Genomic DNA, 288,358 nt, shown 5'->3' on the forward strand with positions numbered 1-288,358 from the left:
TTTTTACAAATTTTACTTAGTTCTCGAAGTACTGGGGTATACCAAGGTGTTTTGAAGACCCTGCTTTTCTTTTCCATTATTTTCTTAGGAAGAACGAAGTCCAGGGAGCTATTAAGCCAATAGGAAAGTTTTTTGTCCGCCTCCAAGGGGTCAGGATCTGACTGGGGAGCTGTCTGTTCCAATCTGTGAGTCCAGCTCTCAAATGAAAGTTTGGACCACACTATCTCTAGAGTGCGTGGTGCCTGTATCTGTGGACGGTCGGTGCAAATTTGTCATTCAAATGGGATTAGAAAGTGGTCAGACCAAGGTAAAGGGAGGGGGGCCTTGATACCAGAAATGTGAAATTCATGAAAATGGGGTCGAGAAGATGCCTCTTGATGTGAGTGGCATCCTTATTTTTAAGATCCAGTTCCAGAGCTTTTAGCTCGAGCTTAAGATCCATTGCCCCCTTGTCGCATGGATCATTAAAATGGAAGTTTAGATCTCCTAATAGAATAAAATTGGGTGCGGCCGATGCAAGGGCGATGGTATTTTCTAAAAGAGATCCTGCGAATTGACCTGGACAGCCCAGGGGGCGATATAACAAAAGACCAGATAGTGATTTACTCGGGAAGCTTGCAAATTAAAGTGAATGCTTTCGCAATCATTAGCAACACCCTCTGATACTCTGCAAGTAAATCTGTCTCTGTACATTATCGCTAGACCGCCTCCTTTCCCTTGCGACCTATTTTGGCACCGCATATTAAAGCCCGATGGGAGGGCCACAACAAAATATCTGCCTCTGAGTTAGGTGACAGCCATGATTCTGTTAAAAACAGTATGTCCAGTTTTGAATCCTGGATCAGTGAATTAATTTCGACCGCATGTTTCGGTAAGGACCTGCAGTTTAAGAGTGCCATGTTGAGGGGAGACGTGACTTTCCCGGCAAATCCCTTTTCCTGCGTGGGTACCACCCATCTGTTACCTCTCAGAAGTGGGTCATCAGGCCTAAATCTCAAGAGTTCCGAGGGTTTATTGCTAGGTATCAGTTGTAAGAGTTTTTCACGTCTAAAGATGATGCGGTGGTCGGGGGAATCGGCCAAGGTTTCTGGCCCTAGGCCCGGTCCGGCATGGACGGGCACAGACGGGCAGGCCTCTGGCGCACCTCTGGCGCGCCGTCGGCGCACCTGCTGCGCCCGCCCGCTGTGCGGACGGGAAGTAATGTTCATTTTATAGTGTGAAGGTCCAACTCGGCCACAACACTAGAACGCTGTCCTTGTCCTCCCCCAAAATGGCGCCCGAAGTGGACGCCGGTAGGAAATGAGGCCAGTGAGCGTCAGGAGCCCGGAATAGGCACCCTGAAGTAATACGAGTCCCAGGGGGGGAACCCTGAGGTGGGAAGAGCGTGGTAAGGGGGGGAATAATTAAAGCAAAATAATGCTAAGTGCGTGATTTAAACGTTAAGCAGCGCTACCTGCGCGATCAGTAACAATTCTAAAAACAATTCTCAATGCGAGCCCTACTCCCGGCTTCCGCCTCAGGAGTCCTTAGTTCTAGGTGATGAAGCTGGTTTCACGTGTGCAATTTATAGTGTGAAGACCCAACTCGGCCGCAACACTAGAGCGCTGTCCTCGTCCTCCCCCAAAATGGCGCCCGAAGTGTGCGCCGGTAGGAAATGAGGCCAGTGAGCGTATACAGCTGAAACCTTTTGGACATTCAAATGTGAGTATAAATGTATTAGTTAAATCAATGTGGAAAAATACCCAAACAGAAATACAGACAGAAATGTCGAAAAAATAAATACCATAAAACTGGGAGCCCTAGTTGTGATCAAGCAGTGTAGATTTCCATGAGGGGATCCTCCTGGTCGGACTGACTTATAATCAGAGCCTAGTGTCAGTTTCAGTTTGCACATAATGAGACCTTCCTTTACATATAAAAACGCACAGATTTTGCCCTTTTTTTTAGAAGGTAGGACACTCGATAGTGAACCTCAGTTCATTCAATAGGTTCATTCCCTAAAGCGCTTGGGTCGCCGCTGACACGTGTGTGCAAGCCAAGAGCTGGAATCCCACAGGTACCCTAATGAATGAATGTCAATTGTTAGACAATAGCATCACTCGTTAATTACTGGTTATTTACTATACAAATATTTATTCCACAAATATTTTTAATAGAATGTGTGCGGTTATTTTTTAATTTTCTTTGGACGATCATTTTGCTCGATGTACTGTACCAATTTTGCACATGAGTGTGTTCATATTTGAGCGTGTTTCTGTGGAGATCTCAGAAAAAAAAACTGGACAGGATATAGAATGCCCTTCCCCCTCCCCCCACCACGCTCATTTGCATGTGCTTGATAAAATTAGAGGAAGTGCCCTGCTGTGGTGATATAAGCCCCTCCACTAAAATCTGCTTCACTTGCAGCCCCGCAGTCGCAAATACAGTCAGTGAACTTGACAGCAAAGAGTGCAAAGCAACCATGGCAAGCAAAGGAGGTAAGGAAGAAGTTTATATTGCAGAACCTAAGTTTACTTTTTTTAATGGCTCTCATGGGATCAATGTATCGTATACACTTCTGCACTATTCAATGTCACATGTAAAGAATAGAAAAATATATTCTGTCAGCTGGCAAATTATTAATTTCTAATGAGGACCGTTTATGACTCTGCAAAAAATGTTATACAGAAATGCAATGTTTTCTGCAATTCCTTTTTGAATTGATAACAATGATGTAAAGAAACCGAAATAATATCACCAAACACGGTTTTAAATTAGAAATACAAGGAGGTATTTCATGACAGGATCAAATAAAACTGTTACCTTGTCGAAAGTGACACAGAAGCTTTGCTAAAGATGACAACTTGCCTTTTTAGGTTAAGCACCTTGAATGCATTTACTACCACATGCTAGCCACATGTGTGTCGATGCCCTGCCTGAACATCAGTCCAGCTGCTGAGGAGCGTGTCCTCACAACTAAGCGAAATGTATTGCACAGTAACTATGCTACTATTTTTTTTTTGGGGGGGGGCTGCATGCGTATGTCATAGCGGTGTGTTTTCTAATTTGGGGGTGACTTTCAAAATGCCAATTTTTTTTATTTCAAGTTTTTTTATGGTTAAAATTAAAAAAGAGCGAAAATTCAGAAACACATTAGATACAAGCAAAATCCAAGCAATACAAGATGCACATGAAAATACAGTTCATTTCACAGAGCAAATTGGTACAGCAGAGTCAGAGAAGTTAGACAGGTGAGCGAGGACACCGCAGAGGGAAGCGTCCGCAATATTACAAATTAGAAAAAATGAGATCAAGAGCAAAAAATAGCTGTATTACCAGTAAGACTAAGTATAGTGCAGAGCAGTACCAAGTAAATTGACAGTATTTGTATCGCCTATGGTACATAGAAAAAAAAGGGGGGAAGGGGAAGGAATGGTGTTGAGGAATAGGTCAGGATGCCTGTCGCATGGCAGTTCGGGTTGGACTGTTCCCATGAGGCACAGGGTCAGACTGATCTGCATATGGCCATGTCTGAAATGGGGTGGCGGAGTGAGCTAAAGAATGATGATGGATTAAACCCAGATCAGATGACTGGGGGTGAGTGCTTGCATTGTTCAACATTCCGTCCATCATCCCCTTTGGTATTGCTTTGTTCGCCCTAAATTGTCAGGGTATGCCCAGACGTGGGTCCCTTGCTCACTTTGCCATTGGATTCAAGCTAGCCTGGCTGATGACGACTTATTAGCCAGAAACCTGTCCCAGGATGCTTGTTTCCGGTCCAGGGAAGACATGGCTTGGCAGTTCGGGTTGGACTGTTCCCATGACAAGGGTCAGACTAACCTGCATATGGCCACGTCTGAACTGGGGAGGTGGAGTGAGCTAAAGAATGATGATGGATTAAACCCAGATCAGTTGACTGGGGGTGAGTGCTTTCATTGTTCAACACTCAGTCCATCATCCCCTTTGGTATTGCTTTGTCACATGACTCAAGCATGATTCTTTAGAGCCAATAGTGGAAAGGGTCAGTGTGCCCTGAGAGCCTAGTACCATGTAATTATCAAATGACTGCCAAACCCTACTAGAGATTAGTGGAACAGAATGTTTCCCTAAGAGTGACGTATGAGCCCCACGGAGAAATGAAACCCAAGCACACCAGGTGTGGTACGATGGATTTTGAAAGGACTTCCATTCTGTAAGTATGACTTTAACTGCAAAATTGCTTTAAAGTTTCTATCTGATTGTCCTGTGAGTGCGGGCTCTGCGTTGTGTGGATGGCGTGTGTTACTGTTTGACATGAATGAACCTGCTTCAATGAGCTGTTGTACCATGTCTGACGGGTGAGATCCCAAATGCACATAGTCAAATGTAAAACAATGTTATACGAGTTAAGAATATATTACTCTAAGGCCACATTCAGTCAGTCAGTCAAAAAACTTTATTTCGATAAATTAATATCAAAAAAGGCACGGTACATAAAGGAAAAAACACATTATACAATGTTAAAAATATACATCTTTAGATTTAAAAACCATGTCATAGTTTACTAAAAAACAAAACAAAAAAGCAAAAGATTTTTAAAAACATCACTAAATTCATAAAAAGCTATATCATAAAATATTAAAAAATCATCATACCGCCATCAACCTAGTTCCTGATATATGGTACTATTTGACTACTAAAGTGCAAGGTGCAAAGCTTCACGACAGTATGGCCAATCTCTCATTCTCCATAAGTCTTTTCTTGGTGCGTACCGCACTCACCAAATAATTGGCTACGTGAAAGACAGTGCTGGGATGGTTTAACAGCTGCAAATAAAGAAGTGCTGGTCTGACTTGCAGAAACCCTGCCTTTATTAAGATTGGCACAAGAAACTTCCTCCTTTCCGCTGTAAAGTGCCCACAGAACAAGGTGAAATGTATAGTATCTTGGATAGAAAAACTATCGCAAGAACAAGGTGGAAATTCATCAGGTTTACACCAAGTTGTGTATTGACCTAATATCAGGTGAATCATGTTTAGGCGGAAACGAGTTAATAAAAACCTATGAAAGGGGCGGTTAACCAGAGTGAGATAAAATTCCGGGCCTAGAGGAGTTGCGACCAAAAGGTGTGCTCTAACCAAAGGTTTTATCAGCTCCTTTTCCTCTCTTAACAGGGACAGCCTCATGAGCATATCACTTTTAGTTCTAACAATATCAGTCCTCAATATAGTCTCCGGTGAAGAGAAGAGGTTAGGTCGTCCCAGAGCGCTAGAACCATTTTTAACATAGGTTAACCACTTGATTTTGTGGGCATTGTCAAGTAAAAGACAGTCTTTCAAAATGGCCTGATTTAAAGATAGTTCATTATTAAGCCAAATTTTAAGCCACATAATTAAAGGGGCCACTTGGATTTTGTCTGTTATAAAATCGGCCCCCAGTTCAGAATGAACCGAATAAGATGGTGTAGATTGAGGTACAGACAGGACTGATCTAAAAAATTTGTTTTCAGAAACCTGAAGACAGTCTATCGATCCATATCCCCATAGTGAACAGCCATAGGTTGCAACTGACATGCACTTAGCGTTATAAATAGTCATAAGGGCTGGGACTGGCCTAGCCCCCAGTCTTCTGCTGAAACTCAAAATGGCAGAAGATGTTCTTACTAGGGCGCTATTTCTGTTTCTTATTTGGGGGCCCCAACTCCCCTTATCTTCAAACGTGACACCTAAATACGGGAATGTTGATACTCTTTGCATTTCTGCTTTACTACAATAGAAAGTTTTAATTTTCTTGCAGCGTGAACCTTTACCCACCATCATAATTTGTGACTTTTTGGCATTTATTTTTAGGTCTATTGAAGTCATAAAAGAGTCAAAGGCATCTAGTAACCGCTGAAGTCCCAGCCCTGTGCGGGACAAAAGCATTGCGTCATCCGCGTACAGGAGGACGGGAACACAGGTCTCCCCTATACGTGGTATGTCCGGTGTTGCTGTCTTTAATTCGGATTCAAGGGCATTTATATAAACTGTGAAGAGCAGGGGTGCCAAAATGCACCCCTGTCTCACCCCTCTTTTGGACTTAAAACAACTAGTACGTCGCCCCCCTGAATCAACCCTGACAGATGCCTGCAGATCTGAGTGGAGATCGGCTAAAAGATTTACAAGTGCCCGATCAAGGCCCATCTCGGCAAGGATGTGCCACAATTTAGAGCGGTTCACGAGGTCAAAGGCCGAAGATAGGTCCATGAACCCTAAATATAACGACCCATCTTTTGCCCTGGTATATTTATCCACTAACATCTGCAGATTAAGGCACTGGTCCATAGTGCCCTGTTTAGTTCTAAAACCGTACTGCAGGTTGGATAAGACCCCTCTATCATCAAGCCATGCCTGGAGTCTAAGTAGGATGACCCTGCCCTTAATTTTTACTGATGAATCGATAAGAGATATCGGGCGATAACATGCTGGGTCTGCCCTATTTCCCTTCTTAAAGACGGGGATAATTACAGACTCCTTCCAAGATGCTGGGATACTATATCTAGTTATGGCATAAAAAACACCGCACAACACCCTCGACCAAAGCTTTGGGTCCATTTTAAAGAAGTCAGCAGGGACTCCATCTGGCCCAGGGGCCTTATTTTTTAAGGTCTGATCGATGGCCTTTTCCACTTCAGAGGCCTCAAAAACAACACCCTGCACCTCCAGAGAAAATGAGAGGCCATCTGACAAATCATCCACTAAATTACTCGAATATATTGCCTCAAAATGATCAATCCAAACACCATCCGGGATATTTAGTTCAAGGGAAGCTTGATCCTTGTCTGAAAAGAAGGGCTGGTTGACTACCCTCCAAAAGTCTGCGCTATTTTTGACAATCTCAGGGTCAGACAGTTCTAACCAGGCAGATTCCCTGATCTCCTTCTTCCTATTTTCTAAGGCTTTTTTATATAAAGATCTTAATGTGGTTATTAGTGGGCGGTCTTTAGGAACAGCTTTAAGGGCCTTAAGCAGAACAGTGTGTGCTTTGGAACATGCATGATCAAACCATTTTTTCTCCCTATGCTTAGATATTTTTTTCTTATTTGTCGGACTGATATCAATGGGTTTACAGATATTACCAAAGGCAGACATTACTTGGAGATTTGATGCCCTTGTATCCAGACATGTTAACACATCGTTTTCAGTACTATCAAGGACGGCATGGAGAACATCCTCGGGGACAACAGAGGACCACTTCAATCTGCGACCCTGGTCCTTTAATACCACGTCTTGACTTCTATTCCCACCTGACCCGCACTGATTCAAAAAGACAATTGACAACACCTCCACTACTACAGGGTTATGGTCGCTAAATACTGAGACCGTGGTACCATAGTGAAACACCCTCTCTAAAATCTGACAAGACATAAATATATAGTCAATTACAGTACCGTTGCCATTACCTTTAAAGGTAGGAGTTCTGCTATCAAATTCCCCACAGCTAGATTCATACAGATTCCAAGCATTCAGGTAGGATTCAAGGGTCTCCCCCCTAATAGAATGCTCAAAGTGTGTTAATAATGAGTGCGGAGGCCCCTCTTCTGAGGGACCTGTGCATGACTGATTGCAGGGATGGATATTAAAATCACCTAATAAAATAACTTCCAACTCTTTTACCTTGGTTCTATAGACTGACAAGAAAGATTCAATAATATCCAGATTCAGCCTAGTGTCATAATTTGGACTACAATTATAAAAATTAATAAACAAAATGTTTGAAAAAGAGGGAGGATTAAATTCCACAATCAAACAGTTTTGGGAACCGGAATTGTGTTGCGATAACACCCCTTTTAAAGACGATTTAAACAAAGTTAACAGGCCCCCCCTTGGTCTGCCTGCCCCACCTCTAGTAGCAGGTACGGAAAAATGTGTGTAACCATCCAAAGAGAAACTGTTAAGTCCCAAGTTTCCTGGAATGCAAGAATGTCGAACGTCTTCACAAATGTAATCCATTCATCAATCCCTACTTTGGCCCTAATACCGGCAATATTCCAGGTCATTATTCGACAATGTTCATTTAAGGAGCCCTCTTTGTTGGACAGTCAATCATTTTCACTTAAGGAAGATAGAGGTCCGAACCGGTTAAACAAGGGCAAGATTGGAAGTGATTGTGGGTTAGGCCTACACAAATTATAGCAATATGAGTCCATATTCACAAGCGGTTGATGATCTTGGGACATCCCAGGAAAAAAGGCCTGCCTGTTTGAGGGGTAGGTGGGAGTCTGATGACCAACATAAGAATTGGGAATAGGAGTAGGGGTCATGCTCAAATGGTTATAAAAATACCCCAACGGGCGCACACTTATATTGTCCTCGGTGACAGGTAAAGAGGCCGCCCTTAACAGTACAGTTGCGACGTGCTGCGGGTGTCTTAAATTTACAATAACACAGTCGCCTCTGCATGATTTTCTTGAGGTGCCGATCCAGTCAACCCTGCGCACTGACACTATGTCATTACAGAAAGCAATGGGAAACCCACAGTATTTATTTAGCCAAGCAATAACTTTATTGCCTAGAGAACTGGTCAGCTCTTCCCAGGCTTCAAAAGAGTTTGGGTCAACTGTCGGGACGTTTGTTAGGACCACTATGTATGGTGCACAGTCAGGGGGTAAATTGACCACAGGTTTTCTCCTCCATGTTAACCTCCCCAAGTTGCTATTTTCGCCTGATTTATTGACAACTGTTTTCTTCTGTAGAGTAGGAGCTATGGTATCAGGCTTAGATAGAGGTTGGGCAGAGCTTACAGAGATAACAGGTGGCCCCGTGGATGCTCCTTTAACCCCCTTACTGCTATTTGAGCCAGAGGCCGCTGCCGTAGCAGCTATGTCTGGTCCAATATTCTGAGGTGGTTTAGTCTGTGACAAGTGTGTGGACAAGAGGCACCCAAGTCTAGAAACCTCCTTTGATACTTGGTCTAATTTGTAATCAACCCCCTGCCCATTTACTACAGCGCCATCAGAAATAGCACTCTGATGTACATTTACGCTATTTTTAGTGGTTACTTGAGCTGGGGGGGATAGGAGTGTACTTAGTCTGCCTACCTCTTTTGTCACCATGTCTACTTTAGCCATTAGGGGTTTAATCATTAACTCCAGTTTAGTAGTCAGTATATCTGCAAATAGCTGCAGATGGTCGCTATTAACAGCTTCGTTACCCCCCTCAATACTATTGTCATTCGTTACCTCCGCCCGAGCAGGCTGAGATGTTGCAGTTTTCTTAAATTTACGTTGCCCCCCACGCTTGTTAATCAGTCTTCTACAAGCCCTAACTGGGCGGCGGGTCAAGGATGGAACAGCAGTGGGAGAAGATGACAATACATCATTGCTAACAAGAATATCCGCTGAAGTAGAAGCGGTTTCAAAATCTGACACTACAAGGGGAGGAACAGATAAAGCTCCCTCATTCTCGTTCTCAATGTTATCTAAGACAAGGAGGTCAACTGTGGGAGAGGCCGGTGAGCTGATCTGGCTGAGCGACAGACGGCGATCAGCATTAATCTTTGTGACCATCTTGACCATATAATTGTCCAATGTCCCAACTAGGGCTGGAGTTTTAGCAGAGCGCAATTTTGCCATTTACTCGGTAAACAAAGTCAATAATACAATTGAATAAACAAGATGTTAGGCACTCACTACAGGAAGATTAAGTCCAAAGTCCGAACAGCCAAGGGACGTGGCCCTGCCCTGCCTCCTCCTGCCCCGGGCGGCCACAGATGGCCCACCCTTGTCCCGGGCTTAGCCCGGCGCATCCCGCGTGCGTCCCGCGAGGCGAGGGCTGCGCCGTTTATAAGCGCCTCCTGGCGCTGCTGGGTGCGCGTGCAGCGTGCCGTGCCACTAGGGCTGCCGGGAGTTGTATGCCCGGAGCAGCGGCGGCGCTGATAATGCCCCCCTGTGACTCTCGGTGGTGGTGGCGGCAAGGAAACAAGGTGAGCCCCTCTCAGTCAGGAGCCGTTGCTCTGCAGTTGGTGTGCAGCCCCCAAATGCCGGTACAGAGCTCCCCCACTCTGCCAAGGGCTGCGCCGATTATAAGCGCCTCCTGGCGCTGCTGGGTGCGTGTGCAGCGCGCCGGGCCGCTAGGGCTGCCGGGAGTTGTATGCCTGGAGCAGCGGCGGCGCTGATAATGCCTCCCTGTGACTCTCGGTGGTGGTGGTGGCAAGGAAACAAGGTGAGCCCTTCTCAGTCAGGAGCCGTGGAAAAGCATGTGTAACTCCACTGCGGGGGCCCGTTGCGGGCCCCCTGGGTGAAGGGGGGTGGGGGGTGCACATGGGGGGTACCTATGGTACCCCCCTGCATTTGTATGCAGAAATCGGCAGGCACCGCACGGTGCCTGACGCTTTCTGCATACAAATGCAAACTATGCGGCGGATGCAGCTTGAAGCCGCACCCGCCGCAATGGTAAACATAGAGGATGTGACCGCCAGGGTGGCGGTCACATCTTAATTGCACAGGAGGTAACTCCGCAGGCCATGCGGAGGTTCCCTCCTACTCTATGGTGGCGTACGGACTCAGGTCCGTCCGCCATCATAATCGGCCCCTCTGTTCCTATGTAGTGCTGTAAATAAAAATGGGAGATGGGAGAGAGCTATACACAAGTAGGGTTGCCACGTGGATGACGTGTGTTGTACAGCTGCCTTCATGATTCTTCACTAATAATTAATTTAAACAAAGACAGAAAGCTGCTGATAAAAATGATTAGCAACGATTGTATATAAGGTTCTGTTTAAGTATCATGTCCAGGCCTTTACAGAATCTTAAAATGTCAACAACTGGTCAGTATTTTCCTCTAGAAAATGTGGCAACCCTAAAGTGAGACAGGAATTCGGCATTTGAATTTGAGTCCATGCAATTTTGTAAACAGTTGTTTTACCAAAAAACGACACCCAGAAGAGAAACGGAATCACCTTCTGCAAAACTGGGAGTGGGATTCTCTTGCATTTTCAAAGATTTTACTACCAGTGACTGGTTTACCAATTCAACCACCCCTAGAGGACCCACCTCAAGGACCAGCAGGGAGGCATATTTCTCTGCTGCTGAACTGAAATATACCTGTCTTCCTGCTCAAACACATTTCTCTAGGACATGGTGGCACCAGTCTCCTGCTCCCATACAGTGCTAAAGTGGTGCCAGGACCTGCTAGGGAAGCCTGCTTGCCCCTTTGGAACTTCTGTCTTATGGTTTGAGGATGGAGAATGTCTTCAGATAGAGACGGCTACCAGGAATGAATCCATTGCCCCAGCTAGAACTGAACAATTCTTGTTGAGATGAGGTCAGAATTGTGGGCATACTGTGGCACCTAAGACAAATATTCTCAAGCTGAGGAGCCAGGCCTAACAATTAGATGGCCTAACTTCAAAGTAGCATTGCTCCATATCTTGCAGAAAATAATGTCCGTTCTGGAGGACTGAGAAAGCCAGTTTCAGCGGAATGAAGCAGTAATTTATACCATACACTGTTCACTCACAGCTACAGAGGGTTCCATGGTCAATGATTTGCATATGGGACATTCATCTTGTCGTATTTCTTTGCAATTCCCATAGAATAATACTGAACTCTTATAATGGTTCTTTCCTATGGGGTGAGTCTTACGGGAGCTCAGTCAGAGCTCACATTAAGGGGGTGGCCTTTATCTCCCTGAGCCGAACACTCTAGTTCACTTAAATAGGATTTCAATGTGAAAAGGCTTTTATTTGTGATAAGAAGAGAGCCAATGAATGCCAAACACAATCCACTTTAACTAAATCAATGTTGACATGCAGCTTTACAGTTTCAAACTGTGTACATCTGGAATCGATAATTCCAGTATTTTTTTATTTTACATGAATAATCCAGGAAGTACTGATGTTAAAAATAATGGTCCGGATATGCTAAGACTCTGGATGCAAAAAGTGTTTGCAATTTGCAAGTAATGTTTTGTGATCAGAAACATATTTTGCGAAATGACCAATTGCGAGAACTTGCGTTGTTGGTTGACTGGGATGTGAGCCTTGATAAAGCAACAGCCACAGTCCTTTGCAGGGTGAACCACAAACAGTTACTAAATTAATCTGTGCTCAATTCTGGTAAGTTTGGCTTTAAAAGCAGTCTGGCGTACCTTAAAGGAAATGTATACAGTATTTATGTAGTACACAAACAGTGATAAAGTGAGTATATAACACAAAAAACACCATACTAATATAAAAAAAATTGAGTACATTTTAATCGATTATTTGATGCCAAAAAGATAGAAATCATATCAGTAGAACTGGAGTTATGAGTTTTTAAAGTTTCTATTGAAAACTAGAGCCTAAACACTCAAAGCGCCAACCCCAGACGGCTAGTCACAGAAGACCGGGTCAAAGTCGAATAATATGGCCAACCGCTATGAATCCGGTTTGGATACAAGTAGATTGGGCCTTGTCTGCTCTTACCATTGTTTTTAAAATACATTTTGAGAAAAAGTGTTCTGAAAAGGTAAAGTTCAGTGGGGCAAGGCTGCAGGAATTGTCTGGGGAGGGCAAGTTATCATAGAGGAGCCTTTGGTCAAAGCTATGTTGAAGATTTCTGTGTTCAGACTTAGTTGTTTTTATGAGGGAGAGGGCTGTAGCCGAAGCCAGTTCCAGGGGCTCGGATACCCCTAATGTGAAAGATAGTTGAAAAGGATTTGGGGCCATATGTAGGTAATCTCTATTTACAGATTCTTAAATACCCAATTTTACTGATTCGGTATTTAAGAATCGGTAAATAGTATGTAGGCAAAAATTCTGTAAATTTTACTGATTCAGTAATATTCGGTTTTACCGGATCGGTATTCACTGATTCAATAATTCCCATTAAGGCCCATAGGAATTAATGGGAAGCCATTCACTATTACCGATTCGGTAAATACCGAATCGGTGATAGGGGGCACATATTCAAGGGTGGCAGGGTGTCACATTGACTCCCTGTTGCACCCCTGAATCGTGCATGTGTGCACAAGTGGCGCACATACATGCCCTATGTCTGCCACATGGCACTGAGAATAAAGCCAAAAATGGCTTTTTCAAAAGTGTTCAGTATTTACCACCAACTTATAGTTGGTGGTAAATAATGAATCCTTAAGGCTAAAATGCACTCACTTGAGTGCTACCTAGATAGGCTTTAAGGAATCGGTAATTTACTGATTCCTTAAAATAAGGAATCAGTATTTTACTGATTCCTTAAAATAACGAATCAGTAAATTATCGATTGCTTATTTGCAGCCTCCTACATCTCAAATCCCTAAATACCGGTCGGTAATGGTGAAATTTACCGAATTTCACCGTTACCGACCGGTATTACCCCACCTACATATGGCCCCTGCTGTTGTGGAGAAAAAAGTAGTGAAAGAAGCAGCAAAGTCAATCTGACCAGCGATGCATCTCAGGTGGTTAGGTGAGCAGGTTGGTCCGGGTCTCCTCCTGGTTATCAGAGCAGTTTTTGGGCAAAAACTTTTTAAGTCCTCACATCTGGGCACTTTTAGCATGACAACCAAGGGTCCAGGACTGGTAGGGTATCACTTGTGGTGGGTGAGAATGGGAGGTCAGGACTCACTCAAGCTAGGCCCAGGTGTCGGTTGAAGATGGTGGGATCCTTTAGTTTCCCTGTGGCTCTGAACAGGAGACCAGCAAACCAGCCCTTGGAATCACTCTGGGAGTCCAGGGTTTAGAAGTAGATGCAGGACTCAACAGCAGGACTGGACTCTGAGGGTTCAAGGCAGACTCCAGGTAGCAAAACAGTACTTCCAGGCTGTGGCGGCTCACACAGGTAATGCTGCGTGGCGGTGAGGCGTGGCAGGGCTGGGTGGGGAGTAGTAGTTTGACATATGACGGGAAAGATTAAAGTAACGAAATAAATAAAACCACTCACCTTGCGTTCGCCACATCACCAACTCAGTGATGCGGGGAGCACAACATAAGGGGTTTTATTTATTTATTTATTTACTTCAATCTTTCCTGTTGTATGTCAAACCCTACTTCCCCCACCCTGCTCCGCTCCTGCCCTGCCTCACTGTCCCAGAGCATTATCTATTCAAGCAGTCACTGCTTCCAGGAACAGCAAAGCAGTCTTGTATAGTGCACAGCAGGTCACAGCAGCAGGCAGTACTCTGAGAGTCCTCCCTGAGGTCCAGGAGTTAACTTAAGAGTGTGTCTGAAGGTCCTATTTTTTACCATGGTGTCCTTCCTCTGGAAGGTGGGAGAAGCTTCTAGAAATGTTCTTTGGAGTGCATGAAATTTCCTGACTCCCCTTTACTGGCTCCAAGCTAGCTGCAGTGACAATGTGGAGGTAATAAGCAATTTGTGTGAAGGCAGAGCAGAGCCTATTTATTTGCAAGTGTGGCTGTGCTCTGCCCCTCCCCATGCTGCCAGAAGATGACCCATTCAGGCACACCGAATCCCTCAATTGTGTGACAGTCTGGGAGGAATTTACAAAGTCTAACTGGCAGTTTCACCCAGTCCTGTAACCCAAGAGAGGCTACTGGCATAAAAGTGCATGAAAATGCAAACTTTCTAAAAGTGGTGTTTTCGAAATTGTAATTAAAAATCCAACTATACCATTTAAGAAGATCTTTCATTACAATGTATTAGGTACCAAACATGAACTTGTTACCTGGTCCCAATCAAAAATTAGCACCTATTAAATGTTATAAAGCAACCCACTGTGATCTATGGAACCGGTAGGCCTCACAGTAATGAAAAGTGAAGTTAGGAATTTTTCACTACAAGAACATATATAACTAAAACTTAAAAGCACATATCTAACTTTTAATCACAATGCACCCTTCCCAATGGGCTACCTAGGGCCTACCGTAGGGTGACATACATGCAATAAAAGCGGATATTAAGGCTTGGCGAGGGGGTTATATTGCCAAGTCAAATTGGCAGTTTAAGACTGCATTCAGTGCTACTTAAGTGGGTTGCACAATAAGTATTGAAGGCCCACTAGTAGCATTTAATTTACAGGGCCTGTGTATTTGGAATGCCACTCTATGAGGGACTTATAGGTAAATTAATTAAGTCAATCAGGTGTAAGCACATAAAATCAGGTCTAGTGGAGTGAGCTCAAGTACTTTAGCACTGGTTAGTAGCAGTAAAGTGCACAGAGGCCTAAGACCAACAAAAATGTATCCAGCAAAAAAGTGGAGAGTAAAGGTAAAAGGTTTGGGGGTGACCACGCAGAGAGGGCCAGGTCCAACAACCAGGTACTATTAGATCAGTTTGCAAAATACGGATTCAGATTGTAAACCACTGATACATAAAGTACTTCATAATTGGGAACAGAAACTCCCAATACTCTCCTTCCAAACTGTGAATCGGAAACCTTTTAGAATCCCTTGTTAGGAGTCTGTAAATTTTGACATACTCCTAACATGGTATTTGTACTAGGCTTGGGCAAAATTTCAATTACATCACCTTAATTTCAGTAGTTCGGCACTACTCTTTGATGTAGGTTTCCCTATAATAACTGGGTTATTTCCGCTTGAGAAATGATGGCTAATTTGGGGGGAAACAAATGCTACTGCAAGAGCACATCTAGAGAGCATGGGTGGCTGGTCGCACTGCTGTTTATGTTTTGGTGCATTTAGCTCTATTTTCTAAGCACAAAATGTATCCTCACATCCATTTTGGATGCAAGGGCACATTCTGCACTGAGAAATTAGCACTTAATACCAGGAGTAAGTTGGGTGGAAATCTTACCCCAAATGTACATTTAGCGAGTGCAAGCAGCTGCCCACACTGCTATTCTTGTTCTGTTGCATTTATTGCAAACAGCATCTTCATGTCCATTTTGAGCACAAGGGGGCAGTTTTGGAGTAAGAAAATCATACTAAATTCAAACTGTCTCTTCTTGAATAATTCTGCATAATCTCGCAGAATGTTTGTGTGTTTCTGCATGATCACACTACACAGACATCTGCTATTTATGCCCACCCCTAATTTGTACTTCTCTTCCAGGGTATTAGAACAAAAGACAATCCCAAATAGTTTAATTTTAGAGCACCTAGCTGAGAATGAATATTGCCAGAGGCATTTCTAATAAAGTAGTTAGAGGTTCCCCAGTTCTTTGGAACAATTTAGCCAAATGGTGCATTTTACTCCACTTAACTGGTCATCACAGTATTTTATTTCGAAACATCTCTAAACTGGGGTAACAGAATGGATTATCCAGGAATTTCTTGTGATTAAAATGCCAGGAAAATGTGTAGAAAATTCTTCTGACAACCTGTGGCTAAGGCTAAAATCCTTACATAAATCATTGCCAATCTCCTGGAAAACTATTTCCCAAGAATAGTCTTAAAGGTAAATGAATGAGAGCATATGGTACCCTCGTTTTACCCCTAGATATATTTCTCATAGAATGATTTCTTTTATGTAGGATCGCTAAGGGACCATCGGGCAAGAAAAAATTATTCAAAGGAGACATTGAGGAATTAAGAAACTAAACATGTTCATAAAACTAATACAGTATAACAAAGAAAAATCCATATATGTCAACTAAAGAAGAAGCCTAACCCATTTCCAGTAAAAGTCTCTAGTCCACTCACCACAAAGTGCTAGTGTACAGGGATGAAGAACAAACTAAGTTAGTTATTTACTAATTTGCGTTACAGGTGTTTGATAACACAATATGGGATAAAGCATTCTTCTGATTTATATGTCAAGACAAAGGTGCACAGCCAAAGCCCAAAATTACAGAGGATTGCACCATGTGCAATCCTTAGTAAATCCATACCGAAATCTCTAGTAGAGCAGGGGTCCTACTTTAAACCTGATGCTGGACAGGAGGTTGTTGAATGTGGTGGAAGAGTCCAGTTAATAGTCAGGGTTTTGTTTTACCATAAATCAGTGCACATCTCCTCAGAGGACAATGACTGCAGGCTTAGCAGGGCTCTGTTACTAAGAATAAATGTTGGATCTTACAGTCAAGTCCCTTTTTGAAGCATACAGTCATCTAAGTGGGCAAAGGGATAACCGTTGGAAGATATGTCTCACTATCCATCAGATATGTCTTGTGCTATGTCTCCGTCTGGCGTAGGAATCATTTGCTTTTTGTTCTTGGATCCTTTGCCTCTATCCAAGAGGGTATTTGCAAAATTTTAACCCCACAAAGAAACACCAAAGTTATGGGATCTGACTCTTTGAGATGTCCTTGCGGGATTGAGAAGTCACTTCTGATAAAAGTTTTTCTTTAACACTGCAATGCTGCTCTTCTCTTAGGGCCATATTTAGAATTTGGCAGCAGCGCATTCCATCACGAACATGGTGGATGTACCATTCACTGCAATATAAGAGAGATTTAACACAGGGCACCTTTAATAGGGCAGTCGGAACCTCCACCTGGTTTGTGACAAATATACTGTTCACCATCTCTGAATAATTACATTAATAATATATGTTAATTATTAGGAAGTTGATTTCAAAGAAGAAAATTCAGTTAAACTTTCTTAATCCTGCGGAAGTCACCCACAAAAGGATGATGTTGATATTTATGACACTCCCCCAACATTTCTATTTTGAGCTTCAGTTAAGAGGAATTGTGTTGTATGATATATGATATGTCAGGGCGGATTTACTAAAATTTTACGCTGTGTTTCCATCACAAAAGTGACACAAATCTATGCAAAGTGTTTTGTCCAATTTTCTTTCCAGCACTAAACTTGTTTAGCTCTGGAAATAAAGTGAAAGTAATGCAAAGAAGAGCATAGCACTGCTTCGCATTACTTAGCGAAAGGGGGTGTACCATGGGTGGTGCATGGGCGTTCCCATGCAAGAAAATTGCGCCCCCCTCGAATGGGCGATATGAAGGTGAAATGCTTTTTTTCTCTTTTATTTTCTGACTTTGCATGTCATGTTTTACAGCTGCACTGTACAGCACACATACAAAGTGGGAAAATGTTTAAAATTAGTCTAAGCATATTATTTTGTGCTGGAAGGGTATCCTCCCAGTACAAGACCTCTGTTTGACTCACAGAGAAACCCTTGCATAATGGCTCAAAGGTGTCCCTGTGGCGCACGGTAGCTAATTTCAATGCCAGCGAGGAGGAGGGAGCCATATTTCAGTACATTGGGTGCACCCCTGCTCTCTCCTTCTCTTGCAGCACAGCATTTGATTCGTTATGCCTCAAGACGGTGTTATGGGGCAGGTTAGACCCAAATAGAGAGACTGAGAGAGCAAACAGACTCTTAGGGGCTCATTATGATGTTGGGCAGAATCACGTCCGCCCTACACCGAGTCGGTTATGGGACCGACTGACACCCAGTCGGCGGTCCCGACCACCCCATTAGGATGCGACCGAACACTGTTCGGTCGCATTCCTATATTTCATTATGGGAGCATGCATTATGGCCATGAACCGGCCGTAATGCAAGCTTCCATAGTGAAATGGGAGGTGCGATTCATCCCTACACCCCATGGCAAGCACCTAAAGGTGCCTGCCACAACATGTAGGGATCAACAGGGGTGCACCATAGGTGCCCCCTCGGCCTCCAACTAGAGTCCATACACAAAAGGGGGCCCAGCTTGGGGCCCCCAAACATGCTTTCTGACATGGTCTCCATGTCAGGCAGACTGACATGGAAACCATGTCGGAAACCGTGTTTGTAATCTCAAGGGTGGAGAGCCACCCTTAAAATTACAGGCCGGCTTCTGACTGGTGGACGGGCTCTCCATGACAGACAGAAGCCAGACCGAATGACCCGCCAGTTTATTTTCCGACCGCCTATATCTTAATTAGGCAGTTGGAAAGTTAACCGACAGATCATTACGATACAACCCTTGGTCAGAGCCTTTACAGCCGCATCGTAATTGGCCCCTTAGTGTGCATGCAGAGCAATAATCAAGCAGAAACCCTCATGCTATACTATTATCTGCAGCCTCTGCCAGTGCCACCTTGCCTCTATGTACTGCCACACCACTACGAGTAGTAATTCCTGTGCATTAAACACAAAAGAATGACTCAGTATAACTGCATTTAGTGTTTAAGGGCTTGTTCGCAACCAGGTTGCTTGTGGATATACAGGGATGAATATCTGTGGAGAGTACAATATGGGGTCTCAGCCATCTCTAAGATGCTGTCCCCTCAACTGGAAATGGCGGAAAATTCTCAGATATCATCTGTACATTACCCTTCCAATTTTAAGATGCCCACCACAAGCGAAGTGCATTTACTAGAGTTTGCCAGTAAAAGACCTGTTGCCCTGGAAGAACGACTATCCTGTCGTGAAGTAGTGTGGCTCACTGGTGGTGAAGTAGTGTGGCTCACTGGTTAGAGGCGGCAGACCCGAGAGCAGAGGACGGCCCAGGACCAGGGTTCAATTCCCGGCGCGGCAGGTTTCTGGACCAAGGTCAGCGGACTCGATAATTCTCTCGCCTCGGTGCCCACTCTGATCAGCGATCACACTCGGCAACTCTGGGCATTAGCTTGCCTCATCTTCACTAACGGCCCCACCAGACCGCCGGGGATGCCTGGTCTCACCCTGGAGATACCCATTAAGGGACCATCTCTCAGGGAAGCCAGGAAGGGTTTCGCAGCGGTCGAAGCGCCTTGGGACCCTACGGGTAAGTAGTGCGCTATATAAATGCCTATACATACATACACATCCTAAGTAGAGAGGGGCCCTGTGAGGGTGTGAAGGGTCCAGAGTGAATGGGGTGGATGAGTAGTCATGTTCTCTGTTGCCAGGAACTAGAGTGCAGCAACCGAAGGTGGGTCAAGGTGGAAGGTTCTTGTCTGATCCTCATGAGTCTGCACTGAATTCAAGTGATCAGTCAATTTCTTGAGCCCAATCATTTCAGCCATTTACTCACAACCTGAGACTGCGGTGTAGTGAACAGCGAGAACACTGTATTTTCATAAAACAAGCTATCTCCAGAGGTGGACTCATTTCCTTCAGAAAAGTATTAAGGCATAGGCAAAGTGGGCCATTGCCCAGAGCCCCCACCTTCCAGGAGTCACCATAGCCAAGCATGTATAACAGAATCTTAGGGGCACATTTACTAAGGGTTTGCATCAGAGCAAAGAAATGCAAAGTGAAGAAAAGCAGTGCAAACGCCTGCAAGCGTTGTATACAATCCAGAGATGGAATAGTGCACTTATCTCAGCACAGTGGTAATAGCGCTTTGTGCCACTTTATTACTTGAGTGTAACTCGGGCAAATTAAAGCAAGCATTTCTAGTTTCTGATGCAAAGCTCAATCTACCAAAATCTACAAGTCTTTGTAATATAATGTTATGGATAAATATAATGTTATGGATAAATATACTTTCTTTTTAACGGGTTCCTGTCTCTGTGATTGAACTGGCACAGGTATGGTTTTTAGAGTCTCGTCCAATTAAATATCATTAAAGAAAGACCAATACAATCAGCAGGGGTGGCGCTGCTTTGGCAATTATATATTATTTTACTCTTACCATGTTCCCAGTCCTATTTGATACCACTTCTTCAGTGGTAATTCGTCTTTTGTGAATTGACACATATCATTACGAACAACATTAACATAATAATTATGTGCCTGATTCACAAATTGAATTATGTAGCTCATGAAGTAGTACTACAGCAGTACTACTTACTACTGAAATGCATTTCACACACCTATGAGTGTAAATTTCCTCCACCCCCTCTGCTATCTTTTCTATGGGGAGATCCTAATACATATACACATATTTAGTAATAAATGTGGGAGGGATGGGAAGTAGCAGATACAAGAGGAATATTTATTACTAAATTAGAGGATTTTATGGAAGAGTAAGGAAGGGTTTAAAGAAGGACTTGCACCTACCTATTGAAGAATAAGCTCATCCCTCTTCAAAAACAGCACTTCTAACGTTAAAACAGCCCTAAGGGACCCAAAATTGTTGTGAACACACACCACCTCAGATCTGCAGTAAGTTCAGTACCACACATTGCCAACCCCTGGTACTACAAAAGTCTTCTGATAGAAAATAATGGGTGTATGGATGTAAAATAAAACCGTGTAGGGAACAATCTTAAATTAAATTAAAAAAATTAAATAGTTACATTTAAACATTAATTCAATTAATTGTTAAAAAAGAATACACATTTTTTTCTTTTTAACCTTTTTATAACCTCTGTATACTTTTTTAAATATTGCAACATTCATTTTGATAATATAATGAAAATACTTTGAATTATTTCTAAACATAACTTTTATTAATTATTAATACATGATAAAATATTTTCTTTTAGGTTAGGTGGGATTCTTTCATAATAATTGTACGTTCTGAAAATTAATGTTAATTTAAATTTAGTATATTCAAAATAATAACCATCAAAATCCCAAATAAGTTACTAATGATGTAACTTTTTTTAGTTTGTTCTACATTTAAAATAAAACAATACAATTAATTGATAATAACATAAAAATATTTTTTTCAATTCTTTTGCAAGTAATATACTTTTGTTTACTTTTCCCTTATACTTTATCATAAGGAGATCTCCACCACCAAAGCACGATAAGCACGTAGACAACAGGATACTTCAGCATTTCTGGCTACCGGGCAAGAGCTCCGCAATCAGCTGGCCATTTGATGGTCAAAAGCCACACCGCCACTCAACTCATTATGTTTAATAGAAATAGATTCTCGTTTTTAGTGGCCCACCCATGATGTGGTTATCAGCGTGGTATCCTACCAAACTAGTTACCACTAATTACCAACACACATTATATGGATGTCATCTTTGACTCTACGCTCTTCTTTTTATCAATAAGGTCTCTACGATCTCTTTTTTTACTCCCAAGAGCTTTTTGCGAAGTTGCTCATATGCTTCCTGCTGATTGCAGAGAAACAGTAATTCCAGAATGCTACTACAATTCCTGCACACATACCATCCTACCTGCTTGATCCAATGTTTACCGTTGATAAAAAAAATGACTCTTCTGATGATAGTTTTCCAGTTCTTTTTGTCTATCTCAAAGCATCTAACTACTCTTTGTTGGCTGCTAGAGACTAAATGGGCTATTTTCAAATCAGTTTTGGCTACCAAATCTATTTTAAGCTAGAACCTCTGTATCTTGGTTATCTATCCCAAATCCTTTGCTCAACCGATTAAATTTGCTACAGCTATCTATAATTTACCTAGGTCACTGAAGGGGCATCTCTTTTGAGTCATTAGCTGCTAAGCACTGGAATTCTCCACCAGCCTGTAAGGGCTTTATCATCAACGAGTTGTCCTTCAGCAAACAATTGAAAGCCTTGACATTCCTGAAGGCCTAATCCTTATGCTTATTTACAATCTTGCTGCTGCCAGGACACATTCTTAGGGTACCAGAGTGCTATACGAATAGTTTTATATTTTTTTCATGTCAATATTGGCATAATGAGAAGGTATTCCAATACGGTACAAAAGGGGGTGGTGATGGACGGAGCATCTGAACCAATCAAACACTCACACCCAGTCAACAGATCTGGGTTTAATCCATCACCGTTCTTTAGACCACTCTGTCACCCCAGTTCAGACTTGGCCATATGCAAATCAGTCTGACCCTCCGCCTCATGGGAACAGTCCAGCCCGAACTGCCAAGCCATGCCTTCCCTAGACCGGAAACAAGCTTCCGAGGACCGGTTTCTGGCATTTCAGCCGTCTTCAGTCTGGCTTGCTTGAATCCAGTGGCAAAGTGAGCAAGGGACTCACGTCTGAGCATACCCTGCCAACTTATGGTGAACAAAGCGGTACAAAAGGGGGTGGTGAAGGACGGAGCATCTGAACCAATCAAACACTCACACCCAGTCAACAGATCTGGGTTTAATCAATCACCGTTCTTAAGCCCACTCTGCCACCCCAGTTCAGACTTGGCCATATGCAAATCAGTATGACCCTGTGCCTCATGGGAACAGTCCAGCCCAAACTGCCAAGCCATGCCTTCCCTGGACCGTAAACATGCTTCCGAGGACCGGTTTCTGGCATTTCAGCCGTCTTCAGCCCGGCTTGCTTGAACCCAGTGGCAAAGTGAGAAAGGGTCTCACATCTGAGCATACCCTGCCAACGTATGGCGAACAAAGCGGTACAAAAGGGGGAGGTGATGGACGGAGCATCTGAACCAATCAAACACTCACACCCAGTCAACAGATCTGGGTTTAATCCATCACCGTTCTTTAGCCCACTCTGCCATCCCAGTTCAGACTTGGCCATATTCAAATCAGTCTGACCCTGTGCCTCCTGGAAACAGTCCAGCCCGAACTGCCAAGCCATGCCTTCCCTGGACCGGAAACAAGATTCCAAGGACCGGTTTCTGGCATTTCAGCCGTCTTCAGCCCGGCTTGCTTGAATCCAGTGGCAAAGTGAGAAAGGGACTCATGTCTGAGCATATCCTGCCAACTTATGGCGAACAAAGCGGTACAAAAGGGGGTGGTGATGGACGGAGCATCTGAACCAATCAAACACACACCCAGTCAACAGATCTGGGTTTAATCCATCACTGTTCTTTAGCCCACACTGGCACCCCAGTTCAGACTTGGCCATATGCAAATCAGTCTGACCCTGTTCCTCATGGGAACAGTCCAGCCCGAACTGCCAACCATGCCTTCCCTGGACCGGAAACAAGCTTCCGAGGACCGGTTTCTGGTATTTCAGCCGTCTTCAGCCCGGCTTGCTTAAATCCAGAGGCAAAGTGAGCAAGGGACTCACGTCTGAGCATGCCCTGCCAACTTATGGCGAACAAAGCGGTACAAAAGGGGGTGGTGATGGACGGAGCATCTGAACCAATCAAACACTCACACCCAGTCAACAGATCTGGGTTTAATCCATGACCGTTCTTTAGCCCACTCTGCCACCCCAGTTCAGACTTGGCCATATGCAAATCAATCTGACCCTGTGCCTCATGGGAACAGTCCAGCCCGAACTGCCAAGCCATGCCTTCCCTGGACCGGAAACAAGCTTCCCAGGACTGGTTTCTGGCATTTCAGCCGTCTTCAGCCCAAGAGAAAGCTCACAATAGCGTACTTCATCAGTATTTCCAATTCGTGAAAAAACAAATATTTTCTGTCCCAGACGTCCAAGTCGAAAAGTATATATATATATATATATATATATATATATATATATATATATATATATATATATATATATATATATATATATATATATATATATATATATATATATATATATATATATATATATATATATGCCCCAATAGTAACTTCCCAAGTGGGAAGATGACAATGGGACGGCGGTGCTGGTGCTGCTGACGTCCGTTTGCTTCACTCGAGTGTCGGAAGCGTTGAGACAGGAGAGCAAAATAAAAATAATTTCAATTTTTTTTTTAAAGATATTGGTACGCCCTTGCCAAACCATTTTTCTGCTTTCTCTTTCTGGGTATCTCTATCACCACAGGCTTCTGTATGCACATGGATATTACTCTATATGTCTCCTTGTTTATGAATATTTCCCTTGACCGCTGAAAAAGTCACATCTTCTAAACTTTCTCCTGTTGCCACCTGTCTTCAATCAGTCTCTTTGCAGTCATCTCAAGGAGTTCATATTTTCTGTTTACTTCACAGGTCTGGAACTGACGATTATCAACCTGCACATTCCAGCAAACAGGAGGTCTCACCACACTGATAAATACATCAGCAACGACCTGATCCTGAGGAGAGGACAGCCCTTCAAAGTTAGCCTCACCTTCAACAGGGCTCTTAAAAGAGAGCGCATTGCATTCACTTTGGAGACAGGTACAATGCTCCTAGTACTTTTGTGTTACACATATGGCAGGCCTCTCTAATCTCCCAGGTCCTCGGGTGAGCTGTTCATTCTTTATAGATTACTTTCTTCGCATTTTGGGGTTTGAACTCATCATTATTCCTTTCTGAAATCTAGAACCATGCCCCAGAATGCAAACCAAAAAATCTGTCCCGGAAGAGTAACTCACACATGGACCTGGGAAACTGAGGAGCATATTACCAAGGGCCATTATCACCGCTTTAGCTGGACTTTTTCCCGCTAAAGCAGCGATAATTTTGTTGCCCGATTACCAAGCTGTCGCTAGCACCAGTTAGCGACAGCTAGTAGGCGATAGTGATCATCTTGGGGCCTGCATTGCATGTCAGCGATAAATATCGCTAATGACATGCAATGTGGGCGTGCCAAGATGTTAGCGACTGGAAACAGTCGCTAATATCGCTATCTCCTATTACCAACAATGGCTTAGTTTTGGAAATATTCGCGCTAAGCGCGAATATCTCCAAAAGCTAACACCTGCCCAGAGCAGTTCTTAGCCATGTTATCCAATGGAAGGTGGATAACATGGCTAAGAGCATTGTCACAATAATGTGTGAATATCGCTGTATTTACAGCGATATGCACGCATTTCGCCTGTTTTTTATCGTTTTAGAGATAAACCTTGCTAATGTGTGAATATCGCTGTATTTACAGCGATATGCACGCATTTCGCCTGTTTTTTATAGTTTTAGAGATAAACCTTGCTAATAGCAAGGTATCTCAGCGATAATAACAGGTGAAGGGCGGCAATCAGGGCCGGACTGAGAACAGAAACCGGCCCTGGCAAACTGCTCAGCTGGCCCCCCTGTAGTCAGGGGGAGTGCAGATAAGCAGTTTGCGACGGCCGGTTTCTGCCGATTTTGTTACCGGGGGCCGACATTGCCGACCCCCGGTAACAAAAAAGGCCCCCCAGGGGACCAAGACCGGCCCCCGCCCTAGCAGCCTACCGGGGAAATGCCCGGTGCCCGCTATGGCCAGTCCGGACCTGGCGGCGATAGAAATATTCCCGCTAAGCCAACTTAGCGATAATAATCGCTAGTTGTTGGTAATATGCCCCTGAGAGTTCTGCAAACTTGGGTGTTAGAAAAGGTAACTAGCAGTATATGCTGAGACCTTTGCATGCCCGTTGGAACCCCAGGCACTGCCCTTGATACCTCTAATTTCAGGTTTCATGACGACAGGAGCATGATTAAAAGTTAAACAGGGCTCTATCATACATTTGTATTCTGTAGTGCCCATTCCTTGTCCTTTCTCTAGTTCTCTGAAGGTATCTAGAGGCAAACAGTGGGAATGTCATCAACTTTGTGCTGTCATGAGGGGGTGGAGGAGTGTTAAGGGTTGTGTGATGCCTATTCAGTTCTCTCTGACATTTTAGTGCATCAGTATCAATGGAGGATGTGTGTCAGTACAACGCGATCTTTTAGATCGTGGTACTTGACAACGCAGGCATTACAACACAAGTTGTTACAACGACTTGCGTTGGAGGGCGCATATTTTGGAATATTATAATTTTATATTCCAACACCAGTCCACGTAACAGTAGGGAAGGTGTTGGAATATAAAATTACAACATTCCTTGTCCAACAGCTCCATCCAGCGCAAGTCGTTGTAACGACTTGCATTGTAATGGCATCGTTGTAAAGGCACTGTGGTGTAAGCACCGCATTGTAAACGATGTTTACCGGATGTATGTCAGTACAACGCGATCTTTTAGATCGCGGTACTTGGCAACGCAGGCATTACAACGCAAATCATTCCAACGACTTGCGTTGGAGGGCGCGTTTTTTGAAATATTATAATTTTATATTCCAACACCAGTCCACTCAACAGTAGGGAAGATGTTGGAATATAAAATTTCAACATTCCTTGTCCAACAGCGCCATCCAGCGCAAGTCGTAGTAACGACTAGCATTGTAATGGCATTGTTGTAAAGGCACTGCGGTGTAAACACCGCATTGCAAACAATGTTTACCATCAAGGGTCACAAAGGAGCATTTTCCAATTTGCATGTACAAATGGACAAGTAGTGTCTGCAATACATGTAGGACCTGATGTACTAGGGGTTTTGAGGTTGGAAAGCATGCTATTAGCAAAAAGACAGGTGTTGCAACCACAGTACTGCAAGCAGAATGTATCAAAGGCATAGTGCGAGTGGGAAAATGCTTCCTACCTCACATTGTGCAATATGCAACGCATTGCTGTTTGGCTGAAAGGAATGTCCCCTCCCCTTTCTGCATCGCAATACTAGTTTCAATGGTTTAGTGCCATATTTGTCATTGATTTACACCAGCAACTGAAAGGAGGTGGTATCCAATCATAAAATAGAAGCTGTTCCTCAGGCATAGCTTCTAACTGTCTGTATGTGAACTTTCAACATTGGGTGAAGCAGATAGTGGTCAATGCTTCTATCAAAGTCTCCTCAAAGAATTCCATTTGTTTTATTGCAACCCTCTTAAGGGACTTGTGCAGAATTGAAGAAAGAGCAGGCTTTCAGCAAATATAGGGATAGATATTAGCGTCCCATGGTAGGGTTACATCCAGGAATTCTCATTCCAATCAGTGAGATTCACAAAGAGAATCCTGTCTCGTTAATATAGATGTAACAAGATCCTAAAATTCTACGTAATGGCCATTTTGCACTGGGTGTACAGTCTTCAGCGCAAAATACGGGTCGTGATGCAAAGCAGTCGGGGGCAGATTTACAAGGCCCTTGAGCCACTTTTGCGCCCTTTTCCCCTTCATAAAAGTGACGCAAAAATGCCGCAAGGGGCTTGTAAATCTGCCCCTTGGTGTACAGAAATATTGATTGCTTTAAAACACATCCTTTGTGTACACTGAGTCCAAAGTTTGTACACAAGTTACACATAATGCAATTCAAACTCACCAGAAATCCCACCAATACCTTTCATTCACAGATGAGCTTAAAGCAAAACTGTTGCAATATAAATGTGATGTGCGCAAAATATATCACAGACAGTGATACTTTCGTGCTTTAATCTTATTAACATGTGCATAGCATTGTTTCATCTTTACCTGCCTCTTGCTGTGTTTTCACAGGGCCAAAACCGGAAGAAGCCACCAATACAAGAGCTGTGTTCCCTCTTTCAAGAACTGTGAAGCCAAACTCCTGGGGAGCAGTTAAAAGTGCAGGCAATGGATCTTCGAGATACTTAGCAATTTCTATCTCAAGTCCGAGGAACGCCATTATTGGGCGCTACAGCCTGAGCGTTCAGATCGAGGAAAATAAAATCTCGTCCCACAAACTCGGGAATCTAGTGCTCCTTTTCAATCCCTGGGCTTCAGGTATGGTAAATCTCTGGGAAAGTCTTTCGATTGTTCTTTGTTGATGTAAAATCTTATGTGAGTTTAACGTTTATCTGTTTGTATCTTTTATGTAATTCATGTACTCCGAAGTCCTTATGTAATGGAGCTGTTTCTATTGTAAACCGCTCTGACACCTTGGGGTAAAGTTTGCGATATATAAAAACATAAATAAATTAAAAAAAGGGACAACACTGCTGCTGAATTTAGGAGGGATTGTTTATTAAAGTGGGCAGGTAAATGGCGTCTCTTCCATAATGAGTGAGCACGCGAGTGAATGAGTGAAAGATTGTATATTTATAAGGTGCAGTAAGTGTAACTTGATGCCTCTGCTAAGTCATCCAGATATAGTATCTATCTCAAATGAGGAAATAGTTCAGTACATACAGAAAATCTACTTTTCCCTTTGAAAAATATTTTTGTCTGCAAAATGTCAATAAAGTTGTCTATTCCACTGAGGAATGTACCAGTTAATGGCATACCAGTTAAGTAGACATGGACTTCCCAAGGCAGATAACTGTGAAGACATCTAACATGGGCTTCGATTGGAATTCCATAGAGCATATTATCAAGCCCATTATCGCCGCTTTATCGGCAGTTTTCTGCCGATAAAGCGGAAATAATTATATCTCCTGTCTTGATAATATGCCCCTCAGTCACTTAAAATAGATCGATCCTTTACTGCTTTCCACTCCCACAACAAGGAGTCTAGGGCTCAATTAGGGTTTGTAGAAGGAGGAGAGCCACCATAAGCTGGTAAATCTTATACCCAGCCAAACCCATGGTCCCCTCTCACCATATAAAGATCTCTTATACCCATCTTAACCCATGGTTCTTCCTCCCTATGCATAGGAGGAATAACCACAGGTCAACAATGACGAGACAGAAGTACTGATTTTCTGCAAGAGCACCTCACCATGGGACTGCAACTGGTTGCTGGCTGACTTTGGACCCAAACGTCCACCCGACACCCAAACCAGGAACCTCCGATTCATCAACAGCAAACTGGACATGACCATACATATCAAAGCTGTCACTACATCCTTCTTTCGCACTCAGAAGATTATGAAGATCTTCAAATGCCTCCCAAGCAACACCAGAAATTCGGTCACTCACTCTCTAGTCACCAACTAATTGTATTACGGGCAAACTGTAGTGTAGTTATATATCCCTGATAGGCTCTGCGCATTGGAATTACATACACCATAGTTTTGACATAGGACTGGGGTCAGTATGTCTCTATCAAGTATGTTTAAACTTAATTGTGTGTGTGCCAGCTAACTCAGAGGCCACTAGAAACTTTCTCGAATGAATAAGAAGGGATTCAATTCTGACAACCGCATAAACATGACAACTTTGTTTTCCTTAGAGTCGGAACAATATCTTCAGAGTCGTGGAAACAATAGATAACTATTTCACTCAGTCAATCGTGCATGCTTCGTTTCTACAGAGGTGCAGAGAAATATAGAGACGGGCATTTCAATAAAAAGGAGTTTATTGAACAGTCTTCTTTCTCATGCAAGAGATATGAACTGCTACAATCGTAAGACAGAATGCGAAGTATAATGCGTACAGCGTAAACAGTAATATAAAATAATACTGTAATAGCATGGTCTGTTGCTATGACATATATAAAAATACATACATAAATAACACAGGCTAAAATACTCAACTGGTGCTTCTAAAATAATCCTACCCCAGCGTACCTAACCAATGTCTAGTACGAGGGAAGAAGTAGGTGCTGTTTTAGCTATAGTTTAGTTTTGCCAAGAATTGCCAAAGGCTTCTCTAGGTTCCAATCAGCTCCATACCTTAGAGTGAGAGAGGTTGGTATCTCTTTCCTGGGACTCGATTTCCAAACACCCAGCAAGGGTAGTCAGAAACACTGGAGCTGCATTCTCGGCAGGAGGATGACAGTGTCTAGTCAGCTTGGGAGATGACTTCCTTCGGGACTTGCTGAGGCGAGCTGCGTCGTGCAAGTAGGTAGTCGAACTGCACCGAACCACACCATGCTTTGCCATAGCAAGTGAAGGTATATTTATACCTTGAAGGTGTTTAGGAATGCCAGTATTGACGTAGAAGTCAGGCATATGAACATCATGAATGAACCCCTAAGGAATAGATGTTCATGCATAATAAATGAGTTCTTGGAGCAATCAATATCCAGGCAAGGGGATGTCCCTAAAGCTTAAGAGTCTGGTTTTCCAAGAACTCGTTGTGACATAGATGAACAGATGGAACTAACCATGCCTGTATTTGGGTAGCATGGACTATGCCTAAACAAGGACTGGATTTCTATGCCTATATAAGGGCAATGTGAAATACACCTATAAAAGTGCATGAATCGGGAAATTCATACGGAATCTAAATCGATACACAACAACACTTTTTGCTGGTTATACCAAGAAACTCACCAGAAAACTTCAAACAGCCAGAACTCACAAGCCAGGCATGGCCTCAGCTTTCTACACAGAATTCACATCACACAACATCTCATGGTGCTCCACTGCCTCCCAATACATAAATGCACTCATTTCAAACATCTCTCACACACATTCAAGGCACTATGGGGCTTATTTGCAAGCCTGTTGCGCCATCACTGCGTCATTTATTTGGACACACGAGTGGTGCAACGGGCTTGCACATATTTACAAGGCCTTGTTAAGTCACCCTTCATGACTCTTTATGGCCCAGTAAATATGGGCCCCTTTCACACATTACTCTGTGTGAAAGATGCATTCCATGGGCGTTTTTGAGGCTGTTCCAATGCAACATTCATGGCACTTGACTGATTCACAACATTTTGCAAAACTGGGAATGCGCCAGAATCCTACTCCTCATGCAACGAGGAAAAATACTTTAATTTCTCTTAATTTCCTGCATTCTACAGCACGCATAGATAGACGAAAATTCCATTAATTATTGATTTTGTGCAGGAAGGTGTCCCTTTCTGCACACAAACAATCATTTTTGCAGCACAGGTACCCTTGCAAATGACGCACGGGTGCCTGCGCTGGTTCATTGTAACCAATTGTGTGCCATTGCAGGGTAAAGCGCAGGGATGCATTGTATTATTGTTCCCAAACACCTTTTTCAAATGCATAGCACATTTTATGCGAATAAAGTATTCAATACTAATAGCAACTTTTTTGACACTTTTTTTGTCATACCAAATTTTCAGTTTTTCTTGAGTTAGTCCTACATTCTTCTTTACTAACTTCAACAGTTGCTGTACATCAGACGCACTCCTAATCCATTTCAACATCCACACAAGGTGAAAACTGGTATTGGCTTTCCTACTTCTTAGAAGTTCAAGCTTTGAGACCTTGGTAGTAGAATGAGGTGTGGTGCAGTAAAAACACAACATTCTACAGACAGCCTTTATAACAGTATTTGCCCAAAACTCTGTTCATTCTTTCTACAAGGACATTGGTTTGTGGGTGGTATAGGGAGCTCTTCGAATGCTGACATCACATGACCAGACTCTAACTCTTTATTTACAAACTGGGTACCACTGTCAGAAACAAAATGCTCAGGAAAACCCTCGATCAGGAAAATCTCTCTCAGAAACTCTGTGATAGTACTAGCATTAGCTTGTATTTATTTGACACTGGCACTTCTTTTACATTGATTGTGTGCTCGAACCCACAAATGCTACTCATCTCTTCTCCAAATATGTTAGGATTTTTTTTACTCCAGCCAAACTCTGCATCCTCATAATCTACCACCAGGACTTGTTCTTTGGCACCTGGTTTAAGAACCATTCCAAAAAAGTCCATGATGAAACCAACCTAATATGTTTAGACCTTTTGCAGACAAATACATTTTGCCCGTAGTCTTCCTCCCTTTGAATTGCAAAACATCTTCAAAATAGCCCAAAAGTTCAATTTTACGTTCTTCATATGAGACAGGGGACCAGTCAGAAGGAAGTAAAGACCTGTAACACCACATATCAGTAAACAACCAATGTGATCATGGTGACCTTAGCTCCAGAATCTACCAGCAATTTCATCATTGTGTTCCCCTACTTAATGTCAACTACAGGATTAACACACAAGCCAGGATCACCCACCAAGGTTTCCTTCCCCACAATGGTATGTTTTGATGTGGCAGAAACATCATCTCCAACAACAAGCACCATATCACGCATACCCATCAAATCTCTATCTGAATCAGACTCTGGTTGTTTGTCATAATGCAACCTGAGTTTGTTGACTGCTTGCAAGTACTCATCTCCAACTTTATCCTTATTTTCTGGTATTTCCAGTAGATGTTTGAAGATAGACTTTCCTTTTAAGCCTAGCGAATGTAATAGTAATTTCCTTTCCACTTATCTCTAAACATTGACACCCCCAGATACGTTTTGAAAACATCAAACCACATCCCCCACCTAGCCAGTAGTTTACCTGGTGAGTCCAGAAATGAAGAGGGAGGCGTAACGAACTGTATAATAGCAAATACGCAGTGTACAGATACAAAATAAATACATACAGCAAGATACACCAAGTATCACATTCCAAAAGCATACATGTCTCCTTGTAAAAAAATATAGCTCACTATATATATATATATATATATATACAGCTTAGGAGAACATGTTGGCCAGTATATCGACTTTTTCCTACAGGGCTTGGTGATGTCACTACCTAGCTATGTCAAGGACACTGGCGATTTTTTGCAGAAAATTAAGAAGCTCCCATGGTCTGATAATTTGCTTCTTATTACGTTGGACATAGAAGCTCTATATACATCTATAGACCACATGCAGGGGCTTTCTGCTGTAAAATATTTCTTGGAAAAACGGTCCAGCACGCCGTATGAGCACAACAAAATTCTACTGCAGCTCATCAGCTGGTGTCTGAACAATAATTACTTTTTGTTCGACAAAGATCTGTATGAACAATTGAGAGGAGTGGCAATGGGGGCCTGCTTCTCCCCCAGCTATGCATGCTTGCATGTTGGCTGGTGGGAGGAGCGGGTCCTTAAGACCGCCTTTCAAGAGGAATACAATACCCACATCAGATCTTATCTGAGGTATATAGATGATGTGTTCATTCTGTGGGAGGGAAGTGAAGAAGAAGCAACGCTATTTGTTAATAAGATCAATAACAATGAATTAAATCTAAGATTCACTTCCCACATCGAGAAAAAAGAAATTGAATTTCTGGATGTTAAGATCTTTGTCCATGAGAACAATCTTGAGAGCACACTCTACAGGAAGGCCACGTCTGGCAACATTACTTTGCATGCTACCAGCTCGCATCCAAAGCACCTCATTGCTAGTATCCCATATGGAGAAATCCTAAGGATAAAAAGAATTTGTAGCAATGAGGAGCAATTTGAGAAATGCAAATCTGACTTGGTAATAAGACTAAAGAACAGAGGATACTCCACCAAAACAATTAGGGAAGCAGAAGAGAAGGCAAAAACTAGATCGAGAAGTAGCCTTTTTTCTGAAGAGGAAAGCCCTAACACCACTATTCTTGATAGCCCTGCTCAGGTAATCGACACTCCTAGACTAATAACAACATTTCATAGAGAGGAGCGTCAGTTCAGGTCTATTATTAACAAACATTGGCCTGTGGTATTGACAGATAACATCCTACATAATAGGATAGCTGCTAAACCAGTGATTACATTCAGAAGAAGCAGCACTATGGGCACAAGATTAGATAAGATATCCCCTGAAATTAAAAAAGTCACTACCTGGCTGCCATCAAAGAAAGGCTTTACTAAATGTACATCTTGTAGAGCGTGCAACTTTGGGTGCAACATGTCCTCATATTATACTCCATTCAAGACTACTTCCAATTTGATAAGAGGCAATTACAACTGCAAAACCGAGTATGCTGTATATGTCCTGACGTGCACCTGTGGGCTACGCTACGTTGGTAGCACGAAGCTACAGGTGCACGTCAGGATATTGCAGCATATTAGGGCCATCCTGCACAGCGATGCAACGTATCCTGTTGCCAGACATTTTAAGAAAGTGCATGCCAATAACATCAATTGCCTTTCTTACTATGTAATTGACGCTGTAAGCAGAAAAAGGAGAGGGGGCAATAGAGAACGTCAACTCCGGCAACTGGAGACCAAATATATTTTGGACTTAGATTGCAAATGGCCCAATGGGTTGAACACAACGGAAGACATGCGTAGCTTTCTGTAAAACTAGCTGGGCAAGGCATGGGCTTGACACGTTGGTTCAACATTCCAGTTTTGTAAATACATGAATTTGTCCTTGCAAATAATATTGTATATACATTTTGTATACGTATTTTCCCTCACAAATAATTTCTCAAAATATAGCTATAAAAGTTGAATAATTATTTTATACATTCAAATGTTCTTGGGATTTTAAGATACTGTTTAACCTATATTATCTAGGAATTAATTTTAGTTCTTGTGGTATACAGTAAATCGAACCTAGCATATACATTTGATTAAGTTGAGAAATTTACACCATTTGCACTTGCACTTTACGATTTTTTATGGGAAGCACTTTTAGCACTTTTCTAAAACCCCTCCATTACTATAGACCATGTAGTGTGTGAAAACTAAATGAACTGTTTTAAATTACATTTGCATCTTATAACAAATTATACAACATAGGGGTACTTGATAAAACGGATTTAACCGGTTATTTATTCCCCCATGATTACTGTTGGAAAATATGGCTACCAGAAAGGGTTTTAGCCTTTCTTGAGAAGTAGTTTTAATTAATATGAATGTTATTTATTATTTTAAATAAGTTCAGTGGCACATTGACAATGTATAATCCATAGTCAGGTACATATGTCAATAGAACTATGTTATATCTCTTCTGTCATGTGCCAATAGAAATATGCCTATATAAACAGTGTTGTTGTTAATATGGATGGAAACAATACTAACAGGATTTTTTCTATGTTTTTACACATGTGACCTATGATGCCAACAGTGGGAGGGGCACCTTTGCACTTTAAATTTAGATGATGGTGTATTCATTCTGTGACACGTGATCAAGGGCTTACGGGCTTGAAACGCGTTGTGTTGGGTCACTTAATAAAATACTGCCCACTTGAAAACCTCGGAGGTCTGTGTCTCTTTCCTCGCCTGACTGCCGTTGGGAGAATTCAGGAAGTGGTTTGAGGGTTTCCATATATATATATATATATATATATATATATATATATATATATATATCCAGCTCAGTTACCTGCAAGAAAGAGAGGAGAGCGGCTATAAACTCAGATCGCATTTTAATCCTCAACTAACAGTAGATGCGATCGATGTCTTCTCGGAAGCAATGACCAATGACCTATTGAAATATAGAGTGAAAAGTGGAAAAGACCATAAGAACAAAGGGAACAACATAAATCCAGATGAAAGGAAAGCGATTCTGGATTTAATGCAGGATACGAGTGTGATAATCAAGCCTTCAGATAAAGGCGGAAACGTTGTTTTACAAACCAGAGAAAATTACTGCAAAGAGGCCATGAAACAGCTACGCAATGCAGAGAATTATGAGCTGTCATCTAAGGAAATCTATGGAATATGATGATTTGATTTATAACTGGTACCGCAAAGATATGCTGGGAAAAGAGGAATATCTATTCCTAAGAAGCAACAATCCAACAATACCAACATTTTATCACATTCCAAAAATCCACAAAAACAATACTGACCCCCCGGGTAGACCTATTATTTCATCACAAAACAGTCTAACCGAACATCTTTCCACTTTCATTGATCATTTTCTCAATCCGTTGGTGCAGCAATTGGATTCCTATATAAAGGACACGAAGGATTTTTTATCGAAAATCGCAAAAATCAAATGGGATCCAAGCTATAGAATGATAGTATTAGACATAACAAGTCTATACACAAGCATTGGTCATGAAAAAGGCATCAAGGCGGTGGAACATTACCTCAAAAAGAGACAACTGAGGTTTTTGGAACACAATCAGATGCTGGCAATTTTTGTGGAATTTTGTTTAACACACAATATTTTTTTGTTTGAGGACGTCTATTACAGACAAATATCTGGAACTGCGATGGGTACCTGCTTTGCCCCCAGCTACGCGAACCTATTCGTGGGCTGGTGGGAGGAGCAGGTACCCAGGTCGCTGGAGGTGGATGGTGAGAAGGGCTGTGTGATCAAGTGGTGTCGTTATATAGACGACTTGTTCATAATCTGGCAAGGATCGGAACATACTGCCAAGGCCTACATTGACGCCCTCAATATGAACGACATGAATTTAAATTTCAGTGGCTCCATAAGCAATATCTGTGTGGAATATTTGGACTTAAAAGTGTTCATAATTGATAACAACATAGAAACATCTCTTTTCCGCAAAAGCACAGCGGGAAATTCAGTATTGTACGCCACAAGCAATCATTCAACTGCATTGATACAGAGCATTCCCTATGGAGAGCTACTCAGGCTCAGACGTAATAGCTCCAGGGATTCAGATTTTAAAATTGCAGCATCATCTTGCATCAGTAGATTTCAAAAGAGAGGTTATGCAATGACCACGTTACTAAGTGCATTAAATAAAGTCAATGCCTTACAGAGATCGAATTTACTGGTGGATAAGAATCGTTCTTCCATTGATGAGAAAACCGAAATGGGCAAATTCCGGCTGGTAACTCCATATTCGGCGGAAGCAAATTTCTTGAAACGTATGCTTAGAAAGAATTGGCATATTTTGAAAACCGATAGTTGTATCAAAGACGACATTCCTGATTACCCCTTGGTAACTTTTAAGAAATCGAGATCTCTAAAAGACATGTTGGTTCAAAGCCATTTGAAGAAAATTGAAAGGAAATCTAAGACACTTGCGGATTTAAAGGGTTTCCATCCATGTCATCATTGTAAAGCCTGTGCACACAGCAAAAGAGTGAAAAATTATGAGATACCCAATATGGGAATAGTAAAAACAATTAACAAGTACCTCACCTGCAATACTTCTTATGCAGTATACTGTCTCAAGTGCCCGTGTGGACTGATGTACATCGGGAGTACGATCAAACCCCTAAAACTAAGGATTTTAGAACACCTGAGGGCAATTGATAAAAACGATCAATCGTATCCTGTTGCCCGACACTTTCAGGACAAACATTCCAGTAGTAGACATCAACTACAATATTTTGGAATAGACCACATACCAGAGAACCCTAGGGGAGGAGACAGACTACACAGGCTAAGAAGACTTGAGTCTCGATACATTATAGACTTAATGACCAAACACCCTAATGGTTTGAATGCAGGGGAAGAACTGGCATCTCATATTGGATTTTGAGGTCTAACTAACTTGAAGTCCATACAAAAAACACTGAGTTAACATGGATTAATGCATGGCTGTATTTCTGCACTAATACTAATGGATAAATAATGAACTCAGCCGACATATGATTTTTTTCAGTATGTTACAGCAATGAATTATATGCATAAAACTACATAGAGATATTCGGACAAAGTTGCTAAGAGAAAAGTAATGTGTGTAGTTTTTCTAGATATCCTCGAATATTATGATATACATGAGTATTTGAAGCATGATATCAAGTTAATCCTTCGATAGTGTGAGTTTTTGAATTAATGTAACAATATGATTAGTTATAAAGTAGAACTATGGCAAAACAATGGTTAGTCAAGGGAGATTTGCCGATCCACGGCTTGATTTGATTTGTCATCAACATTGTCAAAGTACAACAGTCACGCCAGTACATGGCTAAAGGATTCAGTATAAGAATGGGTTTTTCAATTCCCAGAGGGTGGAGAAAACTGCTTTAAATAGACGTGCAAATCTGCAAACCCAGAATGCGCCGATGTATTTTAGCCAATACACGGCGTAAAAACGTGACTGTTGCGATATAAACGCAATTGTTAAATTTAATTTTTGCGCATACAAGTTTTGATTATTTTTCCACTATTATGTCCGAAATGATTGAGAACGTCAATAGAAGTGGAATGTAGTAGGGGGCGGAGCTTGCCAGCGTCCATGAAGGACGTGTGAGCGCTGAGCTCCTCGCCTGAGCCCCTTTAAAATTCGACAAAACTATCCTTTCGGCGCCTAGCTAGCTCTGAAAGCTGTGGTGGACTCTCTATCTACGCCCCGACCTGGTGGGGGGCTTTTCCCCGGTCAAAATCCGGTGTGGTGTCGCTTTGCTGTTTGGAGGAGGGCGCAGTGGCGGACCAGGCCGTAGTCCACGGTCTATCCTGAGAAGCCGCCCGAGCTGCGTCACGCTACGTGCGGCCCGCGATACTAGAGTGGTGCCGGTCTGCCTCTTTTGCGACCACACAGCTGGTCCTGCTGCGCGATATCAAGCCGTGTTCCCGAGAGAAGTCGTGATGGCCTGACCCTCGTTTGCGCACCCGATGGGAGCAGAAGTGCTGGTGCTTTGAGGTACTATTGGACGCTGAAGGAAACCACTGGCGGGCCGCCATCTCCTTGGGGAGGGTTCCTTCGGCCGTTGCCCGCACCTTCCGCGTCTCAAGGACCGCTGTGGAACTGCGGATTTGGAAGTGTCCTGGAGTGTGGTGGCCCGACTGCTCGACATTGGTGTGGTCCGGTTCTGAAGGAGTGCTTGGTGGTGTGCCTCTCTGGCTCTGAGGCCTACTCGTACTGCAGGGCGATTAGCCGCCATCTTGGACGCATTTCTTGCTGCGCAACATCTCGTCCTTCGAAGCTTGCTCCCCCAGTGTCTCTTCTCGACCCCACTAACACTCGCTGGCGATATATTGCTGGCGGTTGAGCGCCTTGCTGAATGACAACCAGGAACGCTATGGGGAAAGGCGACAAGAATCAACCCAAACTGTCGTTTGATCAGCGGAAAGCGAAAGGTGCTGAGGGGCCGGCCCCGGATGCCTCGCCGCGGCCTACGGCATCCGACAGCTCATTGTGTGCAGACATTCGTGAAGTGCTGGGCGCCATGGAAAAGGGCTTACAGGACAGCATGGCGGCGATTGGCACTAAAATCGACGCACTGTCATTTAGGATGGACCGCATGTCTGAGAGGGTGGATATCAGACAGGTGGGGCGTGGTCACGTCCCAAGCAAATGCACAGATCATTGTGCCGTTCAGGCCTACATGTATCTGTATCAAACATTAATATTTACTCCATCTCATCCTTATATTCGCATGCTTTAATCCCATTTTTCAAGCTTTGAAAAGAGTCCACAAGTCGAGTATACATAGCTTATTTACATGTTTCTACTGTTCCCAGTGTGTCTATCCAGACTTTCCATAAGAACATGACTGAGGCTTAGCGTTCTTTCCAGGCAGCATTTTATTCGATAAAAAATGACCCAATGCATTTCGGGCTCATCGCCCTTCTTCGGAGGTCGCTGTGGAAAATCATGAAAAAGCGCTATTACAAACTGCTGGTAACACAAACATTAGCAATTATCATTTGTCCCTTCAAATAAAATAATGTTCTATACTATGCTCCCAAACGAAAATCATCATCTCTACGTGAATTAACATGCACTGGTTTATACAGAAATACCTCTTGTTCAGAACCATTCTTTGTTGTGCCTTTCTTAAACTTCCTATCTGCGCTTCTTTTCCCTTATAACTAATCAAAAAACAGACTCCAGACTAAACAGTTCTGTATTTTTTACCCTTCACGCGTCCCTGACAGTGTACAAACGTTGTTCTCTCTCACTCTGATCTGGCTTCACCCCTCTTCGTCCCCCTTGCCACTGCCCTCAAGCAATCTTCCTGTGACCTTTACTTGCATGTTTTCAATCTTTCCTCATCTCCTCACTCACCATACTGGTTCGCTTCTATACACCATCCCACTGCGTTGTTTAATTAACCACCCATTCACTATACTGTGACGCCTTACAGTTACACGCTTGTACATACCTGCCATGCAACGTTAAAATATCTCCACCCTCGCTGTTTCTCCAACCAGTTTCTAAAGCGCCCCACAATCCCTTTCACTTTTAAAATGATTCTTTGCATCTCCCCATTGGTTCAGCAGTTCAGGTTTCCCGCTCTCCCAATTGCACAGTTCATTTCACCTGATGCTTAATCTAGTAAAACTACATTTCCCATAGTTCAGTTTACTGGCCTTCCACACACCGGTATTCGTTACATAACATAAGAGAAAAGTCAGTAGCATGATGCCTTAACTCTACAGAACAAAAATAATAGTGAGCACTTCATTTCATAATCAATTCATTACACAAAATGTCCTTTTTCAATCGTTTTCGATGCCATCTGTCACGAACCGCATAATTATTCTGAACCTGTGGACTCGTGTTGTTTTTCATGTTCTCTTTCGTTTTTTAATCCGTGGGTGCAATCCTATTTTGGGCATTAGTTATGAAGACATCTTGAAGAGGATAGGATGCACACCTTCTTTTTTCTTTTTAATCAATCCTTAATCTTGTCTAGTCCATATGTACAAAGATTGCGTGCAGGTTGCTATAGCGCCATGCCCCATGGCACTGAGGTACTAATATCAGACAGGTGGGGCGTGGTCACGTCCCAAGCAAATGCACAGCTCATTGTGCCGCTCAGGCCTACATGTATCTGTATCAAACATTAATATTTACTCCATCTCATCCTTATATTCGCATGCTTTAATCCCATTTTTCAAGCTTTGAAAAGAGTCCACAAGTCGAGTATACATAGCTTATTTACATGTTTCTACTGTTCCCAGTGTGTCTATCCAGACTTTCCATAAGAACATGACTGAGGCTTAGCGTTCTTTCCAGGCAGCATTTTATTCGATAAAAAATGACCAAATGCATTTCGGACTCATCGCCCTTCTTTGGGGGTCGCTGTGGAAAATCATGAAAAAGCGCTATTACCAACTGCTGGTAACACAAACATTAGCAATTATCATTTGTCCCTTCAAATAAAATAATGTTCTATACTATGCTCCCAAACGAAAATCATCATCGCTACGTGAATTAACATGCACTGGTTTATACAGAAATACCTCTTGTTCAGAACCATTCTTTGTTGTGCCTTTCTTAAACTTCCTATCTGCGCTTCTTTTCCCTTATAACTAATCAAAAAACAGACTCCAGACTAAACAGTTCTGTATTTTTTATCCTCCGGGGACACGTGGAGGATAAAACCAGTGTATAAACCAGTGCATGTTAATTCACGTAGAGATGATGATTTTCGTTTGGGAGCATAGTATAGAACATTATTTTATTTGAAGGGACAAATGATAATTGCTAATGTTTGTGTTACCAGCAGTTGGTAATAGCGCTTTTTCATGATTTTCCACAGCGATCCCCGAAGAAGGGCGATGAGCCCGAAATGCATTGGGTCATTTTCTATCGAATAAAATGCTGCCTGGAAAGAATGCTAAGCCTCAGTCATGTTCTTATGGAAAGTCTGGATAGACACACTGGGAACAGTAGAAACATGTAAATAAGCTATGTATACTCAACTTGTGGACTCTTTTCAAAGCTTGAAAAATGGGATTAAAGCATGCGAATATAAGGATGAGATGGAGTAAATATTAATGTTTGATACAGATACATGTAGGCCTGAACGGCACAATGAGCTGTGCATTTGCTTGAGAGGGTGGATAAGCATGCTGAACAGCTGGATATGGCAGAATGGCGGCTAACGGAAGCGGAGGAAGCCCAAACGGAATGGGATAAAGACCGCAAGCAGTTCGGACGCCTCCTCCAAGTCATTCAAGACAAGACGGAGGACTTGGAGGCACGCTCACGGCGCGCCAACGTTCGCATTACTGGGGTGGCGGAATCTACCAACACTGGCAAAATGGAGTTGTTCGTGGAGAAGCTGCTCCGGACAGTGTTGGGGGAGGAGGTCTTCTCCCCTATGTTCATTGTCGAGAGGGCTCATCGCACTCTGGGGCCGAAACTGCAACCAGGACTCCCACCGCGGCCGATTATTGCGAAGCTTTTGAACTATAGGGACAGAGATCTGGCGCTCCGGCTGGCGAGGGATAAAGGGAATTTGCAATTCGAGGGCATGAACATCTCCCTCTATCCGGACTTCACGGCGAGAGTGCAGGAAGAGAGGAAGCGCTTCGCCCCGTATAAGAAACAGATGGGAGACCTGGGGCTGGACTACGCCATGTTGTATCCTGCGAGACTCCGAATCAACAAGCAGGGACACTCACACTTTTTCACTGACCCTGCGGACTTGAAAAAATCTCTGAAGGAGTGGGCCAAGGAACAACGCAACAGCCCGAGGAGCCAACGTGAGGACTCGGATGAGGCTGCTACCATGGACGGCCAGGGGTAATCGAATATGTGGACTCTTCTCTGGGTCGACTAGGCCCTTCTGTGTGTTTGACTCTGCTGCAGGTGCTGTGAACCTACTTAATCGAGACTGTGGGGTGTGATCTTGCTACTGGTGGACTGCACTAGGGGTATAGCGGCTGCACGTTTTACTGTTTGCTGGTAGCTTTGGGGAAGGCTCTCCCGCGCGCGGGAAGACTAGTTCTTTGATAGTGTGTTTCTTGAGCTGGTGAGGGTGCTGAATAGTACTGGGGGGCGGGGTGGTGGAGCCACTGAGGTTTGAGGTCCTTGACCCGATTGTACTGTTGTCTAGCTGGGAACCTCTGCCCCTGCGCTTTCGGCTTTCTTGGCTCTCCTGAGGGCCCCTTGGGTCTGTAGTGTTTTTCTTCGGGGTAGGGGGATGGTGGGTGGTGGTGGGACCTGTCTGACCGGGTTGGGGTTGGTGGGCTGTGGGTGGGTGGGTGGTGGCTCTACTCTTCTATTGTTGACCATGTTACGTATGTCTTTTGGGGTCTGTTGGGGGGAGGGTTTAGTGCGGCCTACTACCGGATTGTGTCTACTGTGCCACCTGTGCGACGCTGATTTGTTCCCTGACCTGCAATGGTGGATGTTGAGATTCTAGGGCCGGAGAGTGGCCCCAACTCTCTCAGACTGCTATCTTGGAATGTGAGGGGGCTGAATGATTTCCGTAAACTCAGGAAGGTACTAGCTTATTTGCAGCGGCACCGGGTTGATCTCGCCCTGCTCCAAGAAACCCACCTGCCTCTGACTAGTCCTATGTTGCTGACCAGGGGTCTTGGGAGTGCTTGTGTTGCTGCACAGTTCACTACACATGCGAGGGGTCTGCTTACGTGGGCTAATCCCAAATCTCAGTTGACGCTGCAGAAGGTTGTTGTGGACCCGGAGGGTCGGTATGCTGTTACCCGCTGTGTGGGGAAAGGCCACGACTCGTTGGTTGTGAATGTGTATGGCCCCAATTACGACACACCCGCTTTTTACACTTCAATGGCGGACCTCTGTAGACAGTATGAGGGTTCCAGGTTGCTGTGGGGGGGAGATTTCAATTTCGTGTTGAACCCGGAGCTGGATAGGTCGGCTGGTGCTTCCAAGACCCCAGCGGCCTCGGCGTTACTTATGCAAGCGGAGCTGGTGAAACTTGATCTGCTGGATGTGTGGCGTCATAGGCACCCGGGGAAGGGTGGGTTCACTCATTACTCAGCCTATCATAATGTACCCACGAGGATTGATTATTGGTTTGTCTCCCACTCCCTCCTTAATTCCGTGAGGGGGTGTGCAGTATTGCCCCGCACGTTATCTGACCACTCGCCGCTGCATTTGCTATTAGAGGACCCGGCTAGAGGGATACCAACGTTCACCTGGAGGTTCCCCCAGTATTCACTTCTAGATGAGGCCTTCAGAGGGGAACTAGCTGAGGATATAGACACTTATTTCTCGACTAATGTGGGGTCTGTGGATAGTGTCCAGGTGCTCTGGGATGCTTTCAAAGTGTACATACGTGGGATGACGATGGCCAAACACTCAGGGGTGCTTAAAGCTATCAGGCAGCGATTGAAATACCTGGAAACTCAACTGTCTGATCTGGAACGTCAGGCGGGGGGTGCAGGAGATACGAACATAACTGAGAGGCTTAAGCCCCTGCTATCGGAATTCCATGATGAGGCGGATAGGGAGATACAACATATGGGAAAGTACGCCACAGCACGCACGTATGGGGAACGAGACCGCCCTGGCTCCCTGCTGGCTAAACTGATGCAAAATAGCAGACCGCCCCTGGTGGTTGAGGAGTTATTGACAGCTAGTGGTGAGGTGGTGACCGGGGAACAGGATATACTGGCGGAATTCCACGCTTATTATACCGCACTGTATACATCGAGATCGGGCCACCTAGAGGAGGAAATAGATGACTATCTGAGTTACATCCAGATGCCCTTTTTAGCCAATTGGCAACGAGAATTTCTGATGCCGCCATTCCAGAAAGAGGAGATTACGGAGGCGCTGGAGGGGATGAGGTCAGGCAGCGCTCCGGGGTCGGATGGCCTTATGGTGGCCTTCTATAAGGCTTTTCAAGACAAATTGGTACCCTACTTGATGCTCCTCTTTGACGACATTTGTCAACAGGGTAGTATGTCGAAATCTATGAGGGAGGCGCTTCTCATCACCATCCCGAAGCCGGGAAAACCCCCCAACGAGTGTGGCTCGTATAGGCCGCTCTCACTGATTAACGTAGACGCCAAATTATATGCAAAAGTTCTGGCGGCCCGGTTGGCTCTACTTGTCCCAGACCTGGTTGCCCCGGAACAGGCAGGGTTCGTCCCCGCTCGGAACTTGACTTACAATATTCGTACGGTGCTAGGCACCATTCAGCATGTCTGGCAGGAGAACAAGGCTGTGGCTATTTTCCTGGACATGGAAAAGGCCTTTGATTCAGGGGAGTGGCCATTTATGCTCAGGGTCCCACGTAAGTATGGACTCGGCGAACCTTTCCTTCAGATGCTAGGGGCCCTGTACTACAAGCCGACTGCGCGGCTAAAGATAGGGAACTCGGTCACTGCCCCAATTGAGATCAGCAGGGGCACTCGGCAGGGCTGCCCCCTCTCCCCGCTTCTGTATGCTTTAGTGGCGGAACCTCTAGCCTGCGCTATTAGGGAATACCATGGGTTCGAAGGGATCAACTTCCCTACCTATCAGATTGGCATATCGACGTACGCCGACGATACTCTGTTATTCGTCCGAGAGCCGGAGGTGAATCTGTCGTCTGTCTTGCGGGAAGTAGTGAGGTTCGGAGCCCTTTCGGGCCTTCGGGTCAATTGGAACAAGTCTGTGGCGCTCCCTCTGACCCCGGTGACCCTCCCGTTTGACTCGGAATACCCGTTGCAATGGACCACGGACTCTATTCGTTATTTAGGGATCCGCATTCACACCGATCCTGAGATCCTGGTACGCGAGAACTATGGTGTTGCGTACTCTAAACTAGTGGATGATGTGGAGTTGTGGTGCAGGCTCCCACTGTCTCTGATGGGCAGGATAGCAATTATGAAGATGGTGGTTCTTCCCAGGTTCCTCTTTCTCTTTGCTAACATACCTGTCGTGCTCTCAAAGGCCTTTTTCCATCAGCTTACGCAGACGCTTATCAGGCTTGCGTGGGGGGGCAAACAACCGAGGGTTCGATGGCAAACTTTAATGCTCCCCTATGAACGAGGGGGCCTGGGGGCTCCTGATCTAGAACGGTACTACAGGATAGCACAGGGGGCTCATCTCCACACTTGGATCCATGGGGACCCTGGCATCCCGCACGTGAAGCTGGAGCGCCTCTTCGCGGACCCCACCCCACTCCCGGCCACGATATGCTGTCCTGTTGATCGCAGGGTTGGTAATTTGGACTCTATCGCAGCCACAAACCACGCTTGGCATGAGCTCGTCCGCTCCCGAGATAGCGAGCTGTTGTACTCTCCCCTTATGCGAGTGGAATGGGCGGTGTGGTTGGCCCCGCTGACAGAGAAGAGAGTCCTGAAGGCGTTACGGGACTTGGGCATAGAAAAGATGGGGGATTTCTTTTTGAATGGCACGGTGAAGACATCGCAACAGGTCCTCCAATCCCACTCTGGGACGACGCTGCTACACAGCTTCCAATATCATCGGGTCCGTAGGGCGTTGCAGGTGTTGCTGGGCCCGGAAATGGCACAGCCGCAGGAAGTACTGAAGCTCACATATGTTATTAAGAACCCATCGTCCAGTAAGTTGGTAACAAACCTTAAGAAACTGGGGGACCAGCACCGGCAGTACCCGCTCTCCAAGGCTAGATTGGCCTGGCAGTGTGATCTCCAGTTAACGATCTCGGATGAGATGTGGCAATACTGCTGTACGAATACTAGAAAGATCTCACTTAATAGTAGACATCGTCTGATACATTTTAAGTATTTACAGCGGGTCTACTACACACCGGAAAGATTGCACAGGTACGGATTGCGGGAGTCTGCGGAGTGTGAGCGATGCCATTTTCCCACGGCTGATTTTTTGCACATGTCCTGGACTTGCCCTAGTATTCATAAGTTTTGGCGGGAGGTATTCTCGGAACTTAGTACGATGTTGGGAACGGAGGTTCTACCGTGCCCGGCCCTGGCGCTGCTGGGTTTTTCCAAACCGTTGCCAGTGGCGGTGCGACGCTTGGCTGATATTGCTTTGCTGACGGCCAAGCGCCTGGTTGCGTTGTGCTGGATGAGGGGGCCGGTTCCCACTAAAAAGCGCTGGGAGACGGATTTGCTGTATTGCTGTACGCAGTCTGAGGTGTATAATGAACTGCTTCCCCCAAAGAGTCACCCTAAGAATTTCTGGGGGTTATATAGGGAATATCAGTGCGCCAAGGCGGGCGGTGAGTCGGACCCTGAAGGGGAGGAGTTGGATGAGCTGCAGGAGGGTGGGGTGGAGGCGGCGGAGGTTGGCATGTTACATGGTTGACTGACCTCTTCCCGGTGGTGGTTGTCTGGTTCCTTGCTGCTGCTAGTTGAGAAGTTGGGTGCGTGAGTCCCCGGGATGGTTGTGCAGGGAGGGTGGTCTTAGTGGTCCCTTTTGAAATCCGCATCCCACCATTGGGCCCTCGGGTCCTTAGCCATAGGTGCAATGTTCATCTGTAGAATCAGTAGTTATAGCAGGTGGGTGGGTGGACACGGGTACGGGTAGGCTGGCTTGTTTGAGGGGTGGGGTTTTTTTCAGCTGTGGGTTTATTGCACTTTTTTTTCCTCCCTCTTTCAGGGTATTTTGTTTCCGTGATACTGAGACTTTGTTTGGCACAAACGAGCTAACTGCATTATTTTTGCTCACCAATCTATGGTCATGGGTGTCGGTACTAGCATTAACTATTTTATTCTTGATATTTGTCAAAAGCTATTTCTGAAGAACGTTTTTTCTTTCCTATGTGTACGCCGCCAGGCCTCCGGGATGCTGGCACTACGGCTGTGTATGCGACTACTGCCCATTGTCCTAGGTGCTATCTATTGTTGCCGCCGGCCTCCGGGTTGTAGGCGATGAGTGCTGTGTGCTTACATCGAAGGTGCAATAAAGTATAAATTTAATTTAAAAAAAGAAGTGGAATGTAGTAAAAAAAAGTTATCATGATGTGTACTGAAACAATGCGAGATGCACACTATGAACAACATCCAATATGGTGCATAAACTTTAGTCCCTTGTTTGTTTCTGCCACGAAATCACGTGTGAACGCTGTTAAAAACATGGCGCCCACCATCAATGTTTGTAACATTGAGGAAGGCGGAGCGCCGAAACGCGTCTGTTGCGAACTTTAAATTAAATCATTTAAGAACTACCCCCGGAGTGCGTGGTTTCTTTGGTAACCTGGTGGAAACCTTGAGCTGGATATATATATATATCAACGAATTTGCCTGCAAGGAAGGAGGGGACCCACAAGCAAGGTTAACGTTCAGCCTTTAATAACCTTGTTGGAAGCAGCAGTGAAATGGATGCAAATTTCAGCAAAAACTTAGAAGTCCAGCCTGACGCGTTTCATATCTCTACTTCATCAGAGGCTCGGGCTTGTGTTCAAAGGCAAACGATTTTCAGCAGCTACACAGCATTATAACTCCCGCCTCAATGGGCGTGACCAGCCAGATGGCATCCTGGTATGTCCTCCCCAGTGGGTTGCCTGCCCTTGAGCACACGAAATGTCAAAAATGAATCCACAGTGGGGTGTGCTGCATCACATCACAAGACACAGCTGTCCTTTGTCTGCCAACAGTGGCCCCTTGCTCCCTCTCGGTGGCGCTGTTAAGGCGTCTCCATGGTGGGCTAGCACAGCCCCAGGGCTCCCTCCGCGGCTCAGGCATGCCGCCAAAATACCAACGAATTTGCCTGCAAGGAAGGAGGGGACCCACAAGCAAGGTTAACGTTCAGCCTTTAATAACCTTGTTGGAAGCAGCAGTGAAATGGATGCAAATTTCAGCAACAACTTAGAAGTCCAGCCTGACGCGTTTCATATCTCTACTTCATCAGAGGTTCGGGCTTGTGTTCAAAGGCAAACGATTTTCAGCAGCTACACAGCATTATAACTCCCGCCTCAATGGGCGTGCCCAGCCAGATGGCATCCTGGTATATGTAGTTACCTGTCCTCCCCAGTGGGTTGCCTGCCCTTGAGCACACGAAATGTCAAAAATGAATCCACAGTGGGGTGTGTTGCATCACATCACAAGACACAGCTGTCCTTTGTCTGCCAACAGTGGCCCCTTGCTCCCTCTCGGTGGCGCTGTTAAGGCGTCTCCATGGTGGGCAAGCACACCCCCAGGGCTCCCTCCCCGGCTCAGGCATGCCGCCAAAATACCAACGAATTTGCCTGCAAGGAAGGAGGAGACCCACAAGCAAGGTTAACGTTCATCCTTTAATAACCTTGTTGGAAGCAGCAGTGAAATGGATGCAAATTTCAGCAACAACTTAGAAGTCCAGCCTGACGCGTTTCATATCTCTACTTCATCAGAGGCTCGGGCTTGTGTTCAAAGGCAAACGATTTTCAGCAGCTACACAGCATTATAACTCCCGCCTCAATGGGCGTGACCAGCCAGATGGCATCCTGGTATGTCCTCCCCAGTGGGTTGCCTGCCCTTGAGCACACGAAATGTCAAAAATGAATCCACAGTGGGGTGTGCTGCATCACATCACAAGACACAGCTGTCCTTTGTCTGCCAACAGTGGCCCCTTGCTCCCTCTCGGTGGCGCTGTTAAGGTGTCTCCATGGTGGGCTAGCACAGCCCCAGGGCTCCCTCCGCGGCTCAGGCATGCCGCCAAAATACCAACGAATTTGCCTGCAAGGAAGGAGGGGACCCACAAGCAAGGTTAACATTCAGCCTTTAATAACCTTGTTGGAAGCAGCAGTGAAATGGATGCAAATTTCAGCAACAACTTAGAAGTCCAGCCTGACGCGTTTCATATCTCTACTTCATCAGAGGTTCGGGCTTGTGTTCAAAGGCAAACAATTTTCAGCAGCTACGCAGCATTATAACTCCCGCCTCAATGGGCGTGCCCAGCCAGATGGCATCCTGGTATATGTAGTTACCTGTCCTCCCCAGTGGGTTGCCTGCCCTTGAGCACACGAAATGTCAAAAATGAATCCACAGTGGGGTGTGTTGCATCACATCACAAGACACAGCTGTCCTTTGTCTGCCAACAGTGGCCCCTTGCTCCCTCTCGGTGGCGCTGTTAAGGCGTCTCCATGGTGGGCAAGCACACCCCCAGGGCTCCCTCCGTGGCTCAGGCATGCCGCCAAAATACCAACGAATTTGCCTGCAAGGAAGGAGGGGACCCACAAGCAAGGTTAACGTTCAGCCTTTAATAATCTTGTTGGAAGCAGCAGTGAAATGGATGCAAATTTCAGCAACAACTTAGAAGTCCAGCCTGACGCGTTTCATATCTCTACTTCATCAGAGGCTCTGGCTTGTGTTCAAAGGCAAACGATTTTCAGCAGCTACACAGCATTATAACTCCCGCCTCAATGGGCGTGACCAGCCAGATGGCATCCTGGTATATGTAGTTACCTGTCCTCCCCAGTGGGTTGCCTGCCCTTGAGCACACGAAACGTCAAAAATGAATCCACAGTGGGGTGTGCTGCATCACATCACAAGACACAGCTGTCCTTTGTCTGCCAACAGTGGCCCCTTGCTCCCTCTCGGTGGAGCTGTTAAGGCGTCTTCATGGTGGGCTAGCACAGCCCCAGGGCTCCCTCCGCGGCTCAGGCATGCCGCCAAAATACCAACGAATTTGCCTGCAAGGAAGGAGGGGACCCACAAGCAAGGTTAACGTTCAGCCTTTAATAATCTTGTTGGAAGCAGCAGTGAAATGGATGCAAATTTCAGCAACAACTTAGAAGTCCAGCCTGACGCGTTTCATATCTCTACTTCATCAGAGGCTCGGGCTTGTGTTCAAAGGCAAACGATTTTCAGCAGCTACACAGCATTATAACTCCCGCCTCAATGGGCGTGACCAGCCAGATGGCATCCTGGTATGTCCTCCCCAGTGGGTTGCCTGCCCTTGAGCACACGAAATGTCAAAAATGAATCCACAGTGGGGTGTGCTGCATCACATCACAAGACACAGCTGTCCTTTGTCTGCCAACAGTGGCTCCTTGCTCCCTCTCGGTGGCGCTGTTAAGGCGTCTTCATGGTGGGCTAGCACAGCCCCAGGGCTCCCTCCGCGGCTCAGGCATGCCGCCAAAATACCAACGAATTTGCCTGCAAGGAAGGAGGGGACCCACAAGCAAGGTTAACGTTCAGCCTTTAATAACCTTGTTGGAAGCAGCAGTGAAATGGATGCAAATTTCAGCAACAACTTAGAAGTCCAGCCTGGCGCGTTTCACAAGCAGGCTAAGTGGGTCCCAGGGCCGTCAATCTTGTAGCGCGCGAAAGCGCTACCAATGACGGCCCGGGCATCATTTTCAGTCATCCCCCGCGCTGTCCTCCTGTGACGCACGCCACCACCAGGCGATTGATTCAGTGGAGAGGGGAGTGCTGGTTCACTGGATGCCCTTTTTGAATCTCGACAGTCATAAAGTTAGACTTTCGAATCTGTTTCTTTCGAGAATCGGGCCCAGGGTCTTCAATATTTGATGCACAGACATTCACCAGGACTACATTTATCCACTAACGGGCCCCTCCAGAATCACATATCAGCCTGCTTTGTCAAGGAAGCTATTGGTAAGGTGGAAGGATACGCCCTTGCGGATGAGCGTACACACGCCCTGTGAGTATGTATTGTAACAGGATAAGTACGTATGAGGACCACACGATTTTGTAAATAGGGGGTTGGGGGGGGGGGTGTCTGGTGTCTGGTGGAAGTAAGTGAATTTACTGCTGGAAAGCTATTTTTGCCTCGTGTTTATTGAGATAAATTAGGAGCTGCTTACTTTTGCGGGGGTTGTTTAAACCTCTGATGTTTCAGGCCAGGAATGTTATATCAGCACGAAGTACATCAGAAGAAAAAAACAATGCTTCAGAAAATCCCCACTTTAGCAGAAATCCCCTCCCCCACCCACACAGAGCAATAAGTTGTCTGGTGAATCCCACACACACAACAAAGAAACTGGATCAATAAATATCAAGAAGTGATTAAATTATGGGGTGAGCAACGCTATGCATAACGCAGCCCAGTATGATAACCTTCATGAATAATTTAGAAAAATAGCTCTAGGCATGTGTATGCATCCCACTGGCCAGACATTTAGACGAGCTTAATCTTGGGTATCCAGCTGATAGTGCAAAGGCAGGCGACCTCAAAGGTAGCAACACATCATCCGCAGTTCAGCCCGATGTAACGGGTTCCACCTGATGCATCCCATGCATGTCAGTCCATGTCTGGGTTGCGGAATTGTTCGGTGATGGGCAGAACTGGGTATTTTCTGTTGCGTGTTGCACAGGGCAGTTTCCATATTTTTACTTTGCATAACATTAAAATATTATGGCATTTTCATTATCCGTAGAAGAATGAGATGCGTTAGTAGAGCAGGAGGCTCTGTGGTTTGAGAGGGAGCAGTGTTTTGAAGGTGGGAATGGCATTTTACAGCTAAGATGTTGTTTAAGATGATAAAATGTACTTTAAAGGTAGGAGAGCAGAGTGGGTCTGAAGAGGCAGTTTTTAAAACCGTAGTGTAGTGTGTGAGTTTTGGTGATATAATGTGAGGGTAGAAGATTGACTAGTTTAAATATGGGATGGGTTAATATAAGGCAGAGGTAGGAGGAGTATGAAGTAGTTTGGGTGTTGAAGGGGTAATTATGTTTGTATGCATTTACTGATCTAGCAAGTTCTAAATTCAGTACACTTGTAAGCAGATTTACCAAGATTCACACTATGCAACTATGTGCAATAGTGTTCCTTGCACAACCAAAATTAGCATTGCATTGTATTTACTGCACATTGTGCCACAATGATGGCATCAGCCACACACATGCAAATAACCTTTCTTATTTTTCACAATAAATATGATTTTTCATTTATGCAAAGACAGAGAAACAATACTTTGTATGAGTTTTGTGTTTTGAGTAAACCCTCGAATGCAATTCTTTCATGCAGACAGCCTCCTAGGGATAAATTGGTCACTGTGTGTAATTTTAGCAAATATCATACCTAATATGCTTTGAAATATTTTGGCATTTCCCATTGTCTGTTTGTACTGGGCTACACTAGTTTGTATGGCTTTAGTTTAGTTGATATGGGTTTGCTTGGAGTTCTAGGCCTGTTGGTGTGTTTCCTACCCCATTACACCCACTTTGCAAGAATTTTAAGGGGGTTTGTGCTACGCGACTAGAATTAGATTACTCAACATTATGTTGTTACATATATATTATAATTTATGGAATAATAAAATGTAAGATGAGAGAGGATGAATTTCAATATCAGTAAATAAGACAAGTTCTAGAAATCCTTGGTATAGGGAAAGAGAAGGGGCATGGAGTATTGAGGCTGGCATTGCGAAGATTTGCTCAGGCAAAATGGGTCATGCTGAGTGTGCAGGGTAAGTTGATACTGGGAGACTGAGGATAGGAGTAGTAGGTAGGAGATGGGGACAGTTTAAAAGTTGGAAGTATTTAGAGGTCAGGAGGGATGTGACAAAATATAGGGTAGCTTTGGTGCTGGGGAGGAAGTTGGAAGGTAATAGTTTACAACTGGAGGTAGTTTAAGCATTGGAGGAGTAGTTTGAAGGTGGAGTTTGCATGAAGGTGGGGTTAGTTTGTTTGAAGGGGTGACCTTGTTCTAGAAGGTAGTAAGTGGAGATAATCTGACTGTAGGCAGAGTTATTTGACAATAGGAAGTAGTTTGAGTGGAGGGGTAGTCTAAAAGTATGGGGTAGCGAGAAGATGGGGTAGTTTTGGTGTTGGATAGGTTGTTTTGGTGCAGTTTGGGTGAAGGTTAGGTTGAAAGGGAAGGGATCATTTGAGCATAGAATTGCTAGACTGAAGGTAGAAGGGGACAGTGTGAGGGAAGATTGGGATATCTGATGGTTGGAATAGTTTAAGGGGCTGTATCGGGTAAAAGTGCATTAGCCCTGGCTGTGTATTAGGGCCATTTAAAATTAGTTTTAGCCACACTGCAAAGCATCTGCACTGCTGTACAGCATGGCTACAAAGCATTGCTAAAGCAATAGCTCTCATAAGCAAGACCTTTTGGCTTTGCCAGTTCTTTTTATTATTACAGCGTCAGCTCAGCAAAGTAAGCCTGTGCTGAAGTGGACATTTACAGCTGAAGAGTGAATGTGGCAAGCAACACCTGTGTGTTCTTAGTAACACACACAAAAAAGAGCGCGGGCGATATGAAGGTGCAGAGACCTTGGCATTACTTACGTGCTAGCGAGAGATGTTAGTGAGGACAGGCACATACTGTGATATCAGGACTCACATTCAATTACTTTGCTTTCTAAACTTTCATGAATATTGAAACAAGGCACCTTGGGTGCAATTCATTTTAATATTACAAACTAAACTGTTTTTAGTATACATTGCCACGGTTGATTCTGCAGATTACGTGGGTTGTCCCCTCCTAGTACACCCTTTTCCCCCCACAAAAATATGAAGATATTTCAATAGATTTTAACATATTTTACGGGCATGGGGCTATCTCTAGTGACAGGTGCAGGGTCAAGGCTGTCTCTACGATGGGCTACGGGTCAGATTCCCCTTCTGGCCTGAGTAGGTAAAAACTGAATTTTTCACATTCTACTACATTCTCTGGTCTGTCACTCTAGCTTATTGAAATGCTTTCAGAGCACTGGCAGTCTTTGAAAACTCACACTACTATACTGTGGTGACCATATGCGACACTGAGTTGGTGTTGAATGCTCTCTGTTTGGCGGGAGGGAGGAGTAAAATGGTTACACTGCTCTCTCCTGGGATGGGTGGGTTAGGGTATGTAGTTCTTCTGCGGTTGGGGCAGTGGATGGCTCCACTGCTCTCTCCTGGGAGGGGCACGTGGGATGGCTTCTACTGAGCTGTCATGGGGGGCTTGGATGGAGTGAGAAGGCTTCTACTGCAGGGCTGGTACTGCCCCAACTGCAGAACTTAAGTTAGTCTACTGATCAGGTGCATTGGACTCACCTGTCGTATCCTGAAGGTGCTGCCAGGGGAATCGTGGTCAAACCCAGTGTGGTGGACCGGTCTGCAGACATTGCTAAGGTTCATGGTCGGGGTAGATAGGGGGACAGGGGACAAAGGTCCTGCACAAGCTGTGATGTTATGAGTGAGATGTCACAAACAGGGTAGGTAGAACTGATGTAGGTTTTGGGGTTCCTTCTGCTTTTCCTTCAGCGGCGTAGCTAGGTGGGGGCAGTCAGCCCCAGGCGGCACTGTTTTCGGGATGAGGGCTGTCTAGCCCTGGGCCGTGTCATGTTTGTGCAGGTAACTTGCATGATCGAGGTAACTATTATCGGTGATACTGCGTGTCTCTCTGACCTCTTTCAGGTGCCCGCTGTCCTTTTTCCCCAGCAGCCCCTGAGGGGGGCGGCAATCTGAAGGATAGCCCCGGGCGCCACAAGCTCTAGCTACACCTCTGGTCAGGCTGGACTTCTAAGTTGTTGGTGAAATTTGCATCCATTTCACTGCTGCTTCCAGCAAGGTTATTAAAGACTGAACGTTAACCTTGCTTGTGGGTCCCCTCCTTCCTTGCAGGCAAATTCGTTGATATATGTATATATATATATATATATATATATATATATATATATATATATATATATATATATATATATATATATATATACATATATATATATTACCTACTGGCGGTCGCCAGTAGGTAGTTATAGTTAGGATTTTTTTCAATGTTAAATCTCAAAATTCTATTTGGAATAACTTTGGCACCGGTTGACGAATCTGCCTGAAAATTTCATGAAAATGGCCTCGTCGAGCTCCGGTCCTTCCCTGAAAGTTTGGGGCGGATACGTCAAGCGGGGGCCGAGATAAAAGGGGGGTCCCAAAACGTGTTTTCCCCATGTTAATTTCCATAGGGCGGTCGATTTCACTTTTAGCCCGAACGGCTGAATGGATTTGTACGAAACTTGGCAAAATTGTAGGGACTGTTAGCCCGATGTGCCTTTGCTATGTCTCAAGATATGTGCTCCAGTGGATTTTGAGTAATTTAGGTGCAAAAAAATATATATATCTATAGCAGCGCACCGGTGCGCGCACCGGGGAGCGCTCCGGGCGCGTGACGCGAGGTGCGCATGGAAAGCTGATTGGCTCTCGGGTGTCTGTAAACATTCGAAACAGTCCAGAGCGGCCGCCATCTTGTGTCTCGGTAAAATCGAGACATAAGAGGTGGCTAAAACAAAGGGGGAACTGACCATAAGGCGTCAGGGATAGACCCCTTTGACCCCCTAGGTTTGATGTGGGGGCTATAAAAGGGCCCCGCGGGGCATTTAAAATATTTTTTTTTTTTCGTTTTGCGCGGGGGAAGCGCCCGGTGCGCGCACCGGGGAGCGGCCCGGGGAGCGTACTATGATGAAAAAAGGTGACAGAGTTTTTAAAAAATGAAGTTTTGATTTAGAAATTGGAGGTAGTTCTAAAAAGAACTTTTTTTTTTCTTCTTTTTGTTGTTTTATATTTTTTTTGTGTTTTTTGAACTTTTTGAACTTTTTTTGGCTTTTCAAAACAGTTTTATATTTTTTTTTGTATTTTTTTAGGGGGAGAAACAAAAAAAGGGAATTGAAACTGGCTCAACTGGAGCAAAAAAACAAAAAACCCAAAAAATTACTTCTTTTTGGGGCACTTGTGATTATCACCTGCAAGGACGATGAGTTTAACACTTTGTTCCCCATAGGAGATAAGCTTGCCACAAGCAGTACAAGTAATTTTAAAATCAGCAAATCTCGGCTGAATGCAAGGCATCACCTCGGATGTTTCTGGTTCCGAGGAAGTGGGTTGGTTTCTTTGGGAGGGGGTCCTTGATGACTGGGGGAGGTTACTGGCCAGTTCCCGGAACTCTGCACGAGAGTAGTTGTTTGGATGCTTTCTTGTCATGTGCCGAATCATGGTATAGTTACCAAATGAGTATTTCTTGTTTGGGTTGCCCCGTGAAAGTTCATCATTGCAGATGAGGCAAGTCACCTTGGCCGCATTCACCTTTTTTTTCCCCTCTGGAAGTGAAAAAAACTCCCATACAATGTGTGGTTTGGGTTTGTATGGGGTATTTTCTTCTGGCAGCCATCTTCTTCTCCCCTCCTCCTCTTCCTCTTCCTCTTCCTCCTCCTGTTCTTGACCACCAATATAATTTGGAGCTGGTCCTCTTGGTGGTTGTGGTGGTGGTGGTGGGGCAGATGCACCAGCTGATGCTACTAATGAAGCCATTATTTAGAGCAAAAAAGTAGACAGAGCAACAAACAGGTCTTCCTCAGTCAAAGGACAAAGTCAGAATAAGGAAAAAAGGTGGGGTCTTTCATCATTTAGAAAAAAAAACTGTCCTGAACCAATGAGAAGTGTTATTTTCAGGTCACAAGACCAGGGGCTTCATCATTATGAAACCAAAACTGTTATGAACCAATGAAAAGTGTTATTTTCTGCTCACATGACCCGACGCGCTTACGCTACGCGCCCCGGGGCGCGCCCGGGGGCGCGCCCCGGGTCGCGCCCCGGGTCGCGCAGCGTAAGCGCGTCGGAAGTTTACGTTGTGCGATCGTATTCGCTCGAGTACTTCCGGGTGCGCTTACGCCGTGCGTATCACGCGGTCGCGGCTACGCGATACGTCACAATCATGTTTACGTTTGCGATATTGGCGCTCACGGGACGCTCCCCGGAGCGCGCCCCGGGGCGCTTTTCAGAAATACGCTTTTCGGGGCGCTCCCCGGGGCGCGCTCCGGGAGCGCTCCCCCAAAAAATTAAAAAAAAAAAAAATGGGATAATTGTAGGGACAGGTAGCCCTATTCTAAAGTGGTTTGTAAAAAACTTAACTTTAGAAAAATATGTATTGTGCTACATTGGGCTTAATATATGTTAGAGCCAAAATGAAGCCCAAATGTAGCCCAAAGTAGCCCAATGTAGCCCAAAGATGGCCACCAGAGACCAAAAATTGTAAATGTAGCCCAAATTTCAACTAGATGTAGCCCAACTGTAGCCCAATGACAGATAGTACCAGAGTGTTAAAAAGAACAACTAGAGTGCTAACAGTCTTATTTATAAAGTGAAACTTATAGTTAGGAATTAGCATTAAAAAAACCTATGAAATTCACTGAAAAAACCATAGGTTTCACACCAGTTATAGTTAGGAATTAGCATTTAAAAAACCTTTGAAATTCACTGAAAAAACCATAGGTTTCACACCAGTTATAGTTAGCTGGAAATTTTACTGATATAAAACCATTGAAATTCCCACGTTATAGTTAGTCGGACTCACTATAACTTGCGCGTGCAATGCACTGCTGATGACATCACATATTACATCACTCATGACATGGTCAGTGACATCACTCATGACATCACTGATGACACCATCCTTGTGACACAGTGACAGACCTCCTCTCAGTGTAAAGTAACCCTTGAGACACATATTCAAAAATAGAAACTGAAATTTTTAAAAAATGGACATACCTATATCAGTTACAACAAGCAATTCTGTACTTCCACTATCTATATACACATCCACTCATTCACCAACAGTTCTATATAGTCACTCATACATATACTCACTCATCATATGAAGAGATACACCTATACATCCTGTTACACACCGACATTCATCCAAAAGTTACTCACACACATATTCACACGTGCAAATAAACTATTGAACAACCATTTATTTGAATATAGAGTTATACACACACTTCCACCTTACTTCTATTGAAAATTACACATATTTATTCTCTTAAACAATCACTTATAGAAACACATACTTATTTAAACAGGAAATCTTACAATCTCTTACTCTCACATATACTCACTTATATACATCAATATTCATATATACTAGATTAAAACATATGTAGTTACTGATAAAGACACTAGTGAGACAGTCATTCACTCACTAACAAACACATATAGACACTCATCCACCCATACAGTCCTGTACATATGCTGTCTTCAAAACACATACAAACAAAGAGTCAGTCACTCATGCATCTATGTGCTAAGTAATACCCCCACCAAACCATATAGACACTCATACTGATACTAATAAAAATATCAAATAACCCATATACATACGCATGTAGCTACTTATCAACACATGTAGCCACTTATACACAAAGTGAAACACTAATATATGTATTTAAATATTTAAACATAACTCACTAATATTTATTTTTCAGAAAGACACATATTCACTGGATGGTGTCATCAGTGATGTCATGAGTGATGTCACTGACCATGTCATGAGTGATGTAATATGTGATGTCATCAGCAGTGCATTGCACGCGCAAGTTATAGTGAGTCCGACTAACTATAACGTGGGAATATATATATGTATATATGTATTCCATATATAGTTAGTTGCACTAACTATATATCGCGCACCCGCAATCCACTGCTGATGATGTCACATATTACATCATTCATGACATGGTCAGTGACATCACTGATGACATCACTGATGACATCTCAAATGACATCACTGATGACATCTCAAATGACATCACTGATGACATCACTGATGACATCTCATTTGACATTACTGATCACATCACTGATGATATCATTCATGTGATAATACGATGAACCTATTCAGACTCTAATATAACCTTAGATACAATCAGTGTAAACAGACACTCACAGACTGTCACTCATCCATGGAGTTACTCACACACCTAGTCAGTCATGCAAAGAATCAATCACACCTCCATTTCCTCAACTATACAGTTATACAAACTTTACTTATTCAAACATATACTAACACATATTTACTCTCTTATACAATCCCTGATACAAGTTCACAATGATCCATACAGCCACTCACACATTCACTGGCTCTTATGCACAGTTATTTATATATGTCAACTCTCACATGTACTGTGTTTTACATATGTACTTACTTTGACATGTAGCACTGAGATATCCATTCACTCACCAATACACTCATGCACACAGTCAACCGCCCATACAGCTGTTTCCACATGCACTTTTGAAACCATACATCTAGTGAATCAACTGCTCACACATCTATGCACAGAGTCATACACCTCCCAGCCACCCACACACACACTCAGTCTCCCATACAAATACTTGGGCAACCAATCAATAACCCATATAGTTACTCATATAGCTACTTATCAACACATGCAACAGTTTACAGAACAACAGACATAATGATGCACAAATTAAGACAGTTTAGTCACTAACCCATGCACTCAGTGAGACACATTTAATCACTCACTCATACAGTCAGTCATGCACCTACTAAATCCTACACTACAGGTACCAGAATCCTGTTAAACAACGGAAGTGATTCCTAATGGGTGGAGCTTGTTGGAGCTAAGTTAAAATTGAAAATCTCTACCTGTGGTAAATCAGCGAACTGAATGGGTGGCAGGCGCAACGTCTTGAAAAAGTTTCCAGCAGAAACGAAACATGTCGACAAAAACGCATTGTCCTGTTACCCTGCACGAATAAATGGTTAAAGGCAAGGTTTGTGGCGACTCATCCTTCTCCCGTGGGAAATATCCGGTTGTAACAAATACCAGCGTGGTTCACCTGAAGAGGTACGCACACCGGAAAAAAGCGTAAGGCAAGGTTGCAGCGATTCATCTTTCCCTAGTTGGAGATACCTTGTTGAAATATATATATATATATATATATATATATATATATATATATATATATATATATATATATATATATATATATATATATATATATATATATATATATATATATATATATATATATTCACGCTCCGCAGGCTGGAAACCGGCAATAAATCAGCACTCACAGCAGTATAAACCAGATTCGGTTTATTTGCGCACAATCAGATAGAACAGACGCGTTTCAGCACTTGCCTTCGTCAGTGTCTATCTAGAAGAAGGGCTCGCACTCGGGGGTATAAACCAGTGTAGTTTTAATCGTTACGCGTTTCGTCAGCAAAACTGACTTGATCACACGATAATCGCACGATACAGGAGAGCATACATAGCAAATTAAACAAAAACGGACTGTGGTCAAAAGTCAATCAACTTTGGCGCCCATTACAGAATGTGCAATGTAAGAGTGAAATATACTCCATTCCTGAAATAGCATTAGTAAATGCTCCAAACACCAGTATCTTATATTCTGATTTCATCAACATGTGTTGTGAGACCATAAATTTCATAGTGAAAAATTCACACAATTAAAGCAAAATTTCAAATTGAACTTCACAGTATAATGATACAATGATTGCATTTGCAGTATACAGAAGGATATATCATGTGGGCTGGAAGCCAATGATGTTATGTTGGCATGTGGGCTATAGGCACTATGCCACATACATTTTCTGTAATGTGCTCTCCCATTGCACCATGCCAGTTCATTGCCCTGATCCAGTATAGGATAACTATCAGATTTGTTATCCTCCGCTGTACTGGCATTCTAACTCATCGTTTATGCGCTCGCGCTGAGTAACTTACTGTCCCACCATTAGTACAAGTGAGAACATTAATTGGAATTGCTTACTTGATTGCAACAATGATCAGGGCACTATGCCGCCGGGTAATAGAGTAGTTGTTTACTACCCACCAGTAATTTCAGATGTTCTACTCACTTTCGTGTCGACATTTTGACACACAGCGCATGAGCTTCTTCCGTTTTGGCTTCAATATGGTTTAACTTTATTGTTCATACGTGAAATGCATATGTCAATAATACTGCCTTGTTGCCTTGACGCTTAGAGCACTAAGTCGAGCCTATGACACATGTACACATTATTTGTATCGTTATACTGTGATGTTCAATATGAAAATTTGCTTTAATTTTGTGAATTTTTCACTATGAAATTTATGGTCTCACAACACATGTTAATGAAATGAGAATATAAGATACTAGTGTTTGGAGAATTTACTAAAGCTATTTCAGGAATGGAGTATATTTCAATCTTACATTGCACATTCAGTAATGGCCGCCATAGTCGATTGACTTTTGACCAAAGTACGTTTTTTGTTTCATTTGCTATGTATGCTCTCCTGTATCATGTGATTATCGTGTGATCAAGTCAGTTTTGCTGACGAAACGCGTAACGATTAAAACTACACTGGTTTAAACCTCAGAGTGCGAGCCCTTCTTCTAGAAGACTTTGTGTGCATGTAATTACCCTGAGACCCACCCGGTGTGACCCGCCACCTGTCTACGGGCCAGTGACTCCAGGAATCTGGTTGTTTGTGGAGTATATGTATATATATATATATATATATATATATATATATATATATATGTATATATATATATATATATATATATATATATATATATATATATATATATATATATATATATATATTCAGTGAAAAAACCATAGGTTTTAGCCCATATATAGTTAGGGATTAGCATTTACAAAACCTTATTTTACTCGCATAAAACCATTGAAATTCGCATATATAGTTAGTTGCGCTAACTATATATCGCGCACCCGCAATCCACTGCTGATGATGTCACATATTACATCATTCATGACATGGTCAGTGACATCACTGATGACCTCACTGATGACATCATCCAGTGACTGTGTGTTTCTGTAAAGTTAAAATATGTCTTACATATTGAAGAATGAGTGGATGTATAAGTGTCTGGATGAAGGATTTAGTAGGTGCATGACTGACTGTATGAGAGAGTGATTAAATGTGTCTCAATGAGTGCATGGGTTAGTGACTAAACTGTCTTAATTTGTGCATTATTATATCTGTTGTTCTGAAAACTGCTGCATGTATTGATCAGTAGCTATATGAGTAACTATATGGGTTATTGATTGGTTGCCCAAGTATTTGTATGGGAGAGTGAGTGTGTGTGTGTGGGTGGCTGGGAGGTGTGTGACTCTGTGCATAGATGTGTGAACAGTCGATTCACTAGATGTATGGGTTCAAAACTGCATGTGGAAACAGCTGTATGGGTGGTTGACTGTGTGCATGAGTGTATTGGTGAATGATTGGTTTCTCAGTGCTACATGTCAAAGTAAGAACATATGTAAAACACAGTACATGTGAGAGTTGACATATATAAATAACTGTGCATAAGAGCCAGTGAATGTGTGAGTGGCTGTATGGATCATTGTGAACTTGTATCAGGGATTGTATAAGGGAGTAAATATGTGTTAGTATATGTTTGAATAAGTAAGATGTGTATAACTGTATAGTTGAGGAAATGGAGGTGTGATTGATTCTTTGCATGACTGACTAGGTGTGTGAGTAACTCCATGGATGAGTGACAGTCTGTGAGTGTCTGTTTACACTGAGTGTATCTAAGGTTATATCAGAGTCTGAAGAGGTTCATCGTATAATCACATGAATGATGTCATCAGTGATGTGATCAGTAATGTCAAATGAGATGTCATCAGTGATGTCATTTAAGATGTCATCATTGATGTCATCAGTGATGTCATTTGAGATGTCATCAGTGATGTCATCAGTGATGTCATCAGTGATGTCACTGACCATGTCATGGATGATGTAATATGTGACATCATCAGCAGTGGATTGCGGGTGCGCGATATATAGTTAGCGCAACTAACTATATATGCGAATTTCAATGGTTTTATGCGAGTAAAATAAGGTTTTGTAAATGCTAATCCCTAACTATATATGGGCTAAAACCTATGGTTTTTTCATTGAATTTCAATGGTTTTTTAATAACAAATATCAAAAGCTGTCAAATGTCAAGTACGTGATAGGTAAAAACATTTTCGTGTTTATGCACGCTGATGTGCTTTAAACGCTGCCCCCCCCCCCTTTTCTCTTAGAAGTACTCTCTCTTTGCATATAGTGAAGGGTAGTTAACGCAGGCCTTTGCCCCCGTTGTAATCCGTCGTGCCTGCTTGTCTCTCCATTTGATTGATTGTTATCCAAGCATTTACTATTTTAGAATTTATTCTCTTTGGTTCATTCTCTATTTACTAACAAGCACAAAGCCGCAATACTCTGTTTAGTCTTTGCAGATAGTGAAAAATCGTGTAAAAAAAAAATAACAATCGAGCAAAATCAGTAGGCCACTAATGGGATCTCTTTTTGACCTCGCTAAAATAGAAACATTAGGAACAACCCTTCATGAGAAATACGAAACTAGTGAGATGAACTGACCTCCACACCATGATGGCTGCAAGACAGCTCGGCTCCGCCACCCACCCCACCCAAAATAACGATAAACTCTATGCAAATATTATAAATATATACAACACACCAGCAAAGTAACAGGGTAAAACATTTTATTAAATAACTATTTACATAACTATTTTATACTTTTTGTTGCCTGATCCGGCTAGCTCAATCGATCGAGCATGAAACTCATGCATTCTGATAGCAAGCGTTGCTGCTGATGCTATGCAAACAAAAACTGGTTTTCAGTTTGTACATTCTTCAAGATTTTTCATCCAAGGCTGGTTGAGAGTTTGTAGAACAATGGCTTCAGATTTTCAACATACGGTGTGGTGGCGCGGACTGGGAGGGTGCGCTTGACTTCTGCCCCCTCCCCAAGTCGTGTTGCCCTGGCGTGGCCTAAGATCGCCCCCGACATAGGCGGCCGGCTCCCGGGGTCCGGCGGAACTTTTTGCCTTTTGATGACTCTTCCATTCTGGACCTTATCCCACAATCCGTTTGACCTGAAGACACGCTGTAGTGGGGCGCCCCTTTACCGTTTCAGTTGCCATTCCGCCCGCTTTTGCTACACTGTGCCTCTTCTGCCATTCAGCTGTTTACCGCCCGCTCTTGCGACTACAGCGTCTCGCTCACCATGTAGTTGAGTTGCTCCCGCTCTTGCGATGCAACTAAAGGCGGCTGCCACAGGACTGTCAAAATGGCGGCCGCCTCTTCAGATTTGGGCGTGGTCCACTAAAATGGCCATGGGACACCTTGGAACTCGGACGCTTGTCTGCTAGGGCTTGGGCCCCATTCTCGAAAGCGTCCACTGAGCCTTGAAGATTCTACAAAAGTCTTGGGGGCCCCCGACTCCCGCAGGCTTCTGGTGGGGAGCGGCTGCCATGATTGCTGGTGGAATGGCCACGACTGAGATACGAGATGGTGGTGCTCTCATGCTAACGCCAGCTTCAGTCTGAAACATCCAGAAACACTGTAGACTACCAATTCGATCAGTTCCGGTAGCGCCCCAACGTGACCCGGTAGGGAAGAACTTGCCCTCCCCTCTTTGACTGATGGTTCTTGTTGCCTGTCCCTTCTGTTGTCATTTAACAGAACTTTTTAGACTGCTGAAAGGGGTTGTGTTCCGACCGCTGGTTGGTGGAGACATTTTGACTATATTCTGGACCTACGTTGTCGCGTAATGCGTTATATGACACGCCGCGTTAGCGCACCCGGAAGTACTCCAGTGCGCGAAGCGCAGCTTCCCGGAAGGGATCCGGGGCGCGGCGCGCAGCGCGTAACGTAAGCATAACAGGTCATGTGACTTGTTAATAAAACTTTTCATTGGTTCATTTTACTTTTGTTATTCTAATGATGAAAGGCTTGGTCATATGACCTAAAAATTACGCTTTTTATTGCTTTCGAACATTATTTTTTCTTAAACATATATGTTATAATGTTCCAGGCTAATGTATTTTCCCGGAAAATTTACAACTGTCCTGCAAGTAAAATATATTCCTTTTTCTAGAAAAAGGGCGTTTCTTCGTCGCATGACGGAGCCGTTGAGCAAAAGATGCTCGGCCTGCTGTCTTAGTCGCCGATACGCCTGAATATCAGATTCTTATCGATCACTTTATGTTGCAGGAGTAAAAAACACAACAGCCCTTGACCATTTATCTTTACTGCGTTCCTGCGTATTATTCTTTTATCCGTCATGTAATTGGACTGCTTCATTTCACTTGCCTTTTACTGATTCGAAAACAGTGACTAAAATTAAAAACTTTACCAATGTAAATACTACTACCATGTTTTGTTTTAAAAACCTTTATTGTGAAAATGTCAGTATACAAATACGGGCCTATAACCACGTGGGCCGGCCACGGAGCAAACTGGAATCGTATATGATGAGGAGACATTTACACTGTAGAGGAACGCAACAAGCGGGCCATTAGGTTGCAAGAACTAAGGTGTCTAACAGTTGCGGAATCGGTGGACGTACATTTTGTAATTAAAATACGACAGGGCCACTTACAATAAAATTATCTAGATATACATTTGCGGGCAAGTACCATGGGTGACGTTAATTCGAACTTTCAATAGTACAGTAATCAATAACACATCAGAACTTAATATCAATAGGGATGTCGAAATATTCAATCAATTCTCATTCCCGCCCGCCATGTGCTTCAAAACTGCATACGTATCTCGTGATATCAAGGCTGGGCAACCAGTACACAACAAGAAGTTACGAGTCCCATTTATACCGGCGCCATTTTGGGCGAGGCCGGGCAGGTCCAGGATATAGTCAAAATGTCTCCACCAACCAGCGGTCGGACCAGAACCCCTTTCGGCAGTCAAAAAAGGTTCAGTTAAATGACAACAGAAGAGATAGGCAACAAGACCAACAGTCAAAAGAGGGGAGGGCAAGATCTAAAGCCATTGTTCTACAAACTCTCAAGCAGACTTGGATGGAAAAATCCTGAAGAATATACAAACTGAAAACCATTTTTTGTCTGTATAGCATCACCAGCAACGCTTGAGTCAGCTTTGTGTGAAGCCTCCATTTTGATTCAATCAATAGCGTCCCCCTGCACACATTCAGGGACCTGGTCGTGTCTAAAGGTCAAACGGATTGTGGGACAAGATGCAGAAAGGAAAAGGAAAAAAGTTCCGCCGGACCATGGGACTTTCGGCGCAGCATTGTAGGATGGCCACACCAGTGCGGCAACTTGCTAGACACCACCTCGGTGCCATCCAGATCTCGGCGCGTTGTGCTTCCTATGGCCTACTGTAGCCGCAAGTGCGGACGCAACTCAGCTGGATAGCGAGTGAAACACCAAGGGGCGCCCCACTGCAGCCGAGGAGCCTCCATCTTGGGGGCGACGCACAGCATCACATTGCTTTCTCAAACAGCCCCCACTGACTGACGCGACCTCACAGGCCAACGGGGCGCCCCACGCCGACTTTCGGCGCAGCATTGTAGGATGGCCACACCAGTGCGGCAACTTGCTGGACACCACCTCGGTGCCATCCGGATCTTGGCGCGTTGTGCTGCCTTGGCCTACTGTAGCAGCAAATGCGGGCGCAACTCTGCTGGACGGCGAGTGAAAAGATAAGGGGCGCCGCACTGCACATCAGGTGCCTCCACCTGGGGAGGCGAGAGAGGCCAGTTTGCGCCACCTCCCCCCCCCCAGGCACCCCACGCCGACTTTTGGCGCAGCATTGCAGGTTGGCCACACCAGTGCAACTTGCTGGACACCACCTCGGTGCCATCCGGATCTCGGCGCGTTGTGCTGCCTTCAGCCTATTCGCACATCGGTCCGCTACTGACGCCGCCTCACGTGCCAACGGATTTTCTACGCTTTTTATAGCAGCGCGTAACGTAAGCATAACAGGTCATGTGACTTCTTTATAAAACTTTTCATTGGTTCATTTTACTTTTGGTTTCCTAATGATGGAAGGCTTGATCATATGACCTAAAAATAACACTTTTCATTGGATTAAAACATTTTTTTTTCCCAAACGATGAAAGCCCCACCTTGTTTCTAGATGTTTCAGACTGAAGCTGGCGTCAGCCTGAGAGCACCACCATCTCGTGGCTCCGTCGTGGTCATTCCGCGAGCAATCATGGCAGCCGCTCCCCACCGGAAGCCTGCAGGAGTCGGGAGCCCCCAAGACTTTTGTAAAATCTTCAAGGCTCAGGGGACGTCCGAGTTCCAAGGTGTCCCAGGGCCATTTTAGTGGACCAGGCCCAAATCCGAAGAGCCGTCCGGCATTTTAAGAGTCCTGTGGCAGCCGCCTATCGCTGCACCGCAAGAGTGGGCGCAACTCAACTACATGGTGAGCGAGACGCTGTAGCCGCAAGAGCGTGCGATAAACAGCTGAATGGAGGATGAGGCACAGTGTAGCAAAAGCGGGCGGAATGGCAACTGAAACGGTAAATGGGCACCCCAGTACAGCCGACGAGCCTCCACCTGGGGAGACCCATTCACGCCGCCTCCCCCCCCCCCCCTCGGGGCGCCCCACGCCGTTTTTCGGAGCAGCATTGTAGGATGCCAAAACCAGTGCGACAACTTACTGGACATCACCTGGGTGCCATCCACATCTCAGCGCGTTCTGCTGCCTTGGGACTATTCGCACAACAGACCGCTACTGACTAGGCCTCCCCGCGCACCCCCGGGGACGCCCCACGCCGTTTTTCGGAGCTGCATTGTAGGATACCAAAAACCAGTGCGGCACCCAGGTAACATCACCTGGGTGCCGTCCAGAACTCAGCACGTTGTGCTGCCTTGGGACTATTCGCACAAAACACAGCTACTGACCATTGTTGCTTCTTTTTTCAAAAAAATGTTTAAATGTATTTACTGTTTTTGTTGCGTTCTATATATTTAAAAGTTATTAAAGTGTTATAATCCTACTTTGTTGGAGTGCTATATATTTATAATGTGACACATAATTGTAAAAACTTTGATGTACAAAGAGGCATCCCTGGAATCTTCCGCTTCAGGCTCGGTCCCACACACCCTCACAGTGAGAATCCCCTCCCCAAGCACAATACAGGATGGTTATCAGATAGTAGGAACGCGTGTGGTGTGACGGATCTCATCGGGTGGGGGCCTTAATCTACTGTAACTCCTTTGAAGAGGGGTGATTCTCTACAGCTGGGGCCATAAACTACATCTGCAGGGCTAGGTGATAGCCTGGGACCGGCCTGAACAATCGGACACAGAGGAAGAGGAGTGTCAGAGGTTGCGGTAGTGAATAGGGTGAAAGGGTGGTGTCGGGCGGGCACAGGGTGTGATTCTCAGGGAAGAGCAGCGCACATGGGAGGAGGTTTCTGGCCCATACATGAGAGAGAGAGCGGGGGTGACCAGTGCGTGGGGGAGATGCTTGCGAGGGTGGGGAGCCATGCTGAGGATCGGCGGCGTGCAGAGAGTGGGTCTGGTCAAGGCATGGCTGATGAGAGGTGTTACCTCGAAACCGGTCCGGTCCTCGGATGCTTGATTCCGTTCTGGGAAGGACAAGGCTTTTGTAGTTCCGACTGGACTGTTCCCATGGGGAAACAGGGTCAGAGCTGATTTGCATATCGCCATTGTCTAACCCAGGGTGGTGTGGAGTGCAAAAAAACGATGGATTTGGGCCCAGATCTTTTGACTGGGGGAATGTGTGACATTGATCCACATTCGGTCCATCACTTGTTGTTTTTGCAATTGTCGCCCTAAGTGCGCTGGGGATGCCCAGACGTGGGTCCCAGGCACTCCACACCACTTGGAGTCAAGCTAGCCGGGCTGATGAGAGGTGTTACCTCGAAACCGGTCCGGTCCTCGGATGCTTGATTCCGTTCTGGGAAGGACATGGCTTTTGTAGTTCGGACTGGACTATTCCCATGGGGCAACAGGGTCAGAGCTGATTTGCATATCGCCATTGTCTAACCCAGGGTGGTGTGGAGTGCAAAAAAACGATGGATTTGGGCCCAGATCTTTTGACTGGGGAATGTGTGACATTGATCCACATTCGGTCCATCACTTGTTGTTTTTGCAATTGTCGCCCTAAGTGCGCTGGGGATGCCCAGACGTGGGTCCCAGGCACTCCACACCACTTGGAGTCAAGCTAGCCAGGCTGATGAGAGGTGTTACCTCGAAACCGGTCCGGTCCTCGGATGCTTGATTCCGTTCTGGGAAGGACATGGCTTTTGTAGTTCGGACTGGACTGTTCCCATGGGGCAACAGGGTCAGAGCTGATTTGCATATCGCCATTGTCTAACCCAGTGTGGTAAATATTTGATTTACCGTCCTAATTTCTATGCAGGTAAGTACTTAATCAATAATAACTCAATCGGAAAGAAAGAATCAGAGTCCGTGGTGTTAGAGTTCTTAGGGGTTTTATTCCTTAAAAAGGAATGGTTCTAGAACTGGATATCATGTTCCTGCCACCACAGGGGTGCAGGAAGGGATAGAGCAATACTTTATTGACATTACATTTCTTTTATACTTATTATACATAATGAAAGTCAATGCAGAAGGCGTAACAGCTGAGAGAAACGAGATAAGGATACACACGTGTTAACAATACGTAATTAGAAGGCGTGAACTAGGCGTGAACAGAGGTATGTTCTGGAAACGTCATGTGAATATGTCACAAGTGGGTGGCTCTATGACAGAATCTTGCAATGTCAGCAGAAATCAGGAGCTAGGATGCGCGCGCAGCTGCATGACGTGTGTTTTACGTGAAACTGGAGGGTGCAGGGGACTTGACATTTACACTGACGGAAAGAGACAGAAGTCTGGCATGTCAGATCAACTCGTACCTCTATCATATCTGATATCTGATGTTTGGGAACCATACTATCTGGGCGGAAAGGTCTCTGGGGCAGAAGCTATTCTATACTGACTGTGAGTGCGTGTATAAGCGTCTGAGTGTCTGCATGAGATGCGAGGGGGGCATGGGCCTTCCATGGTAACGGAGGCTATGAATTACTTGCACAGAGACAGTGAGGCCGAGCCCTTTTGCTCTGCAGCTGGGGGAATGTTTACTTAAACTAGTAGGCAAGAATGTATTTTCGAGGAGCGGAATAGATAATGCGAAGGTTGAAGTCGGTCTTGGCAGGCAGCAGGCTGTGCTAAGCGCCGAGGGCTGCGCTGGGAGGAGTAAGGCAGAGGTCACGGGTACAGAGGCAGCCTGGGCTGAGGCTTTTAGAGTCAGAAAGCAGAAAAAGGCTCGATGGCAGAATTCGGGGCCTGCTCCGCCAGAGCTGAAAAACGTGTAAAGTATGCCACAAAAAGACATTGGCAAGGCATACTTAGGAACTGAATATTCAACCCGTTCATGGCGGATCTGAAAGAGGACATGTTAACGTTGAACGCAAATGTATTTGCGTCTTTATAGCTGGCACAGGAGGGAAGTTACATGCACTTTAACCTCGTACATGGAGACGGTGGGGTACACGCTAGGGAACATAACTTGACCAAAAATTTATATTTCCTCATTCCCTCCTTGTTCCCTACGGACCCTTCATGATATATCGATCCTCATGAATCGATCAGTCTGTTCTTGTAACATTATTTGCTCTTCTTTCTTTCTTCGACGGTTTGAATGAAAACTGGAATGTTCAATGCATGATGTGGCGCACAGTCCACAAATCGCTGGCCCACACTGTAGGCACAGGCAGCAACTGAATACTATGACAAGGGCAATGCCTAGGAAGGATAGGATCTTCCATCCCCAAGCGGTCAGTGTTGTCCAGAACCATCCGGACCAAGTCCAGGTGCCTGGATTCTGATGTATCAAACTTGCAATTTTATGAAGACGTGTAATAGCTTGGTATACCGTTGGCGCGTTTTCTGGAATGAAAACACAGCAACTTGACCCGATGACCTTACAAGCTCCGCCTCTATCTGCCAAGATGACGTCAATAACGAGACGATTTTGAAGGACAACAATCCGCATAGCAGACTGCTCCTCTGTTAGGTTGCCTAGAGCGGAGGCAGTTTCATTTACTACTGCTTCGAGTGTTCTGGTTAATCTTCGTATTAATTTACTGTTTTGGACGGGGCCTGTGAAGAAAAAGAAGCCTTTATTGAAATCTGTGTATTGTTCCCATGCCGTTTCAGTATAGTCGACAATCGGGAGATCTCTTCTGAGTCTACTCTTTACTAGATTTGTATTTCTATGATAATCAGGAGGGGCTAGGAAAACAGGTGGCAGAAGGAAGGCAATGTAACAGGTACCATCCCAATCTGGAGGTAAGCGTATGTATGCGGTATGGCCACAAACAAAATAGGAATGTCGAATAGCTTTAAAGGAAGACTTGCCATGATCACTGAATTCGACCACGGTAGTACATTTACTATGACCTAAGTGTACTGAACCCTTCTTTCTGACACATAAGTCACCTGTGATTGGTAGTACTGACATAGCAGGGAGAACTGGTGTGGCTTCGGATTCAACAGTAAGAATCATGAGGCTAACTGTATAATTACCTAATCCATATACTTCATTTTCTAGATCAGTTCCTACTCTAGTGGGGAGTCCCTTCTTGTCAGGGTAGCAGACGTTAAGCAGAACTAGGTTCAAGTTTCCCCAAATCCAATTCCCCTCGAAAACAGCAATATCAGAATCTAAGGAATTAATTAATCTAAACCATGCACCACAGGAGCCATTGTGAGTGAACGGGTACGGGAAGAGAGGCAGAACTCCCTTGTATTTCTGATAGGGAGGGAGTCGGCCACATATCCAACAGTTTGTAGCATTGTTAGTCTGATGGGAGTGATGTAACATACTAATGAATGTGTTGTTGCGCAGCGCAAGTCTGTAAGAAAGTTCGTGGGGAGGTAATTCACTAAAGGAATGTTCGGCAGATACATTGTAAGCAGATTGTTCACGCTTGAAGATAGGGTAGTATATGGGAAGCAATATACTCGCAACAATAATCAGAAAACTTAGGAAAAACATAATTAATAACGTCACTATACAGTGACTGCGGAGTGATTTACAGTATGTACGTTTCTTGAATTGTCTCTCTCTCTCTCTATCTCGATCTAGGGGATACATGTCAGAAACTATTTAACCGATTCACCTAGGGGAGGACTTAAACAATTAAACTGTCTGACTTGCTAGATCGAAGTTTCAATTTATACTCCTCTTGGGGAGTTTTCTCTCGTTCGGGAACTTTAAAGTCACTAGGTTCGATACAGTCTTTGGAAGGGGTGGACGAGTCAGGGTCTGGTTTCAGTTCGTTGCATTTTTTAATATGGCTCGTGTGGACCCACCCCTTTCTGCCTTCCACCTTGATCGCGGTCTTCGTAGTAAGAAGGACGATCTTCGGCTCCTTCCAGCGGGGCTCCAGCGGACTTTTCCTGTCGAAGTTCCTAATCAGGACCATATCTCCAGGGCGGACATCGTGTGGCTTTACATCAGTGTTGTCAGGGAAGGCTGCGGCAACCTGTGAACGACATGATTGGAGTGCAGACATCAAGGAGGCAAGGTAATCTGTCAGCATATTACAATCAACATCTGTAATTTTCTTAGGCATGGGCGTCCCCCACATATTCGGTGGTCTGCCAAAAACCACTTCATACGGGGCTAGCCCTGATCTCGAATGAGGAACCATCCTCATATAGAACAAGGCAACTGGGAGGGCGACTATCCAGTTGACCCCTTTCTCTTTACAAACTTTTGCAAGACGGGTCTTTAGTGTCTGATTATGCCTTTCTACAAGGCCTGCGGCTTCGGGATGTCAGACACAATGGAATCTCCACTGATATCCTAGCAGCAGGGAAACATGCCTCATAAGTTCGGATGAGAACGGCTGTCCGTTATCTGAGTACACGACACGGGGCAAGCCGTACCGTGGGAAGAATTCTCGAACCAGCTGCCTGGCAGTGGTCGGGGCAGTGTAATCTGAGACTGGGTAAGCTTCTGTCCAACGGGAAAGTGCACAAACAACTATGAGGACATATTTGAATCCCCGACAACGGTCCATCTGGATATAATCCATCTGGAGGACTTCAAAAGGGTGATCGGGAGGATGAAATCCACCTTGCTCTACAGGGACACTTTTACCTGGATTGAACTGACAACAGATCATGCAAGTACGCACTTTCTGTTTTGCTGCTGCACGTAAGTGTTTGTTGTACCAGAGATTCTGTAAACTGTCTAACATAGCTTTCTCTCCTAGGTGTGCCGGACTATGTGCTGTATTTATCATGATTTGAACCATTGAGTCGGGGAGAAACCATGTAGATTTTCCCTTCGTGACCCATCCTTGATCTGTCTGGATCCCTCCTAGTTCAGTCCATTTCTTTATTTCATCTGAAGTAGCATGTGTCTGGATATCGATTACATCTAGGGTGGGATCCCTGACTGACATACACTGTGTTGGTACTATTGTCTTTGTCACTTCAGTAGTCTGGGCGTGAGTCAATGCTGTATGTTTTGCTGTCTGGTCTGCCAGGTTGTTACCCTGGGAAACAGAATCCGTAACTTTAGTATGTGCTTTACACTTCATGACGGATATGCCCGAGGGCAAATGTATTGCTTCTAACAGTGCTTGAATGAGGGGTCCGTGTTGTATCTTGACACCATGAGAGGTCAAAAAACCTCGTTCTTGCCATAACACTCCGAAGTCGTGCACAACTCCGAAGGCATAGTGTGAATCTGTATATATGTTTACATTTCTGTTCTTTGCTAGTATACAGGCTCGGGTCAGAGCAATGAGCTCCGTCGCCTGAGCAGACAGTGTGTCAATACGATGTGTTTCTTTGACTTCAGTTTCAGTGGTCACTGCATACGCGGCCACTAATTCTCCTGTACTTGTTCCCATTCATGAACCATCCACGTAAAGTGTCAGGTCTGGATTTGTCAATGGAACATCTGTTAAGTCTCGTCTAGGCTTTGTTACTGCATTAATGATCTCTATACAATCATGTGGGGCTGGATCTGTCATAATTGTAGGTAACAATGTTGCGGGGTTTAGGATGCTGCAGCGTCTGATTTCTATGTGTGGCTGGAATAGTGTCAATTCATAACCTGTCAGTCGTGCTATAGTCAAGTGTTGAGTCTGGGTTCGGTTTAGAAGAACCTCTACAGAATGTGGAACTTGTACTGTCAATTGATGTCCTAAAACGATTGAGTCGCTCTGTCTGATTGCTAGTGCTGTTGCTGCTACTGACTTCAAGCACGCAGGGAGTGCCTGGGCTACTGGATCTAATGTACTTGAAAAATAAGCGCAAGGCTTATGTGAACCTGCTTGGTCTTGAGTGAGGACAGACAATGCTGTACCATCACGTTCTGTAACAAAAAGTGTAAACGGTTTGCTGTAACATGGTGTCGCTAAAACTGGTGCTTGACATAAAGCTTTCTTTAATGCTTCAAAAGCCTGTGTATGTTCCTGAGTCCAAGGGAGGGCGGTCGAAGTCGCTGCCTCCTGTGTTGTTAACTGAATCAGTGGTTTAGCTAAAAATGCATACTGGGGAATCCATTGTCTGCAGTACGAGGTGAGGCCTATAAAGGCCCGCACTTCCTTTTGTGTCTGTGGTTGTGGCATCTTTACAATTAACTGAATGCGATCGGGAGTGAGCTGTCTCCCCACTTTGGACAGCAAGTGACCCAAGTACACAACTTGCTGAACACAGAATTGTAGCTTCGAAGGAGACACCTTGTGTCCCTTGTCGGCCAGGAAATGTAAGACTGTCAGTGATGCTTGTTCACATTCGGGTTCACTTCGTGCGGTGATCAGCAGATCATCGACGTATTGCAGTAAAGCAGTGTTAACTGGCATTTGGATACTATCAAGTTGTCTTTTCAGTGCTTGGCTATAGATGCTGGGGCTTTCTGTGAATCCTTGAGGTGCGCGTGAAAATTTGAAACTTCGTCCATTTAAACTGAATCCGAAGAGATATTGGCTCTCTGGATCAATCGGTATACTGAAGAAGGCGTTCTTGAGGTCAATTACAGTAAAGAACGTTGCTTCTGAATCAATAGCAGTCAATAGGGATGAGATATCGGGGACCACAGGATACTGTGGAACAATGCATTTATTCAGCTCTCTTAAATCAATCACCAGCCGATATACAGGCGGTGCATTGGGATCAGTACGTTTAAGAATCGGAATGATAGGGGAATTACAGATATTGGAGTCGGTCTCTACGACCACTCCTTGGGCAATGAGCTCTTCAATGATTTCCAGTAAAGCCACTACAGCATCATGTGGTAACTTGTATTGTCTGATTCTCGGTAAAACAACACCTGGCTTGAGTGTAACACGGTATGGTGTAATGTGCATGCAGCCTACATCAGTTGGGCCTTGTGCCCACAAGTGATCCGGTACATTTTTTAATCTGATATCAAAATCTCTTAAGACGTAGTGACCCTTGAAGTCCCGCAGGAAAAGTCTAACTCCTTCCGGAGAGCAGCAAATCACGGCTCCTAGAGCCTTTAATGTTTTTATTCCTAACAGGTTTTCTGGACATGATTTCGTGAGTAACAGGTCTGTAACACGTGATAATGGACCTACTGCTAAGGAAACAGGTTCTGATACTTCATTTACAATAGGCTGTCCTGAAAAACCAAGGGAAACATTCTGTGAGCCTGAGAGGGGTGCCCCTGGAACTTCATTGTGACTGATTGTAGTGCGACTTGCCCCTGTGTCAATTAAAAACTTTCTGTCTTTTCCCAATACTTGACTGTGTACATAAGGACCCTCTTGATCTACAGGAATCTCAATAAGGGGCAAGCCAACCTCCCTCTCTAGGCTGTTTCATGTGTATCGCTGATAATCGGGATAATCAGATTGGGCATACTGGTACATCTGCTGTGAAACTTGCTGAGTCGCGGCAATAGGCTGTGGCTGTGACTGTCTCTGTGGTACTGCTACTGTCTGTTCTGCATGTGGTGATGCATGCATAGGCTGTGTATTCTGCATAGACTGTATATTCTGTGAGGTCGGTTGGTGACCCTGATTTTGTCTAGGTGGATGCGGTCTTTCTTTAGTTTTACCTGTTGCTATATTATGTTTCAGGACCGGACATTCATGTACGTAATGACCTGGCTGCTTGCAATAATTGCATGTCCCTTTAACGGGAGCTGCGGCGTGACCTGTCTGTGTCGTACCCTTTCTCTGACCGTCGGCTGAAACCGACTGGGCCACTAACATTTTCATTTTCGTGTCTTTCATACGTTTCTGTTCCTGATCCTGTTCTTCTCTGATTCTGTTCTGGTGGTATTGTAACATTTGTAACATCTGAGATGGCGTATTTGCTTGCCAAGTACTTTCAACTTTGTATACGCGGTTCTTGACTAGTGGCAGGGAATTCTCGACTAATTTTGATACAAAAAGGTGCGGGTATGACTCGCTACTTGGCTTAAGGCCACTATTAATAATAAAACATTTCTCGAATCTTGAATAGAAGTCACTAGTATCTTCATCGTGTTTCTGTTTACAGGCTGAGATAGCGTCCCAGTCTTCCTTTCTAGTTGTCAGTAATCTTGGCAGAACCTGTACTATTAAACCTGGTAATGCTTTAGTTTTCTCCCCAAGGCCTAGCCCTGGGGTACGGAGTTTCTCCTCGTCTTCTATTTCTGTCCACACAATCTTTTTATCTCCCACCTCCCATTCTCTTTCCTTCAGCTTCTCGTAGATGCCGGTGGGCAGCAGTACCTTTAACATTTTCATAATATCTTCATATGTGTAATCTCCCATCAGTAACATGTCTTTAAGTTCTCTGTGAAAACCCGCAGGGTCTTTATCGTGACAGGGTACTAGTTTCTTCATTTCCAATAGTTCTAACTTGGTCAGAGGCGTGTGTACATACACACGTTTCAAGGTATGATCGGTACCCATGACTGGGTGTACTTCTCGTAATGGGTTCTGACTTTCGAGTCCATGAAGACGTTCCATATGATACATTTTCCTTTCCGGGAGCGGAGCGGGAACGTATTGTGAGCTTAAAAAATTGTTATATCTGTGCCGTTGCTCTAGAATTATTTGAATTAACTTGGTACTTAGGCCTCTCCATTTATCCATGAGTAGTGCTTCTAATGTATCGTGTAAGGGACCTGGATCAGAACGTTGATGTCTGAATAACGTGAGGAGGTGCTGAATCATGTATACACCTGCTAGTTTCTGCTCGTCTGGGGAAAGGTTCAGAAATGTCTGTGCAACTGTGTCATCATTGTATATATTAGGATTGTCAGCCCACAATACTGCTGACCGGGCTAGTTCTTGTTCATCCATAGAATTGAGCACATGGTACCCCATTCGTTCTCGGAGCATTTTATCGGTGTCTTGGAACTGGTGTTCAGGAGAATTCGGTTTTGATATGCCAGAGAGAAAAACTCTCTTGCTTTCTGGACGAATGCCTTTCCTAAGGTAAGTTCCCTTACCTACATACGCTATTGTCTCTGTAGTCTTTTCTGGTTCTTCAGATTCGTCCTCCTCGGAGAACTTGTCATTCTCTTTTTCTTGTTCTTTTCTGTGTATTTCTATTACTTCCTTTCTTATTTTCTTGTACATACTAGCTATGCAATTTTGTTTATCATGCTTTCCTTCGGATATATTCTGACCCCACTTATTTAGGCCGTCCAGCTCGTCCTGTTCTGTCCCAGGCCTGTCTCGTTCTCTTATTAGGCAATTCATGAAAAAACGTAGTATATACGCTTGAGTGTCAACTTTCTGGTGTGCCATGGCTTCTTTAATACTGTCAGGGTCTTCCCCAGTCTGGACAAAGTGATATATTCTATCTAGGTACTCTTTCATTCCTGAGAAGTATAGTAGGTAATCTGTAGCTTGTCGTAAGCGTAGTGATGCTATCATCATTCTATCGTCTTTACCGGGTACTGGGTCATATCTGCAAACTTGAAGGGGTTCTTTAAGTATATCGAGACGGGGTGATTGGAGCGTAGGTTGCTTCAGTAGATCTCTAAGATTTAATCTATGTGATGCTGGCGGGGTCTGGAAATCTGCTGTCGCACCTCCAGAGGCGGAGGCTTGAGCATTACTTCTCTGTGGAGTCTGTATCTGTACCTGAACTTGTCTCCTATCAGGATCGGGCAAAAGCGGATGTGGTATATTAACCTTAGGTGTGGGAAGTGGTGGAGGTGGAGGAACAGGCTGTCGAACAGGGGAACTCTGTTGCGGTAATGGTGGGGTGCGGTCTGAAGGCGGGTTGCCATCTCCGTCACCGTCAGTAGGCCGGACGTGGGCACGAGGGTTGGTGTAAGCGGGTGCTACATCGTTTAGATAGGAATTCAGGAATATGTCTTTAGTAGTCCTGTGGTTTACTTTAGTTGGAACCAATGGTGGTGGTAGGTTTTTCGGTATTTCTGAAATGGCTTCAGGCGAACCCTCGGCCACTAAATACATACCATTTACTTGACTATTTCGGATGCGATCTACTTGTTCTGCTTTTACTCGGATTCCTTCAGTAACTAATTCGTTTTCTTGAGCTTTATCTGATTCTTTAAGTCTGTCTTCTCTACGGAGTGCTTTTTCTGTACGTTTATGTGATTCTTTACGCCATAACTCTATAGCATCTTTCTGTGATTGTCTGGCTTTCTTTCTCCATAGAGCTTCTTCTACCTTAAGGATGCACTCGGCATCCCATGTTCCTATAGCGGGCCATCTGTATTTTTCTTCTAGATGCTTAGTATAATCGGCCCATAAATCTAGATACAGTATGGCGTCTATGCCATGCTTGTGGTACATGTAATTTCCAGGCGTGTCCCTAGGGGGGATAGGAATTTCTTCCTCTAGTATCCCTTTCCTAGTTCCTATCTGCTTTAACTTATTGAAAAACGGCATCTTGTCTACTTAAACACTGAATGTTCAATCCCTGCTGCTTGACTCTAGAAACAACTAGTTACACAAGAACACAATAACACAAGAACACAATAATGCACATTAAAACAGTCACTCGTACAACGACATTAATCACATGAGAACATTAGAAACATATATGACTACCCCCTATACTGGATGTACTGCTAAACAGCACAGATACACTGCTAAGAACAGTGCAAGAACCTGAATCATCGGATATACTGCTAAACAGTACAGATACACTGTCTAAAACAGTGCAGACCGAATTTGTGTACCCAAACCCGTCTTTACCGGATACAAAGTAATGCACCCGTCTAGATACGTCCCAGCAATGGTACTCACCGGGAAGCACGGAAACAGAAGGCCTCGGAAAACTCGACTGGACTGGACCGGACTCGACTCGACTCGACACGTGGATACTTCGGAAACTGGTGGGCCTCTTGACACCTCGGACCTTGCTTCTTTCGGCTAGGCTCTGGTCGGGATCCTCCGCACTCCTTACCGCCTCGTCTGGGAGCTGATTGCAGTCTTCGTCACCTCCGTGGGCCAGAGGGAGATACAGGAAATCCTGCCGGTACGAGTAGTTTCCGTCTAACTGATGGCAGGGGACAGAGGGTGCAACGCACCAACCGCCGCGTAAGGTGGGGGAGGGGTCCCTATTCGGGCGCCAAAATAATGTGGGAAATATTTGATTTACCGTCCTAATTTCTATGCAGGTAAGTACTTAATCAATAATAACTCAATCGGAAAGAAAGAATCAGAGTCCGTGGTGTTAGAGTTCTTAGGGGTTTTATTCCTTAAAAAGGAATGGTTCTAGAACTGGATATCATGTTCCTGCCACCACAGGGGTGCAGGAAGGGATAGAGCAATACTTTATTGACATTACATTTCTTTTATACTTATTATACATAATGAAAGTCAATGCAGAAGGCGTAACAGCTGAGAGAAACGAGATAAGGATACACACGTGTTAACAATACGTAATTAGAAGGCGTGAACTAGGCGTGAACAGAGGTATGTTCTGGAAACGTCATGTGAATATGTCACAAGTGGGTGGCTCTATGACAGAATCTTGCAATGTCAGCAGAAATCAGGAGCTAGGATGCGCGCGCAGCTGCATGACGTGTGTTTTACGTGAAACTGGAGGGTGCAGGGGACTTGACATTTACACTGACGGAAAGAGACAGAAGTCTGGCATGTCAGATCAACTCGTACCTCTATCATATCTGATATCTGATGTTTGGGAACCATACTATCTGGGCGGAAAGGTCTCTGGGGCAGAAGCTATTCTATACTGACTGTGAGTGCGTGTATAAGCGTCTGAGTGTCTGCATGAGATGCGAGGGGGGCATGGGCCTTCCATGGTAACGGAGGCTATGAATTACTTGCACAGAGACAGTGAGGCCGAGCCCTTTTGCTCTGCAGCTGGGGGAATGTTTACTTAAACTAGTAGGCAAGAATGTATTTTCGAGGAGCGGAATAGATAATGCGAAGGTTGAAGTCGGTCTTGGCAGGCAGCAGGCTGTGCTAAGCGCCGAGGGCTGCGCTGGGAGTAAGGCAGAGGTCACGGGTACAGAGGCAGCCTGGGCTGAGGCTTTTAGAGTCAGAAAGCAGAAAAAGGCTCGATGGCAGAATTCGGGGCCTGCTCCGCCAGAGCTGAAAAACGTGTAAAGTATGCCACAAAAAGACATTGGCAAGGCATACTTAGGAACTGAATATTCAACCCGTTCATGGCGGATCTGAAAGAGGACATGTTATCGTTGAACGCAAATGTATTTGCGTCTTTATAGCTGGCACAGGAGGGAAGTTACATGCACTTTAACCTCGTACATGGAGACGGTGGGGTACACGCTAGGGAACATAACTTGACCAAAAATTTATATTTCCTCACCAGGGTGGTGTGGAGTGCAAAAAAACGATGGATTTGGGCCCAGGTCTTTTGACTGGGGGAATGTGTGACATTGATCCACATTCGGTCCATCACTTGTTGTTTTTGCAATTGTCGCCCTAAGTGCGCTGGGGATGCCCAGACGTGGGTCCCAGGCACTCCACACCACTTGGAGTCAAGCTAGCCGTGCTGATCAGAGGTGTTACCTCGAAACCGGTCCGGTCCTCGGATGCTTGATTCCGTTCTGGGAAGGACATGGCTTTTGTAGTTCGGACTGGACTGTTCCCATGGGACAACAGGGTCAGAGCTGATTTGCATATTGCCATTGTCTAACCCAGGGTGGTGTGGAGTGCAAAAAAACGATGGATTTGGGCCCAGATCTTTTGACTGGGGGAATGTGTGACATTGATCCACATTCGGTCCATCACTTGTTGTTTTTGCAATTGTCGCCCTAAGTGCGCTGGGGATGCCCAGACGTGGGTCCCAGGCACTCCACACCACTTGAAGTCAAGCTAGCCGGGCTGATGAGAGGTGTTACCTCGAAACCGGTCCGGTCCTCGGATGCTTGATTCCGTTCTGGGAAGGACATGGCTTTTGTAGTTCGGACTGGACTGTTCCCATGGGGCAACATGGTCAGAGCTGATTTGCAAATCGCCATTGTCTAACCCAGGGTGGTGTGGAGTGCAAAAAAACGATGGATTTGGGCCCAGATCTTTTGACTGGGGGAATGTGTGACATTGATCCACATTCGGTCCATCACTTGTTGTTTTTGCAATTGTCGCCCTAAGTGCGCTGGGGATGCCCAGACGTGGGTCCCAGGCACTCCACACCACTTGGAGTCAAGCTAGCCGGCTGATGAGAGGTGTTACCTCGAAACCGGTCCGGTCCTCGGATGCTTGATTCCGTTCTGGGAAGGACATGGCTTTTGTAGTTCGGACTGGACTGTTCCCATGGGGCAACAGGGTCAGAGCTGATTTGCATATCGCCATTGTCTAACCCAGGGTGGTGTGGAGTGCAAAAAAACGATGGATTTGGGCCCAGATCTTTTGACTGGGGGAATGTGTGACATTGATCCACATTCGGTCCATCACTTGTTGTTTTTGCAATTGTCGCCCTAAGTGCGCTGGGGATGCCCAGACGTGGGTCCCAGGCACTCCACACCACTTGGAGTCAAGCTAGCCGGCTGATGAGAGGTGTTACCTCGAAACCGGTCCGGTCCTCGGATGCTTGATTCCGTTCTGGGAAGGACATGGCTTTTGTAGTTCGGACTGGACTGTTCCCATGGGGCAACAGGGTCAGAGCTGATTTGCATATCGCCATTGTCTAACCCAGGGTGGTGTGGAGTGCAAAAAAACGATGGATTTGGGCCCAGATCTTTTGACTGGGGGAATGTGTGACATTGATCCACATTCGGTCCATCACTTGTTGTTTTTGCAATTGTCGCCCTAAGTGCGCTGGGGATGCCCAGACGTGGGTCCCAGGCACTCCACACCACTTGGAGTCAAGCTAGCCGGGCTGATGAGAGGTGTTACCTCGAAACCGGTCCGGTCCTCGGATGCTTGATTCCGTTCTGGGAAGGACATGGCTTTTGTAGTTCGGACTGGACTGTTCCCATGGGGCAACAGGGTCAGAGCTGATTTGCATATCGCCATTGTCTAACCCAGGGTGGTGTGGAGTGCAAAAAAACGATGGATTTGGGCCCAGATCTTTTGACTGGGGGAATGTGTGACATTGATCCACATTCGGTCCATCACTTGTTGTTTTTGTAATTGTCGCCCTAAGTGCGCTGGGGATGCCCAGACGTGGGTCCCAGGGACTCCACACCACTTGGAGTCAAGCTAGCCGGGCTGATGAGAGGTGTTACCTCGAAACCGGTCCGGTCCTCGGATGCTTGATTCCGTTCTGGGAAGGACATGGCTTTTGTAGTTCGGACTGGACTGTTCCCATGGGGCAACAGGGTCAGAGCTGATTTGCATATCGCCATTGTCTAACCCAGGGTGGTGTGGAGTGCAAAAAAACGATGGATTTGGGCCCAGATCTTTTGACTGGGGGAATGTGTGACATTGATCCACATTCGGTCCATCACTTGTTGTTTTTGCAATTGTCGCCCTAAGTGCGCTGGGGATGCCCAGACGTGGGTCCCAGGCACTCCACACCACTTGGAGTCAAGCTAGCCGGGCTGATCAGAGGTGTTACCTCGAAACCGGTCCGGTCCTCGGATGCTTGATTCCGTTCTGGGAAGGACATGGCTTTTGTAGTTTGGACTGGACTGTTCCCATGGGGCAACAGGGTCAGAGCTGATTTGCATATCGCCATTGTCTAACCCAGGGTGGTGTGGAGTGCAAAAAAACGATGGATTTGGGCCCAGATCTTTTGACTGGGGGAATGTGTGACATTGATCCACATTCGGTCCATCACTTGTTGTTTTTGCAATTGTCGCCCTAAGTGCGCTGGGGATGGCCAGACGTGGGTCCCAGGCACTCCACACCACTTGGAGTCAAGCTAGCCGGGCTGATGAGAGGTGTTACCTCGAAACCGGTCCGGTCCTCGGATGCTTGATTCCGTTCTGGGAAGGACATGGCTTTTGTAGTTCGGACTAGACTGTTCCCAAGGGGCAACAGGGTCAGAGCTGATTTGCATATCGCCATTGTCTAACCCAGGGTGGTGTGGAGTGCAAAAAAACGATGGATTTGGGCCCAGATCTTTTGACTGGGGGAATGTGTGACATTGATCCACATTCGGTCCATCACTTGTTGTTTTTGCAAGTGCTCAACAAAAGTGTGGCATTGCAAAAAAGACAAGATGGCGCAGACAATGTTTATCAATAAGGATTAATTTATAACAATTATTTAAAGCAAAATATTTACTCGCAGTGACAAAATGGCGGTCAACAGTTCCTGATTTCCATCGAATCGAACGTTAACAGACGTCACGCAACAAAAAAAAAAAACGCTCACGCACAGGCTCTGGAAGACATGTATCAACATATATGAGCCTCCTCAGCCACCCTCAGAAAACAAAAGGGGTCAGGATACGTCTCCCGTACCCCCTTATACCTAGTAATTTAATGAAATCGAAACACAAAATGGCGAATTCACGTTTCGCTACCAGTTTGCGACCCGGTTCGCGAACCGAGAAGCGCTTCTACCGCGAAAAATCAAATTTTTATTATTTGCCCCACGGGACCCTTTAATAACCCCAACATCATTCCTAGGGGGTCAAGAGAGGTCTACCTAGCCCCCTTTCATTAGATTCCCCCTTCGTTTTTCTCCTCCTCTTGTCTCTCGATCCTACCGACAGACAAGATGGCGGCGCACCGGACTGTTTAGAATGTTGACAGACACCGGAGAGCCAATCAGCTTCGCTACGCAAAGCTCCGTTACGCGAAAAGTACGCGATCTGGAGCGCTATCTGGGACGCTGTCACAGATATACCTGTTTTTTAAACGTTAATTTCTCAAAATCCACTGGAGCACATATATTGAGACCCAGCACAGGCACATCGGGCTAACAGTCCCTATAATTTTGCCAAATTTTGTGCAAATCCATTCAGCCGTTAATTTGCGAACCGAGAAGCGCTTCTACCGTGAAAAATCAAATTTTTTTAATTTTCCCCACGGGACCCTTTAATAACCCCAACATCATTCCTAGGGGGTCAAGAGGGGTCTACCTTGCCCCCTTTCATTGAATTCCCCCTTCGTTTTTCACCTCTTCTTGTCTCTCGATCCTACCAAGAGACAAGATGGCGGCCGCTCCGGACTGTTTAGAATGTTGACAGACACCGGAGAGCCAATCAGCATCGCTTCGCAAAGCTCCGTGACGCGAAAAGTACGCGATCTGGAGCGCTATCTGGGACGCTATCACAGATATATAAATTTTTTAAAACGTTAATTTCTCAAAATCCACTGGAGCACATATATTGAGACCCAGCAAAGGCACATCGGGCTAACAGTCCCTACAATTTTGCCAAGTTTCGTGCAAATCCATTCAGCCGTTCGAGCTAAAAGTGAGGCCAAACGCCCTATGGAAATTAACATGGGAAAAACGCGTTTTGGGACCCCCCTTTTTTCTCGGCCCCCCCTTGACGAACTCCCCCCCCCCCAAATTTTCAGGGGCTGCTCAGAAACAAAATGTGCCATTTTCCTGAAAATTTCAGCCGATTCCGTCCACAAACGCCAAAGTTATTAGACATAGGATTATTTCTCTATGGAGCTTTTGAAAATTCTAACTAAATATACCTACTGTCGACCGCCAGTAGGTAATGTATATATATGTATATATATATGTATATATATAGCTAGTTAGTCTGCTGGAGCAGCACGACGGTTTTTCAAAGATTACGTCGTGCCACACATGCTTTTTCAAACAGTTAGCTACATTTTTTAGCGTACCTTTTAGACCACAGAGCAAACCGAAACTTGCCAGTCCTCACTCCTCCTGGTTTAACCATGAATGTAGAAAATTAAGATTACAACTGGCCAAGGCTATTAGAGACAACAATGTTGCAGATCTGAAAGTAGTGAGGAGATCCTACAAGAATGCTCAGGCCAAAGTCAAAAAGGACTGGAAAGGGGATGGATGGCTTCAGATCAAGGATTCCTGCCAAAACAAGGATTTGCAGCAATTTTGGTTCTTAGTGACCAGGGAAGACATAGATTGACTGAGGCTTCCACCTGGCATGAACACTTTTCCACAGTTTACACTGGTACAGAAACATTAGTTTTCGAAAGGCTTGACTCCCCCCATACCAACTACAGTCCAGACCCCCAAATGTTTTACCCTAGAGGAAATATCACATAGTATACACTCAGTGATCAGGAACAAGGCTTCAGGGCCTTATAGCATCCCTGGTGATGTCTTCCTTTCCAACATATTTAACTGGTCCAAGTATATATGGGTACTTGCTAAGGGTATTGCAGCCGGGGCTGCAATACCACCTTCGTGTGGACACATTTTGTTCAAGTGCCAGCCCCTTTGACTCATGTGATATTGGGTGTTAGTAACCAACAGATGCAACCATGTCCTTTTGGTGCACCACCCATGATGCTTCACTTTCATCTCTACAATTAAAACAACCACCCCTTAAGGAGTTAAACTTGTACAGAAACAAAGTGCTCTTCAGGAAGCAATGGGTACAACCGGACAATTCAATGCATTTCATTTCAAATAAGCTTTATCTGACAATTCATGTCATAAACTCATTGTTACATACAATATTATTTAAGAATATAAAACAGTGGGTTAAAATATTTTTTAAAACATATACAAATAATCATAAAAAAACAGTCCATTCAGCATTATATGTTAAAAATGACAACTCCATGAGACAAGAGAAGAAAAAGGGGTAATTGTAAATAAGTAACAAGAACATTAAAGTCTTTTGGGAGTGCCAAAGCTCAAGAGTAGAGTACTGATGTCACATTCACTGTTAGACATAATTCCAAGTTCAATGATTCACAGACAATAGGTTTAATCTTATAAACCACATCCATCTCAGCAACTTGGCTACCGGAATTGCATGACGAGGTGATGAATCAGTTCACAAAATCCTCAGGGCGGCACTACTTAGTCTAGTACCCAACTCAATGCAAAACAAGGGGCTCTGCTTGGCACTGGATTTGTGAGGAGAAACTTCTTACACATGCACTTCTCTGCATTTTTATCTCCAAGGGTGCAATTTTACACAATACCACTCAACTTTGAGTCATTTGGTCAAATCATGCAGCAAATAAGAGATAGAAAGCATTGTGTTGTTCTCCTAAAATGTGTGTATGTATTCACGGTGTTCGAACCACACCAGATAACTATCAGGGAGGCTTTATAGGCCCCTTTTAGCCTTGAAAGGTTGGTTTTGAAGAGTTTACTTCAGGATTTCTTCCATTGGCATTGGGAGGCAGCAATTTGCGTTTGACCTTTATTCCTTCATTGATATGTTGTCATTTAGGCTGTGTGGATTTTTTGAGAGGAACAAGTTTTTTTAATGCTTTGTAGGACCGGTTTGCAACTAGCAGAGAGAGAGAAGTGGATTTTAAACAATAAGAAGTGGGTTTAAAGATATACCAGTGCAACTGTCTAGCTAAGGGTTATTTAACTTCTCATTGCTCAAGAGACGTTCAGGACTAAATGCATGTTCATAGAAAGAAGTATGGGCTGAACCTCAAAGTGATAGAATCAGTTTTAACACCACTTTTGTCTTTGGGTTTTTTAGGTGACAGCGTCTTCTTGGGGAACCATGAAGAGAGAGAAGAGTATGTATTGAATGATGGTGGAATCATTTACCGTGGAAATGCAGAACATTTCGGCGGCAGCCAGTGGGACTATGGGCAGGTATCTAGACAAACATCATAGTAAATGCAAAGGATCCATTGACTCAGGAGCCCAAGCTGCATTCAAAAACCGTCCAGTATTCCAAGCAGACACTGGGAAAATGCAAAACATGCAGTTTCAAGACACACACTCAGAAAAGACAGGCACATGTTCCCCAACAGAAACCTTATCTTTAATATTCCATGTCAATAATTAAATCAAGAGTGTTCAAACATTTTACAGTTCAGTTTTAACTAAAGATTAAAGAATTCAAAGTTGTATAGCTTACTCATACCTCTTTTAAAAGCATCCAGGCTTGGTTAATAAAAATGAATTGCAACAAGCCATTTAACGAGCATGCTCAAGAATTCCAGTTTTCAAGCTCAAGCATGTTCTAAAAATGGAGGGTGCCCTAATAAAGAGACGTCTCTCATAGCTTGTCTCAGGATTGAGATTGGATTTATTTAGGTGCACCAAACCAGGTCACCATAATGTGAGGCTTGATCATTTTTCTCTGCAACAGACTTAGTTTTCATGCTTTTGTTTGCTCTACAGTTTGAAGAAAATATTCTGAGGATCTGCCTTGCCCTGCTGGACCGCAACCTGAGTTACAAGAAGGACAGTAAAAAAGACTACTCTAGCAGGAATGACCCAGTATATGTGGGACGCGTCTGCACAGCTATGGTAAGGCACAATGTCAGTATGCAACAAACATTTCAATAAGAAACGTGGGTCATACAGTAAAAATATTTTTTTGCAAAATGCATTGGAAACAAATTATCATTGAATCAGTATACTATCCCTACTGCATAACATTGCCAAAAGTTTGAGATTTCTGATGGCACTTTATCTGTGCTGCGGGATTTCAGGCTTATTCAGTTTAGTAAAAACAGTTGTTGACAATCGCAAGCAAATTGTAAATAGTCTAAAATCTGTAAAGTAATAAAGTATATGTTCTAGGAACTAGTTGAAAGCAGAGTCTCTGAGCACAAAATGGGCTGGGGAGGGTAGTAGACTTGGATGATCAGAAGTATCAAATGCTGTGGGGAGATCATGACGTTTAAGAATAAAATGTGCAATTGTGGTGGGCAGACGTTATGATACTGGAGACATGAGAGAGGAACATCAGCTGTCTTTGACTTGCATGAAGAAATAAGGTTCCAGTGACTGTGAGAATCTGGAGTCCAGCAGACAACTGAACCAAAGGTCCATAGACAATGGGAAGGGCCGGTGAAATATGGTATCAACCTGATGAGCTTGCTGTCATCCATTGTTTCCCTTGGCCTGTCCACCCGTATATACCTGCCTTAGAAGTCAGCAACCTGTGCTTAGGAATGTGATACAGTGGTCGACATGTGTGTGGCCTGAAAAGGTAAGTTTGTGACTACTTTCAGTTCATTTAGCTTGTGTGTTTTCCCTTTCCAAGACCAAGAGGTACACTGAGGTTTAGCCCTTGCAGCCAAGACACTAGGGTTTTTACCATCTGGGTGTGGTTACTTTGAACAATTTAAACCATTATTCTACAAAGAACAGTTCCTGAATAATTTGTGCTAAAATACCTCATGCCATCTTAGCCCCACAACAGCTCCCTTTTATTCTTGGTAGATTCCAGTAAAAGCCTCTGGATTCCACAGAAACTCCTGACTGTGAACTTTTGTTTCTGGGATACAAGTCCTTGATGTGTTATGGTCAGATATGTGTACCAGCAATTGATGTTATGAGATTTTTGCAAACCCTACCTCAATGGCACCGTGAATCCTGACTGTGGTCTGTTTTTTGTCTCCAAAAAGACACACCAGAATCACACTGAGTGGCACCCACCAGTGGGTGCCAATTGCCTCCTCTATACTGGTAACCACCCTAGATTAATCACAGTACTCCTGTTCATCCAGATAAAGTACTCCATCTTACAAGGAGGTTCTAAGAAATTCAACAGTAAAAATGTAACACCAGTGCGCAGTAAAACAAAATATTTTTCCCTACTTTACTAAAGCCATAAAAAGTATTATCTTTTAATTTGACATCTGGACATGCAGATTTCACAGGGGTTTGCTTTGCTTGCCCAGGCTGACTGACCTTAACCCTCGCACACTCAGCAGCCAGTGGCAATTACATTAAAAAAGAAAACACACACACATTTTTCATTCTCATGTCTTTCACCTTACTTCACTATATAACTTCTACTTCACCACTCTGGACCTGATTCACAAAGGAAATCTTACACTTGTGTAAGTTTACGTTGATTTTGAAGTTCACAAGCTACGATTTAGTAGTAAGGAGGCTCTGTAATTGGGGAGCACATAAAATGATAGGCATGTTGTATCTTTTTATGCAGTGCTTAATTTGTAAAAAAATTAAGTGCCAGGGCCCTCATCAGGATGCCACTGCAGCTTACACCACCCATTGCCCCTGCTAGCACTGCAAATGACAGTACCAAACCTGCTACTAACCATCACACTGTACAAGTGTGACAATTCAGACAATTCTAAGCCTGCAAAGCATTACTATTAGCATGTGCTACAGGTATAAGTCATTTTTAACATATATTGAAAATGCAAATAACATGTTGTTGTCCTTCCTCTAAATCAATCAGCCCACCATGTGGCAGACTGTCATAAGTGCTGGTGCCGAGCTCCGGAAACCACTGGCTCAAATTAAGCACTGTTTTTATGTATGTAGTTCTCTGCCCAGACTGCGGAGTCTCTGCAGTCGCAAACCTACTATTAAATTGGTGCTTGTGAATTCCAAAACAAATATTCATTTACTCAAAAGTGTAAGATTACATTTGTGAATCAGGCCTAAACTCCTTACGTCTCTTACTTTTTCTACATAATCTGAATCTTTGTACACCAACACCCTTTCTTTCTAGCTCTACTCTGTCACATCTTTCACAATATACCGCTTTCTTCCCCACCACTCCCACAAACTCCCCTCTCTCTAGCTCACTCTTTGCCTACCTCTGTGTCTCTCCCTCTCTCTCTATCTTAACTCTCTTCCACCTCACCTCACTGCAACTACGGAATATAGCATGTGACAATGCATTCTATAACCTCGCGTACTATTACAACGTTAGTACGCGATGCATTTACATCCAAAGTCATTACAGGGACTTCCACTAGGAGGCGCACTGAACTTAGGAATAGTATTAATTACTATTCCTGCTCCAGTTTGCGCAACAGTAGGGAATACCCGAGCGCCCCCTAGTGCAAGTGGTTGTAATGACTTGCGATGTAATTGCATCGCGTACTAACAACGCAGTTGTTGTAATTACCGCATTGTAATGGCAGTGCGATGCAATGACAGAATTGTAAATGCTATTTCCCACCACCTCACTGCTCTTATTTCTTCTCTGTCTCTCCCCATTTCTATATACCTCACCTCTCACTACCTCCTTCTTAGTTCTCTCTTTATCTCACCTATCTGCATCACTTCTCGCTACCTGGGTACTGTCTTCATTCATCTCATTCCTCTCTCCCTACTTACTGCATTCTTGCTACCTCTCAGTATCTACCTGCGCCTCTTTCCTCTGTCATTCTTGGCTCTCTCTCTTATCAATCTCTTCATCTTCTTTCTGCCTTCCTTTCCCTCACTTCCCCTACCTCTCTCTTTATACATCTAACTCACCTCTCTGTCTCCACTTCTCTCTCTAGATCAAAACTTTGCCTCATCCACTCTCTCTCTGCTTCTCTATCAACCGCGCCTCTCTGTATCTGTATCGCCTGTGTCTCATTTGCTCATCTTGTAAGGGTCTGCATTTCATATCTCTTTCTACTAATCTCCACTCTCTACTATTCTTTCTCCTCACCACTCTCTTTGTATGACCTGTCTTGGCCTCTACTCATTTTGCCCCATTGTTATCTTAATCCACTCTCTCTACTTTTCATCTCTCTGCATGCTTCATTTGTGAAAGAAAGAGTGCCGGTGCCTGAAGCTTTGCTTCAAAGCTGGCAACCGGTGCAATTAAACATTGGCATATGGACTACCAAGGCTGGTAGTCTTTAATCCACTACCAGACACTCTCTGCTCCCTTTTCTCAATCTTGCAAGTTCCTGCTTTCTGTTTGTGACTGTTTTGCCGTCTTTTGCTTCCATCGTCTTTCCAATCAGTGTGTTTTTCTTTCTCTTGCACGTATTAAATATCTTATGGAAAAGTAAGTGCCAGTCTCCAACAATATGTGCTGGTGCCCTATACCGCGAACCACTACCTCAAATTAAGCACTGTCTCTCTGTATGTCACTCACTACTTCACCACCTCATTTCCAGGGGCTGAATTGTATTTAGAGGCATACTGACATCGCTCGTGTAGCAGCAAGCAGCAGGGAATTGTTATCAGAAGTAGTTTTTTGTACTCTCGCAAACTTGTTTTATCAACTGCACTTTTAATTATTTAAAACCCGCTCCACAATTGCTCAGGGCATTCCACTTTTAAAGCAAGATCTTACCGCAAGCACTTGCACTTTTCTTTGCCGGTCCCCGGTCTGCCACGGCCTTCTGGCCAATTTGTGCAGGGGGACATGGCTCCTCCCTTCAGCCGCCTCATTTCAGGGGGCTGAACTGTATTCACCGAAGTCACTCCAAAGGCAAGCCTGTCTGCGCCCGTCCGCATCTGGCCACGTCCAGGGGCCAGGACCCCTGCACCTGCCCCCCAACACAGCCTTTTTATAATGCAGACAAAATGCTCCAATTAAAGGGAGATATTGGTGATAATTTACTTCATACTATCGACCCTGATGAACCTCATTGAGTCCTCTCACTGCTCTTTTACACTGCCAACAGTCCTACATACCAATGCCACTTTCCCTATATCCTATAAATTGTTTCTCCTTAACTGCAGGTCGCTGCCTAAGCATGCAGCAGAAATTTCTATTCTTCTGGAAGAGGAAGGGCCAGAGGTGCTGTTCCTAACAAAAACCTGGTTTACTTCAGGATCTGACCCCGATCTTGTTCAAGCCCTCCCTCTGGGCTACAATACCGAGAGGTTAGATTGGACCTCCAGTAAGGGTGGACGGATTGCCATTATTTTAAAAACTCACCTGATCTGTCATACTGCCGGAAGCCCCTTACCAGATTGTGAAAACCTTACATTCTCTATTAGTTTCTCACCTATGCTTAATCTGTCAGGAATCTTAATTTACCGTCCTCCTGGGTCCGTGGGACAATTCTGTAAATCTTTACCCGATACAGCGGCCAATCTGGCCAGTACCCCTGCTAATTGTACTTTATTGGAAGATTTTAATCTCCATTTTGACAACCCCTTTCAGTTGTTTCAGAAGATATAACAAAGGATCTAGAAGGCTACCAGCTTCTTCAAAAAGTTGCCTAACCAGCACACATGAAAGGACACCTATTAGATCCCATTTTCTCTTATCTGGAGGACTTAGTAGGAAGGATCCCCATCCCAGTACCATGGTCTGACCATTTTTTCATTCCATTCTCTTGGTCCCCTAATTTTGCCACGCCTCCTATTAAGCAGTTTATCAAAAAGGCTCGTCCCCCCTCCTTGAAAGAAAGCGATGGTGAAGGCAGTCCTAAAAAAACCTAACCTCGACCGTGATTACCTGGGAAACTATTGCCCCATCTTACTCCTCCTAGGGATCAGTAAAATAGCTGAAAAATATGATAACTCAGTGCTATTTACCTTCTTAGAGACCCACAATCTCCTCCACCCGTCACAGACTTGCTTCCAACCACTCCAAGGAACTGAAACAGCTCTGCTATCCGTAGTTGAAGAGTCTATAAAAATCTTGGACGCTGGAGGCACTACTGTTATCATCCTCCTAGACCTTATTGCCGCGTTCGACATGGCCAACCATCAAATCCTGACCCACAGACGTACAAGATTGGGGGTGACCAGGGTTGCGTTGACATGGCTGCAGTCCTTCCTGGACGATACATTCTTCCAGGTCTTCAATGCTGAAGTGCCCTCAAAACAGATGCTTCTCCGCTGCGGAGTACCTCTGGGATCATCCCTGAGTCCCACTTTATTTAACATTTACCTGAGCCCCCTAGCGGAGATCGTACTGCCTTTTGGGGTACATATAGTGACATATGCAGATGATATACAACTCCTGGTGGGACTCAATAAAGCAGACAACTCCTCCCCCAGGCTTTCTCCCTGCCTTCATTTTTGAAATTACATGGATAAAAAACTGAGATGATGATTCTGGGGAACCCATCCCAATTTGATTCCAACATAAAGTGGCCGACCGACCTGGGCCTCGTTCTAGTCCCCAGGACCCAAATAAAAAGCCTGGGTGTTTGGCTGGATCATGATCTGACTTTCAAGGTCCAGGCATGCAATGTGGCAGCTTCATGCAAACTCATCATAAAGATGCTCCGCAAAGTTCTCCCACTCCTCCCCTTCCAAGCAAGGAAGATCATGGTTCACAGACTCATTGTATCACATCTGGACTATGAGAATGCCCTTTATCTTGGGGCCCCATGCACCACATTCGTAAAACTCCAAACAGTACAAAATTAGGCAGCCAGAATCCTTTTGGACATCCCAAAATGCCAAACAGCAAAACCCGCCCTGAAACCTCTTCACTGGCTACCCATTAGATAGAGTTTATTTCTAAGCTATGTGCATAGTACATAAGTTCTTAGCAGCAAAGATCACTCCTATTAATCATTCTGTTGGTAGCCCTACCGTGCTAACAGATGCCTCCGTTCAGACGATCTACAGCTTGCTGTAATTCTTAGGATTCGGAAATCTAAAAGCCGGGGTCCTCTGTTCCCTTATAGTGCCACCAAATTCTGGAACACCCTCCCTCTTCATAAGCGCAAGGAACCCAATCACCTTGTCTTTCGTAAGTTGTTAAAAACCTGGATATTCCCCTAGTTTGGTCGGTTCTCTACTGCTTGCGGTCACCAGTGCTGGGATGCCCTATGATAGCCATGCGCTTAATAAATTTATTTTTCATTTCATTTTACTCTGTCCACCTCTGTCTTTCTTCATCACTTCATTTTGGTAAGTCACCAGTATTTCCACCTTACCTCTCACTCTACTGCACCCCTGTTGTATGATTCCCCTCTCCTGCTTTTTACATTTCCTTCTTCCTATCTCTAGATCTCTCGAGCACTCTACCTCATCATAAAATCCCACCATTCACCAACCTCTATTTCAGTATCTACATCTCCCTCTACCAACATCTCTGTATCTTTCTTTCTGACTACCACACTTTTGTCTATTGACACCTGTCTCTCCCTAAATTATATCTCTCTCTTTTTTAGCTCTACCTACTTTCCCTCTCTACTTCAAATCTCTTGGTATATTATCACTTTACCTCCTTGTCTTTTTGCTTCCTCCTTTCATTTCTCTTACTCATCAGAGTAGCTCACAGTCTAGCCAGAGAGTGTTCACACAGAAAGAAGAGAAGGGATCATGGCAGGAAAGAGAACTAAGGAGAAATGTATTGGGTTTGACAGAATAAAATGGTGAACATCTTTGCTTTTTTCACTGTAGCAGTAAGACCAGAATATTGTGAAAGTGAGATTTATTTGTGTTTACAAATATCTGGCAATTTACGCTCCATTTTCAAGTGATATATGGGTTTTTTATTAGTATGCACTAGTCAAATGGACATCTTTTAAGTCACCACTGAGGTGTCGTACTCCCAATGGAAAGAACGCGCTGCTGGATTTCGCACAAAATAGTTTTGTTGAAAGACACAAAAAAGAATGTGCAAGTACAACATTAAGGGGCATATTATCAAGGGGGTTTATCTCCGCTTTTTTGGCTTTAAAAGCCAAGACAGCGGAGATAAAATGATCTCCCTATTACCTAGCTGTCGCTAACACCAGTTAGCGACAGCTAGTAGGAGATAGCGACCATCTTGGGCCCCACTTTGCATGTCAGTGATATTTATCACTAATGACATGCAAAGTGGGCGTGCCAAGATGTTAACGACTGAAAACAGTAGCTAACATCGCTATCTCCTATTACCAACTTTTCGCGAAGCTAAGCGCGAATATCTCCAAAAGCTAACACCTGCCCTGAGCAGTTCTTAGCCATGTTATCCAATGGGAGGTGGATAACATGGCTAAGAGCATTAGCTCTGTAATGCATGAATAGCGCTGACTTTTCAGCGATATTCATGCATTGCGGCGATTTTTATCGCATTTGCGATAAACCTTGGTAATACCAAGGTTTATTTGCGGTAAAAATCGCCGCAGTTCAGCGGTAAATTTTTGTCTCTAACCAAGCAATAGTGATAATTATCGCTATTGCTTGGTAATATGCCCCTAAATGCCTTGTGTCAAAGATGCCTGTTCAAGATTTCCTTTGATACAATTTGGATTGCTGACGCTGGTCAGTTCGAAAGTTTGCTGTTCTTGTGTGGCCTAGTTTCTGAAAGTTTAACGTATATTCCAATATTATATAGCATCACAAGAGCTTGAAGTAGCTGAAAAATGGTAACATATTGAAATTTATTACAGAGGGCCCGAGATGGATCTTTCACAAGGCGCTAAAAAGTCTTAAAACAGCACTGTACGACCACACATGATTCTACTGTAATTCTCAAATGTTCTGCCTATTTTCACCAAAAGATTCATTTAGATTCTACCTACAGAATTGTAGGGAATATGCGAAATTCGTGTAATATGATTTCGCCTAATTATGTGCAAAATTACGTCAAATTACGCATTTTTATGCAAAATGCAAATCTTTCATTTTGTGATATAACATGTGATATGAATTTCCCCGTCCATTTTTAAGGCAAAGATGGATATTACACACAAAAAAGGGAAAAAACAAAAGCAACGCAAGCAACAACTCGCATTCTGTTGTTTTCACCATTTTTTTTCTCACAAATAAGGCATTTTTATCATGAACAGTGCATAAATAAGTGGTATGGTGCAATGGCATAAGTTCTGGAATTTTGAATACAAAGCATAACACAAAATTTGTGATATCATTCGAATTACGCTATCGTACTTTAAATTTTATCAACAGGAAAAGGTTCCTCTTGTGAATCCTTTCTTTTTTTTGTCTATTTATCATTACCACACTGGGACATACAATCAACATTCTATTGTTTTACCGACCACACTGTGAGACATGTTAATTGAAAAGATATATGTCCTTTTGAAAAAAATTGTGATACAAATAGTCTCATCTTCAGTATAAAATCACATAAAACATTTTTAAAAATACGTTACAATATTTGTCATCAAAAAAAGGTTCAACATAGAAATCGATCAGTATTCCATATAAAACAACCACTTATATTTTTGCTATATTACTTCCGCATTTTCCTATAACATTATATTACTGAGAGCTATGCAACCATTGTTGTTTCTTACATGTAATGAGAAAAACTTTGATCCCATCAATGCAACACATGTAAACACCTTACTGAGATTTTAAAAAAATATATACAAATAGTACTTTCAATTTTTCCAGGCCCTACAGAAATGTCAAGTGACAGGGTTAACAGTGTTTAGGTTACAGAGACTGTTTCTTTTTCCAGTGGAGCATTACAAATATTTCCAGAAATTACAGGGACTGGGATGGTAATACCATACAGCTTTTTTTATGGCATGAGAGATTTGAAGTAAAGACGAGTGGAAACAACAGTTATTTGCCAATATTTCTTGACTTTTCCAAAATAACAGAGACATCGCTGATGGTGATGTTAGCACCTTTCTGTTACTTTTTGTCCAGTTTAATGGGAAGTACACAGGGCCGGACCGACTACCGGGCAGTTTGGCATGCTGCCGAGCTGGGGGCTGAGATCACTGCGGTGGGGGCTGATTTCGTTCATGGAGACCTGCGTGTGCTTCGAAATAATTAAAGCAAAACGTATTACGTTTAGCACAAGCAGGTCCCCATCAACGAAATCTGCCCTCAGGTCAGCAGCATTCCAAACTGCCCGGTAGCCAGTCCGGCCCTGGAAGTACAACCTCAGGGCCTCAGTCTGCAGATATGTTTTGCAGTCACGGTTCCTCGATGGAGTGCTGCGGGGTGGTTCAGCGCGCGTATTGTAATTCGTTCTATCTATTTATTTATGTACTTAACTCGGTTTGGCCGTATGCCTGAGTTTACTACCCCCCAACCTGCCCCTCCCCCACCCCACACCACTGCCCCGCAGCACTACCTCGAGGAGCAGTAACTGATCTTTTGTGTCGCTAAAGCCACGGTCTGACCGAATTGCTTCTTCTGTTCATCTAAATAAAGATGGATTCTCATATCTTCTATCCCATCTCTTATGTCCTGTGCTCACTTCATTTAGAGTGAGGTAAGGTGCACTGTATGTCTCCAACAGGTCAATTTTCCCAGCCTATTTATTTTGACTTAATGAAAATGACTTAAGTTGTACTGCACACTTTTGCAAGTTCCCCCAAACTTGTGAGTTATTTCGTTAGTCTTAGATGTAATAAGCATCAAACAGAAAGTACTCCTGTGGACATCCCCAAGTAACGGGTTGATTAAGTACGTGGAGGCAATTTTACACAAAACATAAGTTGTAGTATGTATGGTTGCTACACCGGAGATATGGAAAGTTGGTACCAGGAGACATTGCGGTAGGTTATAAACTTAGGGAGATGAAGGTATAAGCTCTGTATGAAAAACATACATGTCTCTGTACACATTTGTTTTTGATATACCAAAGCAATAACAATAGTATGAATATGTAAAACTATCAATAACCTAAGTGCCAATAAAAATGTTGGAAAAAAAGTTGTACTGCACCCTCTTTAGGTGAACTCCATTGACGATAATGGAGTACTGCAAGGACGGTGGAATGAGCCTTACACAGGTGGGGTTCGGCCAACTACCTGGAGTGGAAGCGCTGCCATACTGAGAAAGTGGGATAAGGACAACTTTCAGCCAGTGAAATACGGGCAATGCTGGGTCTTTGGAGGGGTCCTATGCACAGGTACGTCATTCCTTTCCCATGAGTATAAAAGCTCATTAAAATTCTGTTTCTGAACATGCTTACATCTAGATATTACAGAGAGCGGTGCTGCAAGCATGCTATGGAACCCATTACAAGATAGCCATAAAGTTGCCCAGTTGCTCCCTTAGCCCCAACTTATACTGGGGACATTGCCAAGTTCAGGGTTGTCCAGGTGAAATACAACAGAGCTGTGATATTTCTGCAGATCTAGTGTAAATACTTCCATTATCCAACTGCACTACACGAGGCATTCGCAATGAGGCTATTAGTTGCTGAATTAAACATTTTTAGTATTTATATTTTCTTTTTCTCCAGTACTTAGGTGTTTGGGAATACCTGCCCGGACAATCACAAACTTCGAGTCTGCTCACGATACTGATGTAAATCTGAGCATTGATGAATATTATAAAATGACAGGAGAACGTCAAGGCTCCAAGGACAGTGTCTGGTAAGTAGCGTGCCAGGTGTATTACATTTTATGAGAGGATGTTGCTCATCGATTTAACACTAAGGGGCAGATTTACAGGGGGGGCTCTCCAGCGCAGGCATAAGGATTGACGCAGCATTGTGGAGATAGAGCCCCCCAGAGCATTGCTGGAGCTGCGTTGAGCTTGCTGAAGACGGCTGAAATGCCAGAAACCGGTCCTAGGACGCTTGTTTCCGTCCAGGGAAGGCATGGCTTGGAAGTTCGGGCTGGGCTGATCTCATGAGGCACAGGGTCAGACTGATTTGCATATTGCCATGTCTGAACTGGGGTGGCAGAGTGGGCTAAAGAACGGCGATGGATTAAACCCAGATCTTTTGACTGGGTGTGAGTGTTTGATTGGTTCAGATGCTCCGTCCATCACCACCCCCTTTTTTACTGCGACGCAACTCCAGCAATGCAACGCTTTTACGGCACAGCTGCGTGACGCATCTGTGCCTTTTTTGCCGCATTATAAATGCGGCGCATTAAGGGTGGCGGAGCTGCGGCGCACAATAATTGGCGCATCCCTGCTGATACGCAGGGATGCACCAGTTATTGTAAATCTGCCCCTAAATATTTACCAACAGCTAATATCTTCTCCAATCCAACTTTTTCCTGCCAAAAACCTTCTGTGAAAATTGATCTTTCCAGGGATTGATTATTTTGTACCCTTCTCAGACGTGTCTTAAAGATAACCCCAGTTTCACAATTGCTATTGGACCAGGCGTCAATGGCATCAATAAGGGAGGTCCCAGAGGTCCTGTTCTCCAGATACATTCCCCCATCCACCCTTCCTGCATGCCATCCGCATGGGCAGCTGTTAGTAAATTGAATCCATCATGCTACTTTATGGAATTTTCACTTCACTTCAAAGAGTGCACTTTTGACAATATCGCTGATTTAACATCATCTAAGAGAAAGCACATTACACTTTTCCATAATGTACATAAACTTTATCTTTATCTGGGGGACAGGTAATGTTGCCTAGAAAGTTTGGATTTGCAGCTGTTGAATACTCCAGTTATTGCTTTTACGGTCTGTAATTTTATTAGGGATAGACCAAGATCGGGAAGTTATCTGGTGGTTCCTAACAGGAGGTTGGCTTTTGTATTTGTGTATTTCTTGCCTCGAATTATGCTGCATTAGATCATGGTTGCTTTCATATTTTTTGTTTAAAGAGGTTTCTGACCTTTTGGAATGATATGCTTGAGTGTGATTTTATATTGTAAATTTGTACTGTTATTATGAATTTATATGTTGCTTTGCATGATTCTGGATGATTGATTGATTGTTTCACCTCTGTTGTGGGCCAAGTAGTGAGGCAGTGGGTTCAGGGATGTTTGTTTCTGTTCATCTTGGCTTTGCTATTCCTCTTGGGAATCCAGTCAGGAATGAAGTCTCCTTAGAGTGTATTTAGATGCTGTTATTGATTTAAAGGTGTTCCAGAAGGCAGAAGTGTTACTTTTCATGGAGATTCTTGTCTAGGACAGCTTTGTATTGGTTGCCTTTGACTTTAGATTGGTTACCATTTTTTTAAAACTTTCAGTAAAAAATAAGCTTCACACCCAACGCCAGACAAAATCTGTTCAAATCCTTCTTTTCCCATATCGGATGGCAGCAGTGTACCGAGGGCATTGCATAGGCACAGGCGCCTCCTAATTCTGATGCACTTATCAGCCCTGGGGACCACGGTGCGACAAACTGGCTGCCTGCAGCATCGGGACCTAGTGATACACAGCAAGCAGAGACTGATGCAGCAGGCACCTCATTGTATTCCTAGACTGCTGGCCGGTCTGGGAACCAAAACCGGCCCTGGCAAACTGCTCGGCCATGCCCCCTGAGGGGTAGGAGATGGGTACAGCAGAGCTTTATGCTAGGACACATTTTGGACGATTTTGTTAAAGGGGGCCGATATTGCCGACCCCGGTAACAGAAATAGCCCCACAGGGGCCTAAAACCCGCCCCCACCCTGGTGACTCACCAGGGAAACACCCGAATATGGCCCTGACTGCAGACCATGAAGCTCCCGAAAGCAGGAGCAGAGGATTCGCCTGGGGGCCGCAGCACTGTGGGGAGTAACGGCAGGACTGCATCCTTTTACAGGTGGCTAATGGATGAGCCCTCTCTGGCCTGGGGGGTTGAGGACCACGACATTGTGTGTCCTGTGCCTGAAGTCCTGGTAGCATACCGAAACGACTCCCGCCGGGGAAGTCATTTTGGATCTGAGCCAGGGACCTCCCGGGAAGGGGGGTGAGTGACCAGGGAATGCTTGTTGCTACATCTGGGGGAGCAAGGATTTGACTATGGTGTTGCCCCTTTCAGATGCATGTGCAGCGAGCAGCCCTGACGAACTGTAGATTGGGTGCTGCATATATCATAGTGCACTTGAGAATTCTCCTTCCCCCTTCCCCTGCAGTCAGCCCTGTACAACTTGCAGCCGATGGGTCTGGGGGGGCCTCTGGGAGCGTAGAGTGGGCGAGTGGGGGTACAGTGGGGCCCTAATGGTAGAAGATGGTGAAGCTGAAGACTGTGAGTTAGGGAGCTGAGACCCTGGGGCCTGCGAAAACACTGTCAACCAATGCTCTAGAGAGCAGGTTGCAAGAATATTCTGATAAATTTGTTGAATTGCTGCAGACTGTGCTAGATGACAAAACCTTTGTTGGCCACAAGATGAGGAAATTGGTGGTGAAGGTGGGTCTCCTTTGAGATGACCAGGTTGCTGAGGTTCAGGCCCATATCACAACATTAAAGGTAGGGGCCAAAATCAATGCAATAACATGTGGGTAGTGGTTCTGCCCAAACGGGTGGAGGGCTCAAGTATGGAACTATACTTAGAATAGTGGCTGGAGACCGGAGTCCTAGGTGGCAAGACATCTACTTTTTTTCGATGGAAAGGGCCCATAGGATTACCGGATATCAGCTTTTGCCAAGTTCCCCGCCCAGTGGTGGTGCGCAAGTTCAGCTACAGGGACAGACAACATCCTGCAGATAGAGCGCACCAGTGGTCCCTGGGAGGTTGAGAACAGCAAAGTGGCAGTGTTCCCTGACTATACTGCAGACATGCAAAGGAAGCAAGAATTGTTTAGGGAGGTCAAACGCCAACTACGACAACTGAAAATCAAACACACATTGTTATTTCCTGCACTTTTGCATACAGGATGGTGAAAAATCACTTTTCTTTAAGATGCTGCAGGAAGCATGGGACTGGTTTGAGTCCAGGGGATTGTTCTTCTTCGCACCGATAAGAGGACCCGCCACAAACCAATTAAAGAACAGGTAGCGCGCAAAATAACATGAGCAGTGGCAGAGATGGAGAGAGTGGGCTCATTGGAGTTAGAGCATCAGGATTCGGGTGGGGTCACAGATGACCCCGGATTGAGACACTATCAAAGAGTTGGTGGAGTCATAGAGGGTGGGTCCTGACATCACCCCAATGACAGCCGATTGAGCAACTTGATGTTACTGGTGAATTCTGAGAAATGCCAAGAAACATCAGTGGGTTCTGGCTGGGGACTACAGTTCTAGAGGTCTTCTTTGATGCTGCCATCTGTAGCTGGAGAACATTTGGTGACTTGGGCGATATGCGGGTAGCATGCAGCAGCTGCCTAAAGCTCAACTCGGAGAAGAGAGAAGTTCTCGTCCTTGGACCTAACCCCACCGCATGGAACGACACCTGGTGGCCCACCACCCTCAGAAGCCCCCCACCCCACGGACCACACCTGGAACCTCTGCATCGTGCTCGACTCCTCCCTCTCCATGACCCGACAGATCAACACTGTTGCCTCCACCTGCTTCAACACCCTCTGCATCCTTCGCAAGACCTTGGAATGGATCCCCCGAATCAAGAAAGATCATCACTCACACACTCATAACCAGCAGACAGGACTGCGGAAAAGCCATCTAAGCAGGAATCCACAAGTCTCTGCTCCACAAACTCCAGACCATACAGAACACCGCAGTCAGACTCGTCCTCTGCAATCTTCAACATGAACACATCACACAACGCCTGCAAAACTTCCACTGGCTCCCCGTTGAGAAGAGAGTAGCCTTCAAGTTACCCACCCACCCCTTCAAATGTCTCCACAACACCAGACCCCATTAACTCAATGAGAAACTCTCCTTTCACGTACCCAAGAGAAACCTCCGATCCACCAACCTCGCCCTCGCCGAAACCCTGCACATCCGCAGAGCCAGAATGGGTCAAAGAACTTTCTCCCACATCACGGCTAAGACCTGGAACCAGCTCCCGATCGACATTAAGCTCACCCCCTCTCCGAACATCTTCAGGAAGACCCTCAAGACCTGACACTTCGACTGAATGGAGCTGCTTACCCCCACCTAGCGCCATGAGACCCTCACAGTTGAGTAGTATCCTTGACAATTCCCAGATTGATTGATTGAATGGATGGCCTCTTCAATGCTGCATACTACCACATCACCCCACAATCCAAGTGGAATGGTTACGCACATGTTCTGGGTGCAATCCTTCTGGCTAAGACGGTTCTGTAGCTAAGTCTGGGAAGGGGAGTATTTGGGGTTAGTGTTTGCTTGCATGTTTGGATGCTTGAACAATTGTTAGTATCCACAAACTGAAGTTTGATGGCGACAGGGTGGGGAATGAGGAGGGCAACCCATTGACAAGGAGGGCACCATGTGGTGACATGGAGAAAAACAGGATTTTCTTTTTTGACCTGGAAGTCTGTGGCATGGCCATGGATGAGAAATGTTATAAAATATGCACATACCTTAAACCCAGGCACGTACATTTTGCATGACTGCAGAAAATGCATTTGATGGTGGTGAAACTACAAACATTTGCCAAAAGATGGAAGAGTAATGTTTTACTGATTTGGGAAGTGCCTAGTATACCATTCACTGTGAGACAAACCAGGATAGACCCAGAGTATGTGATCCTCAAGGGCAACTTATATTGGGCGCCTCTGGCACTGGTGGAACTGTATGCACTAAATGCCAAGCAGTCTCCTTTCTATGTGCCTCTTACCTCGACTCTCTTGACCACGGTGCAGGTTCCGGCTATCCGGTGCGGTGATTATAACTGTGTCCAAGATCTGCAGTTGGATAGGTTTCACCCTCTGGTCTCTGGCACATAGGCATCAGCTAACACTTGAATGCTCCAACAGTGGGCTGCTTATACGCAGGTCACAGAATTGTGCTGGGCACTGCTCCTGACCGGTAGACAATTACCATATTATTCAGGAGTATACTCACTGCACACTAAAATTGATATGGCCTTTGTGACAGTGGAGGTACATGCAAGGCTGGTGGGGGCAAAATGTCTGGTATGTACGTTGACAGATAATAGCCCATTGTTAATTACCTTGAACTGGGGTAACGGCATCCCATGATTCCAGAGTGGTATCTGCCAAAGACAGCACTTAAAGAACCAATATTTTGTGATCGGATAGGGCTGCCAATACAGCTGTACTTCACTGATAATGAGGATATAACCATTGACCCGGGGTGGAATGGGATGCATTTAAAGACGTCTTACAGGGATCTGTCTCTCAGAGACAGTGCGCTAAGAATGTGCTCTGCACACAGTTCAAGGACATTGAGAACCGTCTCAGGGACCTGGAAGTCCGTGACGGGATGGACAAGGGGGTGCATGAGGGTTGAGGGAGTTGTGGAGGGAGCAAAGCAAGATGCTTTCCCATCTTTACAGTCTGGATTATAAGGAATACATCACATGTCAACATGGGATGGGTGATAAGGCGGGCTCTATGCTTGCGTGCCTGTTGAAGTCAGAGACAACAAGGACTCTGATCAATACCATATATGATCCTTATGTGACACTAGCGAACACACAATAGTGTTTTAACATTGTGTTTCACTCTTGCTATAGTGGGACTGACAGCGTTCCCATGGAGTTTTATGGGGAAACATCCTTTACAACAAAACTTTTACAACGCAGTGCTTTTACAATGCAGGTTTTACAACGAAAACCATTACAACGCATTGCACTGGGGGGGGGCGCTCTTGGATAGGGAATACATTTAATTTACTATCCAACACCTTCCCTACTATCCACGGGGACTGGAGTTGGAATAGTAAATTAAACTATTCACTATCCAGCACCCCAAAGCGCTATGCGTTGTAACAGCATGCGTTGTAAAAACTGCGTTGTAACAGCATGCGTGGTAAAAGCATGTGTTGTGATGTCATACATCCAGTTTTATGAGGCATATACTGCGGGCCTGGGTCAGCGCTTAGTTAACATATATCAGAGGACCAGAATGAGGGGAATTGAACCGTCCTCCATGAGGGGGGTGATAATAGTAGTTCTCCCCAAATCAAGGAAAGAGACACTTAATGTGGGCTTGTACAGACTGCTGTTTCTCACAAATTCAGACTGTAAAGTGTTTGGAAAGGTACTAGTGTCACGGTTGATTCCCATTATGCAAACAATAATACACTCTGACTAGAATGGGCAGGAGCACATTCCTTCGATGGCTGTTCCACATTATGGACTTAGCCAAGTGTGGATCCACCCAGTGTTGGGTGGCTTTGCTGGACATTAAAAAAGTGTTTGATATGCTGAGTTGGCCCTTTCTCTTTGCGGCCTCAGCAAGCTGGAAATGGGATGGGAATTTCAAAGGTGGGTCTCTTTCTTATATACAGACTCATTGGCCAAGGTGCACATGAGCATGGAGATCTCAGAGCCCATAGCCATACACAGAGGTACCAGACAAGGCTGCCCACTCTCTCCCCATAATATTTGTGCTAGTGATGGAACTTGTGGTGTGCCTTTTGCGATCCAACGGCCCAAAGTTGGAAATAGTCATTTGACGGCAGACCCATAGAGTCTCCCTCTATGCTGAAGATGTGCTGATTTATTTACAGGTTGACAGCAATAATGTACCTCTGCTGGTTGAACTCCTTGAAGAGTTCAGGGCCATGTCGGGACTCGGGTGAACTGGGACAAATCATGTATGCTCCTCTTGCTGAAGGTGTCGGAGGGAACGGTTCAAACATGCCTGTCCATTCCACTTCGCTGGAACTTAGACATATTCAATATTGCAGTATATAATCGCGAACAAGACCTAATAGATGGAAATCTGGGAGGGTTGTTGTGAAGGGCAGCACTCACTGCCATTCTGGACCCAACTGCTGTTGTCACGTATGGGAGGATTGCAATCTCTAAGATGTTGCTCCCGCCCCGGCTCTTGTATCTTTTCTCACCACTGCCAGTAGTATTGCCCATTGCATTCTTTTGGGACCTTAAGTTCCTATTAATGTCATTCATCCGAGAGGAGGGGGGTGATAGACACAGCATGACCTTGATGAAGTTATACTCTTCTCTGGATGATGGGGGACTGGGAGCACCCAACTATCCATTATATTATGCTTAACTCCAATTACAATAGGCGGAACACAGGCTGGGCTAGGGGAGCAGGAGTGAGGGGTGTGCCGGGGGTATTGGGGCAGTTTGGCATTCTCGACTACTTAATTGGTACAGCATTGGTTACAAGAACAGATCATAAGTTATTAAAAGCGGCCAGGATTAGTTTGAAAAATGTGTTCATGCATGCGTGGACAGTTGCCATACTTGTCAGACCTACCGATCTGGTTCCTTCCACAGACTCGGCGATTGAGCCCAATATGCTTCCTCTTATTTGGAGCACTATCCACTTTGCGGAGACAGATTGGGGGGGGTTCCGCAAAGTGTGGCCGAGTTGATAGTATTGCTGACTCATGACCACCAACACAAGATAATCACTCATTTTTATGGAGCCAGTTACCGCACTCAGCAAGTAGTTGAAAACTTAGTGGGAAACTAGACTAGGATGGGAATTGACCCAGACTATCTGGAAACTCTGCCTTCAGTCTGTAAAGAAGGTATCATCAATGAATTCCAGGCTGCGGTACTCCCAGTTTAATATCCTACACCAACTTCCCTGACACCAAAGAAGGTAGGGTGCATGTTGCCAGAGGCATTCCCTGCTTGCTCCTGTTGTGCTGATCCTAAGCACTTCCCTGTGATCACCAGATAGTGGGAAGAAGTGTTGCATTATTTGGGGGAGCTGATTGAGGGTTCCTTTCCCTCAACATGGTGCAGACGTTAGTAGGGAGGCGCCCAACATCAACAAAGAATAAATATGCTAATGGTTTTGTGAATCTAGCCCTGGTATTGGCACAGCGTGGTATTGCCATGGCATGGAAATCTGCAGCAGCTCCCCCACTGCAGAGTTGGAAAACTGACCTGCTCAAATAGGCTTAGGCAGAAGTAACTGTCCAGTCTGCCATATAAGGCATCAGGAGAAGGGGTAATAGAGATATTATAAGTTGGATGCTTTTATTGAAGAACTAGAAAGCAAGCCTGATGATAGACATGTGACCCACACTTATGTCCACATTCCAGGAACAAGTGGCCTATGCCTGGTGAGTGACTGCGATCTTCAGGGATACCTAGGAGTTGTACGGATGCCGGGGCTATGGTCCCCCAGAATATGAATGTATGACATTGAACTTGCTGGCCCTGAAGTTTGTGTCTGTACCATGAGTTATATGTCAGCCCAAGCAACTGCTGATCCCAATAATAATGCATCTGGTATCATTGACTGTCCCCTGACCACCCTAATAACCAATAACTGATTGCTTTCCTTGGTTATTTGTATTTTTCTGAAAAATACAATAAAGATAGATATATAAAAAACTTTCAGTAAAATTTGTAGTTTTCCTATTTTGTTTGGATTAAGGTGACAGGACAGTCTGCTTTGAGAGGTTGGGAGTCTAACTTGTGAAAGGGATGTCCTCAGAAATAGAGACTGCTTGCTACATGTGAGATAGACACTGAGAGTGATCCTTGTGTACTTATGGAGCAGGTAATCTTGATTAAGTTAAGTTGTGGATGGCTGTGATGAGGTCTCTACATAGCATCAGCTCTTTTCTCTCCAGTTTCTGTAGCATCTGAAGTTAGACTCAGGCCATTTCAGGCTTCGGTCACTCAACTGTATCATGACTGTGTTATTGTCATATACATTTCTTGTGCATTTTTTGTGTTTCGAGTTGTTCCTGGTGGCAGTGAATCTCACTCCCTCGAGGAGCCCTGTGCAGTATGTATCCTGGGGTACACCCTTGAAATTCCTCTTCCAGGTTATATGGAAGTTTTTAACCCCTTCGATGCTTGTGACGGAACCATTCCGTCATGCCTCACGGTTGAGCTGTGCGGATGACGGAATGGTTCCGTCACAACCACACCCATTTGTGGAATTTCAGCACCGGGGGAAAATCGGCACCGCACACAAGGTGTTAATAGAAAAAAGTAGTTGTAAGGTTCCCTATTTTGACTCTGAATTTCAGTCCTCTACCAATGATTCTGAGATAGTGTGGTTCTCGTAACAGCTGAGACAACCGTCTACCTCAAAATGGTACTGGGATCATGGTTAGTTTAGACATTTGAAGGAGGGATCGAGCAAGGCACATCTCTGAATCTGAAGCATGGAGAGCTGTAGGTCAGAGCTTGGCCTGCAGCACAAATCTGGGGGCATATTATCAAGGGTGGCAATAGGAAATTATCACCACTTTAGTGGCCGTTATCGGCCGCTAAGCAGCGATAATTCTATTGCCCTATTAGCAAGCTGTCGCTAACATCAGTTAGCGACGGCTTGTAGGCGATCACGAGCGGTTTGGGGCCCGCTTTGCATGTCAGCGATATTTAATGCTAATGACATGCAAAGTGGGCGTTCCCAACCTGTTAGCGACTGAAATCAGTCGCTAACCTCGCTATCGCCTATTACCAACACAGGCGTAGCGTTGGAAATATTCGCGCTAAGAGCAAATATCTCCAAAAATTAACGCCTGCTCCGACCAGTTCTTAGCCATTATATCCAGTGGGAGGTGGATATAATGGCTAAGACCCTGTTAGCGATAATGCGTGAATATCGCTGTATTCTCAGCGATATTCACAGATTTTGCCGCTATCGCCGGGAATTTTATCCTTTTTGAGATAAACGTTGCTAATAGCACGTTATCTCAGCGATAAAATCCGGTGATGCGCGGCGATAAAAAAATTGCTGCTAAGCCTACATAGCGATAAATATCGCTATTTGTTGATAATATGCCCCCTGGATCGAGATAAACTATGGGCCTCGTGAAAGGCGCCCCTCTATCGCAATCAGGGCCTGAATGGCCATAACGGGCACTGGGCATTTTCCGTGGTGGGCCAGAGGTGTTGTTTCCGGTTTTCTGGCATTCGGGGGCGGTTTTGTCCCCGGTGCCGGTTTTTCAGCAGTTCTGCAATATTGGGCCCCAGTAACAAAAGCAGGAGTGGTGCTTATTACTAGCAGCCCCCCCACAACCCCAGGGACAGTCGAGCAGCAATCTGCCAGGGCTGGTTGCTGTTCCCAGTCCGACCCTGATCCCAATGGCATGCTTTACAGTGACACCGCTGGAACATACAGAGCCTTTACATCAGCCTCGGCAATTACTACAGCTTGTCATCCTGTCATCACCTTGATGTAGCGCTTTGAAGTAAATATATTGTTAATATGATAGTAGGGGAATGGTGGGAAGCAGGGTCAGTGCTTAATTTGTAAAAGAATAAGTGCCAGGGCTCTAATCAGGAGGCCACTGAAGCATGCGCCACACATTGCCCCTGCCAGCTGCCAATGATAGTGCAAACACAGCTACTAACCATCACACTCCTACAAGTGTGACAATTCATACTATTCTAGGTCCCCAAAGCTATAAGAATGGCTTCGGAGGCAGGTATTAGTTATTGTAAATGTAAATTGAATCACTAAATGGCTTTGGTGCTCATACCTAAATTAGCCAGACAGTGCCACCATGAGGCACACTGTCATAAGCCCTGGTGCTGTCAATTAGGTGGTGCGGTGCCGAGCACCTGCAATCCCTGGCTGAAATTAAGCACTGAGCAGGTTGCTATTTCTGTTCTACATGGAATGATGAGGTCTTTGCAGTGAAAGGATCCAGTACGTATAGGTTTGCAGTAGGGTTCTGCTCATCATCCATGCATGATGAATGACAGCTGGTGCCATCTATAACATGTAAATCCCATTCAGTAGTCATCAGTCACAAGAATGGGTGCCAAATAGTAAATTCCTGTTTATATATTAGGAAATGCATATTTGAGTGACATATATTTTCTTATCTTGGCAATTGGTCAAATGGCCTCACTCGACATGATGCTCTTGGCATGTGACACTAGCATTTTACAATTGTAACATTTTGTTTTTTGGTTCAACAGAAGGTAGATCCAAAAACGTTTTCATAGGGTCTTCTCAGTGCAGGTTTATTTACCTCTGCATCTCGTTAAAAAGTGAAGCTGGTAACCGTATTTGGTGTTGGTCAATTGCTTCTTAAGTAAATAGCTTGTAATAAATTGTAATAAATTGCAAAGTTCTCTAGTACCCACGATGTTTTGGTCGCACTGTATACTATCGCAAATACATAAATGCTAGAAGTTATCAGCAAATTCCTGATAAATGTGTCACACTGTTACTTAAAAACAAACGCAAGGATGTAAGTTAATATATTGTAGCTAAACATCTTATTGCTTCTAACATTTACTATGGACACGCATTTTCAAAGTACTTCATAGCAAAAAAAACATTAAACAACCTACTGACCATTGCTAATAAACGTAAATGATGGTTCCTGGTTCTAGCAGTGCAATTTATATTAACATTTTTCAATATTTCACACAGATGCAAGGGTTTTAACTCGGCAATGAGACATACCGTCCGGATTCAGGGGCAGATTTACAAGAACTGGCGCATCTCTGCATATTAGCAGAGATGCACCAGTTATTTGCGACACGTAAAAAAACCCTTGCGCCACCATGGATGAGTCGCATTTACAATGCACGATGCAACTCCAGCAATGGTAAGGAATGCCCATTCCTATCATGCTGCGTTACTCCTTACACCTGCTTCAAGCAGGCGCAAGGTTTTGACGCAGTGGCATCTTAAAAGTGACTCAGTAAAATCTTGTAGATTTCACTGCGTCACTTTTATGAGGTTTTCGTACGTCGGAACGCCCACCCTGCATACGTGATACCTGAAGTAGGTATCATGTAGGGCAGGGCTATACAACCTGACGCATCTCCCAAGAAGCGTCACATTGTAAATATGTTACAATGTGGCACATTGTTTACGGCGCTGCTGCATCATAGAAGTGATGCAATAGTGGCGTAAAGCTGTGGCAAGGGGCTTGTAAATCTGCCCCTCAGAATTTAACATGACAAATTCCACGTTTGCTGTTTTTCTACAGCAACCTTTTGTACAGCAAACTTTGCTGTTTTTCTACCCCACTATATATTGGCAGATTTGACCTGAAAAAATTAGCCTGGGCCGATTGGGAAACAGGTGGTTCCCAATTTATCACACATCTTTGAATTATGATGATCAATGTGCAAACATTGATTTTCACAGGGATCAGTATTTGACTCTTTGTTCTGAGTCAGGCCCAGCGTTGTAGCTCTGTTTAGTCTTAGTCGTCAAACTATGTTCTCTAGATTTGATCTAATAAGTCCTCTTTAGCCTTCTCTTTTAAAGTGACATGATAAATTCAGGCAAACTTTGAAACTTCTGAATTGGAAATGAACCCTTTTCATGTCCCTCTTCTACATATGGCCTCCAGTCACCCAATTTAACCTGATATGTTTCAGGAACTTTCACGTCTGGAATGAGGGCTGGTTCACTCGGCCGGATTTGGGATCAGCATATGATGGGTGGCAGGTTCTAGATGCTACACCTCAAGAAATAAGTGAAGGTGAGAGAAAGTATTTTTTTCCAGTCTTTATGTATTTCATGTGTAACTTAACAAATCACGAGACTATGATTGTGCATTTCTGAACTGAAATGTAATATAACCTTAAAGCCTACCATAGCAGGCTATCCCGGCCATTAAAGGCCAGCTCCAGTGTTAAAGACCCGAGCTGAAGACCTTTAACAAGTAAGTGGGATTTTAATGCTGGTACAGCCCAAGTACAGAGGTCTATACAACTATTACAACATCCCACCACAAGAGGGAAGAATGCTCTAACAAATAAAGCAAAGCCCACACAGAGCCAAGGGAAGTGACATCCCCTTGGCTCCATGAGGCCTGCTGTGAATGACAACATTAGAATGTTGGAGCTTGGGGCTTCTACCGGCCATTAGAAGCCTGGAGCACTCCATTATTTTCAAAGGCACTTCCAACATTCCAAAGTTCTAATAATAATATGAATATTGGAGTACTGAGAGCACCATTGAAGTCAATGGAGTGATTCTGACCCTATAATGGCTGATTTAGAACTTCACCTACAACATTCCAATGTTTGACTTTCAGTTTCTTCCTGTTTATTTTGGAACATTCTTCCCTCAGTGGATGGAATGTTCTAATAACCCCATAGACCTTCTGTTGTAGGTCATAGTGGTTGTTAAAGGCTCTCATTATAAGCCCTAACCAGTGGCACAGGGCTATAACTCAGTATCAGGGCCTTCAACAATCGGTGTAGTCTTTGACAGCAGGCTATAATCCTATATTATTAACAATTATATTGAAAAAGGGAAAGCTTCTGAAAAGGCACAGATTCACAAAGAATTTGTGATAAGTATGTGCTATGTCCTTTTGAACCACTCTTGGTTTAATAATGTAGTATGACAGGAATACTCCTTGATTACACATTGTCTGCTACTGGTCTACTCCTCAAATTCTGGAGACAATCTCACAGAAAACATCTCATGTTTTGGACCCATTGAGCAGTGATTCTTAACCTGTGGTCCGTGGACACCTAGTGTTCCGCAATGCATACTCAAGGTGGTCCACAACCGCTTAGAAAAGTCAATAATACTACCAAATGAATAAGGTTTATACAGATGTAAAATGTATAATGTTCTGTAATTGTGACAGGATTTGAAATTGGAGGCCAAAACTAAGGTCCTGATTTAGTATTTAGTGGAAGGGTTACTCTATCACAAACATGGCGGATATCTTGTCTGCTGTATTAGAAGTGCCATTGGATATAATGCACTTATAATACAATGGTTGGGATATCCAAACTCTAAATCAGGACCTAAGTTGGTATCCTTTGCTTGATTCATGGGAGAAGCATAAGTACAGCAAACAGAATATAATATGGACAATGGCTGGTATGAACTGAAGCGCTGTCAAAAGAGACAATGCATTAGGATAAAAAAGAGGTGGGCTAAGTTTAGCATGTAACTTCATATTTTAGAATTAATATCCTCATAAAGAAAAGCTCCAAACTTCTATTAAAATTTAACTTTTGATTTTACAATACTTGGTTATGATATTTCGACATAGATGAATTTTTTTGACGTGTACTTGTTTCTGTCTTTTGCTTTCTTGATTTGAGGTTCAAATTATAAAAAAATGTTTAGGCCCGGGTCCCCGGCTTCAAATAATGAATCAGTAAGTCTCTGTGGACTAAAGTAACTTTTCAGTGGAGGGGTCCCTGAATTCTAGTAAATATTCAGTGGGGATCCACAAAAGTCAAAAACCTAAGAATCTCTCCCATAGACTGCATACCAATTGCTAGGGGAGGGTGCTAATTAGGCCATTCAGAGGTTATCTTTTAAGGAACAAGTATAGGCCTGTTCAGCTGATTATAGATATGCCTCTGCTTTATAGGTGGACGCAGGTCTACCCTATTTCAACACTGGCGCAATAGCGCATGCCTTAGACCACATTGGAATAAGTCTGTGTCAAACGGTGTTAGAATTTCAATAAAGGTTAGCCCTAAAAATTACAAGACGCGCCTATTTAGTAATTCCTTCTATTATTTAGGCACTACATTTGTTTTAGTGGGGCTTGCAGTAATACATATTCAGTATGTAGTAATAGTTTTGGGAGCTTAAATACTGATCTCAATTTAAACTTCTCTTCTTCAGTAACTGTTATGATGGTGCATCATTCACAGCAATGTGTAGAAACAATTATATTGGTATATGTTTTACTATAGGTAGGGCTGACCCATGTATCCTGAGTATTGAAAGAAAAGTACAATAATACCTACATGTTGATCAATGGGTGGGGAGCCTACAGTTGCACGATGATATTTTTCTATAGAGGATTCAAAGTCCATGCATTGATAGGAACCCACAAGTAGGACTTACTCTGCAGAAAGAAAGGAAACAACATCTGGAGGTCACTACACTCATGATGAAGGGAAGCAGAGAGAGGGACAACGTTTCCGACATTTGGTACTTGGGATGAGCATTAATCAAACCTGGGATTAGCAAAGGTAACAGCTAATATCTGTAGAAATTCAATTCCCGTTTGCAGCCATAAAGAAATGATACTAGAGACCAAGTGGCTATTTCTCACACATAAAAAAAATATATATACAGATCAAGCATATTGGTGATTGACGTACACTAGCGGCAATTAAAATCATCAGACATTCAATGAGCATTCACTATGTATACATTCTACACATGTCAGAAATAGCATTACTCTCTCACTATACTATCTACACCCTCTGTCAAAAAGTCTCTATGTGGTGTCCTATAATAAGACACTAGAAAGGCCTGTCTCTATAGATGGGAAAAGGTTTTCAAAAACAACTTAAGATTTGAACTAGTCATTATATATCCTGAAAGTATTTATTCAAAAATATTGCTTATGATGGCCTGTTTTGTAAATCCTATACTGTTATGGATAAAAATGGAGATCTTGACTTTACCACAAACAGCAAAATTGCAAACGGTTACCCATTAATGAGTTGTATTACAATATAAATCCTCTTAGGAGTTTCAGACAGACAGGTTTGAACCAAAGACTTGTCTAGTTTAGAGTGAAAACAAGATGATATTCTCTCAGGTTAGAAAAACGGAAGCCACCTTTTTGAAAAGGAATCTTCAATTTATTCAGAGAAACTAATAAGGATTTCCTTGGGTGCCAGTTCAAACTTGCCAGCTTGTTTTTTTTTGTTTTTTTTTAATATAAAGGTTACTCTTGCTGGAAGCACATATATTTTGTAAAATCTAAGGTATCCTTGATATAGCATACCATTTTATGGTGGTACCTTGTGCCAAGAATCCTAGATTTAGTTTGTGCCAATGTTCACAGCTACTCCAGGATTAGCTTACTGATAAGTTCATTAATGTTCAACATTTTAGTTACCGCTCTCTGGTATTGAATGTATATCATTTGTGCAAGCTGCCTTTGGAATTGCATGTCAGAGTATTCATTTTTTTGCTTGTCAGTTTTTTAATTCTGTTGTCTTTCTTAAATTAATTGTATAACCTTGCAAGGATCCAAATTAGTTCAGCAGTTACAGTAGTATTGGTAAGGATTCTTAGTTAATGACTTTGTTAACAACATGTTGCCTGATAACAATAAGAAAGGATGCCCCCCATTACTTATTTAATCATGTAAAATATTGTTGTCAGGCCTGGAGGCTATCGCTGAGGGCACAAGTGCTAACTTAAATATGAATTGAGACAATAGGCACTCTTGTTTAGTCCTTATACAGGGAAACTAGCATCTATAATTGAACATTTGCATAACGGTTTGCTTTAAAATCACTATACAAGGCTTAGATGCTATTAATAAAGCAATTCTGCACAAATCATTGTACATAACTTGTCAAATAGATATAAAAGAGGTCCATCGCACTGACCTTTAGCCCTTGTTTTGCTGCCATTGAGGATCCTGGCCACGGGTGCCGATACCCATCATCGCCGCACCTGGAGGTGCCTGCTGCTCCCGTTTGTTTGCTGCCCTGACTTCTTTCGCCGCCCTTGGGAACCACATCTACCAGGGTGCACCACGGCTAGCCACAGCTGCGAAAGGACCCGCTGACGAGAGGGAGGCACCTCTCCACCTCAGCGCATAAAGCGCAGCCTCTCTCCCCGCAGCGCGGGACATGCCAGGCGAAGTCCGGGCAAAGGGCGGGCCGTCTGTGGCCGTCCGGGGCTGGACAAAGCTGGGCTGGGTCACCCCCCTGTCATTTCGTGCTCCTTACAAGGTACTGCAATTTGGTGTGGGACTTACCTCTGAATTATTGAACATAACCTGGGAATTTTGAACTGGCCGTTTTCCTTTGGGCCTAGGGGCTATTGACTATACAGGACTCAATGGGCAAAAGGAAAACAATGGAAGGGGGAGGGAAGGTGGCAAATAAGAAAGGTAAAAAGGTGTAAAAAAGTATCCACGGGGCGAGTAACTGTGTAATTGATAGAATAGAGGTGTTCGTTTCAGAATGTGAGGAGATTCTAGGGGCCAATATTGTAGGTGTAGAAGTTGGCGTAGAACAGAAAAAAAATGAAGAAGCTAATATTCACCAACGCAGAATCCCTTCAATGTTTAGCAAGCAGACACAATCGACCACAAATCTAATTGTGCATACCGCCCCTGCAGATGTTACTGTAAACACTCAACAGGTCCCTCCACCGCTGCCATTATCCAATCCTGGTTCTCCTGGGGCTCCGAGTGGCAATCAAGGCATTGATAATGCCTCCCCTATCCTTTGTGCCAATAGATTTGCGGTACTTGAGCACATGCCTGAGGGATCTATCATCCTGGAGGCGCAGGGGTGTAACATTTCGGGGGCTGATCCCTTGGCAAGCAGATGTGGTTGTAAGGAATCAAACTTGGGGCTATTGCTGAAAGTAGAAGCTCTACAAAATGATGTGGAACAATTAAAGAAAATGGTGGCAATCCTAAATTCCAGGGGTATATCCCCGGCAGCCCACCCTAGCACACCATTCCACTCTTCCCCCTTAGTAACCCCCTCTTATAAGGGTGCTCTAGTTAATTAACCACCAAGCAATAAACCGCAAGGGAGTGGTGATACCCTCTCACAGAGGGTGCAAGATATAAGGAAAACAACCCCTTCAGTGGCCCCTGATCTCAGGGTGGGAAAAGTTCATGCTGACCCATCCAAAACATCTACAGTACCAGGGGGGCGACATATTCCTTATAACCAGAGGCCCCTTAGCCAACCTTTTCGGGATCCCCCAAGGGATACAACTAGGGATCCAAGGGCAATAGTTTACATGGTGAAAGTGCCAAAAATCCATGATAGCCAGAGCCATGAATCTAGCGACTCCCTTTGTAATAAAGCAATACACTGGCTTCGCCACGTAAGAGGTTGCAGGTCCATAATTCGTGAAGACATTCAGGGTGTAAGGAGAATTACTTCGAGAAATTCAGTTTTAGACTGTATTGAGCTAAGGCTTAAAGATCCTGTCCTTGCCGACAATCTCCTGGCGTTGGAGTTTTGCACCTCCGCTCCCGATTACTCAACAATCCAAATTAGACATATGCCATTCTGGATGGAAGCTAGCACTGTAGATAGAGAGGTTTCTGGGAACAGGGGAGGTGGGTCGGGGCTGAATAAGGTCGACTGACTATCACCCAGGGGCACCAAGATTAGTACCACCATAGCAACACCATTAAACCTAAGGGACTCGGACACGCCACTACAAATTGTAAACCCAGGTACTATATTGGGACGCTGTCTCGATGTAGACAGCGTCCAGCCTGGACCTGGTGTCTCTAACCCTTCCCTTGTAGTGGAATTAATGAACAGTAGATCTAATAGAGTAATCCTGAATATCCTCTCATGGAATGTAGCAGGGCTAGAGAAGAAACTCAAACTCCCGGAATGGCATAGATTTGTGGAAAAATACAAAGTATGCCTCTTCCAAGAAACATGGAGTCTAAACCCACTCCATAAATCAGGTTATACATCTTATTGTATTCCCGCTATTAGCTCTGGCAAAGGACGGCCATCGGGGGGTTACAAATCTGGATAAGGACTGCCCTCAATCGGTCGGTCACTCCCCATATTGGTCATTCTAGCGATATTCTACACTTGACCATTAAAGGCTCATCTAATGGCCCAGCACTTGAGCTATTTAATATCTATGATAGAGGCTCTCCTGGTGCCCAGACATCCCCTGTCATATCCGCCCTAGAGAGTATGTTAGCAATCACACCGCCCCAGTCTAATACAATTGTAGCCGGGGATTTCAATGTAACTTTTGAACCTCTGAGTTCGGGTGATCTAGTAGGCACTGCTGAAGAGGATGCTAAATGGGACATCCCGCCTCTTAGTCTAGATCCGATTAAAAAATGGTCCCAGCGTGCCATCCAAATCAATGCCCTTTGTTTGGAATATGACTTAAGAGCTGTTAATGGGAGAACGCGCTACGACCAAAATGGAGCAAACACTTTCAATCGATTATGTTCCCCTTCTAGGATAGATTACATCTTTATGGAGTCCGATTTTGGCGGGATTTGGTCGATATGATAGTTGTGCCCTCTTTAGATAGTGATCACAACCCACTCTGCCTACAACTAAATAATATTTGGCAGCTGTTGGGGTTTAAGGCACGTAATCGCCCCACATTGGCAAGTAGAGAGGACACCCCTTCTAATTGTAAGCGTCGCCTGAAATGGCACAAAGTCTCCCAAGATGAAGGGAAATTATTAAGTATTAGGGAGGAGGTTATTGCCAAGAATAGAGAATTGACGACACTCTATAGTGGCCTAATTTTAACTTTAATAGTTTTTATCAAGATGCGATAGATAAGCTGAGTTCATTTTTCATTTTAGAAGGGAAATCTGCTAGAAAATTTGACCAACCAAAATCTAGCAATCCTTGGAACTCCAATAAATGTAGGGATAAACGGCTATAGCACTCAGTATCAGGTTGAAGGACCCAACTGGTGTCAAAATAGCCAGGAAAGAGTATGCAAGGGCTTTGGTGGAGGCCAAACAAATTTGGGAGGAGGCTCACTGGCAGGAATTGAAGGAGGCATTGATGCAGAGGGATCCCACCCTATTCTGGAATATAATTAACCGTAGGGACAGGAAAATAGCGGACCCAATGCCTAATCACATTACTTGCCAACAATGGCAGGAGCACTTCTCGAATCTTTACTCAGGGGAAGATTTCTCAGTCCCTATCTATTGAAACCGCTCAAGTTATTTGAGAAGAGTATGAAATAATGGACAGGTTTGATCTCCACTAGGTGGAGCAAGCAATACATAGCATTGCCCCAGGAAAGGCAGCAGGCCCGGATTGACTTCCCGGGGACCTGCTCCTGTATGATCCCATGCCATGGGCCCAACTCGTCCTCCTTGTTATGAATTTGATAGCAAGAGGATTTGCTGACCCAGACTCCATTAAAGGAGCCGAGGTGGTTCCAATATTTAAAAAGGGGAATAGAGCGGACCCTGCCAACTACCGGCCAATCAGTCTAATTGACGTGATACAGAAGGTGGTTGGCAGGGTTCTTCTCCTGAGGATTAGAACCTGGATAGAGGATGGAAACATCCTGTCACATTTTCAAGCAGGTTTCAGGCAGAAGGTGGGAACAATGGACCAGGTCCTTAGATTCTTCATGATCTATTGGAAGTCAGTCCTTTTGGGGAAAGGGAGTTTGTACCTGGCTTTCATAGATCTGAAGACCGCTTTCGACCTGGTCTCTCGGGACAAGCTTTGGAAGGTGATTCAGCACTTGGGTATGCCATCCTACATTCTTGACTTTCTAAAAAGATTGCATACTGGTAATTATGCAAGAATTAGATGGGGAACCCAAGGGGAGGTGACAGAGAGGATCGTGGTGAAGCAGAGGGGTCTGCCAAGGATGCGTGCTGGCCCCCACCCTCTTTTCACTATTTATTAATGGGGTGGTGGGCTACCTCAATGCGGAACCAACAGACGCTCCAGTGTTGGCAGGGGAGAAGACACCTAACCTCTTGTTTGCCGACGATACTCTCTTAATTTCCAAGTTACCGAGTGGTCTAGAGAAAATGTTAAATAGATTTGACTCATTTTGTAAGGAACAGGGGTTAACTATTAACACCAGTAAAACCAAGTTGATGACCATCAACCCCTCCAAACGCTTTAGGAATAACATCACCCTAAACAACGTCCCACTGGACGTGGTTGAGTCCTTTGATTATCTGGGGATTAGAATCTCGAAAAGCATGTAGTGGACCTCCCATCTAGACAAGATGCTTTTAAACGATAAACGGGTAATTGTTAGAGAGCAGCATCTCTCTGTGAGCAGGCCAGTCACCCCAGCGCTTGCTATCTACGATGGGAAAGCATTACCCTCGGCCCTCTACGGGGCAGAACTTTGGGGTATGGAGAATATTGGAGATTTATCCAGGTCTGAAAATACATTTCATACCTTACCTCGCTCCCTACCTCCACCCACTGAAGCCTTTGTTCTACGATACAGGAAGTTGGCATATTCAGGATATTGCTAGGCTTCGCCCCTTGCTCTTCTGGGCCCGCCTTAAGAGGTCTACTGAGCTGTCCAATTATGCTGCGGCTTTTGATGAGTTGTTGTCAGTTGACACAGGGCGCAGGATAAAATGGTTGGCTGACCTTAGGCATCTTACTGGCCTCATTGGATTAAGTGAGGCTTGGGCTAGCCAGATTCCACCATCTAAGCAGGACTTAAAGCGTGCCTATTGGGACTGGGTGTCGAAACGTGACCTATCCACCCAACAGACAGGGAAACTCACCGAGGGGTTCTTCGAACACAAAAACATCTGTAGACTGGAAACCTATCTCGACTTCATCCAGCTCCCTAGGAACAGGACCCTATATATGAAGATGAGATTTGTAACCCTGCAAGTTAACACTGTAACATCATCATGGAAAGGGTCAAACTCAGTTCCTGCACCTTGCCCAAGCTGTGCACATCCTGACGAGTCTATTGCTCACTTCTTTCTGGCATGCCCGGCCTGTAAAAATGCTAGAGAAAAATGGCTTAAGCCAGTATGTAAAGCACTGGGCTTCAGGAGCCATGTTGATGCCTTACGCTTCCTGAAAACTGACACCTCCTCTCTGACACTGGTTTGTGGAGTAGCCAAATATCTGGGGTGCGCTTGGTTAATTCGAATAAAAGCCTTAGGTAAGAACGTGGTGCGCCCTTAAATTTGAAAGATATGGGGCAATTGACCTGTTGTAATATCTTAATGTTGGGAAAATATTCGGCTCCTATTCCCTTCCTTTTATGTCTTTGTGATAATGGATTTATGAATTTAATCAGCATTTTAAAATTATATATAGTGTGGCATTTTTAATGGTTTTAATCGATATGGTCATTATGGCATCTGTGTTTTTTTTCTAAAAGTGGCCATTTTATCATGTGCTTTTATGCATGTAATGCTTTTATGATAAATCTTTTATCGAATAAAGCTTATCATTATTAAAGTTAACATTATTAAATGCCTTTTCCACATCTAAAACTATTAAAAAGGGATGTCTCCCTTTTGATTTTCTACAGTAAAGTAAATCTCACATTTGCCTTGTTATTACAGCCTAATTTGCCCTTAATGAAACCCTTTAGATCTGTGTCAATCAATGGAGTTATAATTTAACAAATTTGTTGGCTCATATTTTAGGTGGTATTTTGACATCAAGAATTGTTAGTAAGTTTGGTCTGCGGTTGGCTCAGTCTTCATAGTTTTGGTTTCACTTTCAAAAGGGATTGTTACATTGACTCAAGACATTATTATGCAGTTATTTTATAGAGATACAAGGATGGGTGCTGTTTCAATCTTAAAGTAATTGAAAATCTATATGTCAAGTTACAGGGACATTGGCTTTTTTTTAACATAGTACCTTATCTCACTTACATCTAAAAAATATATAGGAAGGCATTATATATCCACAATGCCAAGGTCTTTCTTACGGTGAAGGCGCACTCCTTAGTAGTCCATGTTTTATTCTGTTATTTTTTAATATGTTGTGTTGCCATGCTTTCCTTTGCATTTTGTAAAGTAACATTATGTTTCATTACTTTATGCTATGTTGTTTTGCAAATTATATAATGTAAGGTTGTAAGGTAGGTCATCTTAGGTGTGATACATTAATTGAGCAAATCTCATATGTGCTGCATATGGTGGCTGGTTATCTTTTGATGCGCTATAAATAGAAAAACACAATATTCATCACAGTGACTCCTTGCCTCACACTGAAACAACCTTCCATCAATCTGATAGGGTTTCAATAATGGCCAAGAAGGTGATCAGAGCACCCATATGCTACTCAAAAATAAATCTTAGTGTGTTTACAAGAAACAAGAGAAGGAGTGTGGTATACCACTTAGTAAGGCTTTTGAAAGCTTGAATACATTTGATTTTTTATATATATATTTTTATTGGAAGAATTTGCACAAAACCAACAATTTATCACATTTACACAATAGCAGCAATCTTTTTCAAACACCACGTTTTCAGAAATTTCACAAGCCATTTTGATCTATCATAATTTTCTCCAAAGGCAACAATTCTGTGCAAAATCAGCATTTTTCACATTTTACATAGTAACTTGATTTCCAGCATGGTACTATACTTTTATATAGGTCTATTGTCCACTTGTACACAAGCTTCACAAACCAATTAGTACCCCATATCAATGTATTCTGTATTCTACTTGTGGTTCATACTACATACACACATGTAACTTTAACTTTGACTTTTGAACATAATATTCTAGCCTCGAACAGGCTTTTTATACATGGTTTACCAGTACAAAGCCTTTCCATATTCTCCAAAATGTACTATAAGAGTGTGACCTTAGTGCTTAGTATCTCTCTAATCCCTTAATTCTTAACAATGTGGTTCGCCATTGTTCAACCGTAGGTGTTAATTTGTTTTCCAATTTTGCAAAATTATAGACCTAGCAATTAAAGTGATCAGAAAAAGTTTTCTCTTATGTTTTGTATTAAGATTAGCAGCCGACAGATACCCCAATGGCATCAAATGCGTGCCAATAGGGAAATCAATATATATTGTGTCCTGATAATAATTCTGTATTGAAGCCCAGTACTCTACCACCTTTGGGCAATTCCAGATGACATGAGTCCAATTGCCCTTGGCTTCCGTCGAACACCTAAAACATTTTATTAGTATTTGGGGATTGATTTTGTTCAGAAATGCAGGCATCCTATACAGCAGTCATTTGGTATAGAATTGAAAAAGCAAAGGTTTGTCACCCTCCGTATGGAAAAATTATATAGATTTATCTTATTCTAAGACTCTGCCTTAATAAGCAATTCCTCCCTAACTGCCATTTTTGTTTATCTCTACTGAAGACATCGTCCTCCTTATATTTTTAGTGTCTAGCTTTCCAATACTTTACAGGTCTGCACATGCTTGTTTCTATCAGATCTACCACTAGATCAAATCTGTTCCTTATTCTTATAGGATCTATCCCTTTTAAGAAATGTGCGGTTTGAATAAAGGTCAATTGAATGGGTACTTTCACATACCTAATACTGGGTTCTAAAAGCCTATTCTGTCCATGGATCATAGTTCAGAAAATCGCTAATGATTTTATACCCATTGATTCCACATCTAAAAACAGTTTTTTTTTAATCAAAAAGGGGTTGAAATCCTATGCAAGTGTCTACTAATCTGGTCACTCCATTGATAACTGATATGGCATAACATCTAAACAACTGTTCCTCTCTTTTCAACGACCACTGCAAAACCTTATATCAGACCTTTTTGGGCGACTTAGTCAAGAGTATAAAATGGTGCATTTTATAGTCTTCGTAATTTGATCTAAAAATAAATTATCGATTGGCCTTTCTGCACCTTGAGTGATGAGAAACTGATAACAAATTGTGCAAAACCTGCAAAATAATATTCTCTCAAATTTGGTATGGCCAAGCTCCTATTCTTTGCTAAACTATAAAAATATTATTTATGCCACTCTAGGAACTTTCGTGTCCTAAATTAAAGTGGAAAAAAAACCCTTCAATTTCTGTAAACAAATGTCACCTGCAGGACACATGGTAGAGCTGTAACTAAAAAATTAAATAGCGGTAGGACTGACACACGGGTAAAAGTGATTCTTTCTGTCCACTGTAGATATAGGTAAATGCTTCAATTTAAATAATATGTAATTTTCCTAATTAGCGTACATAGTTCAGCACAAAAAAGATATTCTATATCTTACTTTGTGTATATACCCAGGTATCGCTTAGGTTTTTGATTCACAAGGGTCTGGAGTTCTAAAGATGAAGTTTCTGCAGAGCAATTACATAAAACACTTTCCAAATTTAATCTGAAATATCTAAATATTATTAAAAACCCTACTGTGAATTTCCAAACCAGGTTTTAAGAAAAGCAATACATCATCTGCATAAAGTTTAATTTTCAACATCCCGCTGACAGTCGGCTCTAGCTTTCTGCCTTCTCCTATGATATTGCGAGTCATTCAACAAAATGTCAAATAATATTTGGTAGAGAGGGCATCCCTGTCTTGTTCCTCAATTGGCCTTCTAGGTACCTATGTCTACAGAAATCACCATTAATCGTGCTTGTGCGCACTAATAGATCTTTGATATGACCTGGATACATTTTATAGGTAAACCAAATACCCTACTATGGAGAAAAGACTCTACCTGTTGACCAGATCAAAGGCCTGTTCGTCCTTTAACAATAGAACCTGGGTTGAGAGTGGGATCATTTTTTTCTTGAAAAAATGCAATGCTTCTATTAAATAAATTATCTTAGTAAATAATTGACTGCCAGGAGCAAAACCACAATGATCTCAATTAATTAGTGTTCACACTACCTTTTTCATTCGATTAGCGAATATTTTTAATATCTTTTTATAGTCAGTATTTAGGAGGCTGAGCTGTCTATATGAGTTGATATTCTTGGGATCTTAAAACATTTTAAGAAAGCTTACTACTATGGCTGTATTGAATGATGGTGGGATATTACTCCCTTTCAGAATATGATTAGTGAGCCTCGAAATATGGTGCTTCAAAATGCATCTGAACTTTAAAATAAATTCTACTGGAATGCCATCTTTTCCACACGCTTTCCCATTTCCTAGTCATTTAATTGCGTCATCTACTTCAATAAAGTTACATGGGCTAATGTGAGCCTGATTTGTGGTCGTTTCAGTTTAACAATGGTAACATTATTGAGCTTTATATATGCTGTAGAAACATATCCTGTATCATCTTTGGGTCAGTGGTCTCAGTCTTTGTCTCTTCATTGCAGATTGAAGTAATAGTATTCTGTTCCCTTCTTTCCCTTAACCGCCAGGCAAAAAAACCTTCCGGCGTTGTCACTCTCTTCTGAAATATTTTGCAAAATAGGCACTGTTTGGAGTATAGGCTGGTCATATTAGTAATCTTGCATCTGTTGTTTGGATCTTCTAAGTGCCTGTTTGTTGATAGCAGCTTTAGAGCACAACATTTTTTCAGTGTCCTCTTTCAATTTTTGCTCTAAACTCTTTTTCTACTATGTTTCTCGATGTTATATAAGCATGTATTGCTGCTTTGGATGCATCCCAGACCATTTCTGCACTGGCAACGTTATTGTTAAGCTTGAATACATTTAAACAAAGTAGAATCCCACAATGAGAATCTGTTAAGAGTGGTGAGCTTTAAAAGTGGCAGGTTTAATGGATACATACCATTTCCTTACTTGCTGTTTGCTTTTTAAAACTGTAATTGCAGTGTTTCATCATTTAAGATTTACTCGCCATTCTCTCGCTATGCAGTTTTTTACCATTTCATTGTTATTCACCTTGTGACTTTTACCACACCTATTTGTAAAAATAACATCTCCTCTAAAACCGTTAACCTCCTTACCTTTGACCTGCTACACATAACCCCTCACCTTTACATTCTTAACAACTTACTCCTAACCCTCGACTTGCCCTTAATCTCTTATTATTATATACTTAATAAATTATCTTACTCTTAGGGCCAGATGTAGGTAAATCACATTTACCGATTTTGAAATACCGAATTTTACCGATTCGGTATTTCAAAATCGGTAAATGGGATGTAGGTACCAACATCTGGATGTTTTACCAATACCTTAAAACTCGATATTTACCGATTCGGTAAATACCGAATCGGTATTTGCTATTGAATCCTATGGGCCTTGAAGCCCATAAGATTCAATGCAAATACCGATTGGGTATTTACCGAATCGGTAAATACCGAGTTTGTCAAGGGTGCAGGGGGTGTCACTTTGACACCCTCTAGCACCCCCAAAACGGGCATGTGTGCAATGTGGCACACAGACATGCCCTAAGGGCACGTCTGTCTGTCACATGGCACATGTGTACATGCACAGATGTGCATGTACACAGGAATCGGTATTTTACCATGGATTTGTATTCCATGGTAAAATACCGATTCTGAAAGCCATGTGCCAATGGAAAATTGGCTACCCACATTCCAATTTAGCATTTTCGGTAATTTTACCGAATCGGTAAACATTACCGATTCGGCAAATTTACCGATTCGGTAATACCGATTCGGTAAAATTACCGAATATGTGCACCTACATCTCCATAGCCCTTTACCGATCGGAAACGGCCGAAAATCGGTATTTTCGGCCGATTCCGATCGGTAAAGGGCTACCTACATCTGGCCCTTAACCTCTTATCCCCTTACTCCATAACCATACCATCTGATCCTTAACCCCCTATCCCTTAACCCCATAACCTCACACATAAGCCCTCAAATTTAGACCCTTAATCTTTTGTCCCCTTCCCCTTCCCCTTCACACCTGACCCTTACCAATAATTCCTGATCCTTAACCTTACCCTCAATCCGTCCGCTGTAGAACTGTCAAACTCGTAATTGTCCCCTTAATCTCTAGTCCTCTGACCATTGGCTCTTACCTAAAACCCCCTACCATCTTACCCTGAAAGATTTATCTATTAACCCCTTAACCCCTTAACCTTAACTTACACTCTAATACTATAACCATTCATCTTATCCTAACATGGACCCTCACATTCCTCCACTAAACCCCCTTTACCTCATACTCCTAACCCATTAACCACATACCCTAAGCCAACCTTAATTCCAATAATCTAACCCCTCAAACTCACTCCTTTACCTTTTTCACATATACCCTTACCCTTATATTTACACTATTAAACCCTTATATTTACCACCTTACCTTGATCATTCAACCCCTTACCCCATGCCCCTCACCCTTGCTTCATTTACCTTTAACAATTACCCTTAACCATATACCATTCTAAATCTATTATCAATATAGCATTGCTTATGTGTTTTTCATAATATGACTTACTGTGACATGAAAAACAATGAGATGGCCTATTATGAAACTAGAGTCCTACGTGGAAAATAGATGCAATTAAATGTTATGTTGTGGTTATACAGACTGATTCTTTCAGGGATCTGGGGGTTGCTCTTCACACTCAAAAAAACATATAAGTATTTTCATATACACCTCCAGCAGTCCACAGTGAAATAGTCCAGGATTTGTGTGTTCTCCTAGGAGAGCATTACAATCAGCAGGGAAGTCGTCTCACAATCAGCATGCAAATTATGGCAACATTTTGGATTTCTCAGCATAACGTCCTGAAAAAGCGGTCAAAGAACAGTATGTATTGTAAGCTGATTAGTCAATGTCACATAGCCTTTCATTTTTTATGTCTAGAAAGACAGAACTGCTGTTGTCAAGATATATTGTTACAAATTATTTAAAATATAAACAGAGGGGATTTGGACCCACCCAAGGAAATGTTACCTTGTTACCTCATGCTATTGTTTGTTTAGTATATCATTCCTCCCCCTTGGAGGTGCTTCCAAAGGAATGTATTAGGGACTATTTTACATTTGAAAAGTAAACTCAATCATCATGTAGTTTGTCACATTCAATTCTTTTTCTACTGTATTCACTCTATAAAGCTCCCAATACGTTTTGTTACTTTTTCCCGAGCACTGGCAAACCCAATAGTGGTAGTTTAAATATGATAGGCAGCATTTGCACATGGATTATATGTCAAAAAAGTTTTGTGAATTTCTTTGTTTACTTTCATTGACAAATTAAAGCTCACCTATAGGCTTTAATGAGCATATTAAAATATCTTTGATTCTACATCCGCCTCATTATCTGCCTTGCCTCTTTAATTTAATGTGATATCTCAGAAGTATGTTAGAATGAGTTTCTACTTGGAAGAGGCATGCTGGAACAATAAAGGTAAATCAAATGTTATAATCATAGACAAAAACAAGTGAGCCAGAGAGGTTACACTGGCAGTGGATGTTCCAGACCCGGTACACCGACACAGAACAGTAAATGTAGAAATGCTTGTACACCAGGGAATATTGCTAATATATCAACACAGCTTAATTGCCTGACCACTGCATTGCCCCAGTACATGACAAGGCATTACATCATTTCATGTAAGTTAATTAAAGTTAAATAATGTTTAATAATTAAACTATAGAGCAATGGAAACGTTTTAAAAACCTATAGATCCCTAAAGTTTCCCACATTCATGTGTAAGTAGCTCATATTGTCCTGATTTATTCTTTGCATTCTGGGACTTAGAGTCCTGATTTTAAAATCCACAATATGCCTCTTGTGTTCCAGGATTAGCCAAAACGTCTCCAAAATGACATTGTGGCAAGGAAGGGATGATATTATGTGATGACTATAATTCCGAAGCTCACAACATGTCATTCGTGGGCGCCGTGTTCCTAAACCAGCTCATCCTCCTTAGCAAACATGTACAGGAGACACCCCACACATGCTCAGGCCCACAGCAGTCACTCAGCAGACACTGTCACACTCATACTACTTTCACTCACACCACATTCCTCCCGTACACAGTTACTCTCACATTCATCTCACTACCCACTCAGTCACATTCTCTCCTCATGCTGGTTCATATACTTCTCATTCCAACACATTCTCCTCACACTTATATTCCAATCATAATAGCTCACACTCCTCTCACACATACTCATCACTCACACCACTTGCACTTTTCACACTCGCATATCTCTCGCCCAGCTTTCCACACACTCGTCTCATTATGCTCACTCCTCTTTCACACCTTCAGTCCTCTCATTCACACTCACCGTTCTTACCCGCACCCTCAATCATACTCCTGTTACTCAGCTCTCTCACTCATGTTATCACTTATATTACTGTCATTCACACTCCTCTTACTCAAGCTCATACTTATTTAATCAAGCTTGACTCATTCATGTTAACTTCCCTCTCACTCAAAATCTTCTGGTCCGTACTTCTTTTACTCTTACTCTCACTGTCACTCATACTTGCATTCCTCTCCTCGGATTTCCACTCTCACACCTTACACTATTGTTACTAACATGCATAGTCCTATCACACATACTCAAATGCCACCAAATTACACTCCTTCCTTGAACACTAATTTCACTCACTTGGGTACACCTTTAATTCGCATTGCTCTTAAACATACTGTTATCTGCATGACACCCCTTACACTCACGCACTCGCCCTCCCCTCAGTCACATATGTGATACACTGATTGGCACACACACACACAGTGCTTAGATGTCCTAACAATAGCGCACAGCCGATGAGGCCTGCAGCATATAGCAGGCTTTGGAAAAAAGGGGAGCTTGCATCTCCCCAGAACCGTTTTTGAAATTGCAAATATACTGTCAAACAGCTAGTGGCAGCTCTTGTACTCTGAGGCATGCAAAATACTGTGTGCAACAGAGGATAAGTGTATCTATTCGCTACCTAGATTCTCTTCACAACTGCAAACATAGCACTGGGTCAGTGAGCAGCTACCCAAAAATCTAAGGAAATGCCGCCCTCGCCCATCGACTAAGGCCATTGGTTAGGCTGAAAGGAAACAAATACGTCCTAACACTTTGGGTGTGGAAGTGATGAGGAAATACACAATACCCCCACCTTTGGCCAAGCTGGGGTGGCAAAAGATAACAAAGTCCCCGCTTTTGTGAAAGACACACATTTTTGTCCTCCGTTAGGCTATTTAGGGGAATTATAAAGATCCCTCCACATTTTTTTTAAATCTCTGTTTGAGATCCATTGAATAGATTAAGGAAATCATACACTCTTTCGCAAAGTGGAAAGGGGTAAAAGCACAACTCCTTTTGGGAAAGATGGTGGACTCAAATATATTTCCCATCCCATTCCCCAAGAGTTGGGTGGGTCAAGCACACCCCTCCTGCTTCAGAGATATTACAAAAATAAACCTACTGACGTACGAAAAGCAGGATGGATGAACACACACCATCTCCATGCTTGGGTGAAGCAGGGGAGGTGTTAACAAAATTTACCCCTCGCACGGGGACAAGGGAGGGGGCTTTTGACCCTTTTCAAATCAGGCAAACTGGGGGCATTAACTAATATGTTCAATATCTGGCAGGGGCGGACGCTCTCAAAATAAATTAGAATATTGTTAAAAATGGACCATTTTCTATAATACAGTTTTAATGGTGGTATTTTCTCACCATATGTTTTTGTTATTCTGACCTTTGGGAATATCAGGGGAAATGAATACATAAATGTTACTACCTCCTTGCCCTTGATCCAGGCATGCAATGGGAGATAAAGAACATTCCCTAACCATGGGCAAGGCAGGGAGAGGAGTAAAAGCAAATACAAATCTTTCCCACTCTTGAAATTGAAGGGCAGTAAAAGAAAACTCCATGCTCCATCCTTGGGCAAGAAGAATGAAAACATATACCCACATCCGAGTCCGAGGCAATGGAATTTACATTCATCACCCCTACCATCAGACAAGGAGGGAGTGCAGGGAAATATCCCTCACCGCCATTGGTCATGACAGGCTGTATTGAGGGTGCCAAACTCACACCTTGCTGCTTTGGACAAACAAGGGAATAACAAACACCCTCTGCCTCATTTAATACAATATTTGCAGACATCAGGAGAGACTAAAAATATTTTAAAATCCCCATCACCAGTGATAAAGGCAGTTGGCCGGGGCTAAAGGACTTCCCTGCCCTTGACTAAGGTTGGGTAACAAATATCTCCCCCTTTGGGTAAACCACGGACAAAGAGACACAACTCCATTCCATAGACAAATATCTCCTATTCTTGGGGAAGCCTGTAGGATTTAAGACATTAACTTTCCCTCACTGTGGCAAGGTCAGATGGGGCTCAAACACCCCTATGACCACAGTTGAGCAAGCCTCGGTTGTTACTATATCCTTCCTACAATGTGCAAGCAGAGGGTTAACACCAGCCCCACCCTTTGGGCAAGGTGATGGTATAACACCTGACCTTGATGGGTATGAGAAGAAACATATTTACTATCTTCTTTTGGCAATGCAGAGAGTGATACTAGCCACTCATGCACTTGAACAAAGCTGTTGTGAGGTATGGGCTTAATACGCACATCCTCGATCTAGGCAGAGGTCTATCCCTGCACTCTTGGTCCAAGTTGAGGGTTGAACATTTACTTACTGGTTATCTTCAGTACTTTTGTCCAAGTCTTCATCGTCACTCACATATGTAGGCCTTGTACCCACTTGACAGGCTATGTTTTCCAAGTTGGATATCAGAAGAATTTTAAATATTTCTAGTGAATGCATACCCTTATGTCATGAACCCTTCCCTCCTTCCCATAACATCCTGCTATATCCAAGCTTATAATGGTGTTGAAGGTATATCTATGGAGGATAGGAAGAATCCTGACTGTGACATGGAGGACTAGGGTTAAAGGTTACCAATAAGTAGATGTTTATTACCACAGTATCTTTCCTCCTCCACACAGTCCTTTACATGTTGAGGATCTACCCAGGCATTATGCATAACCACAAAGTGTGAATTATAAGGTTTTAACACAATAAATTTAGCAATTCCCTGATTGCTGATTGTAGAACAATAATTCCACAATTTTCACAATCACTGGAAAGGAAGTCCAAATGATCATGAAATAGAAATGTATGTGGGGTCGTCATGATAGCTGTCGTTTATATTTCCTTCAATAGCACTCCTGAAATTTCTTACGTGTTGAGTGGAGCTTCGCTGTCATCACAGCCAGCAAGGGTAGGAGTGGTGGGCACTTAAGTGCACATGATGGTTTTAATAGACGTCCTGGACCGGCAAAATAGTCCTGTACACTGTGCATGTTTCCCACTAGGCTGTAATACGCAGCCTGGTGAGGAACATGTACAGGCTCAGACTGTCTATCTGAGCACTGAACCACAGTGCTTGGACCAATCGCAACACTGCATTGCAGCGTTGTGATTGACTTAGTGGAGCCTAGGTGTGTTTCCTGCTTCAAGCAGGAACAGAAGGGGATGACGCGAGGAACACAATATCACAGTAGAATATTGCATCCGCCTCAGTCATAAAAGACTTAGACATGCACATGAGTGAGGGAATAGATTTGATATACTCTAACCTAAAAAGAGCTATATCAAAACAACGTAAGATCTTATTGAAAGTCAAGCACATTGCACTACGTAACACAAGAACAACTTGCCCCATTGTTGCTCCTGCTGATACCAGCAAGCATGTAGTACCCTATTTCAAAAAGAGGAATTTTCAGATTTGTGACTATACTTTACCACTAAAAAGGGCTTTTAATTACAATTCTTTAGCCACCAAACTCAAGCTGTGCACCTGCTCCCAACTGAAAGTTATAACTTCTCAATTTAGTTAGGTAACTCAGTGTTATCCAATGGAAAAAGGTCAGCCTTGTGGTACTGAAAAGCAAATTTAGGAGTTTTTCACTATCAGGACATGTAAAACTTATAAATACAAGTCCACATTTTTAAATACATGGCATCCCGCCATCTGGGGTGTTCAGAGCCTACCCTGGGTCACTTACATGTATTGAAAGGAAGGTTTGGGCCTAGCAAAAGGTTTATTTTGCCAAGTCGAAATGGCAGTTTAGAAATGCACAGACAGGCTGCTTTGGCAGGCCTGAGACATGTTTGCAGGGCTGCTTAATTGGGTCGCACAATTAGTGCTGCATGTCCACAACACATGTGAAGTGTTTTCTTATTTATAATGTAGTATATTATTTTAATTACATATCAAAAAAAGTTTTGATTTGATTTGGTATGTTCCGACTCAATCGGTCCGCGTGAATATTGTCCTTCCCTGGAATGTACAATGCCCTCGGGGATAGTAGATGTGTCTTCACCTAAAAACAAATGGAGCAAGCCAGATGGGAGAGAGATTTGCTTCTGGTTCAGCCTTGACAATTTAAGTAGCATTTTACTACTTGGTTGTCTGTTCTTATGTGAACTGGGTCCCCCACAATGTACTGAGCCACTCCTGAAGAGTGTACTATATTCCAATTGGATGATTTAGCTTCTCTAACTGTGTCCAAAAGTTAATTACTTTAATCAAATCTAGAATCGCCCCCAGCCCCAGAGACCTGCATCTTTGGAAATTTTCAAGGGAAGAGTGCTCTGCATGGGAACTCCCTTCTGTAGGTTCTCAGGCACCAGCCACCACTGGAGATCCTGAATAATTTCTGATGAGACATGTCGCAACTGATTCAACTTCTGGCACCCTGTCCAGAAATTATCTGACAAGTGATTGACCATAGAGTTTAAGTGGTGCTGAACCAGTGGTAAAACTGCTGTTGCAAAGGATATTAACCCCTGTTCAGTTAACCAGAGATGAGGTAAAGCGTTTGCAAAGAGCAAAAAGAAAGAATAATTGATAGTGCAATTTCAAATTTCTGTCCTCTGGAAAGATCACTCACCTCTTCTGTGTGTCAAAAAAGGCTCTGACAAAGTGTGGCTGCTGCGCTGGCTGTTTTTCCAATTTAAAAAAAATTACTAGGAAACCCAGTGACTCAGAGCTTCACCAACTGCCTTGCCCAGCTTCTTGGTCTTAAAGAATGAAGCAAACTTTAGCCATTCACAAAGATATGGAAATATCTGAGCCCGCAGCCAACTGCAAAGCTGCCACCACTGGAGGCAATGCCTTCAGGAAGACCCACTGCGTTGATGGGAGTCTGAAAGTTAGATATTTAAACAGAAATTGCAGCCATCTCTGACTGTGTGGATGTATTGGCACATGGAGGGTAAGATTCAGGTAATTCTAATAAGACAAGTACTAAAGTCAGTAGATCAAGTGAGTGGCTCTGAACGACGAGGATCTACTTAGCTTGACTGTGGGCTGAAATGCTGAATTGGGACCATTTCGCATTTCTTTTTACCGGGACTGCGACAACCACTGTGCCTTGCGGCTCACCAACCTGCCGCACCTGTGGTCTCTTCCCGACTCCTCCCGCTGGTGCTCAAGAGACGACTCGCGCCCCGCTCCACGGTAGCCGCTCGTGGATGGGAAATTCAGCCGTGGACATTCTCGCTCAGAACCACGAGGATCTGCTTAGCCTGATTGTGGGCTGAAACGCCGAATTGGGACCATTTCGCATTTCTTTTTACCGGGACTGCGACAACCACTGTGCCTTGCGGCTCACCAACCTGCAGCACCTGTGGTCTCTTCCCGACTCCTCCCGCTGGTGCTCAAGAGACGACTCGCGGCCCCCGCTCCGCGGGAGCCGCTCGTGGATGGGAAATTCAGCCGTGGAAATTCTCGCTCTGAACCACGAGGATCTGCTTAGCCTGACTGTGGGCTGAAACGCCGAATTGGGACCATTTTGCATTTCTTTTTACCGGGACTGCGACGACCACTGTGCCTTGCGGCTCACCAACCTGCCGCACCTGTGGTCTCTTCCCAACTCCTCCTATTAAAGCATTCCTCAATCCGTGCACGCGGAACATGCGCGGACGGTCGCCGGGCAAAGCCCGGGCCAAGGGCGGGCCCATTCTAGCCCGTTACAGACCGAGTAAGACCGGACCGGGCCACCCCTCTTGGCTCTTGTATTTAGATTATTATTCCCAGAGCTTCTCAAGTATCCACTCCTTTGCCGCTGCTGTCCTCCCACCGGCCAGAGAAATATGACATCGCGTGAAATGAGAAGCAAAGCTACGGCATCGACCGCTATGGTTGCAGGTACATTGGACAATTTTCTGGTGAGAGCTAATTCCATCTTGAATAATGAAATTCTGACTGTAGAAGGGCGCCTCTCACAGGGAATCGAAAACCTTAGAAGATCTTCACTGGGCTTAATAGCTAATGCCAGAGCCCCGGCTAAGGACTGGGCTCCTTCCACTGCCATTCTAGACAGTATTGACCAAACAATAGACAATGTGCTTCAGGATCTCAGGATAACTCCTGAAAGGCACAAACAGACTTTATCGGTTATTGCTGAGATTAATCCTGTACCAGTAAATGTGATTTATGTGTCTCCTGAAGTTGGGCATGATGTTGCTACCCCTCACTTACGAGTAACTAGGGAGGGTGCTGTCCCCAAGAGGAAAAGAGAGATCCAGCATAAGGGTGGCAAAAGGGCGACAGTTATTCAGGGGACAGGTCCAGTGGCAACTAGGGTGAGCCCTCCTGCGCCCTCGGGATCTAGACACGAACCTTCCCAATCCCACCCTGTGCGGCAGAACGCGGCAATCACACCCGGGGATTTAGCGAACACTAGGGATAACTATTTTATTCAATCCCTGGAAAAAATCATGAAAACGCTGATCAATCCATTAGTTGCTAGACTTGATTGCATTGACCGTAGGCTCAATAAAATAGAAAAGGCCACTGGGGGTTTGGAAGAGCAGCTTAGAGCGACGGGAAATACACAGAATAATGCAGAAACTAGGGGGGGAGGTATTGTTTCACCAAACTCTCTACCTTAGTGACAACCCCCGCTATGACAAACCATCCCCTCTCAGTACAGACTCCGAGAACGGTCCAGTGGTTAATACTACTGGGGTGGGTTCGTTGGCTGGGCTGAATCATTGTTCCACTGCTGCTGAGGGAAATAGATTGAAGACGCGAAAGGTAGTTAACTTACCCCCTCAGGCAGCTCCTTACGTAGTTGTTTTAGCAGGTGTGCCCGCGCTTAAAGATTCGGCAGCAGAATCCTTCTCTTCCTTGAAAAACAAGGCAGCAAATTGGCTGAATATTCATAGACCCCTGCTCCCCCATATTACAAGCAGGATGTATGACGTTACAATGCATACTTTTACCACGCATGCCTTTACAACGCGGTTTTTACATCGCAAACCTTTACAACGCATAGCGCTTTGGGGTGCTGGATAGTGAAAAGTTGAATTTTCTATTCCAACTCCAGTCCCCGTGGACACTAGGGAAGGTGTTAGATAGAAAATTAAACTTATTCCCTATCCTAGAGCGCCCCCCAGCGCAATGCGTTTTAATGGTTTGCGTTGTAATGCCTGCGTTGTAATGGTAGTGCGTTGTAAAAGTTTTGTTGTAAAGGTTGTTCACCATTGGTAAACTTTAGGAACACTGGAATTGTGTCGCACATCTGTAACTGGTTGGGTGGACCGGCAGGCACTTCAATTCAGGCACTACCATTGGCCTTCTTCTAACCACCCCTTAACATTCAAACTGAGCCAGACTTTGAAGAGGGTTGGACAAGGGTGGGACATAGGGATCCCTATAGGGACTATAGGAATAACTTCTATGATCACACTGTGCTTAAAGACTACTCCCATATGAACAGCTACAGCTGCCTGGATCAGGTGGACTGACAACTACACGAAACCGGACCAGGGGCTCGACTGGAGGATGTCTCGCCCCGGCACAGTGCCCTTGAACTAGCCAGAAATAAGATTACCCATCCAGAGTTACCGTCCATTGTTTTTACAGGTTATACTACTAAAAGCCCTGGCGAGGGCCGAGACTTACTGAATGATCTGCCTAAGCCCCCTTCTGCTGTGGAACCTTTCCCACTAATCTAATGCTCTCAACCAGATAGTACTGGATTAAAAATTCTTTCCTGGAATGTGGCTGGTCTAAATAATAAACTGGAATGCCCTGAATGGGGCTCCTTTATAGATGTGAATGATATATGCCTCTTTCAGGAAACCTGGGCAAGGGAAGAACAATTTCGATTGGGCTTTGTTTCCTATTCAGTACCTGCAAAATGGGGTGGGAAGGGTAGACCTTCTGGGGGACTAACAATCTGGGTGGCTGTCCACTTGGGTTGTAGTGCCAGGGTCATGCACACAGCATCTGAGGATTTGCAATGTGTTATCTTAGAATGGTTAAATGGCTCAAAACTCGCTGTGATTAACATCTACTCCAGACCTGTGAGTATCACCTCTGAGTCGAGAGCTATAGAAGACCTTTCCTTCTTCCTAAACGAGTTCCCAGAGGGAGTTACCTACGTGATAGGTGGAGATTTTAACTCCCATTTTGAGCCACTTGTGGACCTATTGGATGGTACACTCCATGAAGAAGATGAATACTGGAAAATCTCCCGGGTGGATAGTCCCCCTGCCAGGTCATGGGCTCCCTTACCAGTACAAATTATGACCCTGACACTGAGATATTCAATCAGGGCTTGTAATGGACGTTTAAAATCGGACATGCCTTCTAGGTGTACTTTCAACAAGCTTGGCCAGGAATCACGTTTGGACTACATTTTTGTAGAAACACGCGCATGACATAAGATCCTCGACTTTAAGGTGGTACCTAGAGGAGAAAGCGACCATAACGCACTGATCCTGGACTTCCAATCCCCTAGTATGTCCAAAAAACTCCCTCCCATAGAGCCTGGATCTGACAATAGGGTGGTCATTTTAGATTTGCGTTCAGAAGAGCGTATAATCTTAAGGACAAACTGGTACACTCTTGTGCTCCTGCAGAAAGAACCACTTCGAACTCTACAGTTCCTAAGGGTCACTACCCATGTGGGACTTGTTCCATCTGCCGACTCACTAAGAAGAGCACTAGTGTGACGCTGACATCAGGAAAGGAATAGTTCCTGAACCAATTCAGTAATTGTAACTCTACCTAGGTGGTGTACAGACTTACGTGCCAATGTGGTTTACACTACATTGGAGTACAAGAGCATTTAAGTACCATAAGGGCAGGCAAACTAACAACAAAATTAGTACAACACTGCTTCAATGAGAAACACACCTTTACCTGGACAGTGTTAGAAAAGGTGAAAGGGACCCCACAGAATATAGAGAGCATTTTGCTCTCAAAGGAGGCACGTTGGATTTATAGCGAGAAGACAGATCAATGGGTTCTCAATTAAATTATTGAATGGAATAGGATCAAACTATGATGTCTTGGGCACTGTAGTTACCGTTTCTCTTTGCTCACTGCCGCCAGGAATGTTAGCTATGCATCCAGATAGGACAGTGAGACTGCAGTTGGTAGGGATGTGGCGCTTTGCATAACCCCCCACTTTTTTACCTACCTCAGCTGCCCTTTGACTTGGATTGTGCAGCCGCAATAATGGAGTAGGTGCATAACATCTGCCATATTCCCCTTATTTGTAGCGAATACAGGTCTGATTCTCCTGATGATATTTGAGGAAATTATTTGCCCTTTAAGCACACACTACATATGCCCTGGTTTATCATTAGCCTGTGAAGTTTGCAGTCTATACTGGTGTGGAATGATGCAGAAATGCTAGACCCCATAATTTTAAGCATATACTTCATAAGTTCTTTGCCTAACATCTATTTGCCGAGTTTGCAGCCTAACTTAGCATGGAATGCTGTACTAACATCTGATTCTACTCTTTGACTAGTCTAAGATGGCCGCAATTTCCAATACTGGGCATTGTGAGTGTGTTCTGTTTGAAAGTACAGTAGATTTGAATATGAGGATATATTCCTATGTTCGGTACATCTGTGAGTTACGATACGATAATTACGGTGTCGTAGGTGTATTGTTATCGGCACTTGATTTCATCAATACAGGCAATATCCCTCCAGTTCATTCGACCGTTCCAAGATGGCCGCCATTTTAGTTGCCGCTTTACGTGACTTGTTGCAGTGGGCGTGTTCTGACGCGATCTCACATTTCACTGAGACCCGGGAACAGACAGTGAGAAGGAGACGAAGCGCTCATTACTCGAGATCACGGTGAGAAGTATCGGGTGGGGATTAGACTGATTGTTACTGAGTTCCAAGGGGTGTTTGACGTATTTTTAAGTCTAGCATCGGTACGATGGGCACGGAGCAAGAATGGTACGCTGTAATAGGTGTGGCTTTGCTACACCGAACGTGATGGTTGGCGACTTTTGCTGTAATTGTAGGGATTTTACATTGGCATCCCTCTCTTGAGCATGTATATGCTAATGGCATATGGGAACACTCGGGTATATGAATGACACATTTTAAGTTACACCAGTGCGCCTGGTCGTTCAGTATGGATGGTTGGCACCTGTCGACAGCTTGAAGGTGATGTTTCATAGCTACTTAACAAAGAGACACAGTATGTATGGTTGTTCCCTTTCGACAGCTTGAATGTGTGTTTTCATAGTTCTTTAACAACGAGACACGCATACATAAATCCGCAGAAAGTTGGAATTCCCTGTTGTTTTTATACCTTCAGAATGCTAAAAGCTTAGTGAAGGCGGAGACTCATGGTTGGAGTACTTCTGCATCTCTTCCTATCCCCAGGCAGCCAGTATGAGCAAACAGGCTGTCTCTGGGTAAATAATGCTTACATATGGCTCCATTTATATACAGCAATCAATGGGTGTGTTTACATGTTTAGGTCTCGCCTGTCGATGCGAATGCGCATCGAGCAAGCGAGAGTATTGGGACTTATCCACTCTTTCCCCAACTTGCAAGGAATCGTGGCGATTCCTTGCAGTGCCCGTGACTTTTAAGCTCAATGCGCATGCGCATTGAGCTTAAAAGCGCGTGCACGTCCGTCTTGGTTTACCCGCTCCGCCCCCTCCCCTTCCCGCCGTCTCGCATTTCCCCTGCCGCATCAAAGGCTTTCACGGCCGGCCGGCCATGCTTTCAGTTTCACGACCGGCCGGCCGTGTGAATTACATTCCAAAGCCCGCTCTCCCTGCTCCGCCCCCTGCTCCGGCCGAGACGCATTTCTCCTCCCTCCGCCCCCCTCCTGGGTCAGGTTACCCTGCTTTCTCTTTTTTTTTTTCACTTGCCACCCCTACAGCCGCCCCCTCCCCTTCCCGCCGTGTCGCATTTCTCCTCCCCCCTCCCCTCTCTTCCCTCAGTCTTCTGCAGTAACCGCAGTGAATTTCACAGAGTTCTATCGTAATCAGCACGCGCGCCCTCAAGCAGGTGTTCAATTCCCACGTCATTTAGGAGGAAGGAGACGAAGATGGCAAAATTATACAATTTAGGAGGTATTTTTCAATTCAATTCTACTTGCACTGTTGTTTTTCTTTCCAAGTCATGACAGATGAAGTCATTCGATTCTCAATGTCTTCAACGTTTCAGCCTTCATTAGCCTTGCGTTTACAAACGCTCCCTGGTGTTTTGTGTTTGTCCTTTTCACCTCAAGAGTGAACTCTGGGGCTGCGCTCTCTTGCACCCTGGCGTTTACTGAGTGGAATGTGGGAGCAGGTTGCAGTGTCTCTTCAAGGGGTTTTCAGATCCGCCCAATATACTTTCTCAGCTTGCTCCGCGCTGGTCTGCGCGGAATTCGGCACTTCCACATCTGTCTCCTCAGCAGAGGCAGATGAGGCGCCTGCAGCCCCGCAACCCTGAGCACAGAGGAGGCCGCCCGGCTGCCAACAAGACGCCATATGGCTCAAGCCAACTCCTCCCCGGCCCTGCTCCGAAACATTGCTAAGTCAGCCCTCCCGCCTCCGGAGCGAGCAGTGCGCCTAGCAATTACCCGAAATGCCATGCTGTTTCAGATATAAATGGCAGGGCACGGAGGTCACCCTCAGCTTATGAAAGAAACACTGCGCGTTACCTCACGCTGGGGTCAAGCACCGTTCTTAATGAAATGATAGAGAGGCCGTCCAAGTACTTCCGAATTCACAGGACGCAAAGGGGTCTGGGATATTGAATGCATCTACTGTGGCGGTGCTGGCCGCCTGCTGCAGGCCCCGACCCAGCCCTCTCCCCGCACAACCTTTGACACCTGCGGTGGCTCTTTAATTGCAGCTCACTTTTCTCTCGGCTCCTCTGTCTCTCTTTGTCTGCCACCCCTCCCTCGTTAACCCACCTTCACAATGTGGCTATTTCAGTCGCTTCGCAGGCCCCACCCGCTCTCGCGGACCCGGTTGCTCAGAAGGGTGGCCCTCTCCTGATGAGCTCAGCACTGTCCTTTCTTCTGAGCAATTTTCTCGCCACTGGATTCCCTCAGAAAGTCACCCTCCGCTGCCGCCACTTAGATGGCTGATCCCAGCCTCAGCCTGTCGTGTCTGCTCAGGGGAGGACTTCTCAGAATGTTCTGGCCTTGCAGGGAAAGAATCGCAAAGCAGTCTCTGCCAAAGAAAGACTGAAAGCTTGACGCGCAGTTGAATTATTCCTCGAATAGCAGCAACATTGTCAGTGATTAATAGGGTGAACAAAGTTAATAGGACTTTTGTTTGTGCTCCTTCCCCATCCCCTTTACAAGATGTCAACCCAGTGATGCCACGGGTGTACAGGCAATGAATGTAGTCCATCTGTGGTATTTTCTCCTTTGTGGGTGTGTGTTCACATGTGGTGTTGTTGAGTGCCTGGTGACAGAATGGGGGAGTGAATTAGTAAATTGGTAATCAAGATTTACCTGCCGCCGCATTTCCTCACTGCTCCTGAAGTTGGCACTGATCTTACTAACATCTCCACTCCTCGATTCTTCTTATGATACTGGCGTCAAGTGCAGGTTTGGCTGTTTTAAGTCGCATTATTCAATGGCAGCTTCACTTTCAGGATTACTGAATAGGCAGCATTTCTTGGCAATATTTCTGCTCCAGGAGGGTACATAATTTCTACATTATTTTACGGTGGCATCACCAAGAAGAGATAGTACCAGTTCTCCCATTTCTGAAATTGGCATAGAAGTTAGGGGTCAATTTAGAGTTTGGCAGATGGAGTTTACTCCGCTGGGAAGGCAGAGCACATTACCATGACCACAGGAGCATTTGAGTTAGAGCTTTTAGAATTGTTTATGGCTTTTTTTATTTGTAATTCTTTAGCATTGGCTACAGGAAACAAAAATGCTAAAGATTTACAAAAAAAACCCATAAACAATTCTAAAAGCACTAACTCTAATGCTGCGAGACCTATTGCATTTCCAATGCTTGTTTTAATTGATATTATATGCCTGTCTCCTTGGCAGTTAAACACAGAACAAGTGTCCAAGAGTGGAGTGGCAGCATAAAGTGCAGCCCTGATGAATCTGCCAAAATTGTTGTGGCAGTGAAACATGTCGGCATTAGCAATAGTTAATGGTATGCATGAATAGCTACCAGCCTTTTTATCCTAACAGCAGACATTCATTTCTCTACAAATAAAGTTATTGAAGGGAATTGGATGCTGTGTTTTATGCACTTTTTTATGTTGTGTGTTTGTCACTAGCAGATGCTTACTGCTTCCACTGTTTGTTACACGTTTTGGTTATTTGTTTTGGACACTTGCCTTCCTTTTTCTTTGAGAATCGAATGACTACCGATGATGAGACAGGGGCTTGTCTGGAAATTACATACCAGTTACCCCGTTGGTGGTGTTTCCGTGAGGTGTCATTCGTTTCTCGCACATTTTTTCTAAGTAGAACTTGGTCCAACACTGACTGTGTGGATGCCTGATACTGACTTTGATGTGTCAGACAGCGTGTTGTTCTGTGTATCTGTCAAGGAAGATTGGCCTTTTTTTAGCTTGAATTTGGTAACTTCTGGGCGAGGTGCAGTGAATTGTTTCCCTCAGAAACTGTAGGGGTTGATAATAGTTATCAGTACAAACAGACTGTTCTATTATTTCAGTAACTGACACAAGTGTACGTCCTGTGGACAGGGTCTTTTGTTGTTGGTTTACGTTTGAGTGGAGGGCGACCCTGTCCAATTTTCCCTCTGAGCTCCCATTTAGAGTTGACTGGTCCTTTCTAGTAACAGAAGGAGACTCAGATGGGACAAACTGGTCATGCACCCAAACCTAGTGGCAGAGTTATATGCCCTGGTAATTCCGGCACTAGAAGCGGTTGGTGCCTTGAATCTCCAGCATCCTTCCCCCGAAGTTCAATCTAGGCTGGGAAAACTCAATAAGGATTTAGTCAATAATTTAGCAGTGGTCTTAAACCCTCCAGGTTCCAAAGGGAGAAATACTGCTAATAAGCCAACTTGGTATAACAGGGCCTGTAAAGTGGCGAAATCGCAGCTCCCCGAGGCCCTGAAACTTAATAAAAATAGGGAACTTACAAAAGAAAGGAGATTAGATTACCGGCAGATAATACATCACGCAAAGTTGGAGTGGGGGAACGAGAACTGGGAAAAGCTAACTTCCGCACTGGCAAGTTTTGGCAGATCGTGACCACGGGCTCGGCTGAAGACGTCCCAGGTATATTACCTAACATCGCTGCAGAGGTTTGGGAAGCGCATTTCCATACTCTGTATCTTGGCGAAAAATCGCCGGATGACCCAGCTTCCCCAGGAGCATCACTTGGCTATATGGCCGAAACGATCATCTTTGACTTCTTGGAGGGTCAAGTCAGGGTAGCTATTGCCAGACTCCCCTCTGGTAAAGCCCCGGGGCTCGACGGTGTGCCCGGTGACCTTTTTAAACACGAACCACGGGTATGGGCGCCTTATTTAAAGTTTATATTTAACGCAGTCCTGGGTGGCATGGCGGTACCTAGTACTTGGCTGGGAGCGGAGATAGTCCCTATTTTTAAGAAGGGCTCTCCCCTGCTCCCAGCCAACTACAGGCCAATTAGCCTCATTGATGTGACTCGGAAGCTCTTCTCGAGGCTAATACTAGACCGCCTCCTAGATTGGATGGAGGATTCTGATATTCTAAGCCCCTATCAAGCCGGATTTAGAAAGAAGGTATCTACCACAGACCAGATCTTTAGATTAAACATGCTTTTTTGGAAAACTGTGGAAATCGAGGGCGGCTCATTATACACATTCTTTGTCGATTTGCGAGCCGCCTTCGATCTAGTCCCCCGTCGGTAATTGTGGTGTGTCCTCTCAGAAATGGGTATTCCACCTCCGCTCCTGGGCATAATAGTACGCCTTCATTCTGGAAACTATGCGCAGGTCAGGTGCGGCAAGGATGGTTCACTATCATCCAGATTCCCCGTTGGCAGGGGGGGTAAGACAGGGGTGCGTCCTGGCGCCCACCCTGTTTTGCCTCTACATCAACGGGGTAATCGCGCATCTGAACGCGGTACCCAATACCGACGCTCCCAAGCTTGCTGGGTCTAGGATTTCTGCGTTCATGTTCGCGGATGATACTTTACTACTTTCCAAGACCCCTATGGACATTCAACGAATCCTCTACGGTTTTGTGTCTTTTTGCCAGGACAGGGGGCTGGAAATAAACACCTTGAAAACGAAATTTATGATTTTCAGCCCCCCAACAACTACATGCCCGGGTCCAGTGATAGACGGAGTCCGACTCGAAAGAGTCAAGACATTTGTTTATTTGGGTCTAACGCTGAATGAAAATATAACTTGGGTTCAACATCAAAGAAATTGTCATGTCAAGTTAGCCCAAAAAGCGGGTGGCATTTTAAAGCTGTTTAATAAATCTTTGGTTAAACCAATTGGCCCTCCATTGGAAATATACAAACTGCAGGCCCGTGGTGCGGTCACATACGGGGGTGAACTGTGGGGCTACAAGTGTGCATCCGCGATTTCTGTCACAGAGAATACATTTCTTAGACAATTGGTATCACTCCCTCCCACAACACCACTGCTGCCATTAAGGATGGATCTGGGTCTCCGCCCAATAAATGAGGAATTAGGTGTAAAACCCTTGATTTTTTGGAGGAGGCTGTGGGTAACCCCCGAATTTAAGCATAACAGGCAAGAGCTGTTAGAGGTGCTTAGTCTCCCTAATGCGCGGAACATCATTTGGCTTAAATACGTTAAAGAGGAACTTGAGCCACTAGGCTTTCCCCTAATGTGGTCTGACCCGGAACGCGCATGTACCACTCTCTCGCGCAAGTACATTGTTAACTCATATCATCAAAAGATTCTCAGTACCACTTTATCGAATGCTAATTTGGGTTCACTCTCTGGTAAGTTTTTTATGATAAAGGATTTTTATAAATTTTAAATTGCACTAGATAATGTTAGCCCAGTTGTTTTAAGAAAATTATATCTCCAATGGAGACACGGCTCTTTACCGATTAGAGCATTCACGAGTAAATGGTGTTTACCTACTTTGAAAAATTGCCCTGTTTGTACATCTGAGCTCGAAAATGAATTACACATTGTGGGCCTGATTCACAGAATGAATTTAAGACTCAATCCTAAACTTACTACTGTTTTGGTATTCACAGATTGCACTTACTACTTTTGGTATTCACAGAATGAATTTACTACTTTTGGCATTCACAGAATGCACTTACTACTTTTGGTATTCACAGAATGAACTTACTCATTTCGGTATTCACAGAAGTTAGGACTCCTAACTTTCGGACTCCTAAATGCCTTCTGTGAATACCGAAAGTCTTAAAATTAGGATTTTTCTCAATTTAGAAATGAGTAAATTCATTCTGTGAATACCAAAAGTAGTAAGTGCATTCTGTGAATGCCAAAAGTAGTAAGTTCATTCTGTGAATACCAAAAGTAGTAAATGCAATCTGTAAATACCAAAACAGTAGGAAGTTTAGGATTGAGTCTTAAGTTCATTCTGTGAATCGGGCCCAGAGTTTTTTTGCCCTGCTTATCAGTTACCCGAAAGAAGTGGATTATTCCTATTTGTAGAAGCTTGGGGATTAGGCGCTGCTTCCAAGCTTTTAGAATACTCAAAACTGATCTCTCTCCTCTTATTGTTTTCGCAGTATGTACAATTTTAGCAGCAATGTGGAACATTAGGAGGAAAGCTGAGAATGTCACTGGAAGTAGTATTCTCTGATAAGTGGGTTGAGTACTAGGATGTCCCTCTTTTATCTAGCCCTAGAGGTTCAGGGATTTTAATCGATTACTTTTTTAATTATGTATAAGGTTACGCTTTTTACGGTGATGATCTAACTGCCTAGGATGAAATTATTGATGTTTTAATGGCTTTTCGTCTATTGTTTTAAACTGTAATTTCTGACTAACTGTGAATTCTTTTATGACAATAATGTCGAAATAAAGATGATAATGAATGAAAGTACATTTTTAGATTTTGTCTTGTGTTTTTTTATTTTTGTATATGTTGTTTCTCTTATGAACGGACACCTAGATTCACAAAGCCAAATTGCGATCGCAATAGCTGCGAAAAAGCAATTGCGATCGCAATTTGTAGAAAAGGTATTCAACAAACAAAATAGCGAATTCGCTAAATATTTATGCAAAATCGCAAAGAAAATCGCAGAAACCAGGAAGAACACAAGCAGCGAATCGGTAATAGCGAGAAAGCAGGTATTCTGCGAATAAAAGTGCGAAATCGCTAAAAAATCGCTATCGCAATTCATGAAAAATCGTAAATTGCGAAAAAAAACATCATCGCAGTTTGCGACGCGCAAATTAAGGAGAACCCAAACCAGGTGGTAACCAAGAAACAAAAATAAACACAGCTGAAAAATAGTATTGCTAAGTACCCACAGGTGCTGGCTTGAACAAACACACTTAAGGACATGCAGCTGGAGCCTCAGGACTCTCACAATGCCAGGACTCTACATGGTGGTCAGGCGGAGAAGGCTACAGCGAGCAGCACGGAACAGACGACGTATCCAGGAGCGGATATTCCGTCAGCGGGTCACCCTACTGGGCCAAACCAGGGAGCAGATCTACCCAAAGTGTCGCCTAAGTGGGGCAATGATAATTAAGCTGATCCGGGACCTAGACCCCCTCCTGCAGCACCCAACAAGGAGGACCAACGCTGTCCCCACACATGTGCAGGTATTGTGCAGCCTGCACCTACTGGCCTCCAGAAGCTTCCAGGGAATAGTCGCTGTTGCAGGGGGTATATCGAAGCCCACCATGTCCTGCTGCCTAAGGAGTTTCCTGGAGGCCATGCTGACCCGCCTACACCACTACATTTCATCCCACCAGCCAACAGGACTTGAACGAAACCAAGCTGCAATTTTACAATGTAGCCCAATTTCCACACATAATAGGATGCATTGACTGTACCCACATCCACATCTGCCCACCTGCACAAACAGAATACATGTATCGGAACTGCAAGTCCTACCACTCCCTCAATATACAGATGGTATGCAATGCAAAGACAATCATCACGGACATAGTAGCACAGTACCCGGGGAGCACACATGACTCCTTCATATTCCGGCACAGTGGCCTCCACACACGACTGGCCAGGGGAGACTTTGGTGAAGGACACCTACTGGGTAAGTACACATGCCACACAACAGTACAATATGCTAATGACGCTGCGCTGCACAGGCACTCACCCTCTGCTCCTATCATGCAGGTGACAGTGGCTACGCTCTCCGTGAGTACCTACTCACCCCATACCTCAACCCAGCAACACCACTGGAACGGCGTTACAATGCAGCACACATTCGCACAAGAAATTGCATTGAAAGGACATTTGGGCTTTTGAAGAGCAGATTCCGCATACTGCACAAGACTGGTGGGGCCATCAAATACGATTCAGAGGTCTGCTGCCGCATCGTGGCCGTGTGTGCTATCCTACACAACATTGCCACCAAGCGCAGGATACCTGTAGACATCTCAGGCAGTGAGTCAGAAGGGGACAATCGGCCACCTGCACATGTGCGTCACGCACGCGGGGAGAATCCAGCCGAAGGACACAGGCGCCGCAACAAAATCAGCATGAACTATTTCTAGTGGACCCACTCCCCACACCCATTACTCAACTCATGCATGACAACATTAATAATGACATGAGGCACTATACGTTAATCAGAATTTTAGTTACTGTTACTGCACAATAAATATTGCATTCTGAAAAGTGTTCAAAGATTGACATATTGCGTCATATGTCCAGGTGAGTCTGAATGGCATGCTTGTTGTGTCAGCATGTGGCCTCTTTGGAATGCACCACAGTTCAGTGGTGTCTGCGGGTAGTTGCCCCAGACCTCCTCTCTACGTCCTCCTCCAGATTTTGCCGTGTGGCGGCAGAGGGCCTGCTGCTGTGGCGGGGTGCCACGACTGGTGGTATGGACTGGCTGCTGTGGCTCGATGTTGCCTCACTGTTGTCGTCTGCCCACCCCGCCTGGCCATGGCCACTGGCCTGCATACCCTGCATGGCCACTGATATGTTCTCCAGGGCTGTAGCTATGTCCTGGCAGCACTGCACCATTTGCACCTGCATGGCCAGGGATCGTCTTGAGAGCTGTGAGGTGGCGTTACCAATTATATGATTGGACCTCGTGTACGCCGACAGGCGGGTCAACAGTTGACGGTGTCGGCGGCGATTGACATTCTGTTGACGGGACATTGCCTGAGTGTTGGCCTCCACAGCTGCAGTCATTTGTGCGACGTTACGTGCCGTCTTATCCAGTTGGAGGTGGATGGCGGCTAGGTGTCGGGCCTGGGTCTGGTGAACACTCAGCGTCCTGCGCTCAATAGAGAGCCCACCTGCTCTAACAATTCTGCCCCTGCCAGCGCGGGATGTATTGGTGCGCGGCTCCCTGACCAGACCGCTCGTCTGGCTCCTCACAGCCGCAGGGCGGCGGGTTTGTTGGCGACCTGCTGCTGGTGTTTGCAGGCCGCACTGCTGGCTGTGTGCTGTGTGGTACGACTGCAGCGCCTGTTGTCACGGGGGTGGCACGGGCCACAGAAGCGGGTGGTGGGATGACCTGTGTTGTTGCAGCTTGCCCTGATGGTCCGGGCTGTGGAGTATGGTGTGTATTCCCCTCCGTGTCGTCCGTGTTCTCCTCAATCACCAGGGCCTCACTGTCAGTGCTGGGGACATCAGCGCCACCTGTGATGTAAAGTGGACGATGATTAGTGGCATGTTACGTACACAGTTAGGCCTGCTACATGCATGCAGTCTACCATTCCCTGTCTGGCTGCGGGATTGACTGCCACTGGACATGTGGGGCTCTATGGTACAGGTTGGTAATTGTGGCCAGACTACATGTCCCACAATGCAATTGCACTATGGAGCTGTACATTGACTAAATGCTTGGTGTTTGTAATGGGATGCACTGGAGTCGTGGACAATGTTAGGGGACAGGGGGTTGCAGTCGCATGGCACTTACCTGGTGTGTCTTCGGTGTGTCGGGAGGAGTCAAGCCGGGTCACACCCACGCAGGCCTGTGGGTCGATGGTCTCCTCCACCTGGTCCTCCAGTGGGGTGTTCGGTGGGACGGTGGGCTCCCCTCCACCTGTCCCCGATTGCTCCCCCAGCCTCTCTGCAATCTTTTCTTTTGTCCGCCCTCTCAAGTCATACCAGCGCTTCTTCAGCTCGTCCACCGAGCGCTGGGTCACCCACGGCAATAACTTTGGCGCAGATGCGCAGCCATATGCATCGTTTGTCCGCGATATCGGTAATTGCGATTTCGCAATTTCAACTGGGGTATCGGCCGAATCAGCGATTATTTACCGATTTCTGACTTCTCGCAATCGGCGATTGCGATCGCTTGCAAATCGCATTTTGTCATCGCAAAACATCATGAATTCCGTTCTGCGATTTCTGAATTGCGATTCGCATTTACTCGCAATTTAAAAATTGCAGAATTGGGCATTGATGAATCTGGCTGTAAAGCCATAACATGTTTCGAGACATATAAAATACATTGCTGCTTCATCAGGGCTGGTTCAAAATATTGGTTTACATTGATGCAGAAGGTAGTCACTTGCTTTAAAGCAACTAGCTTCCAGAAGTGTCTGGCACTGAACGATGGTGGAGGGGCAGGGGTGGAGGGGGGGGGGGGGGGGTAGAGACAGAATAAAAAATAAAAATTCCACTTACCTTTTTGCCAGCCTCCACCTCTCCTCCGTTCTTGTCCTCTTCCTGTAGTCCTGGCAGCAGGAAGCACACAGCTCCCGGGCTCCCCTGAGCCAATCACAACACTGCTATGCAGTGTTGTGATTGGTCTGAGTGCCGTGGTTTGGCGCTCAGACGGGGACAGGGAGGCTTTGAATGTTCCTCACCAGGCTGTGTAATTTATTCGAGTGGGGAACATGGAGAGTGCGCATGAGCTATTTAGTCAGCCCAAGAAGGCAGGCCAAACAGTTCATGTGCACTTTGGGAGTGCACACCACTCCTCCCCCAGTGCCATCAGCCAAACCCGCCCTAACGCAGACCTGCAGCTACAAACCCCAAAACTATAATAGCGACGTTATTTTTGCTGCTCTGCTGTGGGGCAACGCTCCTCCGCCTTAGTGGAGGAGCCACCCCTGCAAAAGAGGCACTTTCCAACACACCTGTACTTTGGTTCATTTCTGCAGACGTACAGTCAGTGGTGGCTGGTAATTTTAGGAGGGAAGGGGGCAGATTGGACACATACACACTCACTCACATCTATGCATTCACACATGCACACACACACATCCATTCACAACATTTGTTACCAAATATTCAAACATACTTGCAGGCACGCACCAAACATTAATAAAAACACACACACACACACACTTGCCAGCAGCTCTGCTTTGTGGTCCCAGGAGTGCTGGGACTACTGCCTTTTCTCATTGGTTGGTAGGGCAATGAGGCAAGGCAGCAGTCTCAAGCCTCAGAGGACCCAGAGGGATAGGGATTGCTGGGACCTTAGGTCAGCGAACGAGGGAAAGCAGCAGTCCCTCACTCGTTATAAAGTGGGATGGGGTCATTGGGACTTCTGACACCATCTCTCTCTGTGACGAGGTTTCACCAGCGGCGACCCGTGGAGGGAGTTCCATGGGGCAGAGAGGTGGGGTGGGGGTTGCTAAAAACTGAAATATGGATAATTGGAGGTAAGTAAACGATTTATTAAATAAAACGAATTTCGTAGCGCGCCCTACATGGCTATACCATATAAACCATTTTCCACCCCGGCCGCAAGGCGACCGGGGCGGAAAAGAGGTGGACGGTGTTTCTGTCCACCGCGGTCCCCACCGCCATAATAATATGGCTGGGGAAATGGGTGGCGGGCGGACAAGGATGTCGGGCGGATTGCCACCGCCCGCATGGCGGTGGCGATCCGCCCGACATCCTAATGGGCCTCAAAGTTATCATACTACATAACTCATAGGATAGATAACAAGATATACAACAGAGAAGTATACAATCTACTTGAACAAGAAGAATACAAAAAGCATATAATGCAAATATTATAATAAAACACTATAATATAATAAGAGAAGAATTATGGGGATAAAAAATCATAGCATCAGAATAAAATAATGTGTTCCAGAAAAAAAAAAGAGTGTACTATATGAATTTCTTGAAAAGAGAGAAAGGAAAGAAAGGAGAGAAGAGACGATGAGAAAGAGGAGAAGAGAGAGAGAAAGAAAAAAATAAAAAATTAATAAATTAAAAATGGGTTTTATAGGAATGATGAATGAAATCATATACACTCCTACCTATGCACACTCACATATGCAAGCCTGAACACTCACATATACAAAGTAGAATATTCAATTAGTCAGTCACCCTGCATTTCAGAGTGACAATTGCGTAGTGGCACACTCAAGCACACTGCACACACACATACACCCACACACACACACACACACACACAAACATATATGTGCACTGAAATACATCTATTAACATAAACACTACCCCAATCAATGGCATACTAATCCTTGTGCACAGACACAAGCATGCACACAGAATGCCACAAACATAGAAGTTATGCTGGACCAGTAGGGGTTGATGTTGGTATCTGCCTCAGGGCATCTAATTGTGTGATAGATAAAAAAGACATTTCATTTTCCATCAAAGTAATTAGAAAGCCAATGTGAAATGTGATGAAAAAATATGCAGATAAGCTTCAGAGAGCAAGAGAGTGCTTCGCCTAAAAACAAACTTGAGTAAACCGATAGAAGATTAGGAATGAAGGAGAATGAACACTAGGAAGTGAGTCTTCCCAGTGAATAAAAGGGCCCGAGTTAGAGAGCAGTTTATCTGTCTGTGACATCGTTTTTTGCTCCGTCTACCTGATATATACCTGCACTCCAAATTTAGAGATGCCCGCTCCCCCAGCGGATATCATCATCATCATCATCATCATCATCATCATCATTATCATCATCAATAAAGCTTTATTCGATTTTTGCAAAAAAAATCATAAAAGCACATACCTCAACATTATAATCAATACAGCTTTGAAATAATTATCAAATAATATTAAACATATTGCCAATGACGTCAGCTAAGAGCCCTTTCTTCAATTGTAATCGAGGGGAATAACATATTATGAAAAATTAATATAAAAATGGTTCTTCAGCATGTAATTTCCTTTTTTCGTTCAAATTAGCATACAGTAATCCAAATCCCAGTCTTTCTTGTTTTAAAACCCCGATCAAAAACGCACAAGATAAAAGCAAACAGAAGTAGAGTTTAAGAACTGTAAAAACAACAGAGCAGGCCCGACTTGGTCAAATGTATTGGTTTTAGGATCGGAAATAGGAACTTATGCCGGAGATTATTATATTTTGGGAAAAACATAGTGACATGTAAAGTGTAATTAACAGTTGTATTGTCGCAGGGGCAGGTCCGAGACTCCGAGTTAGAAAAAAACATAATTAAAGGGAATGAGGTGGGGAAATAAATTCAACCAAAAGCGGATATCGATTGTATTAGTAGGAACTGCCATCGTGGCAACATGACAGAGCTGTATGGCACACTTTCAATTCGCTTTTTTCATTTAAATAAAAATGAAAATTCAAAGTGGGATATTATTTGGGGGGGGGGGGGAGGGAGCAATGACCCCTCTCTCTATGGGGTTTTCTCCCATGGAGTGAGGGTCGTTGAAATGTTTGTACTTTCACTTGCTGCTATTCCTATGCCTTGGAAATGTTTTGTGATTCAATCAACGATGCAACGCTGATGAGATCTAATGCTTCATGTGATTTTTATGTGCCATGATTTTAAAATATAACATGACCTGTCAACCAATGTGGATCATGGACATTTACCGTTCGTTCTTGTCTCCTCCAGGTAAATATCAGTGCGGTCCCACCTCAGTGAAAGCCATTAAAGAAGGAGACATCGACCTCGGCTATGACGCACCTTTTGTGTTTGCGGAAGTGAACGCAGACCGAACCACGTGGCTTATTTTGAAAGACGAAACAAAGTGGAGAGTGAATAGTAACAGCAGCTCTACTGGAAAATACATCAGCACAAAAGCTGTTGGCAGTACCATCCGAATGGACGTCACACACAACTATAAATATCCGGAAGGTAGGGTAAACACCTCACATACCCAGCGACGTTGAAAGGGCGCTGTGGACCCTTGTGCAATCAAGGAAAATGCCAAATGACTGCTATTTGGGTAGAAAAATAAATCACTAGTCAAGCTTTGATGAGCCTTCTCAGGTCACCTTTCCTAGCTAAGGCCTTGGTCATACACTTTATTGCCCCTTCACAGCATTTTGCTGTCCTTGTTGGTCTGAAGGTTGAGTGTCATGTTACTTTATTGATGGCTGCTTTGATACTTGGTCAACCATGATAGCAGTGAATCTAGCAAGTGTTAAATAAGGGTCTTAAACAATGTAAGATGTGCAGTTAATGGGACAATTCTACATTGCGTAAGAATCTCAACATCCCAGTAGGCTATTATCGACTTTAATATGTTGCTTTACGTTTAGAGGTTCTGTGCAAAGGCGAAGTGGGATGTTTATTTAGCCATATATGCAAGACAGCGTAAAAAGGTGCCGCAATTGGTGGTTAGATGTGCAATTACCTAACAGCATGCAACCAATCTGATAAGACAGCAGCCGAGTCTGGTGGCTTATTGGACTAATGCATTCAGTGTAGCGGCTTGTGTTCAACCTCATGGTCATAAGCTCAAATCCCAGCGTGTCCACTAAGCCATTTGTCCTTCTGAGAATGATAAAATGAGTGCCATTAAGTTGGGTAACAATAAACATTTGTTGTTCAGTGCCAATATACCCTTGGGTGAATATGCACTTTACAAAATACACAATATGTTAATTGGCTAAAACAATCACAAGGGATATTTATGGGCTTTTTAATTTGAGCCTACCAATATGCACAAGCTGTTTGTGACAAAACACTCAGAGATTTACCAAGAACTTATAGGTGCTTAAATTCCTTCCTTTGCCTATCATTGGTTGGCTTTATTCTTATTCTCATTATCTTTCTTCGATGGCTCTCCACTGCTAAAACAACAGTTGAGGGACAGCATGCAGAACAATGTCATACATTCACCCCAGTACAGAGATGTGGGCCTAAATCCATCCTTTTATTCCTCACCATGCCATTCCAGTTTGAACCCAGCCATGTGCAAATCAGTCTTGACCCTGTGCCTCATGGGAACAGTCTAGTCCCAACTGCCAAGCCAGGTCCTCCCTGGACTGGAAACAAGCATCCTAGGAACGGTTTTGGGGTTTCACTCCTCTTCAGCCAGGCTAGCTTGATTCCAGTGGCATGGAAAGCACAGGACCCACGTCTGGACATACCCGTCCCACTCGGGGTGCCAAATGCAAAAACAACAGTTGATGGACATAACGCAGGAGGGGCCATGAGCCCCCCGCATACTTAGTAATAAAGCACCGGGGGTGGCGGTCCCTGGGGCTCGGGGGGCCTTAGAGGCCCCCCATCATCAACATCAAAGCCCCGGGGGGTGGCGGTCCCCGGGGCTGCGGGGGGGCCGTGTGCCCCCCTGCTACAATAATTTCTTTGCCCCAGGGTTGGCGGTCCCCGGGGCAGTTTGGAGGGGGGGGGGGATTTGGCCCCCCTCACATTTTTGCTGGGGGCTAATTTGAAAAGAGCAGACCGGGTTTTTTTTTTCGCAGGGTATGCGTACCTACGCATACCCCATGATTTTAAAAAAAATCTCGGATCAGTAAAATAAAAAAATGACCCTACTTGATTTTAGAGGTGCACATGCATGCATGTGCACACGGCATCGTGCACATGTCCACCTACAAAATGAAGTGGCTGATGCAGCTGCCTGATCAAACCTTTTTTTTCCATCCTTATTTTTACTCTGCTGAGCAGCTTCTTGCCAATGCGGTACCACAAACAAAAGCCAGAAGGCATTGGCAGAATCTATAGGCCCCAAACTTCCTTTGACGATGTGTGTTAGAACTTATGTCCATTAAGAAATTGTCATGCAGGTTAGCACTTAACTTGAAAAAAAAGTAATACAAGTGCAAAGGGACAAAGTTCATCTTAAGATCTCGCCGCTGGCAATGAACAATTCTAGGCTATGTAAAGGCTACAACTGTCTAGTTTTGATGCCACCTCATGCCTCTTTCTTCAATCACCACACACTTTCTGAATCTTTAGCTCACTCTTGCAGATTCTGCTTCAGCCATACTTTTTCCCTCTGTTACTGTTTGCTACTTTTTTTTCACCACTTCTTTCTCTCTCCTGCTTTAGGTGGAAAACTTATGATGAAAACTTAGGGGGTCATTAGGATGACGGGCGGACTTAGTCCGCCCGCCATCCTATCGGAATTCGGGACCTCCCACCATAAGGGCGGGGGTCGCGTGGGGGTTATTAGGATGCACCGGCCACAGTGGTGGGCGCATCATGCATTTTTAACATTGTGGCGGGCGATGCTCTCAGCACCGCCCGCCACAATGCTAAAAATGCATGTATGCATTTGCATACACAAAGCGGCAGGCACCGCGCGGTGCCTGACGCATCGTGTATGCAAATGCTGGGGGGTACCACAGGTACACCCCATGTGCACACCCCACCTCGCCTTCACTTTGGGGGCCCGCAGGGGGCCCCCAAAGTGAAGACCGCATGCCTTTGCGTGGCAGCATCGCCGCCATGGAAAGGCATCTGTTTCTGCCCATTGTAATATGGCTGGCGGTGTCTAATAGACACCGCCACCATATTAAACTTTCCCCCCCCGGCCGCAAGGTGACCGGGGCGGAAAAGTGGCGGACGGTGTTTCCGGCCGCCGCGGTCCCCCCCGCCATAGTAATATGGCGGGGGGGAAATGGGTGGCAGGCGGGTATGGATGTCTGGCGGATCGCCACCGCCCGCATGGCAGTGGCGATCCGCCAGACATCCTAATGGGCCCCTTAGTCTTGGTCCCTCTAAAATGTGTGATGGTGCACACCACCCTCAACCATCAATGACAAATTAAGCATTGATGTGCAGACACTTATCACTCGGTTATAACTCGTGATCATTGCCCGCACCAAACCGTATGCAAAGGGTGATCTCATGTATGAAAGAGGAATGCTTTAAGAAAGTTACTGCCCTGCAGAGTAACATTGTCCTTTACAGAGTAAAGCACAAACAAGAAGATTCTGCTGGGCAATATTTTGAATTATAGATGGATACACTGAATAATGGAGATGTTTTTCACTGAGGGGTTATAAATAACATCAGATATACAATGAGAGCAAAAGCGAAGTTCTCTTTAACCCCTTCGCTGCTGATGACGAGCTCAGCTCGTCATCAGCCACGGTGGTCGTGTGCGGATGACGAGCTGAGCTCGTCATCTAACGCGGCTTTTTGAAAAGTACCGCACACAGCGGGAAAAGCCGCTGCAGCGATGTGGTTAATCTCCCTCAGAACCCAGAGGTGAATACCATTCCCATTATTCACTTTTTACCTGTTTGTAATTTTATCTTATTTATGTATGAGCCTCCCTGTCAGCCTTAGGGTGGTCTCTTACCAACAATTTTTACCTTCACCCTTCTGTCTTGCTAACTATTTTTTTGCTGGCCTTAGAACATTCTTACCACTGCTAGCCAGTGTTACAGTGCTTGTGCTCACTCGTCAAAATATGGTAAATTGGCTTAGACCTGATTGCCATATTGAATTTACTTATGAGCCCCTAGTAAAGTGGCATACCATATATCCAGCGCCTATAAATTAAAAGCCACTAAAGGGCTTGCAACACTTATTGTGCAAACCACTTAAGTAGCACCTTAAAACATGTCCCAGGTCTGCCATTGCAATTTTAAAATGGCTATTTGACTTGGCAAAATAAACTCCTTGGCCAGCCATAAACTCTCCTTTTATTACATATATGGCGCCCCAAGGTAAGCCCTATATAGCCCATAGCAAACATAACAAGATGATGGACGGAGTGCTGAAACTTTTCAACCACTCACCCCCAGTCTGAAGATCTGGGCTTATTCCATCATTCTTTTTTCACTATGCACCCCAGTTTGGACCCATAGTGCAGGGTACATTGTAACTAAAAGGTTGGACATTTACTTTTTAGTTCTGCATGTCCTCCTAGTAAAAAACTCAATGTGATGTCCACTACTGTGAGACCTACCTCTCCAATATGATAGCATTTGGTTGACTTATTCCATGTAATAAGCACACATTTTGATTGGGAGCTTGTAATGGCTTCATGTTTAGTGTCTGAGCAAATGCAATTTAAAATTATCTTTAATGGTAAAGTCGAGTTTTAAGTTACAATTTTGAAATTGCCACTTTTAGATATTTGACATTTTCCTGTCCCAATTATTTGGTTCCTGCAGCCTGTTCCTGGAATCACATAACTGGGTGTAGTTGGCCGTTGGACATTTGAGGTAGGCCTTGCAAAAGTGAAAAAGGAATTAAAGAGTTGTGAGGATTTGGGTGTATTATGTGGTAAGACTGTGCAGTTTTACTGTGGAATGCGCTCACAAAGACTGTCCTGGGTCCATTCTGGCTCATATGAATAACCTTAAACTCAATCCTGGATAGCTATGGCTTTGAGCAGATAGGCTTGCACAAAGGAACTTTAGTGTAAAGCATTTAACAGTACCTAACATTGACATTAGAAAGCCAAACAGCACAAGAGAAAAGCAACACCAACTTATATAAATAGATTATAATATATGAATTTTTATAGTTCTCGATGAGCAAAATACACAGCAAAGTTCCGGCGGTACAGCTTTTTGAAGGATTTATCACTGTTTATTTAAACCGCAAACAAACATTGCTGAATTTAAAGTTTGATGTAGTGGTCCTGATGGTGAGGATATAGGATGAAAAGATGCAGAAAAATGGTATGGTTGCCGTAAAGTCAGCGCATTGCCTTTGCGGTGATTCCTCTGTCCATGAGTAGTGCAGTGCAACTTTGGCCACAGGGTTCAGGGTCCCTCAAGGTCCTCATCCAGACCATAAAAGGCCAGCAGGGGCCAGGGTACCGATCCCCATGCACAGCGGTCCCTATGAAAACCTTCATTGTAGGCTAGCGTCCTTCTTGGGCAGCCAATCTGGACTCTGGTGACTTAGGTGCAAGTTTTGTAAAGGATCGGTCCCTTGGGGGCCACAGCGGCAGTTAGTGGCAATTCCTCTACCAAATTGCCAATTTGGGCTTCTTCAGCTTTAATGCCCCTTGTGCTCTTCCAGGGATCCAAACCCCTGACTGTTGGAGTCACTGCTTCAGTCCGGGTCTGGTGGATGACATTTCCCTGAGCCAGGAGCCACAGGCACAGTCCTAACTTCGTTAGCCCAAGTTGCAGCAGGTGCAGTCCAACCAACGGTGCAACCTATTTTTGTGTGGTCCAAGGGTTAGCAGGGCAGTCCTTATTCAATCTTTGCTCCAGTTCTGATGTGAAGTGAGTTTCAGGGTGCCAAGGGTGCCATATTTATCCTGAAAATGTCCTGAGAGAACTCAGTCACTAGCCAACGAGTTAGCAGTTCTCCTCCCTCTTGGTGATGACGTCCCTGCTATATGTGGCATCTGACAATCCCAGAGTGCACTATTCTGGCTACTCTCAAGATGTCTGAACAGTTACTGTGAGGAACTTGGTAGCCCACCCTAGAGTTGTGGCTACCTGTAGGCTACACAGCCACAGGAAAACAGGGTTGGGAACATGTCTTCCCTCTCTGACCCTCTGTCTAGCCAGCCTACCTGAACAAAGGGCAGCCGCTCAGGAGTATAATTGCCATTTTCACCTTTGAATCTCGGCTTTTACGCTAATACCGTAGGTGTCATCCTGCAAGGGGGGCTACCACATCTCCCTGCAGCAGGGTACTACTGTTTATAAGCCTGGGACTTGTTCACAGTACTCCACAGATGGGCAGAAAGCTTTCTGGTGGCCAGTGCCCCTGTGAGCAACTGGACCACCTAAGTCACAGAGTGTCAGCTTTCTAAAAGTTGCTTTACTTTAATAGTAATAAGAAGAAGGGGTCCCAGTGAAGTAGGACAAAAGATTTAAGAGTAGTAAAGTTATAAATCACCCAGAGAATAAATCCATCCACACTGTTTTATTCACAATGGGAACGCATATTAAATTTGCAGAAGTAAGAACATTTAAATCCGTGGTTTAGGCAGTGCCCCAAGAAAGGAAAGTAGGGGTGGGGGTAAGTGATCATGTGAGGATAAAGTGAAGGAAAAGAAAACTGTTACAAAGGTGACAGTACAATCAACCAATAAAAAATCCTCTAGTAGGCGTTACATATTATGTACAAAACACATGACATATTGGTCAGTATTCAAGGTAGAGCATACTTCACATTGTTCAATTAATGAAACATTCGGGCGTGAAGTTGACATACAGAAGCACGTGGTTGTCGACGTTTCGACCCTTTGAGAATACGCAGGTATAAGTGCTATCCTTGCAGTCGGGTCTTCATCAGGACCGGAAAGCGGGGCAAGCAACCACTCCGTGATATGCAGATCGCATTCACCATGCGGTGTTGAATGGCAGTCGTTGATAAGATAGACCGACGAATAGGTGGGATCGACACGTAGCATGCACAACGCGTTCACCATGCGATATTCCAAATATCGGCGCGTTGAATGGAGAATTAATCTCAAGGCATCTAAGGGCGACCCAGTACGGACTGAATCTCGCTGACAGTCCTTGAGGACTGTCAGCGAGATTCAGTCCTTGAGGACTGTCAGCGAGATTCAGTCCGTACTGGGTCGCCCTTAGATGCCTTGAGATTAATTCTCCATTCAACGCGCCGATATTTGGAATATCGCATGGTGAACACGTTGTGCATGCTACGTATCGATCCCACCTATTCGTCGGTCTATCTTATCAACGACTGCCATTCAACACCGCATGGTGAATGCGATCTGCATATCACGGAGTGGTTGCTTGCCCCGCTTTCCGGTCCTGATGAAGACCCTACTGCAAGGATAGCACTTATACCTGCGTATTCTCAAAGGGTCGAAACGTCGACAACCACGTGCTTCTGTATGTCAACTTCACGCCCGAATGTTTCATTAATTGAACAATGTGAAGTATGCTCTACCTTGAATACTGACCAATATGTCATGTGTTTTGTACATAATATGTAACGTCTACTAGAGGATTTTTTATTGGTTGATTGTACTGTCACCTTTGTAACAGTTTTCTTTTCCTTCACTTTATCCTCACATGATCACTTACCCCCACCCCTACTTTCCTTTCTTGGGGCACTGCCTAAACCACGGATTTAAATGTTCTTACTTCTGCAAATTTAATATGCGTTCCCATTGTGAATAAAACAGTGTGGATGGATTTATTCTCTGGGTGATTTATAACTTTACTACTCTTAAATCTTTTGTCCTACTTCACTGGGACCCCTTCTTCTTATTACTTAGCTAGCCCAGGTTCCTGCGACTCTTTTTGGGTACACCCCCAATTTATACTTTACTTTAATAGTGACATTATATTCGACCAGGGAATTAGGTCAGGTTTAATGCCACAATTGTTTGATACCTTACAATACCCAGTTAGGTAGTCCCATTCAGAAGTCATCCATGCTCAACTGCAAGCCGGTAACCCTGTTTTAGCCAATGGGGCTACTAGTTTTTCGCCGGTAAAACAAAACATTTAGGGGTTTCTCTGCTAAGACACTTATATGCATACATGTCACACTTAATAATATACAGCTCCCTTCCTCAGGGCTCTTTAGGCCTACCTTAGAGAAGACCTACATACATTGTTAAGATAAGTGATGATTTTACCATTAGTTGTAATGGCATAGTCGAATTGACAGTTTGACAACTGACCTTTCAATCTGCAGTGGCAGGCTAGGAGCCATTTTATATCATTTTTCAAACACAAGGTGGCACAATCGGTGCTGTAGCCCTGGGTGGACACTCAGCCTTACATGACCTTAGTTTACCATATACTATGGACTAGGGACTTATAAGTAAGTCTTTTTTTACAAACCTTTGTAAAGGGTTAGAACACTGGCACTGAGATCTGGTTAGCAGGCCTCAGGCCACTCCCAGCATCAAAAAACCAGCAGCAGGTAGTCCAAATTGGGGAAAAAGTGTGGGAGGGGGTGCTGCAAAAAGGCTTACAAGAGGTTTTCACTACCAGCACATGTAGAGCTTAAATGTACATGTCCAGCTTTTTAAATACACTGCACCTTGCCTTCTGGGCTGTCCAGGGCCCAAACGAGGGGTGATTTGTATGCATTGAAAAGGAATGTTTGGGCCTAACAAAAGTTTCTTTTTCTAGGCGGTCACAAGGCAGCTTAAAATTGCACACACAGACTGAAAAGCCAGCCTGAGACATGTTTGAAGGACTACTTATGTAGATCCCACAATAAGTAGTGCAGACCCACTAATATCATTTAATTTACAGGGCCTGGGTACATGTAATATCAATTTACAAGGGACTGATGCCATTTGGGAACAAGCCTGTTACCATGTTTTAGTAGTGTCCACATGCACTTTAGCAGTGCTTAGCAGTGGTAAATTGAGATGAGTTCTAAGGCCAGCAAAAACGAGATCAGCAAAAATAGTAGGGGTGAAGGCAAAATGTTTTGTGGAAGACCACCGTATGGCTTGCAGGTCTACCAACCTCTCTCTCTTGCTTGTTACAAAATGTAGGTATATAGGCATTGATTACATTTATTAGCAAAACATTAGACATTCTGAGTGCTTGTCTTATTTATGTTGTATGCAATATTTATAATGCAATTGTAGAATATGTGAATGTGAACATCTGCTGAATTGTACAAATGTTCTACATCGAAATAAACACAAGGATGGTTAAAAACATATTTGAATGGCACATTTCAGGAGTTTTGACCAAAACAATTAACTAATATATCAAGTTCCACTCACACAGAATCATACATGCACACACCCCCATACAGGGCCTGACTCCCCATATGAGGCAACAGGAGAGCATGAAGGCTACTATTAAGGATGGATGAATGGGAAATCAGATACCCAGCTCAACCAGCCATGAGGAGTGAACACCATTTTCTTGCAGACACATTCATAATCTGCCTCCAAATGCTCCTGGAGAAGGTCAGAGTGACTTCCTGCATTCCCTCTGTACATTTTGGAGCTTATATCAAAACATTCCCACTGCTGCTTTAACCCAGTCCTGCGCTGTACCCACATGGGCACCGGCACACACAATCAACTCCCAGAGGCAAATGCAATCAGATATGCATAGGTGCAAAGGCACATACTTTCCCTCCTTTAACCAACACTCATAGACACTAACAGACACTACTCCTCTTAATGCGTTATCATCCAAGTTTTTAGAATGAATTAGATGTAATACCATAAAATATTTAAAACACATAGTTAATTTAAAAACAATAATATTTCAGTTGTGTTACAGATATAATCATCACAAACATTAGAACACACAAAATATTTCTTAATTATATACCCTGTGCCAATTCCAAAGGAAGACACCTGTTCCTAAAAGTTCAAACATTGAATCTCATAAAACAAGGCAGTTTCAAAGTGTAGTGGCTGATGTGCTGATGATAACTAGTTAGAGGATTGTGTTCAAGATAGCATAGTGAGCCTTCTGGTTTTGAATTGTATCTTCTGGTCCATCAGAGCATTGTACACTATACAGAAAAAAAAAACCTTATGCCTTCTCCCTAATTTCTTTCTGCCAGGTTCAGACAAGGAAAGATTTGTGTTTAAAAAGGCATCCAGAAAGCTGTTTAAAAAAGGAGTGTTTGCAGAGAGCTTGAGCCCAGAGGAGTGGCTGAGCGATGAACTCATCGATGAATTTAGTGATGATTCTGATGATCAAGAATCCGAGGAGCAGTTTTCTGGCGAGTTCCAGCTTTCTGAATCAGCCCAAGTTGGTCAAGATATCAATGTAGCCATAGCAATCAAGAACCCAACCTCTGAAAACAAGACTGTCAACGTGAAGATCTGCGCCTATGCGATAACATACACCCGTACTCCTGGGGCGACGATCATCAAGCACTCAGTCCATCTCCAACTCTCACCTAATGAAGGTAAGGTCAGAGACTATCCAGGCGCAGAACACAAATGTCTCTTGTTGACTCAATCTATCATAGTTACACTCCAGTAGTGCAAAGATGAAAAGACCACTAGAGCAAGATGTGTTCATATAAAGAATGTGGCAGATAAAAACCTCAAATAATTTCAACTGCCTAGAGATGATAAAAGGTAACATTGATTGGTCTTTATAAAGACAACGTTTATGGGGATCTAATAGTAAGATAGTTAAAAGGACTGGAAAAAGCTCTAGTGAGTTAGGCCCTTTTTCATTTTAAGCACTGACCTTTAGGTGTCACTGAGCAGCCCAGATATGTTACGCCTTTATAAAGCGACAACAATTTACACATGGATCTATTTTTGGCAGGCTGCCAAGTTACACTCAATTATAACACCCTCTTTAATGCAGGTCAGATGAACGAGATGAAAAAGTGGGCTGTTGTACATTTCTTTCTCTCTCTTATAATGCACAACACAACTAGGCAAATGAGACAAAGGATGGGCAACATTAGGATAATTTCCTTATTCTGGAAGACCTTTTAGACCTTGACAGTTTATGTAGTCAATATAGAACCACAATATATCAACACTCCTCTTATTCTTTGTGAATTCATTCTGAAAATTTGAAGGTATGGCCTCACAGATCGCCTGAGTGTCATACTTCATCATCGGACATCCTTGCTCCCCAGAGCAGGGCCAGCTCACCTGTGAAATTACAGGAAGTACATATGGATGAGGGTTAGGTGGGAATCCAAGAGGAATAAGAGCTAAACATCCCAGGAACCTTTAATCAGGAACTACCTTTATTCTGTTCTGTTTATTCTGTTCTGAGGGAAACAAGTTGATTAAAGGCTGAAGCATGTCTAGGAGTCATAATTACTCCTGCATCTAGTAGGTTAACATGTTTCAGCCAATGGTCCCATACAGGGGCTGCGGCTTTCAACATGACGAAGGACCCCTATTCCTTATATTACTTTGCAAGCATATTACACATACAGCAGGCATACACAATACTCATTTGTATATATCTTCTTTCCTGCTAAGTAGAGGAACGCTTCATCAGCATGTATTTAGGAGGTCCGTAAGCTAAACTAGGGGAAACCCTCATAGAGGAGTACATTCGGGGTGGCCTTGTAGTAAAACATTAGTCACAGATTACATCCTGCTTTTTCACCAACTACAACATCTGTCTCCGATCAAAGGTTAACTGTAATCGATTATTCCTCATCGAAGCCCAATGTAGTAATTGTATTCAGAGAAACACATGCACTTCATTGTGATTAACCACTGGGCGATTGTAATAAGCCCTAAAGATGCATGACTGACTGCCCTCTTAATCCTTTTTTCGAAATTCACTATATGCAGTCAACATTAGAGAAAGCAATTTCCAAATGTCTCCCATGACTAACTATGCATGTGCTTTTACATAAACGTGTGTTTCACTTCAGAGATATTCAGAATGTCAGTAAAATTGGTTCCCGAATTCACAGCTCTGTACCGCATGGTCTGAACATCAGGAGCACAGTCTAGAAATGTTCAAGTGTATCCACCCCTTTTATGTAGCACCACCATAAATACCACCTTAAGGTACTGTTAGGTTCTTACTACTGCTCCCAGTGTTATTACTATGTGACCCTACAAATTCCTATTCTATTTTTCATCAAAATTAATTATGAGACAGAAGTAAAATAGACATGGAGGCTAGTGGTTAGAGAAATCTGTTTGAGGTTCCTTTAGTGAAGAACACTCTGTGGATTTGTGGACTAATCATGCTATGGATTTATTACTATATAGCACCACATTCCCCAAGGTGCAAACATTATCTGTTATCAGCCGCGGCCCGTAGTGGGAGTACCGGCCGGGCGGTGACATGGGGAGGGGGAGGGGCAGGGTGGGGGGTAGTAATGTATGGATTATGGACTTTAAAAGGTAGGTAAACATAAAAATAAATAAAATGAATTTGTTGCACACACTGCATCACCAAATGCGATGCAGTGAGTGCAACGAGTACCGGCCGGTACTCCCACTACCGGCCGCGGCTGTCTGTTATTAGAGGTGGGTGGAACTTGCAGAGTTTCACTCTGTGGATTTTCACAGAGTTCCATGAAAACTCTGCTTGATTCCATGAAGTTCTGCCAGTGGACAGAAACGCCATGTCACACTGCTTTTTAGCACAGGAGCTTGCTCCACACTGAAAAATCAGCAAGAACAGCACCACGTGGTGTGCCAGAGGGCTTCTTTGCTGCTGCTTGAGTAGATTTTCTACTTGAGCTGCACCCACACAAAAGAAAAAACTCTGCCATGTGGCAGTTGGCAGAATGTTGCCACAGCTCAGTGTTACAAGCGTAACAGCGAGTGGGCAAAACTCTGTGAACTCCGCTGGCAGAGCGGAATTTATCACCCACTCCTATCCATTATGAGAACATTAGCCCACAAATTACTTTTGCCTCATTGTTTGCAAAACTAGCATATAGAGGTCACTAGGTGAGGACTCTTAACAGTCTAGGAATGATTGGCAACATTGTTTAATTTGTGTCAGTGGTTGCATTGGTGGGCACCCGTGTTCATTGTTGTGATCAGAGACTAATTATTCATCATCAGAATTTGACATTGAGTAAGAGAGAGAAACAAAGAAAACAGAGAAGGAAGAAGAAAAGAAAGATAGCAAATCAGTGGCAAAGTTATAAAGAAGGGGTAAATAGAGGCTTAAAGGTCCGGCCAGAGTGAAATAAAGAGTAAAGAAGGGTAGGAAGGATTGTGGACGAAGGAGGCATTAGGTGGAATTAAAACTTGCAGACTTAGGGTGTGGTTTAGGTTTGGCAGATGGATACTCTGTCACAAACGTGACATCTGTCTGCCTCATCACAGGCGCATTACATCCTAATGCACTAGTAATAAGGTGGATTGTATTAGGTATCATGTTTGTGATGGAGTACCATTCAGACCCGTAGTATGCAACTATTCAATGGGGCCAGTGGCAGGATCCTAAGAAAAATATTTGTCCCACTCCACTTATTATTTTAAGAATTAATGACTGGATTTAAATCTCCTTTTTGGAATAATAATGTGTGTTTTTATATATATATCTTTCTATCAATTGTTTGTGTCGTTTAATAGTGGTGCAAGAAATACCCATAGCCAGGTTATGGTGGGAGATTGGCTACAGATTTGTATATGTGATTTAGTAGAATTCCTTTCGAAAAACCTTACTAGAACTACTCCACGGAGACCCACAAAACGTATCCCGCTATGCCCATTGATCACACTTCAAAGCATTATTTCCTGTGAGGAGTAGGCAGGGAGCACATTTTTTAGCCTCACTCACAAAGTTGCCCAATGTCATAATTTTCGCCTGTGGTGAAAGTGTACAAATATTTTCCACTTTGAAAGTCTTGACCTAAGTCAAAGGTAATTCACATCTGCTGTAAGGCTGGATATTCTGCTCCAAGATGTCTCTTAGTTTGGACAACCAACTTGTGTTTCATCATTTCTCACCTGTGATTGCGTGAGAGGGAAGATTGCATTTGTACATGCAAACGTGGAGCAAACTTGAATCTCTGCTATGTCCACTGGGATGGACCTTTATTTCAAACTGAGGATAAAATCTTACTTTCAGCAATATAGAAATGACTGTGAAGCACAATTTGCCCCACAGGAGCACATGAGAAAGGTAATTTTGCAAACCATAAAGGTTTATAAAGAACTTGGTAAAGTTACAATCTCCACTTAAATCAGTTAAGGATAAATCGGTAGTCACCTGAATACAGCACATATGAATGTAATCCAGGCAATTCAATTCAGCACATGCCAACACATGTTATTAAAGACAGCAAATGCAACATGAACTAAAATTCAGATGCCATAAAGGAAACTCCCTAACGCTAAGCTAAGATTGTTATGTTATGTTAATAGGAACTTTTATAGCACTCATTCACCAGCAGGTTTCTTGGCACTGGAGGAGTTGCTTTCCAAAAGGAGTTACCGGTAAGGATTGTCCAGGTCTAGCTGTAAGTTTGGGTGAAGAGCCAGGACTTCAAAATACTCCTAAAGTGAAAGAAGTCTGACTCAAATCTAAATGGGGGCGGAAGAGCGTTCCAGAATTTGGGTCCTAATATTGAGAAGTCTGAGGGGCATATTATCAAGGGGGTTTATCTCTGCTTTTTTGGCTTTAAAAGCCTAGAAAGCGGAGATAAAATTATCTCCCTATTACCTAGCTGTCGCTAACACCAGTTAGCGACAGCTAGTAGGAGATAGCGACCATCTTGGGTCCCACTTTGCATGTCAGTGATATTTATCACTAATGACATGCAACGTGGGCGTGCCAAGTTGTTAGTGACTGGAAACGGTCGCTAACATCGCTATCTCCTATTACCAACTTTTGGAGATTTTCGCGCTAAGCGCGAATATCTCCAAAAGCTAACACCTGCACTATGCAGTTCTTAGCCATGTTATCCAATGGGAGGTGGATAACATGGCTAAGAGCATTAGCTCGGTAATGCATGAATATCGCTGACTTTTCAGCGATATTCATGCATTGCGGCCGATTTTTATCGCATTTGCGATAAACCTTGGTAATACCAAGGTTTATCTGCGATAAAAATCGCCGCAGCTCAGCGTTAAATTTTTGTCTCTAACCAAGCAAATTATCGCTATTGCTTGGTAATATGCCCCTGAGTCTCCTGTTCTTTTCCGTCTAAAATTTGGGACCTCTAAGTAGTTTATGTGCATAGTTCCTAAAGTACGGTGGGGGATGTACCTATTGATTTTTGATGAGATGTACTCAGGGCCAGTCCAGTGCAAGGCTTTAAAAAAAATGCAGCCCACTTTAAACTTGGAGCGTTGCTCCACTGGAAGCCAGTGTAACTCTTTTAGCAGTGGCTTGATGTGACATCGTCCGCCTTGTTGATATATAATTCTGGCTGCCTGATTTTGTATTAGCTGCAGACGATGTATCTAATTGCGCTGATGACCTAGGTATATAGAGTTAGCATAATCAATTCTTGACAGAATCAAGGAGATGACAATTTATACATGCCTCTCTGCTGAAAATTCACCTGATTTTCCTCAGTTTCCACAGCTGGAAGAAGCAAGCGGAGATGACTGCTCCAATCTGTGTGTTCATGTTTAGGACTGAGTCAATGTGTATGCCTAGGCTTTTATCAAGTTTTTTACTGCAGGAGGAGGGCCAGTGGGCGGGGGACCAATTGAACTTTATTGTTTGGGATAATGATTTCAGTTTTTTCGGCATTGAGTTTCAGTTGATTATTGTTCATCAATTTATGTGGATTCTTTGATGGGGAAGACTAGCTGCATATCGTCAGCATAGTTGTAGATTTGCACTCCCATCTGCCATAACGCGACAATACGAGGGAAAGTTGGAAAGTTTGAAGCAGCTGGTGTCTACTAACATCATCAAAACTACCAAATCAAAGTTGAACTTAGATAGGAGAAATGTACTTGTTCTAAAAGGTAAATCTATGAGCAGAAATATAAGAGCCATTTTGCCTCAAGAGAAATAGAGAGAATGTCCTCCTGCAAAGGATGACTAGGGCAAGTGCTGACTAACTAAACTCAGTTTCAGGCAGTTAAAACATGTCATTACATCCAAGAGATACATTCCCCAGGTTCCTACAGACTAAGAACCAACCGAAAATCAGTCTTCCCACTGTACTTGGTGCTGGCTTCCATCTCATGGATAATATAACACCTGGGGCCATATTATTAAGCCCCAGCGATAATTATCGCTAAGCGCACTTAGCGCTAGGATAATTATCGCTGGGTAGCATGGTTTTTATCACTGAGATAGCGTGCTATTAGCAACGCTCATCTCAGAAGTGATAAAAATCCTCGCGCTAACTGCCAAATGAGAGAGTATCGCTGGAAAACCAACGATAATCTCTCGAAGTTTGGCGTTAGCTTGATGATAGGGACTCACAAACTTAGCCATGATATCCACCTTCCATAGGATATCATGGCTAAGTCAGAAAAATACCAGGTGTAAGAAAAGCAGCGCTAAACGCGGTTGGCACTGCTTTTTTATCACTAACAGGGTTAGCGAAATCCTTGATAATAGGAGAAATGTCGCTTAACAACATTTCTCCTATTATTTTTCTCTGGAACACCCCCTTTGCATCTCATTAGAGATGCAAGGGGAAGCGTAGAGAAAAAGGGTGCTAACATGCAAATTTGCGATTTAGCACCCCGTTGCTGATAGGGAGATAATTTTATCTCAGCTTTCTTGGCTTTTAAAGCCAAAAAAGCAGAGATAAATCCCTTGATAATATGCCCCAGATTCTTACATTATTGTGCCTTCATGATATCTAGCAAAATACCTCTACCTCCCATAATGTGCAGGTCCTGAAAATCACTGTTCAACCAATTAATTTGCAGCAAACATGAACTTCATACAGCAAGGTAATCAATCAAGCCTCAATCAAGCAGTATATGAATAGCGCGGTTAAACACCCCAGGGGGTATCCAGGAGCTCTGCTGCAGGTATCAGTTGAAGAGCTGGGTCTTGAGTCCCTTCCTGAAGTGGTTTAATGAGAGTGAAGTGCAGAGGTGGAGGGTAAGGGTGTTCCAAGCTTTGGTGGCAAGGTGGTAGAAGGATCCTCCTTCGGAGTTGCTGTGGTGGATACATAGTGTCTGAGTGAGGGCAAGGTGTTTGGAGCAGAGGTTTCTGGCGGGTTGGTAGAAGGTCAGGCCATGGATCATGTAGTCTGGTCTTTAACTGTAGAGGGCTTTGTAGGCATGGGTCAGGAGCTTGGACTGGCATCTCTTCTGGATGGGGAGCCTGTGGTGTTTTTTTAGGTGCCGGGTGACATGTGTCCCCTTGGGTAGGTTGAGGATGAGTCTGGCTGCTGCGTTCTAGATAGTCTGGAGTCTTTGCATTAGTTTGGTGGAGGTGCCCGCATAGAGTGCGCTGCCGTAGTGGAGACAGCTTGTGACAAGAGCCTGAATCACAGTTTCCTTGTGCTGACGGGGAGCCATTTGTAGATTAGATTGTGTTGCAGCAGGCTGTGGCAATGGTGCTGACCTGATGTTTAAGGAGAGTTCGCTTTCCAGTATGATGCTAAAGGTTGCAGGTGTGATATTTCAGCATAGGGGTACGTCTGAGCTCCTCTGGCCACCAGGAGACATTCTAGAGAGCGGTGTGTCTGCCGAAGATCAGAACTTTCGTTTTGTCGATGTTGAGTTTCAAGCAGTTGTCTTTCATCTATTTTGCAACATTCTTCATGCAGTTGTGGAAGTTGGACATAGTCATGGTCGGGTTCGCTGAGAGTGAGAGGACGAGCTGAGCGTCAACAGCGTAGTAGAGGATGTAGATGTTGTGCGATCGGACAATGTCTGCGAGAGGTGCATGTAGATGTTGAAGAGGGTAGGGCTGAGGGATTCTCCCTGGGGTACTCCGCAGATGTTGGGCCCGATTCACAGAACTAACGTAAGACAAAATCCTAAACTTACTACTTTTGGTATTCACAGAAGGCATTTAGTAGTCTTAAATTAGGATTTTGTCTTAAATTAGGGTTTTGTCATAAATTAGGATTTTGTCTTAGGTTAGGATTTCGTCTTAAATTAGGATTTTGTCTTAGGCTAGGACTTTGTCTTAAGTTAGGATTTTGTCCTAAGTTAGGATTTTGTCTTAAGTTAAACTTAAGTTTAATTTAAGACAAAATCCTAACTTGAGACAAAATCCTAATTTAGGACAAAATCCTAACTTAAGACAAAGTCCTAGCCTAAGACAAAATCCTAATTTAAGACGAAACTTTAGTTTAATTTAAGACAAAATTCTAATTTAACACAAAATCCTAACTCAGGACAAAATCCTAATTCAAGACAACATCCTAATTTAGGACAAAATCCTAATTTAAGACAAAATCCTAATTTAGGACAAAATCCTAATTTTAGACAAAATCCTAATTTAAGACTAAATCCTAATTTAGGACAAAATCCTAGTTTAAGACAAAATCCTAATTTAAGACTACTAAATGCCTTCTGTGCATAACAAAAGTAGTAAGTTTAGGATTTTGTTGTAAGTTCTGTGAATCGGCCCCCCTGTGTTTGGATTGTGATAGTGAAGTACAGGAGGTGAACTCTCTTGCTGCATCTCGTGAGGAAGGGTGCCATCCATCTGAGCGCATCTGAGTAATTCCAATCTGGCACAGTCGACTGATGAGTGTGTGGTGGGAGACGGTGCCAAAAGCTGCAGAGAGATCCAGGATGTTGCAGGCAGCTGGTTCTCCTCTGTCAAGTAGGTCTTGAATATCATCTGTTGCTGCGATCATGGCTGTCTCAGAGCTGTGATTTGATATGAACCTCATTTAGGATGAGTCCAGCAGTTTCCTTCCTTCCAGATGATTGGTGAGTTGGGTGTTGATGGCCTTCTCCAGGACTTTGGCAGGGAACGGGAGTAGGAAGATGGGACAGTAGTTCTGGAGCTCTTTGGTGTCGGCCAAAGGTTTCTTGAGGAGGGGTCTGATCTCCATGTGTTTCCATGCATCAGAAAAGGTGGCTGCAGTTATGGAGACATTGAGGATGGTGATGAGCTGGTGGCTGATCTTGTTGCTTCTGAGGTTGAAGAGTCAATGGGGGCATGGTTCATGGGTGCTCCTGAGTGGATGGAGTCCATCAAGGTGGTAGTTCTGGTGTGTTAAGATGATTCCATGCAGTGATCAGGGGGTTGGTGGCTGTGGTTGATGGGTTGCAGAGGAGGTCGGATGGTTGGAGATCGAGGTTTCTGTAGATGGTTGCTATCTTATTGTGAATTGATCGGCGAGGGAGTCACTGAGTTCCTGTGAGGGGGGATCGAGTTTTCTGGGGCTGATGGGTAACTGAACTCTCTGACGATGGTGAAGAGTTTCTTGTTTTGGTTGATGCTGGTTTCAATCCCGCGTGTCAGTGCCTCCTATTTTGTGGCTTTGGTCTGGCAGTGGTAGTTGTTAATGGCTCATTTGTAGGCGGCTTGTTTAGTGTCATTCCTGCTGGTTTCACCATCTTCTTTGCAGATGTTTACACCCGTGTTTAGATGCGCTGAGTTTGGCATATGGGTCTGTGCATTTTGACTGGTTTGCTGGGGGGGACTTGGTTGGCAGCGCTGGTGATCCAGGCATTGACATTTTCTACTGTCTGAAACAGGTTGGTGGAGATGTTGGACTGAGCTGTGCTGAGGGAGTCAATCAATTGCTGTTGCTTTGCCTTGGTCTAGCTGAGATAGGGAGCGCTGTGTCATTTGGGGGTAGCACGCTGCTGGCAGGTGAGGATGAAGTGTACGATGGAGTGGTCTGTCAAGTTGAGTTCTGATGTCTGGCTGTATATGATTTTGTTGCTGATGTGAAGTTAGGGTTTAGCATGTGTGCTGCTCAGTGTGAGGGGGTCAGTGACAACATGCTTGAGGCTGATGTTGACTAGTCTTTACAGAAGGTCGATGATGTTGGTGTCAGAAGAGTCATCAACAGTGGAAATTGAGGTCTCCCAGGAAGATAAAGTGTTCATTTTGACAGTGAGAGGGGTGATGAATTCAGCAATAGAGTCAATGAAGACAGTTTTTGGTCCTGGCGTTCTTTATGTGAGGGTTTCTTTGAACAATCATAAGTAGTATTTATAAAGTGCAGCTGGTCACCCGCTAGGCTAACCAGCCTCTTGCTTCAGTTCTTATTCTAAGATCCAGGTCTTGAGCCCCTTCATGAAGTCAGTCAGCAATGTCGAGTTGTGGAAGTGGAGGGTGAGGAGGCACCAGGCTTTGGTGTGGCAGTGGCATATATGAGGGATCTGCTCAAGAGCAAGGTGTGGATTGGAGGTTCCTGGGAAAATGGTTGGAGTGTAGCAGGTGGTTCAAGTAGGTTGGTCCTTGGTCATGGAGGGCTTTGTAGGCATGGGTCAGGAGCTTGAAATTACATCCCATCTGGACCAGGAGCCAGTGGAGGTCTTTCAGCTGCTGGGTTATGTGGGTTCTCTTGGGCAGGTAGAGGATCAGTCTGGTGCCTGTGTTCTGAATAGTCTGGAGTCTTTGCATGAGTTCGGTGGTGGTGCCTGCATAGAGTGCATTGCTGTAGTCCAGTCGGATGGCGATGAGGGCATGCATTATTGTCTTTCTAGTGCTAAAGTAGAGCAATCTGAAAATCTAGCAGAGCATGTGGAAGTGGGATGAGGAGACGTTGCTGACCTGAGGTTTCATAGAGAGTTCACTGTCTGGGATGATGCCATGGTTGCGGGCGTGGCCTTTCAGCATGGGGGTAGGTCTGAGTTATGACGGCCACCAAGAGTTGTTCCAGAGCGGGGTGTGTTTGCAGAAGAGGACAACTTCTGTCTTGTCCGTGTTCAGTTTTAGGCAGTTGTCCTTAATCCATCCGGAGAAGTCCTTCATGCACTTGTGGAAGTAGGGCTTTGTTGCAGAGGGGTTGGCATAGAGTGAAAGGACGAGCTCTGTGTCATCGCACAGATGATATTGTTGATGTTGTGCGATCTGATGATTTCTCTAAGTGAGTCATGTAGACGTTGAAGAGTTTTGGTCTGAGGGATGTGCTTGGGGACTGCCTCAGATGTTGTGCTTGGCTTGCGATGTGAAGGGAAGGAGTCAGACATTCTGGGTGCATCCTGTGAGAAAGGATGCCATCCATGTGAGTGTGTGGTGGGTGACCGTCAAGTAAGGTCAAGCAAGATCAGGATGGCTTATTCTCCTCTGTCGAGTAGGGTGCGGATGTCATCTGTTGCAGCGATCAGAGCTTCTTGGTGCTGTGATTGGTTCTGAATTCTTATTGGGATGGATCTAACAAGTTGTTTCTTTCCAGGTGTTTGAGGAGTTGTAGATTGAAGGTTGTTTTGGCATCGGCAGGGACCGGAAATTCATGTGTTCCATAGTCGATGTTGTGTCATCATTAGTGATGGTGCAGGTGATGGATTCTTTGTGTAAGATGACAATGCCTCCACCATGTCTGTTGGTGCAGTCTCTGTATTTCATCTTGTAGCTGCAGGGGTTTTCCATGGCAATATATGGGGCTGCTGTTGGTGTGAGCCAGGTCTCTGTGATGAAAATCATGGGGGGCGATGGAGGAGATGGTGTCCCAGATTTCAATGGCTTGTTTGCAGAGAGATCTTGCATTGATTAGGAGGCATTTGAGTTGATCTGGTGGAATTTGGGCAACTGGGGTTGGCGCAGCATTATTCAGTGAGGTGGTGGTCAGAGGAGGGGTGTTGGTGAAACGGTAGTGGATACAGGAGAAGGGCCTTTTTGTGGAGCGTGATGATTCGAGGCAGTAGTTGTTGTTGTGGATGGGTTCCAGGGCACAGAGATTTTTGGCAGTGTACCTGTGGGAGTGAGTTGGAACAGGGATCCTGTCAATTGGCATGGTCAAGGCGTAGATGGGTGCAGACGGGCTTGACTTTGGCACGCCGGTTGCGTTCCCACTGCGCAGCTGCGCTGCACACTCCATTAAGTAGCCCTAGGGGGCAGAAGGGGCTGTCCGGTAGGTGAGAGGGCAACAGGGAAAATGCTGCACAGAGGGGCTAGAAACGAAGTGAACCGGGAAAAGGAAAACAAAGTAAAAAACACTAGAGGAGAAAACCAAAGTACAATCATAGCCTGTTGCAGCACATAAAAGTTTATAATTACAGGAGCAGTAGGAGAAAACACGCAATATACAATTAACGGTCAGACAAAAGAGTCACAGGGAGCAGAGAGCAAGACCAGGTGGTCTAGGGCTTCTCAATGGAGATGTACTGCAGCCTTCATTAAGTAGCCCTGGCAGATGGTAGTGGCTGACAGGGAAGAGGGAGGGCAGGGGGAAAGTACAGCACAGAGGGGCAGAAAAACAAAGTACAATCATAGCCTTACAACATTTAAAAGTTTACAATTACAGGAGCAGTAGGAGAAAACACGCAATGCACAATTAACAGTCGGGTAACGGAGTCACACGCATTTTCAAGCAGTTGTGCAGGGCAGGGCCGGACTGAGAACAGAAACCGGCCCTGGCAAACTGCTCAGCTGCCCCCCCCCCTGGGGTCAGGGGGAGTGCAGGTGAGCAGTTTGCGACGGCCGGTTTCGGCTGATTTTGTTACTGGGGGCCGACATTGCCGACTCCAGGTAACAAAACCTGTAAAATGTAAGCAATGAATACAAAGCAATAATGCAATGTTTACTTCAAAATGGAGTTAGGCATCGGGGCCCAACCATATCAATGTTAAGATGCATATCCCAACTACAGCTAAATTAAAAATACGTAAATCACTTGTTTCACTAAATCTAAGTGTAAAATTATGAGTACACACATATAATTAATGCTTAACCATGCTGCAAGATAACATTTTATTAAGCGCCAATAAATGATGATGACTTTGTGTCACCACCTGAAGCCCTCCTAATAAATCGGCCCAATCACAAAATCAGAGCCAGTATGCAAAAGGTTGTTGTACAGTTTGTGCTCACTGTTTGCGACATATCTCTTTGGGGCATATTATCAAAAACGGCGTAAAAATGATTGCTTCCTTAGCGTCAGGAAACTGCCGCTAAAGCGGCGATAATGGGCTTGATAATATGCCCTTGAGAATTCCAATAGAAGCCCATGTTCTGGTGTAAACCTGGGCTTCTATTGGAATTCTTGAAGGCATATTATCAAGCCCAATATCGCCGCTTTAGCAGCAGTTTCCTGCTGCTAAAGCAGCGATAATTTTAACGCTGTTCTTGATAATTTGCTCCTTAGTGTTTTAGGGCCTAAGTTATCGAAACTGCTCATATTAGATGTGCAATTTTTATTTGTGATTGTTCAATTATAATTTAGGTCTCAGTGCGTCTTTTACATCTCAAATTTATTTAAGTATTTATTTAGCTTAGTGCATGCCCATCAAAAAGATAGACAATGTTAGGATATTTCACACATCAGTGAGTCTGGGCCCAGTTTTAGGTGGGCTTAATGTTAAAATTTGATTCTCCTCAGTTATCTTTTATTTGTGCCCTCTTTTATAGACCTCCTGGTAATATGCCTACCTTTCCTCAGGCACTGGGAGAGATGATATCTCACCTTGTTATCAACCACGCCAGGATTCTCATAATTGGGGATTTCAATTATTGGCCGAGTGACAATCGGGAGAGCCCTAGCTTGAAGGAATTTGTCGACCTGCTTTCAGGGATGAATTGCACCTCACATGTGAGGGACGCTACCCTTATAAAAGGGCATATTCTACATCAAGTTTGGACCTCAAATTTGGAGATTTCTACTCCTTTGATATCCCCTTGTGTCTGGTCCGACCATCATTTGTTTGGATTTACTTTCCGATGTATTCCTCCTCCAAAATCCCAACTAATAGAGAATCAAATGGCCAGAAATTGGAGAAGAGCAGACATGGACCATTTTCGGTCATGCCTAATGAATACCTTCCCCTCTACATTAGAAGACTTTCAGACCCAGGCAGAGAGCATAAACTGTGGTTGGAGTCGGCCAGTGATTGTGTCGCCCCCCTCAAAAATCACCAAGATCATGAGACCTCACAACGCTCAATGGTGGTTCTCGGAAGATCTTAAATGAAAGAAACTTGAACTTCGAAAAGCAGAACGCCAATGGCGCCATCACTATCTCCAAGAAACAATTTCCTATCTAGTCCTGATGAAATATTATAACAATTTGATTATTCAAACTAAGGCTAACTATTTCTCCAAAAAAAGTATCAATGCATCTAATAAATCTAAAGAGATTTTCATTATAGTTGACCAACTCACTACACCACATAGAGTCATGCCTAAACCTGTTCCTTCTCAGTCTCTATGTGACACTCTTAATCTATATTTTATAGAGAAGATAGCCACCATTAAGGCCAGTATTCCTTCTGTGGTCGGTGTTCTACAGGACTCTAATATCGATCTGAGCCTTCATCGTCTTGACCAAATTCCTCCGATTTCGGAGGAGATTTTTCTGAACTTATTAATAAAGGTCAGTTCTGGCTCCCCCTTGGACGGTTGTCCCCCTCATATTCTTCGGAAGCTTTTACTATATGCCCATACCCACCCGATCATTTCTGAATATTTCGCTTGAGCATGGCATTGTTTCCAGATTCTTTTAAAAGGGCTGAAATTATCCCAATCTTGAAGAAACCGGGAGCCGACCCGTCAGCTCTCAGCAACTTTTGCCCTATTTCTTTGCTGCCCTATCTGGGAAATGTTTAAGAGACCCATGTAGCTCACTGCCTCAGCTCCTTTATTGAACATTTCCAGGTCTTGGACACTCACCAGGCCGGTTTTAGACCTGCACACTCAACCGAGTCAGTCAACCTTACTGTTATGGATGTGCTCAGAGGGAAGGGGGGGGGCAGATATAGGCACCACCCAGGCCCTGATTCTCCTGGATCTTTCAGCAGCTTTTGACACGGTTGATTGTGGTATCTCGATCGACCGTGTCAGCAATGGTGGAATTCAGGGTCTGGCTCTGAAGTGGCTTTCCTCCTTCCTGAGCAATCGGTCCCAAGCGGTGCGCCTTGCCAATTTTACCTCCAACAAAAGAGATATTACCTGTGGGGTTCCTCAGGGCTCTTCTCTTTCCCATCTCCTTTTTAATCGTTATCTTTTTCCTTTAATTCATTCACTGTGGGAAAGGAATGTTGGAATTTTTAACTATGCAGATGATCTTCAGCTGGTGTTCAATGTTAACTCTTCTGCTTCATCTGAGTCCAATGTTCAAGACATAATGGTTTTTATAAGTGACTGGATGAACAATAACCAGTTGAAGCTGATCCCGGAGAAAACTGAGCTGATTCTTACAGGTGGGTCAGCAAATCCATGGCATTCCAATTTCTGGCCACCTAAACTTGGTAATCCCCCTGTACCAGCTGCCTCTTCTAAAAGTCTGGGGATCATTATCAGTAATGATTTGTCCATGAAGGCTCAGATCAGCTCGATAGTCTCTGCTGGTTTCTTTCAGCTGCGTAGAATAAAGAAGATCAGCAGATTCTTGAGCAGGGAAGCTATGATTTTGGCAATTCTTGCCGTTGTGATCTCTCTCCTGGATTATACCAATTCGTTGTATGTTGGCATTCCTGCTTACCAACTGAGGCACCTCCAACTAGTTCAGCACTACATTGCAACTGTCAAGCTTTTATTTCGGCCCGCTTGCACTGCTACACTCCCTCTCGAAATCTTAGATCCTCCCACTTGAATCTGTTGGAAATTCCTTCAGCCAAACAGATGAAGTATGGCGAACTAAGATTTTCTGTCTTTGCTCCTCAATTTTGGAACTCCCTTCCGGTGCAGATTAGGTCTTTGACTTCCCTTGTCCAGTTCAGGAAAGAGCTAAAGACTTGGTTGTTCCTTCAAGCATATTCTGATTAAGAAATCTCCTCGCCACTGCCGTGATCCTTATCTGAGCGTCAAGAAACCGTTGGTGTATGCGCGCTTAATAAATGTTTTTAACATGACATTTGTTCCTGAGGGGTATTTGTATACAAGACCACAATGTCAAGATTGAAAAGAACGTCTGTCTCTGGGTCAAAGGTAAGGCTTTTTGTTAGTCTTAGGACCTCTTTGATGTCCTTAAGATACAAGGGCATCTTACGAACCAAGACTCAAAGGAAGCAATCACAACATGTGTACAAATATTCAAGAATGGAATCAATACTAGATACAGTCAGTCTGCCAGATGGAGGTCTTTGTTGTTTGTTATTATTTGGTATTGTACAGACATACAGGATATAGGGGTTTTTATGTGTATGTCATATGTGCAATGTCAACATAGTCAAAACACAGCAGATTGCTGTAAGGGGTCAAATAGGCAGTCAACAAGTGTTTGGACGCGTAGCTGGGTTCTGATATAAAAACTGATGTACCAGTAACATGATAGTGTTCTTTAAAGAGGTGTGTCTGTGGCTCTCTCCAAAATTGAAGCAGGGTTGAGGCGGTCATCATTTAATCAGCGTCTTCTGGCTCATAGAAGGTATCACATGTGAGTGGCCCTCAAGCGTGAAATGCTGTGGTCCATTGCTATACAGCCCAGTGCGGGTGTGTGGCACCTGTGGCAATTGATTCTCTTTTAAATGGAGTTTAAAGCTCATGACAGTCCATTCTATTCTCGCCTTTGCTATGACTAACCTGGGTCTAGCTTCCTAAATCATTTCCACATAGTAACGTGGCGTATCGGAAAAACAAGACCAACCCTACTCACAAGAAGCCAGGGCATACACTATATTTGGAAAAAAACAATGGTTCTTGTGGACACTGTAAGAAGAAATATTAAACATGCACAATGACAAATTTTAACTGAAAAATAAGATTTCGATGGAGAAACTTATATACAGAACACAATCAACAGTCCAAATACTGTTTTACACAAAATAATGTCTGCAAGGAGAAGCAGATTGTGGTTGGTGTCCCATGTGAAAGAAACAAGGAAAATTTAAATGTGTTTGTATTTATATAGCGCACTTCTACCCTGAGGTCTCGTAGCGCTGTATTCATGCCGCTGTGGAACCCTTCCTGGCTTTCCTGTAAAATGTCCACTCCTGGGCACCTCCAAGGTGAAGCCAGGCAACCAAGCGCTGCAGGGGCCGTTGTGGAGATTAAGCAAGCTATTGCCCAGAGTCACAGGGTGGGACCCATGATTAGACTAGGCACCGAGGCGGGAACCATGATTAGACTAGGCACCGAGGCGGGAATTGAACCCTGGTCCCGGCCCAGACCTCTGCTTCAGGGTCTGCAGCTCTAACCATTGAGCCACGCTTCTCCAAGGGAGTCACACAATACAACATACAATAGGGTTTTTTAAAACATAAAAACGACCATTTATGAATTAGCAATTTCCTACACTGGCCTACAATGTTTCAACCCCATAAAGAGTGGGGGGGGGGTCTCATCAAGATATTAATATAAGGGACATCTGTTATGAGACAAAAACACTTGCTCAACCAAGGGAAGAGAGAAACATGAGAAATTGTAGCAATAGGAAGATAGATCTAGGAGCAATGTGTGCCAGATTGGTAAAGTGCACACCAATAAAGTGAGTAGAAAAGGTATTTCTTCATGTTTAAGAAAGGGGGAAAGGAAACCAAGGATTAGCAACTGAATTGCCAAGTGCAGGAAAAATGATTTCAATTAGCCATTGAGATTTACTCTAGTAAGGGAGGGAATCATCCCAATCTGGCAGTGGATAAAAACTACATAGAGATACAGGTTTCAATATATTAAAGACACGTAAGTCTGTATCAAATGAAGGAGTGAGAGCCATTATGGATTGAAGAGAAATAAACTACAAGGAACATGAAACAATGAGGAAAGGACAATGTTCTGGATACCACGAGGTAGCAATGCACATACCCAGGCCGTAGGGAATTGCTAGCGGGCGATATCTACCGGAATGGTTGTACGTCTTTCTGATAAGGAAATGTGGGCTGCCAAAGTCAGCTTCACAAAACGATGTGGACAGGCTCTAGGCTCATGGCGGCCTTGGGCAGGGAGCGTAGGTCGGGGGCCCCGGAAGAGAGGGTCCGGGCGGGGAGGAGCACCCCGGAGCAAAGGAAGGTGTTTTAATAAAACGTCCAGAAAAGGCGTTAGATGGCCAGTACCTGTGGCTGCTACTACCCTTCCGAATTCGTCTCAGAACGATACATTTTACCTAGTGCATCAGCAGTCTCCTGGCCAGAGGATCCTCCATCTCTAGGTTTCCCTTGGGTGATAAAGTTCAGGATTGCTCCTTCCTGTGACGCTACGAAAGCCTGCTGAGCCGCCTTTCTCCTTTGTTTTGAATAACCAGATTTGTGTACCCGAATTCTCTTCATTTTGCTTGCAATGGTATATACGCCTGTACCAGCGGGCCAGCAGTGGGTAGGGAAAAAAAGAAGTCAATCAGGAACCAGGAGGAATGCCGGCGCGTAGGCCAGTGAAGAGGGGGGGGGGGGGGGGTCGGGGTGTTTGGAAGTGGAACAGAGCCGGAGGCCGCCAAATCCCTGCCAGGGGCTGCCACGCAAATATGTATCCATCCTCAGAGGATTATTATACTAAGGATATATTTTGGCGTGGCGGCCCCTGGGTTTTGGCAGCCCTGTGCAGGTGCACAGCTTGCACATGCCTAAGGCCGCCCCTGATGTGGAACATGGAAATATAATTTGCGTTCGGTGAAGAAACGTGGGCTGCCGAATTCCGCCTCACGAAGACAATGCTAGATAGTGCAGAGTGCACATGTTGGGGCACTATATAACTTATTGTACTGACTAAAGACGTGCACGAGGTGTCGTAAACTGTAATGGAGAGCAATGATTCCGGAGAATTGTGTGTCTCTGGGACGGTATGACATTACTGATGATGCACGACGTAGCAAAATGTGTATGCAACAGTCTGTTAGTGGGGCAGAAGCAATCCTTGCTCTAGAGAGACAAGCAGGATCCCAGTGCGTCTCTTGGTCTAGTGGAAAGTTCATGGAGGACCATATAAAGAGGGAAGGATAAGAAAAGGAATATACATTTATTGTGGAAACAAAATCAATGAGTAAATATCAAACAGTTAAAAAACTTTGGTATTTACAATGATAGTGCATATCTGTATGTGGTCGTTTTCCTGAAGGAAAGTTCAAAATAACCAAAATATTAATGACAAAAAGTTGTTACAAAACTGTGCCATTCCTCTGAGATATGAAATCCCTGATCAATGGAGTTGCCAAGTTCCAACCATTTTCACTCTTTTTTTTGCAGAATATGGGTAATGTTGCAACTGCCACATGAATCACTTGCCATTTGGTATCTACTGCAGTATGGGTTTTTTCCTGTGAAATGATACACCATGGGTGCATTGGGCACTGCTCAACGTACTCTGCTCCGATGTTGGCAGACCCTGGTCTTGATGGGTTGCGATGTTTAGGGCAAGTCACTAATGCAATATACTACATTGCGTGAATTGCAATAAGAAACAAACTTAAGTTAATTTTTGAGAAATCCATGTTCAAAGAACTTTGTGTCAAAGGAAAAAGTACATGCAATACAAATACCACAACAGAAGTGACCTTTTCGTTGGAATAGACCCAAGATTGTTTCAAGAGTTCTTCTTCTAGTGGTATTAGGGCATTGCATGGAGGAATGGACCAATTGGTCTTTGATATTTTTCCCTCGCTGAAAGGAAAACATGTGGGTTTACAAAGAGGGGTCTAAACTCTCAATTAAGTGCCATTTAAAAAAAAACATTTAAATACGTTTTGAATTCTGTTTGTGTAGGTGCAGAATGTAGTTACACAAATCATTTTATCAAGAGGGGTCTTTTTTGGGGGAGTTAGTAGTTCCTCTCTCGAGCAGTACCATGCACTTTTGAGGGAATGCTTCACTATTCTTTTGGGATAGCCCCTTTCCACCAGTTTGTCTTGTAAAATATAGGCCTCTCTGAAATATTCCTGTTTATGGATACAATTTCCTCAGAGGTGCAGAAATTGGCCACATGGTAGACCAGCACGTAGGGCCCTAGGGTGGCTACTAGTGTAAGCCAAGAGAGTGTTCCTCTCTGTAGGCTTTTCTAAAGAGGCTTGTGTAGAGTTTACCTTCTTCGTGTTAGATGGTAAGGGCTAGGAAGGCAATTTCAGGCTAATGTATGGTGCCTGTGAAGGTAAGATATTTCTTGCATAGTAACGTGAGCCAGCAATATCTCTGGATCTCATGAACAGTTTATATGCACATTTCAGGACATGATCTGGAGCCCAGGATCCACTGAAGCAATGCTGCTTGGCAGGTTATAATTTTCTGCCTTCCTCTCTTTAGATTACCTGTAGACTGAGATTGGAATTGTTTGGCTGTTCGCCTGATTTCCTTTTAGTGCTCCGGTCTGCCTACCTATGTACTGACTACTCGATAGAATTTGTTTTCTACTCCAACTGGCCTCTGTTTGCACCCTCAATTATTGACCTTGCAGTTTGGTTTCATTGTTGCCAATTTTTGCCTGTATTGTCTTATCCTGATATTTTGTGTTGCTTATGATATTGTATACGTTACTTTGGAAAGTTTTTGATGTAAAGCACTTGATGCCCGCAAGCTTAACACATGCCATATAAACTGCCAAATAAATACAGATCCATAAAAAACGAATCTTAATAGATAGCAGGCATGCCATGACATTTGGAATGCAATCCAGAACTTTAGCTTTTAATCACTAAACTCCAGAGAAAGATAATTTCCCATAATTCCTTATGTTTTTTCACCATGCTGTATCTTCTGCATTTTCAGAGAAACAGATCCCACTGAAGATCTCCTACTGTCAGTATGAAAGCGCCTTGACTGAAGACAACATGATTAAGGTCTCAGCTCTGTGTGAGGACGAGCAGGGTAAAAAACGGCTTGTGGAGAAGGACATTGTTCTCACCAGCCCACCCATTTCTATCAAGGTAAGGACATTTTCTGATATATGAAAAGCATGAGAAGCAGGCCGTTGTTTGTTGGCTCTAGCTAACTCCATATTTACAGTGGTGGCTCCTCCTCTAAGGCGGAAGAGTCTCGCCCCACTGCTCATGAGCAGTGAAAATAAAAAATAAAATGATAATAGCAGAAGTTATTCTCATTTCATTTTTAGTATTGTCCGGTTAGGGCAAGGAGGGGGTTGGCTCCGCTGACATCGGGGAGGTGGAGTGGTTACTGCACTGTAAAGTGTGCATGAAGCTTTGGCCAACCCTGTTTGGGCAGGCCAATACGTCATGAGCACTTTGCATGTTCGCAGCCTGGGTGGAGAACATACCCAGGCTTCCATTTCCCATCTGAGCGCCGAACAACAATGCTCAGACCAATCACAATGCTGCATATGTGATTAGTTCAGGAGAGCCTGGGTCCTTCCTAGAAGACGAACCGAGGAGGCACGTCATGGGAGAAATGGTGGAGAGACATGGCGATCAGGTAAGTGAATGTTTTTTTCACAATCAAACACACCTCCCAACACCCCCATACTGAACCGGCCGCCACTGCATATTTATTCTCTCATGAAATGCAAAAACCCACACCACTTTATCAGCTAACTTCAAGACATCTCCAAAAACATTAGTTTTTAATACATTTCATTAGACTTAGATACAATCTGAAAGTGCGAATCATATGTTCAGTCATAGAATCAGAATAACCACCCTACCATATTTTCACACAAATAAATTAATCATACTAGACTTGCTGGCAACAATGTAAGTGTATATAAAACTATATCTATATAGAAAGATCTACATTAGAAAGCATATACAATCAGGGACATGAAAAACAACACCGATATACACAAAAAGCACACTCATTGGCCCTTATCTGCCCTGCATTTGTTCATATTTGGATAAAAGCATCAAATCAACTGGACAACATTGAACAATTGGAATCCCAATCGATTTCCACATTTTGAGAATCTGCTTCTTCACTCCCTCCAAAACATGGGACGACTATTGTTTCTGCTCCAACATTTTTCAACAAAACCTTCAATCGTGTGCATTCCCTCTGAAACTGACATCACAAATCGATGTCCATTGGTAGACTGTGCAAATACAAAAATCATAGGCAATCTGGGCATTCCTACAGGAAGACAGTGATAGGTTCATAATCGCACCTAGTGGCCACATGTCCTCCATGCCCCAAAACTAACAGTAAATTCTGCATATCCGGAAAGTCATGCTCAAGGCTGTATATTATGCACAATGAGAACAGTGGCCAAGAAGTCATCAAGAACAGAGCTTCTAAATACCAACACATATGTACCTATTAGATAAGGCCATGCATTTGACAAATGATAAGCATGTGCTGCTCCGTGCTAATGATGGGCAACAGGCAGAAATGGATACACAGGAACAGGGTTTTGCAAAACATTTCTTTGGTAAATCTAATTGTGCTCAGTAGAAAGAGAGGCAAGTGTTTGATGTTATAGTTAGCCCGATGTTCAAAAGAGCCTATGTCATCTATACTTACTCAGTACAAGGAAAGGATCAGATGTCTCACCCTCCCAATGGAGTCCTCCATTTGGAAACCTAACCACCATTGTTTCCACATTTGAGCTTCTCAACAGTACCAGTAGTCCAATGATTTGGTAAACACCATCCTACAGCTGACCTGCATACATATCATATAATATAGGAAAAGTCCATCAGCTTCACAAAGAGTGGAAACTAAATCCTGAAAACATGACCATGTCGAGAAGTAAATAGCCTGTCTGTAGTTCACACAATAAGAGGAAAGATTGTCATAACTTGAGTAATTAACAGAAACATCACTAAGAACAGAAAATCATCACGATACATTTGATTTCAGTCAAATGTTTTTCAATGTGTGTGACCTAGAGCAGAACTGTACAACAATTCATGCCCTGTTTTGTATAGCTATTAACAGCGCAAAGCAGTGTTCTATTACTTAATGGTTTTAATGCATCACCGTAACACTATGAATTGAACGGGCTAAGACTCAGGGGCATATTACCAAGCAATAGCGATAATTATTGCTATTGCTTGGTTAGAGACAAAATTTTACCGTTGAGCAGCGGCGATTTTTATCGCAGATAAACCTTGGTATTACCAAGGTTTATCGCAAATGCGATAAAAATTAGCCGTAATGCATGAATATCGCTGAAAAGTCTGCGATATTCATGCATTACTGAGCTAATGCTCTTAGCCATGTTATCCACCTCCCATTGGATAACATGGCTAAGAACTGCTATGGGCAGGCGTTAGCTTTTGGAGATATTCGCGCTTAGCGCGAATATCTCCAAAAGTTGGTAATAGGAGATAGCGATGTAAGCGACTGTTTCCAGTCGCTGACATCTTGGCACGCCCACTTTGCATGTCATTAGTGATAAATATCACTGACATGCTAAGCGGGGTCTCAAGATGGTCGCTATCTCCTACTAGCTGTCGCTAACTGGTGTTAGCGACAGCTAGGTAATAGGGAGATAATTTTATCTCCGCTTTCTTGGCTTTTAAAGCCAACAAAGCGGAGATAAACCCCCTTGATAATATGTCCCTCAGTTTTCAAGGGGCTGGACCCAAAAACAATTCAGTCTGTTCATTTCTATCAACTGTTGTGTAAATGGAGTGCACATTTGGTGGCAGATGTTTGCATGAGTAATGCTTGAGTATAAAAATGTATATAGCACATTTTGCTGATTAAGCAGTCTAAAGGCGCTGTGCTTCTTGCAACAATGAGTAAATGCTAGGACTAAGTCATTAGTGGACATAAGTTAAAAAGGTAAAGCCACCAGAAGTGTCCTGATTTCCTTGGGCTGGCTGTGATAGACAGTTTATTATCTACCAAACTCAGCATATTCTCAACAAAAGTTCCCAAAATGAGGGCCTTATTTAGAGTTTGGCAGATGAGATATCTGGCACAACATGATGGATATCGTGTTTCAATATTACACGCGACATAGTCTGTAATGCACTTGTTATACAGTCTGCAAGACATCTTCCAAGTATGTGATGAAGCATGTCCTCTGCCAGACACTAAATAAGGTCCAAAGTCAACATTTAGGTGTGAGAAAGTATATTATTAGTTGGGGTGGATGGTAGTCCACCACTAGTATTAAGTCCAGTAAATGTTACAGTAATTTAAACCTGAGCTCACCCCTCGTAGCTAATGCAAAGATTAGACATGCTTAACTTGAGAAAATGCGAAAAGCATTGAGAAGTATTAAAAGAGTTCAAAAGTAGAAAACACAACAAAATAAAAATCCAACTCCAATTTATAAAACTAGAAAATAATTTAATCGGGAAAATGACACCAAAGTGACATAAAATCCAGTAAAGTAAACTGAGATATGAATTTTTTAAATTCTAAATGAAAATAGCGTGAAAAACTTTAAGCAACAACTGCGGTCATCTAGTTACGCGTAACTGGTACCTTGGTGCGATTTAAGGCCTACCACAATGGAGCATGAGTTGGATAGAGAAACCAGGGGGCATATTTACGAAGAAAATGGTGGAGCATGTCGTTAAGTCTAGAAGGCTAGCGATACGCTCCGTCACTTTAGAAACGCAGGGCTGCACCACATTCACAAGAATAAGGTGTAGCTCTGCATTTCTCCCTGCGCTGGCAATAACTTCACCTGCCTAGCCCCGACACAAGCATCCTTGCACCATTGTTCAAGGGTGCCTTTGTTCAAGGGAAGATTGTTTATGTGGAGGAAGGTCCCCCTTCCTGCATATAAACAATCTTGAAATGCTGTTTTGTAACTTTTATGTGTGCTTATTAATCCAGCACACATATAAGTTGTAAAACGGTATTTAAAAAAAATTATTTTTTTATGGGCAGGATGGAGGATCTTCCTGTACATTAACAATCATAGTCAATTTGCAGTTTTTATGAGTGTTGCGCAAGGCAGCATTCAGGGAAACAGCAAAAACGAGGAGAAATGAAGCATTTCTCCTTGTTTCACCGATTTAAGACCTGGTTTTCCCTGGTCTTAATTTTGGCGCTGCCTCCTATGTACACTGCCCTTGTAAATAGAAGGAAGTGTCAAAATCAATGGGTGTTGCGCTGGAACAAAGCAAACACAAGGAGATGATGGACGGAGCACTGAAACTTTCCAGACACTCACCCCCAGCCACAGATCTGGGTTAAATCCATCATCGTTTTTTAGCTCAATGTGCCACCCCAGTTCAGACATAGATATATGCAAATTTTTTTGACCCTGCGCCTCATGGGAACAGTCCAGCCCGAACTGCAAAGCCATTTCATCCCTGGACCAGAAACAAGCATCCTGGGACCGGTTTCAGGCTAATAGCCCTCATCAGTCAGGCTAGCTTGAATCCAGTGGCAAAGTGAGCAAGAGACCCATGTCTGGGCATACCCTGCCAACTTAGGGTAAACATTAGCAAACACAAGGAGATGATGGACGGAGTGCTGAAACATTCTAGACACTCACCCTCAGTCACAGATCATGGGTTGGAAGCCACACAACACCCATTTCTCGCCCCTTTCACTCTAAATACAGCATGAAAGGGGGAATTATTTACAAGGCAACATTAAGCCACTTTAAGTGGCTTAAGCGCTGCTTTGTAAATAAGGCAATGTTCCTATCGCCATCACAACATCACTAAAAGTGATGTTGTGGTGGCGAAAGGGGATTATAATTATGACCCCGGGTTCGATCCAGCGGGCCGTTTTACCTTCTGGCTTAGTCTCTGAAATAGAAGCCTTCTACTGAATTCTTCTGTTTCTACCAGCAGGGTCCAAGGATGGGACAAGTTCGAATTGGTCAGCTGGGCACTTCAGGAAAAGGATTCTAGCAGTTTGTTGTGTCCGTTAATCTTAACAGCAGATCAGCCAACTGATTGTTGGAGCCCACTGATTTGTCCTCGAGTGAGAGCAAGTTTAGCCTATCAGATTTCATTGCAGGTCTCAACAGCAGGTGCAATCCTTCTTCTGTCTTACACAAGTCCAGTAGTTTTCTGGAACCATGGTACCACTTTTAAGCCTGGCCCTAGCCTGTGAGTGGGGGGTGACTCCTGGCCCCTTCCTAACCAATAGGGTAAATCATTGAAAGGGTAACCATACCCATTTTTACAGCAGTTCCTGTGTGCCCTACAGCAAACATCCCCACAGTGCGCTCTTTACTTAAAATCAAGATGGTAGAACCTTTCTTCTCCTGTGCAGAACTCTTATGCCCACCCCAGTTGTGTGGACAGGGGCATATGCAACCCCTCCTCTGCACTCACTACAAACTAGTTCTGGGAACAGTTCCTCTACCAGTGGGGTTGGTGCTTCCGTGGCTAGGTGGCTCTGCCAAGATGTCAACTATTATTAATCTTTGACTGGGTTGACCACTTAGAAGTTAAACAATTTCCTGAAACAGCCCAGATTGTCCTCCTGCCAGCGAAACCGAATACCTCCCCTGACCCAAAGCATTTGTCCCAGCTCAGGGAGCAAGTTTACAGCTCACCAAAGATTCTATTCAGCACCTGGGTGACAGGTAGAAGCTCATTCAAATGGATTTACAGATGCTTTAGGCAGTGAAAACATAACTTTCTAAATGTACCATTTCTAAAATATTTATGACAAACCCAACTTTACCATTTCGGCTTGTCATAAATATTTTAAAAAGTCAAGATTGAAATTTGTAGTTGTTTCCTAGGCCAAGATAACATTATTAAGCTTCATTTTGTATCCTAATGCTTTCTTATGGAACATCTAAACCTACTACAGTGAACATGGATTTTGAGGCCATTTCACTGTTAAACTTTCAAATGTTCTACTTTTAAATCCCATTTACCCTGCCTTACGGCCAGTTAAGCCTGTCAAAAAATGTTTTTGGGGCACGTCGCATTTACAGTTTTTAAACTGCAGAGACAGTTTACAGTGATAGGCCTGTAGTCATGTTTTCTCTGTGTCTGTAGCGGATGGCACAATTTTGCTGCAATCCACTAGTGACATTTAATTTCCAGGTCCTGGGTATACTTTGCACCATATACTAGGGACTTATAGGTAAGTTAAATAAGCAAAGTAGGAGTATAGACAATTGCAACATGTTTAAGTGGTAAGAGCACATGCCCCTGGGCCTAGTTAGGAAAGTCACAGTGCACAGAGTCAATAAAACAAGTAGCATGAGACCAAATATATTGGAGTTGATCAGACAAAAATAAGTATTTTTCTACAGTAGGCAAAATAAATGTGTTCTTTTTTTTCTCCTCAAGGTCAAAGGGGGGCCATATTAATATATTTTGGACCATTTTTAAAGATTGCTGCTTTCATAACAAACTCTAAGACATTCAAACAGTCGTTTCATATAGATTAACTCAATGATTATGTTGGGACATCAATATGTAGTTGGACAGACACAACATGATTGCTGCCCATAGCATTCAAATCAGTTTCATAATACTGTAGCTTGCCTCCTTTATTTGCAGGGGATGCTGACCAGATTCAGAAACACTATGGGGCATATTAGCAAGGACGATATTGCCGCTTTTTCCACCTAAAGCGGCAATATTTTTATTGCCCTATTAGCAAGCTGTCGCTAACAGCAGTTAGCGACAGCTTATAGGCGATAGCTACAGGTTTGGGGCCCGCTTTGCATGTCAGTGATATTTATCACTAACGACATGCAAAGTTGGCGTACCAACCTGTTAGCGACTGAAAGCAGTCACTAATACAGCTAACACAGCTATCACCTATTAGCAAGGCAGGTGAAGCGATTAAAAAAATCGCACTAAGCACGAATATCGCCAGAACCTAACGCCTGCTCAGACCATGACTTAACCTGTATATCCAATGGGAGGTGGATATTCAGGTTAAGTCCCCATTTGTGATAATGCCTGACTATTCCAGCCATATTCACGCATTGAGCCGCTATCGCCGGATATTTTATCGCTTCAGACGTGTGACAAACAATATATACACACATGCTGTAGCCTTAATAGGGGGATTTTTCAAGAAACGAAAAAGGGGGGGGGGTCATGAATTTTTTAGGAAGCAGACACTTAGCATTATTATATTACTACACGCTGACTTTTCTCATGTTCCATCTTGCCCATCCATATGTTATTATTTCACAATCAATGTCTATGTGTACACAATTTGAAAAACAATTTTGAGCAAGCCCCCTGCCCCCTACAAGGTTGGGCTCAGAATTGTCATACAAACATGTTTACGTTCAGAAATAACATTTTATGAATTTAAGAAGGCTTTGTGCAGATTTATTAAGAGTGAATAAAGTTGCTGGCTATGAGAAATGTGTTTTGTAATGAAACGAAAGACTAAACCTTAAAGGAAAGTCTCTGTCACTAAAATATCTGCTCAAACACGCAAGCATGCACTGCAAATCCAACAATAATCATCATTTTGGAAAGCCCTAACGTTATCACACTAACTCATGAAAGGATGGGTATCACATTCAGCAGGAAATTTACTAACATTGCTTATAAGCACCTAATGACTAGCTATATCCTTATCTGGTAATTTAATTCATATTGAGAAATGGGTGTTAGCATTGCATGATTATCATTTAGGAGAGATGAAAGCTGGGACATAAAATAATGACAAGAAGGAGTCACATGCCAAATGTTGACTGATGTGCTCCAGCAGTCTCTTTGATGCAGAAATGGCCTCAAATTTACATTCAGTCATGGCCAATGGGAAATGCTCAATTTGGATAAACTAGAGCATTTAAATAAGTGTCTGGGTGAGCCAGGATAAAAGGCATCACCATAATTGTGGGGGACACATATGATAACATTTACATAACATTTACAGAGGAAACTATACCCCATCTTGTCAAAGCTGGAAGCAATTTCTAAAGTATTTGTAAGTGAGAGAAACACAAGTCAAGCTGCCTTTATATGTGCAGCTAGTGACAGCTCAGCAGGAAAACATATGAGCAAGATTCAAATTTGAAGAACTGATAGGGACAGCTTTGCTCCTCAACCATTGGAAAGGCAATGGACTGGAGATCACAGCTTCCAACCACCACCGTTACGCCTGTGTTATCTAAGTTTATCCTCAGTCTTGTACACATATTAATTTGGTTTGTAAACCTAGAATAAAAAAATAGTAAGATATATAGATTATAGAATCTTGCAAAAGTAAAAAGAGCGTCCTAATCTGTCAACTCCACAAAACTGAAAGGGCTTAGTGGAAATGCCCTCCCTTTTTTCAGAACAATTGAACCACCAAGATCTCTTGGCGTTGATGTCTGGCAATAAACACTCATCCCTTTTCACCTGTTTTTTCCTTAAGACAGTTCATTTTAGGTATAAAAACTCAGAATCAGTATCTCTGAATAGAAATTTCTCTGTTATAGACTTCATTCTGTTATTTCAAAATACCCGGATTTTCTGTACTTTTTAAAATTACCCACATTCACAAATAAAAACTTAAACCTAATGATAGATACCATGTAATTGTCAAATATATGCCAATCACTACTGCCTTAAGTCCATCTTCACATGGAATAAACTGTGCAGAGGCATTGGGCTACTTACCACCACTTGCTCGCCTCCTTCCAATAGATCATGCTTAAAGAGAGGACAACCCACATTAACTCTGTGTGAATTGATGTTATTTGGTAAGGACTATTGTCGGTTTTCCTCCTTTCTCCCCTTTATCAGTAATGTTGACCTAGACTCGGAATATGACTATTGGTGCCTTAGAGTAGTGCTGTGTTCAATGGCTTCCCAATGCTTGCATTGTATTTTACTCAAAGGATGGCCCCCCAGGAAGTCAACTGTACCCATGCAGTGCCCCATTGACCTTACTGGGCTCTGGAGGTTCTTGTGCTCCTATTTCTAGACTATCATCATTAGTATTGGGCTGCTAGATTACATTGCATACAATTTTTACATGCTCTAGTCATGTGCACAGTGCCTAGGTTTATGTTTCTTATAGCTCTGACTTCCTCTATTATATATTAACTAAATTTAATAGCCCTATTTTTATATAAAAACATTGTTTAAAACAATTCAAGGTATAGTTTGAGGAAAAATGACTTTCCCTTCCCGGTGTATGGGCTGATGCAAGCATGCAGAATAATATAAGATCTTTATGGGATTTAATTGACACACATGGATTTCTTAAATAATCCAATACTCGGACTGGATAATGTGGGACTGAGTTCTCAGCTATCCTGTATGTTTTCATTACAGCAATGCTTTAAAGTCAAACTTGGGAAACATTTGACTACTAATGAGCATTCTTTTGATGACAGATATGTATACCATATAGTATCTCAATTATATATTAAACTTCATTTGGCAAACTTAGAGACTGATTTAGAGTTTGGTAGATGGTACTCCATCACAAACATCATGGATATCCTGTCCACCCTATTATTAGTACATTATATTATATTGCTATGCACTTATAATATGTAGACAGGATATCTGTTACTTCTGTGACGAAGTCCTCATCTGCCAAACTCCAAATCTGGCCCTTATATTGCTGTGGGGATTTTATGGATAAGTGGGATGGTGAAGATTCAGCATTAGGTCCAGGCCTATGGGAGGTTGTGTTGGCTCTTAATCATGAAGCATTCGTTGGCACACAGAAATGTGGTCAGTTCTTTCTATGCTGTATGGATTCTTCAAAAGAACCTATATACATTTTATAGATGTATTTGAGGTATCTGGACAGTTCTTTTTTTCACTTTAAATACATGCACTATGTGGGGTATAAGTGAAAGGGAATTGAACACACAACTAAGATCTGGCTTCCGTTCCCACTTTCTTCATTAAGGACGCTTCAATGGTAAGGTCTATTTCTTACCTATGAACCTTGCCACAGCAACAACATTGTCAGGTCGAGGCCCAAAGAAGTTGCTGGGGCTTTGCCTCCCTAAATCTGTGACCCATGTTCAATGTGAGGGTTCTAAAAAATATCTTAGTACATCTAATGTAATTCGAGTCTGTGCTACAGGAGGCAGAATTCATTAGTAAGTATTGGACAAGTATGCTATTGTCTCTTCTCAATAGGTATCATATTCTTTCATCCTAACAAATGCATCAACATAAAAGACAACTGTTAGGTACAATACAGCTGCAGGAGAGGCACTCGCTTAATATTTCACTTTAAATACACTCACTATATGGGATAGCAGTGAAAAGGGACTCCCACTCCCCATTCTCTATATTAAGGGTGCTTCATTTATCAGGTTTATTTTTTTCCTAGGAACATTGAGACTGCAACAACATTATGGGGTCCTTGGTCAAGGAATCTGTGACCCAAGTTCAATATGAGGGTTCTAAAAAATATCTTAGTACATTTTATATAGTTCAAGCCTGAGCTACATAAGGCAGAATTCACCACGTTATTGTCTCCTTTCCATATGCATCTTTTTCTTTCGTTCTGACAAAATACATCACCATGGAAGACAACTGTAAGGCACAATGCAACAGCAGGAATGGGCATCACTTTATTCCTAAGGCAGGGTTGCACACTTAAATCTTCTGTAGGCTTTGTTGCTTACCGGTCCTAGAAAGAATAAAGGTAAGATGCAGACTACAGGGACATGCAAAAGCTGATCCCATATTTTTGTGTGTCTTGCCAGAGACAGGATCAACCAGGGCCTCCATTCACAATATGAGACGCTATAAAATTCTTACATTCTCTGTACACTGACCGAGATGGTGCAAAATCCTTCAACTCCTGATTTTGTGCAGGACCCCGTCAAGAAGATACCAGGTCAAGAAGATACCCATTTTCGCTTTTTGAAACTTTCATTGAGCAAGTTTCTAATTCCTCATCAACTCTCATGTCTTACTAGTCCCTTGATAACACTTGCCTTTGGTCACTGTGCTGGGTTAGAGGCAGTTTCCCTTACCAGAGACATCAGGCCATATGGTCAGTGGCTACAGCTACTTAGGCCATGTGGCACTTGAGCTGAAGTTGTACTCTTGAATTCTTATGAAAACCATAATTACGCTGCCCCTTGTTGGCTTGATATAACTTTTTATCCTCTTGAAGAATTCTGTCTGACATCTTGCAATCAGAAATACTTCTTATTAAATATGAGGGAATGAAAGATTTAGACAGCTGATGATTATTGCTATAATGCCCAGTGTAAAAAAAATGTATATTTGTTGAAGAGGGTGAGAGCTACATCAAAAAATGATCACAGTCCTTCTCAGGGGTGGACCACAAATGTCAATAATTAAACTTGTGATAAACCATTTGGTAGCTTGGCATTACATAGTCAGGTTTAACTTAGAGGCAATGTATAGAGTATTTATCCAGCACACAAACAGCAATAAGGTGAAAAAGTAACACAAAAATAACCCCAAACCATTTTAGAAAAAAAGATGATATGTTAATAAATAAAATGACACCAAATTATGAAAAATCCAGTCAGAATATTTGGGCTCGGTGTGTTATAATTTGAGGATCTAGGGATGCCACCTTTATACCCAGTGCCTCCCTATTGTTGGGGACACCCCTTGATCTAACCATAAAACTGGTTCTGGTCGGTTTTTCTTCCCTTTCCCCTTGGTGTAGCATCAGTATGTCTAGTAAAACAAAGGACTGGCAGGTCCTTGTCTGAGCTTTATTGTGAAGTGATGGGTTAGGCATCTTCTAACAACAGGTAGGGGTTTGGTACGGCCCTTAAGTGATCTGTTGAAGCTCAGGGAAGGGCTGGGTAAAACACTCCTTGCTCATCCCATCCAATGCACATCCTTCAGTCACCTGTTATGGTATGTTAATTTCGATTTATATAGCGCCAAATCACCAACAGGTCTCTTAGCGCTTGCTTTGGGAACCCGTCCTGGCTCTCCCTGCGAGATAGCCCCTACTGGGCATCCCCAAGGTGAAGACCAGGCATCCCATCGCGGTGGGGCCGTAGTGGAGATTAAGCAAGCTATTGCCCAGACTCACAGAGTGTGAACCCATGATTCGAGTAGGCACCGAGGCAAGAATTATCAAGTCTGTGGACATTTTGAGCTCAAGACCCTGCCGCGTCGGAAATTGAACCCTGGTCCCGGGTCTGACCTTTGCATCAGGGTCTGCCTCCTCTAACCAATGAGCCACACTTCTCCCTTCTCCCTCCTGTGCCCCCTTCCTCTCCCATGAGTGGTGGATAGGCCTGCATGTGACTTGCCATCCCCAAAACACCTACTACAGCCTGCAACCTGTCCTAAACTGGCAACACACTGTAAATGGACTACCACCAGGAACCTTCTATCACATCCAGGGTGGGCGAGAGGACTTGTTAATCACCTCCCCTCCTGGTGGTGCTCGGCGTCAGGAAGAGGCTGGATATGCCTCTCCTGATGCCTATATAGCCTAATCCGCCCCTTTCCCTAACTAACCTATCCACACCCTGTCCTGTGGCCAGCACAAAGCACCCCCAGAGGAAGACTGGTCTGCAACCTTCACTTCTCCCGGTGACCGACATTGTACAAAAACCACACTCCACGTTGCTGTATTAGCATAAAAGGCCATTTATTTGGACAGGTTGCTAACATTCTATTGAATATCATTAACATTAACATTAGCTCAACATTCTCCTCGCATCATTCACAACTCACACGTCTCCAATTCTCCAGTAAGTCCATATCCTTTGCTTAATTATTCTCCGTTTCTCTCGCTGACCTTGTTCCATATACCCAGTCACTCCTTCAGTCGAGCCTACAACCACCTCCCTTGACTTCCTTCCCTTGCTCGTTACATCCCATGCACTGCCTTCAGTCACCTGTGCTCCCTTCCTCCCCCTCGACAGGTGGATATGCCCACATGGGACTCACCACCCCCTAAAAAAATGCAAACCAGGAAAACCCTGAAGAGCAATTTCCTGCCCACCCAAGAACAACGTGCAACTTTTGCCTTACAGCAATAAGACCTTCAGCTCCAAATTGACTCATTTCATATAGTGCTCACCACATCCTGAAATTCCATAATGTAATATGCATTTCCCAGGTGTGAAAGGTACACCCCTTTATCCCTGAAAAGACCTGGCTCCTCTTGCTTGAACCCCCCATGTGCAATGACCTTGCTGTCCTGAGCCAAATAGAGAACCCTCTTGCCATGTTCAGCTTCCTCTGGGCCTTATCAATCACAGCATGTTTCAAGCCCCCTGCCAAACCCTGTGTGGCACAAACACGGTCCAGATAAAATATGTGCCTGAAAATTTTCTCTTGATCTCCTCCAAGTCCCTCTGCATATGTTAGAGCAAAGTCAGTCCTGACAAACGAACCAAGTTATTTTCCCCCAGATGAATCAGGATCATGTTCGGCAACCCCCCTGTAGAACCACCTTTGTCAGCTATGGCAACAAGGAACCCCAATGCATTCCCCGTTTACCCCACCAAAACAAATCGTAATGGCTGCTCTGCAGGCCTAATTTCCGTCCATAGACTTGTTGGTCTGCATAATTCGCTACCCAGTGTACAAAGATATGTCCAACAATCCAGGTAAAAGCCTTAGACCCTGGACCATTCACGCACCCTGTAGCAGAAAAAAAGAGGCAATTTGCTCACTCACCTTACCCCCCACTCCCTCCCACCCGGAAAAGTCACCCACTGCTTTCGCACAGTGCTCACAGCACCTCGACCTCGACCTGCCAATCTGATAAATCCATCCCAAGACCACCCCAAGCGTGCTGCCGCCATCGCTGTCTGAATCTGGAAGTACTGCGTACTGAACCTTGTTGGGTCTCTACCAAGTCTGTGCCAAATCATGCACAACACCGCAACAATGGACTGCCATCTGCGCGACAAAAAATTCATGATGAACACTGGCTATGCTTAAACAGGAAACCACTCCTTTCCCTTACAGGTTAGACTTCACTGCTGCCACCTCCATTTACACCTGCCCGACTGATTCGCCTTAGACTGCAGCATTCAAATACACAACTTACCCCGCTCCAACTGCACCTTTCATACAACACCCCCCCTTGTCCAGCGGTACCCAAAAGGCTCTGAAACCCCAAAAAGCATCCAGATCATACATAGCCAAAAAACTGCAACCTCAAAATGATCGTTGAAACAAAGCTTCCTTCAACGCCACCCTCCCCACACCCTTTTCCCTGCCCCACCATTTGAGGACCCAGCCCAGATTCTCATCCTTGGCAGGGTCAAGACTAAAGTACAGCTTGTCATAGAAAGTGATTCCTGCCAACTTGCCTGTAACAGTCATAGCCAACATACCTTTGTCAATACAAGATAAAATAAAACTCAAAACTCCCTACTCAGTGTCCTGTGGCTCCAGCCGCATCATTTCCAAAGGACAGTCTGAAAACTCCCCACATTAGCTCCATGCCAGTCTGTAACTCCTCCTGGTAGACTCTGCCAGCGACCTCTAGACCATTCTCACAACTCTCACTCCCCCTAGGCCCATATGTCTGCCGGTAATTGTGTCTTGAATTCTTCTGCTCCTGGCACCAGCCGGCGAAAATGCTGCCACTGCCTCCGTGACAAGGAATCAGCTATTACATGCCTCACCCTGAACACATCATTAAACCTCAAGCACACCAGCATGAACCTCCTTAACAGCCTCAACATCCTCAAATCCCTTGTTGTCTGCCTGATGCACTAGTTCCACACAGCCATGTTGCCCACATGGAACAGTACAGTCCTGTTCATCAACTCCCCCAGTCTGCCAAAGCCACCAACAGTGGAAAAAACTCCAAGAAAGCATTGCTCCAACCTTGACTCAACCAGTGAAAGTGGCCAACCTTCTGCACACCACCTCCTGTCCCACAAAAAAACGAAACCCAGGGCCCCAGCTGCATCTAAGAATATCTTGGCCTGCCACACTGTATTCTCTTCCAAAAAGCCCAAAAACACCATTGAAATCATCCAGGGATGTCTGCTAAGTATGGGCCGAAAATTCGTTCTGCCCGCGGAATTTGCGGATTTTTCGCAATTTTGCAATCCGCTAATCTCGCGAAATCGTGGCAAAATCAGCGAATCCGCTAGCGGGATGAATTTTGTTCAGGAAGCACTTACAGGGTTACAGCACGTGCCCAAGTTGTAGCTAATTTCTTTGTAACCATTTACAAAAGGTTTACAAAGAAATTAACGTAAACTTGGGCACCTGCTGTAACCCTGTAAGTGCTTCTGAGCGGCGCCTCGTTGCCTACTTGCAACTATTCTCTGACCCTGCTCTGACCCTCGAAGCAGGGTCAGAGAATAGTTACAATTAGGGAATGAGGCTCCTGTCACAAAAATTAAACCTCAGCAGGAAGCACTTACAGATATAAAAAAAGCAGGTTCCCGAGTTGAAGCTCAAATTCAGTAACGCATTATTAATCAGCCCACAAATCTAGTGAGCACGGTCGAAGCTAGGCAGGTGTGCTTTCTCCCTAAATCTACCATCTACAAATAGCTGTAATCCGTGATGGAGGTCTAGGCATCCATGAGTTTCTCGAGCGCAATGCCCCTGTATTTCCAGTGACCAGGAGGCTGCTTTCTCCTCATCTGCTGCGCTGATCGGTCTCTGACCTTTACAAACAAGAGGCATGTGAACTCGCACAGAATCCCTGCCCCACACACACTAGGCTATGCAACCTCTTCCCGCCCTTTCCCCCACTGTGATGGACAGCTCACTCATGGGACCTTGGCGCCTATGGGCGCGGTGGCAAAGTTACAGACACACGGGATCACTGGAGACAACTCTTCTGGGCATTTACGCAGCTGTAGTGTAGGAAAAGCACAATACATTTACCCAATGAGGTAGCACTTACTGCTTTCTCCTCATCTGCTGCTCTGATCGGTCTCTGACCCTTTATAAACAAGAGGCATGTGAACTCGCACAGAAGCCCCGCCCCACACACACTAGGCAATGCAACTTCTTCCCACCCTTTCCCCCACTGTGATGGACTGCTCACTCGAGGGACCTCGGTGCCTATGAGCGCGGTTGCAAAGTTACAGACACACGGGGTCACTGGAGACAACTCTTCTGGGCCTTTACGCAGCTGTAGTGTAGGAAAAGCACGATACATTTACCCAACAAGGTAGCACTTACTGCTTTTTTCTCATCTGCTGCGCTGATCGGCCTCTGACCTTTATAAACAAGAGGCATGTGAACTCGCACAGAAGCCCGGCCCCACACACATTAGGCTATGCAACCTCTTCCCGCCCTTTCACATACTGTAATGGAGAGCTCACTCGAGGGACATCGTCGCCTATGGGCGCGGTGGCAAAGTTACAGACACACAAGGTCACTGGAGACAACTCTTCTGGGCCTTTACGCAGCTGTAGACTAGGAAAAGCATGATACATTTACCCAACGAGGTAGCACTTACTGCTTTTTCCTCATCTGCTGCTCTGATCGGTCTCTGACCCTTTATAAACAAGAGGCATGTGAACTCGCACAGTAGCCGGCCCCACACACACTAGACTATGCAACCTCTTCCCGCCCTTTCCCCCACTGTGATGGACTGCTCACTCGAGGGACCTTGGTGCCTATGAGCGCGGTGGCAAAGTTACAGACACACGGGGTCACTGGAGACAACTCTTCTGGGCCTTTACCCAGCTGTAGTGTAGGAAAAGCACGATACATTTACCCAACGAGGTAGTACTTACTGCTTTCTCCTCATCTGCTGCTCTGATCGGTCTCTGACCCTTTATAAACAAGAGGCATGTGAACTCGCACAGATGCCCGGCCCCACACACACTAGGCTATGCAACCTCTTCCCGCCCTTCCCCCCACTGTGATGGACAGCTCACTCGAGGGACCTTGGCGCCTATGGGCACGGTGGCAAAGTTATAGACACACAGGGTCACTGGAGAGAACTCTTCTGGGCCTTTACGCAGCTATAGTGTAGGAAAAGCATGATACATTTACCCTACGAGGTAGCACTTACTGCTTTCTCCTCATCTGCTGCTCCGATCCGTCTCTGACCCTTTATAAACAAGAGGCATGTGAACTCGCACAGAAGCTCGGCCCCACACACACTAGGCTCTGCAACCTCTTCCCGCCCTTTCCCCCAGTGTGATGGACAGCCCACTCGAGGGACCTCGGCGCCTATGGGCGCGGTGGCAAAGTTACAGACACACGGGTCACTGGAGACATCTCTTCTGGGCCTTTACGCAGATGTAGTGTAGGAAAAGCATGATACATTTACCCAACGAGGTAGCACTTTCTCTTATCCAGTAAAAAGTACTCAAGTTGAGTATAGTGCAATTGCCAAAAAATCTGCGAATTCGCATATTTATTTGCGAATTGGCAAAATTCGCCCATACTTAATGTCAGTCGGCCCGTACTGCCAAAGAGATCTGCACCCGACAAGGCCATGCCGGGATGCCTGCAAACCGTCCTCCCTGCTCTCACCACTCATCACGCACAGTTCAGGACGCCCAGCAGCTTCTGCACTGCTCTCAGCGTAATCTTCCTCTCCCCAATCACGTGTCAGCATGCCCTGTATCTCCACCACTTTCTCCTTTGGCCACCCACTTCACTGAGTCCAGCTCCATACCCTGGAATGTCAGCACAACACTAGGACCCTCCGTCTTCTCGGGAACCAAAGGCACTTTAAAATCCTGTGCTAAGGACTCAAATTGTGCCAATGCCTGGACACAGTTGCCTGAGGCTTGTGTGCCAACAAACGAAAAATCATCTAGGTAGTTGGACACTTCACAGTGGCCACCCCTCTTGCTGAAAACCCACCACAAAAAACATGCTTAAAAGTTCAAACAAGGCACAGGAAATGGTACATCCTATCACCAGCACTGTGTCCACATAGACAGCACCCCCAAATTGATTGCCTACGAAAGATAATTAAGCTGGATGAATGGCCAGTAACTGAAAGGTAGATTTGACATTGCTCTTCTCCATTTCCGCCCCCCTCCCACACTTTTGCACCAGGCGGATAGCATCATCTACATAGGCATACAGCACCCTGGTATCCTCCTCAGTAATGAATTTGTTCCCCAACTCCTTTTTGGGGCACCACCCCCGTTGTAGAAATAATCAGGCCCTGCAGGTGCCACTCAAAGAATGGACTTGCTACTCTCCCCTCAGCCACCTCCTTGTCTAGTTTTGGTGGTACCACCTGAGGGAGTTCCCAGCTGACTTCAAATTGTCTGCTCACCGACACCCCTTAGAACCCTGACATCCCACCTGAAAACTTTCAAAGTATCCCTATTCCAATTACAGAACCGCCTACCTGTCTGGGTACACTGAGAGCCAAGGTACCACGACCTCCACCTTATTTGGAGTAGGGGCCCTTGGGTACAGACTGCCCCCGGCCTCTAGAGGCCTTCCTCTGTTCTGCAGGCTGCCTAGTGTAAAATACTGTGAGACGGGGTGGTGTCCCACACTGTTACAGGAATTCTGCTCAGACACAGAACTGTGCATAGAAACTTAGGACCTCAGTGAATTAGGGTGTAGCAAAACTCACCTTAGTACCCAAAATCCCCTACCAGACTAGCAATCAGTGTCACATTAGCTCTTTGTCCTATAGCAAAGAAACCAATGATTAAACAACCTTGAACATGTGACTTAGGACCATCTCAGGAATGGTGGGAAGTAAGAACACTCTTTTGTTATACCTTCATACCAGTCCACAACAGAAGTAAAATAGAGACACAGTAAAGTTAAAATGTTTATTTTAACAACGTGATCTCAAGCGCAGTATTTTAATCAACATAAGCATACAGATGTTTAAGAAAAATACGGTCAGCATGGTTACAAATCCATAAATTACAAAAGGAGGAATCATATTACAATGATGGTGCAAACAGGTGACAAAAGCGCATATTTGAAGCACCCTCCCTTTCTAGAAACTATGTATTATAAAACCATAGAAGGTCTCTTGAGCTTTCTTAGAGGGACCCCATTTACCTGTCCGCTCAGTAAGTGTAAATTACATCAGGATGGGTTAGTCTCTCTGCATGCCTGGAATCTTCCAGGTTTTTTCAATTCTGGCAAGTGGGCTATGATAAAGGCGCCAGAATCCTAATCGCCTTGCAGCTGCCAAATTGTTGTGTCTAGAATGTGTTATACGGACACGCTGATAAACAGGCTGGCATGTTATGATAACCTTGGCGGCTCAGCACTCACTGTACAGACTGGGGGCACGATGTATGTCTAGAGATGGCAAAAAACAAACCTTTCCTCATGTATAGACCTTCGTGAAAGCTAACTCTGCAAAAACAGCTCAGCAGCGTCGTGTGCAAAAAAGCAGCAAAAGGGAAAATGGCATTTAAACTCCTAATAAGCCATGCTAACTTAACATGCACGCAGAAAGAGGCCCATAAACCCCACCACACCGCCCCATGTTCGGGGAACACACAGCACTTAGGGCAAACATCATAGAACGCAGATTTCAAGTTCGAAAGAGACAGAACTAAGTTCAGAAATATAGCCAAACTTTAAATTTAGGAATGGAAATGTAAAAAAAAAAAAAATCAGCGAATACAAACACACGTGGCCATGGCGTATCAAAAGACCTCAAAATGCAAGGAAAAACCAAAACGAAAAATGAAAAATATTCACGAGATCAGCACGTGTCTATGAAGCAAAAAAAAATAATCCATACTTCAGTCCAGCAACGTGTAAGCACCAAATGTTGCAACTGCTTCCAACAAGAAGTCATTGTTTTCATCCATGAACATTTCAGCCATCCAATTAAGCAAAGGGAAAGAACATACATGTTCCTCGATTGCCAAAGCCTCTAACCTCATCAGAGGAAAACTCAGGCTTATTTTAAGATAACTGCGATCCAGAATGTCATTGGCCGCAGTCCAAATGTTTCAATTGCCCAGAACCCCATGTGCCGCAGCGCAGGCCATAATCCCGGTACTAGAACAGTCTATTTCATGAGCAACTAAGGTACTCATTAGTAGATTAAAATCCAGATCAGGAGACACCGTGTTGCAGAGAAACAAATGGAAAACAGGCTGCACACAAGTGAAGAAAGAGAACCGGAAGGATAAACCATACGCCACACTTAGAGTTGCCAAAGGCAGCGCTCCATAGCATTCTAGCATCCGGTCACACAGGTGGAGCAGCTGGGACTGTACATCGTGGGGCACAAACTGTGCATCCATTAAACAAAATAATAGCAAAATGCCGACGCCCAAAGCCAGGAGCAAGGGGAAACCTCCAAAGACACTCGAAAAAATCGAATGAAAAAATGCAGGGATCACACCAAAGATATAGTCTGAAATGAGGTTACAAGGCCAGAGCATACTACTTTAAAAAAATGTGCCAGGCCAGTAGTCGACGAGGCATTTAAGATTGTGTGGATCAAAGCCCCGAAGTGCAAGGGCAAGTCTGTGTTTAATAAGGCTCAGTACGAGTGTTTGCAACGTGAAGGACGAATGTCTCACACGCAGATGTAAGGGAAACTTCCTTCTGGAACAAAAGAGCCCTTATTCTGCTCATCTTGTTGAACTCTGCTTTCAAGGTCGGAATCGATGGCCAGATGGAAACATCAAGTCTGCCATGTGGAGGAGGGAACAACACATTCTTGCAGCAGATTACACGCTGGGAAACAGTAATGATATAAGCAAAACCAGCTTGCATCCCACAACACTCTTCATTATTTAATAATAAATTACTACCAATAGCTAGCAATGTGAATGTCTGTGCAATGGCTGGAACTGGAGTGCCTTTTAAAACACACACTAAATTTGGTGCAATTACATTACATGAGCTGTGCAATTGAAGGTTTCTGCATGTTAATAAATGATCTGGTGTAGTGATGCAATCTTTGCCATTCAAAAAAACTTCTTTACGATCCCTCAAACATCTGTATGTGAATGGGAGATTCCAAACATCATGAAGATATGCTCCACTCAGGGGCTTAAATCTGCCTATAGCATAGTGTTTCATGCAAGCCTCGAATTTGAAAAGTGAGAAGGGTAAGGTATCAACCCGTGGATAAGCCAAACAGCCAGATTGGCTTCTGCTACAGAAAAAGGCAAAGGTTCTAACTTTTCAATATGCAACAGGGAAAACGTGGCATCTTTCATTGACATAAATTGCTGTTTAACAGTCGAATTGAAAGGCAGAAATAACAAGCTTGTGTTCATGTAATCCCATGGAAAGCGACCATTCTTTAACGTTTGCAAAGTCCAGGCAAACTGTATAACAGAACGCAATTTATTCTGCCCATGATGTAACACTGCAACATCTTCTTGGTCATTATCAACCACAGATGACACAATATTGTCTAGAGTGTAAATTTGGAAAGAAAGGGTGTTAATGCTATTATCTACAACGGCAAGCACTTTTTCTAAATTGGCCTGATCAATAGCTCTAAACCTAGAAGCATCTTCAATTTGACACAGTTTCCAAACCTCATTGTAAGCAGCATATATCCATCTTTTCGATCTGCCACCCGCAGGGCCTTTCACAAAATCATTTAAATCGACAGTGTCAGTGAGTTTGGACAAATGTGACTTAACAGATGCTAAGGATGAACGTCTGAGCCAACTCTGGCACAATTTGCCTACAGAATAGGTGGCGACTGAGTGGTGAGTTTGAGAATGAGGATCAACTTTAACCTCTGTATAGCCAGGGGTCAGACCCAGAAAACTTTGCTGGCAGGAATCTGCACTTTTTTGCTATAGCAACCAGACTTCAGGATTAATGCTAGAAACATTAAAAGAGGAATTGCTAAACAGTGCCTGTATTTCATTTAGGGAAGTATTGGTATGATTATTCCAAAGGGGAAATTCACCCAAATTAGGAAATGAAGGAGCATTTAATTTTTAAGAAGTAGCCAATCCAAAACATGTGGTTTGTGAAATAGTATCATTCAGAAACAACATATGGTTTGGGATGAGACATGCACGATGCAAAGCCTCACTGCCTTGCACTTGCCAACTTTTAGAACCCCAAACAGATTTAAGATCAATATTATCTCTCCACAGTTCATAGCCCCCAACAATCAACTGGTCAATAAATAACTTCGAATAAAGTAATTTGGTGTGGGAAAGTCTAACCTGGAAAAATGACTCTCCAGTCAATTTAAAATAAAATGCATTAGGGTTGGATTGATCAAAATCAGTAAAATAGGAAAACTTTTAAAAAAATGTTTTCAAGCTGCCTTCCACTGGCACAGGACAATGTTCTCACTGTGTGAAATTAACCATACACCTAAATGAGCTAGTCTTATGCAGAAAGTGAGTGCCAAAATATTGGTAACAGTACAAATCACCATAATTCGCAGACTCTAAATATAAATCTTCAGCATCGAAGGCAGCATAATATTTCAAATCAGTAAATAAAGCTTCCACAGCTTTAACATCCCAATCATCAGAGCGAATATTTTGTTTAACCACATCCCCCATAGAAATATGGAGTACATTGGGAACAATAATAACCTCTGTGGGACCATGAATCTGGAACTTTACAGCATCTCATACAATCCCATCTAAAACGGGCCAAGCAGTTATATTAACAAAAGTCTGGTCCCTCTTTATGATGTGCGGAGAGGAGTGGGGAGCCAAAGTTCCATCAATCACTCGAATTGATGTTCTTTCTTCAACATAGTGTCAATTGATAAAACGAAAAAAAGATACCACAAATCCTATGGACATGAACAAATAAATTGCAATCAGCACCAGCCAAATTTAAATCCAAGGTGGGACCAAAAAATTATTTTTAAACCAGGTAGCACAAATCAAAACTTTTGAAGGGGTCTTTGATGTGGATGAGCCAGTGTCAAATGAAAAACGGGATTGATTAGCCACACGGGTCTCCAAATCAGGCATAGACAAATAAGTTGGGTAAGTATATTCAGTGTCACTTTCAAATAGTCTTTATTTCGATGCGCATATCATAAAAGGCAATACAGTAGCATATAAAAAGGTTTAAGAAAATTGAACATTACATTCTCAATAAGAATAACAGGACCACACAGCAGAAGAGTACATCATCAAGTTAATCCATCCAATTACACAATAATTTATCTAAAAACAGGATAAGAACTATAAAAACTTAAAAAATCCCGGCCCAAAATGCAATAAGCATCACAGAATTCGTATGACTATATAAATGTGTGTATATAATAAACACTGCTAGTTCCGGCTTAACCTATTTGCATGAGTTGCCCACATCCAATGTAGAAATTTGGCAACAGCAATGACAGTAGGTTTTGAAGAATCTGTTTTAAGTATCCTCAGCGCATCTGTACCAGTGGACATGCCCTTCAGCAGGCAAATAGGCTTCAACCAAGTGTGCCTGGGATATTTGTACACTGGGCAGATAAACAGAATGTGTGCTATAGTTTCCGGCTGAGATGGACAAAATGACAGGTTGTGCTGTTATTAGCGTGCCATTTGCCGGTAAATGAGTTGACTTGAAGCGTTCCCACCCTAAATTGATGGTACCGTTTCCTTTCACAAGAAAGTGTGATAAAGTCCCAGAACCCTTCATAGACAATATCATGTTTTAGTTCCAGGAACTCTCTTGTAAGTGATGGGCTGACACAGATCCTAAAACTTTCATAGAGACCATGTTCCAGTAAAGCTCCTTAAAGGTCTTTCTGGGCTGGAAATAATTAGCTGCAGGATTCTCCCACAGAGAATTTAAGCCTATTGCTGTATAAATTGCCTTGGCCACTTTCATCCATGGAATTCTACAAGTGCTGACAGCATCTCTAACTTCAAGAAAAGCCTGAGCATACTTGGGAGAGCTCAGGGGTAACCCACAGTCTCCTTCAGTGTCATTAAGAGCATCACCAGCAGGTTGATTCAAGAAAGGATTCGTGAGTGGACTAATTTCAATGGCAACGTCAGGCCCGATGGAGGGATCCGGTGCCAAAACAGAGCGTCGTACCATTGCTGGACACGAAACCGTAGGCTTCATACTATAGTGTATAGGCCACCCAGTGTGGTTTGACATGGTCAATTGAAATGTACCTGTTCCCCTTTCGTCCAGGAAGAGGAGGTAAAATGACTGTTCTTGTACCCTGCACTCCAAGCACAGCAACTGGAGCTCGTATGAAGGGACAAAATTCTTTCTTGTTTTCGATCTTCTCTCAGACCAGTTCTCCAACCTGGGGTAGCCAGCCGACTACCGGAATCTGCAACGCAGCTTCAGACGTGGAGGGCAAGTGTTCCTTTGCAAGACTGTCTCAGGTCTCTTGTAGGTTCTGTAAAACATTAGAATGTTCGTCTACGTCAAAGGATGCAGCTCCCACCGCCATGTCTAGACCATCTAGGTCCAGAACAAACATCTTGATGGCAAAGAGCATTTCCTATGGGGTCTGCCCACCCAGAGACCTTCTAAGGAGAATATTAAATGCACGTTGTACGCTATTCAGGTGGGTAAACCATTCTCTGCCAGCACCTAAAACGTTCGCTGTCAAGGATTGCTTTAAATCTCGGTTCATTCGCTCCACAACTCTATTACCCTCAGGCCTGTATGGAGACGAAAATTTGACTTGGACCCCCAATGAGGCCATGGCATCCTTGTACGCCTTAGAGGCGAACGCTGGACCCTGGTCCGAATGGAAGGTGCTGCACACAAAAATTCCCACAAAGACATGCAAATCCCTTACGACAGTTCTAGCATCAGCGCTCCTTTGAGGCCACACACAGACAAAGCACATGCAAGAGTCAACTGCAACTAAGATGTACTTATACGCAGTATCAGAAGAGAAAAGACCGCAGTGATCCAAATAAACACACGCAGGTGGCTTATTAGATATGTACAACTGAGTTTGGGGCAGGCGTGCAGCAGAAGAAGGTTTAATTTGCTGACAAATGCCACATTGAAGCACAAAATCACGTTTCTGTTTGTACAAACCCCGCCACCAATACCGTTGCTGGAGGAGAGATATAGTAGCTGACACGCCGGCCTGCGCCAAAGCCATCCAGGCGTGGGCTGCTGTAATCAAAGCCTGCCTGCGGTCAGCGTTGGGAATCAGTCTGTCACCAACGTCTTTAGTTCTCACATAAGGAACTTTATCAGGACTTAAGTGATAAGAGTACTTCGAAGGGAAACCCTTAGGATAATTACCTCTCTTCTCAGTTGCGGCAACAGCTGCCAAGATGTCATCATCAATCTTACTTTTGGAACGTGTAACCGCTGCCACTGCAAATGTTGCTACTGCTGTCTTCGCAGCCTCGTCCGTGAGACAGTTGCCAACAGCGTGAACTCCAACGCGCTGATGACCCAGAGTATGAATTACAAAAACGAGTGGGAGTCATTCTTTTTGCTCCGCCACTCGAACCCAGATAATTTTATGTTTTATTGTGCGACCTTTGGAGTCACGATAATCATTTGGAGTCCAAAAGGGTAGATTGTCATTGAAAGACTGTACACAGTAGTAAGAATCACTCACTATAAGAGTAGTCACACTGGGGTCCGTGTACTCAAATGCAAGCATCAGTACACGTAGCTCTGCTAACTGGGCGGTACAGTCCCCTAATGTCTGTGTATGCACGACATCAGACTTGAATTCACCATCCACCATCGTACCAACCACAATTGCACAGGCCGCGGAATACCCATGTCTAGAACCCGTAGCCGCTTGCGCACTCCCATCAGTGTAAATGATACAACGAAAATCCTCTAGTGGGCACATAGTTAGAGGAGCAGTGTTAGAAATGGGATCCCTGGCTGGCCAGGGCTCACGCCAAAACCAGTCAGAGACCACAACTTTAAGTCAGGGCAAGGGAGTTACACGTCAAGATAACCCTTGCTCACCCTCTAGGTAATGTGACGCGAGCAGCAAGGCTAAACTGGGAGGCTATGTAGGTTAAGTGTTTGGGCTCGCACCCATCAACAACACCCAAGGCCCACTACAAAGGAAACTCCACTCAAGGTTATGTAAAAATAGCCTTTGTATTACACCAAAAGACATTAGATAAAAACACACACTTTACAATGTGCCAACAGGCATGGGCAGAATTTACAGGGGATATGTACAAGACAGGGCCACCTGGACCACTGTCAGGAATATGTACTTTTAGAACTAGCACTTAGAATATAGAACAGAGAATGTAAAATCACATTAGCACACAACCAGTAACTACTGGTAACAGGTAGGTACCACCTACGCAACCCTAACCACCTTAGGAAAATGTCACGCAGGGAACTAGGACCTCAATAGCACCACCTGTACTAGCAAGAACAACCACCTAATGTAATGTCATGCGTTGTAAAGGCATTCGTTGTAAAGGATCCTGCGTTGTAGTGGTTGTGTTGTAAAAGTAGTCCATTATAATAGTTGCGTTGTAACGGTTGTTTCCCTCACAATACATGTAGGGGTATAAGCACATTACACATGATGCATCACAACACATTCAGAGGTGTAGGGAAGAAAAACATTTGCGCAAAACTCACATGAGCCACCACCTGTGGCAGTCCCTAGACCGACTGGCCTCTCTAGGGCTAGGACTGCCGGTGTCCCAAAGTCAGGGTCCTAAATGGAGCAGCTGCCCACTAAGTGCTGGGCAGCTGTGGAAATAATGATGGGGCCAACGTTGGAGCCTCGCAGGCTCTGACCAATGCAATGCCCCTGAGCCTCTCTGTGCTCTAAACACAATGTGGGCTGTGAGCCTCTCTGGGCTCTAAATACAAAATGCTCTCAAGAGCCTCTCTGGGCTCTAAACACAATGTGGGCTGTGAGCCTCTCTTGGCTCTAAACACAATGTGGGCTGTGAGCATCTCTGGGCTCTAAATTCAAAATGCCCTCAAGAGCCTCTCTGGGCTCCAAGTAAAGGAATGCGTCGTCGTTAGAGTCCCGCTCGGGGGACTCGAACTCGCAATTGCCCCCAGGAGCCTCGGGGCTCCAAATCACAAAAATGCCACCTTGAGCTTTGGGGCTCTGTAACAACAATGCCCCCCTCGTTGGAGTCCCGCCCTGGGGACTCGTGACACAATGGCCCCCGGAGCCCTCAAGGCTTGAAATAGACTGGCGAGGAGGGGGAGCGGCCCGGTCATTTCGGGGCTGCTCTGCACTGCGAGCCCTGACGAGATGCCCGCACTCACCGTCAGTAGGGGGAGGCATCTCCGATGGGCTCCCTCATCTTGCGGCGGCTCTCATTGCTCTCCCGGGTGAGGACTCTGCTTGGCTTCCCCAGACAGGGGGAAGCGGAGGAAGGAGTCAGCTGGTCTCCTCTTTTCCGGCCTGATTACCGGCTTCGCCCAGGTCCTCAACTTGGCCTGGCTTCCTGGGTGCGCGCGGGGAAGCCCTTGAGGCTGATTCAATCCCTGCGCGGCCCAGGTATGATGATGCGGGAGTCCTCGCGGCCCAGGGACCAATCCCACGGGGTGGACTCCCGTGAAGAGGCACAAATCAGCACCAGGTCCCTGGCGGGGTGGGCACCCATCAGGGGTCGCACAAGGGCAAAAAGACACAGCAATATGCGGCGTGGGCAGCCGCGAAAGGGGAAATAAAGCACTCTGAGTGCTAGGGGTACATCCAGCGCTTCCAGGCGCTGGAGGCTCCCTCAAAGTTCAAGTTAAGCGCTCATCAGGTGCTAGTGCCCCCAAAGTCCTTCAGGGGGTGGGGGGGCAAAGCTGGGCCCAGAGCCAGCTCACAGGATCCTCCTAGGCAGGGAGGCAATCCCCAGTGGCGGTCCTTCTGGCACCCAGCAGCAGCAGCAGCCCCTCTCAGCTTGGATCAGGAAGAGAACAAATTGTAAGGGGACACAGCTCCTTTTTATACAGTGAAACCCTTTGTCTTTGTGCAGGGTGGGGGGAGAACCAGTCGCAGCTGGTCTGGGAGCACCCTTGATGTGCTCAGCCCCTCACTCTATTCACTGGCAGGGCTAGGGTCATCAGTCGCACCACAGGGGGCGGAGCCAGCATTGTGTGGGGAAAGCCCAGCCCTATTCAGGTCCCAGGTGCACTCCTCCCCAGCCAACAGCATGCTAATCTCCACACTCACCACCGGGCAGACCCATCCAAACTCCTGGAGCCAGGCTCACCAGCCAGCTCCGGCCAATCACGTGCCAGCACACTCACTGCACACGCACACCCATGTCTAGAAGTGGCACTTCCACACTAGACACATACACGCCGCATACATCACTGCGCAGCATTTAAACACATGAGTTCGCACATACCAAACTCGAGCCTGCACACCTCACACATCAGGAACTACCAGGGACACAGACATTCCCCATGCATTCCTATGGGAGGGCAGGCCAACCTTACTCCATGCACTCAGAGTGTGCACTCACTTTCCACTGGGACACAGTGAAAGTGCAAATCACCATAATTCGCAGACTCTAGATATAAATCTTCAGCATCGAAGGCAGCATAATATTTCAAATCAGTAAATAAAGCTTCCACAGCTTTAACATCCCAATCATCAGAGCGAATATTTTGTTTAACCACATCCCCCATAGAAATATGGAGTACATTGGGAACAATAATAACCTCTGTGGGACCATGAATCTGGAACTTTACAGCATCTCATACAATCCCATCTAAAACGGGCCAAGCAGTTATATTAACAAAAGTCTGGTCCCTCTTTATGATGTGCGGAGAGGAGTGGGGAGCCAAAGTTCCATCAATCACTCGAATTGATGTTCTTTCTTCAACATAGTGTCAATTGATAAAACGAAAAAAAGATACCACAAATCCTATGGACATGAACAAATAAATTGCAATCAGCACCAGCCAAATTTAAATCCAAGGTGGGACCAAAAAATTATTTTTAAACCAGGTAGCACAAATCAAAACTTTTGAAGGGGTCTTTGATGTGGATGAGCCAGTGTCAAATGAAAAACGGGATTGATTAGCCACACGGGTCTCCAAATCAGGCATAGACAAATAAGTTGGGTAAGTATATTCAGTGTCACTTTCAAATAGTCTTTATTTCGATGCGCATATCATAAAAGGCAATACAGTAGCATATAAAAAGGTTTAAGAAAATTGAACATTACATTCTCAATAAGAATAACAGGACCACACAGCAGAAGAGTACATCATCAAGTTAATCCATCCAATTACACAATAATTTATCTAAAAACAGGATAAGAACTATAAAAACTTAAAAAATCCCGGCCCAAAATGCAATAAGCATCACAGAATTCGTATGACTATATAAATGTGTGTATATAATAAACACTGCTAGTTCCGGCTTAACCTATTTGCATGAGTTGCCCACATCCAATGTAGAAATTTGGCAACAGCAATGACAGTAGGTTTTGAAGAATCTGTTTTAAGTATCCTCAGCGCATCTGTACCAGTGGTAATGCCCTTCAGCAGGCAAATAGGCTTCAACCAAGTGTGCCTGGGATATTTGTACACTGGGCAGATAAACAGAATGTGTGCTATAGTTTCCGGCTGAGATGGACAAAATGACAGGTTGTGCTGTTATTAGCGTGCCATTTGCCGGTAAATGAGTTGACTTGAAGCGTTCCCACCCTAAATTGATGGTACCGTTTCCTTTCACAAGAAAGTGTGATAAAGTCCCAGAACCCTTCATAGACAATATCATGTTTTAGTTCCAGGAACTCTCTTGTAAGTGATGGGCTGACACAGATCCTAAAACTTTCATAGAGACCATGTTCCAGTAAAGCTCCTTAAAGGTCTTTCTGGGCTGGAAATAATTAGCTGCAGGATTCTCCCACAGAGAATTTAAGCCTATTGCTGTATAAATTGCCTTGGCCACTTTCATCCATGGAATTCTACAAGTGCTGACAGCATCTCTAACTTCAAGAAAAGCCTGAGCATACTTGGGAGAGCTCAGGGGTAACCCACAGTCTCCTTCAGTGTCATTAAGAGCATCACCAGCAGGTTGATTCAAGAAAGGATTCGTGAGTGGACTAATTTCAATGGCAACGTCAGGCCCGATGGAGGGATCCGGTGCCAAAACAGAGTGTCGTACCATTGCTGGACACGAAACCGTAGGCTTCATACTATAGTGTATAGGCCACCCAGTGTGGTTTGACATGGTCAATTGAAATGTACCTGTTCCCCTTTCGTCCAGGAAGAGGAGGTAAAATGACTGTTCTTGTACCCTGCACTCCAAGCACAGCAACTGGAGCTCGTATGAAGGGACAAAATTCTTTCTTGTTTTCGATCTTCTCTCAGACCAGTTCTCCAACCTGGGGTAGCCAGCCGACTACCGGAATCTGCAACGCAGCTTCAGACGTGGAGGGCAAGTGTTCCTTTGCAAGACTGTCTCAGGTCTCTTGTAGGTTCTGTAAAACATTAGAATGTTCGTCTACGTCAAAGGATGCAGCTCCCACCGCCATGTCTAGACCATCTAGGTCCAGAACAAACATCTTGATGGCAAAGAGCATTTCCTATGGGGTCTGCCCACCCAGAGACCTTCTAAGGAGAATATTAAATGCACGTTGTACGCTATTCAGGTGGGTAAACCATTCTCTGCCAGCACCTAAAACGTTCGCTGTCAAGGATTGCTTTAAATCTCGGTTCATTCGCTCCACAACTCTATTACCCTCAGGCCTGTATGGAGACGAAAATTTGACTTGGACCCCCAATGAGGCCATGGCATCCTTGTACGCCTTAGAGGCGAACGCTGGACCCTGGTCCGAATGGAAGGTGCTGCACACAAAAATTCCCACAAAGACATGCAAATCCCTTACGACAGTTCTAGCATCAGCGCTCCTTTGAGGCCACACACAGACAAAGCACATGCAAGAGTCAACTGCAACTAAGATGTACTTATACGCAGTATCAGAAGAGAAAAGACCGCAGTGATCCAAATAAACACACGCAGGTGGCTTATTAGATATGTACAACTGAGTTTGGGGCAGGCGTGCAGCAGAAGAAGGTTTAATTTGCTGACAAATGCCACATTGAAGCACAAAATCACGTTTCTGTTTGTACAAACCCCGCCACCAATACCGTTGCTGGAGGAGAGATATAGTAGCTGACACGCCGGCCTGCGCCAAAGCCATCCAGGCGTGGGCTGCTGTAATCAAAGCCTGCCTGCGGTCAGCGTTGGGAATCAGTCTGTCACCAACGTCTTTAGTTCTCACATAAGGAACTTTATCAGGACTTAAGTGATAAGAGTACTTCGAAGGGAAACCCTTAGGATAATTACCTCTCTTCTCAGTTGCGGCAACAGCTGCCAAGATGTCATCATCAATCTTACTTTTGGAACGTGTAACCGCTGCCACTGCAAATGTTGCTACTGCTGTCTTCGCAGCCTCGTCCGTGAGACAGTTGCCAACAGCGTGAACTCCAACGCGCTGATGACCCAGAGTATGAATTACAAAAACGAGTGGGAGTCATTCTTTTTGCTCCGCCACTCGAACCCAGATAATTTTATGTTTTATTGTGCGACCTTTGGAGTCACGATAATCATTTGGAGTCCAAAAGGGTAGATTGTCATTGAAAGACTGTACACAGTAGTAAGAATCACTCACTATAAGAGTAGTCACACTGGGGTCCGTGTACTCAAATGCAAGCATCAGTACACGTAGCTCTGCTAACTGGGCGGTACAGTCCCCTAATGTCTGTGTATGCACGACATCAGACTTGAATTCACCATCCACCATCGTACCAACCACAATTGCACAGGCCGCGGAATACCCATGTCTAGAACCCGTAGCCGCTTGCGCACTCCCATCAGTGTAAATGATACAACGAAAATCCTCTAGTGGGCACATAGTTAGAGGAGCAGTGTTAGAAATGGGATCCCTGGCTGGCCAGGGCTCACGCCAAAACCAGTCAGAGACCACAACTTTAAGTCAGGGCAAGGGAGTTACACGTCAAGATAACCCTTGCTCACCCTCTAGGTAATGTGACGCGAGCAGCAAGGCTAAACTGGGAGGCTATGTAGGTTAAGTGTTTGGGCTCGCACCCATCAACAACACCCAAGGCCCACTACAAAGGAAACTCCACTCAAGGTTATGTAAAAATAGCCTTTGTATTACACCAAAAGACATTAGATAAAAACACACACTTTACAATGTGCCAACAGGCATGGGCAGAATTTACAGGGGATATGTACAAGACAGGGCCACCTGGACCACTGTCAGGAATATGTACTTTTAGAACTAGCACTTAGAATATAGAACAGAGAATGTAAAATCACATTAGCACACAACCAGTAACTACTGGTAACAGGTAGGTACCACCTACGCAACCCTAACCACCTTAGGAAAATGTCACGCAGGGAACTAGGACCTCAATAGCACCACCTGTACTAGCAAGAACAACCACCTAATGTAATGTCATGCGTTGTAAAGGCATTCGTTGTAAAGGATCCTGCGTTGTAGTGGTTGTGTTGTAAAAGTAGTCCATTATAATAGTTGCGTTGTAACGGTTGTTTCCCTCACAATACATGTAGGGGTATAAGCACATTACACATGATGCATCACAACACATTCAGAGGTGTAGGGAAGAAAAACATTTGCGCAAAACTCACATGAGCCACCACCTGTGGCAGTCCCTAGACCGACTGGCCTCTCTAGGGCTAGGACTGCCGGTGTCCCAAAGTCAGGGTCCTAAATGGAGCAGCTGCCCACTAAGTGCTGGGCAGCTGTGGAAATAATGATGGGGCCAACGTTGGAGCCTCGCAGGCTCTGACCAATGCAATGCCCCTGAGCCTCTCTGTGCTCTAAACACAATGTGGGCTGTGAGCCTCTCTGGGCTCTAAATACAAAATGCTCTCAAGAGCCTCTCTGGGCTCTAAACACAATGTGGGCTGTGAGCCTCTCTTGGCTCTAAACACAATGTGGGCTGTGAGCATCTCTGGGCTCTAAATTCAAAATGCCCTCAAGAGCCTCTCTGGGCTCCAAGTAAAGGAATGCGTCGTCGTTAGAGTCCCGCTCGGGGGACTCGAACTCGCAATTGCCCCCAGGAGCCTCGGGGCTCCAAATCACAAAAATGCCACCTTGAGCTTTGGGGCTCTGTAACAACAATGCCCCCCTCGTTGGAGTCCCGCCCTGGGGACTCGTGACACAATGGCCCCCGGAGCCCTCAAGGCTTGAAATAGACTGGCGAGGAGGGGGAGCGGCCCGGTCATTTCGGGGCTGCTCTGCACTGCGAGCCCTGACGAGATGCCCGCACTCACCGTCAGTAGGGGGAGGCATCTCCGATGGGCTCCCTCATCTTGCGGCGGCTCTCATTGCTCTCCCGGGTGAGGACTCTGCTTGGCTTCCCCAGACAGGGGGAAGCGGAGGAAGGAGTCAGCTGGTCTCCTCTTTTCCGGCCTGATTACCGGCTTCGCCCAGGTCCTCAACTTGGCCTGGCTTCCTGGGTGCGCGCGGGGAAGCCCTTGAGGCTGATTCAATCCCTGCGCGGCCCAGGTATGATGATGCGGGAGTCCTCGCGGCCCAGGGACCAATCCCACGGGGTGGACTCCCGTGAAGAGGCACAAATCAGCACCAGGTCCCTGGCGGGGTGGGCACCCATCAGGGGTCACACAAGGGCAAAAAGACACAGCAATATGCGGCGTGGGCAGCCGCGAAAGGGGAAATAAAGCACTCTGAGTGCTAGGGGTACATCCAGCGCTTCCAGGCGCTGGAGGCTCCCTCAAAGTTCAAGTTAAGCGCTCATCAGGTGCTAGTGCCCCCAAAGTCCTTCAGGGGGTGGGGGGGCAAAGCTGGGCCCAGAGCCAGCTCACAGGATCCTCCTAGGCAGGGAGGCAATCCCCAGTGGCGGTCCTTCTGGCGCCCAGCAGTAGCAGCAGCCCCTCTCAGCTTGGATCAGGAAGAGAACAAATTGTAAGGGGACACAGCTCCTTTTTATACAGTGAAACCCTTTGTCTTTGTGCAGGGTGGGGGGAGAACCAGTCGCAGCTGGTCTGGGAGCACCCTTGATGTGCTCAGCCCCTCACTCTATTCACTGGCAGGGCTAGGGTCATCAGTCGCACCACAGGGGGCGGAGCCAGCATTGTGTGGGGAAAGCCCAGCCCTATTCAGGTCCCAGGTGCACTCCTCCCCAGCCAACAGCATGCTAATCTCCACACTCACCACCGGGCAGACCCATCCAAACTCCTGGAGCCAGGCTCACCAGCCAGCTCCGGCCAATCACGTGCCAGCACACTCACTGCACACGCACACCCATGTCTAGAAGTGGCACTTCCACACTAGACACATACACGCCGCATACATCACTGCGCAGCATTTAAACACATGAGTTCGCACATACCAAACTCGAGCCTGCACACCTCACACATCAGGAACTACCAGGGACACAGACATTCCCCATGCATTCCTATGGGAGGGCAGGCCAACCTTACTCCATGCACTCAGAGTGTGCACTCACTTTCCACTGGGACACAGTGAAAGTGCGCAGAAACCAAACATCACTACCACCAATTCACATTCAAAAAAGCAAAAAGTTTAGGGGTGAACCTGCCAGAAGGGCCAAGTCCAACAAGCAGGATGAAAAAACTCATACTGCAAAAACTCTTGAGTCTGCAAAGAGGAATCAAAAATGAACGTTACATCCGGGGATGTCAAGGATGTAGCCCATTGTATCCACCGAGAGTGCAATGTCTTGGAATTTGGTACACTGGCCTTCGTCACTGCCTCCAAGGCAGGATACGGAGTAACAACCACAATTTGTTTTTTCGGCGACAGTGCATGTTCCTTAAGAATCGCCATTTGCACTGCTGTCAAAACTTTTTCCACAGTGGAAAACAGCAACCCGGCCAAAGTGTACAAGTGTGACTTGTAAGCAATAGGAACTGTGTCTCCCTCATTAAAAGTGAGGTACGCGAAACCCACCGCCCCTGCTATGATTCTTATTACCAGGTTGGTGTGGTTATCACGAGTCAACAAGAACTTAGATTCTAGTAGGTCAGCCTGCAAAGATTGCAAGATGGCTGAATATTCTGGCACAGGATCTGGCAGCCAGCACGATTTGGAAAAAGTAGGTTGTATCAATGCGTAGAGCGACTTTATACGCTGGGCATATTCCGGAATGTATGTACGTCTGAAATTCAAAAAGCCCAGTAAGAATTGTCGGTTTTTCAGCGTTGTGGGAGCGCGCACAAGTGTGCATTTCTCCAAAAACTGAGGAGCCAAGCCTCTACCTTCATTGTTGAGCTCATAGCCCATGAGCAACACTGTGTACTCTGCAATATGTGATTTCGTAAAGTTGAATTTACAGATAAGTCCGCAAAACGGCAAATGATGCATTCAACACCGCATAGATGCGGCCATAATTCGTCATCTGTGAGATAAATGTTATCCACATACGAACATGCATCTGCGTCAAGCCTCTCAAGTAGAGAGCCTATTCGGGCGGCAAAAACACCTGGACTGTTCTTGTAGCCTATGGCCAATCGAAGGAACTGGCGTTGTTTGCCACCACAGGTAAAACTTGTCCATTGACTACAAAGGTGGGACAGGTTATGGGCAAAAAAGCCATTGGAAATGTCAAGCGTGGTTTTGAACCTTTTACGCACAAGACTCTCCACAAAGCAGAACTGTGAGTATTCTGCACCGCATATGTACGGCAATGCAAGTTTGAGTGGCAGTAATCCAATACCAAACGGTATGAGCCATCTGGCTTGGGCACAGTATAAAGTGGGTTATTCATTGGAGACACAGACATTTTGATTACACCTTGATATTCCAATTGTTCAAGGATTCCGGCTAGAGAGGCTTTCGCCTCACGCCTTATGGGGTATTGGGTTTGTGGCTGTGGCATGGACCTCAAAGAGATTTCATGTCGAGGGGAAAATTTGTCCTATCCACAGTAAGTACGGTACAACGCCAGCACAAGTGCCTTAGCCCAATCTTCTACAAATTACAGTGCTTTCTCCTTGGGCACAGTGTGTGCGAAAGCAAGGAGGATCACCTCCTCCCCTTGTGGAGCGGCCAAGACAAAAGGTGGGGGCCTGTCGACCTCCGCCAATAAAATATCATAAGTAGTCGTTAGATTTTCCCAAAAAAACCATTTTATGGTACGTTCTATGTCACCTTCAATTACAAGGACAATTTCATAAAGTCTTTCAAGTGGAGCCACTTTAGTGTCAGCTGTTTCCACTACAACGAAGGTGTCAGTCGCTGTCACCTTCAGTAGTGGACGTAGCGCCTCTCAAATGATGGTAATCTCCGCTGCGCTGTCCAGCAGGGTCAGAGCCCATGTCAGATTCCGAAGCTGCGTTCTCACTATCTGTGGCATATCTTGCTGTTACAGCAGCAACTTTCGTCTTTTGAAACTGGGGTCTTTGACGCCGTGACTCGTCCTGCTTGCCTTTTCCGGGAGCCTTACAAGGCTGCTCATGGCTCTGTTGGGCACCTTGACCTCTGCCAACGCCTTCTCCAACGGTGGCTGTTACAGACGGTTCCTGCAAAGAGCAAGGAGAACGTTGTTCAGGAACCTGAAATCTATCAGGCGACTTAATAGTACTGTGGTCACGCAAATCATATTTACACTCAACAGGGGCAGGTGTAGGTGAATCAGGACGGGAACCCTGTTTTTGCTGCTGCTGCTTTCCCTGTTTTTTGTTCTTACTCCAATTTTGTTTCTGAACCCTTGGGCGGTCATCCTTATCAGACGACCCTTATGAGTTTGCTGTTGCTTTTCTTTTTTCGTGAAAGGCCTAAACTATTACGGACTAGGGTCTTATAAACCTCCCTAATAATTTTTGGCAACTGACGGGCTTTGTCGGCGTCAGGGACCTCTCGCAGGGCATTAGAGACTTGGAAACTTACTGCATCCCCCTTGATATTTTTCAGGACTAGATCGCGTACCATATCAAATGCTCCCACGAGCCACATTGCCAACTCCACTGCTGCCTCTGGTCCGTGCTCATCCTGAGCACGCTTGATCACAGTGGGCAAAACAGTCATTGACGGGGTGCCAAAGTACCTAGTATAGACCGCCGCAAAAATCACCCCCCAAGTTGTAACCTCAGTTAAGTCAGGCACTTAGTCTTTCTACAAACTCACGATGAGAATCCTGTGTTTCTCAACAGGACTAGTATTTGGGAATACTGCTTCCAGTTGGTTCAATTTCTCGGCAAGGCAAAAAGGCATTTCTTCCTTATCCTGCGGACGCTTGCTTATGACCGCATTAACCGTGACGGGACTAAGTTTGAGTCCACCACCGCCAACTGGATGAGCTGCACCACCCGGGGCCCCACCTGGGAGGTTGCGAGTAATGTAGTGAACCAGACCCCTAATAACTGCTACCGAAGAGGCATATAGGGGTCGCAGTTGCTGGGCTGTCATAGTACCTGCCTGAGGATGCGTGGTAAAAGAATCCAACACAGGCCAAGTAGCACCTGGAATGGACAACAGTCCTTGTCTGACCGCTGTAAAAAAGTGTGGGAGGGCACCATTAAACCAAACAGCATGCTGCCAAACAGAAATCAGAATTTCTACTGTCCGATATGGAGCGTACACTGCAGGAGCATCAGCGGGGGTGTAAGTGTGAAAAAAAACAGAATTAGCATTCACTGCGGGAAATGTGACCCATGAGTAATACAACTCAAACGGGTACGCCACGTCAGCAGAGACTACAAAAAACACCGCCTGTCCCTCTAGAGAAACGAGGTATTCCTGCAAATGATTACGCACAACTACACGACTGTGTGCTGGGATATCATCCGCAGCCATACTGAAACAGTAATAGAGAAATACAATAAAATACTTTAACGCACAACTGGGTAGTAATTCAAAAAGGAAACCTTTCAGAAGAATCAAGCTTGAATCAACCTATTTAAATATAGGTAGTTTTTTTTATCCGTCACTACCGTCAACCAGAAATGATAGTGAGGCAGTCGTATCCTGATATAAGCACTACTCAAGTGTCTCACAATAAGACCACACTCGTTGGCGGCGCCATGCTACACGGATTCTGCTCAGACACAGAACTGTGCATAGAGACTTAGGACCTCAGGTGAAATTTCTTCGACAATTTACAATGGCCTTACTTGAAAGTTTAATAAACCATTCGGCTGAAAACAATTTTACAGTACCGTTTTAGGGACAGAGCATATGCTCTGTGGTACTGAATAGCAGTGTAACAGCGCACAGAGTCTTAATACCAACAAACCCAGAGCCCATAAAAAGGTGAATTATCTGTGGTGACCATGCAGAAAAGACATTCGTATATCATGTAAGATAAATAGTCCTGTTTCCCCACAATCTTTCCTATGGTGAAGATTGCTCTAGAAACTTGTTGTGTGTTTTACCGGTTAATTTTGCCTCCTCTAGGGTACTCTTATAGGTTAAGATGTGTGCAGCGGTGAGTTATTTTCCGAGTCTTTGCACAGTGTGTGAGAATTTTGCTGGGGCTCAGGCACCTGCATAATTCATTGTGGGGCATATTACCAAGCCTGGCAATATTGGACTATCACCACTTTAGCGGCCGTTTTCGACCGCTAAGCGGCGATAATTATATCGCCCTATTAGCAAGCTGTTGCTAACAAATGTTAGCAACAGCTTTTAGGTAATAGTGAGCGGTTAGGGGTCTGCTTTGCATGTCAGCGATATTTATCGCTAATGACATGCAAAGTGACTGAAAACAGTCGCTAACATCGCTATCGCCTATTAGCAAGGCAGGCGTAGCGATGGAAATATTCACACTAAGCGCGAATATCTCCAAAATCTAACGCCTGCTCAGACCAGTTCTTAGCCATTATATCCAACGGGAGTTGGATATTGTGGCTAAGTCCCTGTTAGCGATAATGCGTGAATATCGCTGGATTCTCAGCGATATTCTCGCATTTCGCCGCTAACGCCTGATATTTTATCGCATTTGAGATAAACATTGCTAATAGCACGTTATCTCTGCGATAAAATCAGGCAAAGCACGGCAATAGAAAAAATGACGCTAAGCTTAGTTAGTGATAATTTTCTCTAATTGTTGATAATAGGCCCCTGTTTTCTTTGTGACCCTTTTGAATGACAGATGCTTGAGCGGCTCACACCTATCACATGATAATTTATTTTATCTAGGCCAAAAGCCACTCACTTGTCTTTGAGATGGACGTGATCCTTTCCATTAATACTAACCCTGAGACTTATCGAAAACAACAGGTAGACTGCCGGATTTTTGCCTTGTGGAATGTCTAACGAAATCCAGTCTCTCCCAGGAGTCACGGGTTCAAAAAACTGTCACTACTTTACCATTACTATATTGCACTGGACAGAGTTTTGTGCAGAATGAGATTTCTAGAGTCATCACGACCATCAGAGAACCGTTTTACTATATATGCGAGCTGATGGTTCACATTAAATTATGGTATGTCCTTTTTCAAAATGTGATAACTTGTTTTGCGTAACAATCCCTCGTTTCTCTAAGCTGTAGGCTTAGCCTGTGATAGCTTCTCAAGACATGGTTATTCATTCAGGCATACAACTAAATCAATAAGGGCTCCGGCATTTCCTAGAACAGCGCCAAGAAACCAATCGGTGTACATGCACTCTATAACAAATTTTAGCATATCATAATCCTATCCTTCAAATGTCCCTGTTATGTTTTCCTAAACTTGGATCTCAAAATTTGCTTGTGTTAGTCCTTGGCTCTTGCAAAGGCGTCTCCTATTCATGTTCAACTGAGTTTATATAAATCCTTTCATCCTTCGATGGTTAGTTGATTCCAGTTATAACCAGTATAATTGTATGTGGCCTGTCAGCTCATGATCATTTATGCTTTTTTGCACTGACTGTTCTACTTTTACCTTCTACTGTTTACGTCATACAATAGCACAGTGTTTGCTTGGTCTCAACAACTACTTCAATCAACAATATGAAATATAATATGCATTAGTAGGAATATTAATATAACAGTGAGGTGAAACATCCATTATAGCGCAGGCATTGCAAAGCAATGCCTGTGCAACACAGTCAATATAACCTGCGTTGTAATGGCATCCGTTGTAATGGAGATTGCGTTGTATAAACCATGTGGCAAAGATATGAGTTGTAATAGTTTGTGTTGTAACATCATACATCCACCAATGAGTAAGAGACAGAGTTGGAAAACTGATATATATCCAAATGTAAATGATAATACATGAGGGATATGAAGGGTTAGAGGTAAATGTAGATGGATCACTCATGTCAAAATTTAAAAGGGGCATTTTGCAGAAAAGCAGCACACTTGGGGACTGGGCTCCATCTTGCAATAAAACTTTGTTGAGAAAGTATAACAAGAAATGTAGAAGTGAATGGCGCAAGTAAGCACGAAGTGTTCCATTTGAAATATACTGTTGTATTACTCTTGCATCTGATAATGTGGTGCTTACCACTCCTACGTGTAATTTTACCTTTTCTATTTCTCTCACCCTTCAGGTACCAGAAAAAATTGTAATTAAACAGACATTCAAGGCGGAGGTCATCTTCCAGAACCCTCTTTCTGAGGCGCTGAAGAACTGTTTATTGCTGTTGGAGGGAAGTGGCCTCTTGAAAGAGCAACTTATGATAAAGTGAGTGGAAGAAACACAATCATTGGAGATTACATTTTGGCATGGAAGGATATCCTCTACAGATTGGTGGTGCTTCTGCTCTGACAAATTTAAGATTCACCTACCACATTTGGAGTAGTGGGAGGCCAGGTTCTGGTGTTAACCTGGGCTTCTAATGGGAATTCACAAGGGCATATTATCAAGCCCATTATGGCCTCTTTAGCGGCAGTTTCCTGCTGATAAAAGCTGTGATAATGTATCTCCCTTTCTTGATAATATGGCCCCATATTCTCACTGCTTTGTTTAATAACATTTTTGGCAGTTGACAGAATAGACCCGGAGCTTCCATCACGTACATACAAGCTGATTGTCTTTAAGGCTCCCTCGAATTATGAGGACTGGGGCAGCTGCGCTGTGATTAGTCGATGACTCTGCCACAGTTTTACATCTGGAGGTTGTACTGGAGAGTTTTCAGACAGCTGATTCTAGGCTCACGATTTGTTTTGCTAAGGGGGGAATACTGGCTTGAATTAGATCTTTAAGTTTCTAAAACAGTTGGCCCGATATTGCATCCCAGGATTAGCAGAACAAGCATAGCTTGGGAGCCCAGATGAGGCACCGTGATCCACAGTTCCTTCAACCACTTTTGCTTTAGGTTTTACTTTTTTAGTCCTTATATGGTGTTTCCTTTTGGCAGATGGGCCTGCTTTCAGTGATGGATTAAAGGCCTTAGGGAGCTCTTGTGGAACTTGGCAATAATCAACACTGCCTTTGACCGTACTTTCAGACTGGTCAGTAGATAGTGCAAACACTTTGGATGGGTCACTGGCGGCTACAAAGTTAGAGACATACAGTGATCAAGGAGAAGGAACACATTGTTACAAAGATACATGTCTCTTCACCAAGCCAATTACTTTTTTATTAACTCCTACCACTCTGGCCAGAAATGAATCAAGTATGATGCCAGCATGCGAGGATGAGGTTGCCATTGACTTGTCCCCATCTGGCATTTTCCACGTCCCCATCTTAGCCCACCTAGTGCCAACAGTATTCACTGGCCTAGCCTATGCAGGTAAAAAGGAGGGCATAATGGGGCTTAAAGAATTTCTGGCAAAGTTTAAGACTCACCAAAGAAAGAGATGGGCAAAGGCAGGCCGGTCTTCGATCAGGCACGCTCCCCACGTCTCATGCCCAGGGAAGTCCTTGAGTGCTATTTAGTTCTGCAATCAGCGTTACCCTCCTCTCTGGCAGACTGTAGCAGAGCAGTATGAGACTAGCAGTCCCCTCCAGGCATCAATTTGGATATTGAATGGAACTAGAGCATTTTCTGGGATCCTCATCACTTGTGTGTATATAATTCTATGCATCATAAGTATCATATGCCTCACTGCTAGGACAACAGAGCACTACTCTGTGGTATAATTATAATATGTAATAAGAAAAAATACAGTCAGTCTCATCGCTGGCTTGATCTACTCTCCTCTATTCATTTCTCACAATGCAACTGAATTATTTCAACAGTTGAGTCGATATGAAACAGTTAAATAGCTCCATAAATACATATCCTTTGAATGATATACAAATATAACTGTTTCCAATTGACCACTTGTAGTATTGAAGGGCTTCATTTATGAGAAGTGACGTATCGCTGCATGAAAGCAGCGATGCGTCACTTCTCAGTGCGCCCTTCTTGCGACATGAAGGATGCGTCATATTTACTGTATGACGTATCATGTTGCAAGGAGTTACAGATACGTCAGTATTTCTGACGTATCTGTAAGCACAAAAGTGACGCATTGCTGGAGTGTGCCACAAAAATGACGCAACTCCAGCAATGTGTCCTTTCACATGGAGCAAACCCCATGTGAAAGGGCCTGCGTCAGTCTTACGCCTGCTGTGAGGCAGGTGTAAGATATTGACGCATTTGTACCCTAGAAGTGGCGCAGTGTAATCTGGTAGATTTCACCGTGTCAGTTCTACAAGGCTTACTTACATGAGAACGCCGACCCTGCATACATTATACCTGACGCAGATATAATGTAGCGCAGGGGTTTACAAAGTGAAGCCTTAAATGCGTCACTTTGCAAATAGGGCGCAACAGGAGGTATGTTTTGCGCTGCCAGTACGTCACAAAAAGTGACGCAACGGAAGCGCAAAACTGTCGCAAGGCCTCATAAATAAGGCCGAAGTGTCTCGCGCACCCGACTGTGACGTGCCCACTCCAAGGCTGACCATTATCTCATGGAACTCCTGTGTCCAGTGATCTAGAGAACGGCAGTTGTACTGGAGAGAGAGCCTGAGGCGGTTGGGGGTACTTTGTATATACCAATAAAGGTTTTGTTCCCCCACGGCATTGTCTACCACTTACTTCAGGTGACGGCGAGTGGCTGTACCTCCGAAGGCAAACCTTCTCAGTGCGTGTAGAGTTGCAGCACCCACCAGTTCATTAGTGCTGTGTAGCTGACCTGACGTTGGCAACAGAGACCCCGCTGAGCAGTGGCAGAAGACAGTAAGTCTCCTCACAAAGGGAAGATTTATTTGACGAGCTGGGTCCTGATCTTCCAGCTTGGCTGTGGCTTGGTAAATGATCTGAAATAGGCGGATCTCAAGCCCAGAGGGAGTGAGTTGGACATGCGCTAGCAACGTGCGAAAGCTAGAGCGCATTCACCCGGATTACCACCGGCCATCTTAGGTGCACAAGTTTTCATTACAGGGAACAAGCGGCAGCCATGTTAGATGTACTATTCTCCCCGGAGGGAAGAAGCAGTGGTCATCTTGGATGTGTCGGACAGAGTCCGTTTTTCATGCAGTGAATGGCACCATCATACCATCTGTTGTGGATTACATTTTTAGTTCTTCTGTTGGGTGGTAACTTGTAAGGGTGCTATTAAACAAAAGCTTATTCAGCATACAAGTTGGCATAGTTGGAGACAGAGGCTCAAGGCTGCAGAGTTTGAGGTCAGTTAATTCCTAGCATATGCTCCAGTCGAACATTTACCGTTCAGGCATTTTGGTCTGTGTTAGTGCTGCAAGTTGGTTCTACAAGTTTTATTTATTTTTTTTTTTTTCTTTGGCAATGCAATCTGCAAATCCACCACCAGCGTTTTTGGAAACACCTGGTGACCCGCCCATTAAATGGAGGCAGTGGTATTATGGATTTGAAACGTACCTAGGAGCAATTGATGTGTCTAGATTCAGAGCAGTAAGAAAAAAATATTTACTGTTACATTCTCTGGGTTTAGAGGGAAGATCTATTTTTAACTATCTTCCTGATGTTTAACGTGACGGTGATGTTGAGTTAGATGTGTATGAAGAAACAGTAAAAAAAACTTGCCACCAGGTTTGATGTTGCTCCTAGTCTTGTGGTATCTAGGCACACATTTTTCAAGAGAGAGCAAACACAGAGTGAGGATGTTGACGGTTACATCTCTGAACTGCGCAAGTCGGCCGCGGAGCGCCAGTTTGAACATTTTGCTGAGTAGCTAATACGTGATCAGTTTATTTGCCACTGTTCTGACAAATCTATCAAGCAGAAATTGCTTTCTTTAGACAATCCCACTTTGACTGAAACTATCAGGATTGCCATGAGCATTGAGACTTCAATCAAATTGGCCAAGGAACTAGCGAGCAAGACTGGCGATTGAGTCAACGTTGTTTTTAACAAAAATGAAAAAGAAAGAGGGTCCAGAATGGGGTCTTCCTCGTCTTCTTCATGTTCTGGTGTGACCAATTGTTTGCAACCGAACTTTGCACCTAAGCAAAATATTTTTTGTTCCAAATGTGGTTATCCTCAGCATATTAATGGAAATTGGTCATGTGCGGCTAGGAGTGCTCAATGCAGGATGTGTGGGAAATCTTGTCATTTTGCAAAAGTTTGTCAGAGTGCGAGACGGAAGTTCACAAAAGTATCAACAGCCAGTGAGGATTGCGAGGTGGATGTTGAGAACTTATTGGGTGAAGTGCGTGACATGGTTGTGGTGGTGGGTGAGGATAGTGCGAGCTGCGTGCAGGATGAATTTTAAGTTGACCCTTATGTATATGTGCAAGTGGGAGACAAGCAGCTTTATCTTTTGGTGGATTCTGGGGCTAGAATCACCATGATAACTCAAGAGTCGTTTCAACAGAATTGGCCCGAGTGGACTTTATCCCCACCTGAAAGGGTGGTCCATTCTCCTATGAGGGCAGGAAAATGGATCTTCAAGGTTTCTTTGAAGATTCCATGATGTTTAAAGGGAGACGTATTTCTGGTAAAATCTATGTTGCTGTTAAGGGTTTGAACATCTTTGGATGGTTTCACCAAGGGCTTTTTGGTATGGTCTTACGTCCTGGAACTAAAGAAAAGGTCTTGGTTATTAGAGACTCTGATGACAATGAAGTTTTGCTGAATGAGTTTCCCAAGGTATTTTCTGGGGAGTTGGGAAAAATCGTTGGTTTCCAACATAAAATCAAGATTAAGGCTAAGGCTGATGCGATACCTGTAAAACTCAAATAGAGAGGGGTTCCTTTTAGTGTTCCAAATGAGCTAGAAAAAGAATTGGAGGGTTTGCAGGCCAATGGTATAATTCAGCCTGTGGAATTCTCTATCTGGCTTTTGCCTTTAGTCGTGGCCAAGAAAAAAATGGGGAGCTGAGGGTATATGTTGATCTCATGTCTCTAAACAAAAAAATTTGGGTCGATTCACATCCTCTTCCCAAAATTGAGGAGATGTTGTCCTCTATTTCTGGAGCAAAATGTTTCACCAAATTAAATCTAGCTTCTGCCTATCATCAGGTCGTGTTGTTTGAGGAATTGCGTCATCTCACAGCTTTTGTTTCACCTTCAGGAACCTTCCAGTACTGCTGCATGCCTTTTGGTTTGGCATCTGCAGCCTCTCTGTTTCAGAGACTTATGTCTGAATTGCTGAGGGGTATTTCCAAGGTGGCTGTGCTCAAGGTTGATGTTTTGATTGATGCTTGTCGTCAAGAAGAGCACAATCTTATTTTGAAAAAGGTTCTTAACATGTTTGATCAAGCTGGTGTGGTCCTTTAAAGGGAAAAGAGCCAATTTGTTAAATCTTCTCTTGAATATCTCGGTCATGTGGTTTCTGCGGAAGGGGTACGTCCTAGGGCTGGATTAGTTGAGGCCATTCTTGATGCTCCTCCTCCAAGAGATAACGATGGAGTTAACTAATTTCTTGGTATGTGTTCATACCCGATTTTGCATCCAGAGCCAGAGCCATTTCTATGTTGCTAAAGGATAAAACAGAATTTGAGTGGAGTGGTGAGTGTTCGTCTGCGTTCTCTGATACCCAAAAACAACTTACCAGTGTGAATAAGTTAAAACCTTTGATCATAATCTGAAATTTGTTCTGACAGTTGACGCTAGTAAACTCGGGGTTGGTACTGTTTTGTCACAGCAGGATGGGCAAGCTGAATACACCATTGGGTTTGCGTCAAGGGTATTAAGAAATGTCGAACTTCACTATTCAGTGATTGAGAAAGAGTTGCTGGCGTGCTATAAAAAAATTCAAGTGTTATTTGTGGGGAATAAACCATTAGTGGCAATCCTCAATTGTACCAATTGCAAGAGTAGCATGCCTAGAATAGCAAGGTTTGCTGCCAGATGTCTCCAATTCAATTTTGAGGTGGTGCATATTTCAGGAGGGAAGAATGTGCATGTTGGAATTCCATAGTTAAGAAGAATGTGGTTGTTGGTGTTGGCGACGATGAATGTTGTTTCATCGTGGCCTTGGGGGTTGAGAATTCTTGTCAGTTCACCGAAAAGTGTTGGAAAACAAAGGTGGCTAATCCTAATTTTAAGACTTTCGGTATTCACAGAAGGCATTTAGGAGTCCGAAAGTTAGGAGTCCTAACTTTACTACTACTAAATTGAGAAAAATCCTAATTTTAAGACTTTCGGTATTCACAGAAGGCTTTTAGGAGTCCTAAAGTTAGTAGTCCTAACTTTACTACCACAAAATTGAGAAAAATCCTGACTTTAAGACTTTCGATATTCACAGAAGGCATTTAGGAGTCCTAAAGTTAAGACTCCTAACTTCTGTCATTACCAAAATGAGTAAGTGCCTTCTGTGAATACCAAAATGGTAGTAAGTTTAGGATTTTGTCTTAAGTTAGTTTTGTGAATCGGGCCCAAAGATTTTTTGTCCATTTCTGCCATTTCACCGGTGGATTGCCTGGACTAGTCATAAAAAATGGTGGTGCAGTTACATTCTGCATTTTTAAGTTTTTTTTTAACTTATTACCTCTTTGTTTTAACTATTTAAAATCTCTTTGCTTTGAATATACAAATATTCAATAACTAAGTTACTTGTTGATTCCAGTTCTTCTACACCTTAAACCTGTACAACCTTTCACTGTATTCTAAATAAAAAAAATAATAATAAAAGATGTGCAAGTCACCATGTTAGTCAGCTTGCATTAGTGTATCTATCATTTCAACCTATTACAGTTCTTTATGGTGTGCGTGTCACCGTGTTTGTCAGCTCACACTCTTTACTTAGATGTAATAAGCTATAAAGTCTCTCCAGACCTAAAATGGCTAACACCGTCGTCTTGATCGTACTTAGTTCCTTTTCTTAAGTAAGTTGTGCTTTTTTTAAAAAAAATTCTCCCCGACCTAAAATGGCGTCATAAACACAACTTGTCCTTTTTCACAAAGTTGTTGCACTTGTTTTCTTCCTGCAACCTCGCGTCACCTTTTTGAATAAATCAATGATGACTCACCAGCCTTCAGCTTGGAGCGAATGTGCGATGTGCGTACCAGCAGACTTCCCTTGCTCACGGTACCAAGCTCAGCCTTAAAATTCACTAATTCTCCACAAGAACATCACCCGCGCACAGATAACACCTTCCGCGATCTCCTTCTGCCGGTATTCCTTTTTTTTATTTTATTTTGCTTAAATTAAAAAAATTCAGTGATTGTATCACCTCCTATTGCTTCTCCATGTTAGGGTCCACTCCTTTTACCTGCAGCATGCGATTGTCGCCAGTGTAATAAAGATAGATACACTGGAAGTGTTGAAGCAAGGCAGGTCTTTATAGATAGGACCCTATCCAAGGAGGAGTTCAGCCAACCGACAGTAATGGAATCTACAGGCTAAACACTCAATGTTCTGACATGGAATCTAAGCAACATCACAATGAGCTGCTTTTGAGAGGTGTCAAACTGGTTCCCCCAGAAGAGTTAAGGCGCATTATTTTGTCAAAGGCGCATGAGGGTCACTTGGGTTTCACTTTCACTAGACAAAGGGTTCGTGAGTCGTTCTGGTGGCCACAAATTGACACTCATGAAATGGTCCTCTGCTGACACAACTTTCAAAACTGTCACCCCACCGCTGAAGCCCATTGATTGTGTTGATTTGGTTGGGCCATTTAATATTCTTCCTCGCAATTCTCATTATGTTCTTGTTCTCATGGACTGCTATTCTAGGTAGCCGTGTCTAAAGTTTATTGGTGAGCCGGACTCACGGGATGTCATTCTTTTTCTCAAAGAAATTTTCTTGAATGATGGTCTGTCTGAGGAAATTATCTCAGATAATGGAGTGCAATTTGTCTCAGGTGAGGTAGAGAGTTTTTTAAGGGAGACTCCCATATGTCATCTCAAGAGCTCACTTTACAATCCTCAAACTAATGGCCTTTTGGAGCGCTTCAATAGGGTGCTGGGTGAGTGTGTGAGATGGGCAGTATCTCACGAGTGTGATGTACATAATGCTGTCCAATCCATGTTGTGGTTTTATAGGACCACTCCACATTCCATGACAGGATTTTCTCCTTTTGAGGCTCTTAAAGGAAGAGTGGCTGCTTTGCAGTTCCGGCCAGCCTGGATGAGTTGGTTTTTAAAGGAAGGTGTGATGCACCATTTACGTAATGATTTGGTTCAAGGCAATTCGGAAAGGACACAGCAGAAACAAAAGTATTATTATGATACAAGTAACAGTGTCAAAGTTTGCACTTTCAGTGTGGGTGAACTTGTTCGGATTAAAACTCTCAGTTTTGTGGGAAAAGGTGAGTCCAAGTTTTTGGACCCTTTGGTTATTGATAAAGTGTGTGGCAGGAAGCTTGACTTAGAATTATTCTTCTTCAGGCTTAATATATATATATATATATATATATATATATATATATATATATATATATATATATATATATATATATATTCACTGAAAAAACCATTGGTTATAGAACATATATAGTTAGGAATTTGCATTTACAAAACCTTATTTTACTCGCATAAAACCATTGAAATTCCATATATAGTTAGATGCGCTAACTATATATCGCGCACCCGCAATCCACTGCTGATGATGTCACATATTACATCATTCATGACATGGTTAGTGACATCACTGATGACATCACTGATGACATCTCAAATGACATCACTGATGACAACATCCAGTGACTGTATGTTTCTGTAAAGTTAAAATGTGTCTTACATATTGAAGAATGAGTGGATGTATAAGTGTCTGGAAGAAGGATTTAGTAGGTGCATGACTGACTGTATGAGAGAATGATTAAATGTGTCTTAATGAGTGCATGGGTTAGTGACTAAACTATCTTAATTTGTGCATCATTATATCTGTTGTTCTACAAACTGCTGCATGTGTTGATCAGTAGCTATATGAATAACTGTATGGGTTATTGATTGGTTGTCCAAGTATTTGTATGGGACACTGAGTGTGTGTGTATGGGTAGCTGGGAGGTGTGTGACTCTGTACATAGATGTGTGAGTAGTTGATTCACTATATGTATGGGTTCAAAACTGCATGTGGAAACAGCTGTATGGGCGGATGACTGTGTGCATTAGTGTATTAGTGAGTGAATGGATATCTCAGTGCTACATGTCAAAGTAAGTACATATGTAAAACACAGTACATGTGAGAGTTGACATATATAAATAACTGTGCAGAAGAGCCAGTGAATGTGTGAGTGGCTGTATGGATCATTGTGAACTTGTATCAGGGATTGTATAACAGAGTAAATATGTGTTAGTATATGTTTGAATAAGTAAGGTGTGTATAACTGTATAGTTGAGGAAATGGAAGTGTGATTGATTGTTTGCATGACTGACTAGGTGTGTGAGTAACTCCATGGATGAGTGACAGTCTGTGACTGTCTGTTTACACTGATTGTATCTAAGGTTATATTAGAGTCTGAAGATGTTCATGGTATTATCACATGAATGATATCATCAGTGATGTGATCAGTAATGTCAAATGAGATGTTATCAGTGATTTTATCAGTGATGTCATTTGAGATGTCATCAGTGATGTCATCAGTGATGTCACTAACCATGTCATGAATGATGTAATATGTGACATCATCAGCAGTGGATTGCGGGTGCGCGATATATAGTTAGCGCATCTAACTATATATGGAGTTTCAATGGTTTTATGCGAGTAAAATAAGGTTTTGTAAATGCAAATTCCTAACTATATATGTTCTATAACCAATGGTTTTTTCAGTGAATTTTCAAGGTTTTGTAAATGCAAATTCCTAACTATATATGGACTATAACCTATGGTTTTTTCTGTGAATTTCAATGGTTTTTTAATAGCAAATATCAAAAGCTGTCAAATGTCAAGTACGTGATAGGTAAAAACGTTTTCGTGTTTATGCACGCTGATGTGCTTTGAACGCTGCCCCCCCCCTCCCCTCTTTTCTCTTAGTAGTACTCTCTCTTTGCAGATAGTGAAGGGTAGTTAACGCAGACCTTTACCCCCGTTGTAATCCGTCGTACCTGCTTGTCTCTCCATTTGATTGATTGTTATCCAAGCATTTACTGTTTTAGAATTGGTTCTCTTTGGATCATTCTCTATTTACAAACAAGCACAAAGTCGCAATACTCTGTTTAGTCTTTGCAGATAGTGAAAAATCGTGTAAAAAAATAAAAGTAATCGAGCAAAATCAGTAGACCACTAATTGGATCTCTTTTTGACCTCGCTAAAATACAAACATTAGGAACAACCCTTCATGAGAAATACGAAAATAGTGGGATGAACTGAGCTCCACACCATGATGGCTGCAAGACAGCTCGACTCCGCCACCCACCCCGCCCAAAATAACAAACCCTATGCAAATATTATAAATATATACAACACACCAGCAAAGTAACAGGGTAAAACATTTTATTAAATAACTATTTACATAACTATTTTATACTTTTTGTTGCCCGATCCGGCTAGCTCAATCGATCGAGCATGAAACTCATGCACTGATAGCAAGCGTTGAGAGTTTGTAGAACGATGGCTTCAGATTTTCTACATACGGTGTGGTGGCGCGAACTGGGAGGGGGCGTTTGGATCCTGCCCCTTCCCCAAATAAGATTTTCATACGTGAGTGTTCGTTCATGCTTTTGGTCCCTGAGTTGCTTCGATGTCACTGCCTTACACAAATGGCATAAGTCCTGGATGTTGAGTGCCATACTTCAGAGTTCTAAGCAGCGCTTGTAACACTGTCTAAACCTTATTTGCACCTGCTGCAGCTTCACTATTCAAAGTAAGTGGGGTCCGTTTGTGGACCTGACTGCATTGGAAAACAATGTGATACGGTGCCTCCCTAAACCGCTTGACGGAAGCCCCCGAGGGGCGGTGAGATGGCGCGGACTGGGAGGGGGCGCTTGGCTCCTGCCCCCTCCCCAAGTCGTGTTGCCCTGGTGTGGCCTGAGATCGCCCCCGACATAGGCGGCCGGCTCCCGGGGTCCGGCAGAATTTTTTGCCTTTTGATGACTCTTCCATTCTGGACCTTGTCCCACAATCCGTTTGACCTGAAGACCCGCTGTAGTTGGGCGCCCCTTTACCGTTTTAGTTGCCATTCCGCCCGCTTTTGCTACTCTGTGCCTCTTCCGCCATTCAGCTGTTTACCGCCCGCTCTTGCGACTACAGCGTCTCGCTCACCATGTAGTTCAGTTGCTCCCGCTCTTGCGATTTAACAGAACTTTTTGGACTGCTGAAAGTGGTTGTATTCCGACCGCTGGTTGGTGGAGACATTTTGACTATATTCTGGACCTGCGTTGTCGCGTAATGCGTCATATGACGCGCCGCGTTAGCGCACCCGGAAGTGCTCCGGTGCGCAAGGCGCAGCTTCCCGGAAACGATCCAGAGCGTGCCGCGCAGCGCGTAACGTAAGCATAACAGGTCATGTGACTTGTTAATAAAACTTTTCATTGGTTCATTTTACTTTTGTTTTCCTAATGATGTAAGACTAGGTCATGTGACCTAAAAATAACACTTTTCATTGGATTAAAACATTTTTTTTCCCCAAACGATGAAAGCCCCACCTTGTTTCTGGATGTTTCAGACTAAAGCTGGCGTCACCATGAGAGCACCACCATCTCGTAGCTCCGTCGTGGCCATTTCGCAAGCAATCATGGCAGCCGCTCCCCACCGGAAGCCTGCGGGAGTCGAGGGCCCCCAAGACTTTTGTAGAATCTTCAAGGCTGAGGGGACGCTTTCGAGAATGGGACCCAAGCCCTGGCAGACAAGCGTCCGAGTTCCAAGGTGTCCCAGGGCCATTTTACTGGACCAGGCCCAAATCCGAAGAGCCGGCCGCCATTTTAAGAGTCCTGTGGCAGCCGCCTATCGCTGCACCGCAAGAGTGGGAGCAACTCAACTACATGGTGAGCGAGACGCTGTAGCCGTAAGAGCGGGCGGTAAACAGCTGAATGGCGGAAAAGGCACAGTGTAGCAAAAGCGGGCGGAATGGCAACTGAAACGATAAAGGGGCGCCCCACTACAGCAGACGAGCCTCCGCCATGTGCTTCAAAACTGCATACGTATCTCGTGATATCAAGGTTGGGCAACCAGTACACAACAAGCAGTTACGAGTCCCATTTACACCGGCGCCATTTTGGGCGCGGCCGGGCAGGTCCAGGATCTAGTCAAACATAACAAATGAGGCTGACGTCTCTGAAGCAGTTGACGCACAGCAGGACATAGCAAATAAACATGAAGTCTCTAAAGCTGTTAACTCACTGCAGGACAAAACAAGTGAACCTGAAACCTCTGGAATAATTGTCGCTCAAAAGAACAACACACAAAACTCTGTAGAGCCTGAAGAAAGAAAAACAGAAGGGCACTGTAGTTTCAGACACACTTAACACTAATGACTTAACAAAGATATCGTCTGTTTATGAAGCAGTTATCATGTTCACAGAATTGACAAAGAAGTGTGCAGACACCAATGCTATTAAGAAACACAAGGAAATCCCTAACGCATCAGCATTCTCGGAAGAGGTTGACACAGATAACATCTTAAGGAACAAAGAAAGACAAAATAAGGATGAGGAAGTTATCACTTTAGTTTTTTCATCAGCTAGCGACAGCAAGAAACATATTGTAATGGAGATTAGAGAGGCTACGGATGGATGAATAAATTATCAAAAGTAATGGCGACTCCCCCCTTTAGCAGATTAGCTAAATCTTTGCGTAATTTGGACATTAAAGTTATATTATTGTTGTTGTTGTTGTTATGGTTATAGTTCTGGTTAATTTCAGCAAGAAACACATTGTAATGGAGATTAGAGAGGCTACGGATGGGTGAATAAATTATCAAAAGAAATGGCGACTCCCCCCTTTAGCAGATTAGCTAAATGTTTGCGTAATTTGGGCATAAAAGTTATATTATTGTTGTTGTTGTTGTTATCGTTATAGTTCTGGTTAATTTCCATTCAGAGTGTCCTACACAGCACCACTCTAGGTAAACACTACTTTATGTAAAACCTGGGACATAGCACTCATTGAAACTATAGTTGGTCACCATGGGGTTTAAAGAAGGGATGGTTCTTCACCTGGGTGCCTTCCACAACTCAGCACGTTGTGCTGCCTTGGGACTATTCGCACAAAAGACAGCTTCTGACCATTGTTGTTTTTTATTGTCAAAAAATGTTTAAATATATTTACAGTTTTTGTTGCGTTCGTTATATTTAAAAGTTAATAAAGTTTTATAATCCTACTTTCTTGGAGTACTATATTTTTTTTAAAAATCGGGTGAATGGGGCCTTGAATCGGGTTATTGTCATGTGTGGGCTTTGCAAGTGTACTGCTACAGGATCGGACATTTCAAACTCAAATGCACGTTCTTTTTCTTACCTTTCCGAAGCATGGAGCGCAATAGCAGGCAAAGAAAGGGTGATGCACGTGTTGAACACTGCCTGGCCTGGCAAGTTGCTGGCAGTGCCCCCCCCCCCGCCCGCTCCTGAAAGAGGGCACACACACACCGCCGCCCCGAGTACTTCACAAATCTTTAAAAGACCATGCGCTTGTTCATGAGGCTTAAATGGTTTATCACCCCTTCTAGAACCCCTGCATCGACCCTCTGACGTTTCCTGGAAGAATTAGCACGTAACACAATACCAAGCCCTGTCAGCTGAAACCCCCGAGGAATCGTGTGGCATATTATCAAGGGGGTTTATTTCCGCTTTTTTGGCTTTAAAAGCCAAAAAAAAGGAGATAAAATTATCTCCCTATTACCAAGCTGTCGCTAACACCAGTTAGTGACAGCTAAAAGGAGATAGCGACCATCTTGGGCCCCGCTTTGCATGTCAGTGATATTTATCACTAATGACATGCAAAGTGGGCGTGCCAAGATGTTAGCGACTGGAAACAGTCCCTAACATCGCTATCTCCTATTACCAACTTTTGGAGATATTCGCGCTAAGCGCGAATATCTCCAAAAGCTAACACCTGCCCTGAGCAGTTTTTAGCCATGTTATCCAATGGAAGGTGGATAACATGGCTAAGAGCATTTGCTGGATAATGCATGAATATCGCTGACTTTTCAGCGATATTCATGCATTGCGGCCGTTTTTTACCGCATTTGCGATAAACCTTGCTAATAGCAAGGTTTATCTGCGATAAAATTCGCCGATGTGCGGCGATAATTTTTGTCTCTAAACAAGTTAGAGACAAAAATTATCGCTAGTTGTTGGTAATATGCCCCCGGGTTTTTGCTTGCAGGAATCGGGAGGCGGAAGACTAGCACTGAAATCAGTAGTCTCACGCCTGAATCGGGAGGATTGGTATGTCTGGATTCTCTACAGCTGGGGCCATAAACTACATCCGCAGGGCTAGGTGATAGCCTGGATCCGGCCTGGACAATCGGACACAGAGGAAGAGGAGTGTCAGAGGGTGCGGTAGTGAATAGGGTGAAAGGGAGGTGTCGGGCGGGCACAGGGTGTGATTCTCAGGGAAGAGCAGCGCAGATGGGGGGAAGTATATGGCCCATGCATGAGAGAGAGAGCGGGGGTGACCAGTGCGTGGGGGAGATGCTTGCGAGGGTGGGGAGCCGTGCTGAGAATCGACGGCGTGCAGAGAGTGGGTCTGGTCAAGGCATCTAAAATGGCTGCCGTGCACGACAAAATTGTGGCGTTGGACAAAAAGGCAAGATGGCGCAGACAATGTTTATCAATAAGGATTCATTTATAACAAAATATTTACTCGCAGTGACAAAATGGTGGTCAACACTTCCTGATTTCCATCGAATCGAACGTTAACAGACGTCACGCAGCAAAAAAAAAAAAAAGCTCACGCACAGCCGCTGGAAGACATGTATCAACATATATGAGCCTCCTCAGCCACCCTCAGAAAACATAAGGGGTCAGGATACGTCTCCCGCACCCCCTTATACCTAGTAATTTAATTAAAACGAAACACAAAATGGCGAATTCCCGTTTCGCTACCAGTTTGCGGCCCAGTTCGCGGCCCGGGAAGCGCTTCTACCGTGAAAAATAATTTTTTTTTTATTTTCCCCACGGGACCCTTTAATAACCCCAACATCATTCCTAGGGGGTCAAGAGGGGTATACCTTGCCCCCTTTCATTAAATTCCCCCTTCGTTTTTCACCTCTTCTTCTCTCTCGATCCTACCGAGAGATAAGATGGCGGCCGCTCCGGACTGTTTAGAATGTTGACAGACACCGGAGAGCCAATCAGCTTTCTGCGCGCAAAGTTCCGTTTCGCGAAAAGTAAGCGGACCGGAGCGCAGCCCGGAGCGCTGTTACAGATACATATCTTGTTTTGAACGTTAATTTCTCAAAAACCACTGGAGCACATATATTGAGACCTAGCAAAGGCACATCGGGCTAACAGTCCCTACAATTTTGCCAAGTTTCGTGCAAATCCATTCAGCCGTTCGAGCTAAAAGTGAGGCCAAAGGCCCTATGGAAAAATGAATGGGAAAAACGTGTTTTGGGACCCCCCTTTTTTCTCGGCCCCCCCTTGATGAAACCCCCCCGAATTTTCAGGGGCTGCTCAGAAACAAAATGTGCCATTTTCCTGAAAATTTCAGCCGATTCCGTCCACAAACGCCAAAGTTATTAGACATAGAATTTTCAAAAGTTCCATAGACAAATAATCCTAACTATATATACCTACTGGCAACACGCCAGTAGGTAATATATATATATATATATATATATATATATATATATATATATATATATATATATATATATATATATATATATCCCATACATCACAGCTAAATCATGGTTCCCCTGGAGGTGTTTTGAGGACTTAACTCTTAACTCTCACCACTAAGGAGTCTTCCAAGTTGATAGCCTTTGTCCTGGACTTTAAACTTTCCTGAAGGGCCCACATAAGTTATTTCTGCTAAAAATAGGCCACCTTCTCCTTCTCTCTGACAGGTGGTACATGCTTTGTTTTTCTCCAATGTGAACAGAGGAAATGTTTCATGTCTTCCCTAAGAGCACACTGTTCCCCCAAATTTTCCATGTAAGGATTCAAATCTGCCCCTCATCTAACTGGTGAGGCTGAAAGTTCTGATAGGATCGCTCCTATTTAAGAGCCTTGCGCTTGCTCTCCGTCAAATTCTGAGACCAATATAAATGTGGCTACTGAGTTTGTAAGACTTGGATTGTGAGGTTTCCACCTTACCTAACTGACACATTGAATTGTCAGGAGAAGTCCTCTTTAGTAGCCTCTCAAATACGAAACTCCTTTCTTGTCTCTTTATGACTGGCCTCCTCTGAGATGTGTTTAAAACGTGTTATTTCCAAAGTTGCTCTCAGTAATGCAACATGATGCATTTACAGAGTTTTTTTGATGATTTTATAGCTTTCTTTGGATTCCTTTGTTGGATGGTTTGTACATTGTCTCGTTGGTCACGTTTTTTAAGAATTTGTTATATGCTTTATGGTAGCCTAGTTGGAAAGGTTTGCCTTCTACAACAGAATCCATTACAACGGATAAGAAATGTATGCGCGTATGTCATGAAAAGAAATTGCCAGTAGGTTATCTTTTAAAAATACACACTATCAAAATAAAAAATACTTTAAATATATCTTTCTCTAATTTCCAATGCCACCTTAAAGCCAGAATCTCTGACAGCAATGCGGAGGTGTAAATGGCACACTTTAATAATAACCAAACAGTTACTGGATTGCCTTAAGATTGCTATTTTTGCCTTTTTGACTGTTAGTTAAAATTTCATAACTGAAGTTGCTCTTTCAATACATGCTATTCAACCGACATACACATTTTTATGGCCAAAAAAAAGTATTTTTTTCTTTTTGCATCTCCACTGGACAGTTTGTTTTTTTACTTGTTCACAATGTACATTTGTGGGGTATTCTGTATTCTCTGTCTATGTAGCTTTCAAAAAGACTTGCGACCTGGAAATCACAAACAGCCCCACATAACCCCAAACTACCCAAATCCTGCACCAGCCTGTTCATTAGCACCTACATGTAAGTGCAACACCATTCAAATGTAACCTCATTGTACCATCCCATACTCATAGAAAGAACAAGGTGTCAAGCACACGGCCATGCTTGTTATGTTGTACTCTGTACGGATTCCATGTTCTACACAGCAAAAGTAGTTGGTACAGTGCTTAATTTGAGCCAGTGGTTTCCAGAGCTCAGCACCAACACTTAATCATCAACATCGACCCTTTTCATGAGCACCAGTTAAGGACACATTTATTGTAGTCACGGGGAGATTAAGTGATTTGACCAGAATCACAGGATGTTGAACCGATGGCGAGACTCGAACCTGGTTACTCACCTCCAAAGCTGGCAGTTTTGGCAATTACGCTACATTTTCTCCCCACTTTAATGGTTAGTAGTTGGTTCTGTTTTAGACCATGCTAACAGGACAAATGGTCTAGTGCAAGCTGCCTCCTGACCATAGCCCCAGCACTTATTTTATTTACAAATTAACCACTGAGTTGGTAGTAGTGGATGGTCCTCGGGTGGCATCTAGAAATCCTTAAATGATGTAAATGAGGACTGGGGGTGTTTCTGTTTTTTGCTGTGGTTTTGGCACTGCATGGAAGTGTGCATATATCACATAAAAGTGTCTCCTTGATTAGGTTTTTGTTGTCATCATTCTGATAAAAAGGATTTTTGTTTTGATTTGTCTTTATTTTACTGATGCTTTACCAGTCAGATGTCTGGTTCCTCAATGAGTTGGGAGGTGTGAGTTTTAATTGTGTATTTTAAGACATAAAATTATGAACATCTGTGTTTGATCATTTGAAATTAACCACAATTTATTCCTACCAATCTATTCCACTCTGTTATATACTCCTAGTACACCACAATGGAGAGTCATTTACTAAGATACAGTCGCATCAATATACTTTTGGTTTGTCTTCCTTGAACACAGGGTCGAAGATCTGAAGCCACAGGAGATGATGAAGATTCCTGTAGAAATCACTCCCTTCACAAAGGGAACCCGGCAACTGCTGGCCAACCTGGTGTGTGATCAATTTTCGAAAGTCAAGGGATTCCAGAATGTTGATGTGGCCCAGAATTCATGATACCTACAGTATCTAATTCAATAACGCAGAATGCATACATTTTCTGATATTTCATGAATGCGCTTTACACGTTTGCTATGCTTTTTTGCTGTGATCAATTTCTAGTCATGATTTCAATGTTCACTGGCCATATGTCACTGGGGAGGTGCCATTTGGAGTAGTCTAAGAGGACATGCATGAAGGGTAACCAGAAAATGTACCTTTCCTGTTTGTCCTATTCCTATATCTGCAAACGTAACTAAGAAAATAATAATTGGTAAGAACGCAATAGACATCATTCAACTCATATATACTGTTATACCAACCAAATAGGTAGATCTTGGGAAAAATGTAAGTTTCGGCATGTCGATACTCTATTGGAAATGCCATAAAGAATTAAATGGAAGACTCAAATTGCAGCATATCATCATCCGCTCATTGCCAACCCACTGTTGTTGCGTATGTACACATTTACCTTTCATTTATAGTTGTTTTTAAAATAAAGCGTGCTGCCTCAATTATTTCAGTATATCTTTACATAAACTTGCATAGTCGTAACAGATGTGTCTTTTACAGCTTGCAGCAAGTGCCATTTGTATTGGTTTTAGGTAAAATTCCAATAAAACTTATTTTGCAATCTGTTTGAAGTTCTGAATATTTCATTCAAATGGCGTACACCCGGTCTCTCTACATGTTTGTAGGAACGTTAGAAAAGTCTGAAAGCTTAGGGGACCTACTTTTGTTGTTCCATTATTAAAAGCCTAACCACAGTTCTACTAATTCACCATAACAATATTAATATTAATAATACTATTAAATATAATAATAAGAATGTTGTTTTTCTAGAGCTGGTTACCATTAATTACAGCAACTGTACAACGACAGAGACACCTTAATCCTAATATTGTCAATTCAGCCTTTTAATGCAGGTGATGTGAGAACCAAGAGGCATATTTGCAAGGAAAAGAAGGAGCGCGGAGCTCTGGCAAATTTTGCAGTGCCGCGCCCTGCCATTTCCAAAATGCATGGATGAACTGTTTTTACAACAATATGGCGCACTTCTGTTTTTTCTCTAGCGCTGGTGCTAAAAATTACTGCCTGGCGCCCACACAGACACACTTGCGCCATAGTGCAAAGGTACCTGTATTGCAGTGAATGATTGTTTATGTGTAGGAAGGTGTCCTTTCCTGAATATAAACAATTATCAATGGCTATTTGTTACTTCTATGTGTGCTGCGTCTCGCATACATAGAAGTAGCAAATAGTCATTATTTAATGATTGTTTATGTGCTGGAAGGGATACCTTCCTGCACATAAACAATCATTATTGGCGTTTTGCTCTTTCTATGTGTGCTGCATAATGCAGCACATATAGAAAAAGCAAAAACGAGGATAAATAAAATTATTCTTCTTGGTGCGCCTTTTTTAAATGTCTGCTATTCCATGGCATTCGTTTTTGTCACTACCCCAGATTTACAGATCCTTGTAAATTCTGGGGCAGCATCAAAAAGCGATGGGTGTTGCAGTGGAGCTCCCACAGCAACACCCATTGCACGCCAGACAACTGCATGAAAGAGTACCATATTTACAAAGCGGCATCAAGCCAAACAAGCATTTGCAATGCAATAGGTCTCGCATTAGGAATTTTGAGATATTGGTATTGTAAATGACACATTTTTTATTTATGTTTTGTTTTTGAAAATAGCTAAATTAATAGCTTTGTCATTTGCAATACCAATAGTTATAACTTTCGCAAATGTAACACCTATAGCATTTGTAATGCAATATGTGTTGTATTTACGTGACTTACATGTATTGATATTACAAATAACAATGGCTTTTAATTTTTTCAAATAATTAATACTTAAATAAAAGTTATTGTAATTTATAATGGCAATAGCTTACACTTTTGTAAATAACTTTTGTGAAGATTATGTTCAGTGTATTTTATTGTGACGAAAATCCAAGAACAGAAGTGAAATATTAACATATTTTTGTTACATTTGTAATAAAGCTTGAAACATTGAGAGAACATATTTGAACCAGTTGTTGTTAAATGGTTGCAAAGATTGATGCTGTGGTGGCGCTGAGTGATGTTGTGATGGCGAGCGAGTAATGCTGTGGCGTTCAGTGATGCTGTGGTAGCGCATAGTGATGTTGTGGTGCCTCTGAGTGATGCTGTGGTGGTGCTGAATGATGCTGTATGCTATGGTATGTTTAGTTTTGCTATGCTATGCTATGTTTTGTTATGCTATGCTATATTTTGCTATGCTATGCTTTGTTATGCTATGCTTTGCTTTCTTATGCTATGCTATGTTTAGGTTATGTTTTATTATGCTATGCTTTGTTTTGCTATGCTATGGTTTATTTTGCTATGCTATGCTATGTTTTGTTGTGTTTGGTATGCTATGCTATGTTTTGCTATGCTATTATATGTTTTGTTTTTCTATGCTATGTTTTGTTGTGTTTTGTTAAGCTATGCTATGTTTTGTTGTGGTTTGCTTTGTTTTGTTATGCTATGTGTTGTTGTGTTTTGTTATGCTATGCTTTGTTATGTTATGCTGTGTTTGTTATGCTATGCAATGTTTTGTTTTGCTATCCTATGCTTTGTTTTGTTATGCTATGCTATGTTTTGTTGTGTTTTGCTATGCTATGCTTTTATGCTATGCTATGTTTTGTTATGCTATGCTATGTTTTGTTGTGTTTTATTATGCTATGCTTTATTTTGCTATGCTATGTTTTGTCATGCTATGTTTTGTTATGCTATGCTATGCTTTGTTTTGTTATGCTGTGCTATGTTATGGTTTGTTATGCTATGCTATGTTTTGTTGTGTTTTGTTATGCTATGCTATGTTTTGCTTTGCTTTGCTATGTTTTGTTATGTATGCTATGTTTTGTTGTGTTTTGTTACACTATGCTATGTTTTGTTGTGCTTTGCTATGTTTTGTTATGCTATGTTTTGTTATGATATGCTTTGTTTTGTTATTTTATGCTATAGGTCTCGAATTTGCAAGAGTTTGAGCTATTGGCATTGTAAATGTCAATGCCTTTTATTTACTTTAAAAAAATCAACACATAAATAAAAGGCATTGTCATTTACAATGCCGATAGCTCAAACTCTTGTAACTGTGAGACCTATTGCATTGCAAAACGGTTATTGCAAAGGCTGCGTTTGCTTTCCCAGTCCTGCCCTGACTTTCAGTGATACTTAGAGAACGGCCTGGGGCCCCAAGCGGCCCTCCCGTCCTTTGCAAGTGACCCCTGGGTAACAGCAACATTGGTCTGATGTGTCTCAACTCAGCACTAAGAGATATGTTAAATAAGGGGGCATATAAATGCACTGTACTTGCATGTGTTCTGTCAGGCCCCTAGCCAGAAGTAAGTGTTTTGGGCCAATGGGGCCCCAGTGACATCATCAACAAACATCAGTGGTTGTGTGTGGGAGGAGGGTCTCACATCAGAATAGTTTTTTGAAAAACCTTTCAAAATGGTGTGGCTTTGAAGAATGAAGTTGGAGGGGACAGATTTACTGTTCCCACTTCAACGTAAGCAACAGTAGGGAAAGTGGTGTTCTTTCAAGGGGTAAAATTTACTTTTCCCACAACAGTCTGAGCAACAGTAAGGAAAGTGTTTGACTTTGGAGGACTCACCTATCCTATTCCCACTTCAACATAAGCAAAAGGAGGTAAAGTGTTAGCCTTTGAAAGGACAGGTTTATGATTCCTGATCCTGAGCTAGTAAATAATCTATTATTAGGGTTTGGAAGTGCCTTCAGGTCATACCTTTTGCAAACAGGGTGGTTGAGACAATTAATCAATAAATGTAATTTATATTTTGTTGACAATAAAGCTACACAAAACTGTGATTCAGTAGAAGCCATCAGTTTTCCATACTGCTGTTTGCTGTTGTGCTGCTCCCAGGAATTGAGGTAGGAATACTAACATGATCTTTGTAAATTCCCTCACGGGACAGTTTTAAAAGTTTCAGTTTTACATTTTGTTTTTTGATTTGTATATAGTTTACTAATATGCTAATAATATAGGTGAGAACAATGGTTTATTTTATGGTGTGGCTGTGCAAATTCACTGTATATTAATGGCACAATTCCATATCAGGTCTGATCAGGTTTGTTTGAAAAACCTTAGCTCATTCCTGATTAGCTGTGACGTGGACAAGTCTGACTTTATGAAAGGAACAAGTATAAAGTACTCAATCAATCAAGCAAATTTGTATAGCACGCTACTCACCCGATAGGGTCTTAAGTAGGGGTGGGCGGCCAGCTACGCTCCGTCTGCGGAGTGTGCGTAGTGCCGCCTACTCCGCATTTTGCGGAGCTGGCGGAGCCAGGCGGCACTCCGCAGACGGAGCGTAGCTGGCCGCCACCCGCCTCCCTCCCGCCCTCCCTAAATACTTTGAAATAAAGAAATGAAATAATTTAAAAAGCACTTACCTTGCCGCCGCTGCCCGCCGCGTCCCCGGGGCTCACTTACTTCCGTCTTCCGTCTTCCGTACTAATGCGCATGCGCGGGCGGCCGCGCATGCGCATTTTCACGAGAAAATGCGCATGCGCGGCCGCCCGCGCATGCGCATTAGTACGGAAGACGGAAGATCGCGAGCCCCGGGGACGCGGCGGGCAGCGGCGGCAAGGTAAGTGCTTTTAAATTATTTGATTCTTTTATTTCAAAGTATTTAGGGAGGGCGGGAGGGAGGCGGGTGGCGGGGCTGGCGGCCAGTGGTGTTTGCGGAGTGGGGCTACGCGGAATGCGGAGGTGGGCGTAGTTTCTCGCCCACTTCGCGTAGCTCCGCGAAGCCCCACTCCGCGAACTCCGCCCAGGGTTAGTCTTAAGGCGCTGGGGATGGGGGGGGGGGAGAGTTGCTACTGCTCGAACAGCCAGGTCTTGAGTTGCTTCCTGAAGGAGAGATGGTCCTGGGTCAGCCGTAGGTGGATCAGAGGGAGTTCCATGTCTTGGCCGCCAGGTAGGAGAAGGATCTTCCTCCGGCGGTGGCTTTGCGAATTCGTGTGATGGTGGCGAGGGCGAGGCTGGCGGATCGGAGCTGACGGGTGGGTGTGTAGAATGTGAGGCGGCTGTTGAGGTATTTGGGGCCCATATCGTGGAGAGCCTTGTGTGCGTGGGTGAGGAGTCTGAACGTGATCTTCTTGCTGACGGGGAGCCAGTGCAGGTCTTTCAGGTGGGCAGAGATGTGGCTGTGACGGGGGATGTCCAGGATGAGTTGTGCCGAAGCGTTTTGTATGCGCTGGAGTCTTTTCTGGAGTTTTGCTGTGGTTCCAGCGTAGAGGGTGTTCCCGTAGTCCAGTCGGCTGGTGACGAGGGCCTGGGTGACCGTCTTCCTAGTTTCAGTGGGGATCCACCGGAAGATCTTTCGGAGCATGCGCAGGGTGTTGAAACAGGATGACAAGACGGCGTCGACTTGCTTGGTCATCGTGAGGGAGGAGTCGAGGATGAAGCCCAGGTTGTGTGCATGGTCCGTTGGCTAGGGGGCGGTGCCCAGGGCAGGGGGCCACCAGGAGTCTTCCCAGGCAGAGGGGGATGGTCCCAGAATGAAGACTTCAGTCTTGTCTGAGTTCAGTTTCAGACGGCTGAGCTTCATCCATTCCACGACGTCTTTCATTCCTTCCTGGAGGCTGGCTCTGGCGGTGGCGGGATCGTTGGTGAGGGAGAGGATCAGCTGGGTGTCGTCAGAGTAGGAGATGATGTTTAGGTTGTGTTGGCGTGCAATTGCTGCGAGGGGGCTCATGTAGACGTTGAAGAGGGTGGGGCTGAGCGAGAATCCTTGCGGGACGCCGCAGATGACTTTGGTGGCCGCAGACCGGAATGGGGGGAAGTGGACTCTGGGTTCTGTCGGTGAGGAACGAGATGATCCACTCCAGGGCCTTTCCTTGGATTCCGATGTTGCTGAGGCGCTGTACTAGGGTGCGGTGGCATACGGTGTTGAAGGCTGCTGAGAGGTCCAGGAGGATGAGGGCAGCTGTTTCCCCGTTGTCGAGCAGGGACCTGATGTCATCGGTAGCTGACATGAGGGCGGTCTCGGTGCTGTGGTTTGCTCGGAAGCTGGACTGCGAGGGGTCGAGGGATCCGTTTGTCTCGAGGAAGGCGGAGAGCTGTTTGTTGACGGTCTTCTCGATGACTTTGGCAGGAAAAGGGAGGAGCGAGATGGGGCGGAAGTTCTTGAGGTCCGTGGGGTCCGCGGTGGGTTTCTTCAGGAGGGCGCTGAGCTCTGCATGTTTCCAGCTCTCCGGGAAGGTGGCGGATGCGAAGGAGCTGTTAATGATGTCCCGGAGTAGGGGTGCGATGATGGAGTCGGCTTTGTTAAAGATGTGGTGTGGACAGGGGTCGGTTGGGGAGCCAGAGTCGATCGTGTTCATCGTGCGGGTGGTGTCTTCTGTGCTGACCGAGGTCCAGGTGCAGAGGGTGGTGGTGGGGGGCACTGGTTTGGTGGTTGGGTGTGTAGTCTGCGTGCCGAAGCTGTTGTGTATGTCGGCGATCTTGCGGTGAAAGAACGAGGCGAGTGAGTCGCAGAGGTCTTGCGAGGGTGTGATGTCATTGTTGCAGGCGCTGGGGTTGGAGAGCTCTTTAACGATGCTGAAGAGTTCCTTGCTGTTGTGGGATTTGTTGTTCAGTCGTTCTTTGAATGTTGTTCTTTTGGTGGTGTGGATCAGCTGGTGGTGTTTGCGGGTGGCGTTCTTGAGGGCTGTCATGTTTTCTGTTGTCTGGTCGTGGCGCCAGGCTTTCTCGAGGGTGCGGCAGGTTTTCTTGGAGTTTTTGAGATCGCTGGTGAACCATGAGGCTTTCTTGCTGCAGGGTCTGCTGGGAGGGTTCTTCAGTGATGTGAGGTCATCGGCGCAGTTGGTTGGTGAGCCACTGTGTGAGGTTGTGGGCTGCTTCGTTGGGGTCCGTCGTGTTGGTGGGGGGGTTCTGGCTGAGGGAGATGGTGAGCTGGTCAGCGGTGATCTTGCTCCAGCTTCTACGGGGAACCTGTTGCGGGTGGTGGTGGGTCGTGGTTCTCCTGAAGTTGAAGTGGACGCAGCTGTGATCTGTCCAGTGTAGTCCGGTGGAGTGGCCGAAGGAGTTGTGCTTGCTGGAGGAGAAGATGGGGTCAAGAGTGTGGCCGGCGTAGTGGGTGGGGGTGTTCACCAGTTGCTTGAGTCCGAGGTTGGCGAGGTTGTCCAGCAGGGCGGCAGTGATGCTGTCATTGTTGTTCTCCAGGTGGAAGTTGAGGTCCCCTAGGAGGATGTAGTCTGAGGAGGTTAGGGCGTGCGGGCTGACGAAATCTGCGATGGCTTAGCTGAATTGTGAGCGTGGTCCCGGGGGTCTGTAGATGAGAGTGCTTCTCAGGGTGCTCTTGGGGTCGGTGTGTATCTGGAAGTGAAGGTGCTCGGCGGCGGTGAGGGTGTCGTCGGAGTTGGTCGTGATTCGGATGATGTTTCTGTGGACGATGGCGATACCTCCTCCGGTTTGGTTGACGCTGTCCCTCTGGGTGATCTTGTAGCCATCCAGGATGGCTATGGCGATGTTGGGGGCTGAGGAGGCGTTCATCCAGGTTTCTGTGAGGAAGGCGACATCTGGTGAGGTTGTGTCGAGGAGGTTCCAGAGTTCGACGGCGTGCCTGTGGGCGGAGCGGGTGTTGAGCAGGATGCACTTGAGGTGATTGTTGCTGGTGCTTGGCTTGGCGGGTGCGGTGCGGTGCAGGTTTGGAGGCAGGTGAATTTGCAGGCTTGCCAGGTGAAGGGTCCGTGGGTGCGTTTCGGGGTGGCTGGGTAGCAGGCGGGGTTCCGGCTGGCGTTGAGTGCGTGGAGGGTGGCAATGTCGTAAGTCTGTCCTGTGGTCTGGCATTGTCAAGGGCCAAGGGTCCTGGTGCTGGGCGCGGTCCAGGCGTGGATGGGCGCAGACGGGCTTGCCTTTGGCGCGGTGTCCTCCATAAGAGGTGAAGTGGGAGGGAGGAGCAGCTGGGAGGCGGGAGCGGGGCGGCCAATGGCCGAGGGTGTTGGGCATAGAAGGCAAAAGGGGCGGGGCCGCGGAGAGTAGTGGCGGGAATCGGGGAGCGGGTGGGGGCACAAAGGGCAAGCGCAAAACCAGCGGCAAACAGAGGGGAGGAAGCCCACAGAAAACAAGCCAGGAATGGGGGAGAAACAAGACAGCAGCAGTCACAGGCACCAAGGAGGATCTGTGCGGCGTGGGGAGCGACCAGAGGACAAGTATCAAAACAGTTGAATGAAAAGAAAATGCAACTCAATAAAAATCTGACACCAATTACTAAAAGTAGGTTGCCAATGACAGAAATCCAGCCAACGGTTGTGGAGATATAAACTTGTAAAGAAACAATAACTCACAGCTTTTCAATGTAATACAATTAATCATTGAAATCTACAGCTACTCTTAAGTTCAGTGATAGCCCAGTGGCCCCATTTATCTGCTAAAGATTTTATACAAACACCCAGACCTCGCTTCATCAGCATTGCAACCCCTCTCTTGACACCAGTTTCCTTAGAACATACATAGGCTGTCCGGAATTCGGTTAAAACCGAGTCTAGCCGACAGTACCCCACAGGATGAAAATCAGCTGACCTGGTTTAAACCGAGTGTCACTGATTTTCATTGCTGTGACACCACTTGGCCACTTGATGGAGCCAAAGCATTGCAGACCAAACTGCAATTTGGGCCCCGAGAAGGAAGCAGCTCCGAACGTGCATCACCCCCTTTAAATTCGGGAGGACACATTGGTTGGTAAGGTTGGTGGGTGTGGCCAGGTCCCATTGAAAAATACTGTCCGGGGTGTTTGTCTTGCCCCATACACCTCACCACACTTCATGAAGTGTAGTCAGTTCGATTTCAGATTACGGGGACCGGGCAAAGAGGCAGCATGCTTGGGTTTTAAATTCTGCTTTATTTTGAGTTAGGCGGCCCGTAAGCAAAGGCTCCCTGCCTGGCTAACGTGGGGGTGGGCACCTTCATTGCCTGGCCTTGTTTAGCAGCGCCAAATCCTTTTATGATACGACACGCTAATTTGTTTTTCGTTTTGCTTTGTTTTAAAAGTAAGGCAATGCGAACCAGAAGGGTAAATGAGGGCACTGTATAACCTGCGAGTTTGTGATCAAGGAAGGACACTGCTAGCTTTGTGTGTTTCTGTTATTGCCAGTGAGGTCTTAGAGAGGGCGCGCTCCCCATTTGAGTACTTTAAAAACGGGGGAAATAGGACACCTGTCTTTGCAACGCTTAGAGGTGGCTCCAACCCCAAGTTTTTCAAGTACCCCCTGTTAGCTCAAGCAACGTGAGTTTCTTTTAGCCCTAATAAATCAATATTTAGCAACTGCACAACTCTGGCCAAAATCTGCCTTTTCCTAAAATCATTGAGACCACAGATATTCAGAGAACAAATTTTTACTTTCTTATGCATTTTCTCAAAAAAAACAACCTCATAAAGCGTCAGAGGCATAATCAAAACATGACCACTCAGGCCTTCATCTCTGTGCATTACTTTTCTATTTTTTCTTAGCTTCATCTGGACACAAATAACCATTTTGCCTTGCGACTTGTCTGCAGCTGACTTATCACCCCACCACCACCCAAACACCAAACCCCCACACCCAACCCTCTTATCCCCCTCCCACCCAACCTACCCTACCCACATTATGAGGCCCAGGGACCTTCAGTCCCTGCTAGTGATGGAGTGCCGTACCCCGCACCCCGAATCTCAAAAAAAGAAGAGAGAAAAGAGATCTACTCGTTAAAGCAGACAAACACATTTGAACCACTCTTTAACCAACCCATTCCTACAAAGAACACAAAAATTATTTTGCCTCATTTTCGGAAAAAAAATATTTTGTTTGCCCCTTTGCGATCACCTTCAATTTTGCAGGATTCTGTAAAAAAACTATTGCCCCCTTATTTTGAAAACCTGGTATCAACTGGCGCAGATGCCATCTTTTAGAAACAGTAGCCTGACAGAAGTCTGGTCTAACAAAAAAATTGCAACCTTTAGCCAATGCTTTTTTATCCGGTCTTGCTAGTGAGTATATTGCTTCCCTTGCCAAAAAATTGTTGAAGCATACTACAATTGCTCTTGGGCGTTCTTCTTCTCCATGTCTGGGTTTCCTGATCGTGAACGGAAACCGATGGGCTCTCTGGATTTCCTTTGACCAGTCCCAGATTGTCATTTCGGGAAACGCTTTGGACAATAACTCCCCAACAAACTTCTGCATATCGGACCCCTCCTCCTTCTTCTCTGGAATGCCTAAGAAACATAAATTATTTCTACGGGTCTGGTTCTCCAAATCGGTCAATTTATAGGAAAGGTCATCACGATAAGCTTTAACGGATTCCAACTCTGCTTTTCGGGCGACTGCATCATCTTCTAAAGCAGAAATTCTCGCCTCAGCTTCCGTGACTCTATCGGTTGTATCGGAGCAGATTTTAATAACACGACGGACAGCATTCTTGACTTTACTACAAGTTGCCTGTGTTCGTGTATTTCCGCTTTGCTTTCTGCTCGATGAGACATCATAGTATTATAAATAGTAGCCAGCGTAACTTCTTGAGAAACTGTTGGGACAATAATATTCTCCACACACTCGAGTCTGTCTATGTCAATTTGCTTCGATCCTACGGCTGCAGCTTCGTTAGTACACACTAGATTTTGCTCCTCCGTTTTTAATTTAGTGCGATATGACCCCTTTTTTTTATCTCTTTACAGTTGAAGCACTAACATTCGGCGAGTTTAATCTTAAATCCTCGTCTGAGGTGCTCCCCTCATGAAAATCACCCCAGTCTTTACTCATATTGGTACTCTTGTGAGAAGACAAATCTGATAATGAATACAAATTATCCACAGCTTCTTGAGGCCCAATCAGATTTTGTGATGGATCCGCCTCCATACAGGCTGACGGGTCTTTCTCAGATACACATTTCCCCAGATTTCCAGGGCTGATCTCATTGCCGGTACTTCCAGAGACACCAGGAACTCCATCTCCCAGAATGCTTCTCGCCTGACTCAAAACATTCATAGCAAGCGGCGTTGCATTTTGTGAGTTCTGCCTTACTTCAAAATTCAAACTTGATACAGCCTCATTCTCGGCCAAATTTCCGAGTCTATGTTTTTAGGGGGTATATTTTCACCCCTCCCAGAAGTGTCGGTGTCACTTCCAAAGTTTCTGGGTGTATTCTAGCGTTTCTTGTGCTCTGTCTTTCAAACAAAGCTGGGACCGTGTGAAGACTCTGTTTGCCTATATTTATAACCGGTCTGGGATTTCCTGTCGGTTCATCCCCTTTTTGAAAGTTAGAAGTAGGGGCAAAGTTCTCACCTCCTTCAGCTGGCCTTCCGATAGTCTTTCCATCCGCCGCATTAATCAGAAGCTGTTCTCCAGCAGGGTGTTCCTTCGCTCTAACGCTGTGGGTAGTGATTTTAGGTGGCATTTTCCAATGACCAGCAGCTCCTCTGTGCCCCCGAACGACGCCACAGTATAACCCACATAACAAACCGGGAAGCCGCCAGAACAGAATGCGGCGTCTGAAGGAAATCAAATCACCAGCATCTGCACAAAATCTCAAATCGCCGAGCCCCCAAGTCAGAGCCATAGCGCCTCTGCTAAGGTATGGCTATATGTAGAAAGTCCGCCGATCTCCACCGCTGTCTGGGTTTCTAAGTCTCTGGGTCTCCAATAATCAACAGAAACCGCACCAAGTTGCACCAAAAGTAACACTGCAACCTCACTTTTCTCCCCGAGGAAAAACACCCGCTGCCCCTTCTTTCACAGAGTTTTAACGAGTTCAATCGATAATCAAAGTCCAAGAAAAACTCTCATTCTCCCCCGAGACTCGGAGCGAGGGATTGAGCTGCTTACGCCGCACACGCCAGGGCCGCCATCTTGCCTCCGGGCCACTGGGCTATCACTGAACTTAAGATCAATCAGTGTAGATTCACACTCTGTAATGTGTATAGCCCTAACTTGGATGATGCAGAACTTTTTAATTACCTGAATACATAATTAGCACAATGGGTACAACCACTGATAATGTGCGGTGATCTTAATATGCATATGGACGCCGGGTTGGATATGAGATACTCTAATATATACATATGTAGAAAGAAGATGGTGTACACCTCATTAAGGGGGTTAATTTTAGAGCATGGATTATATGATGTGTGGAACTCACTCTATTCCGACGATCCTGGGTTGACTTTTTTTTCTGCTCCACACTCCAAATTCGTTAGTTTAGATTATTTTTTTGTAGCATCTGCACTGTTAGGGAAAGTTAATGTTGAGATTCAGCCAAAATTGGTTTTGGATCATAATCCTGTAATATTAGAACTGGTTTTGGATTATGAGATGAAGGAAAGGAGTCAAATATGGTCCTTTGAGAGAAAACTGTTACTTGACGAGGAGTACTGTCAACACATGAAGAAGATAATTCAGGATTTTTTTAAATTTAATAAAGGGTCAGCAGACCAGACAGTAGTTTGGGACACTTTTAAATCTGTTGTTAGAGGTGAAACTCTCAGTTTTGCTAGTTCCAAACGTAAAAGGGGCTGGACTAAACATAAGAAGGATTTCGACGCGGTCATAGTGGCAGGAGCATAAACTTGCTGAGACAGTGAGGTTGCTTGTAAAAATTATGATAGCCCAAAGAGATCTAACTATAAAAAGGGCGGGTGAGTATGCCAATATTGCTAATCAAATAGCGGAACAGGCTGCTTAGCATAAGGAAGAGGTTTACGAATTAAGTGAACAAACAGGTAGAATGCTGGCTAAAAGATTAAGGGATAAAGCGGTGTTTAATGATATTGGTAAAATCATTGATTTAAATGGTGTCCTGCAAGAAACTAAGGAGGGCGTACTAGAAGCCTTTAAAGGATTTTATCAATATTTGTATAGTGCCCTGGGTCAGAATCTGGATTAGTACAGAAGGGTGAATATTTAAAGGATTTGGTACCGAATGGTTTGCAGGATGCGCAAAAAATGATATTATCGGCACCGCTGGTCTGGGAGGAAATCAAGGTGGCCTTATTAGGATTAGCCCAGGGAAAGGCTATGGGTCCCGATAGTATCCCGCTCGAATTTTACGGAACATTTAAGAATGTGCTAAAAAATGAATTATTAGAAATCTGCCAACAAGCTTTTTGTGGTAATGCTCCTGAGTCTTGGTCTCAGGCACCAATTGTTGTCTTTAAGAAGAAAGGGAAAAAAGATACCGAAATGGGGTCTTAGAGACCCATTTCGCTTCTAAAATCTGACAGTAAGATATAGTCAAAGGTGCTTGCAAATAGATTGAATGATTTAATGCCCAGCTTGGTTTCGTTGAAACAACATGGTTTTATTCAGCATAGAGATACCACAGATCTTATCAAAAGGATCATATCCATGCTAGACTGGTCGCAGGGTACTAATTCTCCGGTAGGTGTGGCCCTGTTGGATGCTGAGAAAGCCTTCGACAGGGTCTCATGGAGATTTTTATGGTCAGTCCTAGCATGGAAGGGGTTCCCCTTGGAATTTATTAGAGCTATACAGACCTTATACAGTAATCCCTCGGCTGTTATTCATATTATGGGCAGGCTGTCAGGGAATATTGTAATAGCAAGGGGGACAAGGCTAGGTTGTCCCTGTTCCCTCTTGCTATTTGCTCTTTATATCGAGCACTTTATAACCACTTTGGAGAAAAATCCTGCAATAAAACCAGTTGAGATTAACAATGTGGTGTATAAAGTGTTTGCATATGCAGACAACATCGCTGTTGTTACTTCCGACATTAGTAATGCTCTGCCTGGGATCATTGACGCAGTGGATACATTTGCAGTCTTTCGGGATATAAATTAAATATCTGTAAAACTCAACTGATTCACTCAGAGGCTGGTCGACCAGCTGACCTTAACTTTGAAACTGAAGTAACTTATCTCGGTATTAAAATATCATCTAAAATTGAGAACATTATCCCTCTGAATCTGGACCCAATGATTGCTTCTTCAAGCAAGTCACTGGAAAGGCTTAATAATCTTCATCTTTCTCTCTATGGGTGTACTAATGTGTTAAAAATGCTTATTCTCCCTACATTTTTGTATTTATTCTGGGCTATTGCCCAGCTTATCTCACCCTCCTTCTTTTCCCGTATTGAGAGAAGGTGCTCAAGATTCTTATGGAGCTATTCTCGGTCAAGGAGAGCTCTCAAGTGTGCTACCTAGATCGAGGGGAGGCTGGGGAGTACCTAACTTCCGTGTATATCATTGGATAGCCATATTACAGCACATGGGGGTTTTAATTCTGCAAGATGACCCAACAGATGAATTCGCAGCGCCTTCCATTTATGAGATGTTATTGGGTCCAGAAGCAAGACAATGTTTAAATGGAGTAATTGAACCCAGCTACTACAAGAGAACAAAATTTAAAGTTGTTATGACCGCTTATGAAATATAGAAAAAAAACTAGAAAGAAATTTGATATAGGGTCTTATTTAAATTTTTATACTCCATTTAAGCACTGCCTTTTACTCCCAGGAATATTTAGAGACCAGGTTATGGATAGGTGGCAAAATGTTGGAATTAGTCAGATTGGAGATTTGTTTTCAGGGAACCAGATAGTGTCTTTTGAGTTGTTGCAGCTAGAATATAATTTACCCCGAATAGATTTCTTTAAATATCTCCAAATTCAATGTTTTTTTGAACGTAAAATAACTCGAAAGACGATATTATTGAAAAAGATAGGTGTTATTGAAGCTATTAAATTAAGATCAAAAATAGGCCCTTTATATCAGATGTTTTCTGAAAGATGCGAAGACGATCTTGCGATTTGTGAGGCAAAATGGCAAAACAAACTGGAGAACGAACAAATTAATTTAGAAAAAATTATTGGGTTAGCCATAGAAGTATTATATAGTGGCCCTTTAAAAAGCCAACACTTTATGTCTATTTTTGACTTATACTATACACCAAGAAAATTTGCTAAGTGGAAATCTACAAGGGATAACCAGTGTAATCGATGTGGGCTATATGCTGCGGATGCAGCGCATATTTTTTTTTTGCCCCAAACTTTCGCAGTTTATCAAGGAAGTCGAGTATTTTCTGATACATAGCTTGGGTATTGAAAAACACATTTATCGGCTGAACTGGTGATTTTTGGTTGGCAAGAAAATTTGGCTAGCCCTAAGTCGAGACCCGAAGAAGGGTTCTTGTTTATTTGTATGTCCATTTTCCGCCTATGTATTACATCTCAATGGCTGGATGCTGAACCCCCAACTTTTATTAACTGGCAATCCAGATTATTGTCTACTTATCACCTTGAGATGTCAGTGTATAAAACAAAGGGTGTTAGAAAGAAAATGCAAGGTTTGAAATTGTGGTCTCCTATTGTAAAATGGTTATGATGGATTTTTTAATTTTGACTGTTATTTTTTAATGTATGATGATTTCTAGAATTATGTATTGTTGATCGCAAATGATATCTAAGTGTAAAAATGTGGGTAAAAGCTGAAAATGTATCATGATTGCCTATATGTCATTGCTTTCTGCTTTGTCTGTTTGCTAACATAAAAGTTCAATAAAAAAAAAGAAAAAAAAGAAATCTACAGGTACTCACAGTTTAAGGTTAGCCACAACAAATAACTTGAAAACGTCTGTAAGGGTTGTCTTGTGGGAACCAACTCTGACAGGTTACCTAGCAAACTGTCATAGAATTCAAGGTATGCAGGATGCTGAAGATGCTCAATGATGCTGTGGATGTTGAGTTGGTGTCCAGGGACTTCCTGTGGTCAACCCTCAGTCGTGAATGCAGTGGGGCAATTTTGAATTTGAAGCTTCAGATCCTATGATATCCAGTTGAAACTTTTCACAAAACCACTGGTTTATTGGTAACCTACATGCTGAGTGACCCAAACTGCACTATGATGACCCTCCTGGGTATAGAGACAACTCTCCGGGGTTCAGCATCCTTGGGTGCAACTTTTGAGGGTCTGGATTTGGTCTTCCTGGATGCCCCTCCACATCCAGCTGCAGTCAGACTTCTTGGTGCTGGACTCCCAGAGGAGCAGGTTTCTGAGCTTTTATGGCCTTGTGGCTGTAGCAGGAAGTTAGCATTCAACTCTTGGAGCCACCTTCTCTGTTCTGGAACTCAACCTGACTTTTCCTCAAACAGGACACCTCAGGCATCATTGTCTCATTGTTACCCCAAGATGCAGCAGGTGCAGTCCAGCCATTGATACAGCGTCTCTTTGCTTGGTCCTGGGAACAGCAGGGCAGCCCTTGTTTGGTGCTGACCCCAGTCCAGATGTGATGTGAAGTATAAGTGCCAGGGGTGCTACTTTATGCCCACTACAAGCCTAGGAGTATGCGATGACTAACTGGCCTTGGGCGTCCAGGTCCCCTCTTGCCTAATGATGACTTCCTTCAATGAGTGAAATCCAGCTAGCCCAGAATGCACCATTCTGCCCTCTCCAAATGTGACATACCTCTTCTCTTGGCCTGAAAAGCCCCCTAGCCCAACCCAGAGGTGTGGCTAGCAGGGGGCTACATGCACTCTGAAAAAACAATTTGAATATGGCTTATCCATCTCTACCCGAGATGCTAGCCTGTCTGCTAAAACAAAAGAGCAGCTCCTATTTTGTGTGACTACCTTTTCTCATTCATAGGCAGCTTCCCCTTCGAAGCTCGGATTTTGGGCAGGAAGAAGTCATACTTCTACTCTCAGCAGATCCTTTGTTCCTCCCTCTGAGTCATTCACATCTATCTTGAAGAGGGAAGAAAAATGTCCCTAGGACAACAGCCTGTTTGAAACCATAAACAACCATGGGGAACTTTGGGTCAAAAAAGTGGCACATTTCTAAAGTTGCCATTTGTGTATTTGTAACATTAAATTTGACTTGAGCAACAAGTCATGTTTAATGCAATATTTCTTTTGATACTTTGAACTATCATGCTCACCAATGGGGCTACGAGCCTTACCGCAGTAAAAACATCAATGTGGGGTTGTTATTCAGGACATGTAAAGTTGATAAAACATGTGTCCTTCTTTTTAATGTAATGCACCCTGGCTCTGGAGCTCAATAGGCCTGCCTTAGGGGTGACACACATTTGAATAAGGAAGGTCTTGGCTTTGCCATTGGTTTAAATGGCAAAGCTGAGTTTGCATTTTAAAAACCACTCTGCCAGTTTGAAATAGCTGGATGGGAGTTATGTGTTGTCACATTTGTAGTGGCACAATGAGTACACTTTAACTTACAGGCCCTGGTTACCTCTGGTACCATATACTGGAGACTTTTTAAAAAAAATGTTTCAAAGGTTTTTATTGAGAAATTACTGAACTTCGGAACTGAACTTCTCGTCTAGGCGAGCAGAGGCTGGAAAGGACCACCTCCGCTCCCACCCAGCCGAATGCGGGTGATTCAGGTGCTAAATCAGTGGGGAATGGTCAGATAGAGTGCGGGGTTGCATGTTTGCCCCCTCCACCGAGCGACACCCCGCAGCAGTGGAAAAGATGTAATCAATACGAGTGTGTGTTGAATGAGGCGCTGAATGAAACGTGTAACCAGGGGCCGATGGATTGTGCCGCCTCAAAGTGTCGCGTAGATCCAAGAAGTGAAGCAGGAATATACTGGAGACATAAGTAAGTTAACTTATGACAGTTTCAGAGTAGAAAACCAGCAGCATCAGTCCAAAATTTGGGAGTGAAAATGCAAGAAAAGGTATTTAATTTTCTAAACAGTTGCTTACCCCCTGAAGTTGGTCTCGCTCTCTCTCACACACACACATACACACCCTAAAACAGCACAGCAGCTGTAAAAATGCGAAAAATACATCACAAATATGCCAAAGACCTAGTACAGGGCAGTCTTGGCCCCAAACAGTACAACAAGATCACACTAAAATGGTAAACAAATCAGTAAAACATTCAACAAATCCACTCAAGAAAATGAAGAAGTATGCTTAACCCTTTGCCTCTACTAACAATAACGTGCAGACATTTACCCTTAAAAAAAGTAAACCTTCCCCCCCAATCCAACCCAAACTCTAGGCTACCCACCAACAAAGATACAAAAAAAAAATAAAAAGGGACAAAAAATGCTAGGGCATGCCCTCCCTGAACCAACACACATTTTGCAAAGTGCTACATTGAACATTGTGGATACAGCAGGGATTGCAGACAATACAAGAGTGATGATTTCCCTTTAAAATCCAAATCCAAAGATATCAAGGGCTGGACATAGAAGAGGGAGAAGACTCTAGGCAGGAAGAGGAAGTTGCTACTGTATGTACAGTAGCCTCCCAGACTTTATAGTATTTTTTTCTTGTCTGGAATCCAAGCAGTAGAACTGGAGGTATGTGTAAGATAGCGACTAAAAGATCAAAATGCCAATCATGGGTATTTGGCTGCACAAGACGACAACAAAGTCAAAAGTTGAGGCTGACTTTGCTGGAGCGTGGTTCAGCTACACATGATGATTGGACCGAGTACCGGCTTACCTGTGAACGTAGAGGAATTTTCAAAGAAAAGTTCCTTAGAAGGTAAAGTTTATATCTGGGCAAGGCTACCTAAGGAGTATGAGGAGTAGGCATTGTTGTCAGGGAGCTGAAGGATGGAGTTGCAGTGAAGATATCTGCATTCAGACAGCAGGCTGTAGCTGATAAGGCTTTGCAAGTTCTGATAACGTTGCTCTGAATGACTAAACAAATTTTGCTGCTGAAGAGAAGAATGTAGCAGGATCTAACACAGAAATACTGACTGACAATGCACCTTGGGCAGACTGGCAGGCAGGTAGGTCCCAGTCTCCTGTCGGGTCCCATGCCACTTTTTGGTGAAAATGTTTCAAAGTCCCTACTTTTAGGGTTGGACAGGTGCACTATGTTCAGCACCTCAACCAAGGGTCCGTGAATGGATGAGAACCACTTGGAGGGGCAGGAATCACTCCAGCAGAGGCCAGGTGCATTGTTAAAGGTCTCAGGATCTAGTTATGTCTCTGTAGCTCACACAGGATTCCAACCAACTAATCCTTGGAGTCACTCCAGTGATCCTTGGTTTAGGGAGCAGGTCCAGTCCACCAAAAGTCAGCAGGGTAGCAGGGCCGCAGGACCATCCTTCTGGCAGCAGGGCAATAGGCAGTCCATTTAAATCTACCACAGGTCCAGGAGTGTACTGAAGAGATGGTTCAGGAGGTCCAATATGTATACATGGTGACAGCCTTTAAAGTGAGTGTGACATCCTGGCTAACTCCATTGTCAGGTTCTGGAAAGTTCTTCCCTTTCTCTGCCAAGGCTCCTGGTAATCCAGGCTGACAGTAAACTGGTGTCAAGTTGCTCTGTGAGTGTGCTGCAGGCAGCCTTTTGAAATGTAAGTGGGGCAGGGAACAGCTCCACCCCAATAATCAAGGCAGGATGGCCCAGCCTGCCAACACTAGTCCGTCTTTGTCGCTCTGTCTGGGAGGAATACACAAAGGTCAATTGTCTAGCTATTCACAGTCTTGTGACTCAGGACACAGGATGCAGGCACCAAATGGTTAGGACAAAAAATACCAACTCTATAAAAGTGGCATTTTCAGAATTCTCACTTAAAAACTGGCTTTAACCTTAAAGAGAATTTTAAATTACAATTATTTGAGACCAAACATGACATTTCTACCTGTTCCTTCCTAATAAAAATATTATAGGGTATTAAATGTAATAAGGTAATCCAATTCTATCCTATGGGAGAGGTAGGCTTTTGCCAGGTCAAAAAGGCAGTTTACAACTGTACAACAGGCTGCAATGGAAGGCCTCAGACATGTTTTAAAGTGGTACTTGTCTTTAGTGTGTTGACCAACACTTGATTTGGGGTAGTAACTGACTTGCAAGGAATTTGTTCTGAGAACTGTTTGCAGCAGCCTCAAGGGCAGTAGTCAGTGGCCCAGGGGACCACAGCATGCCCTCCCAGCCGTCTGCCTAAAAATGTTTTTTAAGATGCAGTTCCTTGCCTCTTAACCCCTTCCCTGCTCATGATGGAACCATGCCGTCATGAGCCATGGCCGGCGTGTGCTCATTAAGGCGTGGTTCCGCCATGCTGCGGCCCCTCCGCCCACGCGGCACTGATTCCCCGCCTGTGTGGGCGAATTAGTGAGTGGGCAGAGTTGTGACGGAACCACGCCGTCATAAGCACAGCTCGCCCGTGGCTCATGACGGCGTGGTTGCGTCACGAGCATGACGGCGCCGTGCTACCTCCCCCCCAGCACCGCAGTGGAATTACTGCTGCGGCCAAGGGGTTAAGGAACACTGACCGCTTTAAAAGCACTCAAGAAGAGAATGTGAAGTGGAGTCCACTGTTCCTTGAGGCCTCCAGCCTCGTATTTGCGGTCATACACAGTGGCTCACAAAATGTTTCCAGCCCCATTTATATTCTAGAGGGAAGAAACTATGCAAACTCCTGCACATACCAATTTTGCAAAGTAAGTGAGAAAAATGTAAAATACTTGTCATGTTGCAAACACTTGGGTGCATGTTTACAAATTTGTCATGCAGTGCAGCGCAGCAAGTCACCTTGTTGCGCTGCGTGACAGGGTTAGGGCAGGAGTGTGTCGAATTTAAGGTATTGTGGCACATTCCACCTTTTTTCCTACACTGGTGTCCTTTTGCCAGCTTAGCACCATCGTACCCACTCTTGGACCATAGTGTAAGGGTGCCTACATTGCATGCAGAATGAAAAACAATCCTGAGATGCAAATTCCTCTTTCTATGTTCTGTGCAGAATTCAACACACATAGAAAGAGGAATTATCAAGGAGAAATACAAATATTCTACCTGGTTATGCTTCTCCTGGGAAAGCGTATATTTTTGGAGTACTCCCAGGTTTACCAATTCTGTGAATTCTGGAAATGCATCAAAAACCATGGGAGTTGCATGGGAACATTCACCCAACGCCCATGGAACACCGTCCCAGTGCAGAGTAAGACAGCGCAGCGATTTGCACAACTTTGGACCACACATAGTGGCGTTGCGTGGCTTCATAAATCACAAGTAAGGTTTGCGTTGCTCTTGCACCACGTTGCGTGGTTCAGGAGCGAAGCAAACTGGCTCATAAATAGTCCTCTCGGTGAGCAATTTACAACCACTGGTTTGCGACCTGCTGAATAGTACATCAGACCTTTTGTCTCCCGAATTTGGACTCTCAAGATAGTGTGACAATGTACACTCTGCCTTGAAGCTTGGAACCTATCCTGCTTGCTTCAACGTTGTTCCTGCAGTTCGTTTGACAAGGATTCTCTCTTGAAATCTTTTTCATAGTTCTGCTGCAGAGAATCTACTTCCTTTAATTATCCTTTCTCTATCCCCGGGGACCCTATGTCACCACATGCACATGTAACCCCTCCCAATGTGTCCAACATTTCTGGTTGACCTCCAAGTAGCCCAGACAGAGTAACAATCTCTTATGTTTCTCTTGTTTCAGAGCAACGCCAGCAATAGGTTTCAATAACTCTTCCTGGGAGCAGGTTTCACAATTCTTGCCAATGTTAGCCCAAAGAATGCTCTTGTTTAGTTGTGAGTTCTAATATTTTTTGTGCGGCTGGATCAGACTGATAGGCCTTACTCACACTAATTTTCCTGTCGTATTATTTTCTGATAAAAAAAAGACAATTATTTCTCAGTTAAAACTACCTGGAAAATCACAATCACGGAGAGAATATCGGGAGCATTCTGAGTGAATAGTTAAGCATTTCTACAAGTGTTAACACCCAGTAATACTTTTGCTTGGTGTATCTTTACTCTGCAACTGTATAAATGGAGACAAATATTTGCATGATGTGGTAAACGTGAATGCGTGTTTTGTGTGAACAGCAAAACCTCCACAGAGCACTTATTGTGAGGAGGAATGTTTCCACCACCCACCAGCTCAGGGTATTCACAATCTCACCCTGTCCTTGATCTGACACTTTCTAACCTTTCAGCTCTTTCCAAAGCTCCTACTGAAAAAAAATGCCCAATGCTTTACACTTCTCTTTTGATAAGGATGAACGAATATGCAACTTTCTTACCATCACTCACATATTTACGGCAAGCAATGCCAGCTATTCAAAACCATAAAAAGATGCACTATTGTTGTTTTAGTGCGCACTTAGTGGTTATGAATTACTTATTGAAATTGGCAAAAAGCTGCACTTTACTTTTCATGCTTGCAAGTGTTTTGTGGGTGAAACATGTGAAAGCAATAAATAAATAAATAAAAAAGAATAGTAATTAACATGCTCTGATGACAGCACCACAAAGGATGCTGATTCGTGGAGTTCTGAGCTACCAGGGTGATGGTGAAGCAAGTACACACACGCTATTTATCGCCACATTACGTTTGATGACCTTACCACTTTCTCCGTTTCATTTTAGGTCTGGTTAGAGAGTGTGTTAGCGATGTTGGAAGACCTCATAACATTCCTTCCCAAAGAGGGCAAAAGGACAACACTCTTCAGTCACTGGTTGTTGGCAATTGTATTTACACTTTTACCAACACACATGAAAGTCTTTGGTGGGTCTATTATTGAAGGGAGTTTAATTTGGGGTATATTGTGTGCTTTCTTGACCTGAAGTTTAGCTCCATTGGCATCGAAAGGCACCTGGGTTGTTTGCACATCACAAGTGCATGCGGCCCCTTTGCCACAATGGTCTGATCCCCATGACGCCTGAAACACGTGGTACTAGAGCAGTGTCCCCTACCATCTGAAAGTCAATGTGTTGCAGATATGGAAGGGACAGTCAAAAAAATAATTTAGATTGTTGTGCTTGAATGTCTGCATGTGTATCTCTCTGCATGTATGCCTGTTGTGTATCGTGTGTGTGTGTGTGTGTGTGTGTGTGTGTGTGTGTGTGTGTGTGTGTGTGTGTGTGTGTGTTAACATCAGAGCATGCATGGTGTCTGTGCCATTCAGCCTGGCCACACCAACACAGCAGCCACTGATCTAACAAAGCTAACCATGACATCTTCCGATGCCCTTCACCTAGCTCATTTCTGCACTTTGAATGCCTCTCTGCAATCATAGGCTCACCTCTCCCCCCAAAAATGTTTTCCCCTACTAGTGCTAATTCTCAGTGTATTCTGTGCATCTATTGCGTGTTAGTGCCCTCACCCAGCATATTGCTGCCCATGACCTATTAATGGTAATTTGTTGATTATCATGGCCACCCATGACCTAATGGTACACACTTGCGGGATAATGCTGATATTTTAGTGATAATATAGACATAATAGTGGTAATTCGTGGTACAGTGTTGGCATCTATGTCGTGAAGGTGCCTTCCTCATACAATGTTGGCCAGAGCTTTTTGCTGACAGTCATTAATATACTGTGGGCACAAATGGCCTGATGGCACCCTCTTCTTACACTATCTTGGGCCTCACATATGATATATTATTTTTAGTATATTGTGAGCTTAAATTGAATCACAGTACTCTCCCTGGAACACTGCTGGCCCTGTCATTATGATCTGAATCAGTGGGGTTCCATCACTTGGTATTAAATATTACCCAATGCTTTTACACGTCACAAGTGTCTGTGGCTCCTGTGTCACTAACCGATTAGCTCATAATACCTGGAGTTGGTGATGAGAAAGGTGATGAAATAGCACAATCAACTAGCTAGTGGGAATAAATGCAGGGTAAATGTGAAAGTGACAGATAAGTAATAAAATAAAGGATTGCTGAATGCATTTTTGTGTGCGTGTGTGTGTGTGTGTGTGTGTGTGTGTGTGTGTGTGTGTGTGTGTGTGCGTGTGCGCCTAAGTTTGCGAAATATGTGTATGTCTGCGAAAGTCCAAGGTGTCTGTGTCAATCAGACGGCCCCGCCCTATAGAATGCCACTGACTTGAGATCTGTATCCGCACTCAGAATGCATCTGGTGGCCCACTCTTTCATACAGCATACAGGGCTAACCTATAATATGATGACGATTACTTTTGGCGAGGCATATCTCTGGCATATTTGTCCTTGGAATTATGGTGTTAACGCCTACCAAAATGGTGGTCATTATTTGCTTATGGACACCTACGACATCCTGATACCTATTCCTGGCATAATGTGGCATTGGCATTATCATAATTATAGACATATTGTTGGCACCATGACAAGATGGTATTATCTTCCTACTAAAGCAGGCCATTGAATAATGCTGCAATTTATTGGTATTATGTGTTCAACAGTTGCATTTCAGTGCTTACTCATACCATAATCACATCCCTTAAATCCTTGGCATGCCGTTAGTGATCCTTGGCATAACATTAGACCTGGCATCTTTGTTGAATTCGAGGCCTAATGTGGCCATCTAGTTGCATACACTATCAGATGCCTGCAAGTAAAACAGAGGATGGTGTGAAATGTTTAATGAATAAAGAAACAGTGGTCACTTGCAGCCAATTCATTTTACGACATGCCATGCCCCCTGTGCTAAATAAATATTTCTACTACATGTAATTTATCTGTCCAAGTATTCACTCATTAATGTACCTATCGTCAATACATTCACTCTTTGATATATCCATTCTTCAAACCATTGGCCCATTCTTCAATTTACTCACTCACCCTTCCACACACCATCACTCTCACACGCGTACACTCAAACACCAATAATATTTAAGCATGAATCTGCCAGAATAAAAAGAGAAAGGAAAAAGAAGAAGAAAACAATTAAAACATGTGGCCACTTAAACGTGGCCACCGACATGCTTGCATTCATTTTTTAAATGTAAAAAAACATTCACTGATGTGTCTGTTTTACTGGGATTTGTTTTTTTTAATATAAATGCCTTTCAACTGTGTCTTACATTTCAATATTATTAATATTTGTGAAAGAGACCAGACACCCAGGCACTCAAACAGCAGGCAGCTACAATGCCAAAATGGCACCAAAACATGTTATAATTTTAAAAAGGAGTCAGAAGAAAACACCATCTAATTGGGCACTCAAAGTTCAGGCAAAATAAATAGCCACTATTTAGGGTACATATAAAACAATTAAGTACAATGAAAAAGCACACTTGCGACACCATGGGTGCGCCGTATTTAGTATACAGCATTTCATGTCGCAAGGATTTACAGATACGTCAGTGTTCCTGATGTATCTGTAGGCGCACAAAAGGTGCATTGCTGGGGTGTGTCTGAAAACAGACGCAACTCCAGCAATGTGTCCTTTCACATGGGGCAAGCTCCATGTGAAAGGCCTGCATCACTCCTTACGCCTGCTGTGAGACAGGTGTAAGGATTTGACACAGTGGCATCCTAGAAATGGCATATTGAAAGCTCATAGATTTCACTGCGCCACTACTACAAGCCATTTTTGCGTGGGAACACCCATCCTGCATACATTATACGTGAGGCAGGTATAATGGAGCGCAGGGATTTACAAAGTGCAAACAAAACAGGTGATGGACGGAATGTGGATCAATGTCACATTCACCCCAGTCAAAAGATCTGGGCCCAAATCCATCGTTTTTTTGCACTCCACACCACCCTGGGTTAGACAATAGCGATATGCAAATCAGCTCTGACCCTGTCCCCCATGGGAACAGTCCAGTCCGAACTACAAAAGCCATGTCCTTCCCAGAACGGAATCAAGCATCCGAGGACCGGACCGGTTTCGAGGTAACACCTCTCATCAGCCCGGCTAGCTTGACTCCAGTGGTGTGGAGTGCCTGGGACCCACGTCTGAGCATCCCCAGCGCACTTATGGCGGAATTTGCAAACAAAACAGGTGATGGACGGAATGTGGATCAATGTCACATTCACCCCAGTCAAAAGATCTGGGCCCAAATCCATCATTTTTTTGCACTCCACACCACCCTGGGTTAGACAATGGCGATATGCAAATCAGCTCTTACCCTGTGCCCCATGGGAACAGTCCAGTCCGAACTACAAAAGCCATGTCCTTCCCAGAACGGAATCAAGCATCCGAGGACCGGACCGGTTTCGAGGTAACACCTCTCATCAGCCCGTCTAGCTTGACTCCAGTGGTGTGGAGTGCCTGGGACCCACGTCTGCGCATCCCCAGCGCACTTATGGCGGAATTTGCAAACAAAACAGGTGATGGACGGAATGTGGATCAATGTCACATTCACCCCAGTCAAAAGATCTGGGCCCAAATCCATCGTTTTTTTGCACTCCACACCACCCTGGGTTAGACAATGGCGATATGCAAATCAGCTCTGACCCTGTGCCCCATGGGAACAGTCCAGTCCGAACTACAAAAGCCATGTCCTTCCCAGAACGGAATCAAGCATCCGAGGACCGGACCGGTTTCGAGGTAACACCTCTCATCAGCCCGGCTAGCTTGACTCCAGTGGTGTGGAGTGCCTGGGACCCACGTCTGAGCATCCCCAGCGCACTTATGACGGAATTTGCAAACAAAACAGGTGATGGACGGAATGTGGATCAATGTCACATTCACCCCAGTCAAAAGATCTGGGCCCAAATCCATCGTTTTTTTGCACTCCACACCACCCTGGGTTAGACAATGGCGATATGCAAATCAGCTCTGACCCTGTGCCCCATGGGAACAGACCAGTCCGAACTACAAAAGCCATGTCCTTCCCAGAACGGAATCAAGCATCCGAGGACCGGACCGGTTTCGAGGTAACACCTCTCATCAGCCCGGCTAGCTTGACTCCAGTGGTGTGGAGTGCCTGGGACCCACGTCTGAGCATCCCCAGCGCACTTATGGCGGAATTTGCAAACAAAACAGGTGATGGACGGAATGTGGATCAATGTCACATTCACCCCAGTCAAAAGATCTGGTCCCAAATCCATCGTTTTTTTGCACTCCACACCACCCTGGGTTAGACAATGGCGATATGCAAATCAGCTCTGACCCTGTGCCCCATGGGAACAGTCCAGTCCGAACTACAAAAGCCATGTCCTTCCCAGAACGGAATCAAGCATCCGAGGACCGGACCGGTTTCGAGGTAACACCTCTCATCAGCCCGGCTAGCTTGACTCCAGTGGTGTGGAGTGCCTGGGACCCACGTCTGAGCATCCCCAGCGCACTTATGACGGAATTTGCAAACAAAACAGGTGATGGACGGAATGTGGATCAATGTCACATTCACCCCAGTCAAAAGATCTGGGCCCAAATACATCGTTTTTCTGCACTCCACACCACCCTGGGTTAGACAATGGCGATATGCAAATCAGCTCTGACCCTGTGCCCCATGGGAACAGTCCAGTCCGAACTACAAAAGCCATGTCCTTCCCAGAACGGAATCAAGCATCCGAGGACCGGAACGGTTTCGAGGTAACACCTCCCTACAGCAAGCTCTTGTTGTGTTTTTCACATTGAAAGGGCTTGACAGCATCCACTTTGGAAGTTCGTGAGAAGCCTAATTGCAGTGATGGACTACATTAAATTAATTCAAGGTGACACGTGGTTGTATTATAGCCGTAGACCCTCATTTATGGGGAATTGGTGTAAGGCACTGCCCTACTCCAAAGTGAAAGGACAGGAATGAACTATATTTATGCAATACGGTGCATTCCTGTCCTTACCCCTGCACTGGTGCAGTTTCAGAAGCCTAGCACCAAAGTAGGCACCCTTGCACAACGGTGCAAGTGTGACTGTGTGGTTGACAGGACTGTTTTTGTGCAGGAAAGGGCACCTTCCATCACAGCAACAATCCTAAGAGGTGTTTCCTCTTTTTATGTGCGCTCCAGAATGCAGCACACATAGAGGAAAAAATGTGATAAATTAAGTTATTTCTCCTCACTACGCCTGACGTTGGGAGAAGTAAGGTTTTTGCACTAACCCAGGTTTACACGCCCTTGTAAATCTGGGGAAGTAGCAAAATCCATTGGCGTTGCATGTCAAACCCACTGCAATGCCCATGGGACACCTCCCAAGATCAGATTAAGGCAAAGCAGTGATTTGCACTGCCTTACCTTAATCCATATTCATGAGGCCATTCAAAGCCATGCGTAATAGCTTTGTATGGCCTCATAGATATGAAATTGTGATTTGCGCAGCTGGTTTGTCATAAAAAGTGACAATACGGTGGGGCAAGGGGCTCGTAAAGATGACCCATAGGGGCTTATTTACAATGAGGCTGCACAGACATTGTGCCACACATTTTGGCGCATTGGCTCCACCATCACTGCTCCATATTTACAAGGTGACATATCTTTTCATTGGCCTGCATTGTTTTTTCTTCCATTGGAATCGCCTGCATCGCGTTAGTTTTAATATATGCAAGTGATCTAGCGGGACACCAACCTATGGACAATAATCACTAAATACTCATTCGGGCCCATGAACCACACACACTCATGATCTGATCGATGAAACCCCGCTGGGGATCAAATTTAGGGCTAAATCTATATGTCTGTTTACCTCTCAGCCTTGAGCCTATTTAATACTAAGCACTTTTCTTTACAAATGGATCTATTTTAGTTGATTATGTTTGTTAATTATGACATTGAAGTATTTACCTGTTCTGCTCATTGAATAACTACGGACTCGGATGAGGATAAAAGGTTTATCCCAATTTTTCTTTTAGTAAATCAAAGACAAATTAGAGTGTTAATGCCATCATTTTGAAGAGGTAAGATTAAATTTGATCTAAATTAACTATAAATTTCAATTACAAGTACCTCACCAAGAGTGGATAGAGAGAAAAGGCACATTGAAAAAATACACAGATTTAGATTTACCTAGGATGGTGCAAGATCGGACCCCTCTGGCCAAGAGTTTTTGGACCCCTTAGAAAATTCAGGTGATAGGTTCAGGACAGTAATAGGACAGGACAGGTAGCCTCTTCTGGATTCGACGCCTGTGTCTCATCCCTCTCTGATGCTATTTTCCTCCTTGATTCTTCCGCGATCTTCTTTCTAATTCTTTTACCTCCTCGATTCTTCTGCGATTTTCTTTCTAATTCTATTTCTTTAAAAAAATTCTAAGTCTGCTTCTTTAGGTATTTGATCAGCATTCGGACAGCATCTCTATCTCTCAGCGTTCTGGCAGCGATTCTGTATCTAATCTAACTAACTACCCCAATTATACCTTTTTTGTGGCATGTTCCACCCCTAAATGTTTCAACCTTATGAAACTCCTAATTCTGATTGGATAAGCCGAGGGGATGATCAACACACCATGCTAAGTTTAATACTTTTCTTAAGAGCATTGTCTTATGTTCCCGCCCATTAATTTGTTTCTCCAAAGCTTTATTTCCCACCCATTTTCATAATGCGTTAACAACAATGTATATAAATTGTACAGTTGTCCATTGATTCTTCAAGATGTTCAGCTGGTTCACAGGGCAAGGGTGTCCTTGATTGGGTTCCAAGAATTGAACTCATGACTCCGGAGTTGTCTCATCTGTGCATGCAGATGTTCTCATGTGGGTGTCAGCCTTAGCTCTCTTTAAGGCCCAAGTACTAACTAATAGAGAGGTCAAAGAGACAAAGTATTAGATTCAAATAAAATTATGTCAAAGTCTACCACTTATCTCTACTCTAACCCCCTTTAATTATAAAGACAATTTATGCATTAGTATTTAGTATATAACACAGTTTAGTTTCAGCAGAGCAGATGCTTAACATGCGAGTTCTTATGCAACCATTTTTGCTGTTACTGGCAAAAGCAAAGTTTACCCTCCAAGCATGCGCAGTTCATTTTACCACGTTAGCAGCCATCTTTAGTTGCACTAGAGTTACTTGTCAGTAACACACATAGGCAAGCTTCCCCCTTTTCTAATCAGTGTAAAAATGTTGTGTAAAATTAGTTTTACAAACGTTATTATTAATTTATTACAAGGTTATATGAGTTGATTACATTCGAGCAAGTTGCTTATTTGCGAAACCTTGCTTTATCAATCCCCTCTCTGATGGCATATATGCCATCAACAACTACCCATACCCAAATCAAATGCCAACTTTAGCACATTTCCATTTCCTTCTCTATCTTATCCATTTCTATGTCATACTTTCCTTTTATGTTCTTCATTTTCTTATGTAATTCTCCTTTTAAATCTTAAGCCTAATTTCTCTGTATTTCCTTTTCTTTGCCTGTCTGCTTACTTCATATTTTCTCCTCCTTTTAACACATTTGCACCAGATCATTATTATCAAACTTATCATAGTTATTCCAAGTATGGGTAGTATTACTTGAGCTATAACTCCTTTACCCAAATTACCAAACCATGACCCTATTAATGTTAGGCTATTTGCTAAATTCTTCCATACACTGTCAACTTCCAGTGGTTTTAATTCTTCTTCCAAATTTGTAATATTTTTAATGAATTTCCGAAATCTTAATACTTTTACCAGTTATGTAAGTGCAACAATGTTGCACTTTTAACATTTTACAGACTCCACCCTCTTTTGCCAGTGGAATATCAAGGGCAAGTCGATTCAGCAAAACCATAGATCTAATCACAACCATTTCAGTATTCATCATCAGAAACCCTCTAGCAGTATCAGTCGATAAGCGATCAACTACTGTGGAGAATTGACAAATTCTTTTTGTATTCAGAATTACTCCTACTGAAGGTATCAGTGAACTAAATATATCTCCTACTATTTCTGCAAAACTAGCTCTCTTACTACGTATTAGTTCATTATTGTTTTCATTGTTTCCAGTTATTCTTTTCACATGATAAACTTTAGAGAATATTATTCCAAAATAGCAACTCCCGTACCATCTTGCAGGTAGCTTAAAGTAAGCTTTGTTCCCACATATATAGTAAATTCCAGGGTGTTAGAACTAGGATTTCTGGTTAGCTAAGGCTTGAGCCAAAGCCAGGCAGAAACCACCACTCCAGTCAGTGCAAGGGAGTATTACACCAAGATAACCCCTGCTCACCCCTTTGGTAGCTTGGCACGAGCAGTCAGGCTTATCCTGGAGGCAATGTGTAAGGCGTTTCCGCAACACACACACCGCAGCAACATACTAGGCACACCACAAAAAGGAACTACACACAAGGTTATATATAAAAAAAAGCTTTTGTATTACCATAAACACATTAGATCATAATCATACAGATATACTGTGCCAACTGGCACTGGGCGGTATTTACAGGGGATTATATACACACATGACAGGGCCACATGGACCACTGTCAGAATCAGCACTTAGTAGAAATAGCACTTGTAACACATAGAATAATTGTAGCACTAAATAACAATTGCAGAACACAACAAGTAACCACTGGTAAAAGGTAGGTACACACTACGCAATACTAATCACCTTAGGCATAGATCACGCAGGGAAACATAAACTGACTAGCATAATTTATCCTAGGCAAAAAAACCTCCTAAGCATGACAACACAGTTAGAGGTATCACAGGCATAAAGGCATTGTACATTACGCATAAATCACATTAGGCATAAACAATGTACCCCTAGCGAGGGCACAACACATGAGGTTGGTCCCCCAGGCCAACTGGCCTTCCACAAGGGCTCAGATGCCCGATGTCCAGAATGTCCAGGCTGGCTGCGCACACAGCAAAAGCATCAAAGAAAAAGAGCAGCCTAAACGTGGCAGTTGCCCACTACTTGCTGGGCAGCTGTGACAATGAGCAGGGGCACCAGCGTGCCCCCTGAGTCCCAACTCCAGACGAAATGCCCCCAAGTTGCAGCTACTTGCACTCTCGCAGGGCAGATGAGATCAACACCAAGGATACATGCACCAATGTGCCAGGAGAGCTCTCCTTTGGGACTCAAATCTAGCAGGGTCTAATCGTTGCAGCTGCCCGCTAATTGCGGTGCAGCTGTGCAAAGGAGTCCTGGCACCAGCGTGCCTCCTGAGCCCCTCACTGGGACTCTAACTGAAAAATTCCTCCAAGGAAATACGGGGCTGGCACTGCGGTGCACCTGAACCCCCACTGGGGCTTTAGAAGCAATATGCCCCCAAGTGCAGCAAACGGACTGTGGGGAGAATAGCTGGTGTCACAAAAGGGGCTGGGGAGCCTCTCCTTCTTGGAGCTAGCCTCTTAAAAACATGCCCCAAACAATGAAGGTGGCGCTGGCAATGTGCCCAATGGCAGGCACTCCTTCCTTGCACATATGAGCCCCACAGCGCTCTTTCACCAACTGCAGTCCCGCCCAACCCCACTCACCGGACTATGGCGGGCTGCTCCTGTCAAAGTGGGATGCTCGCTGCTCCTGTTGCGGCAGGGGGAAGGGCAGGTCAGGTAACCAAGGTAGCCTGCGAGGCTCCGGTGCCTGGGTTCTTCTGGGGTAGGCAGGAGTCTGGCGGCTGGTTTCACCCGGTCCATCTCGATCGTCTCCTCTGGCCTCACTGGCTGCCCGGGACACTCCTCTAGTCTCCCTGGCAGATGCTGGGTCGGACCGCATGCGGGATTCTCCTGGCAGGTGACGGGGACAGCTGTCAGAGCGGGGCAGGCTCCTGCCTGGCTTCTTAGCCTCCTGGGACACTGGCACGGCTCCGCCGATGTTCTGAGCGGTGCTCCTGTTTGGGGGTTTGCTCCGCCCAAGTCATGCGGACAGGCCTGACTTCCGCTTTTCCCCAGGGCAACGGCAGTGAAAACGGGGCAGATGAAGGGTAGGCTCCCTCCAATTTGAAAAATATAAAGCGGGGTGAGCACCTGCTAGGACACAAACTGGCAAAGTCCCTGGCGGGGTGGGCCCCCGCTAGGGATATTAAAACTCGGCAAAGTCCCTGGTGGGGTGGACACCGGCTAGGGGCATAAAGCACAGCAAATATGCGGGGTGGGCTCCCGCGCCGAAAATCGGCCAAATTGCAGGGAATCTCCATGGCAGGGATTCCCTTTGGAAAAGGATTGCAGTGTCTTACTGCCACAAGCATCTGAAGCGCTGCTCCTCAGTCAGGACAAATACAGCGCCTTTCAGGAGGAAAAGTAAAGCGCTCCCAGGCGCTACAGTCCAAGAAAGAGTCCTTCAGAAGGCAGGGGGGCAAAGGCTGGGCCCAGGGGGCAGCTCACAGGGCCCACCAGCAGGGAGGCAGTCCCCAGTGGTGGTTCCTCCTGGCACCCAGCAGCAGCAGGCCCCCCTTAAGTCAGGATCAAGAGTGACTTTTACCTGGGGTCACAGCCCCTTTTTATACACATTTTCTTTTGTCTAAGCCTGTAGGGCAGGGGGAAAACCAGATGCAACTGGTTCTGGAGCACTTGGTTGTGCTCAGCCCCTCTCCCCATTCACAGGACAGGCTAGGGATATCAGACGCACCACAGGGGGCGGAGCCAGCATTGTGAAGGAAAGGAACAGCCCTGTTCAGGGGCCAGGTGCACTCCTCCCTCCCATCTACATGCAGATCTCCCCATTCATCACCGGGCAGACCCATCCTGACTCCTGGAGCCCAGCACACCTGCCAGCTCCTGTCACTCACAACCCAGACAGGCTATCCACATTCACTGCACACAGACATCCCAACTTCTAGAAGTGGCACTTCTACACTAGTCACATTACATCTGCGCACACCGTCGCGCAGCATTTAATCTCACAAGTTCGCACATACCAAACTCGCCCCTGCACTCCTCTCACATCAGGAACTACCATGGACACACAGAGCCCCCATGCATTCCTATGGAAGGGCAGGCCAATCTCACCACACACACTCAGAGTGCGCAGAAGCCAAAACAACTAACACCAGGTCACATTTAAAAGCGAAAAGTTTAGGGGTGAACCTGGCAAAAAGGCCAAATCCAACACAGGGAATGCTGGATCAGTTCCCCCTTTTTGTCCCCATCCCCCAAGAATCAAAAATGTATGTTCACATTCACTGGAACGATTAAATACATTGTTATAGTCAGTTTTTACCCTATGGAGACAAATTTTATCTTTCTTTTCGAAATCTAGTGCCATCGCAGCCTGAGCCTTGCCAGGTGTTAAAATGATTTCCTTCTCAGCCCATGGTGGAATCTGGGGTTTCTGTTTGTTGGCTTTCTTCTGGAAATGTTGTCTCCTTTCTTCTACTAAATTTGAAATATCTTTTCTTCTTCTTTTAGTGAACATGTTAAATTATGCTTGTGAGCTTCTGCTATATCTATTGCGTTTTGTGCTAAGAAAAGTTCTCCCATAAACTGTGCAGCTAAGCTAGTGAGCACTGGATTCATATTCTTTCGAACAGGAACCTCTGGAAATATTATATCTAGGTTTGAATAATAATACTGCAATTTTCCTGTTTTATAGAACAGACTTGCTAATACGCTACATGAAATACCATGGGCCTCATTTATGAAGGCCTTGCGCCACTGGTACGTCACTTTTTCCCATTTTAAAAGTGGCGCACCGCGGCGCAAGACCTTCATAAATAAGACCCCGTGTGTTAGTAGTAAATGATGATATGTAACACCTTTTGCTACTAAAGCTGGTAATTTCATACATACGTAACAATCACTAATCTCCATAGTATCTACACATTCAAACAATAACTTGGGGAAATAATTTAAATCTGTGCTATTATCTGTGACTGTGTGATGTATTTCCAACTCATATGATGCTTCTAGTTCTACTCCATTTCCCTTTATGTTAGCTAGTTTTCCATCTGTGTTTGTAATATTTTTCCTTTCTATACTCATCAAATATGGTATCGCTATGGTTAAACCTAACCATACTACAATCACTAATAGGATGCTACATATACATATTCTACAACATTTCTTCAAACAATTTCATTTTGGTCTTTCAGCAACTCTATTGTTAGACATTTTAAGAAGATCTCTCTTCTTTTGTTACTTCAGATATTTCTCATTTTTCTGGGTTCATTTCAAGGAGGTCTCACCTTTCCTTTGCTAATTTGATCTGTAATTATTTCTTCATCACTTTCTTCATTTAAATCTAAATTTTCAAGTTCTTCAAGAATCACATATGTCCGTTCAGGTCCTTTGAATTTGTTGTTCAGTATTCTTAATCTTTGACTCCTTCATTTGTGTTTTTCGTTTGTCTGTCCTGACTGACTAGTGACTTCATTTACTTGGTCAGGTTCTTCATTAATTGTCTTCAGATGGTACCCTAATCTTTTGACATATCTAGGCCAATTATCTTCTTTTCTAACCCTTTTGGGTTGCACTGCACTTTCACCTTCTTCATCACATTCAAGTATTCTTTTATTTATATTATGTTGTGGCACAATTTGATTTTCTTCGTGTTCTGAATCCCTCTCTAACTGATCGAGTTCAGGGCTTCTCAAAGTGATACCATTCACCTGAACGTTTTCCGGGTCATCTGTCTGTTCCTGTTCAGGGTTTTCTCTAGTTTGCTTTTCTTCCTGAACTTGTTTTTCTTTTCCTAACTTGTTCTGCTCAGGTCTTATTGCACTTGACTTGTTTTCTGCCTGAACGTGTTCTTCTACACCTATCTGTCCCTCCTCAGATTCGTGAAAATCCTTGCTCACTTCTGCCTGAATGTATTTTTCTTTCCCTATCTGTTCCTGCTCAGGGTCTTCAACAATCTTGAATTCTATCTCCTGAGCTTGTTCTTCTATACCTGTCTGGTCCTCAGTAATTTCTAGCTTGTCTAAATTTGTTCTGCTCTTTGTTCTTATTTTCACATCAGGTATGTCAACTACTGGTACCCAATCCTCCTGACTAGAGCTTCGTTGTTCTTGATCACCTACTTCAGAGTTTGTTATTCTAGGCTCTTCAGCTGCACAACCTTCTGCACCCTTAACTCAAATTTCCTGTTGAAGGGTTTCCTCCTAAGGGGATGGTACTCTTTTGGTATGACTAGTGTGAATCCAGTTAGGCAATTCTGCACATTTCACTGCTGTTGTTGTAACCAGTATACCTTGTTTTGGGGTACTCCATCTGGGTGCCAGACACGTTTATCGGGTGTGATTCTTTATCATCACCCAGTCTCCAGGTATTAGACCTGGCATCTTTGGATTGGTTTCCCCTGACTTTTTGCCTCTACCTCCTGTATTTTTGTTTTTGCTGGTCAGTTCGGTCGCTCCTCCTGCCGCGTGGCTACCCCGAGTGTGCCCGATCTCCTCCCGCTGCCACCGCCGCTGCCGGGCCAAGACTGCCCCTGTCTTGGTTTGGCCCCTGTCCCTGACTGTCCCTGTGCCTGCTTGTTGTAAGCTGTTTTACGTTGCTGCCGTTTTTTTGTTTTTGTAAATTGTACTTTTTTGCTGCCGTTCTCGTTTTCTCGTGTTGCCCTTAAGTTTTGTCCCTGTCCTTCGTTGTTCCCTGCCTCACCCCGCTCCCTGCCGCTGCTCCCCCACGGCCCACCCCCGCTCCCTCCAGCATCCCCGCACACTCCCCCCCTTGCCACCCCGCTCCTGCCTCCCAGCTGCTCCTCCCTCACAGCTGCTCTTCCCTCCCACTAAAGTACATAAGGAGAGGCTCACGGGGCTAGGAGCTGTGACCTGACCTGACCTGGTCAGTCCGGTCGCTCCTCCTGCCGCGTGGCCACCCCGAGTGTGCCCGATCTCCTGCCGCTGCCGCCGCCGCTGCCGGGTCAAGACTGCCCCTGTCTTGGTTTGTCCCCCTGTTTCGCCTCCCAGCTGCTCCTCCCTCGCCCCCCCCCCCACTCTCCATTTTTGGCAGAGTGCACGCGTACACCCGTCTGCGCCCATCCGCGCCAGAACCGCACCCAGCGCCAGACCCCCTGGCCCCCGAAGATGCTAGCCCACCCGCCGGACCTACGACTACGCCACCCTCAACGCACTCTACACCGGCCGAATCCCCGGCTGTCACCGAGCCACCCCAGGACACACCCACGGCCCCTTCACCTGCCAATCCTGGAAGTTCTCCTGCATCCGGACCTGCACCGCTCCCGCCAAGACGAACACCAGCAGCAACCACCTGAAGTGCATCCTGCTCAACACCCGCTCCGTCCACAGACACGCCGTGGAACTCTGGAACCTCCTCGACACCACATCCCCAGACGTCGCCTTCCTCATGGAAACCTGGATGAATGCCTCCTCAGCACCCAACATCGCCATCGCCAGACTGGAGGAGGCATCGCCATTGTCCACAAGAACACCATCCGCATCACAACCAACTCCGAAGACACCCTCACAGCCGCCAAACACCTGCACTTCCAGATACACACCGACCCCAAGACCACCCTCAGAGGCACCCTCATCTATAGACCCCTGGGACCACGCACACTATTCAGCGAAGACATCGCCGACTTCATCAGCCCGCATGCCCTCCCCTCCGCTGACTACATCCTCCTCGGGGACCTCAACTTCCACCTGGAGAACAATAACAACTGCAACACCACCACCCTGCTGGACAACCTCGCAAACCTCGGACTCAAGCAACTGGTGACCACCCCCACCCACTACGCCGGCCACACGCTTGATCCAATCTTCTCCTCCAGCAAGGACGTCTCCTTCAGCCACACCACCGGACTCCACTGGAGAGACCACAGCTGCGTCCACTTCAGCTTCAGAAGGACCACGCTACACCACCACCCGCAACAGGTCCCCCGCAGAAGCTGGAACAAGATCACAGCCGACCAGCTCGCCACATCCCTGAGCCAGAACCCTCCCGCCAGCTCAGCGAACCCCAACCAAGCCGCCAACAACCTCACGAGGTGGATCAGCAACTGCGCAGATGACCTCGCCCCACTGAAGACCCCCCCCACCAGACCCGGCACCAAGAAAGCATCCTGGTGTACCGACGAACTCAAGAGCTCCAAGAAGAACTGCCGGACCCTCGAGAAAGCCTGGCGCAAAGACCCAACTACAGACAACATGACTACCCTCAAGCTCGCCACTCGAAAACATCACCAGCTGATCCACACCACCAAGAAAACCGCATTCAAGGAACGACTAGACAACAACGCCCACAACAGCAAAGAACTCTTCAACATCGTCAAAGAGCTCTCAAACCCTAACGCCGGAAACAACAACATCACTCCCTCACAAGAACTCTGCAACTCGCTCGCCTCGTTCTTCCACAGCAAGATCGCAGACATACACAACAGCTTCAGCACACAGCCGACGCACCCTACGACCGTACCAACACCCCCCACCAACACCCTCCGCACCTTGACCCCGGTCAACACCGAAGACACCATCCGCACGATGAACTCCATCCACTCCGGATCACCAACCGACCCCTGCCCTCACCACGTCTTCAACAAGGCTGACTCCGTCATCGCACCTCATCTACGGGACACCATAAGCGCCTCCTTCCACACCACCACCTCCCCAGAGAGCTGGAAGCACTCCGAACTCAGCGCCCTACTTAAGAAACCATCAGCGGACCCCACCGACCTCAAAAACTACCGCCCCATCTCGCTCCTTCCTTTTCCTGCCAAAGTCATTGAGAAGACCGTCAACAGACAGCTGGCCGCCTTCCTTGAGACGAACGAATCCCTCGACCACTCGCAGTCCGGCTTCCGGGCCAACCACAGCACAGAGACCGCCCTCATCGCAGCCACCGACGACATCCGAGCCCTGCTCGACAACGGGGAAACAGCGGCCCTCATCCTCCTAGACCTCTCCGCGGCGTTCGACACGGTCTGCCACCGCACCCTAGTGGAGCGCCTCAACAACATCGGAATCCAGGAGAAGGCACTGGAGTGGATCATCACCTTCCTCGCCGGAAGAACACAGAGAGTCGGTCTCCCCCCGTTCAGATCCGAGGCCACCGAAGTCATCTGCGGCGTACCACAAGGATCATCACTCAGCCCCACGCCGTTCAACATATACATGAGCCCCCTGGCGGCCATCGCACGCCAACACAACCTCAACATCATCTCCTATGCCGACGACACCCAGCTGATCCTTTCCCTTACCAACGACCCCGCCACCGCCAGAACCAACCTACACGAAGGGATGAAAGTCGTAGCCGAGTAGATGAGGAACAGCCGCCTGAAACTGAACTCAGATAAGACGGAAGTCCTCATCCTGGGATCTTCGCCCTCCGCCTGGGACGACTCCTGGTGGCCCCCCGCCCTGGGCAGCGCACCCAAACCAACAGACCACGCACGCAACCTGGGCTTCATCCTGGACTCCTCCCTCTCCATGACCAGACAAGTCAACGCCGTCTCCTCGTCATGCTTCAACATCCTTTGCATGCTACGTAAGATCTTCCGGTGGATCCCGACCGAAACCACGAAGACGGTCACCCAGGCCCTCGTCACCAGCCGACTGGACTACGGCAACTCCCTCTACGCCGGAACCACAACCAAACTCCAGAAAAGACTCCAGCGCATTCAGAACGCCTCAGCACGCCTTATCCTGGACATTCCCCGACACAGCCACATCTCCGAACACCTGAGAAACCTGCACTGGCTCCCCGTCGGCAAGAGAATCCCTTATTCCAAGTAAGTCATTTTAGATTGTAACATTGCATTGGTAGAGACATTGCACTGTCTGTTTTAGGGTTTTCCATGCTTATAAGCAAGGTGAAAGAATGTCCTGATATATAAATGTATAATCAAGGATTGAGCCTGATTTTTGAGTAACACTGGTGTATGCTGGGGAGCCTTCTAACCGAACTCATCCTTTGAGCGCACACAATGAAAGATTTTTCAGCAGGAGTGCACATCTGTCACCGTGTGTATTGCGTCGTTTGGTTTGTTGTGTGTAGCCTGTCGATTTTCTTTTCCTGACATTTAAAAAGTTCTTGTTGAAGTCTCCGGACAAGATGATGTTAACATGTGGATGCGCAAGTTTAAGAGTGGCTATTGGTTCTATTAGTTTCTCTATACTTGACATCTTTTCTTTGAATGAAGGATGGATATAAATATTCAATATGATTGAGCTAAAAGAGGATATAGCCACTAATTTGATACATGACATCCAAGTCAAGTCAAGATCTACTTCGGAAACTTCCCAAGAAAGGTTGCTCGAAACAAAAATGGAAATACCTCCTTTTGCTCTGCCATATTTGGAATCCCTCTTAGTCAGGTTGAGATACTCTTTATATCCCACAATTGATGTTGGCTTTGTCTGCCATGTCTCTTGGAGGAGGAGTAGGTCATATTGAGTAATGAATTCCATGAAGTCTGGATCTTCCAATTTCGCACTTAGGCTGTTCACATTCCAAGAGCAGATGCTGCAGCAATTAGCTGGATTTAATGCTTTGGGTGGATTTATTCATGCCATACTGTGACTGGTACCAGGTGGATTCCTCTGCCCATGGGCCGGGGGCTTGTCTGCTGCAGGGTGAGCGATGGTGATGGTAATTTTCCTACCGGTTTGAACTATGCCATTGCTTGGGCTGGGTTGATCCAGGCCTTTTGCACCTCTCAGCATACCGTTCAGTAGATTTGGTAGTTGGGTAATGGGACGGAGCAAGCTTTGTTATCTCTATGCCCCATTTGGCAAATGAGTCCTGTTGCTGCCAAATCTGCTCAACGATGGAAATATTGGAGAAAGTTGCTATGGTGATTTCATTGCCCGTTAAATCTGAATTAAGTCTGAATTCTATACTTTCCAAATTACAGGTATCGATATGGCTTAGGGAAGTGCCTTAAATAATTTTAATAATACACCTTTGATGAGGATATCTTGATTTCCCCTCGAGACATAGTGGGGTATTTCTTTGAAAATACGTGTCATTGGCCTTAGCCGGCGATGTCGTGCAACTTCCCAGGTGATGTCTATTTATTAGTTTAAGGTTTCTCCTCTCCTCTTCTTTGTCATCCTCCTTGGGCAGGTAAACTCCCTTAATGCTGGTTGTGGTACATTCTATCATATTAGGCCCTAGTGGGAATGATGTTCTTATGGTTTGTGTAGCCTGAGTTGTTGAGAGCCGTTTCTTTCCCTTCTCTAAGGGCTTAAATATGCTGTAGACTTTTGCTGCCTGGGAATTTTCCATTGTAAATTGAGTGGGGCTTTTCGAGGTGATGAGCTTTTGAATTGATACGGTCAAATGAACCTCTGGGCTTCTGTCCTCAGTGGTTGTGCTTGTAGCATTAACTTTGTATTGTGTTGTTTACGTTTTGGGCCTGTCTTTTCTGTTTTCCCTTTCTGGCCTTTCTCAGGCGTTTTCTCTCTCGCTTGCTTAGAGGAGCTATGCTTTTTTTAAATTTGTATTTTGCTTGTGACAATTATTAACTTGTGAAAAGGCCAAGGAGTGAATGTTATCCGTAATGTTTGATTGCTGTGGTGTGTTGGTAGTGCCCGGTGTTTGAGCTGCATTAATCCCTGCGACTCTTACATTTTCCTCCTTGTAAGGGCTTAGGCCTTGTGATGGTCCTCTTCCCTCTGTGTTTCTTTTCTCTCTCTGCTGGTAGATTGATTTTTGAAGGAGTAGCCCTAATAACCCCCAATAATTTGGTCATTATGGTTGGGACTGTAGATAGCTAGTTGGTCTATTATTTGGGCACAGTGGCAGTGACACGATTGGTAGATTTTTTCTCTGTCTGACTGTACCCTTGTGATCATTTCATTAAAAGTTTGCAGCTTTTGTTCCTTCCCCTGAACATAAATGGCAAGCGTGTTTAGAAGATCCACTTGGGTATCTAATTTATCTGCGTGGTAAGTCATTGCTTTACCGTTGGTATCCAAAGTTTCTAGCAAGTGTGACCATACTGTTGATGGTGGCAGTGGACGTCTAGAGATGAAGAGTCCGTTACGCCAATGAGCTTCCTTGATCGAACCCTGTTTTGTGACGGTGGCATCGTCAAAGAATTATCAAGGTTCTTGCCTTTAAAGTACTTATCACCATGCTGGTTGAAGATCATGAGCTCATGTCCACTTACATTTTTTTTCCAATGAATGAGATGGCAAGGAGAATTGGTCCTGTTTGTTTGTGCATTTCTGAGAAAACCAGCGCTTTTGCAGATTGGGCCTCCTGCTGAATATATCAATTTCCATAAGCACTGAGGTGTTTGAACTCATATGTTGTGTTGGAATGGTCTCATTGTTGCTACTGAGACCGGTTAAAGACTGTTGTTGCTTCTGCAGCAGTTATGTTTCTGACAAGAAAGTATTATTATGAATTAGTGCCTCCGTTATCTTTGCATTGCAACTTTGTCCACTTTCTAGGAATGCTGCGGAAGTTTGGTATTGCAAACCTTGAAGTTCAAAATCTGTTGTGCACTGAGTGTCTAGTCGTATCTCCCCAAGATCTTCAGTTGCTGATTTGCTACATTTATCGCTTTTGTCTTGAAAGATATTTATGTCAATTATGTCAATTATATTTTGAACTTCTATAATTTTATTATTGGGTTTATTGTATTTTAAGCCTGTAAGATCTTTTGAATTATTCGAGTCGTTATGGACATTGTTTTCCTTATTTTCCTTAATGGTTTTAGTTGCCACGCTTAGGAAATCTCTGATCAATGCCCGTTTGCTGCTGTTAGGGAATGAGTGGTGCCTTGATAGTGCTGGTGGAACTGATGGAGTTCCTTTCTTGCCTCTGTCATGGGCGACCCGAGGGGCTGACTTTGTGACATTTTTGCTGCTGCTGTAGGTGATTCTCTTTACGCTTTCTGATCCAGGGGTTATTGATGTTGCAGACACAACAGAGGTTGAAACTCCCAACCCCTGCAGCCTGTCACCGTCGGCTTGCCCCCATTCTGCATTAGTACCCCCTGGTGTTACTCCAGGTGGAATTTCTGGTATAAATCCGAGTGAAGTAGTGATGTCCGCCTTAACTGGCTCTGTGGGTCCATTCATTACCATCTCCTTCTTTGAACTAACAGTAGGCTTTTTATCTTTTTTCCCCATCTCTGGTTATTCCTGATCTCATGGTGAGTTATTATAAACAGTTACCCTTCCCCGACTGGACAGCTGAAGTTTTGAGACTGTAAATTGAGGTATGAGGGATGAAGATTGGGAGATAAAATTGAGATTTGCCTTTGCTTTTAATTTTTTTTTTTTTTATCGAGGTTGCAGTTTTTAAATAATTCAAAATGTTGAGGCAGTCAGGCTGTGTGCATAGGTAATGAGTGCAATTTAGCCTGACCTTACTTAAAGGACAAGCTACAGAGTCAGGGAAGTTGGGGGGTACAACCTGGTCCGAGTCAAAGCCCCTCGCAACAACCCCCACTCCAACTCCTCACCATTTATTTCCCGAACTTTCTCGTTGTCCGTTTGTGTGGCTCCGTGCCTTTCCTTGCTTTGCTTTAAGCTGTACTGGACTCCTTGCTGTGGCTCTGTGCAACTTTTGCTCTCTACCGCCACTCACCACCACCAAATGTGAGCCTGAAGAAAGCGGCGGATCGCCAACCCAAACCCAAAACTGAGAGCAGGCGGCTCCGCACTCACAGTGAAAGCACAGCAGAGGCACAAGCAGGCTCTGCCTCCGGGAAAAGCGGGAAAAAGCGGGACTTATGAGGGCCTTTGAAGCCCTTGGCTGGCCCCCGCTAAGCTGCACAAAGAAGAGCAGGCATCCAGTCGAGGCGGGTGGAGCGACGGGGTGACGGGGTGAGAAAAGTTGCAGTGATCCAGGCACTGATCCGGGCAATCGGACTCTGGCTCTGGCCTCTGACGCGGCCGTTACCCCCGCTGTTAAGCAGCCTCGGCTTTTGCCGTTCCAATCCGCTACCGACCTGGCCGGACCCGTGCCTCTTGTGCCTCCCAGTCTCCGGCATCTCCATGCCTCCGTACTCCTGTGACTACAGGGGGGGAGGAGGGGCAGGCCACCGGTTCGCCGGTTTGCTGACCGCGGCACCGGCCACAGCACCTGCCGAACGGCTCACAGCTCACACTGACAGTTCTTCTTGCTTCCGTCTGAGTCCACTTACTTCCCGCCAGTACGATTTACTCCAGTGGTTTACGCCTCCCACAGTGGTAACTGACTTTCACCCAGCCCAGCTGTAGAAAAGTCTACTACATAAATTGTAAACATGGCCCTACACTCTGTGTGCTTGGGGTTTACAGAGAATGCCTTTTGCACTTTGGCTTTGTTAATTTTGCAGATTTTTCTTTAAATGATTTACCTAATGAATTGTTCATCCATATGGCATCAGAGCTCTCTGTACATGAGAGGTATTTCATAAGATCATGTTTCAACAACAGCTGTATAAAAACTATGTATCTGATGACTACTTGCAATACCATAATAATAGAATATCTCAATCTCTGGTCAAAATAGGTACTTTGTCGAAATTTGTTAACAGATAAGGGTAATTATCCTAGTGGTTTGTAAACAGCACAAAGAATATATAAAAACAACACCAACAAGCAGGTAACTATGTCTCTGAGTTTCTGTGTACTTTTACCACTCAATCTAGGTCTCAAGGCACTGGGGTTGTGTGGGGGGGGGGGTGGTCCCTCTGGGTGTAGGGTCATTTGAAGAGCCAGGTCTTGAGGTCCTTTTTGAATTGGGTCATTGTCGTGGATTGCCTGAGATGGAGGGGCAGGGTGTTGCAGGTCTTGGTGGCAAGGTAGGAGAATGAACTTCCACTGGTTCTGGTCTTTTGGATACTGGCGATGAAGGCTAGGGCAAGTTGGGTAGAACAGAGTTGTCTGGCGGGTATGTGGAATGCAAGGCGGTGGTTCGGGTATGCTGGTCCTTAGTATTGGAGAGCTTAGTAGGCATGTGTGAGGAGCTTGAAGGGGATTATCTTGTCGACTGGGAGCCATTCCTTGAGCTGGATCTGTAGTTTCTTGAGCTGGTTCTGGGTGATGCCGTTGTAGAGTGCATTGCCGTATCGAGTCTGTGGGTGATGAGTGTGTGGGTGGCTGTCTTTCTGGATTGTGTGGGGACCCATCTGAATGTCTTGTGAAGTAGGCACAGCGTGTGGAAGCAGGCTGAGGAAACTGTGTTGATTTGACGGTTCATTGTGAGCAATGAGTCCAGGATGATGTTGAGGTTGCAAGCGTGGTCAATCAGGGTGGGAGGGGGTCCGAGAGCGACTGGCCAGCAAGAGTCATCCCAGGCTAAAAGGTAGGGTCCCAGGATGCGTACTTTGGGCTGAGTTGAGCTTGAGGCAGCTGTCTGTCATCCAGGTGGTGACTGCCTTATTTCCACTGTGGAAGTTGGTTCTGGCGGTCATGGGTTCATTGGTGAGAGAAAGGATCAGCTGGGTGTCATTGCCGTAGGAGACGATATTGAGTCTGTGGCTTCTGACGATGGCTGCGAGGAGGGTCATTTAGATGTTGTAAAGGTTGTGGCTAAGGGAAGATCCCTGGGGCACCCAGCAGTGGATCTCTGTAGGTTCTGGGATGAACTGGTTACTCGGACTCTCTGAGGGTGGTTCAGACTGGTATACAATGGAGAGTACAAGTCCAGATAAATAAAGGACTTGGGGTAAGATGTACGCCGGAAAGGGTTTGTGACCTGTTGGCGCATGCAATTTTCCTCTGGGCCATGTACTAACACTATGTTGCAAGTTGCAAATAATTTGCAAATCGCAAAATAGTGTGTTGTGACATACTATTTTGAAGGGGCGGTCCCTTCCTAATTGTGACTTACAAGCCATGTACGAATGTTTTGCGACTGCAATTGCAGTTGCAAAACACTCGCAATTCACCGCCCTCTTCAAGATGGTGGTAATGTATTGGCAAATGGGAAGGTGTCCAAAGGGGACCCCTTCCCCTTTGCGAATGCAGGAGAAAGTATTTTTTTAGGGGTAGGCAGTGGTCCCAGGGACCACTACCTGCCCTTAAAGAAAACTACTTTATTTAAAAGCAGTCCCAGACATGGAAGTCTGCTGAGCCCCGCAGCCCACCAACCATGGGATGGCCAGGAATTCCCAATGGGGTCACAAATTGCGAGTGCCCCATTTAATATTCATGAGGCTCGCATTTTGCGATCCCATTGGGAATCGCAATCAGTGTCTCAGACACTGTTGTCAATTTGAAATTGTGATTCGCAAATTGCGACTTGCAATACAAGTGCAAATTGGGAGTCGCAATTTTAAATGGTCATACATCTGGCCCCAAGGAGGGATTGATCTATATTGCTAGCTTGATAGGCAAAAGTGTTCTGGACCGTTACAATCAGCGGTCAGGGCGTAAAATAAAATAACAAATGTCGATGCACTGAGGCTGCTGGCCGGGCTATTTGAAACTCCATCTTACCTACACTTGTAGCAACAGATCTGTTTGGCAGCCCATCGTCTTTCTGGTGAGGGATTGGTTGGAATTAGTGGATGTAATTGAATATCTGTCCCATGTTGAGGGGCTGAGTGAACATCAAAGCTCCCCTTGATATCACATGTCTTGTTTTATTAGCTAGGGGGCTCCCACTCTCGCACAATCCTCGGCAGGGCACAGAGACAAGCATAGCCTCAGAAGGACCAGCGGGTGTTGGTAGCCTTCAACTCCTCTCTATGAAGTGCTTAATTTGAGCTAGTGGTTGCCGGTGGGGGCCACCAACACTCATGTTTGAGGACTGACACTTACTTTTCTTTGTCAGAGTTTGACCGCAAGCAAGAAAGGAATAACATACAAAGGGGAGGAAAGAGGAAGAAAAAGAGAGACAAACCATTACATAAGTAGAAGGTAGGAACCAGCATGATTGAGATAAAGGAGAATGGTGTGTCCGGTAGTGGAATAAAGATGCAAGATGTGCATTCAAATCCAGCATTCAGCATACCGACGTTTAGTAGTACTGACCATGAACAGTTGAACAGAGCTATGGGCACTGGCATTCATTATTTTACAAATGAAGAACTACCTCTATGGATGCACCACATAGCAGCTGGGTCCATGCATGTCAGGGTTAAAAAAAGGGATCTGTGAGTACCACTGTGTTTTGAGCATTTTTTCCAAAAATCAGAAAGTGGGTAGATTCTCAAGTTCCAAACATTGTCCAGTTCATCCCAACAATATAAATTATCAGCACATCTGACTGTGTGATCATTTCCCCTTTCTGAAAGCAGTATGGGAAGCTCCTATCCTCAGAATGCAATCCATGGAACTCAGTTAATTCCTTGCAGAGGTCAAGATTGAGCTCCTTTGGAGGTGGGAGGGGTGCTGTGGTGAAAAACTATACTGTACTATTTATTTTTTTATAAAGTTTTGTAAAGCGTAGAGAAGACCCACATGGGTATCGGAGCGCTTCACAATTTGGAGGGTCGGATATCAGAAAGGGAAAAAATGAATGGCATTTGAGAATGAAGGCAGGAACAGTGACAAAGGAGGAATCAAAGAACCCCATATTTAGATAATACAAAAGCATGCTGGGAGAAGAACAAACATAACTTATGAGAGTGTAACTGAAAGACTCTGGGCTTCACAAGTGTTAGTCTAACATAGTAGTTAATACAAGGGCGATGAGTGAGACAGATGAGTCATGGTCATTTAAGGCAAGAACTTGTTCATAAGCATTATTTTTACTTCCTTTTTGAAAGAAGCAGTTGATGAGATTCTGCAGACTTCCGGGGGGAGACAGTTCCATATCCTTGGGGTGACACTGAGAAAGCTCTGTGCCTCATTCTCGTTTTGCAGAAAATCTGTGGTTTCAAGAGGAAAGAGTTTGCACATCTTGATGGTCTACCCCATCGTGATAGTTCCTGCTTCTGCACCAGGTAACGTGGGGTATTGAAATGGAGGGCTTTCTGAGTCATGCAGGCAATCTTTAGCTGTATTCTTGCTTCAAATGGCAACCAATTTAGGGATTGTAGCGATCTGGAAATGTGAGCATTTCTATTTGTACCCATAATCAATCTGGCTGCGGCATTCTAGAAAGCCCCTAGTGGTGCCAAAGTTTATTTGGGGAGGCCACAGAGCGTAGTACTGCCTTTGTCTAGCCTCGGCAAAACAAGCGCTTGAACAACCTGCTTGAAGTCATCTTGTGGAAGGAATGGTTTGAGATTCCTAAGTATCCTCATCTGGTGGTAAGCACCCTTGCACACCTTACTAATATGATTCTTCATGTTCAGATTCATGTCCAAGGTGATTCCGAGATTTGGCCGAATCTATCATGTGAGGAGAGCAGTTGAAGG

The 288,358-nt window shown here is 44.3% G+C and overlaps 1 protein-coding gene across 1 annotated transcript; it reads left to right on the plus strand.

The window, feature by feature from the left end:
- The first annotated feature begins 2,395 nt into the window (after positions 1 to 2,395).
- Positions 2,396 to 241,286, plus strand: LOC147660746 (protein-glutamine gamma-glutamyltransferase E-like). Its single transcript, XM_086951486.1, has 13 exons — positions 2,396 to 2,477; positions 24,512 to 24,682; positions 27,786 to 28,031; positions 86,921 to 87,039; positions 87,574 to 87,702; positions 97,723 to 97,900; positions 98,237 to 98,369; positions 111,037 to 111,140; positions 152,141 to 152,383; positions 161,954 to 162,304; positions 182,478 to 182,635; positions 222,775 to 222,908; positions 240,513 to 241,286. Exons 1-13 carry the CDS (start codon positions 2,462 to 2,464, stop codon positions 240,664 to 240,666), a joined length of 2,136 nt encoding a protein of 711 aa, XP_086807612.1. The 5' UTR covers positions 2,396 to 2,461; the 3' UTR covers positions 240,667 to 241,286.
- Positions 241,287 to 288,358: the final 47,072 nt, after the last annotated feature.

The sequence above is a fragment of the Lissotriton vulgaris genome, unplaced genomic scaffold (assembly GCF_964263255.1).
Source record: "Lissotriton vulgaris unplaced genomic scaffold, aLisVul1.2 SCAFFOLD_843, whole genome shotgun sequence".
Classification (NCBI taxonomy): domain Eukaryota; kingdom Metazoa; phylum Chordata; class Amphibia; order Caudata; family Salamandridae; genus Lissotriton; species Lissotriton vulgaris.

What these genes read in the sequence shown, in the direction of transcription:
- LOC147660746 (XM_086951486.1), top strand. An exon ending in TGGAGGGGTCCTATGCACAG is followed by an intron (nt 97,901 to 98,236) that starts GTACGTCATTCC and finishes CTTTTTCTCCAG; the next exon opens with TACTTAGGTGTTTGGGAATA. An exon ending in GGCTCCAAGGACAGTGTCTG is followed by an intron (nt 98,370 to 111,036) that starts GTAAGTAGCGTG and finishes GATATGTTTCAG; the next exon opens with GAACTTTCACGTCTGGAATG.